Below are 288,358 nucleotides of genomic sequence, written 5' to 3'. Positions count from 1 at the left end.
CATCTACTCCTCTTTCATCAAACTTAGGAGTTAAATGGGAAAAATTGGATACCTTAGTCTTGGGTCTGAACCAGGGTTGCATTCAATGGGCACAATGGGATCCTCCCTTCTCACCTTGAGCTAATTTAATTTAAGCTCACTTGCCTTTCCCCTTCCATGGAACTCTCTCTCCTCCTTCCATTCCTGCCTCTCTCTCTCTTTGTTCCCTTTCCTCAAATCCCAGTTCCAATTTCCGCTGCTCCAATCTTACTTTCCTTGCTGCTAATTTATCTGTTTCAATGTCCTCAATTTCCATGTCTAGATGCTTTAAGATTTCCATTTTTCTGGCTTTCGGGCAGAACTCCACTTCGAAGTGCCGAGCTACACCTTTTAATTTTTCCAAGGACAGTGCCCTTAACTTCTCACCAGTGACCTTGTCCTGTTCTATGAAAGCATTGATGTTGAATGTGGACATTTTAGCACTTTAGTGTTACAGACCCAAGAAAACCTTTTGCAGTTTTTAAAATGTTTTTGAAGGAACAATTCACTTTCCCCCACAATTCTTTCGTCAGTCTGTGGGAAGAATTCCATACAGGAATTTTGTTATGATCAGCTGTGAAGGGTTGAACTAGTTCCCCTCTATTCAACCTCCTCGATTAGTCACATCAAAGATTTAAGTTTCTTTTGTACGAGGATATGCCTTTTCCAAATCAGAATGTATTTAACTATTTAGGTTGTGAGCAATATGGAGCCAATCAAATAAGGTTTCCTTGAGTCAAAGAAAGAGCAAATTTATTAACCACTAAACCTAAGGGAAAAAAATAATTGAAACGTGACATCACACATGCAGGCATCAGAAATAAGGGAAGCCAGGGTCCAATTAAAAAAAAGTGAAAAGAATATATGGTTGTGTCCTTTGATTGTCCTGGAGGCATACATTGTTAAACATTGTGGCCGATTTGGATTAGCTGGTTTTGTGGATGTGGTCAGATTTAGAAGATGTTGCAGTTATTACAAGATCTGGGTTCTCTGGTAGATTTCTAGTAACGTTGGTTTCCAAACGAGAGAGAGGATGAGGCTCCCTTTCATCCTGTCTCTTCTGCTGAAAACTTTTCTGCAGATGCTGCAGCCTGGCCAGTTATACTTCACCCATTGTGTATTCCCAAGGGGCTTTGGGTGGGTCTGCCTGTGGCAGCCATTGTTTCAATATCCAGCTCTTTGCATTTTAATGCTTCTTGCTCAGACAGTGACATGCCTCTCTCTTCACACTCCCCCGAGGGCGGCTTGATTGTTTTTCACTTTCACCTTGAAAAGTGTCTTTGCATCTTTCAGTAAGTCTGTACTGTCTCATTTCAAATTGCAAACTTTCCAGTCAGTTGAAAGTTTAAAGATCATATTTTCAAAATTAAAGGAACAGAGCGTCGTGACAGGCACCCAACGGCTAGCTGACCTCAGGATGTATCTGCTTACAATAATTAGAAATCTTGGTTACAAAGCACCAAGCTGGGGTAAAACATGTTTTTGACTTTTACAGTCAAATTGAAAAGCTGTTTCTCACCTTAACAGTGCAATGTCTATGAGTGACTATTTAAAATATGTACAGGCTTTGAAAAAAATGCTTAAAAGCAGTAAGAAAAATGACTTCAAGATTCACAAACTGCAAACTTAGAATTATACTTCAACTTATTAAGTTCAATGAATAATTATATTCCAGAACAATGTCTTATGCGATTAAGCATTACCTTTTTTGCTGGTTTATTTATATAATTTGTTTATTTGAGGCAATGTGAGATCCTGTCTCAATTTTAATGAAACATCTGTGGTCTTAATTAGAATTTGTCCTTCCTACATGCAGAATATCAAATATTCCTTTCAATATTGCCAATCTTAATACAAATGTAATTAGTCAGCATTTCACCTGACCCTCCTTTCTCTTGGAGCTCTGATTATGTATTCAGACATCGCGTGTTCATACATATTTTCAAACACTTAGACCAGTAACAGTGATTGTAGTTGAACACTCTGTGGTAGTGGAAATGAGTAGCATGCAATTTAAGAAGGGTACCCTTTCACCTTCAAGATCTACATTCAAATCCAGTCTTGAAATTCAGAGCAAATGTCTTATCTGCAATGGCTGTTCAATGTACTAAATGATCTTGGGCAGTTACAATCCAGCTTCTAATGCAAATGAGTTCCACCGCAAAAAAGCTGCTCCAGATAAAGGATTGGTATGTTTTGGGCTGTCACTTTAGATATGTGGCAAGTAATCAAAAAGGCTAATGGAACGTTAGCTTTTACAAATAGAGGATTCGAACATAAAGGGGAGAAGATTTTGTGGCACCTATAGGAACCCCTGGTTGGACCTCATTTGGAAGACTGTGTACAGTTCCAGGCATCACATCTTAGAACAGATATATTGACCTTGAGAGGAGTGCGGTAAAGCTTCAGCAGAATGTAACCAGGGCTCCATGGGCCAGATTATCCAAAGAGATGACAAAAGTGAGGAATGCACCCAGGGTGTGTGTCACTTCTGGATTGAACATTGTCCGTTGTGGCTTTGGAGGTCAATTTGTGAGCGACAGTCCCTTCTGTATCTTGCCCAGATGAGTAGCGTTGGCCCGAGGTTGACTGATGTTTTTTTCCTTCCAGTGGGCTCTCTCTCCTGCCATCTGGTCATTTCTTTTGTCCTCTGCTTTCTCCACACCCTTCCTAACTGCTTGTCCCCAGGCACTCTGATCAGCAGCAAGGACCTTCCATTCATTGATTCCAATCCCAGTCAACCTGAAGCCTCATTTGCAGACATCCTTGTATCTGACACGTGGGTGACCTGTTGGTCATGTGCCAATATCATGTCCTTTGGGAGCTGGCCATCATCTATCTGGTTCATGTGACCCATCCATTGGAAAGGCAGCTGACTCAAAAGGGCAAACATGCTGGGGAATTCCTGCATGCTGGTGTACTTCCATATTCAGCACTTGCCAGGAGATGATTAATATTCATCAGATGAATCCAGGACATGGATACAAAAATCAAGGCTAATATTCCAGTGCAGTACTGATGGAGCACTGCACTGTTGTTGGAGGTGCTGTTTTTCAGATGAAATGTTGAGATGGGCATAAAAAGATCCCACTGCACTATATCAAAGGAGAACAAGGGAGTTCTCCCTGCGTCCTAGTCAATATTTATGCCCTTAATCCACATAGCAAAAACAGACCAGCTGGTCATTATTACATTGTGGCTTGTGGGAGCTTGTTGTGCTCAAATCGGAAGCTGCATTTCCAACATTACAACAGTGACTATACTGCAAGAGTACTCCACTGACTGTTATTGATTTGGAATACCCAGTGCTTGTGAAAGGCATTATCTAAAAATTATACAAATGTAAGACTTCCTTTCTTTAGAAATTTGGAAGGAATTGCTGGAACAGACATAGAGCGCATACAAACATACAAACAAGGAGCAGGCGTAGGCCATTCAGCCCCTCGAGCCTGCTCCACCATTTAATAAGATCATGGCTGATCTGATAGTAACCTCAAATCTGCATCCCGCCTACCCCCAATAACCTATCACCCTCTTGCTTACCAAGAATCTATCCACCTCTGCCTTAAAAATATTCAAAGACTCTGCTTCCACCACTTTTTCAGGAAGAGAGTTCCAAAGACTCACAAACCTCTGAGACAAAAATTTTCTCCACATCTCTGTTTTAAATGGGTGACCCCTTATTTTTAAACAGTGACCCCTAGTTCTAGATTCTCTCACAAGAGGAAACATCCACGTCCTCCCTGAAAAGTCCCCTCGGCATCTTATATGTTTCGATTAAGTCGCTTCTTACTCTTCTGAACTCCAGCAGATACAAGTCCAGCCTGTCCTACCTTTCCTCATAAGACAACCTTCCCATTCTCGGCATTAGTCTGGTAAACCTTCTCTGAACTGCTTCCAACGCATTTACATCCTTCCTTAAATAAGGTGGTGGGGGTGTTGGGGCGGGGGTGAAATCTAGAACAAGAGGGAATAATATTAAAATCAGAGCCAGGCCATTTAATTAGGAAATATTTCTTCATGCAGAGGATGGTAGAAATATGGCACGCTCTCTCATACAAAAATTATAGATGCGAGTTCAATTATTTTTATATCTGAGATTGGTAGATTTGTTTTTGCTAGCCAGGAGTATGAAGGGATATAAAGCCCAGGTGATTGGATGGGATTAATATAGAGATGAGCCACAACCTCAATGAATGGTGCTTCAGTCTCAGGGAGCTGAATGGCCTCCTCTTCCTGCTTTCCAAAGGTCACTTGTGCAAATGCAAGGACAGGAGTGGATTTCCCAATGCCAGGTATCTGGATAATGCAATACACAGCTCAAACAGAAGCCATTTTTACTGAAGTATCTTTTTCTTCTTTCACGGCATATCTGACATGTCACCTTTTAGTCTCTGGCAAGTGGTAAAATAAATATTCTAATAGGCCACAGCTCAGGCACACACCACTTTATTATCAATATATTGAGATAATCTTTGGCCAGTCCCTAGGACGTGGGGCAGATCCTGTTAAGATTAAAGTAGACAATGTTTGAGATTTAAGGCACCTGCTAAGAGAACAAAGACACAGGATTCCTCAGGTTTGAAACAAATGAAAATAAACTTTACTAAACAAGTTCAGAAAGATAAAAAATTTATAATATCTATCTTATGCTCTGTCTTCAGGGTAAGTATGAGGTACATGCGAATGAACAGACTGTGTTCAAACACACAACATTGCTAAATGGATCCTAGGGATTTATGAACAACCCACCCAGATGCTAGTGACACTGTAAGCCAACCAATCTTCCTGAAGCTTCATCTCTCTCACAAAGATTTCCAATCTTCACCTTGGAAGGTCCTGCCTTGGAATTCTCTCCAAAAGTCACTCCAACTCAGAGAGCTTCAATGATGGCCCACCTCTCAGGGTTTCAATCTCACTTTCCGAGATTGCATTCCCCTGGATTTCTGAGTACATTCAAGCATCTGTTTACAAGCACGATTTCAGATCTTCGGCTGTGCCAAGTAGAACACCACTGCTCCAAAGGGACACCTTCACCCCAACAGCTCTCTTTACTTAAAGCCTGCTCCCCGCAGCCCTTTCTCTAACTTGGAGCCTGCTTCTCTGCTCCTTTCTTTTATCTTAACTGGGACCTGTTACTGTCCCTTTGTTCTTCACCTGGGACACTTTCTGGCTGACAGACTCAAAGTGACTCTCCAAGAAGTACCGTTCATTGACTATTGAGCTGATCTGGTGACCTATCACAATACTCTAAGAGGGTCCCACTTTTGTTACTAAGCAGGAACAAATATAACAAGCAGCAGAACATCATGTACCTTAAATGTTACAATCTCCACAGACTACAAGCTTACACAGCACACAGAGACACAGAATGAATGGATTTCATAACAACATAGATAAGAGAGCAGTAATGTAAACAGACCATTTATTTATAGTGATGTACAGAACACAATTTCTTGCTCTGCAGAAGATTGAAAATAACAGCCAGCATCCTGTGCTTAAATTCATAGTAAAAATTGGATGTGAACATTGTAAATCAATATGACTTCATTTGAAGTTCACTGTTAATCATTCACACAGCCTCTAGTGTCTTCCTAAAAATGAGAAGAAAAATACATAGAAATTAGATAGAATTACATAGAATTTGCAGTACAGGCACAGACTAATGATGCCAACTGGTGAAATGAAATGGTGTGGATGAACTCTTTCATGTACTAAATATTTCTTGTAGCTTGCACATTCTTTAACTGTGAAAAATATTTCTTAACACATGAGCCTCCTCCCACTCTACTTCAGCTGAAACAATCGGCCTCTCCTTCAATTCTTGTCTCCATCATTTACTTACCTAGCTTCTGTTGTGAGATCCCAACTCTGAGGCTAGATTATAGGTTGGTTGTGATTGGATAAGGAATAATTGCAGAGACATGGGGTGGAATTTTATGACCCTGTTGCAGAGAGGTGAGTGGGGGAGGGGGTGGGGTGAGGGGGGAGTAAAATGTGACGAGCCTTTCAAAAGCCCATTGGCTTCAGCAGGACATTAAAATCCCACCAGTGTAAATTTCCACCCATAGTTATGTCTGAACAATGACTGGTTTATTGGAAGAACTTAAGTATATACAAATAAAGAAGACTTGATGTTACTCTGTCTAAGCCATGAGCTTTCTCCTTTCCAACTCTTAGTCATGCGTCTCTCTCTTACATCAACATGTGAGCAGTACTGTTTCTCCAGTCCCATATGTTAACTCTTTCAACCCTGAATGCCCTAATGCTGCACCTCCCCACAAGTTTTTGTCTACATATATTTTACATTTATATTTACATGCTACCACACTTCCCCAAAGTCTCTGAATTCACAGGTTTAATCAGCCTGGAGATTTCACAACTCTCCCTGATCAGGTCCTTGTCAGACTTGGAAAATCAGTAGTATCCATTTGACTTGGTTGGTCTTCAGTAAGAGTTCCCAGTAACTGGTCCAATGTCATTTTGATTCTCAACATCTGGTTCTCCCAAATATATAATGGAAAGTACTCTTTGAGGAATGAGGGTAAGATTTCTCCTGTTATTTCTTATTGTGCCTTCTGGGGCATGTATCAAGTAAGATCATTGTTGGTCATCATCCCTTTTATAATGACACCTGCTCTGCCCTGGTGTCTGATCCAAACCTTTCTCCTTTGTTCAACCTGGGCAGGTTCCTGGTATGGTATCTCCTATTGTAATTGGAAGCTTGTTGTTTTCTACAGGACCGCTCTCACTCCTGAACTATCTAATAAGCCCAAGGTTCTAACCTTAGGATTAATTTTTTGGGTAGGATGGGAAGCTGTGGTTGAGGTTTTCTGCCATCAGTAGTACAGACGGTGCCAATTCACATTGCAGTGGAGCAGACCTGAATGTTAAAAGTGCCACTGGAATATCCACATTCTTCTTCAAAAGAGTTTTAATAGTGCAGATGCCCCCTTTCTACCTCACTGTTGGATTGGGGATACCTCAGGGAATTGATATGGTGTCGGAATCCGTAGTTTCTAGTGAAAGGGGTGAAGCAGTCATTGGTGAATTGTGGGCTATTGTCGGACTCCACCTGGTCCAGAATGACAGTGTTGCACAGACTACTCTCAATGGCCTAATGACTGACTCAGCGGCTGGTTGCAGTAGGTCAGATAGGGTGTCATCGGTAACACTGAATACGATCATGTAAAAGATCAGTTATGAGATCACCATATTCGTAACCTTTAGCCAGTCGATACAGGTCATCTACCTTTTCTTCTGGTTCCTGGACCTTCTCATTAAGCTTGGCTCTTTCTAATATCTTGTTTCTCCATAAATTAAAATAATTATCAAAGGCTTTTAAGATTTTTTCAAATTTGTTTGAAGACAATGATGTTTTGTTAATGCCTTGTCTTATTATAACATCATCAGCAATTGCTCCAATAGACTACAATAATGCATTGACTTGTTCAGGCTCTGATTTATTAGTTAATCCAGATGCAATTCTGAATTGTAAAGATCTCTTCCTCCATAGTGCCCAAATCTGTGCCTAATCTGGCCCTTCCATATGCCCAAATCATTTCGGCAAGGTAAATTTGGAACTTACAGCTATTTTAAGCTTTAAGAAGGTTTGCCTTGATTTTTTTTTAACTTCTATTGCAGTAATGGAGTTTTCCCATGTTGATCATCCTTTTACTGCTAACCTTTGTGGTCGCTGATCCTTTTTGGTAAACATTGCTAAACTTGGCCGAATTTTGAAACTTATCACAGGAAGTTACTATGAAGCTCTGTTCACTGCTTTGCTCTCATTGGGGAATTATGTTTGAGCACCAGAATTTTTTTTCAATTGCTGCCTCAAGGTTGCCTTGTGCAATGGCGCTACCCTTGGACCCAGACTGCAGGGTGTATTGAAACCTCGCGCTCGCTAAAGTGGAACTTCCCCAGTGCTGCCTGCTTCCTGCACCATTAACTTGAAGATTTTGAGCCTTTTTCAAGGTTTTCTTATCCTATCTCAATTGTTACTAGGTTCTTTGACTCTGATGCCACTTGTCCCCCTTTGCAAAGCAAGCCCTAGCCCTGCAACTGTATGGCTGATCTGGTAGGTAGAGACCTATCCATAAGCCGCCCTCTGAAAGCGATATGGTACTGCCTGCGAAACCTGGTGCTAATGACTGTGAATACTGCAGGCAGGTAGGCAAACAAACCTCAAAGTCTGGAGTGAAGTGCAGCCCGCCAGGTGCACGTTGCTTATGTGCTGTTGTGAAACATGTTGGTGTGTGTTCCCACCAACGTGAGTGGATGACCTATCGGTGGGGGGGAGGGGGGGGGGTGGCGGTACAATTCCGGCGGCTAGGCCTAATAATGATGTGCTGATGTATTACAATGAGGTTCCGATGTCCGATGGTGGAGATCACAGCGCACCATTGGCAGCCGGAGTGGACGATCGTGAACTGGTTTCACGATGTTGTGAAACCGATGGTGCCTTATTGTCTCCTCATGCCACCGATCACACCCGACACTGGTGGGTATGGAAAATCCTGGCCCAGGTTATACGTTGGTTGTGACTGAAGAACGAACGATTGCAGAGACATAGACGTGTCTTAACCACAACTGGTTTATTGGATGGACATAACTGTATACAGATATACAGGACCAGAACTTTCTCCTTTTTGGCTCTTAGTCATGTGCCTTTCTCTTAAGTCATCATGTGGGTGCTACTGTTTCTCCAGCCCCACATGTTAACCCTTTCAACCCTCAATACCCTAATACTACAGCTTCCCCTAATGCAATGGTGAAATGCAAAAAAAATAAATCTGAAATAAGAAACAGAAAATACTGGGAGGCACCCTGCAGCTCTGGCTGCAATCTGTGGAGAGAGGAAAAGTGTTAACGTTTCACATGAACTGGAAAGAGTAAGAGATATCAGTTTGTACGTGAATGCAGAGCCAGGAAGGTGGGGGCAGGGGTGGGTGGGGGTGGGAGGGAAAGAACGGAATGAGAAGGTTTGTAATAAGGTGAAAGGCAGGTGTGATTAAATTGCAAGATGGTGAAAGGCAAAAGGTGGATATTAATAAACAAGAGCAGTGAACAAAAGATGCATCGAGAAGCAGTTTAAATGGTTACAGCAGAAAAACGGTGGGAGAGGGAAGCAGATAAAATGTGGCAAAGAGGAGGCCAGTCTCATGTATCTTTCTTTCTCTCTGATAGCTTTAGAAGACATGGAAAACTTGGACAAGTTAGTCAAAGATGCATTTTACAGAATCCTTGAAATTCCGCTCAAGAACAAAGGGAATTATGAACAATGCTGGATAGGAAGAGAGTCCATCCAGTCTATCTCCCACAAGTTCAACACCTTCTTACTATATAGTCACTGTACCAACACCACCTCCCCCCACCACCTGCAGCCCCTTCCCCCACCACCCTCACACCCCACACCCATATGTTCTCCTGGGAGAGTTGCGGAACCAGTCAAAAAGCATCTGGGGAACTCCCCACGGAGCCACCCACTTACTCTACTCCACAACCACACGGCAATGGAATTTAATCTAGGAGATCAAATTAGCCCGATAATACTCAGCAGTATCCACTGCCTGTGAGAGGTGATCAGCGCCCCAGCCAGAAACAGCTCCAGCTCCAGCTCCTGCTTTAAGGAGTTAAGCAAATCGACGTTCACTGCAGGAACTGTTGTCCTGTTCCAGAGCCTCGTATTCTCAGGGAGAAGAGCCACATCCTGACATCTAACCTACTTCTGGCCTTGTACAGCCTAAAACTGTGACACCTTCCCCCCCACCTCCCACTCGCTGACTCATTTCACTGGAACAAACTGTTCACTCAAAACACAATAGGGTCCCTTCTTAAATTTAAAATGTATTTCCCAAGATGACCTTAGTCAGCCAGACATCCACCGCATCTCATGATTTGCAAGTAATTGGCTGCACTCTTTGATGCACTTTATGATACTGGGCACTGACACCTCTTCAGATAGGCATCAAGAATAATACTGGGTGGGATGCCAGGGCTACGATGGGCTGAATAATCACCTTCTGTGCTGCATCATTCAACATTTAACAGGCACAGGCACAGTAAAGACATTTTGATGGAGAAATTTGTCTTCCTTCGGCCCATTTTGGGAGTATAGGACATGACGAGGAAGCATACACATTAATGCTTCTATCTACCACATTCCAAGCCCCCCGAAAATATCCGACACCGCAGCCCTGGCAACCCCCTAAACTAGCCGTTAGGTCTCTTGCTTATGCAAGCGAGCGGACTAAAGCCTGTTTTAGGACCTTTGTATTGGAATACATAGAATATAAGACAGTGAAATAGGTAATTCGGATCAACAGGTCTGTTTTGATGTTTCTGCTCCACAAGCCTCTTCACATTCCATCTATCCCAATGGATCCTTTTATCATATCCTTCTATTCCTTTTTCTCTCATTCATTCATGGGATGAGGGCATCGTTGGCTAGGTCAGCATTTGTTGTCCATCGCTAATTACCCTTGAGAAGGTGGTGGTGAGCTGCCTTCTTGAACCGCTGCAGTCCATGTGGTGTAGGTACACCCACAGTGCTGTTGGGGAGGGAGTTCCAGGATTTTGACCCAACGACAGTGAAGGTTTGGTGATATATTACCAAGTCAGAATGATGAGTGGCTTGGAGGGGAACTCGCAGGTGGAGGTGTTTCCACACATCTTCTGCCCTTGTCCTTCTAGATGGTAGAGGTCGTGGGTTTGGAAGGCGCTGTCTAAGGGGACTTGGTGAATTCCTGCAGTGCATCTTGTAGATGGTACACACTGCTGCTACTGTGCATCGGTGGTGGAGGGAGTGAATGTTTGTGGATGGGGTGCCAATCAAGTGGGGCTGCTTTGTCCTGGATGGTGTCAAGCTTCTTGAGCTGCACTCATTCCATGTAAGTAAAGAGTATTCCATCACACTCATGACTTGTGCCTTGTAGATGGTGGACAGGCTTTGGGGAGTCAGGAGGTGAGTTACTCGTCACATGATTCCTAGCCTCTGACTGCTCTTGTAGCCACAGTATTTATATGGCTAGTCCAGTTCAGTTTCTGGTCAATGGTAACCCTAGGATGTTGATAGTGGGGGACTCAGCAATGGTAATGCCATTGAACATCAAGGAGCAATGGTTGGATTCCCACTTGTTAGAGATGGTCATTGCCTGGCACTTGTGTGGCGCGAATGTTACTTGCCACTTGTCTGCCCAAACCTGGATATTGTCCAGGTCTTGCTGCATTTGGACATGGACTGCTTCAGTATCTGAGGAGTCACAAATGGTGCTGAACATTGTGCAATCATCAGCGACATCCCCACTTCTGACCTTATGGTGGAAGGAAGGTCATTGATGAAGCTGAAGATGGTTAGGCCTAGGACACTACCCTCAGGAACTCCTGCAGTGATGTCCTGGGACTGAGGTGACTGACCTCCAACAACCACAACCATCTTCCTTTGTGCTAGGTATGACTCCAACCTGTGGGAGAGTTTTCCCCTGATTCGCATTGACTCCAGTTTTGTTAGGGCTGCTCTATGCCACACTTGGTCAAATGCAGCCTTGATGTCAAGGGCAGTCACTCTCATCTCACATCTGGAGTTCAGCTCTTTAGTCCATGTTTGAACGAAGGCTGTAATGAAGCTCAGCGGGAGGTTTATTGCTCCCGGAGACTTCTGTCTGACTTCAGTGAGCTCAGTGGAAGCGCTCACCAACATTCGCAATGATGTTGGCACCTGCCCCCAACAGTAGTGCTGAGCTTTTCTCCAGGCATGTTTCAGAGTGCCACTCTGAACAAAAACAAAAATTGCTGGAAAAACTCAGCAGGTCTGACAGCATCTGTGGAGAGAAAGACAGGGTTAATGTATCAAGTCCGTATGTGTTTTTTAAAAACAGGACCTACAAACAAAGGCTGGCTCAGACTACATGGTAACCACTTGCTGGAAAATTCCACTGTGGATTACTTGACCAATTAGTTCAGACAGAATGGAATGTCGCACCTAAAAGGCTTAACTTCAGACACAGAGGCACTTCAAAGGAGAATATACAATGTAAACTGATCTGTAATCTCCTGTGGTTGTGGAGAAAATGGAAAATGATTATCATCACAGCATAAACCATCTCTTGTGAGTTTTTTCCCAGACTGTGAACATGAACTGAGCTGAAAAGAGAACAGATCTGGATGAAAGACATTTTTGTTTTTTACCCTTCCAGGAATAGACATGAAAATGGGTTAAAAAGCCAACTGCAACCTAATTCTGCTTGCAAGTCTGGTGTTCTGTTCTGTTCTGGTGTGTGTGTGTGTGTGTGTGTGTGTGTGTGTGTGCTGTGAAGGTCACAGTTGAAGAACATCAACTGGGCATCCCTGCACTTGCAGGTAAAAAAAAAATCTCTCTGATTGCTGGAAGCAAGTCACAAGTCAGCAAAGCCATAGTCGAAAAGGAGACAGAATTAATCATTTCGGCTAATCTGCAGAACCAAGAATTTCCAAACCAATTGCTCCATTGCCAAAGTCAGCACTGCTGGAATCTCCCCAACTTAATGACCACAGTGTTTCACTGTCTACTCCCCATGGACAGGCCAATGGATTGATTCATATAATCTTTTAAACTTTTACTTTTGGACTCAACCTCTCATTTCTAATCTATGTGTATGTGTGTTGTGTTTTTACTTTTTTTTCCTCACATTTAGTAACTAATAAACTCACTCTTTCTTTGACTCAAGGCAGCCTGGTTAAATTGGCCCTTTTTAAAACATCAGTAGATCTGGATTGGGAAAAAGGTATCCATGAGGGAAGGGATCTTTTTTTAAATTAACCTTGTTGCAAACAACTGAGGGGGTTGAATAAAGAAAAGGAGTCAGTTCAACCTCACCCTAGAGCATAAGAATTTGGGGTACCTTGTCCAGGATCATAACAAATTGAGGGAACCTCACCTGGGAATGGTCATTGCAGGATATAGCAAGTCTAACAAGAGAGAGCATGTTTCTGGACTCACTTTTGGGAAATGTAGCTTGGGATGTGGAAGGAGTGGCAGTGGGAGAGCATTTTGGTGATAGTGATCATAATTCAGCTAGTTTTAACATAATTATGGAAAAGGACAAAGATAGAACAAGAGTTAAAGTTCTAAATTGGGCTAAGGCCAATTACACTAAACTGAGGGGCAATTTAGCAAAAGTGGACTGGAAATAGTTACTTGAAGGTAAATCAGTGCAGAACAGTGGGAGGCATTCAAAGGGGAAGATTCAAGGTGTTCAGAGTAAACATGTCCCCCCCCCACAAAGGAAAAGGGTGGACAGCTAAATCTAGAGCCCGCTGGATGTCAAGGAGCAGACAGAGCAGGATAAGGCAGAAAAGGAAAGTTAGGCCAGACACCGAGAACTCAGTACTCCAGGAAGCCAAGAGGAGGATAAAAAGTGGAGGGGTGAAATCAAACAGGAAATTAAGAAAGCAAAGAGAGGGCATGAAAGAATACTGGGGAGTAAAATTAAGGAGAACCCAAAGATATTTTATAAATACTTTAAGTGTGAGGAAATAACTAATGAAAGATTCGCACCCATAAAAGACCAAAAAAGTAACCAATGTGTGGCAGTGGAGGGTGTGGGAATGGTTCTTAATGAATACTTTGTGTCTGTCTTCAGCGAAGAGGCAGACATTATAGTTATGGAGGAGGAGTGTGAAATATTGGATGTGATAAACATAGGAGAGAGAGGAAGTATTGAGTATTAAGAATTTGGCTGAGTAGGAAAGCATTGGAGAAATTTTGATACCACAGTGTAAATGGGACCATTAGATTCTTGGCTTCTGCAACGCATCAGTGACCACTCCTCAAAGATACTTGATTGGTTGTAAAGCACTTTGGGAGGCCCTGAGATTGTGAAAGTTGCATATAAATGTAAGGCCAGAATCCCCTGTTTGGTGTGTGGGGGCAGCACATAAAATGATGCGCGGTGATGTCAGGTGTGTGTCCCGATGTCACCGCGTGTCATTCTGATCTTCAGTTCAGTGGGCGCGCAGCCAACTCCGAACTGTCAAAAGCCTGTTAAGGCCAAAATTAACAAATTAAACTGATTCTCAGGACTGCCCGTCCAACCTTAAGGTTGGCCAGGGGTAGGTGAAGAGCCCAGCACGAGAGGGCTCAGACCCCAACTCTCCCTCCTCCACCCCAACCCCCCCACCCCCAGCCCGCCCACACAGGTAGCGCTAAGCATTTCCGGGTGCACGTCACGCTGGGTGTGCCTTAGTTGGGCAGCCCACGCAAAATGGCAGCATGCAGCCAATGGCAGGCGGTGATCGTCTCTGTGTCCATCTGCACCCACTCCCGAACTGCCCGCCTGATGGGGAGAAAATTCTCCCCCAAGTCTTTTTTCTTCTGGGTGTTCTCCCCATGGATTTAAACAATTCCATTTCTATTCAGTTGCATTTCTGACACTGGTCTTTGAAGTTTGGGATTCCATCCCACAATGGTCAATAGCAGATATGGGTAATTCATGAGCCTCCCCAAGCGTTTAGTATAGGAACATAGTCCATTCAACCCCTTGAGACCATGGTTGTTCTGTACCCCAGCCTCACCTTTCTTCTGTATTCCTTACCTGATTTATTCCAGCCAGCTTGTGGAGATTAACCTTGATAAACCCTTCAAGTGGCCACCCGGCATTTACAGGCAGGTAGTCATTAGCCCAACCCCTCCAGATCCTGCCTGAATGAAAATGGACGGGAGCCAGGACCATGGTGGGAGACCAGCACTCCGGCTGGTAGTGGGAAATTGCAGGTTCCTCTGTCTGCAGCCCGGCTTCCTCAGGCGAGCAAAGGTTCTGCCCGTTACCTCTGTTTCTCTCCCTGGAGATGCTGCCTGACATGCTGAGTATTCCCAGCATACTCTGTTTATATTTCAGAGTTCCAGAATCGGCAGTATTTTGCCTCCTGCAGTAATAATATTGCTCTGTATCTGAGTAGCGATTTTGTCCATCAATAAAACAATGCTAAAAGTATATGTTTACTTGGCCTGTAGGATACAGAACTTCCTTCCTGGACCATACTTCTCCTGCTGTCTTAAGATTTCTATTTTGTGTGTCAGCTAATTTTCTCCTTTTTGTTTATAGTTGTGGAGAATTTGACTGCTAATAAAATACCAGCCAAAAAACTTCACCTATTCCCTCTTTGTAAGAACAATGTAGTTCTGGAAAGCCTTTGGTATCTGTCTTTGAATGAGGAATAAGCCCTCAGTACATCTTTGCTCAGTGGGAGATTGTTTTGTACCCGTTATAAGCCTGATATGGATTTTTATTTTTGGTGCTGTTAAATCCAGATGAAAGCCCATGGTTCAAAATTCCAAGGCATGACCCAAGCCTGGGGAAGAGAAGACAGCTTGTGAGTTATCATTTTCAGAGCTGAATAAAATTAATGACTCCAGCGATCTGCATACTCACAACTCTACAAAGAGAAGCCATGTTGGAAAATGGGGATGAGGGAGAGTTCATTTTAAAGAAAGCAACTTCTGATTGGTTTGTCAGACAGCGAATCAGGAGACTCCAGTTAAAGAGGCAGTTGCTGGTCCTCTAAAAGAGCAGGGAAAAGGGTCCTGACATAACATTGCTCGGAGGCAAACCTTTAAAAGGAAAATATTGTTTTATTAAAGGGACATCACTGTGGATGTGAGAGTTTCCCTTGTTAATTAACAGCAGTATATTATCACACATTCTCTTCTACTTTAAACAAATGCAGAAAAAATATATACCTTACAGTGCCTTTGAATTAATACATAGGAAGAAAGAAAGAGCTTGCATTTATGTATCACCTTCCACAGTCTCAGGTCATCACAAAGCACTTTCCACCCAATGAAGTGTAGTCACACTGTAATGTAAGAAATGCAGCATGCAAATTTATACACAGAAAGATCCCACAAACAGCCATGAGATAATGACCAGCTAACCTGTTTTTTTTCCTGATGTTTACGGAGGGATGATTATTGCGCAAATCACTGAGGAATAGCTTTCCTGCTTTTCTTTGAACAATGCTGCAAGATCTTTTATGTGCACCTAGGACAGCAGTTGGAGCCTCAATTTAACTTTATATCAGAAAATCAGCTCCACACTAGGGTAGCTGCCTAGATTTTGTGCTCATGTCTTTGATTTGAATGTGCAGGGCAGGGTATTTTGGATAGCAGGGTTTTCCATCCTGTCACTCAGAGTTGGCGGGAACGGCATCCCAACAACCACTTAACCCTCTGAGGTGTGTTAACTGGCCGGAGACGAGAGCTTTGTAGTCCCAGCAGTGTCAGTGGCAGCAGTGACTAGGACAGGGACTACACGCGGGTCCCAGAGTCTAAGTCCTAGGGCGGAATTTTAAGCCGATGGGATTCTGTGGTCCCGCCGCAGTCAACGGAGTTTAGAGTGGTTTGCCGAATTTTATGGCCTTGATCCCGCCGTGATGGGCCCTGGAGTTCAGAATCATGTAAGCGCAGGGTGTTTCATAACTGGGAGGGGAGGCAAGGCCTGGGCATGTGGGGTCTTAATGGAGGGGCCTGGGGGTGAGGTTTGGGGTAGTGGGGGGAGGAGAAATCATGGGGGAACTGTAAAATTCTGCCCACAATCTTCAGACTCAGAGGTGAAAGTGCTCTCAACTGAACCATGACCAACGTAGCCATAGCCTAACAAACAATGAAATCATACTGGGTGGATTCAGAATGCTGCAAAAGTTGTGGAATGATCATAACCATGTGATCACAAGGAATAGGAGCAGGAGTAGGCCTTTCAGCCCCTTGAGTCTGCTCTGCCATTCAATAAGGTCATAACTGAATTGATTGCAGCCTTAATGTCACTTTCCTGCCTGTCCCTAAAAACCCTTGACTCCCTTGTTGATCAAAAATCTGTCTAGCTCAGCCTTCAATGACCCTGCCTCCACTGCTCTCTGTGGAAGAGAACTTCAAACACTAACTGTTGTATGATGTTATATGTGCTTGCATGCCATTGTAATGTAAAGGTGCTTGGCAGAGGAAGGGTTAACATGGGACTGGAGAATAGCACTGCCCACGGTATGATGTATCGAGTCACATGGTAATAGACTGAGAGAACATTCCAGAGGGAACACACTGGAAGCAGCCTGCATGGAGGGAATAGCACCATGCATGACAATATCTGGGATCTGTAAATAGTTAAAGATTAACAATAAAGTTTAAATGTGCGAGTCCCAAGATCCACAGCAGCTGATCACCATATTACAACATTAACTACTCTCTAAGAGACACAATTCCTCCTCCTCTCTATCTTATATCTTACCTTTGTCTTTAAATTGTACCCCTTAGTTCCAGATGATAACACTTAAGGTTTATGAAACAATGCACTCCACTTTCCAATTTGCCACTCCTCCTGACAGGGCTAGTTTTCCACAGTCTAGAATACACCTGTGATGGCAACTTTAAACTTAATGTTTGCTTGTGGCAGCGGTGACTACTGTGAATACCAGCATTGAGATATATCTGGATGTCAGTAGCATAGACCGAGTGTAAGCTCCACATTGGTATTGAAGGTGTCAACACCATAGCCTCAGAATTGTCAAAGGGAGGCACAATTCTTTCTCTTGTTATTTATAACAAGAGGATCGCTAGTACTTAGTGACATAGGTCAAAAAAAAACACCATCCAGGTTTTGCTGATTAACATTCAATTCAGAGGATCATTCTGTCTGATTTTTGATGCATCATTGTTCATCCTGCACAATTCCTGTCATGAGAATTGATAAGCTATGTTCATGGAAGCAGCAATGGGAGTTATGCTTTATTACATCTTTAGTGTTGAATTTATTATCAAAATTTTAATCCAACTGTGTTTCGTAATCATTCATTTCCTCTTCAGCAACAATCAGAGGATTATAACTTAGAACACAGAAACAGGACACCCAGCCCAATTGGCCGATGCCAGTGTTTATGCTCGACATGAACCTCCTCTGACTCTATTTCATGCAACCCTACCATAATATCTTTCAAAGTATCTTTACACTTGCTAGAAGCTACATATATTCATGGGCAGCGACCTGCCTTTTGCAGGCAAAAGGAATGTGTCCAGGCACTGCTCCTTTTTGGGTTTAAACAAAAGCATGGGGGATAATAGTTCCCTGGTGCATTCTCCATGGCAACACCTCAATCAATCAGAGTCAACTTGCCAACCAATCAGTACCCTTTTCTCATGCAATATAAATTGTTGTTCCCTTTGAAATTTGGCATTCTTGTGTCTGTCCTGATGAGTGCAAGACTAAAAGCTTTGACAATACATTTCTCTTTTTAGCACTGCTGAATATCTTTCTATTCCTTTTTCTTCTTCACTTATTGACTTTCAACTGGTCATCTAGAATTCCATTGGTGGGCTGAGGGGGTCGGTGGGGGGATGGGGCAGGGAGACACAGTTGGAGATCGGGGGCAGAGTGGAGGAAATAGCTCATTAGATTTTGCCTATCTTGGGACAGACTTGCCTTTCTCTGCAAACATAGCGTATTGAGAATTTAATAAAAACCTTACCACCATAAAACGCTTCATTTTCTGTAAGAGATTTTTCTTTGTATAACTGACATTGTCTTTGTCAACTTATGATAGTGGCAATTCCCAGGAGTGAGTGAACACTGGCAGACACTCGATTCTACACAAGAAAAGTTTGAAAACCCACTTTTCCAAAAAAGGGACTCTCCCAACCTGTTGTGATGTTTTAAAGTTGTTAACTTTCCATTACCAGTGAAATGTTTGTGCTGGCGATCAAAATTACTGGCAGACCCAAGGAATTTGTTCAGATGTTCATCTTCAGACAAGACATTGTGATAGAGGTTGCATTGGTATTCAATGGCATAGATCAAAGATGCCAAAGTTGAAGGGCTGAAACAGATGGGAAAAGCCACAGATATGTCAATAGGTGGAAAGATTTGGGGTCAGAAACTCAACTCAGGTTCAAACAGATCACTGGGGTTGTGAACAGTCTGGTTCTACCTGAGACAGTGGCTGTGGAGGGCATTACATTGGTGTCCTGGGCATGTAGTTTGTGAATGGGGGAAATGAAGATGGCATTGGTCTTCCCGATTTTCAGCTGGAGGAACTTGCATCTTTGCTCAGAATTGGAGGTCTATAAGTGAGAGAGAGAGTTACTCCTGCGCCTTTGGCTTCCAAGTTTATGAATGGGAAGCGTGATGATCCCATTGTAGGAAATCCCAACCAGGAGAAGACTAATTTTCATATTTGGTATGAGTTTCTGATTTGAGTAATGTTGCCCATTGTGAGCTTGTTAATGGTGGTGGAGGGGGTGGTGGGGGGGTATAAAATCAGGATTTAAAATCATGCAGCTGTGAAATGAACAAATGAGCTGCCCAACCATTCCCATTCATGCAAGAATGCATCTATGGGAGGAATCTCTTGGCAAAATCTGAATGAACTAAGCTGAGGGTGGTAGACATTATTCACCCAAACAGAACCTAAACAATTACAGGACTTAACAGTACTGAAAGAATAATAGGCTTTGAAATTTCAGGGGTCTAGCATAACGTTACGTGTTAATATGTAAAACTAAACACCGGCTGTTATTATCTGGTGACATTAAAGAAATTGTTTATAATCTGGAGGGGGAAGTGCCAGTTTGATGGGGATGTGTCAAGGATTATGTAGTAATGATCAAGTTGATGCAATAATGAAAGTTTTATTCTTTTTCCCTGAGCTATTGCCTTGTGTGTCCTCTTTGAAGTAACTTATGTTATTATTACAGAGACATTTAAGCAACTTCATTGACTGTAAAATGCTTTGGGGTGTCCTGGGACCATCAGATGCGCTTCAGAAAAGCAAGTGTTCATTTTCCAATTGCACCATTCAGAGTTTAGAGAAGCCAGACAGGAGGATTCAGACCAGCAAGTTATTAGATTCCTGCTTGTCCGATGGGATAGCAGGGATGGTTACCTAATTGTCACACTCCCTGTTTGCACGTTGGCCTTGATTCAGTGACTGAGAGAAGATGATGCTGAGCGGTTGCTCGCTTATGGCAATGCAGTTATGATATTGGACTAAGAATTCAGAGAAACTGAGTCCAAGTCCCACCATAGGGGGTTGATTTTACCCTTCTCAGGGGCAAGTTGGCTGCGGTCATAAAAATTGCACAATATGGAATGGATGCTTTTCCCGGTGCATTTACCCCCAACCTGCCAATTTTACATTGCGCAGGGGAAGCCTCGGGCAGCTTGGCTACCCATGGGCCAATTGAGGCCCTTATGTGGCCAAATAGTGGCCTCTTAAAGGCTTCATCTCACTACTGCTGCAATTTTTCCCTTGCCAAGTGTGAAGTCTGGCAGCTTTCACTGTGCAGGAAGGCGGGAGTACCATCTTTACAGGCCTCCGTGTCCATTGGAAGCCCACTCCCCCAAGGTCTAGCTCCCAACCATTTCCCCTCCTCATCTGGCCTGGCTTCCCACTCCCCTCGTCCCCTCTCATTGGGTCTGCCAGCCTGGCCCTGGGGATAACCTCAACACCCCACCTCTGCCTACCTCTGGCAATGATCTCCAATGGGGACTGGATTCAGTCCCAGCAGTGGCCACCACTCCTGATGGCGCTGTTGGGACCAGGTTGATTGATTGGCTGGCAGCTCTCGGAGGCAGGAATTCCTCCCCGGATTTGTGTAGAGGACCCCGGTTTGAACCGATTAATTGGTCCACCGATTATTAAAATTTCTACCGGGCAAGCCACTGGAGGGGAGGTGGTTTCATCGCCAAAATTTGTGCTGGGAGTTTGTGGACAGGGATCCTGACCAAGCATAAAATATAGCCCTGGGAGTTTGAGAATTTTAATTCAGTGATGGTACTGCATCAGAGCAGGATGTGACTTCATTTGCACAGAAATATGGTTCACTGTCAACGACTCTCTGAAGCAGTCTTGCATGCCAGTCAGATTAAGGATGAAAAATAAATGCTGGCATTGTGAGTGACAGCCTCATCATGAGTGCAATGATAGACTAATGCTGCAACCTTTGATCTTTTTGCTGGGATGGTTAGCTCAGTTGGCTAGACAACAGGTGTGTAAATCAGGTTAACGTCAATAGTTTGGGTTCCAATCCCTTCTTTGGCCGAGGGAGACTCAGGGCCAGTCTCTTCACCCTACCAGTCATCAAAAAATAATTATTGCATTTTGCTGTGGTTCAACAAGTAATCGCCAAGGACCTGCCTTCGGACAGGGAACTGAAGAAGGTTGTCTATTTACCAGAAATGAGTGTTCTGGATGCAGAGCCAAAGACTTAACAAAAGTTTCTTAAAGGTTACAAGAACAAACAGATGATACATGCCGGTGAGTTGCTGTGGCAAATTGCATTATAATAATTCAGTTCCATTTTCTAGATCTCTTCCTTCTAAACTTACATTACAATTTTGCCAATTTTATATTTTTCTAACTACATTGTTACACTTGATCCTGATGTCAGCCTCTTCCTTTTCAATTCATTGCAGGCCCTCTAGACATCTAAGCATCTCCCGAGGTTTGAGGCCATTTCGTTAACACCCATTGTCTGGAGGGCTGGGAGGGAACTCTCAGGCATGATCTGGAACACCAGCAGGAACTGCTGGCGTCCAGGGTTAGTAAATTTGGGCTGGAAGATTGAAAATCTATAGAAGGCGCTATCATGCCGACACTATGGATAAATTAATCTCCAAGAACATGGATACAGTGATAAAGCCCAGGTTGTAATATGTAATAGGTGAACCTCGGGATTAGAAAGCTTGTGACCACTGTGATCATTGCAGGCTTTTACTCGAGGCTTTAGCATAATATTGACACTTTGCTTCCAAAATGGATTCCTTCGCTAACTTTCATTCCCTGAGCAATGAGAATGAATTTCAAAGAGAAACGCAAACAATGAATAATTGCCCAGTGTGCTTTGAAGGATTTGTAGGCTCTGCAATTATTTTTGACTGCCATTTAGAGTTCCTTTGTATGTTTTGCTTCAGTCCAGCAATTCTGACACGGTAGGAATTAGAAGGGCATTCAAATCATTTTTAAAATTTTGGTTTCTTTGGGGTGGAGGCTGAGTTAACAATGAAGATTGCATTGCTTTGTTCTGAAAGGGGAACATCTCACTAATGGGATCATCCAAGTTGAAAAGAGGTCAATAATACTAAAACGGAAATTGTAAGTTGATCCATTCATAGCAAAATGCAGAGTAATGAGATGGCCAACCCTCAGTGCGATAAGAAAGGGAGGGGTGGGGGGAATCAGCGATGACCTTTCCAATAAGATCTGGAAACCATCCAAGTGTTACATGGAGGCTACAACTATATTTGCATTGGATTTTAAGTTCATCTCATTTGCTGATGAGCTGGCATTGAGTGACATAAAATATGTTGCCCACCTAATGCTATTAAACACTGCCAAAGGGCAGGAGGCCACGTTATGGTGCTAACAATAACGGAATGTTTGAAAGGAGAACTGTAGCTTGACTGTGATATGGCTTTTAACTGCTCTTTATTGTTCCTTGGTGCATGTTGCGTTCAAGCACTTGCAATAGGGATTGGAAGAACATTTCAATTATATTATAAATTTGTTTTTCTCTATGTCCTGCCTGGGGTGGTTGGAGGTGGTAGGGATATGTGGTGTGCATTTTAGCGATGAAAACAACATATGAAATATAAATAGAGAGGGGGGAAAAAAGGCCAACAAAGCCCATTTTGAAAGAGGGCCTGACCCATACATTTCAATAAAAAAAGCTTTTGGTTAGAGATGGGAGATATTTGAAGTCTACTGCAGTACATGGTTATGAAATCTGACGATAATGTAACCATGCAAACAACTTTTAATCCACATCCTTGATACATAATAATAACAAAAACCATTTCTGAAAAGTCTTTATTGCCTCATGGTGAAGTACAGTAATTCAAAATGGAATGTAAGTTATAGCTGGGAGCAATATTTTACAGTGGCTCTGCCAAGTTGTACTACAGCTTAAATAATTTATTTCTTTACATATATAAAGAGGGGATTTTCAATTCTCTTACTAAAATGCTAGTTCATAAATACTTTATCAGTATTTACATATTTATGAAACTAAAAAATTGATATTGTGTTGTGTTATATTCTTTTACTGCTTTGCCTAAAGGGGCAACTGAAATTTATAACAATTGACAAGTAACCCGAGATGATCACTGATTGAGACCGAGTCAATTCTGCCCTCTTGCGCATCCCCAAATGCTTTTGCCCCACTGGTGGAGGCCGGGCCTTCAGCTACCTGGGTCCTAAACTCTGGAATTCCCTCCCTAAACCTCTCTACCTCTCGCTTCTCCTTTAAGACACTCCATAAACCTACCCCCTTCACCCAGCTTTTAGTCACCTGTGTTAATTTCTCCTTCTGTGACTTGGTATCAATTTTTATCACAATGCACTATGAAGTGCATTGGGACATGTTGCTATGATATAGGCGCTATGTTAATGGAAGTTGTTTTTATTATTGTTGGTCATGATGACATTATAAGGCCGGACTGGACCTTGTCCTTTCACATTCTGGCCAGCATTTTAGCCTGGAGGCTAGTTCTGTGCAGGACGACTGCTGTGAGGTCAGAAAACTTGGAAGAACAGGTTCTTCCCCCTGCTACTACTAGCCCATGAGCAGCGCTGCAAAAACACTTACCTTGTCCCCTTTTAAGCTGCCGAGTTTCCCAAGGCCTGGGAAGCCTAGTTGCTTGTTATTTAAAATAGAATGACTGCTAAAATTAAATCTCACAGCCTCATTTAATTATTTAAATGATCAGCCCATTTCCTGTAAGTGGGTTGATTGACCACAACCTCAAGCTGCCTCCACTGGAAGTGGAAATGGGCAGGCTTGAGGGGGTTTCTGTTCTTTCTCAATGACTGACGTCAGGCTAACTGGCCTACAGTCCCTCGTTTTCTCTCTTCCTCATTTCTTAAATAGTCCTGTTACATTTACTAACTCTCAGTCTGCTGGGACCATTCTAGAACATAGGAAATTTTGGAAAACCGTAGCCAGAGTATCCGGTGTCTCTGCAGCTCCCTCTTTTAAAACCCTAGGATGTGGGCTGTCAGGTCCTGGGTATTTGTCAGATTTTATTCCCTACAGTTTCTCCAATACTTTTTCTCTGCTGATGTTAATTTCCTTAATTTTCTAACACTTTTTAGCCCCCGGGTTAACCTGTAAATGCTAGCCACAAAATATTTGTTCAATGGATCTGCCATTGTACCATTTCCTTATTTCCTCATTGTCCCATAATAATTTCTCCGGTCTCTACTTCCAAGGGACAAACGTTTACCCTGGCTACTCTCTTCTTCTTTATACTGTTGTGAAAGCTCTTACAATTCCTGTCCAGTTTACTCTCATATTCTGCATTTTGCCTTTGAATCAAACATTTAATGGCCCTTTGCTGGTGTGTAAGACACTCCCAATCGTCAGACTTACTACTATTGTTCGCAACATTTTAAGCGTCTCCTTTTAATCAAGTGTAGGCCGGGTCCGGCCCTGTTGTGGGTGGGGCCCATCCTGGGCGATGGGAGGCCCCAGCCGGAAGTCCATGGACTAGTGGCGGGACTGGGAGATCGCGGTGATGGGAGGTTGTGGAAAATCCTGCCGTTAATCATTAACTTCCTGGGTTGAGTTTTGCCGTCGGTGAGCAGGGGGCGGGGTGGGCCCCGCTCACCAATGTGTAAAATGACGCGTGGTGATGTCGGGCGGAACCCCCGGCGTCATTCCGCCCCATTTAAATTTTCAGGAAGGCGGGGGCGCAGCCAAATCTGCTGCGGGCCCGCTGACCTGTCACTGACCAATTGAGGCCATTGACAGGATCATTGAAACAATTAAAGGACCTGCCTGTCCCACCTTAATGTTGGTGGGTCGGCCAAGAGCTCTGGCGGCAAATAGAGAAAACATCAAACCTCATCCAGCAACGGGATGAGGTTTCATGCAGGGTTTTAAAAATTGTAATAAAGCTTTTCTGTAAATTATGAACATGTCCCATCTCATGTGACATTGTCACATGAGGGAGGCATGTTAGGGAATTTGTTTTTTTCTATTTTTAATATTTTTCAAAGTGGAAGCGATCTCCCTGAGGCTGCACTTAGCCTCAGGGATCTGTGCGCTCTTTCATGCTCATGGGCAAAAGAGCACACTCTCGCTTTTGGGGAATCCCCCTCGCCCGGACAGGGGGCGCATAGCGCTTCCCGCCGGATGTCACACTGGGTGGGCCTTAATTGACCCGCCCAAGTAAAATGGCGGTGGGGCCCGCTTCTCTGGTGGAGATCGGCTCCCCACCCACCCGACAGGCAGAAAATTCTACCCCCTGAGTCAGCCACAGATGGATCTATCTTGTTGAATTTTGTTTTCAATGAAATGTATTTTTGTTGAACATTTTGAATTGTTCCTTTAAGTGTTTCCCACTGTTTAGTTATGGCCATGCCTTTTAGTCTATTTACCAAATTAACCTTAGTCAGCCCTCCCCTCATACCTATGCACTTGGCTTTGTTTAATTTTAAGATCCTTGTTTGTGATCCAAGCATGTCACTTTCAACTCAATATAGAATTCAAATGTATAATGATCACTATTTCCCAGTGGATCTTTTACTATGAGATTTACCAATTAACCCTGCTTCATTACACAATACTAGATCTGAAATAGCTCTATCCCTAATCAATTCCATAATGTATTGCTCCAGGAATCTGTACAAAAACCTGTAAACTCAACTTCTAGACCTCCCTTACCAAATTGATTGGACCTGTATATATGAGGTCCCTCACAATTATTACAGGCACCAATACTTTTTTGTTTAACAGTATAACTACTGTTAGGGGCCCTATAAACTACTCCCACCAGCATTTACTGTGCTATTCTCTACCCATACTGATTCTACTTCATGACTGCCTGAGCCAAGGTCCTTCATCACTGATGTCCTTATGTCATCTTTTACTAGAACCTCAGCATTGAACTAAAAGATTAGCCTAGATTGTGTGCTTATCTCCTAAACTCATGTTTGAGCCCACATATTCCTGAGGTAGAGAGTGATGAAATGATCAAATGAGTATGGATGATGCCTTACGAGGGAATATTGAACAAGGGCTAACAAGGCAACAGTTCAGTAACAAAAATGAGGTGGGATAATGCTGGCAAATTAGCGAGGAGAGACATGCCAATCAAAAGGTTATCCTTTCTATGCAACAGTACCTGACAGTTTACTGGGAAGGGACAATGTGGGCTCTAAATTGAGCTGTGCTCCTTCTGTTTTGTGGCATTAACTAGCCTAATAAAATTCCAACATGGTGCACCTCCATTTATGGCCATAAGTGCACTACCAGCCATATTGCAAAAGGACAGAAACTATTGTTATGCAGTGCCCCTGCCTGGAACAAGTGTTCATCCTTTTGCATGAGGTTTTGCAGGTGGAGGCTTCGTGAGTATTGAAATGTTGAGGAAGTAACGCTAAATAATTCTTTCAACTTTTTTATAGGTTCAGTGACAAAATGACCAATTATAGGCCTGGGTTCAGCTGTGTCTCAATGCCTAGCTCTCTTGCCTATGAGTTCGAAGGTTGTGGCTTCAAGCCCCATTCCAGAGACATGAGTACAGAAACCTGGGCTGTTGGTCCAGTGTGATGCTAAAAGAGTGCTGCCCTGTCAGAGGTGCTGTTTTTTGAATCAAACTTTAAACTATCTCTTTCTCAAAGAAGAGCAGGAGAGTTCCCCTCAATACTTGACCAATATTTAGACGTCAGCCAGTATCACTAAAATAGATTCTCTCTTCATGATTAGATTCCTGTTTGTGGGAACTTGCTGTGATGAGTTTCCTACATTACAACAGTGATGTGCACGGTGTGTGCATGTGTGTTTGTGCACTCACCCTGGCCCTGCAGTAATCCCTATTGCCTTCTACCAACAACAACTTGCATTTATATAGGGCCTTTAACGTGGTAAAATGTCTCAACTGCTTCACAGAATCATTATCAATCAAAGTTTGCCTGTTGAAAACACTCCCCACAACATTGCTGCCTCAGAATTATACCCTAATACCCAGATTTACAGATTAAAACTAGGCTCCTGCCTGAAAGAGGAGGTGATCTGGGGCAGCCCCTTGTTGAAGGCCCCAAACCGAAATTGTGGAGGGCAGTTCGAGGAAGCAGAAACATGGCCGCAGAGTTTCGCCCGTGATTTCAGAGCCCTAACACGATGGGCAGAATCATCCGTGCCTGCTGGTGTCGGGCGTGTTTGGTGGCGTGAGTGGACAAGATGGCGAGAAGGCCAAAAATGGGTTCCAGCACGTTGTGAAATCAGTTTGCGATTGTCCGCTCAGCCCGCCGATGGTGGGCCTCGTTTCCTGCCAATGGTCGTGGGGAATCTCTGCATATCATTATAAGTCTAGTGCACCGGATGCATCCACCCCCCCACCACCCCCCACTGCTGGATTGTCTGCCCACGTCGACGTGATTCAACGTGATTGTGCACTGGCATGGTTCACAACTGCACATAAGGTGACGTGCACCTGATGAGCTGCACTTCACTCGGGACTTCGAGGTTTGTTCGCCTATCTTGCTCCGGGCAGCACTCGCAGTCATCAGCGCCAGGCTTCACAGACGGCACCACATCACTTTTAGGGGGGGTCTCAGGGGCAGGTCACCACCTACCAGACCAGCCATTAGGTGGGGGTAGCTTTTTAATGGCTGCAGGGCTAGGGCTAGTGCTAGGAAGGGGGGAGAAATGGCCTCAGGCAAGGGAAGAGGTTGCAGGGCGAGGGCTGTAGTGGGGAAGGGAGGTATCCTAGGGCGTGTGTGGGGGCACAGGTTGACCTGTGCAAGTGGCCTCAAGATGGTGAGGGCTGAGGAGGCAGTCTGTAGAGGAGATGAGGCCAGATGGAGATAAGAGGGTGTGTGTGAGAGAGTGAGTGGTGATGTCCCTTGAGCTGACAGTGAGTGAGGTGCCAGTGAATGTGTGATGGGCTTGTGGGTGTGTGAGTTTAGAGTGATGAGATGCTTGTCTTACCCTGGTGGTATGGGTGAGATCCTCTATCTGCACTGGATGGCCAACCTCTTCTGTGCAGCATTGGCACTGACCACCACTGCCATCGCCTACCAAGCCGGAGTGGCAATGTTGCTGCCTCTCCTGCGGCCAGAGCGGGGGTAGAGGGCATCAAGGCGGGCCTCCACAGCATCCAAAAGGCGTTACTAAACCTGAGGGCTGCAGTCATCTTGCCTTTTGGGGCCATGTCTTATTTGCAGCAGCCCTGGGCTGGAAGCACTGGGAGGTGTGCGAGCGGCTGTACTTTAAACATGGTGCCTGGCGCGATGAAGTGACAAAGTGAAGGGTGAGTCAGATCCCGCCTGCCATGGGGGAAACGGCGTGTTTCCTGGGAACGCATAATTGATGCAGCGGATTTGGGAAGATACGGCGTGAAAACCTGCCATTGCGGTCAGCGGGGGGGGGGGTGGGGGGGTGGGTGGGATAAAACGCCGTTTTACTTGGCTGCTACTGCAATTAGTGCAAATCTGGGACGATTCCGCCCCATGTTCTCGCTTGGCGGAAGCTGTGACAATCGATTCTCCCGTCATTTCAAGCAAGTTTCATAGATTGTTGAAATGACAGAAGCAGTAATTTAATTGGAATGTGCTGAACATTTGGACATGAATAATTCAGTCTCATTGATAGGCTTTTAGCATCAGTAATCCCAGACTGTTTTACTCGCTGTAACAAAAGCATCGGCTGACCTTGCATCAGGCTGACTTTTCTCAGGTTATGGGTGGAATTTTATGGCCCTGACGTGGCGAAGGTTCGGGGAGGGGGTTGGGTGTGGGGCGGGGCCAGAAAATGCGGCGAGCCGTTCAAAATTCCGTTGACTTCGGTGGGACTGGAAAATCCCATCGGCGGGAGGGGCTGTAAAAGTCCGCCCTACATTTTTATTTTTTACTGGAGGGGCAGGAAAACAAGGAATAGGGTTGAACCTCTCAATTTGGTCCACATTCCACAGGCTGACTGAACACTGAAAGGGAGCTGTGATGACTGCCACTTTAAGATCGTGTGATGACTGTCTCTTTAAGGCCAGCTCAACTGGGTAGAGGGGGGTCACGTGATTTGTTCAACCAATGTGTGGCTAGCACGGGGAAATAAATTCTATGGAGGGGCTTCCTAGAATAAAGCAGCTGTGTGAGGGGTTGGATGGATATAAGCAGCCACGGAGGCTCTCGTTTAAATAAAGTTTGTTTTGTTTGACGACGAAGCCTCCCAGGAGCCTGAAAAGCATATGAGATCCGGGTGCAAATCTTGGGTGACAACGCAATAGCCGGCAATAGAAAATTGCCAGCCTGATGTGCACTCAAGTCTGTTTGATTTTTCTTTTTCGTTGAGGTTTGTGGAACAAATAAACTGGGTGAGATGTGCAGCAGGCTCCTGATTTGTCATTGCCTGTCCTGTGTTGCCACCCAAGCTGCATTTCACCTCTGTCCAGCTAGGGTTGAAGGACGGGGATGGGCTCCTAAGCTGTATTCTCACCAGATAAACAAAGCAAAGATTGAGTACCAATACTGGCATTGAGCCATTGCAACAGCCACTTGCATTTATACTGCACCTTTAACATAGTAAAACATTCCAAAAGTGCTGCAAAGGAGTGTTATCAGGCAAGATTTATCACCAAGATGCACGAGGAGAGACTGGAAAGATGAAAAACTTGAAAAAGAGGAAGGTTTTTAAGGACTAACTTCAAAAGAGAGAGTTTGGTAGAGGGGCAGAGAGATTTATGGAGGGGATTCCGGAGCTTAGGGCCTGAGCAGCTGAAGGCACAGTTGCCAAAAGTGGAGTGATTAAAATCAGGGATACGCAAGAGACCAGAACAAGAACATAAAAAATTGGAGCTGGAGTAGACCCTTTGGCTCCACCATTCAATCGGCTCATGGCTGATCTTGCACCTCAACTCCATTTCCTCGCACTATACCCCTGCCCCAGAATTCACCTGGTATCCGAAATCTTCCGATTTCTGTCTTCAACGTTCTCAATGACTGAGCATCTGCAGCTCTCTGGGGTAGAGAATTTCAAAGCTTCACAACCCTTTGAATTGTTGTGGAGTGTTTAAAGACATACAAGTCAGCTGTCAGACGGACGAGGCAAGTTTATTGATTGATGTGTATGTGTACACAGGAGATCAAGGCATCTCAATGATACAAAGTTTTCCCTGTACATTTATAGTATTCTCTTAAGCATTGCAGCATTAATCATGATTACATAATACTTAGTTTATACTTTTGATCCTATACTTTCATGTCCTGCGTCTGCCCTAGTTCCTCTATTATTCTGCCCCCCCCCCACCCCCCCCCCGTTAAACCAGAAGTACCCTTTTCCCTACTTACTCTGACCTCCTCAACTTTCTAGGTCCCTCTTATTGGCTCTCCTTCCAGCAACGTGTCACTCCACTATTTAAGAAGAGGCGAGAGAAAACAGGGAACCAAAGACCTGTTAGCCTTACAACAGTAATAGGGAAAATGCTAGGATCTGTTAGAAAGGATGTGGTAAATGAACACTTGGATAATAATGATCTGATTCGACATGGTTTACATGGATTTATGAATAGGAAATTGTGTTTGACAAACCTGTGGAGTTTTTTGAGGATGTTACTATCAAAATTGAGAAAGGAGAGTCGATGGATGTAGTATACTTGGATTTTCAGAAGGCTTTTGATAAAGTTCCCCACAGGAGGTTGATTAGCAAAATAAAAGCACATGGGATGGGGGCAATATACTGGTATGGTTTAAGGATTGGTTAACAGGCAGAAAACAGAAAATAGGAATAAATGGGTCATTCTCGCATTGGCAGGTTGTGACTAGTGGGGTACCACAAGGATCAATACTTGGGCCCCAGCTGTTCACAATATTTCTCAATGATTTGGTTGTGGGGACCAAATGTAATATTTCCAAGTTTGCGGATGATACAAAACTAGGTAAGAATGTGTGTTGTGAGGAAGATGTATAGCGGCTACAGGAGGATTTGGACAGACTTAGTGAGGGGGCAAGAACATGGAGTATAATGTGGAAAAATGTGAGATTTTCCACTTTGGTAGAAGGAACAGGTATGCAGAGTATTTCCTAAATGGCAAGGGATTAGAAAGGGTAGATATACAAAGGGACCTGGATGTCCTTGTCCATAAGGCACTGAAAGCTAACATGCAGGTGCAGCAAGCCATTAGAAAGGCTAATGGAAAGTTAGCCTCTATCCCAAAAGGGTTTGAGTACAGGAGTAGTGAACTCTTACTTCAATTGTATAGCACCTTGGTTAGACCACACCTAGAGTACTGTGTGCCGTTTTAGTCCCCTTACCTTAGGAAGGATATTATTGTAACGAAGGTTCACCAGACTTGTTCCTGGGATGGCAGGGCTGTCCTATGAAGTGAGACTGGGCAAACTGGGCCTGTATTCTCTAGAGTTTTGGAGAATGAGAGGTGATCTCATTGTAACCTACAAAATACTTAAAGGGATAGACAGAATAGATGCAGGTAAGATGTTTCCCCTGGTTGAGGAGTTCAATTTCAACATAAGGAGAAAGCCGCTTAGAACTGAGATGAGGAGAAATGTTTTTACTCAGAAGGTTGCGAATCTTTGGAATTGTCTACCCCAGAGGGCTGTGGAAGCTCAGTTCTAGAGTATGTTTAAAGCAGAGATTGACAGATTTCCATATGCCAATTACATAAAGCGATATGGGGACAGTGTGGGGGAAAAAGGCATTGAAGTAGATGGTCCGGCATGATCGCATTCATTGGCAGAGCAGGCTCGATGGGCTGAATGGCCTCCTCCTGCTCTTGTGTTCCTCTGTTCCAAAGCTCAGCAACTTATTAAAAATAATAATGTCTTATTCCAGCCGACCTTGTAATCTCAGACACTGGCAAAAAAATCCCCTTATGTCACTATTTGACATCTGTCCATTTAGATCATACCCTAATCATTCTGTCACTCCTAAGTTAGTTATGTCTCCAAATTCAGTAAGGATAAGCAAAATTTGTAACATTGTACACATACTTAACATGTGCATTTACCCCTTCAGTGTGAAGGAATTTCTGCTCATCTCAGTACTAAATGGCCGACCCCTTGTTCTGAAACTGTGACTCTGTGTCAAGGTTTCTCAGCCGGGGGAAAGATTTTCTCATCATCTACCCTGTCAAGTACCTTACGAATTGTGTACGTTTCAATGAGGTCACCTCTCATTCTTCCAAACTCCAGGGAACCTCGGCCTAGTCTACTCAACCTCTTCTCATAGGATAATTCCCTCATCTCTGGAAGGTCTAGTGAAAATTCATTGTGCTCCTTCTGGGGGAGTCATGTCCTTCCTGAGGTACAGAGACCAAAACTGCACACAGTATTCCAGGTGTGGCCTCACCAATGCCTTGTATAATTGCAGTCAGACTTCTTTACTCTTATACTCCAAAGCCTTTGTAATAAAAGCTAACATACCATTTGCCTTCCTAATCGCTGCATGTTAACTTTGTGTGTACAAGGACACCCAGATTCCTCTGAATGCAAACATTTCCCAATCAAAAAATATTCTTATTTTTTACTTTTCCTACTGAAGTAGATAACTTCATACTTTGCTATATTCTATCCCATTTGCTATGTTGTTGCCCATTCACCCACCTGTCTATTGCTTTGCAACCTCTTTGCAACTCCTCACCGCTTACTTTCCCACCTAATGTTGTATCATTATAGATTACACTGATCTAAGTCATTAATATAGATTATGAATAGCTGAGGCCCAAATACTAATCCATGCAGCACTCTGTCAGTTACAGCCTGCCAACCAGAAAGTGTCCTGCTTATTCTGACTCTGTCTTCTGTCCATTAACCAACCCTCAATCCATGCTAATGTATTATCCTCAATCCCATGAGTACAAATTTTGAATAATAACCTTTTGTGTAGAACCTTATTGAGAGCTTTCTGAAAATCCGAATACATTACATCCACTGGTTGCCCCTTATCCATCTGACAAATCACATCCTCAATAAACTCTAATGTAACCTCCTTTTCGTTATTCTGAACTGGAGGAGTGCAGAGATCTCGGAGGGTTGTTGAGCTGGGGCTGAGCATGTTGTTGGGGATGAGTGTGGCCTCAGAAAAACTAGATAAAACAAGGGTGCGAATTTCAAAATTGGGGCGTTGCTAGACTAGAAGCCAAGGTAGGTTAGGCTGGTGAGTTACATTACTTATGTGTCAAGCTCTGATGAGCAACGTCTCAAGGCTGCATTAAAAATAGCTCTTTTTTCAAAAAGAAAAGAAAACCCACTTGTGTAAAACAGCAACACAGAGGCACCGAGCTCTTTCACATTTGTAGCAGAGCATTTAATTTGTATGTTTGATTAAAGAATGTGTCGATAAGAGTTTCCCCCTTGGGGCTAAGCTTGTTATGTTGCTTCCAGTAAATTAGTGCAGATTTCATTACATTCAAAGTGCAAAATTATCATCATGAATATAATGAACGATGAGAGTGGAAAGGCTACAGCAAACATTTGATAGCAGCAATTCCACTGCAATTTCATTCAAAGTTGTTCATGTGCAGGAACATATCTACATTAAAAACAGATTTAAAACTAAAATTATTCCACGGCATTCAGAATTTACGAAAATTTGAAGCAATCATTTTCACCCTTGTATTTATATTTATATTAACAGCAATAAAGGTTTATATTACTGGTCAGCTAACCCAGAGTTCATGTGCTTCACACTCAATATGGCAACCCATGCAATGGAAGTCCCTCAGGAGAGCTGCAATTTGTTATAAAAGTTCTACTGTGTTCCAACAATGGCAGCTGTGGCTCATTTGGTAGCACTTTTGCCTCTTAGGTCACGAGCTCTTGGGTTCAAGTCACTCCATTGCAGTAATGAAGGAGTGTGCACTGTCCGAGTTGCCATCTTTCAGATGAGATGTTAAATTGAGGCCTCATCTGCTTGCTTGGGTGGTACAAAAGATCCCATGGCACAATCTTTGAAGAAGAGAAAAGGGGATTATCCCTGGTGTCCTGGTTAAAATGTATCCCTCAGTTAACAATACAGATATGAATTATCCAGTCATTATTACATTTCTGTTTGGGGGAGCTTGCTGTGCGCATATTGGCTACCACGTTTCCCCCATTACAACAGTGTCTACAACTTAGTAGTGCTTCATTGGCTATAAAATGCTTTTAGACTGGACTAGTGGTCATGAAAAGCTTTATATAAATGCAAGCCTTTCATTTCTGTTCTAACCAGCTTTGCATTGTGCAGTGTGCAGGTCCAGTTTTGATACTTCTATTGAGTAACCTCTGGCTGGTCTCCTACATTCTGCCACCCGTAAACCTGGGGTCATTCAAACTCTCTTGCCGTCACCAAGTCACATACAGCCATCAAACTCTGTTCTTGCTGACCTACATTGGCTACCAGTCAAGCAATGCATCAGTTTAACATGCATAGAATCAGCATGGTTACAATGAGGCCCTTTGGCCCATTGTGTCTATACAGGCTCCCTGCAAAAGAAATTCACCCAGTATCACTCCCCTGTCTCCTCCCTAGCCTAATCAGTGTCTTTGGCTTCTCGATCCCTCTGCCAATGGGAATACTTTCTCCCTATTTATTCTGACTAGACCCTTTATGATTTTGAATACCTCCATCAATCCTCCTTTCAACCTTCTCTTCTCCAAGTAGAATAGCCCAGACTTCTGTAATTTATGTACATAACTGAAGTTCCTCATCCCGGAACCATTCTTGTGAATCTTTTCTGCACCCTCTCTAATGCCTTAAACCCTTCCTAAAGTGTGGTACCCAGAACCGGACACAGTACTCCAGGTTGAACTAATGTTTTTGTTTATTCATTCACAGGATGTGGGTTTCACTGGCTGGACCAGCATTTATTGTCTACCCCTAGTTGCCCTTGAGAAGGTGGTTGTGAACTGCATTCTTGAACCGCTGCAGTCCATGTGGTGTAGGCATGCCCATGGTACACCCAGGGAGGTACAGGATTTTGACCCAGCGACAGTGAAGGAACGGCAATATATTTCCAAGTCAGGATACTGAGTGACTTGGAGGGGAACTCTCAAGTGGTGGTGTTCTCATGTATCTGCTGCCCTTGTCCTTCTAGATGGTAGTGGTTGTGGGTTTGGAAGGTGCTGTCAAATGAGCCTTGCTGAATTCCTGCAGTGCGTCTTGTGAATGGTACACACTGGTGGTGGAGGGAGTGAATGTTTGTGGATGGGATGCCAATCAAATGGGCTGCTTTGTCCTGGATGGTATCAAGCTTCTTGAGTGTTGTGGGAGCTGCACTCATCCAGGCAAGTGGAGAATATTCTTTCACATTCCTGACTTGTGCCTTGTAAATGGTGGACAGGCTTTGAGAAACCAGGGGGTGAGTTACTCGTATCAGTATTCCTAGCCTCTCACCTGCTCTTGTAGTCACAGTGTTTATATGGCTAATCCAGTGCAGTTTCTGGTCAATGGTAACACCCAGGGTGTTGTTAATGGGGGATTCAATGATGGTAATGCCATTGAACGTCAAGGGGCAATGGTTAGATTCTCTCTTGTTGGAGATGGTCATTGCCTGGCACTTGTGTGGCATGAATGTTATTTGCCACTTGCCAGCCCAAGCCTGGATATTGTCCAGGTCTTGCTGCATTTGGACATGGGCAGCTTCTGTATCTGAGGAGTCACGAATGGTGCTGAACATTGTGCAATCATCAGTGAACATCCCCACTTCTGACCTTATGATGGAAGGAAAGTTATTGATGAAGCAGCTGAAGATGGTTGGGCCTAGGCCACTACCTTGAGGAACTCCTGCAGTGATGTCCTGGAGATGAGAAGACTGACTTCCAACAACCACAACCATCTTCCTTTGTTTTCCCCCTGACTCCCATTGACTCCAGTTTTGCTAGGGCTCCTTGATGCCACACTCGGTCAAATGCTGCCTTGATATCAAGGGCAGTCACTCTCACTTACCTTGTGAGTTCAGCTCTTTTGTTCATGTCTGAACCAGGTCAGGAGCTGAGTGACCCTGGCGGAACCCAAACTGGGCATCAGTGAGCAGGTTATTGTAGGTTATTGCTAAGCAAGTGCTGCTTGATAGCTGTTAATGACCACCCCCCCCCCCGCCACTTCCATTACTTTACTGATAATTGAGAGTTGACTAATGGGGTGGTAATTGACTGCGTTGGATTTGTCCTGCTTTATGTGTACATTGCTGAGTAGATGCCAGTGTTGTGGAGTAAAGCCACATTGCCTTCTTCATATGACATGGAATGAATCAAATTGGCTGAAGACCAACATCTGTGATGCTGGGGAACCTCCAGAGGAAGCCGAGATGGCTCATAATAATTGTCCTTGAACTGGGCATTTAAGAGTCAACCACATTGCTGTGGGTGTGCAGTCACATGTTGGCCAGTCCAGGTAAGGGCATTAGTGAACCAGTTTTAATGTCAATCAACAGTGTTTTTAATTCCAGACTGAATCTGCTGTGGTGGGATTTGAACCCAGGTCACTAGAGCATTACTCAGGGGCTTTTGATTACTGGTCCAGCAACAATGCCACTTTGCCACTGCCTTCCCCTGCATTTATACAGGTTTAACATAACATCCTTGCTTTTATGCTCAATGCCCCTATTTGTAAAGCCCAAGATCCCGCATGCTTTATTAACTGTTTCTCAACCTGTCCTGTCACCTTCAATGACTTGTGCACATGTGCTGCCATTTTCTTCTGCTCTTTCAACCCCTCTAGAATTGTAGCGTTTATTTTATATTACCTTTCCACTTTGCAGAACACCTTTGGTCTGTCTGCAAGCATGGACCTCCCTGTCGCTTGCCATTTCAACACCGCACCCTGCTCTCATGCCCACATGTCCGTCCTTGGCCTGCTGCATTGTTCCAGTGAAGCCCAACGCAAACTGGAGGAACAGCACCTCATCTTCCGACTACGCACTTTACAGTCTTCTGGACTGAATACTGAGTTCAACAACTTCAGGCCATGATCTCTCTCCTCCATCTTCACCTCCAATTTTATCCTTTTTTTCAAAATTCACTTTCTTTTAATCCGCTTATTTTAATTTTTATTTATTCATTTATTCATTGTTTTATCAACCTTTCTACCTTTTTATCCCATTTTCTATCCTTTTTGCCGTACCACCACCCCCCTCCCCCCTCCCCATCCCCACTCGGATCATCTGTTACTTGTTCATGTTGTTCTTTTCAGAGTGCTTCCCCCTGTTCTGCTATTATCACATTTTGCTTTCTTATCTTTGCACCACTATCGGCACCTTTTTTAGCCCTTACCACCACCATTAACACTCCCTTTGTCCTTTTGTTCATGACATCATTGTCAACCTCTCCTTTACCCCCACCCATCGCTGGCCTTCTATCCAACTTCACCTGCTCCACCCATCTTAAGCAATATGAATTTCATCACATTTCTACTCCTCTGTAGCTCTGAAGAAGGGCTGGACAGACTCCAAACGGGTCAACTCTGTTTTTCTCCAAGCAGAATCTGTCAGTCCTGCTGGGTTTTTCCAGCACTTTCCTGTTTTCCTTTCAGGTTTCCAGCATCCACAGTATTTTGCTTCTATCCTAGAGTATATTCAAGGCTGAGTTAAACAGATTTTTGATCTACAAGGTTATGGGGCGTGGGCAGGAAAGCAGAGCTAAGGCTATGATCAGATCGGCCATGATCTTACTGAATGATGGAGCAGGCTCAAGGGGCTGAATGGCCTACTTCTGCTCTTAGTTCTTACAATTAGAAACTTCTCATTGCCCGTTAACACTGGAGCAAACCTTGAATCTATGACTTTTTGATACAACAGTCGAGCTTTTCACCATCTGAACCAAACTGAAGGATTCTTCACTGTTAGTGTGTCTCTCTGCTTAATGTGATTATTACTTTGTCACATTCCAAAATGAAACAAGGACTGTTTTGTTTCTGTCATATTTGTTGTGATAATTGCAATTTAATATCAGTCACCCAGTCACTTAGGCATATCGTAAAATCAGAAAAAGGCAAAATGATTGAAAGAATTTTCGAGGGTACTCAGATTACTGAACATCAAACCCTTCCCCTTGCTGATCCATTCAGTGGTGTGTCAGTTGATAATTGCCCCCAGCCGATGATGCATTGTTGTAACTTAACAAGTCTTGTTTGAATGTTACATAATATATCTTCACCAACCAATCAAATAATGAGTGTCTAGCTAAGTCTCAATTTGCGTCATCAATTATTAAGTGTGTATATTGCTTCTTGATAGAATCTTGTCAACACAATTGTGCTTAAATGACAACATAAACTTGCATTTAGGAAATAACTGTAGTAGAGAAACCTATGTCTCAAGATGCTTCAGAGTATTAACCAGCCAAAATGGATGGAGACACAAAACGAGATATTAGCCAACTTAAAGTCCTGCCCAACGAGATGAGATTTAATAAGGTCTGGAAGGAGAGAGAGGTGCAGAGTTGGAAAGGCTAAGGGATAAAGTGCATGTGTGTAGCTGGATTCGGAGTTAAACAGTGAATTTATTCTGCGAAGTCCAACCTGCACTTATCTCATATGTAAATCTGGTTATGTTCCTACAGAGGCCACAGGGTAAGGATCGGAATTTTGAACCCATGTTCAGTTTATCTCTCTTCTAACCAAGGGGCAATCAGGTCAGTTCAGTTGTAGCACCGGTTACAAAACTGCTTCAGTTAAGGGTAGATCACCCATGATTTAGTTATCTGGCAGAACACTGTGGATTACCTGTTTGTATGTTCCTGGATGACTGAGCACAGAGTGGAGTTCAAACCTAGAAGCTCCCGTGTGGTTCTATATCACACTGGCTGCTACCAGATAGTCAAGGGTACGAACAGACATGGAACCAAGGTTGATATACAGATCAGTCATTATCTAATGGCTCCAGTTGCTGACTGCCCTCTTCATGTTCCTACATTCCAATTTACCATGGGAGTTTGGAAAATAATGGCACTTTCTTTTTATCAACAACTGAAACCTGCATTGTATAGCACCTTTAACACAGTAAAATGTCACAAGGCACTTCACTTTAATCAAGCAAAATTTGGCACCGCACCGCAAAGGCGGATATTAGGACAGATGACCAAGTCTGGTTAAAGGAGTAGGTTTCAAGAAGCGTCTTAAAGGAGAGCTAGAAAGAGGTAGAGAGATGGAGAGGTTTAGGGTGGGAATTCCAGAGTTTAGAGCCTAGGCACCTGAAGTTGTAGACACCAGAAGTTGTAGACACCAATAGTGGAGCGATTAAAATTGGGGACGTGCAAGAGGACGCAAGAGAATAGGTGGATCGTAGAGCTTGGGAAAGGCGGTAGGATTGGGAGAGATTACAGGGATAGGGAGGGGTGATGTCATGGAGGGTTTTGAAAATAAGTGTGCAAATTTTGAAGTTGAGAGCTAACAGACTAGGGGGAGGGTGAATGTAGAACAGTGAACCGAAAACACGTCGGATGAGCAGGACTTGGTGTGAGATAAGATGCAGCCAGCAGAACCTTGTATGTGCTCAAGTTCAACGTGGGGTGGAAGATGGGAGTCCGGCCCACAGCTGGTTGGAAAGGTCAAGTCTAGAGGTAGAATCAAGATACTAAATAGCTAAGGGAAAATATTGTGCGTTAAATTAAATTGTGGACTCCATCGTATCTGACAAATCAACAAAATAAAGTAAAAGGTAGAATTTTTCTGAACAAGGCAAAAGCATTTTTCATCAAATTAATATTCTTAAACCACTTTTGGTGGAAAAATTCTACCTTTTACTTTATTTTGTTGATTTGTCAGATACGATGGAGTCCACAATTTAATTTAACGCACAATATTTTCCGACGTGTTTTCTGTTCACTGTTCTACATTCACCCTCCCCCTAGTCTGTTAGCCCTCAACTTCAAAATTTTCACACTTATTTTCAAAACCCTCCATGACATCACCCCTCCCTATCCCTGTAATCTCTCCCAATCCTATAACCTCAGTGAATGTCTCATGGCTCAGCTTTAACAGGCCATTTCTTTTCGGAGGGCAGCTAAATTTCTACAATTCAGACACAGCGATGCATCTTAGAATCCCAGAATAGTACTCGGACATTGCTCTGCAGCCTCATCATCCAGAGGCAGTGCGACCTCTGTGCTACGTGCTTGCCCTACACTATCCGTTCTTGTTTGCCCCTTGGCCCGGAGCTCTTCGGCCCCGTTGTGGGCGGGACCCCCCCATGGGAGATTTGGCGACCCAGCCAAAAAAGGTCCATTGACGATCCTGGCGGCAGGTGGGGCTGGAAGATCCTGCAAATGCCTGTGAAGTAGTTTGGTTAGTTAGTTCTGGTGGGAACTTTATCCCAGTCTCTTCTGGCTTTTGGCATGAAGCTGTTGCAATGAGCTTGTGTACGACATTAGCGAGGTTCAAATCGGTTGGTGTCTCGCCTCCAGTGGTGGACTACTTGTTTCACATACGCTGGAATATCAGTAGCAACTTTATGTGGAACTGCTTTGTAGAACAGAGTAAGCCTACTTCAGTCTCTTCATTGTTGGTGGATAGACCATTCCAGATGTTCAGCATAGATGTAACGTGGTCATTGAAGACAAAAAGTGCTGCATGTTTCTGAACCATTTCCAATTTGTTTAAAACATGGGCTTGGCACTGTTACTGCAGTACTGTAGTTTAGCACCTACCAAAATGTATGCAGCAATCTTGCCAGTTTTGTTGCATTTGGTTAGATTTCTAATTTTTAACATGTTTAAAATAGTTTGTTCACCCACACCCTTTAAAGGAGCCATCACTGTGACTGCCGCTGATGTCACTGCATCCACCCGCTATGCCCGCTGGGAGTTGTAGATCCATCCTTCCTCTTCTGGGGCACTGCAATGGGGCCATCAATGTAAGATAAATAATAGTCACATCATTCTCCTTACAAACCCTAGGATTTTTTTTGCATCATTTATAGCATGATTTAAGAGGTACACCCATGTCATATCAATATTCATTTGATAGTACAGAACTTGAGTATTGCTGAAAAAAGAGACATGTTGAAACTTTTCGTCTTGCACTCATCAGGCTACTCCTTGTGAAGAGTCCTGATAAGTGCGAGATGAAAAACTTTGACATGTCTCTTTTTTTCAGCAATGTCATATCACTTGATGGAAAGTACAGGCTATGGTTGAGTCTGATCCTGCTGTATGTGAAGATCCTCGGCTGTCTGTATCTTGTTGCATGCATGGTGTGGCATTTTGATGGGCTGATAGTCATTTGTTATCAATGGGACCATTCTTTCAGTGCAGCCAAGTCCTTTTGTAACTGTACTTTGGCCTTTCTGCCCATGAATGGATCGGTACATGAGGAAGTCATCTGCAAAGAGGTTGATTTTGATACCAGGGTGATTCTATTTTCTCTGTCATTTATGTGCCGCAGGGACCGAGAACAACTGACTTCTCTTGGTTAGCCAAGTTTCAATCCAATGGAGGGTTTCACCAGTTATCAAGTAATGGTTGATTTTATGCAGGAAATTTTGATGAGCCACAAAATTGAATGCTTTACAAAAGTCTAGCATCTACATATCGATTTGTGCTCCATGTTCTTGGTCAAGGTAATGCATGATCTCTTCCACAGTGTTCACAAGTTGCCTCTTACTAGAGTGAGCTTTCAAATGCTGATACATTTTCAGGATGGTAAGTTCTCTTACATGGACCAAGACCTGGTGGGAAATCATCTGCTGCAATATTTTACACAAATCTGAAGTGAGTGAGATCAGACAATGGCTCATTAGGGGCGATGGGTTGCCTTTTTAAAAAATGGGACAAACAGTTAAGCAATCTGCTGGTACCCTGTCCTTGTTGTGGTAGCTTTGACAAATGGACCACAGGAGGCTCAGGCACAGGTTTTGATTGTTTATTCGAGCAATTGCAACGAGAGATCCACCTCAAGCAGCTTGAGGTAGCGCTCCACTAAATTACAAGTATTCAGCATATTTATACATTACTGGTCATGCACAAGAACATTGTTCAGATTCCAATCTTGTCAACATTTAGATACACACATCCCCCTACACCCAGGCAGAGCTTTCTCCCCCAATCTATGCTAGAACCATCCGGCCTTTCCTTATCTGTTGAAAACAGGCTCAATCTTAGTTGTCTTCCAACCTAAGTCTCCAGTCTGACTCCTAGGACACCTAATCTATCTTATTTGCATTCTTCTATGTCCAGCCTGGCTTCCAGGACCTTACTGATGATCACAGGCCTCGGGTGTGTACAAGGATCATATAGTAGTTTTTAACTGTTTATGTACTTGCTGGCACTGGCTGTTTGGAGATTCAAGCAATTTCATTCCCTGACAATAGATTCTCGTTGTATTCCTATATTTCCCCACCCCTTCCTTTTTTGACAACTTGTATATTTTAGTGAATGCTGGTGCTAGAGCCTTTCATTATATACGTTGTTATTTGGTCAGGCCCATATGCTTTGCGTTGATACAACCCCTTTAGGACTTTTAAAACTCCAGCAATATCTGTGTCAAAGTATGGCATTGCTTTGATGGGTTTTGAGGGGGGGTTGGGGGTGGGGAGGGCAGGAGGGAGCCGGGGAGGGGTGGTGGTGGTGTATCCATTGGTGGAATGATGGTTGGGTCGTTCTGGATGATCCATGTACTTATTCAAGACGTTTGCTTCCCTGAAACCATCACCAAAGAGTTGTCTGTGCTTTTTGCAGCAGAGGGACACTGAACAGTCTCTCGATCTCTCCCTTTGCGCACAACAAAGGACTTGAATCCTCTGGCTGAGCGAAAAGTTTCGGTATTTACTATGTCTTGGGAATTTACCATATTCATTTTGAGCTTTGTCCAGATCCTGCCTGATATTATTTTGAAGATTGCAGAAAGCTTTGCAGTCTGGAGCTTTTCCTGTTTCCTTTTTTTTTTAGCTCTGTTAAAGAGATGTCTGCATTTCCTAATATTTCTCTTTATCTTTCTGCTCGTCCAAGGAATGTCTTTCCAACCCTTAACCTTTTTTACTGGGGACTTGGGATTTGACAGCATTACTGATGGCATTTTGTAGCATGATCAGCCATTCCTTATTGTGATTTGCTGTAAAGGTAGGTTAATAGTGGGGATTGGATTAGTTTTTCTGTGTGAGGTTGTGTGTGTGTGTGTGTGTGTGTGTGTGTGTGTGTGTGTGTGTGTGTGTGTGTGTGTGTGTGTGTGTGTGTGTGTGTAGGGGTTTTAACTGAATTGTAGACAGCTTGTCTGGAACTTTTGAGTTATCAAAACGGAAGCTAGGTTTGAAACGCTAAATAAGTAAACATGGCTGAAGTTATAGAAAGTGAGGTATAAAGAATACTTGCATTTTTAGATAAACCAGAGTTGTGAATTTCAAAGAGATGATAAAGTGTTACACTGAACCAACAGAGGCTAAGCCAAACAGTGTGTTTATTTTTCCAAAAGTTATTGATAATATGAGTGCGATGAAAGATTTATATTATGGATAAAGTAAAGTTGCAACGATATGTTGGAACAATGGGATTTACATTAAAAGGGGCAAAACATGTATAACGGAGATGAGGTTATGTGTAAGGGGCAGGCATTTTAACACAAGTGTCAAAAGCCTCCAGCCTAAAGATATCAAGTTGCTGTCTACAGGAGCCAAAGCTAAGAAAACTCCCTGTGAATATCACTGTCCAGGGTTTTTTGTTGCTTTGCCTGGGTCTGTTGAAACCTATCTTGTTTTACTGTTGCCTTAGTGGAGGTGTAACTGGGAGTCAGATTAATTAGGGGAGCTAGGAGTTATCATGGTAGTAATTTGTAGACCTATGTATGTGCTTAAAATCATTTATTTTATTAATAAAGGTTTAATTTAGGTTTGAGAAAAAAACCTCTAATTCTCGGTGGACTCATTGCTACTGAATCCAAGGCACACATCTTCAAATAAAAATACAAATTGCAAAAGTTGTAGCAGCTGTTTCATGTTTCCCTCTGGGAATTGAGCAGATCAGCATTTACCATCTGCTGTTCCATAACAGAGGAACTGTCTTCAAATCCATTGAAGAGATGTTCACAGGAGTCTCTCAGACTGACAAATCGCCAATGATCTCCCTTGAACCCTCCCCAAAAATCTCCCTCTTCCCCCCCCCACCCCCCAGAAATTCCTTTCCCTCCATCCCCAATGATCTCTATCACTCTCTGCTTCCCCAGTTATTTCTCTCTTCTTCCCTCTCCAGCAATTTCTCTCTATCCTTCCCTCCGCAGTGATGCCCCATCCCCCACTATAATTTCCCTTCTCCTCTGCTTTCCTCCTCTACTAAACTTGGACCCAAAATGCTGATCTTCTCAATTGGTGGAGACCACCCACAACTTATCTCCTGTTGTTGTCTGGAGCTCAGCTGAGATGGTGGGTGCAGCATGTGGCAATCAACAGGAAGTTTCCTTGCTCATGTTTGACCCCATGCAATGAGACTTCATGGGGTCTGGAGTCAATGTAGAGGTCTCCCAGGTCAACTCCCTCCCACCATGCCCCAAAATCTGGTGGGTCTGTGTTGTCGGTGGAACAGGACATACCCAGGGATGGCGATGGTGGTATCTGGGACATTGTCTGTGAAGTGTGATTGGGTGAGTATGATGATGTCAGGCTGTTGCTTGACTAGCCTGTGGGCCAGCTTTCCCAATTTTGGCACCCTCCCCCCCCAACCCCCCCACACCCCTCCCAGTTGTTAGTAACGAGGACTTTGCAGGGTTGACCATTTTTATTTCTGGTGCTTAGGTTTCTGCAGGCTAGCCCACCTGGTTTCATTCCTTGTTAAACTTTCTGCAGTAGTTTGATACAACTTAATGGCTTGCTAAATGTCAAGAAGATATAACAATGTTATTGGAATTTATTGCAAAGTAGTGGTATCTGTATCTGTGTGTGTGTCCGTGAAAATTAATTTGGATCAACGGCAGCTGGTCTGAAGGCTTTAATGTAATGAAGATGAGCTAGGTTTGCTGTAAACATGATAAACATGGGGGAAGTTTAGAATGTAAGGTGTGAAAGGACATTTGCATCTTTAAATAAACCAGCCTAGATTGTTTTCAAAGTTGGGGGGGTGGGGGGGGGGTGAAATGTGTCACCTCGCCAGGTGAAGTTTAGGAACAATGGGCAGGTTTTTCTGGTTGGCGAGCAGGGGCAGGGCCTGCTCACTGATGTGTAAAATGAGGCGGCGATACATCGCGCACGTTTCCCGATGTCACCCCGCGTCATTTAGATTTTCAGTATGGCGGGCACACAGCCGAATTGGCTGCCTGCACGCTGAATTGTCAAAGGCCTATTAAGGCCATCAAAAAACGAATTAACCTGATTGATGGACCTGCTCGTCCAAGCTTAAGGTCGGCGGGCAGGCTGGGAGCCCAGCTGGGTCTCGGAAAAAGCGTGAAACCTCATCCACTGGCGGGATGAGGTTTCATGAGGATATTTAATTTTTTTTTTTTAAATGTTTAAATAAAAGTTATGGACATATCTCAACTCATGTGACAGAGTCACATGAGGGAAAATGGCAGGGAAATTTCTTAATCACCTTTATTGAAAATTTTAAATTGGAGCCGATCTCCCTGAGGCAGCACTTTACCTCAGGGAGATCTGTGCACTCTTTCCGCCGGCTGAGGGAATGCCCCCTGCGCACACAGGGAGCGCAAGCTTCCTGGTGGACGTCACGCTGGGCGGGCCTTAAAATGGCAGTGTGCCCCCAGCTGGGGGTGCCAATCGGAAGCCTGCCTGCCCGTGCCCGCTCCTGCACTCCCCCCACCCCCCACCCCCCCACCACCAATGAGGTGATAATGTTGTCCAGTGTGTTTATTTTTCCCAAAGATCCCTGGTAAAACTTAGTGCTATGAGAGGTTTTTAATTATCAGAAAGATAATGTCCAAAGACATAGTGAAACGATGGGAATTTGCATTCAAAAGGGAAATTATGTATAAAGGAGTGAAGGCTGGATGTAAGGGTAGGCATTTTTAAGACCTAACAAGTGTGAAAACCCTTCAGCATCTATGCCTCAAGCTACTGTCTTCACAAGAGCTGAAGTTAAGAAAACTGACTTTGAATTTGACTGGTTCAGGGTATTGTGTGTCACCTTACCTGAGAGTTTTAAAATCTATGTGTCTTAACGTTGCCTTAATGAATGTATAACTGGGAGTCAGATTAAGTAGGGGATTTAGAAGTTATTATAGTATTAGTTTGTAGATATAGGTATGTGCTTAAAATCATTTTTCTTATTAATAAATGTATAATCTAGTTTTGTAAAAACTTATAAGACTTGGTGGCCTTATTACTACTGAATTCAAGATACGCACCTTGAAATTTATGCAAATTGCAAAACAAATTGTTTCAAGTTTCCCTTTGGGATTTGAAAAACTTAGCATTTACCATTGTCTGTGCCATAACATCAAGCCATTTAAGAGTCAATCATATTGCTGTGGGTCTGGAGTCATATGTAGGCCAGACTGGTTAAGATTTCCTTCTCTCAAGGTCATTGGTGAATCAGATGGGTTTTCACAACAATCAACAATGGCTTCATGGTCAGCATTTCACAATTACCAAGACTAACTTTCAATTCCAGATTTATTAATTGAATTTGAATTCCACCAGCTGCCTTGATGGGATTTGAGCTCATGTCCCCAGAGCATTAGCCTAGGTTTCTGGATTACTAGTTCAGTGACATTACCACTAAGCTGCCACCTTCTCATTGTCATCTCTTCTTGCCTTGCACCATCATCCCTTTAGCCATTTAATTTCTCTTCTCTTCAACCCTGCACAGACCACCCCCTTCCCTGCCTCTGGACTGGCTTCAAATCTGTTACAGTTCAAACTTTATCCAGGTCTGATGAAAAGTCATTAATCTGAAATGTTAACCCTGTTTCTCTCTCCACAGATGCTGCTGGACCTGTTGAGGTGTGGTGGTGGATGGGGTGTGGGAGTGAGGATAAAGCAAAGAAAAATCAGCTGGGAAGCTGCTCCTATTGCAGCCTAGTGACCCTTGATCATAACTTATGCCCAATACCACTATGCTCACTCATCTACATTGGCTTCTGGTGTGGCAACATCTCGATTTTAACACTTTCAGCCTTGCTCCATCTCTCTTTCCTTCTTTAAGAAACCATCTACAACCAACTCTTTGACCAAGCTTTTGGTCATCTGCCTTAATAATGCCTTGTGTGGCTTGATAATGCTTTAGAATGCTCCTGTGAAGTGCCTTAGAATTTTTTATTGCACGGAAGGCACTATATAAATACAAGTTGTTGTTGTTGCTTTTAAATCCCTCCATGGCCTTGCTGCTTCATCTCTGTAATCTCCTCCAACCCTACAATCCTCCGAGATTATTGCACTCCTCCAATTCTGGCCTCGTAAACATTCTCCATTTTAGTTTCTCCACCATTGGTGGCCATACCTTCAGCTGTCTGGGCTCCAGTCTCTGGAATTCCCTTCCTAAACCCCTCGGCCTCAATTTTAGCCCCTTTAAGATCCTTGATAAAATCCATCTCCTCTGTTAAAATGTCGGTCACGTGTCCGAACATCTCCTTTGCGTCTCGTTGTCAAGTTTTATTTGGTAATGTTTCTGTGAAGTGTCCTGGGATACTTTACTTATTTATAAGGTGCTATAATGTTATTTTTGTTGCCGCGGCTGTCAGCCCATGTCGGTATCGTGAGTGGCTGTGGAAAGCTCCCATGGTAAAATGGCTCGGCAGCAGTCAACAATTTAGCACTTGGATAAAGTGGAAGAGAACTGGCAACATTCATGGACCCTGTACCCTGCATGAGTCAACAGCTTAGGGAGAAAAAGTACTCAGGATGGAAAATATTTTTCTTTGGAATAGAACATGGCAGAGGTAATTGTCAACTTTTTTTCTCTTGTTTGTGAGCTAATGGATCTTATGCATTGGCCAGGCAATGTCCAAGCCCCTACCATCTTCAGCTTCTTCATCAATGACCTCCCTTCCATCATAAGGTCAGAAGTGGGGATGTTCGTTGGTGATTGCACAATGTTCAGCACCATTTGTGACTCCTCAGATACTGAAGCAGTCCATGTCCAAATGCAGCAAGACCTGGATAATATCCAGGCTTGGGCTGACAAGTGATAAGTAACATTCATGCCACACAAGGGCCAGACAATGACCATCTCCAACAAGAGAGAAACCAACCATTGCCTCTTGATCATCGCTGAATCCCCCACTATCAAAATCCTGGGGGTTACCATTGAGCAGAAACTGAACTGGACTAGCCATATAAATACTGTGGCTACAAGAGCAGGTGAGAGGCTAGGAATCCTGTGGCGAGTAACTCATCTCCTGACTCCCCAAAGCCTGTCCACCATGTACAAGGCACAAGTCAGGAGTGTGACGGAATTCTCTCCAATTGCCTGGATGAGTGCAGCTCCCAAACACTCAAGAAGCTTGATTCCATCCAAGGCAAAACCACCAACTTGATTGGCACCCCTTCCAGAAACATTCACTCCCTCCACTACCGACAAACAATGGCAACAGTGTGTACCACCTGCTGGATGCACTACAGGAATTCACCAAGGCTCCTTAGGCAGCACGTTCTAAACACACAACCTCTACCGTCTAGAAGGACAAGGGCAGCAGACACATGGCAACACCACCACCTGGAAGCTCCTCTCCAAGCCATTCACCAAACCGACTTGGAAATATATCGTCATTCTTTCACGGTCACTGGGTCAAAATCCTGGAACTCCCTCCCTAACAGCACTGTGGGTGCGCCTACACCACATGGGCTGCAGCGGTGCAGCTCACCACCACCTTCTCCAGGGCAACTAGGAATGAACAATAAATGCTGGCCTAGCTAATGAAGCCCACATCCTGTGAATGATTTTTTTAAAAAAATAGAAAACAGTGGTGAAATGAGAAGTGGGACTTAATAGGGTCCAAAAAGTGGGATTTACACATGAGACTGGGACATGGCCGAGGTATTAAATGAATACTTTTTATTCGTCTTTACCAAGGGAGGTCATGATGAAAGAGGAGGTAATTCAGACAAGTGAAGGTTTAAACTTGATAAGGAGGAGATATTGGATAGGTCACCTTGACGTAAAGTGGATAAGGCACCAGAGCTGGATGAGCTGCATCTAAGGATACTGAGGGAAGTGAGTGCGGAAATTGTGGAGGCACTGGCCATAATTTTCCCATCTTCCTTTGACTCAGGGATGGTATCAGAGGGCTGGAGAATTGCAAATCTTATACCCTTGTTCAATAAAGGGTATAAAGATAAATCCAGCAATGACGGCTTGGTCAGTTTAACTTCGGTGGTGGGGAAACCTCTGGAAACCATAATTCAAGACAAAATTAAGAGTGACTTGGGCAAATGTGGGTTAACTAATTTTTAAAAATTCTTTTGACAGGTGATCTTCACTAGCAAGGCCAGCATTTGTTCCCCACCCCTAATTGCTTTGAACTGAATAGCTTGCTAAGCCATTTCAGAGAGTAGTTAACAGTCAACCAAATTATATAGGATGCATAATAAGTCCATGGAGTAAAAGAGCAAGGAAGTTATGTTAAACCTGTATAAAACACTGGTTCATCTTCAACTGGAGTATTGTGTCCATTTCTGGGCACCACACTTTAGGGAGGATGTGAATTAGAGGGGATGCAGAAAAGATTCACGAGAATGGTTTCAGGGATGAGGAACTCCAGTTGTGTGGAGAAATTGGAGAAATTGGGAAGGTTGAGAGCAGATTTGATAGAGGTATTCAAAATCATGACGGGTCTGGAGAGAGTAGATAGGGAGAAACTATTCCCATTGTTGGAAGCGTCAAGAACCATAGGAGACAGTTTTAAGATAATTGGCAAAAGAAGCAATGGTGACATGAGGGAAAACTTACTTACCCAGCCAGTTGTTGGAATCTGAAATGTACTGAAGTGTGGTGGAGGCAGCATCAGTTGAGATTTTCAAAATGGAATTGGATCATTATCTGAAAAGGAGGAATGTGAAGGACTATGGGAAAAAGGTAGGGGAATGGCACTAGGTGAATTGCTCCTGCAGAAGGTCAACATAGACACAACAGGCTGAATAACCACCCTTTGTTCCGTAACCATTCTGTGATTCTATGTTCTTTTTTATACATTCACGGGATGTGGGCCAGCATTTATTGCCCATCCCTAGTTGCCCTTGAGAAGGTGGTGGTGGTGAGCAGCCCTCTTGAACCGCTGCAGTCCATGTCATGCTGGTACACCCACAGTGCTGTTAGGAAGGGAGTTCTAGAATTTTGACCCAGCGACAGTGAAGGAACGGCGATATATTTCCAAGTCAGGATGGTGAGTGACTTCGGAGGGGAACTTACAGATGGTGGTGTTCCCATGTATCTGCTGCCCTTGTCCTTCTAGATGGTAGTGGTCATGGGTTTGGAAGGTGCTGTCTAAGGAGCCTTGGTGAATTCCTGTGATGTGACCTGTAGATGGTACACAGTGCTGTGTTAGGCCTTATCTCCTGTGCAGTAAACCCTCATTTTTCAAGCCTCTTTTCATCAGTGCATCCTTTCATCTCTGATATCCTCGCAGTAAATCTGCACTGTAGTAATACTCTGTTGTCATTTATTGAATTCCCGCCCCAACTTATAACTGGGTGGGATCTCACAGGCAGGCAATCTGCCTAGCTACCACCAAACTGACTATGTTTAGAAGGGTTAAAAGGCTACACAGTGTGTTCAAAGCTGCTTAAACGTTCCCCAAATGCTCAAGGCACATCATCACTCTGTGTGCTAATTGCTTGATAATGTTCATGTTGCACATGTTTTCAATGAGCTGAGATAATGGATGCTTGTGCACGTTTCCCTCATTCAGATCCCAGGGCAATTGGATTTTAAACAGATTACACATATTTCTATTTTGTTCACTTTCTTGTCTCAGGTCTTATTTGATAGGGATTATCATTGAATTAATCTTTGGCACAAATGTACATTACAACCTTTATTAGTTTACGCCTTACCCCACACTTGAACAAAGATAAATTAAGCTCTTGCCTGAATACAACAACAAATCAAATGGAAAATATTACAGTTAATTCTGTTTATGCTGTATACTTCAAGCCAAACAAATGAATCCTTTCATGAGGTCACAGGAGGAGTGCTCAGTTCAACATACCAATCAGGTAAAACAATTAGATCTAAAATTCAATAATATATAGGACAGCAAACAAAGTTGTTAAAGGGAAATATAGTCAAACATAGATTATTGTGAGGTAATAGATTTTCAGAAACAAAGCAGAATTTAAATCTACATGTAGAACTTCTGAATCCTCGTTTGAAAATCTATGCTGCACCCTGAGCTCAATGGGGTGCTAGATCCAAGAGTGTGCAATCATTGAAAGCAAGGATTGCATGGAATGGCAATTGGTGTTTTAATGTTCCCAACCCATCATGCATATTCAACAGCACAACTAATTGGAACATTGATAGGGAAAGGGGAGAGAATGTTGTCATTTATTGTAAGTATAAAAGTAGGGAAGTCTTGCTAGGGATGTACAATGGCCTTCGTGAGACTGAATCTGGAGTACTGTGTGCAGTTTTAGTCTCCTTACTTAAGAAAGGATAAAATTGTGTTGGAGGCAATTCACAGTAGGTTAACTCACCTGATTCCTGGGTGGAAGGGCTTGTCTTATGAGGAAAGGATGAGCAGGTTGGGTTGATACCCATTGGAGTTTAGAAGAAAGAGAGATGATCTTATTGAAAGATATAAAATCCTGAAGGGATTTGAGAGGGTGGATGCTGTGAGAATGTTTCCCCTTGTGGGGAAGTCTAGAATGAGGGGACATAGTTTAAAAATTAGGAGCTTCCCATTTAAGAATGAGTTAAGGAGAATTTATTTTGTTAATGGTTTTATTATATTAACCTCCCCCACCCCTGGCAAGGTAAACCTGTTCCCTAGAACTTATCACTAGCTTAGGATCTCAGCTGAAAGAAAATTCTAAGTATGAAAGGAACATAGTCTTAGACTGGGTCCTCAAATAAAAAGTTCTCTCACCCAGGAGCCCCTACTTTAACAAAGTTATCTTAGGACAAAACATGCCTTAGCAGGTCAAACTTCTTGAATGTTTCCCAATACCAGCCCTTAGGAGCCGGGAGTAGTGTGATGATATGTGCGGGTCCTCGAGGTAATATGGATTTGAGACTACAACCCATTGTAGTCTTCATTAATACATGTTTTTTTTTATTAAAACCAATTCCAGATTGCAGCTTATACAGAAGGATTATGGAATAGCGTCGATGGTAAATAAAGTTAATCATAACATACCAATAATGTTTTCAAGTACATGCAATTTTTGAATCCGTCTTGTAAACAATTCTTGGATTATCAAACAAATATTGATTAACAAAGATAATACTCACAATCCAATGTGATTGAATTAGATTTTGAAGTGTCTCTGTCTCAGTTCTAGGGAATCAGGCAGTAAGTCTGACTCAACCTAAAGTTGTAAGGATGGCTGCCTGCTGACTAAATGTGACCTCAGCCATGTGTCTTTTGAATAGAAATTTTAACAGTGGCCAAAATGACTTCTATTGTTTATTGTCTATTTCTGAAAAACATATTTCTGATCAGAGAGAAACCTTGGACCATTTTAAAAGTCTGGAAAAGCAGATAGTTAATTTGGCTGCTTCCCAACCTACAAAATTTGAAGGACACCTTGTTTACACTAAACAAATTGACAACAATTCAGTTCAACAGCCATATTTCTAACCATCTTTACGTCAAAGTGCCATTAATGCTAATTTGCAATTAACACTTTAACATTTTAAATTCCCCAACAAATGTGAGTTTTGTAACATCCTCTCTCAGGGGGGCTGTTGGTCTATGTAATTGTCTCCCCCCAGAGAGCAGAAGAGGCTAGGTCATTGAAGATATTTAAGGCTGAGTTAGATGGATTTTTGATCAACAAGTGAGTCAAAGGTTGTAGAGGGGAAGAAAGGAAAATCAAGTTAAGACCACAATCAGATCAGCCATGATCTTATTGAATGGAGGAGCAGGCTCAAAGGGCTGAGTGACCTACTCCTTCTAACTCTTGTGCTCTTGTGGTATAGTTCTAAGTTCGTAGATGCTAAATATAAAAACAAAGAGGTGATTGGATATTTGTACCAGATATTTGGCTGGGTTTTCTGATGAAAGCTCACAGACCTGAAATGTTAACTCTGTTTCTACCTCCATAGATGCCGCCTGACCTGCTGAGTATTTCCGGCAATTTCTGTTTTTATATTGGGTAAACCATAATTGGGATATTCCAGGTAGTTTTGGGCACTATTACAGAATGTATTGTGGAGCCATCTAAATGGGGCAGTGAAAATTTACAGGGATGACTGAAAAGGCAGAGTTCTATCAACTGAACTGAATTGTGGTCCTCGAAGCCTTCCCTTGCATGTATAATGTAGTCCCTATCTTTTTTGTTCATTCATGGGATGTGGGCATCGCTGGCAAGGCCAACATTTATTGCCCATCTCTAATTGCCCTTGAGAAGGTGGTGGTGAGCTGCCTTCTTGAACCACTGCAGTCCATGTGATGTAGGTACACCCACAGTGCTGTTAGGGAGGGGGTTCCAGGACTTTGATCTAGTGACAGTGAAGGAATGATGATATATTTCCAAGTCAGAATGGTGAGTGATTTGGAGGGGAACATCCAGGGGGTGGTGTTCCCATGTACTTGCTGCCCTTGTCCTTCCAGATGGTAGTGGTCATGGGTGTGGAAGGTGCTGTCTAAGGAGCCTTAGTGTGTTTCTGCAGTGCATCTTTAGATGGTACATACTGCTACGACTGTGTGTCAGTGGTGGAGGGAGTGAATATTTGTGGAGGGGTGCCAGTCAAGCATTTTGGCCTAGGACACTACCCTAAGGAGCTGAGATGACTGACCTCCAACAACCATAACAATCTTCCTTTGTGCTAAGTATGACTCCAACCAGCGGAGAGTTTTCCTTTTGATTCCCATTGGCTTCAGTTTTGTTAGGGCTCCTTGATGCCACACTCGGTCATATGCTGCCTTGATGTCAAGAGCAGTCACTTTCACTTCACCTCTGGAGTTCAGCTCTTTTGTCAATGTTTGAACCAAGGCTGTAATGAGGCCATGAGCTGAGTAGCCGTGGTGGATCTAAACTGAGCGTCAGTGAGTGGTTTATTGCTAAGATCCTGAGGGGTCTTGACAGGGTGGATGTGGAGAGAATGTTTCCTCTTGTGGGAGAATCTAGAACGAGGGGTCACTGTTTAAAAATAAGGGGTCGCTCATTTAAAACAGAGATGAGGTGAAATTTTTTCTCAGGTGGTTGTGAGTCTTTGGAACTCTTCCTGAAAAGCTGGTGGAAATAGAGTCTTTGAATATTTTTAAGACAGTGATGGATAGATTCTTGGTAAGCAAGGTGGGCGATAGGTTATCGGAGGTTGGCGTGATGCAGAATTGAGGTTATTATCAGATCATCCATGATCTTATTAAATGGTGGATGTTATAGATTTGATTTTCCAGACAACTTTTCTTGGTGGAAACATTGAACTTTATTTACAAGACAGCAGCAGCAGTAGCTACATGTGTGCATCAAACTCCATAACTAAAGAAGAACTTCCTCCCCAATAGGTTCCCTGCGCCATGGTTTACATAGGTCATGTGATCTTACAACACAGGATTATTCTTAAAGCCACAGTCCTATGTTCATCAGTCAATAATTGCTACATTCCTTCCCCTATAACTTTTCTCTACATTTTGTATAAACAAGGATACTTATCTCATGACATTACAATATTTACACAGGTCTTGAAATTACAAGTTCAGTCTATCAGGTGATTTCCTGATCCGTGTGGAATGGAATGTTGTAGCTCCACGTCTTCCAATTCTTTTGCAAGAACCACAATCTCTGGAACCGCATTAACATCAGGCACCTCATTAGGCACAGGCAGTTCAGGGTCTTCCACTCTGACAGAAACATCGGGCATGTCTATCCTTGGCTGAGCAACTTCAACAGGAAACACAGGTTCAGCAATGGAACATCATTTTGTTGGGGTATCTCTCTTCTTAAATGATCCACATGCTTATGGGTGATCTGGCCCTCCGCTTCCATGTGGTACAACAATGCTACAGTCACAGAGCTTATTTTACCAGGTAGCCACTTTGGTCCTCCACAAAAATTCCTTACATAAACTGCTCCTCCAACAGTGAATTGTTGCTCACGACTATGCAAATCATGAGTCGCTTTTTGGTTCCCTTGACTTTTCTCCGCCTTCCCTCCAAATTGGGAAGCCTCAGGCTTAGTCTTGTTTGAAGATGGTGCCTCACTAGTAATTCTGCAGGTGTTGTAGTGGGGCAGGGGTGAGGGAGTTGTTCTGTAGTGAAATAGGAAAGAAGCAAGTTTAGTTCCCAATGGTTCACTTGTTAACTTTTTCATCCCCACCTTTTATTGTCTTTTTGGAACCTTCTTCCTTTTTGTCTTCTTTCTACCATAGAGTTTAGTCTTGGTCTTCTTTTTGACTTCATTGGCAACCAGATTTCTCAGGTGAAATCTCATTTTGTCTTAGTTGGGTTACCCATGACCTCATTATCTACTCATGTCTCAGAAAGTTCTATGACTTTTGCTTTCAAAGCCTCTTTAGCTTCATTCAGCTGATTCTTCAGCTCTTCTGTCTCCTTCTTGTATCTGTTGGCTTCTGCCTGAAACCTTGAACGTTGATGCTTCTTCTCTGCCAACTGGTTCTTCAGTTTGTTCAGAGGGGTGTTAAATTATTCCTGTTTCTCTTCGTAATTTTCCAGAGGCACAAACTTTGACCTGAGGGATCCTTGTATTGTGTGAAGTTCTTTCAACAGGTTTACCTTTTCTTTACAAAGCTCACTCTTTGATTGTTGCTCACGACTATGCAAATCATGAGTCGCTTTTTGGTTCCCTTGACTTTTCTCCGCCTTCCCTCCAAACTGGGAAGCCTCAGGCTTAGTCTTGTTTGAAGATGGTGCCTCACCAGTAATTCTGCAGGTGTTGTAGTGGGGCAGGGGTGAGGGAGTTGTTCTGTAGTGAAATAGGAAAGAAGCAAGTTTAGAATTTCTTGAATTCTGTCGTTCAGCAGAGTCTCCTTGAATTTCTTCTGCTATTCTTCCATGTCTTTGTTTAGGACAGTCTTCATTTCTTCAGGTTGCTGAATGGCTGCACACTCCTTTTTCATCCTGTTGTCCTTGGACTCTCCAGGCTCTTTCTGAAGTACCTTGCCTTGTCCCTTTTCCAACTCAGGAACTCTTCCTGCTTCCTTTTGAGATCCCACTGGCCAATCAAGGTTAATTTCCCTCAACCAATTTGGATCTCAAAGGCTTGGTCCTCTGGTAGTTGTGCTGTTTGGTGTCTGCAATAAACAGATACTATGTTGATGCCTTTTATCAAGATTTCTTCACCTGTGTACATTTTTAACTTGGCAGAAGTTTGTTCCAAATATAATTGTTGAGCACCTTCAATTAAATATCTGAAAGTGCGTTCTCCCATTACAGTGGTAGAAGCATCAGTGTCTACTTCCATTTTTAAGGGTTTACCATTCACTTGCAATGTGACAGTAATTGGCTCTGTCTGCCAAAATTTCAAATTGAATAATGAATAAATGTCAGAATTGGTTGTTTCTGGCTCTTCCACCCTAGATACTTCATTGGGCTTCATTTGTTGCCTGGGAGCCTGTTTTAATCTCACTTTGCAATGTTTCAGTATGTGCTCTCTTTTGTGACAAGAATAACACTCTACCTTTTTAAATTGCTAATCGTTAGGAGCATGACTGTTTTCGTCGATAAAAATTAGTTTTCAAATTTGTTGCTAAGCTGTTTCCTCTAAATTTTCAGATAGCGCTTTGCAGCCGAGTCCCGGCTTTTTGCGCGCTTTTGTGCACCTCGAATCGCTTGTGCATCCCTTACAGCACTTGCCATTACAAACGTTATTTCTAATGCTTTCTTAAAATCAAGATCCATTTCAGCCTCTTGCACACCACGGATCAAACGATCCCTGAGCATATCATCCAGGATTTCACCGAACTTGCAATATTCTGTTAGTTGTTTTAATTTTGCCAAGTAAATAGCAATGGTCTCCCCTGGGGCTCTACCCCATGAATTGAACCTGAACTTCTGCATTGTGACTGAGGGCTTGGGTTGAAAATGCCACTTAACGTGTTCTACTCTTTCACTGAAGGTCTACGAATCAGGGGCACTGGGGGCCGTCAGTCTCCGAATTAAACTGTAGGTCTTGCTCCTACAAATGCTCAGGAGAATCTCTCTCCTCTTTTCCTCCCTCATGATTTTGTTGGCTTGAAAGTAGAATGCAACATGTTCCATATTTTGAGACCAGTCATCTGTGGCTGGCTCAATGGGTTTGATTCTGCCAAATTGTGGCATCTCAGATGAAAATAACTTCTTTTCTTTTTAATTATCCTGGATACCCACAATTGCTGGGTGAGGGACAGTACCAGAGCTGATCCCATCTCATCGCCAGTTGTTATAAAGTTGATTTTCCAATCAACCTTGCTTGGTGGAAACATTGAACTTTATTTACAAGACAGCAGCAGCAGTTACATGTGTGCATCAAACTCCATAACTAAAGAAGAACTCTCCCTTAGGGGTTCCCTGCATTACTAACTCATTGATTTACACAGATCATGCGATCTTACGACATATGATTATTCTAAAAGCTACAGCCCTACGTTTATCAGAATTATAATTACTACAGCGGAGCAGGCTCAAGGGGCTGAATGGCCTATTCCTGCTCCTTGTTCATATGCTTGTATGTTCATAAGCAAGTGTCGCTTGATAGCACTGTTGATGACCCCTTCCATCACTTTACTGATGATCGAGAGTGTGCTCACCAGATTGCTTTCCTGCGGCTACTCTAAAGCTAGGTCCAACCGAGGTGTGTCTCTCTGCACTGGTGGAGGGTGTGGTTGAGCACTGTGACGGGTGTTCAATGAGGGTGCCTTCAGATTCCTCTTCAATGGTTTCTTCAGGGCTTGATTGGAGGCCCTGGGTTGTGGACTCTGCCAGCTGTTTCCCAGATGTGCCTGCGGAAGCAAGGAGAGATAATTAGTGTATGGCAGTGGCCTGTGGAACAGGACACATCACTCACAGCATGGTTGTCTGATGGCTGTCGCACTACTGGGTCCTCACTTGGTAGAGCACCGCTGAACTCACCGTCAGCGCAGCTGAATGGTTCTATTTTCAAACTCTTTGAGGACCTTGATTTCAGGCTTACCTCCACCAGTCTGCAACCTCTCCCCCTTGTTGTGTGCCAGCTTGTCCTGCATGAATAGAGATGGAGAGAGTGTAAGCAGGATGCCTGCCAGGCCAGATGATAAGTATGCCTGGTGTGTGTGGGTGGTGAGTGGTCCCATGGACGGGATAAGGACATTGAAGATAAGTGTGAGAGACTAAATGGTGATGTCCCTTGAGCTGTCAGTGAGTGAGGGCTGTGTGGATGTGTGGTGGGATTGCGAGTGTGTGAGTTGAGAGTGATGAGAAGAGTGACTTACCCTGGCGGGATGGAGGAGATCATTCAACTGCTTGCGGCACTGGGTAGCTGTCGTCTTTTGCAGAACGTTGGCTCTGACGATGGCCTCCCATGCTGGATGGGTGATGCCGCTGCCCCTCCTGCGGCCAGAGCCGGGGTAGAGGACATCATAGTGGGGCCTCTCTGGCATCAAAAGTGGCTCGAGGGATGTGTCATTAAACCTGGAGGGCTGCCTTTCGGGACCATCCTGTCTCCTGGGCTGGGAGCTCTGGGAGGTGTGCGCGTGGCTACTTTAAAATATGGTGCCCGGCGTGATGAAGGAGCGAGGTGATGGCATGGCGGGTGAATAAGAGCCAACCTGCCATCAAACCTGCATGTTTCCCAGGAAGGCATAATTAACACGACGGTTTGTGGGATGATACGGTGTGAGAAGGCATCATTGCGGCCAATGTGTAAAACATTGTTTTTCTCCACCAGCTACCGCACTAAGTGCAAATCTGGGACAATTCCGCTCTTACTTTCACTTTAAAAGTTGCCTGTATTTTAATGAAGATTTTATAACTCTTGAAGTGGAGTTAAGACAAGGTAGGAAAAAAAACTGCACTGTTGCCTAGCAACAGAGGGCCCCACAGACAGAGAAGGGTAGTTTCAGTTCAGTTGAAGCCAGGACTCCAGAGTGGCTGGACAGCAGAAGGGTAGATACAAGTCCCAAACTAAAGTTGAAGCCAGCTGCCAGGAGATGCTGCACAGGAGAGGAAACTGCAGGAGCAGGTTCCAGAAACTAAAGAAGAGAGTCCCAAAATCCAGGGGAGTAGAACAGGAAAGCTCCCAAGAGGACAGTCTAGTCAAAGGAAGAACAGGAATCTGGAAAAGGTCCTGCTCTGTTCAAATGAAAGTAAGGAGCAGTGAGGCAGGCTTCAACTTCAAACCTAGAGAAAAGAAAGCTGCAGGATGCAGATTTAAAGCAATATAAGTGTGTGAAAAGCTAATAGATCCAAGGGGATGGCTGAAGGTCTGCATCTTTATGATGGGCATGTGGAGCAATGGTGTTCTGTTGGCATGGCTGAGTCAGTGAGAGAGAGAGGGTGGAAGAAAGCTTGAATGCATGTGGTGATCCAGGGGAGAGGAAAAGCGGGAGGAGAGTTTGAAACCCTGGAGGTGACCCTTGCAAAAGGCAACTGACAGAATGTGTTGTTTGGGAGAAGTTTCTGGAGTGAGGTCTTCAAGAATGGAGATTGGAATCCCTCATGTAAAAAAACAGTGTTCAGTGAGACCGGTTGGCTCACGGTGTGACAAGCATCTGAGGGGAGTTGAGGAGAGATCCATAGCATCTGTTTGGGATGGCATTTGTCAATTGGTTTCAGAGTGTGGTGTGTCTGAGGTGTGTGCCTATTGGTTTACATGGACTGCGTACTTACTGTGAACATTAGAGTATAAGATAGCTTTTGTAACTTGTGTCATCCTTACAAATCTGTATATATCTCCGAAGATATAGTTGTGGTTGAAGGGGTATTGTAATATAGTTCATCTTTTGGTTACTTAATAAATGTTTTATTCTTTTGTTAAAAGCTCATCAGCTGACTCCTGTGACCCTGTTCAGTAGCTGTTCTCCATGTACCGAAACAAAAAATAGATCTATCAAGCCGGGTTCCACCCTGAGATCTGACTTGCCCAGTAGTAGCATAGCTGGGACATGCACTTTTTCTATTTTGGTCGGTCACAAGCCAGGGCCTCCTGTGAGTCAGCGGGTGTATTTGACTTCTTCAGGGACACTCTGTGGGCATCCCTAAAGCATTTCCTATGTCTTCTTGGAGTCTCCTGCTGTGAACCAGTTCCATTGAGGGCACCACCTCCCTCCTTCCACTTCCCACCTGAGGTCAAATATGTTCAATTTCGGGTGTGCCCCCCCCCCCGATCTACCATCCACCCGCTAGACAAATAAATTGAGGCTGGGTGGGAAAAGGCCCTTAAGTGGCTCAGTTGCTTCAGGAGCCTGGTGTCAGACATACAAATGATATTTCCTGCCCAGCTTTGAGTGGTTAGCGCCTCAATGCTGGGCAAGTTGTCCAGGGAGAGGACGCTGCTGTTGAACCGACTTTCTTGCCACTGGATTTGGAGGATCTTTGAAGGCTCCTTTAGTGATACGTCTCCAGTGCTTTGAGGTGTCCGCTGTAGGTTGTCCAAGCGTCTGAAGCATACAGGGGTCCGGGGGTCACTGCCACACGGTAAACCGTGACCTCAGTCTCGGGTTTGAGATCCTGGTCGTCAAATATTCTTGTCCTATGTTTAACTCTATGACCAAGACCTTACACTCCCACCGCCACACCCCCTCCCTTCCCCTGACCCCAGCAGTTCCGAGGCGGGGAGGGAATGGGATGCTGCCTACACTGACCTGGCCACGTGTATGCTGGGCTCTGGACAGGAAGCCAGCCCTTGACCAATTGAGGCCCTAGATGGCCACTTAAAGGCTTTTTCCCGCCCAGCCTCAGTTTTTTGTCTGGCGGGCAGAAGGTAGATGAGGTGGGGGGGGGGGGGCATACCTGAAGTTGAATAAAGCTCAGTCTCAGATAGGAAGTGGAGGAGGGCAGGTGGTGCCCCCAATGGAAGCCTCCTTTATGAATGGGGGTGCCCTCCCATTAGGCCTCCAGACCGCCATGGCACACGACCTGACCCATAAGACCTCGATCGCCAACCCCTCCTCGCGGCCCCCGTAGGCCTTCCCTCACCTTCCCACCTCCCCACCCCCCACCCTGCGCCCCCCTCCCCCCCCCCACCCCCACCGCCACCACCCCCAACCCCTGCCACTTACGTCTCCTCCGCTTCCCGGCACTTAGTTGCAGTCAGTTAGCTGCAGTGCCCCTCCAGGCCACTGCGGTGCTCTTCCTGGAAAAGTTGGCTATTGGCCGACAGCTCTCCAAAGCAGGACCACATCCAGGTGATGGGTAAAAGTCCCGCCTCCTGCCACTCAACACTCGAGAGAGAGCGCAAAATGGCACAGGGGCTGCTGGAGTCGGCGGGGGTGGGAGGGCGTGTGTTCCCCACTGACTCTTCCGATAGCTTGTGGCTGAGTCCCGTCATCCTGAACGTCCTGGCCTGTGCCAAACTTTAATTCGACAGCGCAAACAAATGAAGGAAACATCGGAAAGGGAAACAGGAAACTGGAATTGGAGTCACTGCTGGAGAGATGGTTAAGGACAAAATTCTAATAGAAATCTTCACGTTTTTGAACGTCTTTGAAAGGATGAATCGTGACAGATTAGTTTCACTTGGTTTGTTAAAGCGTCAATATAGGATGCGTGTTCAAGTTGTAAAGGGAGAATGGGCTGAATTCTATGGCCGCAGATGGAGAGGCGCCCAACCCGATCGTGCGTAAGATCGCGTGAGAAGACGTTGGGTGAGAGTCCCAATGTCACAGCGCACTCGAGCGATATTTCGCTTGGCGGGCACGGGCAAAATTTCAGAAGCGTGCCCGCCGACAATTCAGAGGGAAATTAAGCCCAACAACGGCGCAATTGTCTCCAAATTTTTGTGGCCCCTTCCAACCTCACGGCTGGTGGACGGGCTTTACATTTTTCATCCAAACCTCATCCAGGGGCGGCTTTATGAAATGAAGTGAAAATAAGTATCTGTGGGACAGCATTTCTATCAGCTATACTTTCAGGTGCTTGATTGTGATGCGTGGGCATTTTCTTGTGCAGCTTTTTAAACCTTTATTCAATGACTTTCAGGTCTGCAGCTCTCTGGAGCAGCTCTCTGTCTGCCTTTGGGGAGCTTTCTCATATTGCTCCCCTGTGCCTGTGGATGCACCATTGCCTGTCTTCACCCTGGCCGTTAAATGGCCAGCCAGCGTGAAATCACGGTCGGTGGCCGATTGCGGCTGAGGACCCGTTTCCTGTCCACTCCTGGGCCTGCCAATCGTGCATGGCTACCAAAGGTAAAATTCAGGCCAATGTTTCTCAGGCAAAGGTTTATTAGAATAAGGAGTACATTACTACAGGGGCTGTGAAAGCTGAGCCAGTCACTGTAGTTAAGAGGGAATTAAACTGAGGAGAAAAATAAAAGCTAAGAGGAAAAGAGTGTTAGGGTTGGTTTGAAAGGGGATTTTAATCTACATATAGCCTAGAAAAATTGAATCGGCAAAGATAACCTGGATGAAGAATTCGTGGAATGTTCTGGCGCCAACCAGAGAGCAAGCTACAATATATCTGGTATTGTGCAGCAAAATAGGATTAATTAATGATCTCATAGTGAAGGTGCCCCTAAGTAGCAGTGATCATAATATGCTTGAATGTTACTTTCAGTTTAAGGGAGAGAAGAGTGGGTCTAAAACTTTAAACTTAAATAAGGACAATTAATGAAAGCAAAACTAGCTAGAGTGAACTGGCAAATTATGTTAAGGGATAGGCCAATAGAGATGCAGTGGCAGACATTAAAGGGGATATTTCAGAATACACAGAATAGATACAGTCTAATGAGAAAGAAAAAAAATTCAAGCAGAGGACCCACCATTCATGGTTAACAGATACATGAAAATAGTGCCAAACTTAAAGGAAAGCATATAATTGAACAAAGATGAACGGCAGATCTGAAGATTAAGCAGAATATAAAAACCAGCAAAGAGTGACTAAAAGATTAATAAGGAGAGAGAAATTAGAGTATAACAATAAGCTAGCTAGAAATATGAAGACAGATATTAAGAGTTTCTATAGATATTTTAAAATAAATAACAAAATGAGTGTCGGTCCTATAGAAGGTGAGTCCGGGGAATTAATAAATAGAAAATAAGGAGATGACATATGAATTAAACAGGTACTTTGCATTGGCCTTCACAATAGAGGATACAAGTAACATCCCAGAAATATCTGTAAATCAGGAAATGGAAGGGGGGGGGGGAACTCAAGAAAATTAAAATCACCAGTAAAGTGGTATCGAGCAAGTTATTGCAGCTGCCACCTGGAAAGTCCCTGGCAAGAATCTGATTGGCTTTATCCTAGAGTCAAGTTGCTAGTGAGATAATTGATACATTGGTTTTAATTTTAGATTCGAGTTAGGTTGGTTCCATTCAACTGGAAAAAAGATAATATAACTTGTTTATTCAAAAAGGGAGGGAGACAGAAGGGAGTAAACTACAGACCAGCTAGCTTATCATCTGTCATAAGGAATGTGTTCAGAGCTATTATTAGAGATATTAAAATATTTATTAACAAAATAAAATATTTCAAGCGCACACATAAGATTACAATTACTTAATACTTTAACAAACCTTAAAATTTCCTAAATAACCTGACTCCCAGTTACACACCCCATTTAAGGCAAGAGTCCAAAAATAGATTTTAGTTTAAAAGAAAACCAGCAAGTTAGCCCAGTACACACTTGACAGTGGAATCCAAATTGTTTTCTCCAACTTTAGTTACTGGACATAACAGATCAATGGCTGGAGTCTTCTTTAAGGCTGTTTCATATACTCCTGTCAGAGCTTACAATGGACCCCAACATTCCTTTATATTTTTTTCTCTCTCTTTAATATGTAAGTTCAATTGTTCCAAATGTCTTTGGAACTGTACTTTTCCCATAATATAAAAAAACTTTCATGTTGCCAATATTGTCAGTAACCTTTGGAAAAAATAAGCACAGTCCTTAACGTTGCTCATTTAGCTAGTTGTAAACAGACTAACATCCCTTTGAAATCCAAACAATCACTTCACTTTTCAAAAAATGCAAATTTCCTTCACACCTCACATGATAAGACAGCATCCATGTTTACTTATTAACATTTTAAGTACATTTCTACACCTAGCTTCTTTTGATAATTTCAAGCTTGCAGTCTACCTGACTCCAAATGTAATTAAATCACACAGACCGAACCATCTACACTCACACCCATAAATCTACTTTACAACAAACCAGAAAAATATTCTGAAAATTATTATACTTTTGTAACAAGCGGAATTTTTCTCTCTCAGAAGGTTATGAGTCTTGGGAACTCTCTTCCTCAAAAGGTGGGGGAAGTAGAATTTTAGAATATTTTGAAGGCAGAGGTAAATAGATCCTTGATTAACAAGGGGGTGAAAGGTTATAGGGGATGGGCAGGAATGTGAGGTTAAGGTTACAATCAGATCAGCCATGATCTTATTGAATGGCGGAGCAGGCTCAAAAGATCGAGAGGCCTACTCCTGCTCCTAATTCATATGTTCCTATGAGTGCAGCTGAATAAGATCAGCACAAGCAAAGCACACTGAGTACTAAGTGGTTTGCTCATCCATTTGACAGTCAACCACATTGCTATGGGGTCTAACATGTAGGCCAGACCAGGTAGGGATGGTAGATTTGCTTCACTAAAGGGCATTAGTGAAGCAGATGGGATTTTGCAACAATGGTTTCATGGTCACCATTAGACTTTTGATTCCAGATTTTTTTTTATTGAATTCAAATTTCACCATATGCAAGGTGGAATTCAAACTTGGGCACCCCAGTTTGGTTACCCTTGGTTTCTGGATTACTAGTCCAGTGACAATAGCACTATGCCACCACCTCCCCAGTTGTCGTGATCTGGAATGCACTGCCTGCAAGTGTGGTGGAAGCAGATCACTTGTAACTTTCAAAAGGAGAATTGGGTGTATACTTTCAAAGGAAAGCATTTCAGGGCTGTGTGGGAAGACAAGGGAAATGGGACTAATTGGATAGCTCTTTCAATGAGCTGGCACAGACACAGTGGGGCACATGGCCTCCTTCTGTGCTGTAAGATTCTGTAATTCTGAAAGTGAGGAATAAGAGTAGATTTAATTGAGGCGTTTAAGATGATTGAAGGAGTTCATTGAGTAGATAGGGAGAAACTGAATTTCCTGGTTGGGGGAAGTCCAGAACATTGGGGGGATAATCCTAAAATTAGAGCTAGGATGTCAGTAAGTGATGTCAGGAAGCACTCCTTCACACAAAGGGTAGCAGAAATCTGGAATTCTTTCCCCCAAAAGGTTGTTGAGGTTGGGTGTCCACTGAACATGTCTAAACTGAGATTGATGGATTTTGGTGAGGCAAGTATATTAAAGGACACCAAGCTAAGGTGAGTAAATGGAGTTAAGATGTTGATCAGCCATGATCCAATTGAACGAGGGAACTTGTTTGAGGGATAGAATGGCCTCATGCTGTTCCTGTGTTCCTTGTGAACAAAAGAGGGACAAAAGGATAACGGAAGGGAATAAAGTGCAAGGTTCTGACTCAGAGGCAATGGTGTTACCATTGGCTGGACAGATGGGGCCGTAACTTCCTTGGAGCGGCAACCAGTGCCGCTCTGTGCCCAAATGCTCACGTTAGATTTCTCCCATGCCTGTCTGCCCCGACCATCCAACTCAGGCCAGGTGAGATCGAAGCAGCGCAGCTCATCCTGAGGCAGAAATTTTTCACTCGGTGGGCGGGCGTGTGTCTGACCCGCTCGAGGGTGAAAACGATGCATATTGACATTGGCCGAGTGCGTCGAGGTTAACGCGCAGTCATGCAATAGTTCGGTCGGTGGGCGTGCGCTAGATCCAGCAGCATACCCGCCGACAATTAAAAGGCCTGTTAAGGCAATTAAATATGCAATTAACTTAAATATTTTGCTGCCCCTCCAACCTAACGGTTGGTGGGCAGGCGAAAAGGCCAAGCGGCCTTTGCATTTTTTTGGAAACTTCATCCCCGGGCAGGATGAGGTTTCCAAAAGCAAATAAAAATAAAATAAAATAACTTTAATTTTTCATTGATAACAAGTCCCTGTTTCGTTACATTTTCATTTTTAAATATTTTTTTCATATCTCTTCATCTCCCTCAGGCAGCTCCGACACGGAGGGAGATTGTGCAACGCTCACTTGTGTGAAGTTCACTCTCGGCTCGCTCTCCGTCCTCCCCAGCGCTGAGCGTTGCCGCTTGTGTTTCATGCTGGGCAGGCCTTGGTTGACCCACCAGCATGAAATCGTGGTCTGGTCCTGACCACCCCCGCCAAGCCTACCCGCTACTTGCAAAATTCTGCCCCTAGTGTCGAAGTGAAGGAGGATGTGTGCCCTTATTTGCAGCACTTTCGCATTTTCATATGGTGTCCAGCCCAGTGGAAGTTTGCACTTTTGGACAATTCTGTGTAGACCCTCATCTATAAAGTTCTGAGAGGGGTTCCCCAGCACTTCTTTGAGGTACCCCATCCTCAATCCAATGCTGGGGAGCTCAGAAGGCATCACCTACTGTAATTCAAAGTACCCACTGTAGACAGGGTATTGCTCCATTTGTGCTTAAACATATTAAAAATTATTACCAAAATATCACTCTGAATTAAGTTGAAAACTGTGAAATGTTATTATTGCCACATATTAATTTAACAAGTTTATCAAAAGAATGCATTCATTAACAAGACATTTATTAACGAATAATTAACATCAGCATCATCTTCAACAACCTGAGAGTTACTATTGACCAGAAACTGAACTCGAGCACCCATATAAATACTGTGGCTACAAGATCAGGTCAGAAGCTGGAAAATCTGTGACGAGCAACTCACCTCCTGACTCCCCAAAGCTTGTCCACCATCTACAAGGCACAAGTCAGGAGTGTGATGGGATATTCTCCACTTGGCTGGATGAATGCAGCTCCAACAACTCTCAAGAAGCTCAACACCAACCAGGACATAGCAGCCCCGCTTGATCGACACCTTAAACATCAAATTAAATATCCACCTTCTCCAGCAATGACAGACAGTGGCAGCAGTGTGTACCATCTGTGAGGTGCACTGTAGCAACTCATCAAGCCTGCTTTGATGCCACCTTCCAAAACCAAGATTTCTAATACACAGAATGACTAAGTCAAAAGGCACATGGAAACACCACTGTTTGTGGTTTGGCCTGGTAGCCTAACCTATAGTGGGAACATTCTCCTATTATGATGAGTAACTCTAGTCTGATTTAGGTAGGTTACTTTAGTAAGACTATATACAAGATAGGTCACAAGGTAGGTACATCAGTCTTGAGTACAGACTGTTCCATCTGCTCTGGTGTCTCTAGTACATGACTGCTGTTGTCACTGTTACATCATGATACACATCGCTAACTCGTTACCATAACTATTAACCCATTATGCTACACCTCCCACCAAATGTAATGTCAACTTCTTTAATAACAATACTAAACTATTTCTCAGACTATTTACATCACTTTCTGAAACTTCTGTATCCTGTAACTGCTACAGATCATATCCAATTCCACCCCACTCCCCTGACAAATTATTGATATGAGGGTTTCGATCCCCCACAGTGTTCTCAATGGGAAGACGTTGTGGATTCCTGCAATCACATTTGAATTCCCAGCCATAGGGCTGGTTTTTAGGTGAAACTGTTGGAGAAACAAACTCCAGCAGAATAACCTGGCATTCCGTTTTTCGAACTTTTCCACAACGGCTACGTTCATTTACAAGTTAGCTCGGTATCGAGATTTTGAAATTGCTGTGTTCCTAGTGGTAGTCTTTGCAGTCAGTAATCCTGGCCGGAAGATCCCAGTGGTGGGCAGGTGCAGGAAAACCCCTCCCTCTGTGTCAGTCCTTTGCTGTAACACTGGATTGAGTGTCATCAATGGGGTTTGGGTGCTTTACCTGAGTGCTGGCTCCCAAACTGCTAACCATTGCCAAGCTGCCCTAGGAGCTTTTTAAGCCTCCTTGGGCCACCCCAAAGGCTCTCAAATGCATCCCCCTCCTGGAACACTGTTAAACAGTCTAACATGGAGACCTCCCCTTCTGTTCTAAAATCCTCTCCTTGATTAGTTTCAGTGGACCTTGCACTTGGTGCCCGTAGACTATTTCGAAGGGGGTAAAACTGGTGGACTCATTGGGTGAGTCTCTGCTACGAACCTCATGCTGGCTTTCGCAAAGGCTGTTACCATGCAAATTTATTTGGCCGTTGGGCTGAGCTGTTCTTGTCGAGTTTAACTCTTTGCCTACCTCAGTAACCTATGAATTCACTGGCCCAAACCCAAGCGCTTTCACAGGTCTAATTATCAGGAGGTTAGTGGGTCGGGCTGTAACGTCCACACCCCGTAAGGATTCTGGTTCATGGAATTCCCTGCTATTCTCCCTGTGACCTCCACAGTTCTGCCTACTTTAGGGGAGACTCCCCTCTCTTCCTCTTTTGTTTTAGAAGGGGGTGCCTTCCCCAAATCTGTCCCATGCGCTCGTGGACACTACTGCCCTCAGGCGGAGATTTGGCTCCTGCTGTCCCTCCCCTGTTGCTCTTCAGCTAAGTGGGGCATCACCCTCACTCTTCCCTGGCCTATATGGGAATTTTGCTGTTCTCTATTTAAATTTTTCATGGAACTATCACTCAAACAGAACATTGATTCACTAGCACCCTCTGTTTTCTGGGGAACTTGCCTTCCCCTAACGTGTTCTGCATTTCCTGGAACATTACATCCTCCAAGTGGACGTTTAGGTCCTGCATACTCCCTTGTGGCTTTTCAGCCAGGTGAGGCATCTCCCTCCTTACCTGCTTTTCTCCTTGGGAACTCCCCTCTTCCCTGTTATATCTGCCATGAAGCTTTTTGCCAAACAGGTCATTGGCCTATTCCTCTTCTCCTTTTTAACCTTTACGGGTCCCTCATGCACCTCTTTTATGCCTGCTAGTCTAGCTTTGATCCTTTTAAATTGCTCAGATTCCACCTTGCTTCTTTGTACTTCTGTAGACCTGTCCTTGGCCAGTTTAACTTCCAGTAGCTCCCTCACTGTCTCCTTACTTGTCTTGGTGAACTTCCCTGCTCCCTGTTTAATTCTGCAAAAGCTGTTCCTGCTAACTCGATTTGCATGTCTCTGCCTGTATTAAATTCCACCAGTCTTTTCTGGACCCATATTAACTCTACAGATGTAACCGTGGCCTTTTTAAATTCAAAAAGCTGATTCTTAATGAGGCCAACTCTCACTGGTTCTATCGCCTCCTATTGGGCCCCTGAATACTCTCCAAGTCTCTGCCTGGCTGCAGACTTTGGCTGCATGTTCCCTGCCTCTTTGATTGTAAGTAGCCCTTGCCTGGCTACACCAATCAATCCTTTCAGGCTCGATTGTCCCCTTTAAGGCCTTAAACCATTCTGGGCTCCGTGAATTCCTACAGATCCCAGCTGGTTTTCTCGAGCCCCTTCAGCTTCTTTTGATTTGAGTGACTTTTATTCACTTTTCAGGAGTGCGGTCCTTTTGCCTGCCTCAGTTGCCTTTATCTTCCTTTCCAGTTCACACAGTCTTCTTTGGAAAGCTTCCTCTCTTTCCTTTGCTTTTTTCTGCCTTTCTTTCCCTTCTCTTCTGAAAGCTTCCTCTTCTTCCTCTTCTCTCTCTTTCTCCTTCCTTTTCTCTCTTCTAAAATTCTCTCCCTCTTCCCTCCATTCCCTTTCCTCTCTCTCTCTCTCGTCCTCTTCTCTCATTTTCTAATTCTTCTCGTTCCTGTTCTACCTGCATTCTCAGCAGTTCTACTAGTTTTCATAGTCTTGTCTTACATTCGTGACGTAATGTTATGGCTGCGCACTGTAATGTTATACATCTCATCTCATTTGAGGGAATCTCTACCCCTAGGTGCCTAGCCAGCTCTTTTAACACTTTGGTCAGCAATGGCCATTATCGCAGGCGGGAGGGATGAGAAAATTTGGAGAGCTGTTAAAAGCCAACGGCTCTCCAAATTTTCCCATCCCACCCACGGCTGCTGGGGCCAGAAAATCCTGTCCTACATTTGATGAGTTAATGCTTACAGTGGAGAGAATCTCTTAAGAGGAGAGCGAGTCAGACAATTTGATCTGGAGGGCAGCTGGACTCCTTTCCCTTCAGTGCTGTGGGAGTGCTGCACAGCCGGAGGTGCTGTCTTTTAGATGTGACATTAAACCACCTATGCTCTCAGACCTAAGGCACTATTCAAAGAAAAGCAGTGGAGTTCTCCCCTGTTGTCTCATCAAAGTATATCCTTCAATCAACATCACAAAATTGGATGATCTGATTGTTATCATATTGTTGTCTGTCAGGAGCTTACTGTGCACAAATTGGTTGCCATGCTTCCTTGATTATAGCAGTCGAAACACTTCCAAAACTACATCAGTGGCTGTAAAATTCTTTGGGACACCCTGAGATCATTAAGGGCACTTTTATAAATGTAGGTTTCTCTTTTCTTTCCATTGTTTTTGTAAGTTAAACTAATAAATGAATATCCCCAACGCCAACATTGCCAAAACTGTTCAGGGGCAATCAGAAGAAGCTGATAAGTGAATCTTCTGTATAAATAATAAGTAAAGAACTGTACATTACCAGAATCAGCCTGTCCTGAGCTCGAACTATCCACTGCTGCTAGACGCTTGCGATAGAAGCACAGGTAGGGGAAAGTTAGAAACCTATTTACTTCCTAATTATTAATAACCGGCAGGTCGTTGCTGTGTTTTGATATAATATTTGCTTGCGGATTGGCATCAAGTGAACAGGCTGTTTTGAAATTTTATTTTCACTTCAACGTTTATTTGAGGTGATAAAATATTGACTGTGTTTTGACAAGTAAACAGTTGATAACTAAATATTTAATTCTGCAGAAGCCCTGGGGACAACTTGGATGGTTTCAAGTGCAGAGACTTAACGGGAGAATGTTTTCTGTTAAGCCTTGTGCAGATCAGAATGATATTTGCGCTGAATTTATTTCTGAACAATTAATGCGTCTTCAGAAAATATTGCGAGAAGTGATGTTTGTTCCGGATGAAAAGCTCACATCAGGTATGAGCAGTCATCGCAGTTTGAGAAAAGAAAGCCCTGGCCTGAATTTTTCCCTTGTCAGGCCCTCGCGGTCAGCGGGTCTGGAAGCGGACGTGAAATGCGCTTCCATCTGTGCTCGGACGCCGACCGGGATTTTACGCTGCTCTCCAATTGACGGCCGGCCGGCGTGAAACGTGCCCAGAGAAAGGCTCGGCACTGCCGGTGGGGTGGGGGGGGGCGGGGGTGGGGCAGGAAGAGGGCGGGCACCGGCGTCACCACGGGCGCTGGTGAGTGCTTCCACTGTGCTCCTTCAAGGAAGGCGGCTGCCTCTGGGAGCTGCAGCCCTTCAAATAATGTAGGAAAGCACAAAGAAAAAAAATGTCCATGCAGCACCATCAAGCACCTGAAAGCAGACCTCATTAAAAAAAACACAATCCCCAGATATATCTTTCCATTTTAAATCCTGACGGAGATTTCATCCTGCCCTTGGGTGAGTTTTCATCGAAACTGTAAAGCCTGCCTGGTCGATTGGCCCATCCGCCAACCTTAAGGTTGGACAGGCAATGAAAAATTGCTGACAATTGGGCCATTAAAGGGCTTTATTCCCCAATTGTCCCCGGGCGCTCTCCTGACTGTTGCGTGCGTGAAATATCGCGCTTATTCGCGATGATGTCAGGACGCTTGCCCAACATCGTCTCGCACAATTTCACGCCCATTCGGGTCAGGTGCGCGCCCCTAACAACATGTCATGTGTTTTCTCACCTGCCCATCTCTCGGTTGGGTTCTGTGTTGGGGTGCGGTCCATCACCCCTTCTGCTAGCAGCCCCGGTGGCCTCTGATGGTGAGAGTCCTGAACAGTGGGGGTGATATATCAGCCTAGCTACTTGGAAAGTGAATTTTTGTATTGCTGAGGAAAAGAGACATGCTGTCAAAGCTTTCTGTCTTGCACTCATCAGGACAGATTCGCAAGAAAACCAAATCTCAAAGGGAACATCAACTGATACTGCATGAGAAGATGGTGCTGATTAATTGGCAAGTGGACTCTGATTGGTGGATGCGTTGCCATGGAATGCAAATTTTATTCCCCCCCCCATCAGGTGGAACTCGACTGAAGTTTTTAAAAATTCTTTTACAGGATGTGGGCATCACTGGCTAACTCAACATTTATTATCCATCCCTCATTGCCCTTGAGAAGGTGGTGGTGAGCTCAGGCTGGATAAGGGTTTTGGATAAAGAGACGGAGCTGAGGTGGGTAAATAGAATTGTGATGCCTGATTGCACTGCATATTGGAGCTGCCCCTAGGGCCTGAATGGCCTATTCCTGTGTTCCCATGTTCCTGACATGATGCAAATCCATCTTAAATTCCGGGATGCGGTTACTTCCATTGACTGTAACTTCCTCTGATGCCGCCACATTGTAAATACAGTTTTAGCTGACTTGGAATATTAGAACCCAAAATTCTCATCAGGCCTTAGGCTGGGTGTGAAATGGGTCACCAAGTGACCAATTTGGAAAAAATGAGACAAAAACTGACTCAGTAAATATCCCGCCCACCTTTTTAAGAGCTGAGCCACTGTCAGCGCGAGGCTGGGAGAGGTGCATATCTTGGGGAGGTCGCAAATTACCCAGGAGGTTTGACTTTGACGGAAATCTCACCAGCCAAGAGCTTCTGCTGAAGCACTTATGAAGATCCCAACTTTTATCCAGGGGAAGGGAATTGTTGAGTTGGAGTTGAAGGTGGCATGGCGTGTCTCTGATTCTACTGTGAGTAGACTGGCACAGGTGCTTCTGTCTGGACTGCCCTTCCTGATGCATCCTGCCCTGTAGCTGGGGGTTAGGCATTGTATCTGACCCCATGACTGAATTTGGAGGTTCAGTCCATTAGAGCACCAATGAGTGAAACAAATTTATCTATCCGATACTACTGGCACCTGGCTCAGGTCATCAGAGATATTAACATTAGGAATAAGAGGCCACAGAGCCCCTCAAGGTTGCTCCACCATTTAATTAAGCTATGCCTGATCTGCATCTCCACTCCATTTTCCCCTCCTTGGCCCATATCCTGTTAAACCTTTACCCAACAAACACCAACCGATCTCAGTCTTGAAAGCACCAATTTTCATGGCCTTTAGGGGGGGTCAGAATCCCAGAATTTTACAATATTTTGTAAAATGTGCTTTCATTCCTCAATGACCTGCTTCTAATATTGGGAGTTGTAGTGTTTGATTGTTCCATGTTTGATTATGTGAGTCTTTTTATTATTGATGCTCACTGTGGTTGATTGGTTAAACCTGAGTGTGGACTCAGAGAAAAGTAACCAAGCTGTAGAAAGAGCTGGCAGCCAGAACTGAAGCATGGAGCAGACATTTTATGGTGAGAGGCTATGTAAATTGGGTCCATATTTCCTGGAATTTAGAAGAATGAGAGGTGATCTCAATGAAACATCTGAGATTCTGAAGGGGATTGACACCGAGAGGTTGTTATCCCCTGGCTGGGGAGTTTGGAACATGGGGGCATGGTGTCAGGAGAAGGAAACAATTAGGACTGAAATGAGGAGAATTTACTTCAATCAAAATGTTGTGATTCTTTGGAATTCTCTGCCATACAGAGTTGTGGATGCTCCATCATGGAATATATTTAAGGCTGAGATAGACAGACTTTTGGTCTCTCAGGGAATTAATTGATATGGGGAGTGGGTGAAAAGATGGAGTTGAAGCTGAAGATCAGCCATGATCGTGTTGAATGGCAGAGTAAGCTTGATGGGCCGACTAGTCTACACCCTGCTCCTATTTCTTACATTCACAGTAAATAAAGCCTGTTACACACTTAGAAGCTTGTGTGATCTCATCTGAGAGAAATTAAATATACAACAGGAGTTTTCTAATTGTGACATTTTATTATAATTATGAGATTGAGAGAAACAGGGAGATTAAAGGAAAGCAAGCTGGAGAGAATCGTCTGCAAGAGCAATCAGCTCCGGTTCTTTTGTTCTTGCCAGCATTATGATTATAATAAATGTACAGTTTATTGTAGTTGTTTGTTCAGGGGTTTTTGCTGCAGCTTATTAGCATTTCTCATTAGAGTGCAATGTTACCCAAGGGATAATCATACCACACTCACAGCTTGAAATCCAGGGACAGCAGTTTCTTACAATGGAGAAATGTGCTCTTTAGAAGAAATAAATGTTCTTCAGCTGACTACCATGTTAATAATTTATAACAAATAATGTTTTTTTAACCAGTTTTCTTCTTCCTATTTTGAAGTTGTTGATTCTTTGCGATTTCCTTTGGCCCATCATGTGCCTTGAACTCTGGAATTCTCTCACCAAACCTCTGCACGTGTCTCTGTTCCTTTAAGGTGCTGCTTAAAACCTATTTCATTGACCAAGCTTATGGTCAGCTGTCTCCATTATTTTCTTATGTGGTTTGTTGCCAATTGTTTTTTGTTTTGATAGCTCTCCTGTGAAGCACCTTCTGATGTTATACTATGTTAAAGGCCCTACGGAAATGCAGGTGGCTGTTGTGGCTGGTACAATGGTTCTAAAGTGCTCAAGGTTTAATATGCCCCCGGCCTGTGATGACCTTATTAGTGTCGGAGCGAGAATCCCCTTTTCCCCATTGGATATCAGAATTCCAAACTTATTGCAGCACCCAGCTCTGAGTTGTTGTGATCTGGAAGGCACTACCTGAAAGAGTGGAGGAAGCAGATTCAATAGGAACTTTCAAAAGAGAATTGGATAAATATTGAAGGGTAAATCTTACGGAGCTATGTGGAAAGAGACAGTGGGATTGATTGGGTAGCTCTACTAAAGAGCTAGCACAAGCAAGGTGGGATGAATGGTTTCCTCCGGTGCTGTCTCATTCAATGATCCAATGCTTTAAATTCAGATTGGAATTGGAAATACACCAAAATAAGTACATTAGTTGTGCTAATACCAGAGATGAGAAACAAAAGGCCCATAACTTCTGATCTCCAGGGCGCCAAACTAGGGTCTTACCCCAAAGATGCGCTGGGGAACCTGCCCCTGGAAGTCTCCACGTAAGAATTGCACAGCAGTTGCCTGGGTAGGTCAAACCTCCAAAGGGTAATTGTCCTGCACTAGAAACCATCTGATACTCCAACTTAAATGACAGTCTTTGGATAGTTCCGACTGTCTTACAGGAATAGTTACCCAGGAGAAGTTAGAAGAATTAAAGCCACTTCTAGCTCTTGGGTAACTATAGTATTTCATTCATTCATTCATGAGATGTGGGCTTCGCTGGCTAAACCAGCATTTATTGCCCATCAACAGTTAACCTTGAGAAGGTGGTGGTGAACTGTTCTCTTGAACTGCTGCAGTCCATGTGGTGTAGGTACATCCACAGTGCTGTTAGGAAGGGAGTTCCAGGATTTTGACCCAGCGACAGTGAAGGACCGGCGATATATTCCCAAGTCAGGATGGTGAGTAACTTGGAGAGGAACTTCCAGGTGGTGGTGTCCCCATCTATCTGCTGCACATGTCCTTCTAGATGCCAGTGGTCATGGGTTTGGAAGGTGCTATTGAAGGAACCTTAGAGAATTTTGGCAGTGTATCTTGTAGATGGTACACACTGCTGCTACTGTGTGTCGGTGGTGGAGGGAGTGAATGCTTGTGGATGTGGTGCCAATCAAGCGGGCTGCTTTGCCCTGGATGGTGTCAAGTCTCTTGAATGTTGTGGGTGCTGCACTCATCCAGGTGAGCAGAGAGTACTCCATCACACTCCTGACTTGTGCCTTGTAGATGATGGACATGCTTTGGGGAGTCAGGAGGTGAGTTTCCTGTTGCAGGATTCCCATCCTCTGACCTGCTCGTGGAGCCACAGTATTTATAGGGCTAGTCCAGTTCAGTTTCTGGCCAATGGTCACCCCCAGAAGGATTCAGTGAAGGTAATACCATTGGACATCAAGGTGTGATGGTTGGATTCTCTCTGGTTGGAGATGATCATTATCTGACACTTGTGTGGCACAAATGTTACTTGCCACTTGTCAGCCCAAGCCTGGATATTGTCCAGGTCTTGCTGCATTTGGACATGGACTGCTTCAGTATCTGAGGAGTCGCGAATGATGCTGAACATTGTGCAATCATCAGCGAACATCCCCACTTCTGACCTTATGATGGAGGGAAGGTCATTGATGAAGCAGCTGAAGATGTTTGGGCCGAGGACACTAACCTGAGGAACTCCTGCAGTGATGTCCTGGAGCTGAGATGACTGACCTCCAACAACCACAGCCATCTTCTTTTGTGCTGGGTATGACTCCGACCAGTGGAGAGTTTTCCCCCTGATTCCCATTGACTCCAGTTTTGCTCGGGCTCCTTGATGCCACACTCTATCAATGCAGCCTTGATGTCAAGGGCAGTCACTCTCACCTCACCTCAGGAGTTCAGCTCTTTGTCCATGTTTGAACCAAGGCTGTAATGAGGTCAGGAGCTGAGTGGCCCTGGTGGAACCCAAACTGGGCATCAGTGAGCAGGTTATTGCTAAGCAAGTGCTTCTTGATAGCACTGTTGATGACCCCTTCCATTACTTTACTGATGATGGAGAGTAGACTGATGGGCAGTAATTGGCTGGGTTGGATTTTCCAGCTTTTTGTGTGCAGGACATACCTGTGCAATTTCCCACATTGCCAGGTAGATGCCGTTGTTGTAGCTGTGTGGAACAATTTGGCTAGGGGTGTGGCAATTCTTCAGTATTATTGCTAGAATATTGTCAGGGCCCATAGCCTTTGCAGTATCCAGTGCCTTCAGCTACTGCTTGATATCACTTGGAGTGAATCGAATTGGCTGAAGATTGGCATCTGTGATGCTGGGGACCTCCCACACGACACTTCTTGAACCCTCCACAACCCACCATGGGACACCCCACCCGACTACCCCCCCAACCCCACGTCCCCCCAACACCGGCTACCACCCCACATTCCAAACTACCCTCCTGACCCCCGTGGGACACCCCGTCTGACCATCACCCCCTCCAGCCCCCTGACTACCCTCCCGCCCATCCAACTACCACCACCCCCCTCGACTGTCTTCCTGATCTCCCAACCATCCCCCACACCCCGACTACCCTGCCATCTCCCACAGCTACCCCCTCACATCCTGACTGCCTTCCTGACCTCCCGAGTACCTTGCACCCACCCTGACGACTCCCCACACCGATGACTACCCTCATCACCCAACCACCTGCTGACCGCCAGAACCCCCACCATGACCACTTGACACTCCCATGACCACGCTAGCTCCCAGGCCATTCTGCCCCCTTGATCCTGCTCCCCACTACCCCCTCCCCTCGTTTCCCCCCACCACCCTCTCAACCGACCCACCGCCCCCTCCCCCCAATCCTGCACCGGCCTCGTTATTTTATGCACTTACCTTCTCCCTGGCCTCTCAAAGAGGCTATGACCTTTAAACTTGCCTGCTTTATGGCAGCTAGTGCAATAAAAAAGGGGGCGTGTCTTCCTTTTCTCTGACTCTCCTGCACCAAGAGGGTTCCTGGAGAGAAGCAATGCAACTTTCTCACCCGCACCTAGTCGGAAGGTCAGGCAAGAAGGGTGTGGCTGCCTCTTAGTGTGAGTAAATAGGAGCCGAGTGGCAATCTGACTGTGATTGCTACCCCACGGAAGTTATGGCCTAGTAAATATAGGGAGTGACTCGAGATATTGGATGTATATCCACTAGAGCAGCAAAGTTAAAATTTCAGGTTATAAATGTTTCTCAGATTGTAACAGGGTTCAATAGAACAAACTGAGAAAGACTCGTTCTTTTAGGTGGGGAGTCAGAAAAAGGCAGTTCAACAACTTAAATTTGCCTCAAAGGATGAGGAAGGAGGATCAGGAGAAATGTCTCAATGCATAGGGTTGATGGAGCATGGAATGTTTTCCAACAGGAATGGCTGACTCAAAGAATTCTGGATCTGCTGAGGTAAAAGTGGGAGGTGAAGCTGGGAAGATACCAGCAGAAACCAAGGCGTTGATGGGATGTTCCAGGAATGGCTCCAGGGATGAGACACTTCAGTTATGAAGAAAGATTGGAGAAGTTGGGACTGTTTTCCTGGGAGAGGAGAAGGCTGAGAGGAGACTTGATAGAAGTTTTCAAAATCATGAGGGGCCTGGGCAGAGTAGATGGGGAGAAACTGTTCCTGCTCATAAACGGATGGAGAACCAGAGGGCACAGTTTTAAAGTGTTTTCCAAAAGAAGCAAATGCGAAGTGAGAAAAAACTTTTTCCCACAGCGAGTAGTTAGGGTCTGGAATGCGCTGCCTGGAAGTGTGGTACAGGCAGGTTCAACTGAGGCATTCAAGAGGGCATTGGATGTTTATTTAAATAGAAACAATGTGCAGGGTTCCAGGGAAAAGACAGGAGATTGGCACTGAGTTAAAATGCACAGAGGGAGTTGGTACAGACACAATGGGCTGAATGGCCTCCCTCTCCACCTCTACAGTAACAATTCTGCGATATTAATTTTGGATTGGTCTAGCACAAAGCTAGCACACATACAATGGGCTGAATGGCATCTTCCTGTGCTTGAGAAATCTATGATGAGCAATTTCCATAGCCCCGTAATTCTTCTGAATCTTGACAGGCTCCTGACAGACACACCACAATAAACCTGTGCTGCACAGGAACATGTCCATCATGGTGTTTCTTCAGGAGCTGAGGATATGGGCCACATCAGATACATTGACTGGCTGAAGTCAACCAGGATCTGAGCGACTGCAGCGAGAAAATACAGAACAACGGACGAGTCATTGGAGCACCAGATTGGGGAGTTCAACGGGCAAAAGGCATTCACTTATACAGCACCTTTGATGATCCTGGAATGTCCTAAAATCACTCAAAGTCAAGTTTTGAATTGTAGTCATTGTTGTGGTGTAGGGAACTGTGATGATCAATTTACACAAACTAAGCTCCCACAATGAAATAAATGACCATATAATCTGTTCGAGTGATGTTGCTTAATGTATAAACATTGGCCAGGACATGAGGGAGAACTCTTCTCACTTCTTCAAAATTGCCATGGGATCTTTTACATGCACCCAGGAGGGCAAACAGCCCCTTGGTTTAATGTCCCATCCGAAAACAGGTAGGAAGTTGAGTTTATATGAGCTGTTTGGGGCTGGGCCACTAAAGGGAGGGAATGGGTGCTGGATATGTCAAGAGAGGAAAGAATTTACAGCTCACATTTCAGTCTGAGACTGGGGAATGATTGCCATAATATCAGACAGAACTTTATTTAAATAATGCAATGTTATTGGTGAATGATAAAGTTCAAAGGTAAACAATTTCTAATGAGAAAAGCACAGAGAACACAGGAGAGTGCGAGAGGTAATCCCTGGGACAGGCAGTCAGCAGCACCTCGAGGAGAGTGTGAAAGGAGAACCTTGGGGCAGGAAATCCATAGCACCTAGAGGAGAGTGCGAAAGGAGGACTCTGGGGCAGGCAATCGGCAGCACCTAGAGGAGGGTGTGAGAGGAGGGCCCTGGGACAGGCAGTCAGCAGCACCTAGAGGAGAGTGTGAGAGGAGGACCCTGGGACAGTCAGCAGCACCTAGAGGAGAGAGTGAGAGGAGGACCCTGGGACAGTCAGCAGCACCGAGAGGAGAGAGTGTGAGAGGAGGACCCTGGGACAGACAGTCAGCAGCACCTAGAGGAGAGTGTGAGAGGAGGACCCTGGGACAGACAGTCAGCAGCTAGAGGAGAGTGTGAGAGGAGGACCCTGGGACAGGCAGTCAGCAGCACCGAGAGGAGAGTGTGAGAGGAGGACCCTGGGACAGACAGTCAGCAGCACCTAGAGGAGAGTGTGAGAGGAGGGCCCTGGGACAGGCAGTCAGCAGCATCTAGAGGAGAGTGTGAGAGGAGGGCCCTGGGACAGGCAGTCAGCAGCACCTAGAAGAGAGTGTGAGAGGAGGACCCTGGGACAGACAGTCAGCAGCACCTAGAGGAGAGTGTGAGAGGGGGGCCCTGGGACAGTCAGCAGCACCTAGAGGAGAGTGTGAGAGGAGGATCCTGGGACAGTCAGCAGCACCTAGAGGAGAGTGTGAGAGGAGGACCCTGGGACAGTCAGCAGCACCTAGAGGAGAGTGTGAGAGGAGGACCCTGGGACAGTCAGCAGCACCTAGAGGAGAGTGTGAGAGGAGGATCCTGGGACAGTCAGTCAGCAGCACCTAGAGGAGGGTGTGAGAGGAGGACCCTGGGACAGTCAGCAGCACCTAGAGGAGAGTGTGAGAGGAGGACCCTGGGACAGTCAGTCAGCAGCATCTAGTGGAGAGTGTGAGAGGAGGACCCTGGGACAGGCAGTCAGCAGCACCTAGAGGAGAGTGTGAGAGGAGGGCCCTGGGACAGGCAGTCAGCAGCACCTAGAGGAGAGTGTGAGAGGAGGACCCTGGGACAGTCAGCAGCACCTAGAGGAGAGTGTGAGAGGAGGACCCTGGGACAGTCAGCAGCACCGAGAGGAGAGAGTGTGAGAGGAGGACCCTGGGACAGTCAGCAGCACCTAGAGGAGAGTGTGAGAGGAGGACCCTGGGACAGACAGCACCTAGAGGAGAGTGTGAGAGGAGGATCCTGGGACAGGCAGTCAGCAGCACCGAGAGGAGAGTGTGAGAGGAGGACCCTGGGACAGGCAGTCAGCAGCACCTAGAGGAGAGTGTGAGAGGAGGACCCTGGGACAGTCAGCAGCACCTAGAGGAGAGAGTGAGAGGAGGACCCTGGGACAGGCAGTCAGCAGCACCTAGAGGAGAGTGTGAGAGGAGGACCCTGGGACAGTCAGTCAGCAGCACCTAGAGGAGAGAGCGAGAGGAGGACCCTGGGACAGTCAGCAGCACCTAGAGGAGAGAGTGAGAGGAGGACCCTGGGACAGACAGTCAGCAGCACCTAGAGGAGAGTGTGAGAGGAGGACCCTGGGACAGTCAGCAGCACCTAGAGGAGAGTGTGAGAGGAGGATCCTGGGACAGTCAGCGGCACCTAGAGGAGAGTGTGAGAGGAGGACCCTGGGACAGTCAGCAGCACCTAGAGGAGAGTGTGAGAGGAGGACCCTGGGACAGTCAGTCAGCAGCACCTAGAGGAGAGTGTGAGAGGAGGACCCTGGGACAGTCAGCAGCACCTTGAGGAGAGTGTGAGAGGAGGACCCTGGGACCGTCAGCAGCACCTAGAGGAGAGTGTGAGAGGAGGACCCTGGGACAGTCAGTCAGCAGCACCTAGAGGAGAGTGTGAGAGGAGGACCCTGGGACAGGCAGTCAGCACCTAGAGGAGAGTGTGAGAGGAGGACCCTGGGACAGTCAGCAGCACCTAGAGGAGAGTGTGAGAGGAGGACCCTGGGACAGGCAGTCAGCAGCACCTAGAGGAGAGTGTGAGAGGAGGACCCTGGGACAGGTAGTCAGCAGCATCTAGAGGAGAGTGTGAGAGGAGGACCCAGGGACAGTCAGCAGCACCTAGAGGAGAGTGTGAGAGGAGGACCCTGGGACAGTCAGCAGCACCTAGAGGAGAGTGTGAGAGGAGGACCCTGGGACAGGCAGTCAGCAGCAACTAGAGGAGAGAGTGAGAGGAGGGCCCTGGGACAGACAGTCAGCACCTAGAGGAGAGTGTGAGAGGAGGACCCTGGGACAGGCAGTCAGCAGCACCTAGAGGAGAGTGTGAGAGGAGGACCCGGGGACAGTCAGCAGCACCTAGAGGAGAGTGTGAGAGGAGGACCCTGGGACAGTCAGCAGCACCTAGAGGAGAGTGTGAGAGGAGGACCCTGGGACAGGCAGTCAGCAGCAACTAGAGGAGAGAGTGAGAGGAGGGCCCTGGGACAGACAGTCAGCACCTAGAGGAGAGTGTGAGAGGAGGACCCTGGGACAGGCAGTCAGCAGCACCTAGAGGAGAGTGTGAGAGGAGGACCCGGGGACAGTCAGCAGCACCTAGAGGAGAGTGTGAGAGGAGGACCCTGGGACAGACAGTCAGCAGCAACTAGAGGAGAGTGTGAGAGGAGGACCCTGGGACAGTCAGCAGCACCTAGAGGAGAGTGTGAGAGGAGGACCCTGGGACAGTCAGCAGCACCTAGAGGAGAGTGTGAGAGGAGGGCCCTGGGACAGTCAGCAGCACCTAGAGGAGAGTGAGAGAGGAGGACCCTGGGACAGTCAGCAGCACCTAGAGGAGAGTGTGAGAGGAGGACCCTGGGAAAGGCAATCAGCAGCACGTAGAGGAGAGAGTGAGAGGAGGATCCTGGGACAGTCAGCAACACCTAGAGGAGAGTGAGAGAGGAGGACCCTGGGACAGTCAGCAGCACCTAGAGGAGAGTGAGAGAGGAGGACCCTGGGACAGACAGTCAGCAGCACCTAGAGGAGAGTGTGAGAGGGGGGCCCTGGGACAGTCAGCAGCACCTAGAGGGGAGTGAGAGAGGAGGACCCTGGGACAGACAGTCAGCAGCACCTAGAGGAGAGTGTGAGAGGAGGACCCTGGGACAGTCAGCAGCATCTAGAGGAGAGTGAGAGAGGAGGACACTGGGACAGGCAGTCAGCAGCACCTAGAGTAGAGTGTGAGAGGAGGACCCTGGGACAGTCAGCAGCACCTAGAGGAGAGTGTGAGAGGAGGACCCTGGGACAGTCAGCAGCACCTAGAGGAGAGTGTGAGAGGAGGACCCTGGGACAGACAGCAGCACCTAGAGGAGAGTGTGAGAGGAGGACCCTGGGACAGACAGTCAGCACCTAGAGGAGAGTGTGAGAGGAGGATCCTGGGACAGGCAGTCAGCAGCACCGAGAGGAGAGTGTGAGAGGAGGACCCTGGGACAGGCAGTCAGCAGCACCTAGAGGAGAGTGTGAGAGGAGGACCCTGGGACAGTCAGTCAGCAGCACCTAGAGGAGAGTGTGAGAGGAGGACCCTGGGGCAGGCAGTCAGCACCTAGAGGAGAGTGTGAGAGGAGGACCCTGGGACAGTCAGCAGCACCTAGAGGAGAGTGTGAGAGGAGGACCCTGGGACAGGCAGTCAGCAGCACCTAGAGGAGAGTGTGAGAGGAGGACCCTGGGACAGGTAGTCAGCAGCACCTAGAGGAGAGTGTGAGAGGAGGACCCAGGGACAGTCAGCAGCACCTAGAGGAGAGTGTGAGAGGAGGACCCTGGGACAGTCAGCAGCACCTAGAGGAGAGTGTGAGAGGAGGACCCTGGGACAGGCAGTCAGCAGCAACTAGAGGAGAGAGTGAGAGGAGGACCCTGGGACAGTCAGCAGCACCTAGAGGAGAGTGTGAGAGGAGGACCCTGGGACAGACAGTCAGCAGCAACTAGAGGAGAGTGTGAGAGGAGGATCCTGGGACAGTCAGCAGCACCTAGAGGAGGGTGTGAGAGGAGGACCCTGGGACAGTCAGTCAGCAGCACCTAGAGGAGAGTGTGAGAGGAGGACCCTGGGACAGTCAGCAGCACCTAGAGGAGAGTGTGAGAGGAGGACCCTGGGACAGTCAGCAGCACCTAGAGGAGAGTGTGAGAGGAGGACCCTGGGACAGTCAGCAGCACCTAGAGGAGAGTGAGAGAGGAGGACCCTGGGACAGTCAGCAGCACCTAGAGGAGAGTGTGAGAGGAGGACCCTGGGACAGGCAATCAGCAGCACGTAGAGGAGAGAGTGAGAGGAGGATCCTGGGACAGTCAGCAACACCTAGAGGAGAGTGAGAGAGGAGGACCCTGGGACAGTCAGCAGCACCTAGAGGAGAGTGAGAGAGGAGGACCCTGGGACAGACAGTCAGCAGCACCTAGAGGAGAGTGTGAGAGGGGGGCACTGGGACAGTCAGCAGCACCTAGAGGAGAGTGAGAGAGGAGGACCCTGGGACAGACAGTCAGCAGCACCTAGAGGAGAGTGTGAGAGGGGTGCCCTGGGACAGTCAGCAGCAGCTAGAGGAGAGTGAGAGAGGAGGACCCTGGGACAGTCAGCAGCATCTAGAGGAGAGTGAGAGAGGAGGACCCTGGGACAGGCAGTCAGCAGCACCTAGAGGAGAGTGTGAGAGGAGGACCCTGGGACAGTCAGCAGCACCTAGAGGAGAGTGTGAGAGGAGGACCCTGGGACAGTCAGCAGCACCTAGAGGAGAGTGTGAGAGGAGGACCCTGGGACAGACAGTCAGCAGAACCTAGAGGAGAGTGTGAGAGGAGGACCCTGGGACAGACAGTCAGCAGCACCTAGAGGAGAGTGTGAGAGGAGGACCCTGGTACAGGCAGTCAGCAGCACCTAGAGGAGAGTGTGAGAGGAGGACCCTGGGACAGTCAGCAGCACCTAGAGGAGAGTGTGAGAGGAGGACCCTGGGACAGGCAGTCAGCACGTAGAGGAGAGTGTGAGAGGAGGACCCTGGGACAGTCAACAGCACCTAGAGGAGAGAGTGAGAGGAGGACCCTGGGACAGTCAGCAGCACCTAGAGGAGAGTGTGAGAGGAGGACCCTGGGACAGTCAGTCAGCAGCACCTAGAGGAGAGTGTGAGAGGAGGACCCTGGGACAGACAGTCAGCAGCACCTAGAGGAGAGAGTGAGAGGAGGACCCTGGGACAGACAGTCAGCAGCACCTAGAGGAGAGTGTGAGAGGAGGACTCTGGGACAGTCAGCAGCACCTAGAGGAGAGAGTGAGAGGAGGACCCTGGGACAGTCAGCAGCACCTAGAGGAGAGTGTGAGAGGAGGACCCTGGGACAGTCAGTCAGCAGCACCTAGAGGAGAGTGTGAGAGGAGGATCCTGGGACAGTCAGTCAGCAGCACTTAGAAGAGAGAGTGAGAGGCGGACCCTGGGACAGACAGCAGCACCTAGAGGAGAGTGTGAGAGGAGGACCCTGGGACAGTCAGCAGCACCGCGAGGGCAGTGTGAGAGGAGGACCCTGGGACAGACAGTCAGCAGCACCTAGAGGAGAGTGTGAGAGGAGGACCCTGGGACAGGCAGCAGCACCGAGAGGAGAGTGTGAGTGGAGGACTCTGGGACAGTCAGCAGCACCTAGAGGAGAGTGTGAGAGGAGGACCCTGGGACAGTCAGTCAGCAGCACCTAGAGGAGAGCGTGAGAGGAGGACCCTGGGACAGACAGTCAGCAGCACCTAGAGGAGACTTTGAGAGGAGGACCCTGGGACAGTCAGCAGCACCTAGAGGAGAGTGTGAGAGGAGGACCCTGGGACAGTCAGCAGCACCTAGAGGAGAGTGTGAGAGGAGGACCCTGGGACAGTCAGCAGCACCTAGAGGAGAGTGTGAGAGGAGGACCCTGGTTTAGGCAGTCAGCAGCACCTAGAGGAGAGTGTGAGAGTAGGACCCTGGGACAGTCAGCAGCACCTAGAGGAGAGTGTGAGAGGAGGACCCTGGGACAGGCAGTCAGCACGTAGAGGAGAGTGTGAGAGGAGGACCCTGGGACAGTCAGCAGCACCTAGAGGAGAGAGTGAGAGTAGGACCCTGGGAAAGTCAGCAGCACCTAGAGGAGAGAGTGAGAGGAGGACCCTGGGACAGTCAGCAGCACCTAGAGGAGAGTGTGAGAGGAGGACCCTGGGACAGTCAGTCAGCAGCACCTAGAGGAGAGTGTGAGAGGAGGACCCTGGGACAGACAGTCAGCAGCACCTAGAGGAGAGAGTGAGAGGAGGACCCTGGGACAGACAGTCAGCAGCACCTAGAGGAGAGTGTGAGAGGAGGACCCTGGGACAGTCAGCAGCACCTAGAGGAGAGAGTGAGAGGACGACCCTGGGACAGTCAGCAGCACCTAGAGGAGAGAGTGAGAGGACGACCCTGGGACAGTCAGCAGCACCTAGAGGAGAGTGTGAGAGGAGGACCCTGGGACAGTCAGTCAGCAGTACCTAGAGGAGAGTGTGAGAGGAGGACCCTGGGACAGACAGTCAGCAGCACCTAGAGGAGAGAGTGAGAGGAGGACCCTGGGACAGACAGTCAGCAGCACCTAGAGGAGAGTGTGAGAGGAGGACCCTGGGACAGTCAGCAGCACCTAGAGGAGAGAGTGAGAGGAGGACCCTGGGACAGTCAGCAGCACCTAGAAGAGAGTGTGAGAGGAGGACCCTGGGACAGTCAGTCAGCGGCACCTAGAGGAGAGTGTGAGAGGAGGATCCTCGGACAGACAGTCAGCAGCACCTAGAGGAGAGTGTGAGAGGAGGACCCTGGGACAGGCAGCAGCACCGAGAGGAGAGTGTGAGAGGAGGACTCTGGGACAGTCAGCAGCACCTAGAGGAGAGTGTGAGAGGAGGACCCTGGGACAGTCAGTCAGCAGCACCTACAGGAGAGTGTGAGAGGAGGACCCTGGGACAGACTGTCAGCAGCACCTAGAGGAGAGTGTGAGAGGAGAACCCTGGGACAGGCAGCAGCACCTAGAGGAGAGTGTGAGAGGAGAACCCTGGGACAGGCAGCAGCACCTAGAGGAGAGTGTGTGAGGAGGACCCTGGGACAGTCAGCAGCACCTAGAGGAGAGTGTGAGAGGAGGACCCTGGGACAGTCAGCAGCACCTAGAGGAGAGTGTGAGAGGAGGACCCTGGGACAGTCAGTGAGCAGCACCTACAGGAGAGTGTGAGAGGAGGACCCTGGGACAGACTGTCAGCAGCACCTAGAGGAGAGTGTGAGAGGAGAAGCCTGGGACAGGCAGCAGCACCTAGAGGAGAGAGTGAGAGGAGGACCCTGGGACAGACAGTCAGCAGCACCTAGAGGAGAGTGTGAGAGGAGGACCCTGGGACAGTCAGCAGCACCTAGAGGAGAGTGTGAGAGGAGGACCCTGGGACAGTCAGCAGCACCTAGAGGAGAGTGTGAGAGGAGGACCCTGGGATAGGCAGTCAGCAGCACCTAGAGGAGAGTGTGAGAGGAGGACCCTGGGACAGTCAGCAGCACCTAGAGGAGAGTGTGAGAGGAGGACCCTGGGACAGTCAGTCAGCCGCACCTAGAGGAGAGTGTGAGAGGAGGACCCTGGGACAGTCAGCAGCACCTAGAGGAGAGTGTGAGAGGAGGACCCTGGGACAGTCAGTCAGCAGCACCTAGAGGAGAGTGTGAGAGGAGGACCCTGGGACAGACAGTCAGCAGCACCTAGAGGAGAGAGTGAGAGGAGGACCCTGGGACAGACAGTCAGCAGCACCTAGAGGAGAGTGTGAGAGGAGGACTCTGGGACAGTCAGCAGCACCTAGAGGAGAGAGTGAGAGGAGGACCCTGAGACAGTCAGCAGCACCTAGAGGAGAGTGTGAGAGGAGGACCCTGGGACAGTCAGTCAGCAGCACCTAGAGGAGAGTGTGAGAGGAGGATCCTGGGACAGTCAGTCAGCAGCACTTAGAAGAGAGAGTGAGAGGCGGACCCTGGGACAGACAGCAGCACCTAGAGGAGAGTGTGAGAGGAGGACCCTGGGACAGTCAGCAGCACCGCGAGGGCAGTGTGAGAGGAGGACCCTGGGACAGACAGTCAGCAGCACCTAGAGGAGAGTGTGAGAGGAGGACCCTGGGACAGGCAGCAGCACCGAGAGGAGAGTGTGAGTGGAGGACTCTGGGACAGTCAGCAGCACCTAGAGGAGAGTGTGAGAGGAGGACCCTGGGACAGTCAGTCAGCAGCACCTAGAGGAGAGTGTGAGAGGAGGACCCTGGGACAGACAGTCAGCAGCACCTAGAGGAGACTTTGAGAGGAGGACCCTGGGACAGTCAGCAGCACCTAGAGGAGAGTGTGAGAGGAGGACCCTGGGACAGTCAGCAGCACCTAGAGGAGAGTGTGAGAGGAGGACCCTGGGACAGTCAGCAGCACCTAGAGGAGAGTGTGAGAGGAGGACCCTGGGATAGGCAGTCAGCAGCACCTAGAGGAGAGTGTGAGAGGAGGACCCTGGGACAGTCAGCAGCACCTAGAGGAGAGTGTGAGAGGAGGACCCTGGGACAGGCAGTCAGCACGTAGAGGAGAGTGTGAGAGGAGGACCCTGGGACAGTCAGCAGCACCTAGAGGAGAGAGTGAGAGTAGGACCCTGGGAAAGTCAGCAGCACCTAGAGGAGAGAGTGAGAGGAGGACCCTGGGACAGTCAGCAGCACCTAGAGGAGAGTGTGAGAGGAGGACCCTGGGACAGTCAGTCAGCAGCACCTAGAGGAGAGTGTGAGAGGAGGACCCTGGGACAGACAGTCAGCAGCACCTAGAGGAGAGTGTGAGAGGAGGACCCTGGGACAGACAGTCAGCAGCACCTAGAGGAGAGTGTGAGAGGAGGACCCTGGGAGAGTCAGCAGCACCTAGAGGAGAGAGTGAGAGGAGGACCCTGGGACAGTCAGCAGCACCTAGAGGAGAGAGTGAGAGGAGGACCCTGGGACAGTCAGCAGCACCTAGAGGAGAGTGTGAGAGGAGGACCCTGGGACAGTCAGTCAGCAGTACCTAGAGGAGAGTGTGAGAGGAGGACCCTGGGACAGACAGTCAGCAGCACCTAGAGGAGAGAGTGAGAGGAGGACCCTGGGACAGACAGTCAGCAGCACCTAGAGGAGAGTGTGAGAGGAGGACCCTGGGACAGTCAGCAGCACCTAGAGGAGAGAGTGAGAGGAGGACCCTGGGACAGTCAGCAGCACCTAGAGGAGAGTGTGAGAGGAGGACCCTGGGACAGTCAGTCAGCGGCACCTAGAGGAGAGTGTGAGAGGAGGATCCTCGGACAGACAGTCAGCAGCACCTAGAGGAGAGTGTGAGAGGAGGACCCTGGGACAGGCAGCAGCACCGAGAGGAGAGTGTGAGAGGAGGACTCTGGGACAGTCAGCAGCACCTAGAGGAGAGTGTGAGAGGAGGACCCTGGGACAGTCAGTCAGCAGCACCTACAGGAGAGTGTGAGAGGAGGACCCTGGGACAGACTGTCAGCAGCACCTAGAGGAGAGTGTGAGAGGAGAACCCTGGGACAGGCAGCAGCACCTAGAGGAGAGTGTGAGAGGAGAACCCTGGGACAGGCAGCAGCACCTAGAGGAGAGTGTGTGAGGAGGACCCTGGGACAGTCAGCAGCACCTAGAGGAGAGTGTGAGAGGAGGACCCTGGGACAGTCAGCAGCACCTAGAGGAGAGTGTGAGAGGAGGACCCTGGGACAGTCAGTGAGCAGCACCTACAGGAGAGTGTGAGAGGAGGACCCTGGGACAGACTGTCAGCAGCACCTAGAGGAGAGTGTGAGAGGAGAAGCCTGGGACAGGCAGCAGCACCTAGAGGAGAGAGTGAGAGGAGGACCCTGGGACAGACAGTCAGCAGCACCTAGAGGAGAGTGTGAGAGGAGGACCCTGGGACAGTCAGCAGCACCTAGAGGAGAGTGTGAGAGGAGGACCCTGGGACAGTCAGCAGCACCTAGAGGAGAGTGTGAGAGGAGGACCCTGGGATAGGCAGTCAGCAGCACCTAGAGGAGAGTGTGAGAGGAGGACCCTGGGACAGGCAGCAGCACCTAGAGGAGAGTGTGAGAGGAGGACCCTGGGACAGTCAGTCAGCCGCACCTAGAGGAGAGTGTGAGAGGAGGACCCTGGGACAGTCAGCAGCACCTAGAGGAGAGAGTGAGAGGAGGACCCTGGGACAGTCAGCAGCACCTAGAGGAGAGTGTGAGAGGAGGACCCTGGGACAGGCACTCAGCACCTAGAGGAGGGTGTGAGAGGAGGGCCCTGGGGCAGTCAGTCAGCAGCACCTTGAGGAGAGTGTGAGAGGAGGACCCTGGGACCGTCAGCAGCACCTAGAGGAGAGTGTGAGAGGAGGACTCTGGGACAGGCAGTCAGCAGCACCTAGAGGAGAGTGTGAGAGGAGGGCCCTGGGGCAGTCAGTCAGCAGCACCTTGAGGAGAGTGTGAGAGGAGGACCCTGGGACCGTCAGCAGCACCTAGAGGAGAGTGTGAGAGGAGGACCCTGGGACAGGCAGTCAGCAGCACCTAGAGGAGAGTGTGAGAGGAGGACCCTGGGACAGACAGCAGCACCTAGAGGAGAGTGTGAGAGGAGGACCCTGGGACAGACAGTCAGCAGCACCTAGAGGAGAGTGTGAGAGGAGGACCCTGGGACAGACAGCAGCACCTAGAGGAGAGTGTGAGAGGAGGACCCTGGGACAGGCAGCAGCACCTAGAGGAGAGTGAGAGAGGAGGATCCTCGGACAGTCAGCAGCACCTAGAGGAGACAGTGAGAGGAGTACCCTGGGACAGGCAGTCAGCAGCACCTAGAGGAGAGTGTGAGAGGAGGACTCTGGGACAGACAGCGGCACCTAGAGGAGAGAGTGAGAGGAGGATCCTGGGACAGTCAGCAGCACCTAGAGGAGAGAGTGAGAGGAGGACCCTGGGACAGTCAGCAGCACCTAGAGGAGAGTGTGAGAGGAGGACCCTGGGACAGTCAGTCAGCAGCACCTAGAGGAGAGTGTGAGAGGAGGATCCTCGGACAGACAGTCAGCAGCACCTAGAGGAGAGTGTGAGAGGAGGACCCTGGGACAGGCAGCAGCACCGAGAGGAGAGTGTGAGAGGAGGACTCTGGGACAGTCAGCAGCACCTAGAGGAGAGTGTGAGAGGAGGACCCTGGGACAGTCAGTCAGCAGCACCTACAGGAGAGTGTGAGAGGAGGACCCTGGGACAGACTGTCAGCAGCACCTAGAGGAGAGTGTGAGAGGAGAACCCTGGGACAGGCAGCAGCACCTAGAGGAGAGTGTGAGAGGAGGACCCTGGGACAGTCAGCAGCACCTAGAGGAGAGTGTGAGAGGAGGACCCTGGGACAGTCAGCAGCACCTAGAGGAGAGTGTGAGAGGAGGACCCTGGGACAGTCAGTCAGCAGCACCTACAGGAGAGTGTGAGAGGAGGACCCTGGGACAGACTGTCAGCAGCACCTAGAGGAGAGTGTGAGAGGAGAACCCTGGGACAGGCAGCAGCACCTAGAGGAGAGAGTGAGAGGAGGACCCTGGGACAGACAGTCAGCAGCACCTAGAGGAGAGTGTGAGAGGAGGACCCTGGGACTGTCAGCAGCACCTAGAGGAGAGTGTGAGAGGAGGACCCTGGGACAGTCAGCAGCACCTAGAGGAGAGTGTGAGAGGAGGACCCTGGGATAGGCAGTCAGCAGCACCTAGAGGAGAGTGTGAGAGGAGGACCCTGGGACAGTCAGCAGCACCTAGAGGAGAGTGTGAGAGGAGGACCCTGGGACAGTCAGTCAGCCGCACCTAGAGGAGAGTGTGAGAGGAGGACCCTGGGACAGTCAGCAGCACCTAGAGGAGAGAGTGAGAGGAGGACCCTGGGACAGTCAGCAGCACCTAGAGGAGAGTGTGAGAGGAGGACCCTGGGACAGGCACTCAGCACCTAGAGGAGGGTGTGAGAGGAGGGCCCTGGGGCAGTCAGTCAGCAGCACCTTGAGGAGAGTGTGAGAGGAGGACCCTGGGACAGACAGTCAGCAGCACCTAGAGGAGAGTGTGAGAGGAGGACCCTGGTACAGGCAGTCAGCAGCACCTAGAGGAGAGTGTGAGAGGAGGACCCTGGGACAGTCAGCAGCACCTAGAGGAGAGTGTGAGAGGAGGACCCTGGGACAGGCAGTCAGCACGTAGAGGAGAGTGTGAGAGGAGGACCCTGGGACAGTCAGCAGCACCTAGAGGAGAGAGTGAGAGGAGGACCCTGGGACAGTCAGCAGCACCTAGAGGAGAGTGTGAGAGGAGGACCCTGGGACAGTCAGTCAGCAGCACCTAGAGGAGAGTGTGAGAGGAGGACCCTGGGACAGACAGTCAGCAGCACCTAGAGGAGAGAGTGAGAGGAGGACGCTGGGGCAGACAGTCAGCAGCACCTAGAGGAGAGTGTGAGAGGAGGACTCTGGGACAGTCAGCAGCACCTAGAGGAGAGAGTGAGAGGAGGACCCTGGGACAGTCAGCAGCACCTAGAGGAGAGTGTGAGAGGAGGACCCTGGGACAGTCAGTCAGCAGCACCTAGAGGAGAGTGTGAGAGGAGGATCCTGGGACAGTCAGTCAGCAGCACTTAGAAGAGAGAGTGAGAGGAGGACCCTGGGACAGACAGCAGCACCTAGAGGAGAGTGTGAGAGGAGGACCCTGGGACAGTCAGCAGCACCGCGAGGAGAGTGTGAGAGGAGGACCCTGGGACAGTCAGTCAGCAGCACCTAGAGGAGAGTGTGAGAGGAGGATCCTGGGACAGACAGCAGCACCGAGAGGAGAGTGTGAGAGGAGGAGTCTGGGACAGTCAGCAGCACCTAGAGGAGAGTGTGAGAGGAGGACCCTGGGACAGTCAGTCAGCAGCACCTAGAGGAGAGTGTGAGAGGAGGACCCTGGGACAGACAGTCAGCAGCACCTAGAGGAGAGTGTGAGAGGAGGACCCTGGGACAGTCAGCAGCACCTAGAGGAGAGTGTGAGAGGAGGACCCTGGGACAGTCAGCAGCACCTAGAGGAGAGTGTGAGAGGAGGACCCTGGGACAGTCAGCAGCACCTAGAGGAGAGTGTGAGAGGAGGACCCTGGGATAGGCAGTCAGCAGCACCTAGAGGAGAGTGTGAGAGGAGGACCCTGGGACAGTCAGCAGCACCTAGAGGAGAGTGTGAGAGGAGGACCCTGGGACAGGCAGTCAGCACGTAGAGGAGAGTGTGAGAGGAGGACCCTGGGACAGTCAGCAGCACCTAGAGGAGAGAGTGAGAGTAGGACCCTGGGAAAGTCAGCAGCACCTAGAGGAGAGAGTGAGAGGAGGACCCTGGGACAGTCAGCAGCACCTAGAGGAGAGTGTGAGAGGAGGACCCTGGGACAGTCAGTCAGCAGCACCTAGAGGAGAGTGTGAGAGGAGGACCCTGGGACAGACAGTCAGCAGCACCTAGAGGAGAGAGTGAGAGGAGGACCCTGGGACAGACAGTCAGCAGCACCTAGAGGAGAGTGTGAGAGGAGGACCCTGGGACAGTCAGCAGCACCTAGAGGAGAGAGTGAGAGGAGGACCCTGGGACAGTCAGCAGCACCTAGAGGAGAGAGTGAGAGGAGGACCCTGGGACAGTCAGCAGCACCTAGAGGAGAGTGTGAGAGGAGGACCCTGGGACAGTCAGTCAGCAGTACCTAGAGGAGAGTGTGAGAGGAGGACCCTGGGACAGACAGTCAGCAGCACCTAGAGGAGAGAGGGAGAGGAGGACCCTGGGACAGACAGTCAGCAGCACCTAGAGGAGAGTGTGAGAGGAGGACCCTGGGACAGTCAGCAGCACCTAGAGGAGAGAGTGAGAGGAGGACCCTGGGACAGTCAGCAGCACCTAGAAGAGAGTGTGAGAGGAGGACCCTGGGACAGTCAGTCAGCGGCACCTAGAGGAGAGTGTGAGAGGAGGATCCTCGGACAGACAGTCAGCAGCACCTAGAGGAGAGTGTGAGAGGAGGACCCTGGGACAGGCAGCAGCACCGAGAGGAGAGTGTGAGAGGAGGACTCTGGGACAGTCAGCAGCACCTAGAGGAGAGTGTGAGAGGAGGACACTGGGACAGTCAGTCAGCAGCACCTACAGGAGAGTGTGAGAGGAGGACCCTGGGACAGACTGTCAGCAGCACCTAGAGGAGAGTGTGAGAGGAGAACCCTGGGACAGGCAGCAGCACCTAGAGGAGAGTGTGAGAGGAGAACCCTGGGACAGGCAGCAGCACCTAGAGGAGAGTGTGTGAGGAGGACCCTGGGACAGTCAGCAGCACCTAGAGGAGAGTGTGAGAGGAGGACCCTGGGACAGTCAGCAGCACCTAGAGGAGAGTGTGAGAGGAGGACCCTGGGACAGTCAGTGAGCAGCACCTACAGGAGAGTGTGAGAGGAGGACCCTGGGACAGACTGTCAGCAGCACCTAGAGGAGAGTGTGAGAGGAGAAGCCAAGGACAGGCAGCAGCACCTAGAGGAGAGAGTGAGAGGAGGACCCTGGGACAGACAGTCAGCAGCACCTAGAGGAGAGTGTGAGAGGAGGACCCTGGGACAGTCAGCAGCACCTAGAGGAGAGTGTGAGAGGAGGACCCTGGGACAGTCAGCAGCACCTAGAGGAGAGTGTGAGAGGAGGACCCTGGGATAGGCAGTCAGCAGCACCTAGAGGAGAGTGTGAGAGGAGGACCCTGGGACAGTCAGCAGCACCTAGAGGAGAGTGTGAGAGGAGGACCCTGGGACAGTCAGTCAGCCGCACCTAGAGGAGAGTGTGAGAGGAGGACCCTGGGACAGTCAGCAGCACCTAGAGGAGAGAGTGAGAGGAGGACCCTGGGACAGTCAGCAGCACCTAGAGGAGAGTGTGAGAGGAGGACCCTGGGACAGGCACTCAGCACCTAGAGGAGAGTGTGAGAGGAGGGACCCTGGGCAGTCAGTCAGCAGCACCTAGAGGAGAGTGTGAGAGGAGGACCCTGGGACAGTCAGCAGCACCTAGAGGAGAGTGTGAGAGGAGGACCCTGGGACAGGCAGTCAGCAGCACCTAGAGGAGAGTGTGAGAGGAGGACCCTGGGGCAGTCAGTCAGCAGCACCTAGAGGAGAGTGTGAGAGGAGGACCCTGGGACAGTCAGCAGCACCTAGAGGAGAGTGTGAGAGGAGGACCCTGGGACAGGCAGTCAGCAGCACCTAGAGGAGAGTGTGAGAGGAGGACCCTGGGACAGACAGCAGCACCTAGAGGAGAGTGTGAGAGGAGGACCCTGGGACAGTCAGCAGCACCTAGAGGAGAGTGTGAGAGGAGGACCCTGGGACAGTCAGCAGCACCTAGAGGAGAGTGTGAGAGGAGGACCCTGGGACAGGCAGCAGCACCTAGAGGAGAGTGTGAGAGGAGGACCTGGGACAGTCAGCAGCAACTAGAGGAGAGTGTGAGAGGAGGACCCTGGGACAGTCAGCAGCACCTAGAGGAGAGTGTGAGAGGAGGACCCTGGGACAGTCAGCAGCACCTAGAGGAGAGTGTGAGAGGAGGACCCTGGGACAGTCAGCAGCACCTAGAGGAGAGTGTGAGAGGAGGACCCTGGGACAGTCAGCAGCACCTAGAGGAGAGTGTGAGAGGACGACCCTGGGACAGACAGTCAGCAGCACCTAGAGGAGAGTGTGAGAGGAGGACCCTGGACAGACAGTCAGCAGCACCTAGAGGAGAGTGTGAGAGGAGGACCCTGGGACAGGCAGCAGCACCTAGAGGAGAGTGTGAGAGGAGGACTCTGGGACAGTCAGCAGCACCTAGAGGAGAGTGTGAGAGGAGGACCCTGGGACAGTCAGTCAGCAGCACCTAGAGGAGAGTGTGAGAGGAGGACCCTGGGACAGTCAGCAGCACCTAGAGGAGAGTGTGAGAGGAGGAACCCTGGGACAGGCAGCAGCACCTAGAGGAGAGTGTGAGAGGAGGACCCTGGGACAGTCAGCAGCACCTAGAGGAGAGTGTGAGAGGAGGACCCTGGGACAGTCAGCAGCACCTAGAGGAGAGTGTGAGAGGAGGACCCTGGGACAGTCAGCAGCACCTAGAGGAGAGTGTGAGAGGAGGACCCTGGGACAGACTGTCAGCAGCACCTAGAGGAGAGTGTGAGAGGAGGACCCTGGGACAGTCAGCAGCACCTAGAGGAGAGAGTGAGAGGAGGACCCTGGGACAGTCAGCAGCACCTAGAGGAGAGTGTGAGAGGAGGACCCTGGGACAGTCAGCAGCACCTAGAGGAGAGTGTGAGAGGAGGACCCTGGGACAGTCAGCAGCACCTAGAGGAGAGTGTGAGAGGAGGACCCTGGGATAGGCAGTCAGCAGCACCTAGAGGAGAGTGTGAGAGGAGGACCCTGGGACAGTCAGCAGCACCTAGAGGAGAGTGTGAGAGGAGGACCCTGGGACAGTCAGTCAGCCGCACCTAGAGGAGAGTGTGAGAGGAGGACCCTGGGACAGTCAGCAGCACCTAGAGGAGAGAGTGAGAGGAGGACCCTGGGACAGTCAGCAGCACCTAGAGGAGAGTGTGAGAGGAGGACCCTGGGACAGGCACTCAGCACCTAGAGGAGGGTGTGAGAGGAGGGCCCTGGGGCAGTCAGTCAGCAGCACCTTGAGGAGAGTGTGAGAGGAGGACCCTGGGACCGTCAGCAGCACCTAGAGGAGAGTGTGAGAGGAGGACCCTGGGACAGGCAGTCAGCAGCACCTAGAGGAGAGTGTGAGAGGAGGGCCCTGGGGCAGTCAGTCAGCAGCACCTTGAGGAGAGTGTGAGAGGAGGACCCTGGGACCGTTAGCAGCACCTAGAGGAGAGTGTGAGAGGAGGACCCTGGGACAGGCAGTCAGCAGCACCTAGAGGAGAGTGTGAGAGGAGGACCCTGGGACAGACAGCAGCACCTAGAGGAGAGTGTGAGAGGAGGACCCTGGGACAGACAGTCAGCAGCACCTAGAGGAGAGTGTGAGAGGGGGGCCCTGGGACCGTCAGCAGCACCTAGAGGAGAGTGAGAGAGGAGGACCCTGGGACAGACAGTCAGCAGCACCTAGAGGAGAGTGTGAGAGGGGTGCCCTGGGACAGTCAGCAGCACCTAGAGGAGAGTGAGAGAGGAGGACCCTGGGGACAGTCAGCAGCATCTAGAGGAGAGTGAGAGAGGAGGACCCTGGGACAGGCAGTCAGCAGCACCTAGAGGAGAGTGTGAGAGGAGGACCCTGGGACAGTCAGCAGCACCTAGAGGAGAGTGTGAGAGGAGGACCCTGGGACAGTCAGCAGCACCTAGAGGAGAGTGTGAGAGGAGGACCCTGGGACAGACAGTCAGCAGAACCTTGAGGAGAGTGTGAGAGGAGGACCCTGGGACAGACAGTCAGCAGCACCTAGAGGAGAGTGTGAGAGGAGGACCCTGGGACAGACAGTCAGCAGCACCTAGAGGAGAGAGTCAGAGGAGGACTCTGTGGCAGGCAATCAGCAGAACCTAGAGGAGAGAGTGAGAGGAGGACCATGGGACAGACTCAGCAGCACCTAGGGGAGAGTGTAAGAGGAGGACCCTGGGACAGGCAATCAGCAGCACCTAGAGGAGAGTGTGAGAGGAGGATCCTGGGACAGGCAATCAGCAGCACCTAGAGGAGAGAGTGAGAGGAGGACCCTGGTACAGGCAGTCAGCAGCACCTAGAGGAGAGTGTGAGAGGAGGACCCTGGGACAGTCAGCAGCACCTAGAGGAGAGTGTGAGAGGAGGACCCTGGGACAGGCAGTCAGCACGTAGAGGAGAGTGTGAGAGGAGGACCCTGGGACAGTCAGCAGCACCTAGAGGAGAGAGTGAGAGGAGGACCCTGGGACAGTCAGCAGCACCTAGAGGAGAGTGTGAGAGGAGGACCCTGGGACAGTCAGCAGCACCTAGAGGAGAGAGTGAGAGGAGGACCCTGGGACAGTCAGCAGCACCTAGAGGAGAGAGTGAGAGGAGGACCCTGGGACAGTCAGCAGCACCTAGAGGAGAGTGTGAGAGGAGGACCCTGGGACAGTCAGTCAGCAGCACCTAGAGGAGAGTGTGAGAGGAGGACCCTGGGACAGACTGTCAGCAGCAACTAGAGGAGAGAGTGAGAGGAGGACCCTGGGACAGACAGTCAGCAGCACCTAGAGGAGAGTGTGAGAGGAGGACCCTGGGACAGTCAGCAGCACCTAGAGGAGAGAGTGAGAGGAGGACCCTGGGACAGTCAGCAGCACCTAGAGGAGAGAGTGAGAGGAGGACCCTGGGACAGTCAGCAGCACCTAGAGGAGAGTGTGAGAGGAGGACCCTGGGACAGTCAGTCAGCAGTACCTAGAGGAGAGTGTGAGAGGAGGACCCTGGGACAGACAGTCAGCAGCACCTAGAGGAGAGAGTGAGAGGAGGACCCTGGGACAGACAGTCAGCAGCACCTAGAGGAGAGTGTGAGAGGAGGACCCTGGGACAGTCAGCAGCACCTAGAGGAGAGAGTGAGAGGAGGACCCTGGGACAGTCAGCAGCACCTAGAAGAGAGTGTGAGAGGAGGATCCTCGGACAGACAGTCAGCAGCACCTAGAGGAGAGTGTGAGAGGAGGACCCTGGGACAGGCAGCAGCACCGAGAGGAGAGTGTGAGAGGAGGACTCTGGGACAGTCAGCAGCACCTAGAGGAGAGTGTGAGAGGAGGACCCTGGGACAGTCAGTCAGCAGCACCTACAGGAGAGTGTGAGAGGAGGACCCTGGGACAGACTGTCAGCAGCACCTAGAGGAGAGTGTGAGAGGAGAACCCTGGGACAGGCAGCAGCACCTAGAGGAGAGTGTGAGAGGAGGACCCTGGGACAGTCAGCAGCACCTAGAGGAGAGTGTGAGAGGAGGACCCTGGGACAGTCAGCAGCCCCTAGAGGAGAGTGTGAGAGGAGGACCCTGGGACAGTCAGTCAGCAGCACCTACAGGAGAGTGTGAGAGGAGGACCCTGGGACAGACTGTCAGCAGCACCTAGAGGAGAGTGTGAGAGGAGAACCCTGGGACAGGCAGCAGCACCTAGAGGAGAGAGTGAGAGGAGGACCCTGGGACAGACAGTCAGCAGCACCTAGAGGAGAGTCTGAGAGGAGGACCCTGGGACAGTCAGCAGCACCTAGAGGAGAGTGTGAGAGGAGGACCCTGGGACAGTCAGCAGCACCTAGAGGAGAGTGTGAGAGGAGGACCCTGGGACAGTCAGTCAGCAGCACCTAGAGGAGAGTGTGAGAGGAGGACCCTGGGACAGTCAGCAGCACCTAGAGGAGAGTGTGAGAGGAGGACCCTGGGACAGTCAGTCAGAAGCACCTAGAGGAGAGTGTGAGAGGAGGACCCTGGGACAGTCAGCAGCACCTAGAGGAGAGTGTGAGAGGAGGACCCTGGGACAGACAGTCAGCAGCACCTAGAGGAGAGTGTGAGAGGAGGACCCTGGGACAGGCAGTCAGCAGCACCTAGAGGAGAGTGTGAGAGGAGGACCCTGGGACAGTCAGTCAGCAGCACCTAGAGGAGAGTGTGAGAGGAGGACCCTGGGACAGTCAGCAGCACCTAGAGGAGAGTGTGAGAGGAGGACCCTGGGACAGGCAGTCAGCAGCACCTAGAGGAGAGTGTGAGAGGAGGACCCTGGGACAGTCAGCAGCACCTAGAGGAGAGTGTGAGAGGAGGACCCTGGGACAGTCAGCAGCACCTAGAGGAGAGTGTGAGAGGAGGACCCTGGGACAGTCAGCAGCACCTAGAGGAGAGTGTGAGAGGAGGACCCTGGGACAGTCAGCAGCACCTAGAGGAGAGTGTGAGAGGAGGACCCTGGGACAGTCAGTCAGCAGCACCTAGAGGAGAGTGTGAGAGGAGGACCCTGGGACAGTCAGCAGCACCTAGAGGAGAGTGTGAGAGGAGGACCCTGGGACAGTCAGTCAGCAGCACCTAGAGGAGAGTGTGAGAGGAGGACCCTGGGACAGTCAGCAGCACCTAGAGGAGAGTGTGAGAGGAGGACCCTGGGACAGGCAGTCAGCAGCACCTAGAGGAGAGTGTGAGAGGAGGACCCTGGGACAGTCAGCAGCACCTAGAGGAGAGTGTGAGAGGAGGACCCTGGGACAGTCAGCAGCACCTAGAGGAGAGTGTGAGAGGAGGACCCTGGGACAGTCAGCAGCACCTAGAGGAGAGTGTGAGAGGAGGACCCTGGGACAGTCAGCAGCACCTAGAGGAGAGTGTGAGAGGAGGACCCTGGGACAGTCAGTCAGCAGCACCTAGAGGAGAGTGTGAGAGGAGGACCCTGGGACAGTCAGTCAGCAGCACCTAGAGGAGAGTGTGAGAGGAGGACCCTGGGACAGTCAGCAGCACCTAGAGGAGAGTGTGAGAGGAGGACCCTGGGACAGTCAGCAGCACCTAGAGGAGAGTGTGAGAGGAGGACCCTGGGACAGTCAGCAGCACCTAGAGGAGAGTGTGAGAGGAGGACCCTGGGACAGTCAGCAGCACCTAGAGGAGAGTGTGAGAGGAGGACCCTGGGACAGACAGTCAGCAGCACCTAGAGGAGAGTGTGAGAGGAGGACCCTGGGACAGTCAGCAGCACCTAGAGGAGAGTGTGAGAGGAGGACCCTGGGACAGTCAGCAGCACCTAGAGGAGAGTGTGAGAGGAGGACCCTGGGACAGTCAGCAGCACCTAGAGGAGAGTGTGAGAGGAGGACCCTGGGACAGTCAGCAGCACCTAGAGGAGAGTGTGAGAGGAGGACCCTGGGACAGTCAGTCAGCAGCACCTAGAGGAGAGTGTGAGAGGAGGACCCTGGGACAGTCAGCAGCACCTAGAGGAGAGTGTGAGAGGAGGACCCTGGGACAGTCAGTCAGCAGCACCTAGAGGAGAGTGTGAGAGGAGGACCCTGGGACAGTCAGCAGCACCTAGAGGAGAGTGTGAGAGGAGGACCCTGGGACAGTCAGCAGCACCTAGAGGAGAGTGTGAGAGGAGGACCCTGGGACAGACAGTCAGCAGCACCTAGAGGAGAGTGTGAGAGGAGGACCCTGGGACAGGCAGTCAGCAGCACCTAGAGGAGAGTGTGAGAGGAGGACCCTGGGACAGTCAGCAGCACCTAGAGGAGAGTGTGAGAGGAGGACCCTGGGACACAGTCAGCAGCACCTAGAGGAGAGTGTGAGAGGAGGACCCTGGGACAGACAGTCAGCAGCACCTAGAGGAGAGTGTGAGAGGAGGACCCTGGGACAGTCAGCAGCACCTAGAGGAGAGTGTGAGAGGAGGACCCTGGGACAGTCAGCAGCACCTAGAGGAGAGTGTGAGAGGAGGACCCTGGGACAGTCAGCAGCACCTAGAGGAGAGTGTGAGAGGAGGACCCTGGGACAGTCAGCAGCACCTAGAGGAGAGTGTGAGAGGAGGACCCTGGGACAGTCAGCAGCACCTAGAGGAGAGTGTGAGAGGAGGACCCTGGGACAGTCAGCAGCACCTAGAGGAGAGTGTGAGAGGAGGACCCTGGGACAGTCAGCAGCACCTAGAGGAGAGTGTGAGAGGAGGACCCTGGGACAGTCAGTCAGCAGCACCTAGAGGAGAGTGTGAGAGGAGGACCCTGGGACAGTCAGCAGCACCTAGAGGAGAGTGTGAGAGGAGGAACCTGGGACAGGCAGTCAGCAGCACCTAGAGGAGAGTGTGAGAGGAGGACCCTGGGACAGTCAGCAGCACCTAGAGGAGAGTGTGAGAGGAGGACCCTGGGACAGTCAGCAGCACCTAGAGGAGAGTGTGAGAGGAGGACCCTGGGACAGTCAGCAGCACCTAGAGGAGAGTGTGAGAGGAGGACCCTGGGACAGTCAGCAGCACCTAGAGGAGAGTGTGAGAGGAGGACCCTGGGACAGTCAGCAGCACCTAGAGGAGAGTGTGAGAGGAGGACCCTGGGACAGGCAGTCAGCAGCACCTAGAGGAGAGTGTGAGAGGAGGACCCTGGGACAGTCAGCAGCACCTAGAGGAGAGTGTGAGAGGAGGACCCTGGGACAGGCAGTCAGCAGCACCTAGAGGAGAGTGTGAGAGGAGGACCCTGGGACAGTCAGTCAGCAGCACCTAGAGGAGAGTGTGAGAGGAGGACCCTGGGACAGTCAGCAGCACCTAGAGGAGAGTGTGAGAGGAGGACCCTGGGACAGACAGTCAGCAGCACCTAGAGGAGAGTGTGAGAGGAGGACCCTGGGACAGTCAGCAGCAGCACTAGAGGAGAGTGTGAGAGGAGGACCCTGGGACAGTCAGCAGCACCTAGAGGAGAGTGTGAGAGGAGGACCCTGGGACAGTCAGCAGCACCTAGAGGAGAGTGTGAGAGGAGGACCCTGGGACAGTCAGCAGCACCTAGAGGAGAGTGTGAGAGGAGGACCCTGGGACAGTCAGCAGCACCTAGAGGAGAGTGTGAGAGGAGGACCCTGGGACACAGTCAGCAGCACCTAGAGGAGAGTGTGAGAGGAGGACCCTGGGACAGTCAGCAGCACCTAGAGGAGAGTGTGAGAGGAGGACCCTGGGACAGTCAGCAGCACCTAGAGGAGAGTGTGAGAGGAGGACCCTGGGACAGTCAGCAGCACCTAGAGGAGAGTGTGAGAGGAGGACCCTGGGACAGGCAGTCAGCAGCACCTAGAGGAGAGTGTGAGAGGAGGACCCTGGGACAGTCAGCAGCACCTAGAGGAGAGTGTGAGAGGAGGACCCTGGGACAGACAGTCAGCAGCACCTAGAGGAGAGTGTGAGAGGAGGACCCTGGGACAGTCAGCAGCACCTAGAGGAGAGTGTGAGAGGAGGACCCTGGGACAGACAGTCAGCAGCACCTAGAGGAGAGTGTGAGAGGAGGACCCTGGGACAGTCAGCAGCACCTAGAGGAGAGTGTGAGAGGAGGACCCTGGGACAGTCAGTCAGCAGCACCTAGAGGAGAGTGTGAGAGGAGGACCCTGGGACAGTCAGCAGCACCTAGAGGAGAGTGTGAGAGGAGGACCCTGGGACAGTCAGCAGCACCTAGAGGAGAGTGTGAGAGGAGGACCCTGGGACAGTCAGCAGCACCTAGAGGAGAGTGTGAGAGGAGGACCCTGGGACAGTCAGCAGCACCTAGAGGAGAGTGTGAGAGGAGGACCCTGGGACAGACAGTCAGCAGCACCTAGAGGAGAGTGTGAGAGGAGGACCCTGGGACAGTCAGCAGCACCTAGAGGAGAGTGTGAGAGGAGGACCCTGGGACAGTCAGCAGCACCTAGAGGAGAGTGTGAGAGGAGGACCCTGGGACAGTCAGCAGCACACTAGAGGAGAGTGTGAGAGGAGGACCCTGGGACAGTCAGCAGCACCTAGAGGAGAGTGTGAGAGGAGGACCCTGGGACAGACAGTCAGCAGCACCTAGAGGAGAGTGTGAGAGGAGGACCCTGGGACAGTCAGCAGCACCTAGAGGAGAGTGTGAGAGGAGGACCCTGGGACAGTCAGCAGCACCTAGAGGAGAGTGTGAGAGGAGGACCCTGGGACAGTCAGCAGCACCTAGAGGAGAGTGTGAGAGGAGGACCCTGGGACAGTCAGCAGCACCTAGAGGAGAGTGTGAGAGGAGGACCCTGGGACAGTCAGCAGCACCTAGAGGAGAGTGTGAGAGGAGGACCCTGGGACAGTCAGCAGCACCTAGAGGAGAGTGTGAGAGGAGGACCCTGGGACAGTCAGTCAGCAGCACCGAGAGGAGAGTGTGAGAGGAGGACCCTGGGACAGTCAGTCAGCAGCACCTAGAGGAGAGTGTGAGAGGAGGACCCTGGGACAGTCAGCAGCACCTAGAGGAGAGTGTGAGAGGAGGACCCTGGGACAGTCAGCAGCACCTAGAGGAGAGTGTGAGAGGAGGACCCTGGGACAGTCAGCAGCACCTAGAGGAGAGTGTGAGAGGAGGACCCTGGGACAGTCAGCAGCACCTAGAGGAGAGTGTGAGAGGAGGACCCTGGGACAGTCAGCAGCACCTAGAGGAGAGTGTGAGAGGAGGACCCTGGGACAGTCAGCAGCACCTAGAGGAGAGTGTGAGAGGAGGACCCTGGGACAGTCAGTCAGCAGCACCTAGAGGAGAGTGTGAGAGGAGGACCCTGGGACAGTCAGCAGCACCTAGAGGAGAGTGTGAGAGGAGGACCCTGGGACAGTCAGCAGCACCTAGAGGAGAGTGTGAGAGGAGGACCCTGGGACAGTCAGTCAGCAGCACCTAGAGGAGAGTGTGAGAGGAGGACCCTGGGACAGTCAGCAGCACCTAGAGGAGAGTGTGAGAGGAGGACCCTGGGACAGTCAGCAGCACCTAGAGGAGAGTGTGAGAGGAGGACCCTGGGACAGCAGTCAGCAGCACCTAGAGGAGAGTGTGAGAGGAGGACCCTGGGACAGGCAGTCAGCAGCACCTAGAGGAGAGTGTGAGAGGAGGACCCTGGGACAGTCAGCAGCACCTAGAGGAGAGTGTGAGAGGAGGACCCTGGGACAGGCAGTCAGCAGCACCTAGAGGAGAGTGTGAGAGGAGGACCCTGGGACAGACAGTCAGCAGCACCTAGAGGAGAGTGTGAGAGGAGGACCCTGGGACAGTCAGCAGCACCTAGAGGAGAGTGTGAGAGGAGGACCCTGGGACAGACAGTCAGCAGCACCTAGAGGAGAGTGTGAGAGGAGGACCCTGGGACAGTCAGCAGCACCTAGAGGAGAGTGTGAGAGGAGGACCCTGGGACAGTCAGCAGCACCTAGAGGAGAGTGTGAGAGGAGGACCCTGGGACAGTCAGCAGCACCTAGAGGAGAGTGTGAGAGGAGGACCCTGGGACAGGCAGTCAGCAGCACCTAGAGGAGAGTGTGAGAGGAGGACCCTGGGACAGTCAGCAGCACCTAGAGGAGAGTGTGAGAGGAGGACCCTGGGACAGTCAGCAGCACCTAGAGGAGAGTGTGAGAGGAGGACCCTGGGACAGACAGTCAGCAGCACCTAGAGGAGAGTGTGAGAGGAGGACCCTGGGACAGTCAGCAGCACCTAGAGGAGAGTGTGAGAGGAGGACCCTGGGACAGACAGTCAGCAGCACTAGAGGAGAGTGTGAGAGGAGGACCCTGGGACAGTCAGCAGCACCTAGAGGAGAGTGTGAGAGGAGGACCCTGGGACAGGCAGTCAGCAGCACCTAGAGGAGAGTGTGAGAGGAGGACCCTGGGACAGTCAGCAGCACCTAGAGGAGAGTGTGAGAGGAGGACCCTGGGACAGTCAGCAGCACCTAGAGGAGAGTGTGAGAGGAGGACCCTGGGACAGTCAGCAGCACCTAGAGGAGAGTGTGAGAGGAGGACCCTGGGACAGTCAGCAGCACCTAGAGGAGAGTGTGAGAGGAGGACCCTGGGACAGGCAGTCAGCAGCACCTAGAGGAGAGTGTGAGAGGAGGACCCTGGGACAGTCAGCAGCACCTAGAGGAGAGTGTGAGAGGAGGACCCTGGGACAGTCAGCAGCACCTAGAGGAGAGTGTGAGAGGAGGACCCTGGGACAGGCAGTCAGCAGCACCTAGAGGAGAGTGTGAGAGGAGGACCCTGGGACAGTCAGTCAGCAGCACCTAGAGGAGAGTGTGAGAGGAGGACCCTGGGACAGTCAGCAGCACCTAGAGGAGAGTGTGAGAGGAGGACCCTGGGACAGACAGTCAGCAGCACCTAGAGGAGAGTGTGAGAGGAGGACCCTGGGACAGTCAGCAGCACCTAGAGGAGAGTGTGAGAGGAGGACCCTGGGACAGTCAGCAGCACCTAGAGGAGAGTGTGAGAGGAGGACCCTGGGACAGTCAGCAGCACCTAGAGGAGAGTGTGAGAGGAGGACCCTGGGACAGTCAGTCAGCAGCACCTAGAGGAGAGTGTGAGAGGAGGACCCTGGGACAGTCAGCAGCACCTAGAGGAGAGTGTGAGAGGAGGACCCTGGGACAGTCAGCAGCACCTAGAGGAGAGTGTGAGAGGAGGACCCTGGGACAGTCAGTCAGCAGCACCTAGAGGAGAGTGTGAGAGGAGGACCCTGGGACAGTCAGCAGCACCTAGAGGAGAGTGTGAGAGGAGGACCCTGGGACAGTCAGCAGCACCTAGAGGAGAGTGTGAGAGGAGGACCCTGGGACAGTCAGCAGCACCTAGAGGAGAGTGTGAGAGGAGGACCCTGGGACAGGCAGTCAGCAGCACCTAGAGGAGAGTGTGAGAGGAGGACCCTGGGACAGTCAGCAGCACCTAGAGGAGAGTGTGAGAGGAGGACCCTGGGACAGTCAGCAGCACCTAGAGGAGAGTGTGAGAGGAGGACCCTGGGACAGTCAGCAGCACCTAGAGGAGAGTGTGAGAGGAGGACCCTGGGACAGTCAGCAGCACCTAGAGGAGAGTGTGAGAGGAGGACCCTGGGACAGCAGTCAGCAGCACCTAGAGGAGAGTGTGAGAGGAGGACCCTGGGACAGTCAGCAGCACCTAGAGGAGAGTGTGAGAGGAGGACCCTGGGACAGACAGTCAGCAGCACCTAGAGGAGAGTGTGAGAGGAGGACCCTGGGACAGTCAGCAGCACCTAGAGGAGAGTGTGAGAGGAGGACCCTGGGACAGTCAGTCAGCAGCACCTAGAGGAGAGTGTGAGAGGGGGGCCCTGGGACAGTCAGCAGCACCTAGAGGAGAGTGTGAGAGGAGGACCCTGGGACAGTCAGCAGCACCTAGAGGAGAGTGTGAGAGGAGGACCCTGGGACAGTCAGCAGCACCTAGAGGAGAGTGTGAGAGGAGGACCCTGGGACAGTCAGCAGCACCTAGAGGAGAGTGTGAGAGGAGGACCCTGGGACAGCAGTCAGCAGCACCTAGAGGAGAGTGTGAGAGGAGGACCCTGGGACAGTCAGTCAGCAGCACCTAGAGGAGAGTGTGAGAGGAGGACCCTGGGACAGTCAGCAGCACCTAGAGGAGAGTGTGAGAGGAGGACCCTGGGACAGTCAGTTAGCAGCTCCCAGAGGAGAGTGTGAGAGGAGGACCCTGGGACAGTCAGCAGCACCTAGAGGAGAGTGTGAGAGGAGGACCCTGGGACAGTCAGCAGCACCTAGAGGAGAGTGTGAGAGGAGGACCCTGGGACAGTCAGCAGCACCTAGAGGAGAGTGTGAGAGGAGGGCCCTGGGACAGGCAGTCAGCAGCACCTAGAGGAGAGTGTGAGAGGAGGACCCTGGGACAGTCAGCAGCACCTAGAGGAGAGTGTGAGAGGAGGACCCTGGGACAGTCAGCAGCACCTAGAGGAGAGTGTGAGAGGAGGACCCTGGGACAGTCAGCAGCACCTAGAGGAGAGTGTGAGAGGAGGACCCTGGGACAGTCAGCAGCACCTAGAGGAGAGTGTGAGAGGAGGACCCTGGGACAGGCAGTCAGCAGCACCTAGAGGAGAGTGTGAGAGGAGGACCCTGGGACAGTCAGTCAGCAGCACCTAGAGGAGAGTGTGAGAGGAGGACCCTGGGACAGTCAGCAGCACCTAGAGGAGAGTGTGAGAGGAGGACCCTGGGACAGTCAGTCAGCAGCACCTAGAGGAGAGTGTGAGAGGAGGACCCTGGGACAGACAGTCAGCAGCACCTAGAGGAGAGTGTGAGAGGAGGACCCTGGGACAGTCAGCAGCACCTAGAGGAGAGTGTGAGAGGAGGACCCTGGGACAGACAGTCAGCAGCACCTAGAGGAGAGTGTGAGAGGAGGACCCTGGGACAGTCAGCAGCACCTAGAGGAGAGTGTGAGAGGAGGACCCTGGGACAGTCAGCAGCACCTAGAGGAGAGTGTGAGAGGAGGACCCTGGGACAGTCAGCAGCACCTAGAGGAGAGTGTGAGAGGAGGACCCTGGGACAGTCAGCAGCACCTAGAGGAGAGTGTGAGAGGAGGACCCTGGGACAGTCAGCAGCACCTAGAGGAGAGTGTGAGAGGAGGACCCTGGGACAGTCAGCAGCACCTAGAGGAGAGTGTGAGAGGAGGACCCTGGGACAGTCAGTCAGCAGCACCTAGAGGAGAGTGAGAGAGGAGGACCCTGGGACAGTCAGCAGCACCTAGAGGAGAGTGTGAGAGGAGGACCCTGGGACAGTCAGCAGCACCTAGAGGAGAGTGTGAGAGGAGGACCCTGGGACAGGCAGTCAGCAGCACCTAGAGGAGAGTGTGAGAGGAGGACCCTGGGACAGGCAGTCAGCAGCATCTAGAGGAGAGTGTGAGAGGAGGACCCTGGGACAGTCAGCAGCACCTAGAGGAGAGTGTGAGAGGAGGACCCTGGGACAGGCAGTCAGCAGCACCTAGAGGAGAGTGTGAGAGGAGGACCCTGGGACAGTCAGCAGCACCTAGAGGAGAGTGTGAGAGGAGGACCCTGGGACAGTCAGCAGCACCTAGAGGAGAGTGTGAGAGGAGGACCCTGGGACAGCAGTCAGCAGCACCTAGAGGAGAGTGTGAGAGGAGGACCCTGGGACAGTCAGCAGCACCTAGAGGAGAGTGTGAGAGGAGGACCCTGGGACAGTCAGCAGCACCTAGAGGAGAGTGTGAGAGGAGGACCCTGGGACAGTCAGCAGCACCTAGAGGAGAGTGTGAGAGGAGGACCCTGGGACAGTCAGCAGCACCTAGAGGAGAGTGTGAGAGGAGGACCCTGGGACAGTCAGCAGCACCTAGAGGAGAGTGTGAGAGGAGGACCCTGGGACAGTCAGCAGCACCTAGAGGAGAGTGTGAGAGGAGGACCCTGGGACAGTCAGCAGCACCTAGAGGAGAGTGTGAGAGGAGGACCCTGGGACAGTCAGCAGCACGTAGAGGAGAGTGTGAGAGGAGGACCCTGGGACAGGCAGTCAGCAGCACCTAGAGGAGAGTGTGAGAGGAGGACCCTGGGACAGTCAGCAGCACCTAGAGGAGAGTGTGAGAGGAGGACCCTGGGACAGTCAGTCAGCAGCACCTAGAGGAGAGTGTGAGAGGAGGACCCTGGGACAGTCAGCAGCACCTAGAGGAGAGTGTGAGAGGAGGACCCTGGGACAGTCAGCAGCACCTAGAGGAGAGTGTGAGAGGAGGACCCTGGGACAGTCAGCAGCACCTAGAGGAGAGTGTGAGAGGAGGACCCTGGGACAGTCAGCAGCACCTAGAGGAGAGTGTGAGAGGAGGACCCTGGGACAGGCAGTCAGCAGCACTAGAGGAGAGTGTGAGAGGAGGACCCTGGGACAGTCAGCAGCACCTAGAGGAGAGTGTGAGAGGAGGACCCTGGGACAGTCAGCAGCACCTAGAGGAGAGTGTGAGAGGAGGACCCTGGGACAGTCAGTCAGCAGCACCTAGAGGAGAGTGTGAGAGGAGGACCCTGGGACAGTCAGTCAGAAGCACCTAGAGGAGAGTGTGAGAGGAGGACCCTGGGACAGTCAGCAGCACCTAGAGGAGAGTGTGAGAGGAGGCCCCTGGGACAGACAGTCAGCAGCACCTAGAGGAGAGTGTGAGAGGAGGACCCTGGGACAGTCAGCAGCACCTAGAGGAGAGTGTGAGAGGAGGACCCTGGGACAGTCAGCAGCACCTAGAGGAGAGTGTGAGAGGAGGACCCTGGGACAGTCAGCAGCACCTAGAGGAGAGTGTGAGAGGAGGACCCTGGGACAGTCAGCAGCAGCACCTAGAGGAGAGTGTGAGAGGAGGACCCTGGGACAGTCAGCAGCACCTAGAGGAGAGTGTGAGAGGAGGACCCTGGGACAGTCAGCAGCACCTAGAGGAGAGTGTGAGAGGAGGACCCTGGGACAGTCAGCAGCACCTAGAGGAGAGTGTGAGAGGAGGACCCTGGGACAGTCAGCAGCACCTAGAGGAGAGTGTGAGAGGAGGACCCTGGGACAGTCAGCAGCACCTAGAGGAGAGTGTGAGAGGAGGACCCTGGGACAGTCAGCAGCACCTAGAGGAGAGTGTGAGAGGAGGACCCTGGGACAGTCAGTCAGCAGCACCTAGAGGAGAGTGTGAGAGGAGGACCCTGGGACAGTCAGCAGCACCTAGAGGAGAGTGTGAGAGGAGGACCCTGGGACAGTCAGCAGCACCTAGAGGAGAGTGTGAGAGGAGGACCCTGGGACAGTCAGTCAGCAGCACCTAGAGGAGAGTGTGAGAGGAGGACCCTGGGACAGTCAGCAGCACCTAGAGGAGAGTGTGAGAGGAGGACCCTGGGACAGTCAGCAGCACCTAGAGGAGAGTGTGAGAGGAGGACCCTGGGACAGGCAGTCAGCAGCACCTAGAGGAGAGTGTGAGAGGAGGACCCTGGGACAGGTAGTCAGCAGCACCTAGAGGAGAGTGTGAGAGGAGGACCCAGGGACAGTCAGCAGCACCTAGAGGAGAGTGTGAGAGGAGGACCCTGGGACAGTCAGCAGCACCTAGAGGAGAGTGTGAGAGGAGGACCCTGGGACAGGCAGTCAGCAGCAACTAGAGGAGAGAGTGAGAGGAGGGCCCTGGGACAGACAGTCAGCACCTAGAGGAGAGTGTGAGAGGAGGACCCTGGGACAGGCAGTCAGCAGCACCTAGAGGAGAGTGTGAGAGGAGGACCCGGGGACAGTCAGCAGCACCTAGAGGAGAGTGTGAGAGGAGGACCCTGGGACAGACAGTTAGCAGCAACTAGAGGAGAGTGTGAGAGGAGGATCCTGGGACAGTCAGCAGCACCTAGAGGAGGGTGTGAGACGAGGACCCTGGGTCAGTCAGTCAGCAGCACCTAGAGGAGAGTGTGAGAGGAGGACCCTGGGACAGTCAGCAGCACCTAGAGGAGAGTGTGAGAGGAGGATCCTGGGACAGTCAGCAGCACCTAGAGGAGAGTGTGAGAGGAGGACCCTGGGACAGTCAGCAGCACCTAGAGGAGAGTGTGAGAGGAGGATCCTGGGACAGTCAGCAGCACCTAGAGGAGAGTGTGAGAGGAGGACCCTGGGACAGTCAGCAGCACCTAGAGGAGAGTGTGAGAGGAGGACCCTGGGACAGTCAGTCAGCAGCACCTAGAGGAGAGTGTGAGAGGAGGACCCTGGGACAGTCAGCAGCAGCTTGAGAAGAGTGTGAGAGGAGGACCCTGGGACAGTCAGCAGCACCTAGAGGAGAGTGTGAGAGGAGGACCCTGGGACAGTCAGTCAGCAGCACCTAGAGGAGAGTGTGAGAGGAGGACCCTGGGACAGGCAGTCAGCACCTAGAGGAGATTGTGAGAGGAGGACCCTGGGACAGTCAGCAGCACCTAGAGGAGAGTGTGAGAGGAGGACCCTGGGACAGGCAGTCAGCAGCACCTAGAGGAGAGTGTGAGAGGAGGACCCTGGGACAGGTAGTCAGCAGCACCTAGAGGAGAGTGTGAGAGGAGGACCCAGGGACAGTCAGCAGCACCTAGAGGAGAGTGTGAGAGGAGGACCCTGGGACAGTCAGCAGCACCTAGAGGAGAGTGTGAGAGGAGGACCCTGGGACAGGCAGTCAGCAGCAACTAGAGGAGAGAGTGAGAGGAGGGCCCTGGGACAGACAGTCAGCACCTAGAGGAGAGTGTGAGAGGAGGACCCTGGGACAGGCAGTCAGCAGCACCTAGAGGAGAGTGTGAGAGGAGGACCCTGGGACAGTCAGCAGCACCTAGAGGAGAGTGTGAGAGGAGGACCCTGGGACAGACAGTCAGCAGCAACTAGAGGAGAGTGTGAGAGGAGGATCCTGGGACAGTCAGCAGCACCTAGAGGAGGGTGTGAGACGAGGACCCTGGGACAGTCAGTCAGCAGCACCTAGAGGAGAGTGTGAGAGGAGGACCCTGGGACAGTCAGCAGCACCTAGAGGAGAGTGTGAGAGGAGGACCCTGGGACAGTCAGCAGCACCTAGAGGAGAGTGTGAGAGGAGGACCCTGGGACAGTCAGCAGCACCTAGAGGAGAGTGAGAGAGGAGGACCCTGGGACAGTCAGCAGCACCTAGAGGAGAGTGTGAGAGGAGGACCCTGGGACAGGCAATCAGCAGCACGTAGAGGAGAGAGTGAGAGGAGGATCCTGGGACAGTCAGCAACACCTAGAGGAGAGTGAGAGAGGAGGACCCTGGGACAGTCAGCAGCACCTAGAGGAGAGTGAGAGAGGAGGACCCTGGGACAGACAGTCAGCAGCACCTAGAGGAGAGTGTGAGAGGGGGGCCCTGGGACAGTCAGCAGCACCTAGAGGAGAGTGAGAGAGGAGGACCCTGTGACAGACAGTCAGCAGCACCTAGAGGAGAGTGTGAGAGGGGGGCCCTGGGACAGTCAGCAGCACCTAGAGGAGAGTGAGAGAGGAGGACCCTGGGACAGACAGTCAGCAGCACCTAGAGGAGAGTGTGAGAGGAGGACCCTGGGACAGACAGTCAGCAGCACCTAGAGGAGAGTGTGAGAGGAGGACCCTGGGACAGTCAGCAGCATCTAGAGGAGAGTGAGAGAGGAGGACCCTGGGACAGGCAGTCAGCAGCACCTAGAGGAGAGTGTGAGAGGAGGACCCTGGGACAGTCAGCAGCACCTAGAGGAGAGTGTGAGAGGAGGACCCTGGGACAGTCAGCAGCACCTAGAGGAGAGTGTGAGAGGAGGACCCTGGGACAGACAGTCAGCAGAACCTAGAGGAGAGTGTGAGAGGAGGACCCTGGGATAGACAGTCAGCAGCACCTAGAGGAGAGTGTGAGAGGAGGACCCTGGGACAGACAGTCAGCAGCACCTAGAGGAGAGAGTGAGAGGAGGACTCTGTGGCAGGCAATCAGCAGCACCTAGAGGAGAGAGTGAGAGGAGGACCATGGGACAGACTCAGCAGCACCTAGGGGAGAGTGTGAGAGGAGGACCCTGGGACAGTCAGCAGCACCTAGAGGAGAGAGCGAGAGGAGGACCCTGGGACAGGCAATCAGCAGCACCTAGAGGAGAGTGTGAGAGGAGGATCCTGGGACAGGCAATCAGCAGCACCTAGAGGAGAGAGTGAGAGGAGGACCCTGGTACAGGCAGTCAGCAGCACCTAGAGGAGAGTGTGAGAGGAGGACCCTGGGACAGTCAGCAGCACCTAGAGGAGAGTGTGAGAGGAGGACCCTGGGACAGGCAGTCAGCACGTAGAGGAGAGTGTGAGAGGAGGACCCTGGGACAGTCAGCATCACCGAGAGGAGAGAGTGAGAGGAGGACCCTGGGACAGTCAGCAGCACCTAGAGGAGAGAGTGAGAGGAGGACCCTGGGACAGTCAGTCAGCAGCACCTAGAGGAGAGTGTGAGAGGAGGACCCTGGGACAGACAGTCAGCAGCACCTAGAGGAGAGAGTGAGCGGAGGACCCTGGGACAGACAGTCCGCAGCACCTAGAGGAGAGTGTGAGAGGAGGACCCTGGGACTGTCAGCAGCACCTAGAGGAGAGAGTGAGAGGAGGACCCTGGGACAGTCAGCAGCACCTAGAGGAGAGTGTGAGAGGAGGACCCTGGGACAGTCAGTCAGCAGCACCTAGAGGAGAGTGTGAGAGGAGGATCCTGGGACAGTCAGTCAGCAGCACCTAGAAGAGAGAGTGAGAGGAGGACCCTGGGACAGACAGCAGCACCTAGAGGAGAGTGTGAGAGGAGGACCCTGGGACAGTCAGCAGCACCGAGAGGAGAGTGTGAGAGGAGGACCCTGGGACAGACAGTCAGCAGCACCTAGAGGAGAGTGTGAGAGGAGGACCCTGGGACAGGCAGCAGCACCGAGAGGAGAGTGTGAGAGGAGGACTCTGGGACAGTCAGCAGCACCTAGAGGAGAGTGTGAGAGGAGGACCCTGGGACAGTCAGTCAGCAGCACCTAGAGGAGAGTGTGAGAGGAGGACCCTGGGACAGACAGTCAGCAGCACCTAGAGGAGAGTGTGAGAGGAGGACCCTGGGACAGTCAGCAGCACCTAGAGGAGAGTGTGAGAGGAGGACCCTGGGACAGGCAGTCAGCACGTAGAGGAGAGTGTGAGAGGAGGACCCTGGGACAGTCAGCAGCACCTAGAGGAGAGAGTGAGAGGAGGACCCTGGGACAGTCAGCAGCACCTAGAGGAGAGAGTGAGAGGAGGACCCTGGGACAGTCAGCAGCACCTAGAGGAGAGTGTGAGAGGAGGACCCTGGGACAGTCAGTCAGCAGCACCTAGAGGAGAGTGTGAGAGGAGGACCCTGGGACAGACAGTCAGCAGCACCTAGAGGAGAGAGTGAGAGGAGGACCCTGGGACAGACTGTCAGCAGCACCTAGAGGAGAGTGTGAGAGGAGGACCCTGGGACAGTCAGCAGCACCTAGAGGAGAGATTGAGAGGAGGACCCTGGGACAGTCAGCAGCACCTAGAGGAGAGAGTGAGAGGAGGAGCCTGGGACAGTCAGCAGCACCTAGAGGAGAGTGTGAGAGGAGGACCCTGGGACAGTCAGTCAGCAGTACCTAGAGGAGAGTGTGAGAGGAGGACCCTGGGACAGACAGTCAGCAGCACCTAGAGGAGAGAGTGAGAGGAGGACCCTGGGACAGACAGTCAGCAGCACCTAGAGGAGAGTGTGAGAGGAGGACCCTGGGACAGTCAGCAGCACCTAGAGGAGAGAGTGAGAGGAGGACCCTGGGGCAGTCAGCAGCACCTAGAGGAGAGTGTGAGAGGAGGACCCTGGGACAGTCAGTCAGCAGCACCTAGAGGAGAGTGTGAGAGGAGGATCCTCGGACAGATAGTCAGCAGCACCTAGAGGAGAGTGTGAGAGGAGGACCATGGGACAGGCAGCAGCACCGAGAGGAGAGTGTGAGAGGAGGACTCTGGGACAGTCAGCAGCACCTAGAGGAGAGTGTGAGAGGAGGACCCTGGGACAGTCAGTCAGCAGCACCTACAGGAGAGTGTGAGAGGAGGACCCTGGGACAGACTGTCAGCAGCACCTAGAGGAGAGTGTGAGAGGAGAACCCTGGGACAGGCAGCAGCACCTAGAGGAGAGTGTGAGAGGAGGACCCTGGGACAGTCAGCAGCACCTAGAGGAGAGTGTGAGAGGAGGACCCTGGGACAGTCAGCAGCACCTAGAGGAGAGTGTGAGAGGAGGACCCTGGGATAGGCAGTCAGCAGCACCTAGAGGAGAGTGTGAGAGGAGGACCCTGGGACAGTCAGCAGCACCTAGAGGAGAGTGTGAGAGGAGGACCCTGGGACAGTCAGTCAGCAGCACCTAGAGGAGAGTGTGAGAGGAGGACCCTGGGACAGTCAGCAGCACCTAGAGGAGAGAGTGAGAGGAGGACCCTGGGACAGTCAGCAGCACCTAGAGGAGAGTGTGAGAGGAGGACCCTGGGACAGGCACTCAGCACCTAGAGGAGGGTGTGAGAGGAGGGCTCTGGGGCAGTCAGTCAGCAGCACCTTGAGGAGAGTGTGAGAGGAGGACCCTGGGACCGTCAGCAGCACCTAGAGGAGAGTGTGAGAGGAGGACCCTGGGACAGGCAGTCAGCAGCACCTAGAGGAGAGTGTGAGAGGAGGGCCCTGGGGCAGTCAGTCAGCAGCACCTTGAGGAGATTGTGAGAGGAGGACCCTGGGACCGTCAGCAGCACCTAGAGGAGAGTGTGAGAGGAGGACCCTGGGACAGGCAGTCAGCAGCACCTAGAGGAGAGTGTGAGAGGACGACCCTGGGACAGACAGCAGCACCTAGAGGAGAGTGTGAGAGGAGGACCCTGGGACAGACAGTCAGCAGCACCTAGAGGAGAGTGTGAGAGGAGGACCCTGGGACAGACAGCAGCACCTAGAGGAGAGTGTGAGAGGAGGACCCTGGGACAGGCAGCAGCACCTAGAGGAGAGTGAGAGAGGAGGACCCTGGGACAGTCAGCAGCACCTAGAGGAGACAGTGAGAGGAGGACCCTGGGACAGGCAGTCAGCAGCACCTAGAGGAGAGTGTGAGAGGAGGACTCTGGGACAGACAGCAGCACCTAGAGGAGAGAGTGAGAGGAGGATCCTGGGACAGTCAGTCAGCAGCACCTAGAGGAAAGTGTGAGAGGAGGATCCTGGGACAGTCAGCAGCACCTAGAGGAGAGTGTGAGAGGAGGACCCTGGGACAGTCAGCAGCACCTAGAGGAGAGTGTGAGAGGAGGACCCTGGGACAGTCAGCAGCACCTAGAGGAGAGTGAGAGAGGAGGACCCTGGGACAGGCAGTCAGCAGCATCTAGAGGAGAGTGTGAGAGGAGGACCCTGGGACAGGCAGTCAGCAGCATCTAGAGGAGAGTGAGAGAGGAGGACCCTGGGACAGGCAGTCAGCAGCATCTAGAGGAGAGTGTGAGAGGAGGACCCTGGGACAGGCAGTCAGCAGCACCTAGAGGAGAGTGAGAGAGGAGGACCCTGGGACAGACAGTCAGCAGCACCTAGAGGAGAGAGTGAGAGGAGGACCCTGGGACAGACAGCAGCACCTAGAGGAGAGAGTGAGAGGAGGACCCTGGGACAGACAGCAGCATCTACAGGAGAGTGTGAGAGGAGGACCCTGGGACTGTCAGCTGCACCTAGGGGAGAGTGTGAGAGGAGGGCCCTGGGACAGACAGTCAGCAGCACCTAGAGGAGAGAGTGAGAGGAGGAGCCTGGGACAGTCAGCAGCACCTAGAGGAGAGTGTGAGAGGAGGACCCTGGGACAGTCAGTCAGCAGTACCTAGAGGAGAGTGTGAGAGGAGGACCCTGGGACAGACAGTCAGCAGCACCTAGAGGAGAGAGTGAGAGGAGGACCCTGGGACAGACAGTCAGCAGCACCTAGAGGAGAGTGTGAGAGGAGGACCCTGGGACAGTCAGCAGCACCTAGAGGAGAGAGTGAGAGGAGGACCCTGGGTCAGTCAGCAGCACCTAGAGGAGAGTGTGAGAGGAGGACCCTGGGACAGTCAGTCAGCAGCACCTAGAGGAGAGTGTGAGAGGAGGATCCTCGGACAGATAGTCAGCAGCACCTAGAGGAGAGTGTGAGAGGAGGACCATGGGACAGGCAGCAGCACCGAGAGGAGAGTGTGAGAGGAGGACTCTGGGACAGTCAGCAGCACCTAGAGGAGAGTGTGAGAGGAGGACCCTGGGACAGTCAGTCAGCAGCACCTACAGGAGAGTGTGAGAGGAGGACCCTGGGACAGACTGTCAGCAGCACCTAGAGGAGAGTGTGAGAGGAGAACCCTGGGACAGGCAGCAGCACCTAGAGGAGAGTGTGAGAGGAGGACCCTGGGACAGTCAGCAGCACCTAGAGGAGAGTGTGAGAGGAGGACCCTGGGACAGTCAGCAGCACCTAGAGGAGAGTGTGAGAGGAGGACCCTGGGATAGGCAGTCAGCAGCACCTAGAGGAGAGTGAGAGAGGAGGACCCTGGGACAGTCAGCAGCACCTAGAGGAGAGTGTGAGAGGAGGACCCTGGGACAGTCAGTCAGCAGCACCTAGAGGAGAGTGTGAGAGGAGGACCCTGGGACAGTCAGCAGCACCTAGAGGAGAGAGTGAGAGGAGGACCCTGGGACAGTCAGCAGCACCTAGAGGAGAGTGTGAGAGGAGGACCCTGGGACAGGCACTCAGCACCTAGAGGAGGGTGTGAGAGGAGGGCTCTGGGGCAGTCAGTCAGCAGCACCTTGAGGAGAGTGTGAGAGGAGGACCCTGGGACCGTCAGCAGCACCTAGAGGAGAGTGTGAGAGGAGGACCCTGGGACAGGCAGTCAGCAGCACCTAGAGGAGAGTGTGAGAGGAGGGCCCTGGGGCAGTCAGTCAGCAGCACCTTGAGGAGATTGTGAGAGGAGGACCCTGGGACCGTCAGCAGCACCTAGAGGAGAGTGTGAGAGGAGGACCCTGGGACAGGCAGTCAGCAGCACCTAGAGGAGAGTGTGAGAGGAGGACCCTGGGACAGACAGCAGCACCTAGAGGAGAGTGTGAGAGGAGGACCCTGGGACAGACAGTCAGCAGCACCTAGAGGAGAGTGTGAGAGGAGGACCCTGGGACAGACAGCAGCACCTAGAGGAGAGTGTGAGAGGAGGACCCTGGGACAGGCAGCAGCACCTAGAGGAGAGTGAGAGAGGAGGACCCTGGGACAGTCAGCAGCACCTAGAGGAGACAGTGAGAGGAGGACCCTGGGACAGGCAGTCAGCAGCACCTAGAGGAGAGTGTGAGAGGAGGACTCTGGGACAGACAGCAGCACCTAGAGGAGAGAGTGAGAGGAGGATCCTGGGACAGTCAGTCAGCAGCACCTAGAGGAAAGTGTGAGAGGAGGATCCTGGGACAGTCAGCAGCACCTAGAGGAGAGTGTGAGAGGAGGACCCTGGGACAGTCAGCAGCACCTAGAGGAGAGTGTGAGAGGAGGACCCTGGGACAGTCAGCAGCACCTAGAGGAGAGTGAGAGAGGAGGACCCTGGGACAGGCAGTCAGCAGCATCTAGAGGAGAGTGTGAGAGGAGGACCCTGGGACAGGCAGTCAGCAGCATCTAGAGGAGAGTGAGAGAGGAGGACCCTGGGACAGGCAGTCAGCAGCATCTAGAGGAGAGTGTGAGAGGAGGACCCTGGGACAGGCAGTCAGCAGCACCTAGAGGAGAGTGAGAGAGGAGGACCCTGGGACAGACAGTCAGCAGCACCTAGAGGAGAGAGTGAGAGGAGGACCCTGGGACAGACAGCAGCACCTAGAGGAGAGAGTGAGAGGAGGACCCTGGGACAGACAGCAGCATCTACAGGAGAGTGTGAGAGGAGGACCCTGGGACTGTCAGCTGCACCTAGGGGAGAGTGTGAGAGGAGGGCCCTGGGACAGACAGTCAGCAGCACCTAGAGGAGAGAGTGAGAGGAGGACCCTGGGACAGTCAGCAGCACCTAGAGGAGAGAGTGAGAGGAGGTCCCTGGGACAGACAGTCAGCAGCACCTAGAGGAGAGTGTGAGAGGAGGATCCTGGGACAGACAGTCAGCAGCACCTAGAGGAGAGTGTGAGAGGAGGACCCTGGGACAGTCAGCATCACCTAGAGGAGAGTGTGAGAGGAGGGCCCTTGGACAGTCAGCAGCACCTAGAGGAGAGTGTGAGAGGAGGACCCTGGGACAGACAGTCAGCAGCACCTAGAGGAGAGTGTGAGAGGAGGACCCTGGGACAGGCAGCAGCACCTAGAGGAGAGTGTGAGAGGAGGACCCTGGGACAGGCAGTCAGCACCTAGAGGAGAGTGTGAGAGGAGGACCCTGGGACAGGCAGTTAGCAGCACCTAGAGGAGAGTGTGAGAGGAGGACCCTGGGACAGACAGTCAGCAGCACCTAGAGGAGAGTGCGAGAGGAGGACCCTGGGACAGACAGTCAGCAGCACCTAGAGGAGAGTGTGAGAGGAGGACCCTGGGACAGTCAGCAGCACCTAGAGGAGAGTGTGAGAGGAGGACCCTGGGACAGTCAGCAGCACCTAGAGGAGAGTGTGAGAGGAGGACCCTGGGACAGGCAGTCAGCAGCACCTAGAGGAGAGTGTGAGAGGAGGACCCTGGGACAGTCAGCAGCACCTAGAGGAGAGTGTGAGAGGAGGACCCTGGGACAGTCAGCAGCACCTAGAGGAGAGTGTGAGAGGAGGACACTGGGACAGTCAGCAGCACCTAGAGGAGAGTGTGAGAGGAGGTCCCTGGGACAGACAGCAGCACCTAGAGGAGAGAGTGAGAGGAGGACCCTGGGACAGTCAGCAGCACCTAGAGGAGAGTGTGAGAGGAGGACCCTGGGATAGACAGTCAGCAGCACCTAGAGGAGAGTGTGAGAGGAGGACCCTGGGACAGACAGTCAGCAGCACCTAGAGGAGAGTGTGAGAGGAGGATCCTGGGACAGACAGTCAGCAGCACCTAGAGGAGAGTGTGAGAGGAGGACCCTGGGACAGTCAGCAGCACCGAGAGGAGAGTGTGAGAGGAGGACCCTGGGACAGTCAGCAGCACCTAGAGGAGAGTGTGAGAGGAGGACCCTGGGACAGGCAGTCAGCAGCACCTAGAGGAGAGAGTGAGAGGAGGGCCCTGGGACAGACAGTCAGCACCTAGAGGAGAGTGTGAGAGGAGGACCCTGGGACAGGCAGTCAGCAGCACCTAGAGGAGAGTGTGAGAGGAGGACCCTGGGACAGACAGCAGCACCTAGAGGAGAGTGTGAGAGGAGGACCCTGGGACAGTCAGCAGCACCTAGAGGAGAGTGAGAGAGGAGGATCCTGGGACAGTCAGCAGCACCTAGAGGAGAGTGAGAGAGGAGGATCCTGGGACAGTCAGCAGCACCTAGAGGAGAGTGAGAGAGGAGGATCCTGGGACAGTCAGCAGCACCTAGAGGATGGTGTGAGAGGAGGACCCTGGGACAGTCAGTCAGCAGCACCTAGAGGAGAGTGTGAGAGGAGGACCCTGGGACAGTCAGCAGCACCTAGAGGAGAGTGTGAGAGGAGGACCCTGGGACAGTCAGCAGCACCTAGAGGAGAGTGTGAGAGGAGGACCCTGGGACAGTCAGCAGCACCTAGAGGAGAGTGAGAGAGGAGGACCCTGGGACAGTCAGCCGCACCTAGAGGAGAGTGAGAGAGGAGGACCCTGGGACATGCAGTCAGCAGCACCTAGAGGATGGTGTGAGAGGAGGACCCTGGGACAGGTAGTCAGCAGCACCTAGAGGAGAGTGAGAGAGGAGGACCCTGGGACAGGCAGTCAGCAGCACCTAGAGGAGAGTGAGAGAGGAGGACCCTGGGACAGGTAGTCAGCAGCATCTAGAGGAGAGTGTGAGAGGAGGACCCTGGGACAGTCAGACAGCAGCACCTAGAGGAGAGTGTGAGAGGAGGACCCTGGGACAGTCAGCAGTATCTAGAGGAGAGTGAAAGAGGAGGACCCTGGGACAGGCAGTCAGCACCTAGAGGAGAGTGTGAGAGGAGGACCCTGGGACAGTCAGCAGCACCTAGAGGAGAGAGCGAGAGGAGGACCCTGGGACAGACAGTCAGCAGCACCTAGAGGAGAGTGTGAGAGGAGGACCCTGGGACAGTCAGTCAGCAGCACCTAGAGGAGAGTGTGAGAGGAGGACCCTGGGACAGTCAGCAGCACCTAGAGGAGAGTGTGAGAGGTGGACCCTGGGACAGGCAGTCAGCAGCACCTAGAGGAGAGTGTGAGAGGAGGACCCTGCGACAGTCAGCAGCACCTAGAGGAGAGTGTGAGAGGAGGACTTTGGGACAGGCAGTCAGCACCTAGAGGAGAGTGTGAGAGGAGGACCCTGGGACAGTCAGCAGCACCTAGAGGAGAGAGTGAGAGGAGGACCCTGGGACAGTCAGCAGCACCTAGAGGAGAGTGTGAGAGGAGGACCCTGGGACAGTCAGCAGCACCTCGAGGAGACTGTGAGAGGAGGACCGTGGGACAGTCAGTCAGCAGCACCTAGAGGAGAGTGTGAGAGGAGGACCCTGGGACAGACAGTCAGCAGCACCTAGAGGAGAGAGTGAGAGGAGGACCCTGGGACAGACAGTCAGCAGCACCTAGAGGAGAGTGTGAGAGGAGGACCCTGGGACAGTCAGCAGCACCTAGAGGAGAGTGTGAGAGGAGGGCGCTGGGACAGTCAGCAGCACCTAGAGGAGAGTGCGAGAGGAGGACCCTGGGACAGACAGCAGCACCTAGAGGAGATAGTGAGAGGTGGACCCTGGGACAGTCAGTCAGCAGCACCTAGAGGAGAGTGTGAGAGGAGGACCCTGGGACAGTCAGCAGCACCTAGAGGAGAGAGTGAGAGGAGGACCCTGGGACAGACAGTCAGCAGCACCTAGAGGAGAGTGTGAGAGGAGGACCCTGGGACAGTCAGCAGCACCTAGAGGAGAGTGTGAGAGGAGGACCCTGGGACAGGCAGTCAGCAGCACCTAGAGGAGAGTGAGAGAGCAGGACCCTGGGACAGACAGTCAGCACCTAGAGGAGAGAGTGAGAGGAGGACCCTGGGACAGACAGCAGCACCTAGAGGAGAGAGTGAGAGGAGGACCCTGGGACAGACAGCAGCATCTAGAGGAGAGTGTGAGAGGAGGACCCTGGGACAGTCAGCTGCACCTAGGGGAGAGTGTGAGAGGAGGGCCCTGGGACAGACAGTCAGCAGCACCTAGATGAGAGATTGAGAGGAGGACCCTGGGACAGACAGCAGCCCCTAGAGGAGAGAGTGAGAGGAGGACCCTGGGACAGACAGTCAGCAGCACCTAGAGGAGAGTGTGAGAGGAGGACCCTGGGACAGACAGTCAGCAGCACCTAGAGGAGAGTGTGAGAGGAGGACCCTGGGACAGTCAGCAGCACCTAGAGGAGAGTGTGAGAGGAGGGCCCTGGGACAGTCAGCAGCACCTAGAGGAGAGTGTGGGAGGAGGACCCTGGGACAGACAGTCAGCAGCACCTAGAGGAGAGTGTGAGAGGAGGACCCTGGGACAGGCAGCAGCACCTAGTGGAGAGTGTGAGAGGAGGACCCTGGGACAGACAGTCAGCAGCACCTAGAGGAGAGAGCGAGAGGAGGACCCTGGGACAGATAGTCAGCAGCACCTAAAGGAGAGTGTGAGAGGAGGACCCTGGGACAGACAGTCAGCAGCACCTAGAGGAGAGTTTGAGAGGAGGACCCTGGGACAGACAGTCAGCAGCACCTAGAGGAGAGTGTGAGAGGAGGACCCTGGGACATTCAGCAGCACCTAGAGGAGAGTGGTAGAGGAGGACCCTGGGACAGACAGTCAGCAGCACCTAGAGGAGAGTGTGAGAGGAGGACCCTGGGACAGTCAGCAGCACCTAGAGGAGAGTGTGAGAGGAGGACCCTGGGACAGACAGTCAGCAGCACCTAGGGGAGAGTGTGAGAGGAGGACCCTGGGACAGTCAGCAGCACCTAGAGGAGAGTGTGAGAGGAGGACCCTGGGACAGTCAGCTGCACCTAGAGGAGAGTGTGACACAGAAGAAGGTGACGAGGCAGGTAATGAGGGAAAAACAAAAAACTGCGGATGTTGGAAACCCAAAACAAAAACAAAAATACCTGGAAAAACTCAGCAGGTCTGGCAGCATCTGCGGAGAGGAACACAGTTAATGTTTCGAGTCCGAATGACCCTTCAACATAATCCCCCAAGTGCCTCTTGCTCGCAAACCGTTTTTTGGCCTTGGAAAACTGTAAGGGTGACAGTTTCTCTGTGGGGGCCAACTGGAGCCAAGGCCATGGCACTGTGGGTGGTCCAGCTGCTCAGGGATAGAGGAAGAGGTGTGGTAGGGTAGTAAATAGGAGGATGCCATAAACTGCAGGAGGGTATCAATGGTCTGGTCAGGTGGGGAGAGCAGTGGCAAATGGAATTCAACCTGGAAAAGTGTGAGGTAATGCCCTTGGAGAGGGCTAACAAGGGAAAGAATTGCATTATGAATGCTAGGACCCTGGAAAGTGCTGAAGGTCAGAGGGACCTTGGTGTGCATATCCACAGATCCCTGAAAGTAGCAGGGCAGGTAGATAAGGTGGTTAAGAAGGCATATGGGATACTTGCCTTTATTAGCCAAGGCATAAAATACATGAGCAGGGAAGTTATGCTGGAACTGCTGGTTAGGCCACAGCTGGAGTACTGTGTGCAGTTCTGATCACCACATTATAGGAAGGATGTGATCGCACTGGAGAGGGTGCAGAAGAGATTTACCAGGGTGCTGCCTGGGCTGGAGGGTCTAGCAATAAGAACAAAGAAAGAACAAAGAAAAGGACAACACAGGAACCGGCTCTTCGGCCCTCCAAGCCTGCGCCGATCATATTGCCTGTCAAACTAAAACAGTTTGAAGAAAGATTGGATAGGCTGGGGTTGTTTTCCTTGGAGCAACGAAGGTTGAGAGGTGACCTGATAAAGGTGTATAAGATTATGAGCGGCATAGACAGGGTGACTAGGAAGGCACTTTTTCCATTATTAGTGGGGTCAATAACCAGGGGGCATAGATTTAAGGTAAGCGGTAGAAGGCTAAAAGGGGAGTTCAGGGGAAATTTTTTCACCCAGATGGTGGTGGGAGTCTGGAACTCACTGCCTGAAAGAGTCAGAAAATCTCTTAACATATAAAAAGTATTTAGATATTCACTTGTGTTGTCCTAGCCTCCAGGGCTATGGGCCAAGCACTGGAAAATGGGATTAGTGTAGTCAGATCTTTGTTGAATGGCACAGACATGATGGGCTGAATGGCCTCTTTCTGGGTTATCAACATCTATGAGTCTACCATATCATTGACAAAGACAACTACCAAATGAGGAATAAAATTGTTGGACATTTACAATGTTCTCTATAGACAGAAACTGTTTCCTTGTGGATGAATGAGTTTTGAGGGTTACTATTGGGAAATGGTCGCTTATGGCTATGTTACTGAACTAGCAGTGAGCAGAGGTTGGTTAATGGTGCTGACAATACGGGTTCAAATCACACCAAAGCGGTTTGAAAACTTGAATTCCATTAAATACAAAAACCTGGTATCAGTAAAAGTGAACATTGATCGGTCAGGCCTGTCTCAAAAACCCAACTGTTTCACTCATACCCTGTAGGAAAGGATACCTGGCGTTCTGGCCTGCACGTGACTTGGGTCTCTCATTTTCATTGACTCTTAATTATTCTCTGAAGGGGCCTAGCAGTCACTTGGTGGTGGTAACTAAGGATGGGCAATAAATGCCAGCCTTGCCTGCATCCTCGGGTTGAGTTACAAACTAAATAAGGGAGGTTTAGCCTTTCAGTGAACCTTCTATTTCTATATAGTCTTGGTTTTCTGCAGCTACTGTAACACAAATGATTCTGCATGCCAAACATTTCATAACAGTTAAAAATGTAGTTAGCATTGACATTTACATTTATTTATAGTATTTTGTTGCAGTTCCCGCTTTCCCGAAGTGAACTGTATTCTGCTGCAGTCCTGATAGGTTGTGATCAATGCACTAATTTGAAAATATAGCAAGCTGATTCGGCAGTGAGAAAATATGATTGGCTGTAATATCAAGTGTGGTGTTCAAAAGGGTTGTTTCTTGGCAACACAGCTTGTGGAGTGCTGCCAAATTAGGTTTCTATGCCAACCAAGCACCAGGGTTTTTTAAGCCTGGCTTGTATAAGAAGTTTGGCTCAAAGGTATTTATTTTTTTGGTGGGGGGTGGACCATCTCTGTGATGGTGTGGGCAAAACAAGCAGGACATGTACAAGGGCCAGGAGCAATCAACCCGTAGGAGAAAATGAATGATTGAAAGAGACAGAAAGATTAAAAGCTAAGATTTACAGTAAGCAGCATAGCTATCACACTCTATTCATTCCCCCTGACAAGTTCAAATGTGCATCCTATACAAAAAATGCTTTTATTTTGATTTTCTTTGCGCTCTCGCTCGCTCTCTGTCTCATGGTGACTGCACCACAAATGAATCTATTTATTTGTTCTGTCGAATTGTGTTTTTACAGTGTGAAACTGCCAACAAAGATACCTCACCTCTCTCTCCATTAAATTCTAATAGCCTTGACGCTTTTAGTATTGGTGCAGCAGATAAAATCATTATCGTTATATTCTTCCTCATCACTGCCTATGCCCTGCTGAATCCAGTTATTTATGAAGGGTTCTTAAGTTGTCATTGCAAAGAATGATTGCTGCTTTGTTTTCAGTACCTGAAGTATTCCTTCCGCTAATAACTGCATATGAACCACTACCATCCCCAGTTTATCTTTGTGGAGGAACAGCCATGTGAGAGCTGATTGATTTAAAACAGTGACTGGCAATTTTTCAAGTTCCTTTTATTTGGACAACATGGCTTTTGAGTTTAATAATACAAAATGATTCTCAATGGTGTATATGTACAATATATATATAATATTCTTTGCATGTTGTCCATTTTTACTGTGCTCTCTCATCATTTGAAATGGTCGGTGGTCTAAGACAATGCTTCAATAGTAAATGGCAGTAAATCAATAAAATTCTGATTCAGATGGCTATCTGTGAATTGCACAATTTACTTTTGCTGACAGACTATTGAGTTTTACAAGAGTCCTCGACTCACTTCGTTCCAGCAGCTCAGAGACTGGATTAGCTGAATTATTTCTGGACAAACGGATTTCTTTATGCTTTACTCATCTGGCTGCAAACCATTCATTTTACCTTCGAAAATGCACACCTTCCCTTCACTCTTTATTCCAAGAGTTCGCGCCACAGTGCGGTTATCAATGTGTTTGAATGTGTGGCCAAAGCAAAAAGCAAAACCAGGAAACAGTGGTGAATTTGGTCTTTTGGCATCTGTGCTGTTAAATTAAACTTTGGGTATTTAAGAGCGAAATCAGGAATCACTTCTCCCACATGAGTATTGAGTATAGGAGTTGGGATGTCATGGTGAGGTTGTATAAGACATTGGTGAGGCCAATTTTGGAGTATTGTGTGCAGTTCTGGTCACCTAACTACAGGAAGGCTATCAGTAAGATTGAGAGAGTGCAGAGAAGATTTACTAGGATGTTGCCGGGTCTTAAGGAGTTGAGTTACAGGGAAAGATTAAACAGGTTAGGACTTTATTCCTTGGAGCGTAGAAGAATGAGGGGAGATTTGATAGAAGTTTACAAAATTATGAGGGGTATAGACAGAGTAAATGCAAGTAGGCTTTTTCCACTTAGATTAGGGGAGATAAACATGAGAGGACATGGTTTTAGGGTGAAAGGGGAAAGGTTTAGGGGGAACTTCTTCACTCAGAGATTGGTGAGACCGTGGAACGAGCTTCCATCTGATGTGGTAAATGCAGGCTCACTCTTAAGTTTTAAGAATAAATTGGAAAGATAAATGGACGGGAGAGATCTGGAGGGTTATGGACTGGGTGCAGGTCAATGGGATTAGCGGAATAATATTTCGGCACAGACTAGAAGGGCTGTAGTGTTCTATGGTTCTATGGTTCTATGAAGGCTTGTAGAGATCTGAAACTCGCTCAACAAAAGACTGTGGATATCCAGGGGTCAATGGCAGCCTATAAGAGTGGGATGGCTACATTTTTTGTTAGGTAAGGGTCTGGAGGGATTTGGAGATAAGGCGAGTAAGTGGATTTGAGGTGCAGATCAGCCATGATCTAACTGAATGGTGGAATATGCCAGTGGAGCTGAATTGCTTCCTCCTGTTCCTCTGAACATATGTTTGTAGTACTGAGCATGTTAACCAGGAAGCTCCCAGGTTTCAACAACACCAACAAGAACTTGCCTTTAAACACCTCAAGGCACTTCACAGGAGCATTATCAAAAACATTGGGCTTTGAGTCATCGAGATAGAGGGGTAGATGACCAAAAGCTTGGCCTAAGAGGTCATTTTAAGAGTATCTTAAAGGAAGCAACAGACCCAGAGTGGCTTAGGGATGGAATTCCAAAGCGAGGGGCTTTAGCCAACTGAAGGCATGGCCGCCAATCCTGGAATAATTAAAATCGAGTATACTCAGGATTGGAGGATGTCAGAGATTCATCCCTAGTAGATACTGAGAGGCTGTTTCCCCTATCTGGGGAACCTAGATACGTTTTGACCTCTCAGGGAATCGAAGGACATGGGGAACTGGCAGGAAAGCCAAGTTGAGGTAGGACATCGGCCATGATCATAATGAGGGAGCAAGCTTGAGGGGTTGTGTGTTCTAGTCCTGATCCTATTTTTAATTTCTTATGTTCCAGCTAGCATGTCTAGTCTGGTAGGGGTTTCATTTCTGCATTTACCATCAGCCTCAGAGCCTTGAGTGCAGAAGCAGCTGCTGGACGACAATACAGGGCACGATTTTCCCCATGGTCTTCAGGATTCCACTGCTAGGGTCAAATGTGGATCTGAAATTTTCATCGTATGGGGAACAGTTTCCTCATAGAATCACAGAATTGTAATGGGCCAGAAGGGGACTATTTGTGTCTGCACCAGCTCTCAAATGAACAATTCACAGCGTCATTCTCCCACCTTCTTCCTGTAACCCTGCACATTCTTCGTTTTCAGATAACGGTCTGAGTCCCTTCTGAATGCCTTGATTGAGCCTGCCTCCACCACACTCTCAGGCTTCAACCACTTGCTGCGCGAAATAATTTCTCCTCATATCACATATGCTTCATTTGTCAATTTATCTAAACCTGTGCCCTTTCGCTCCCCACCTCTCAGCCTTCTCTTCTCCAAGGAAAACAGTCCCAACTTCTCCAATCTATCTTCAGAACTGAAGCTCCTCATCCCTGGAACCTTTACCTGGCTGCAATTTTCCCTGAATTGATTAATTAACAACCGGAGGGTGGGCCCACCATCCGATTAAGGAGGCTGGTGGGGCTCTCAAAGCTGGAGGGCTGATGAGGAGGTTATCTAGCGCTGGAGGAGCAGCAGGTGAGTGAGGAGGGTGGGGATTGGTGTTCCCCAAGATGGAGGCACCCTCTCTCCAACGTTTTAAAAGTTTTAAATTTGAAAAGGACAACTTGAGCGGCCACGCTATCAATGTGGAAGGGAAATTCCCTCCACAGCAGGGGTGGGAGGGGGTCTGTGGTTGCAGCTGCAGCTACCAAGGTGGGGACAGCTTGTGAACCTTGCTGCAGCACCACTGACAGTACACCTCTGTAGGTGCTTAGAAGCTTCAACTGGCCCCATTGCCTCCCACCCCCCAACCACCCCCACCCATCCTCCTTTGGAAAAAATAATGTTGCGGGGGTGGGTTGCAGCTGGCACCAGGCCCACTGCCCAGCGTGACAAATTTATCTACCTGCCAGCCTCTGCGCCTGTCTCCATTGGCTACGGAGAAAAAACTCGGCCCAGAATCTTCCGCTTCGCCGGATGCGGATTGGAAAATGCTCAGCAGGTCAGTCAGCTTCTGAAAGAGAAGGCCAAGTTCATAGCTCGACGTGAAACATTCATCCCATCTTTTCTCTTCATGGCTTTCCCTCTGTCCTCTCTCTCTCTCTCTCTATTTCGGATTTCCCGCGCTCATGGTTTTTCCCCATCTTTCTTCGCTGTAACACGGAGTGAAGACAGTTCTTTAATCGGGCTGCTGATCCTCAGTTAGACAGTGCCTCACTTCTCCGAGTTAATTATTGTTTAAGCCACAAAAAACCACCCCCCCCCTCCCCCCACCCCCACAAAGGCTCTGTGCTGACCGCAACAACTTCATACATCACTTTGTAAGAAGGTACAAAGCTTCGAGGCAGCTGCGATTGCACAGTTAATGGTGGTAATGGAGTACTGCGGTAAACTTACAGAATACAGGCATAATGCAGAGAGCTGGAGTGAGGAGCATTTCCATTAATCATTGCAGAGGCACCATCCTTACTAATTACAATACACACTTCTGCTGGATTTGCTTATGTGTGCACTTCTGTTAATGATATAAATGTGCTCATCAACACCACTAGATACTGTTAATAGGAATAAACACTGAACAAGCGAATTAGGAGCAGGAGTAGGCCATTCGGTCCCTTTGATAAGATCAGGGCTAATCTGATTGTCACCTTGGCTCCACTTTCCCACCTACCCCCAATAACCGTCTGACTCCCTTGTTAGTCATGAATCTACCTACCCCTCTCTTAAAAAATATTCATTGATTCAGCTTCCACCAATCTCTGGGGACCAGAGTTCCACAGGCTCACGGCCCTCTGAGAGAAAATAAATTCTCCTCATCTGCGTTTTAAATGGGAGACCCCTTATTTTTAAACTGTACCCCCTACTTCCAGTCTCTCCCACAAAGGGAAACCTCCATCCAGCATCCACCCTGTCAAGTCGCCTCAGGACCTTACAAGTTTCAGTAAGATCACCTTTTATTTTTCTAAGCTCCAGTGGATACAGGCCCAACCTGTCCGACCTTTCCTGATAAGAATCCAAGGAATCAGTCGAATCTGAACTGCTTCTAATGCAATTATATTCTTTCTTAAATAAGGAGACCAAAACTGTAGACAGTACTCGAGCTGTATTCTTACCGATACCCTATACAACTGTAGCAAAAGATCTCTACTTATATATTCCATTCCCCTTTCAATAAGTGACAATATTCCATTTGTCTCCCTATCACTTGCTGTACCTGCATGTGACACTTTTGTGCTTCATGTACCAGGACACCTAAGTCCTCCTGTACCGCAGAGTTCCGCAATCTCTCCCAATTTAAATGATATGCTGCTCTTCTGTTCTTCCCGCCAAGGTGGGCAAATTCACATCTTCCTACATTATACTCCATGTGCCAAATTTTTGCCCAATTACATAACCTATCTCTATTCCTCTGCATACTCTTTGTGTCCTCTTCACAGCTTACTTTCCTACCTATCTGTAAGGCATCAGAAAATTTAGCAGCCATACATTCGGCCCCTTCATCCAAGTCATTGATATAAATTGTAAATAGCTGAGGCCTCCAACACTGATCCCTGTGGCGCTCCACTCATTTACATTCCTCCAACCTGAAAATGACCCATTTATGCCTACTCTCTGTTTCCTGTTAACCAGTTAATCCTCTATTCGTGCTAATGTATTAACCCCTATTAACCATGAGCTCTTATGGTGTGTAGTAAGTAGCCTTTGATGTGGCACCTTATCAAATGCGTTCCGGAAATCTGAGGGCAGGGTTTTCGGGTCGCCAATGGGCGGGACTGGGATTGGCTGGGAAACGACCCGCGATCAGCCCCTGACCGCGATATCACATTGGCTGGGAATTAGCGGCCAGCCAGCGTGGGGGAGGGCGCGCTGAAAACTCCCTGAAGGCAGGGAGCTGCCGAATTTTAAAATCAAAATTAAAGATTTTTTAAGGTCTGTAAAAAAATAGTCCCCATCTAGGGCTCACACATCAACAGAAGCGTAGGGGAGAATTTTTAGCTCGCCGGGTGGGTGGGTGCGCGCCTGACCAGCCGAGCGTAAAGTGACGTGCGATGATGTCGGGCAAGCGTCTCGATATCATGGCGCACTCGCACGATACTTCGGTCGGTGGGAGCGTGCCGGAGTCAGCAATGCGCCCGCCGACAATTGAAAGGCCTACTAAGGCCATTCACGAGGTCATTGAAACATTGCCTGTCTGACCTTATGGGCTGGCGGGCAAGCGAAAGGGTCAAGAGGGCTTTGGGCCTTTTTTTTTAGGAAACCTTGTGCACAGGCGGGGGTGAGGCTTCCAACAACAAATAAAAATAAAATAAAGCTTTTTAAACTTCATTGAGAACATGTCCCTACTCGTGTGACAGAGCGTCATGAGGGGAACGAGGATTTGTATTCAAGACCGAGATGGATAGGTTCTTGATTGGTAAGGGGATCAAAGGTTACGGGGAGAAGGCGGGGAGAATGTGGTTGAGAAACTTATCAGCCATGATTGAATGGCGGAGCAGACTTGATGGGCCGAATGGCCTAATTTCTGCCCCTATGTCTTACGGTCTTATGGACATACTTTCTAACATTTTAGATGTTTCTAATTTTAAAAACTCTTCATCTCCCTGAGGCAGATCTCAGGGAGATTTTCAAGCGCGCACTCGCAAGCATGCACGAGCTTGCGCTCTCGCCCTCCTTCCCCCCCCCCTCCCCCCTTACACAAGCAGCGCTGGGCTTAATTGGCCAACGTGAAATCGCGGTCTGGCCCCGATCGCGGGCGGTGGGTGGGTCAGCTTCCTGCCAATCGCAAAATTCTGCCCATAATAAAAATGATGTCAAAACATTTTTATTTAAAAAAAAAAAATTGATGTCAGGAGCCTCATCCCCCGCCCATGGATGAGGTTTCCTCAAAAATGCAAAGGTTGCCCGGCCTATTCGCCCGCCCGTCATCCGTAAGGGCAACGTAAAATCGCTGTGAATTAATACCTTAATGGCCTTAATAGGCCTCTTAATTGTCAGTGGTACGCGCTGTCCACTCTCGGCCGAAATATCGCGCGAGTGTGCGATGTTGTCAGGATGCCCGCCCTGCGCAGTCGTGTGCTTTTGTACGCTCGATCAGGTCGGGCACACGCCTGCCTGAGGGACGTAAAATTCTGCCCTAAGTCCAGCACATCTGCAGGTTCCACTTTATCCACGTTGCTTGTTACTTCCTCAAAGAACTCTAATAAATGAGTCCAACATGATTTACCTTTCGCAAAACCATGTTGGCTCTGCCTGATTGCATTGTGCCTTGCTAAATGCCCGTTATTTCCCTTCTGATGGATGTTAAGCTAACTGGCCTGTAAGTTTCCTGCTTTCTGTCTCTCTGCTTTCTTGAGTGGAGGAGTTACATGCGCTATTTTCCGACTGATGGGACCTTTCCAGAATCTAGGAAATTTTGGAAAATTAAAACCAATGCATCTACTATCTCAGCAACCACTTCCTTTAAGATGCTAGAATGAAATCCATCAGGACTAATAATTTTCTCAGTACTCTTTCTCTGAGTGTAATTGTTTCAAATTCTTCCCCCCCTTTCACCTCTTGATTCACAATTATTTCTGGGATGTTATGTGCATCCTCTACAGTGAAGACAGATGCAAAATATCTGTTCAATTCATCCGCCATTTCCTTATCTTCCATTATTAATTTCCCTGACTCACCCTCTGGAGGGCCAAACGCTCCCCTTAGTTATTCTTTTCCTTTTTAAATACCTGGAGAAACTCTGGGCTTAAAGTCAAACTGGTCGGTGTAGGAAAGGCTTGGGGCAGGCGGAATGGAATTGAATCCAGCTTGAGGGAGTTCAGATTTGGCACATTGCGTCGTTGGTATCTCTATTTTGTGGGTTTCTGTGTTGCTTTCTAATGATGAGTGAAAGCCTCAGAAATTAGAGCGGAGGTGCTTTTCTTACGTTACTTGTAATAACTTCACTTCATAATAACTGAAAGCTTATTCAATCTGCATTTCACGTGGAATTGCCTATCCTAGTGGCATAGTGGTACTGTCACTGGACTAGCAATCCTACTAACGCTTTGGGGACCTGGGCTTAAATCCCACCATCACCATTGATGAAATTTGAATTCAATCAAAAACCTGGAATTAAAAGCCTACTGGTGAGTATAAAACCACTGTCATTAAAAACCCAAAACAGAAACAGAAAATGCTGCTAAACCCAGCAGGACTAGATGCATCTGTGGAACAGAGTCAATGCCTCAGGTCCGAGGAAGGATTGTACAGACTCAAGGTGTTGGCTCTGTTTCTCTCTCCACAGATGCTGCTGGGCCTGCATTTTCTGTTTTTGTTTTGGATTTCCAGCATTCGCAGTATTTTGCTTTTGTCATAAAAACCCATCTGGTTCACTAACGTCCTTTAGGGAAGGAAATCTGCTGTCCTTACCTGGTCTGGCCCACATGTGACTCCCTGACTACAGCAGTGTGGTTGACTTTTAAATGGCCTAGCAAGCCACTCAGATCTAAGGGCAGTTAGGGATGGGCAATAAATGCTGGCCTAGCCAACGATGCCCGCATCCCATGAACAAGTAAAAACACTCCCTGAGAATGTAGCAAACTCTTGCAGTCCTTGTGCCACTCGTACTCCCACCCTGATGTTACAATTTCCAATCTCACTTGAACGTAAGAGTAGGCCATTCAGCTCCTCCAGCCGAAAACAATCAAGGAACAGCGATATATTTCTAAGTCAGAACGTTCAGTGGCTTATAGCTGTTGAAGTTCCGATGATCTTGCTGTGGGTGGTAACATTCCCATGATTTTTCTGTCAGTGACGGTGTTCCCAGGCTCTTCGAAATAGGGGTGACACGTTCTGCAGTGTATCCTGTCGCTAGCTACAGCTTGTTTGCTGGAGCTCGGGAGTCGCATGTAGGCCAGGGATTTCAGTTTGAACGCCACAGTGTTATGATCAGAGTTGATGTTAATTGCTGCGCAAACCAAATGCCAGAGGGAAACTTGGCTTATTAACCTTTTTATGTATTCTGAATATGAGGAGAAGGCATACTGTACTCAGCAGCAAGAAGTCCACTAACACTTTTAGCATTTTTAAAAATTAAAGGTAGAAGTTTTATTAACAAGAAAAAAAGAAACCTTAAGCACCCTAGATTACAATTACAGTTAGACTTAGTCTTACAAAACATTCCCCCCAAAAGACTCTCTACTTGGTCAGACCCACAAGTAAAAAAATGTTCCACGCAACAATCCGTTATAGATGCCTAACTACAGAAATCCAGTAATATTACCCAAGGCAAACCACATGAGCTGTAATTCTCTTCCAATCTACTATGCATATCCAAATTTCAGGATAAAACCGCTTTTTGCAGCTCAAGACTTTTCTGGCTTGACTGAATGACTGATTTAAACTGCATCCTCTCCCAGCCCAGATCTCCAGCTACTACATCTCACAGCAACAGCTCAATAGCTTCCAGCTTAAGAACAGCTACCCTAAACTCTCCACAGTAACTCTAAAATACCTTTTCCCCCTTTCATCTCAGGTTCAATTGTTCTCACACATCTTTGAAACCCAAATCCTTCCAAATATAAGATCTTGCACATCCGTATTCTGGTCAAAAAATATAATATCCCCACTTCTATTTACCCCTGGAACTCTTGCAACCTGCAAACATGTTTCTTGTTACCTTTGACTTTCCATTGATATTCAAAGAAACTCTCAACTTATCTAAAAATGCAAATGTTAGATCTAATCCATTACTTGCACCTCAAACCTAACACCTATCCTTTTCATGTTTTAAACCCCCAGACAACCTGTCTCATATTAACCTCTGCCCAGCTTAACTAAATCACACAGACACAAACACACATAGCCTCCTTCACAGAATAACACGATGTTCCCGAAAAATATAAAAAAAAAATCTCCATTTCTTACAACAGATTTATAAAATATTGATCAAAAATGTCTCCCTCCATTGTGCTTGCAAAGGTATAGGCTTAAATTTTTGAGTCCTGTCCATTGCAGGAATCATAGCGGACAGGAGGGAAAATTTGATGGACCAGCAAAAGGTCTGTTGACTTTGGGCGAGGATGTGCCATCCTGCAGCAGGTGGGACTTGAAGATCCCACCCATGGTCTTAGACTCCTCGTTGTTCGAGTACATCCAAGCTGTACTTCTATGGATCCTCCCACGATTGGAGTGTCCCATGAGCGATCGGCATGGCTGTCCACAGAACTGGCAGTTCATGCTGATGCTGTTGGTGCACCTCTGGTCTTCCCTTGGGCAAGTCCGATATGAGTTTAGCACAGATGGTCCTTGAAGCATGCTGGACCAAATTTTAGTTGTCATCTCCACATAGGCCATAGGCTGCAGTGTTTTCCCAGAAGAAGTGGTTTGCAGTGCAGAAGCTTTTAAGGTTCTTAGAATGTCTTTCTAATGTACTGAGCACTTTGATATCCTTTATATTGAGACAATCCCCCATAAGAAGATCTGCTTGGAGATTCTGCAATTATCCATGCAGGAGAGATGTCCTGTCCATCAAAGTTGAACTCTCTGGAGGGTCAGCCCAGCACGATGTAGGACCTTGTTTTTTTCTGACGTTCATTATGACATGTCAGATGATGTGGCAGAAAGTTCAAACCCAGGAGAGAAACTTGATCGTGTGGTCACAACTGTTTTGTGATTTGTACTTTATTTCGAGATGACTGCCTTGAATTCAGAAGTAATCAGGGGTTTTCAGAAAACTAAATTAAACATTTATTAACAAAAAAAAAAGATTTCAAGCACATACATAGGTCTACAGATTACTACCATAATAACTCCTAAAGCCCCTCATTAATCTGCCTCCCAGTTACACCCTTATTAAGACAACAGTAAAAACAAATAGATTTAAACAGACCCAGGCAAAGCCACAAATACCCTGAATAGTCGAATTCAAAGTGAGTTTTCTCCACTTTGGTTTCTGTAGACAGTAACTTGATGCACAGAGGCTGGAGGCTTTTCACACTTGTATTAGATCTTAGAATTCCTTCTCCTCTAACACACAGCCTCATCTTCTTTATACATATTTCTCCCTTTTAATGCAAGTTCCATTGATCCCATATGTTATTGCAGCTTTACTTTTCTCATAATATAAATCTTTCAAAGTGCTAATTGTTTGGCTTAGCTTCCTCTGGCTAGATGTAACATCTTACCATCTCTTTGAAATTCAAACTACCCTGGCTTATCTAAAAATGCAAACTTTCCTTACATCCCACATCCTAAAACTTTAGCTATGTTTACATATTTAGCATTTCAAACCTAGCTTCTATTCTGCTGACTCAAAGCCTCCAGACCTGCTGTCTCCCAATTCAATTAAAACCCACTATGAACCCACTTTTCAAAAAAATCACAGTAATATTATGAGAATTATTATAATTTCATGACGCTCCTGTCCTTACTGGAAAATGAATCATCATAATTTTAAAAAGACGGCTTCATTTTCTTAACTCATCTTACATTACCATCTATGCTTATCTATATACTCACTCTATTACATTACCAGATGCATGCATTAACAGAACAATACATATACAAATCCTTGGTGTCAACAGAAATCATCCAGTCCAACGTCCAGTTTTTTATATGTCCAATTTTCCCTTTTGAGTTTCAAACTCTTGGCAATGCATCTGCAATTAGATTTTCTCATCCAGCCACACTTATAATCCACAGATTAAAATGTTGCAATAAAAAACTCCACCTGAATAGCCTTGCACTCCTGTCTCGAAATTTCCCCAGAAACGTTAAAAGGATTGTGGTCTGTAAAAACAATTGTTTCTGATGAATTATTTGCAACGTAAATCTCAAAATGCTGCAGTGCTAACACCAGACCCAGAGTCTCCTTTGCGATCGTTGAGTGTCTTCTCTGATGTACATTCAGCTTCCGTGAAAAATACCCGATCAGTTTCCTCGTTTCCAGTTTCATCCTCTTGTAACAGTACGGCTCCAAAGTCTATATCGATTCTGACAATGACCAACTTAAATTGCCTGGCGTAAGTGGGTACTGCCAAATCTGGTGTCATAGTCAGGACAGTTTTCAAACTGCCAAAAATGCCTCTTGAAACTCCTGTGTCCATTGAAACTTCCTGTTTTGATAGCTCAGTCAATGGAGGTGATAGTGTAGTGTTATTGCTGCTAGACTAGTAATCCCGAGATCCAGGGCAATGCTCTGGGGACCCTGGTTCGAATCCTGCCACGACAGATGGAGGAATTTGAATTCAATAAAAACCTGAAATTAAAAGCCCAATAATGACCATGAAACCATTGTCAACTGTTGTAAAAACCCACCCTGTTCACTAATGTCGTTCAGGGAAGGAAACCTGTCACCCTCGCCTGGTCTGGCTGACTCTTACATGCCCCCTGAAATGGCTGGGCAAGCCACTCAGCTGTATAAAACTGCTAAAGTCACAAAAAAGGAACGAAACCGGACGGAACACCTGGCATCAACCTAGGCACCGGAAACGACAACAGCAATCTGAGCCCTGTCGGACCTGCAAAGTCCTCCTCACTAACATCTGGGGGCTAGTGCCAAAACTGGGAGAGCTGTCTCACAGACTAGTCAAGCAACAGGCTGACATAATCATCTTCATGGAATTATACCTTACAGATAATGTCCCAGACACCACCATCGCCATCCCTGGGTATGTCCTGTCCCACCAGCAGGACAGACCCAGCAGAGGTGGCGACACAGTGGTATACAGTTGGGAGGGAGTTGCCTTGAGAGTCCTCAACATTGACTTCGGACCCCATGAAGTCCATTGGCATCATGTCAAACATGGGTAAGGAAACCTCCTGCTGATTATTACTTACCACCATCCCTCAGCTGATGAATCAGTGCTCCTCCTTGAGCACCACTTGGAGGAAGCACTGAGGGTGGAAAAAGCTCAGAATGTACTCTGGGTGGGGGACTTCAATGTCCATCACCAAAAGTGGCACAGTAGCTCCACTACTGACTGGGCTGGCCGAAACTTAAATGACATAGCTGCTAGACTGGGTCTGCGGCAGGTAGTGAGGGAACTGACAAGAGGGAAAAACATACTTGACCTCATCCTCACCAACCTGCCTGCCACATGCATCTGTCCAAGACAGTATGATTAGGAGTGATAACCACATACTCGTTGTGGAGACAAAGCCTTGCCTACACATTGAGGATACCCTCCATCGTGTTGTGTGGCACCGCCCCTGTGCTAAATGGGATACATTTCAAACAGATCCAGCGACTCAAGACTGGGAATCCATGAGACATTGTAGGCAGTCAGCAGCAGCAGCAGCAGAATTGTACTCAAAAACAATCTGTAACCTCATGAATTGACATATCCCCCACTCTACCATTACCATCAAGCCAGGGGATCAATGAAGAGTGCAGGAGAGCATGCCAGGAGCAGCACCAGGCATACCTAAAAATGAAGTGTCAACCTAGTGAAGACACAACACAGGACTATCTGCATACCAAACAGCACAATCAGTAAGTGATAGACAGAGCTAAGCGATCCCACAACCAACAGATCAAATTTGAGGTCTGTAGTCCTGCCACATCCAGTTGTGAATGGTGGTGGACAACTAAACAACTCACAAATATCCCCACTCTCAGTGATGGAGGTGTCCAGCACATCAGTGCAAAAGATAAGGCTGAAGCATTTACAACAATATTCAGCCAGAAGTACCAAGTGGATGATCAATCTCGTCCTCCTCAGGAGGTCCCCAGCATCATAGATGCCAGTCTTCAGCCAATTCGATTCACTCCATGTGATATCAAGAAAGGGCTGAAGGTACTGGATACTGCAAAGGCTATGGGCCCTGACAACATTCTGGCAATAGTATTTAAGACTTGTGCTCCAGAGATTTGCTGCATCCCTAGCCAAGCTGTTCCAGTACAGCTACAACACTGGCATTTAACCGGCTATGCGAAAATTGCCCAGCTATGTCCTGTACACAAAGAGCAGGACAGATCCAACCCGGCCAATTCACCGCCCATCAGTCTACTATCCATCATCAGTAAAATCATGGAAGAGGTCATCAACAGTGCTATCAAGCAGCACTTGCTTTGCAATAACCTGCTAATTGATGCCCAGTTTGGGTTCTGCCAGGGCCACTCAGCTCCTGACCTCATTACAGCTTTGGTTCAAACATGGACAAAAGAGTTGAACTCCCGAGGTGAGGTAAGAGTGACTACCCTTGACATCAAGGCAGCATTTGAGCAAGTGTGGCATCAAGGAGCACTAGCAAAACCGGAGTCAATGGGAGTCAGGGGGAAAACTCTCCACTGGTTGGAGTCATACCTAGCACAAAGGACGTTGGTTATAGTTGTTGGAGGTCAGTCATCTCAGCTCCAGGACATCACTGCAGGAGTTCCTCAGGGTAGTGTCCTTGGTGCAAGGATCTTCAGTTACTTCATAAATAACCTTCCATCCATCCTAAGATCAGAAGTGGGAATGATCGCTGATGATTGCACAATGTTCAGCACCATTCGTGACTCCTCAGATACTGAAGCAGTCCATGTCCAAATGCAGCAAGACCTGGGCAATATCCAGGCTTGGGCTGGCAAGTGGAAAATAACATTCATGCCACACAAGTGCCAGGCAATGACCATCTCCAACAAGAGAGAATCTAACCATTGCCCCTTGATGTTCAATGGCATTAACATCACTAAATCTCCCACTATCAATATCCTGGGGGTTACCATTGACCAGAAATTGAACTAGATGAGCAATTTAAATACTGTGGCTACAAGAGCAAGTCAGAGGCTAGGAATCCTGTGACGAGTAACTCACTTCCTAACTCCCCAAAGCCTGTCCACCATCTACAAGGCACAAGTCAGGAGTGTGATGGAATACTCTCCACTTGCCTGGATGAGCGCAGCTTCCACAGCACTCAAGAAGCTTGACAACATCCAGGACAAAGCAACCCGCTTGATTGGCACCATATCCACAAACCTTCACTCCCTCCACCACCGATGCACGGTAGCAGCAGTGTGTACCATCTACAAGATGCACTGCAGGGGTTCAGCAAGGTTCCTTTGACAGCATCTTTCAAACCCATGACCACTACCATCGAGGAGGCCCAGGGCAGCAGATAGATGGGAACACCACCACCAGGAAGTCCCCCTCAAGTCACTCACCATCCTCCTGGAAATGTATCACCATTCCTTTCTTGTTGCTGGGTCAAAATCCTGGATCTTCCTTCCTAACAGCACTGTGGATGTACCTACACCACATGGACTGGCGTGGTCCAAGAAGGCAGCTCACCACCACCTTTTCAAGGGCAATTAGGGATGGGCAATAAATGCCCAGCCAGTGAAGCCCACATCCCGTGAGTGAATAGTAAAAATAACACCTACAATGCTAAAATTTGGTACAAATTTCTGGTAAAACTCACTCATTCCCAGAAATCGCAAAACCTCTCATTTTGTTGTAGGCATGGGGAAATCCACGAAACCCTTCACTTTCACATCTTTCAGAGCCTCATTACCATGTCCAATGGTATGGCCTACATATGTAACTTGCTCTTTTCGAATTCACTGTTAGCCAAGTTCATCACCAAATTAGATTCTGGTAGCTGACAAAATAATTCTTCCTGATGCTATAAATGCTCCTCCCATGTTAGACTGAAAACTATCAAGTTGTCAATATAAACAGCACAATTTCTCAGTCCTACAATTACCTTGTCTGTCTGACTTTGAAATGTCGCAGGTTCAATTTTCATCCCAAATGGCATGACTCCAAAGTGATGTAGTCGATCTGCCATCACAAAAGCTGATATATCCTTTGGTCTCTCCAATAACGGTAATTGCCAATGTCCTCTCAGCAAGTCAATCTTTGTGATAATTTTTGATTGCCCCACGTTCTAAATGCAATCCTCCAACTATGGTTTAGGATATGAATCCACTTTTGTCTCTGCGTTCACCTTATGGTAGTTCACACACAGTCTTTGTTTTCCATTTGGTTTCGGTACCAACTCCAGTTACTGCAACTCGACTGAATGATTTCGAAGCATGAGTTCAATTCTTTTCTGTACTTGTGATAACTTTGAAGGATTTAATCTATAAGGATGTTGCTTTTCCAAGATGAAACTTCTACACAAATATCATGCATAGCTAAATTTGTCCTCCTTGGCTTATCCCCAGAAATAGCTTTGTGTGACTGCAATAGCTTCTCCAAATCACTTTGACACTGTCTGGACAGTAATTTGATATTAAATTTAAATTTTCAAGTACCTCCCCTCGCTATTCAATTTGGTTAGAGGAAATCAATTCCAGAATCCTTCATTTCCTCCTCTTTCTCCTTATCTACCACCACCAATATCTCCTTTTGCTCCTCTTCCTCATCAAAGTACTTTTTAAGCATATTTACATGACACACCCTCTGTTTCTTTCTTCTATCTGGAGTATTTATTAAATAACTTACTTTACTCAGTTTCTTTTCAATCATGTGAGGCCCACTAAATATTGCCTTTAATGAGTCATCCAATACTGGTAACAGAACTAGCACATTTTCCCCCAGAAACAAAACTATGAACTGTAGCTTTCCTGTCTACCTTAACTTTCATCACTTGCTGTGATATCTTTAAATGTTCCCTAGTTAACACACATCCTCTGTCTAATCTTTCTCTGAAGTTTGATATATAATCCAAGAAAGTAGTTTCCAAATTTTGACCCACTTATTTCTCATGAATCAATTTCAGTGGTCCTCTTACCTCATGACCATGGACTAGTTTGAAAGGACTAAATCCAGTCGATGCCTTAATTGGCCCACCCACATAAAATGGTGGCGCATAGCCGATCACAGGTGGCGATCGGCTCCGCAACCACTCCTGATCGGCCCGCCCAACTGGCAGAAAATTCTGCCCCAAATATATCTCTAAAGAGCCCCCAATTTGTTATGACAGGGCAGATGATGTGTGCCAGGTGGATCAAATCCACAAGGGAAACTTGATCATGCACCACGACTGTTTTGCAATTTGTATTTTATTTTGAGATGTGTGCCTTGAATTCAGAAGTAATAAGACTACCACGACTTCAGAGGTTTTTTTAGAGAACTAAATTAAACATTTATCAACAGGAGAAAAGATTTAAAGCACATACACAGATCTACAAATTATCACTATAATAACTCTTAAAACCCCTAATTAATCTGGCTCCCAGTTACACTCTCGTTAAGGCAACCGTAAAAATAAATAGATTTAAAAACACCTAGGCAAAGCCACAAAAACTCTGAATAGTCGAATTGAAAGTGAGTTTTCTCAACTTTGGTTTCTGTAGATAGTAACTTGATGCACAGAGACTGGAGGCTTTTCACACTTGTGTTGGATCTTAGAATTCCTTCTCCTCTTACACATAGCTTACTTTATACATGTTTCTCCCTTTTAATGCAAATTCCATTGATCCCACCTGTGTTTGCCACTTTCCTTTTCTCATAATATAAATCTTTCATAGCATTAATTTTATCAATAACCTTTGGGAAAAATTAACCCACTGTTTGGCTCAGCTCCTTCTGGCTAGGTGTAACATCTTACCATCTCTTTGAATGTCAAACTATTCAGGTTTATCTAAAAATGCAAATTTTCCTCACACCTCACATTCTAAAACTTCAACCATGTTTATGTATTTAGCATTTCAAACCTAGCTTCTGTTTTGATCAGTAAAAGCTGTCTCCAAATTAATTAACACCCACTATTAGCCCACTTTTCAAAAAAAAAAAATCACAATAATATTATAAGAATTATGATATTTTCATGACAACTTCAGCCTGTTATTGAATTCTGATGATGAACCTCAGGTGTCTTTGGAGGGAAGCGTCCCAGAGCTTTGATCTGGCACCAATAGTGGGCCCAGGATTTTGCACCATATAGCAGGGTGATAGACACTATTTGTCCTGGTGGAGTTTGATTTTAGTCTTCAGTTTAATGCCATGCTGCTTCTAGATGCAGTCATGGAGTCGGCTGTAGACAGATCTTGCTTTCTTGATGTGTGCACAGATGCCTTCATCAATAGTGACATCTCCAGGGCGCACATGACTAGAATGAGAAATGTTCCACCGCCTTAAGCCTGTGGCAGTCGATGGTTATATCTGACGCTTCATATTGTCTGCCTGGGCTGACTGAAACATAACCTGAGCCTCGGAGACATTGATCTGGAGACTAAACATTTCTGGCAGTACTCGAGAATTTGTTTTCCATAGTCTGGATATCTGTGTTGTTGTGGGGAACTGGGGCACAGTCATTTGTAAACAGAATCACTCTGATTACTGCCTCGGTGACTTCGGTGGGGGGGAACCCAGTCTGGAGAGATGGATGAGCTTATCTGAATGGAATGTAGGGCAGAATCTTCGGGGGCGGTGGGCCTGACATGCCCACCCATTAAACGACACGCGATTACGTCGGGCTTGTGCCCCAGTATCATCGCGCCCCATCGCGATATTTCATTCGGTGGGCACACGCCGGCTGTGTTCCACAGGTGGGATGAAGTTTCCTGAAGCTCTTATAAAACGAATAAATGAATTTTCCCACCTTCACAAACATGTCCCAACACATGTGACATGTTTAAATAAACGTTCACATCATTTATTAAAAAGTTTCATTCTCTATTCAATCTCCCCTGAGGCAGCTCTGTGCCGCATTCATTATGGGAAAGGTCGCAGGCCCCGATTCTCCCTCCTCCCCCACCCCCCCCGACCTTGCCCGCACGGGTATGCTGAGCACTGCCGGCCGCGTGTTAGGCTGGGCGTGCCTGAATTGACCCTCCCGCGTAAAATGGCGGTGCGCAGCCGACCGCTGGGCGGTGATGGGCTCCACGCCCACCCCCACTCGCTCCCGCCCAGCCTGCCCGCCATAGGAAAAATCCAGGCCCTAATGTTGACGCCTGCAGGCATGCTTCAGGTGGCTCCCTTAAGCATTGCAGCGAAGAAGAGATTGAAGAGTTGGGGAGCCACTGCTAACTGGCTGATCACTACAAAGGCCCCAGACATCTCTCCACAGGCAATGTCACTTCCAACCATACCATCGTGCAGTGGGTGCAGGATTTTGACAAACCTGATTGGACATCCTGGCTTGGAGCTCAGGTAAACTCCCACCATTAAAAGCTTTAGTTAGGCCGATGAACAGCATTTATAGATCCTGATGATAATCTTTATTTCGCACCTTTAGCATTATAAACCATGCCAATGCGCTGCACAGTAATGTTATATAGCCGACTAGTCTAACCTTTTCACGCGAGGGGCTATGCTTCCATATTTATCCTCACTCAGTGGGCTGATGGGGAAATTTCTGGAAGATAAGATAATAAAAAAAATGAATTTAAAACACATAAAGCTGCGGTATGACAGAAAGAAACAACTTGCTGAGCAAAAATAAAGCATGTCAAAGTAAAACCCTGATTTAAAGAAAAAAAGGATTAATAAATAAAGATGACAGAGTGTGAGAGGGTGAGGGTGTGTGTGTCCAGCTCACTCCCAGCCTCAGGGTGTTCGCTCACTCACCCTTACTCACTGTGTGAGGGTGTGTTGGTGTGTGGTGGTGCGGGTGAGTGAGAACCCTGAGACTGTGAGTGAGCCACACACACACACACACACACACACACACACACACACTTTTACTGTCTCTTGCATACTCTCTCTTTCACATTCTCTCTCTCTCTCACGCAGTCTCACACACACACACAAACACTCTCTCGCACACAGAGTCTCTCTCACACCCACTCTATCTCTTTCACATTCTGTCACTCTCACACACACACACACACACACACACGCACTCTCTCTCTCTTTCAAACCCACCAGCAGTGTATTATCCTCCCACCGGGTCCCGCAACCAGTCTCTCTCCTGACTCTGGGCTCCGCAGCCAGTCTCTCACCCCACCAGGCCCAGCAGCCAGTCTCTCTCTCTCTCTCTCTCTCTCTGTGTCCCTCCCTCACCCCCTGAAATCCACTGTTTCCCCTGAACACACTCACTGCCACTGGTCATTGGATGCTCCTCCAATCACAGACTGCTTTTCTCCCACATTTGCTGCTGATAGGCTCAATGGTGGAAGAGGAATGGCCTGTGATTGGAGTAACAGAACCTTCCACTCCAACCACCCAACTTACCGGTATTTTGAACAATGGCTCCCAATGGGCCACGATAGAGGGGCATCGCCAACCACATCTGGCCTGAGACCGGGGAGTTGGACAAGCCTGTTATAAAGCAAAACTTGACACTGAACGTTTTTAAGGAACTATTAGGGTTGATGGTCAAAAGTGTGGCCAAAGACATAGACTTTCTGGCCCCACCCGCCACTGGTATCATCCGATCCCACTGAAAGTCAATGGACGTTTGGCTGTCTCTCTGCATCATCCCCAGTGAATCTGACCACGGGGTAGCAGGAAAATCTTGGCCATGGATTTTAAGCAGTGTCACAAGGCAGCAAAGCGAAGCAGGGAAGGGAGGTAGAGATTCGAGTGGCTAATGTCGTGGAGAGAGGGATTTCGGCTGAAGTGCATTATCCAAAAATGTGCAGCTACCATGTAGCATAAAAGAGGGGTGGACAGGGGCACATGCTGAGGTGTGAGCTGCACATGAGGGGAGCCCCAGTCTTAATGGCCCAGCTTCATCTCCGTAAACGTTGCCAGGATCCAGTTCAAACAGGGCTACCCATCCAATACTTGGCCTGTGAACGGGAGCAGGAACTTGGAGACAGAAGCCACTGCCATGGAACCCTCAAACAATTCCGAGCAGCCTGTAGATTCCGGAGGCATATCAGGAGGGGGGGGGGGGGAAGGTGAACAGAGGCTGAGAGAGGCCCAAGGCCTCCTTGTGAGGCCTGGTGGAGCACTTAAACTTGAGGCTTAAGGGAAAACGTAACTATTGGGCCTCTTAATCTGACCCAAGATCCCTTTGCAGACTAGGATTTGCTGACAGGGAAGCCAGCTCCCCTGGCTTAGGCCTGTGAAGCAACAAGACACTTTTCATGATGTTAAAGGCGCAATATAAATGCAGATTGTTGGGGCCTCCTGCATAACATCAGGACATTGACGTCACCAACTCTGTTTCAAAGGCTGGGCACAGGTATCATTCCACTAAAATAGGCAGACAGAATGGCCCTGTGGCTTATGAATGGGGTGGAGCTACCCTCATGGTCTCCAAATTCCTGGCTTGTGCTCCAGGGATACAGAAGCGTTGCAGTTATCCCGACGTTTTGTGAAAAATAAAGACAACAATGCATTTGAGAGGATCAAAAGTAATGTACGCGGATGCTGGGAATCTGAAATAGAGAGAAAAACACTGGAATTGCTTAGCAGGTCAGGCAGCATCTGGGGAGAGGGAAAGTTTCAGGTTTTGTTTCATTCATTCATGGGATGTGGGCGTCGCTGACTAGGCCAGCATGATTAATGAACTTTGGACAGAACAGAAGAAAGTTCGAGATGTAACAGGATAAAATAGCACGAGGAGAGCGGCGGAGACACAGGATAAAAGAGTGCGAGAAAAGCAGGGACACAGGATAAAAGAGCGCAAGGAGAGCGGAGACAGAGGATAAAAGAGCGCAAGGAGAGCGGCGGAGACACAGGATAAAAGAGCATGAGGAGAGCGGAGACAGAGGATAAAAGAGCGCGAGGAGAGCAGAGACACAGGATAAAAGAGCGCGAGGAGAGCGGAGAGACAAGATAAAAGAGCGAGAGGAGAGCGGAGATACAGGATAAAAGAGTGAGAGGAGAGTGGAGACACAGGATAAGAGAGGATGAGGAGAGCGGAGACGCAGGATAAAAGAGCGCAAGGAGAGTGGAGACACAGGATAAAAGAGCGTGAGGAGAGCGGAGACACAGGATAAAAGAGCGAGAGGAGAGTGGAGACACAAGATAAAAGAGCAAGAGAAGAGCGGTGGAGACACAGGAAAAGAGAGCTCGAGAAGAACGGAGACACAGGATAAAAGAGCGCGAGGAGAGCAGCGACACAGGATAAAAGAGCATGATGAGAGCGGAGACACAGGAGAAAAGAGCACGAGGAGAGTGGAGACACAGGACAAAAGAGCGAGAAGAGAGCGGAGACAAAGGATAAAAGAGCGAGAGGAGAGCGGTGGAGATGCAGGATAAAAGAGCACGAAGAGAGCAGCTGAGACACAGGATAAGAGAGCTCGAGGAGAGTGGAGACACAGGATAAAAGAGTGTGAGGAGAGCAGAGACACAGGATAAAAGAGTGCGAGGAGAGTGGAGACACAGGATAAAAGAGCGTGAGGAGAGCAGAGAAACAGGAGAAAAGAGTGAGAGGAGGGCGGAGACACAGGATAAGAGAGTGAGAGGAGGGCGGAGACACAGGATAAAAGAGTGTGAGGAGAGCGGAGACACAGGATAAAAGAGGGAGAGAAGAGCGGAGACACAGGTTAAAAGAGCGCGAGGAGAGCAGCGGAGACAAAGGATAAGAGAGCTCGAGGAGAGCGGAGACAAAGGATAAAAGAGCATGAGGAGAGCAGTGGAGACAAAGGATAAAAGAGCACGAGGAGAATGGAGACACAGGATAAAAGAGCACGAGGAGAGCAGAGACAAAGGATAAAAGAGCGAGAGCAGAGCAGTGGAGACACAGGATAAAAGAGCGCGAGGAGAGTGGAGACAAAGGATAAAAGAGTGCGAGGAGAGCGGAGACACAGGATAAAAGAGCGCGAGGAGAGCGGAGACACAGGATAAAAGAGCGTGAGGAGAGCAGTGGAGAAACAAGATAAAAGAGCGCGAGGAGAGTGGAGACACAGGATAAAAGAGCGTGAGAAGAGTGGAGACACAGGATAAAAGAGCACGAGGAGAGCGGAGACACAGGATAAAAGAGCGCGAGGAGAGCGGAGACACAAGATAAAAGAGCGAGAGGAGAGCGGTGGAGACATAGGATAAAAGAGCGCGAGGAGAGCGGAGACACAGGATAAGAGAGCATGAGGAGAGCGGAGACGCAGGATAAAAGAGCGCAAGGAGAGTGGAGACAGAGGATAAAAGAGTGTGAGGAGAGTGGAGACACAGGATAAAAGAGCGAGAGGAGAGCGGAGACATAAGAAAAAAGAGCGAGAGGAGAGCAGTGGAGACAGAAGATAAAAGAGCACGAGGAGAGCAGCAGAGAAACAGGAAAAGAGAGCTTGAGGAGAGCGGAGAAACAGGATAAAAGAGCGCGAAGAGAGCGGAGACACAGGATAAAAGAGCATGAGGAGAGCGGAGACACAGGATAAAAGAGTGCGAGGAGAGCAGTGGAGACACAAGATAAAAGAGCGCGAGGAGAGTGGAGACACAGGATAAAAGAGCGTGAGGAGAGCGGAGACACAGAATAAAAGAGCACGAGGAGAGCGGAGACACAGGATAAAAGAGCGCGAGGAGAGCGGAGATACAAGATAAAAGAGCGAGAGGAAAGCGGTGGAGACACAGGATAAAAGAGCACAAGGAAAGCAGAGACACAGGATAAAAGAGCATGAGGAGAGCGGAGACACAGGAGAAAAGAGCACGAGGAGTGCAGAGAAAAAGGATAAAAGTGTGTGACTAGAGCGGAGACACAGGACAAAAGAACGAGAGGAGAGTGGAGACACAGGATAAAAGAGTGTGAGGAGAGCGGAGACACAGGATAAAAGAGCGAGAGGAGAGTGGAGACAAAGGATAAAAGAATGAGAGGAGAGCGGTGGAGACACAGGATAAAAGTGCATGTGGAGAGCGGAGACACAGGATAAAAGAGTGAGTGGAGAGCAGAGACACAGGATAAAAGAGTGAGAGGAGAGCGGAGACACAGGATAAAAGAGTGTGTGGAGAGCGGTGAAACAGGATAAAAGAGTGCGAGGAGAGCGGAGACACAGGATAAAAGAGCACGAGGAGAGCGGAGACACAAGATAAAAGAGCGTGAGGAGAGTGGAGACACAGGATAAAAGAGCGTGAGGAGAGCAGAGACACAGGATAAAAGAGCACGAGGAGAGCGGAGACACAGGATAAAAGAGCGCGAGGAGAGTGGAGACAAAAGATAAAAGAGTGTGTGGAGAGCGGAGACACAGGATAAAAGAGTGCGAGGAGAGCGGAGACACAGGATAAAAGAGCATGAGGAGAGCGGAGACACAAGATAAAAGAGCGTGAGGAGAGTGGAGACACAGGATAAAAGAGCGTGAGGAGAGCGGAGACAAAGGATAAAAGAGCACGAGGAGAGCGGAGACACAGGATAAAAGAGCGCGAGGAGTGCAGAGACACAGGATAAAAGAGTGTGAGGAGAGCAGAGACACAGGACAAAAGAACGAGAAGAGAGCGGAGACACAGGATAAAAGAGTGTGAGGAGAGTGGAGACACAGGATAAAAGAGCGAGAGGAGAGCGGAGACATAGGATAAAAGAGTGAGAGGAGCGCGATGGAGACACAGGATAAAAGAGCATGAGGAGAGCAGAGACACCGGATAAAAGAGTGTGAGGAGAGCGGAGACACAGGATAAAAGAGCGCGAGGAGCGCAAGACACAGGATAAAAGAGCGCGAGGAGAGCAGCGGAGACACAGGATAAGAGCGCTTGAGGAGACCGGAGACACAGGATAAAAAAACGCGAGGAGAGTGGAGACACAGGATAAAAGAGCGAGAGGAGAGCAGAGACACAGGATAAAAGAGCGAGAGGAGAGCAGTGGAGACACAGGTTAAAAGAACGTGAGGAGAGCGGAAACACAGGATAAAAGAGCGCGAGGAGAGCGAAGACACAAAATAAAAGTGCGTGGTGAGCGGAGACACAGGATAAAAGAGTGTGTGGAGAGCGGACAACAGGATAAAAGAGCGAGAGGAGAGCGGAGACACAGGATAAAAGAGCGAGAGGTGAGTGGAAACAAAGGATGAAAGAGCGTGAGGAGAGTGGAGACACAGGATAAAAGAGTGTGTGGAGAGCGGAGACACAGAATAAAAGAGTGTGTGGAGAGCGGAGACACAGGATAAAAGAATGCGAGGAGAGCGGAGACACAGGATAAAAGAGCACGAGGAGAGTAGAGACACAGGATAAAAGAGTGTGAGGAGAGCGGAGACACAGGACAAAAGAACAAGAGGAGAGCGGAGACACAGGATAAAAGTGTGAGAGGAGAGCGGTGGAGACACAGGATAAAATAGCGTGAAGAGAGCAGCTGAGACACAGGATAAGAGAGCTCGAGGAGAGCGGAGACACAGGATAAAAGAGCGAGAGGAGAGCGGAGACAAAGGATAAAAGAGCATGAGGAGAGCGGAGACACAGGATAAAAGAGTGTGAGGAGAGCGGAGACACAGGATAAAAGAGTGTGTGGAGAGCGGAGACACAGGATAAAAGAGTGTGAGGAGAGCGGAGACACAGGATAAGAGAGCATGAGGAGAGCAGAGACGCAGGATGAAAGAGCGCAAGGAGAGTGGAGACACAGGATAAAAGAGTGTCAGGAGAGTGGAGACACAGGATAAAAGAGCGAGAGGAGAGTGGAGACACAAGATAAAAGAGTGCGAGGAGAGTGGAGACACAGGATAAAAGAGCGTGAGGAGAGCGGAGACACAGGATAAAAGAGCATGAGGAGAGCAGTGGAGACACAGGATAAAAGAGCACGAGGAGTGCGGAGACACAGGATAAAAGAGTGTGAGGAGAGCGGAGACACAGGACAAAAGAACAAGAGGAGAGCGGAGACGGAGGATAAAAGTGTGAGAGGAGAGCGGTGGAGACACAGATAAAAGAGCGCGAGCAGAGCAGCTGAGACACAGGATAAGAGAGCTCGAGGAGAGCGGAGACACAGGATAAAAGAGCATGAGGAGAGCAGAGACACAGGATAAAAGAGTGTGAGGAGAGCGGAGACACAGGATAAAAGAGCGAGAGGAGACTGGAGACACAGGATAAAAGAGCGAGGGGAGAGTGGAGACAAAGGATGAAAGAGCGTGTGGAGAGTGGAGACACAGGATAAAAGAGTGTGTGGAGAGCGGAGACACAGGATAAAAGAGTTTGTGGAGAGCGGAGACACAGGATAAAAGAACGCGAGGAGAGTGGAGACACAGGATAAAAGAGCGAGAGGAGAGCAGAGACACAGGATAAAAAAGCGAGAGGAGAGCAGTGGAGACACAGGTTAAAAGAACGTGAGGAGAGCGGAAACACAGGATAAAAGAGCGCGAGGAGAGCGAAGACACAAAATAAAAGTGCGTGGTGAGCGGAGACACAGGATAAAAGAGTGTGTGGAGAGCGGACAACAGGATAAAAGAGCGAGAGGAGAGCGGAGACACAGGATAAAAGAGCGAGAGGAGAGCGGAGACAAAGGATGAAAGAGCGTGAGGAGAGTGGAGACACAGGATAAAAGAGTGTCAGGAGAGTGGAGACACAAGATAAAAGAGCGCGAGGAGTGCAGCGGATACACAGGATAAGAGAGCTCGAGGAGAGCGTAGACACAGGATAAAAGAGCAAGAGGAGAGCAGTGGAGACACAGGATAAAAGAGCACGAGGAGAGTGGAGACACAGGATAAAAAAGTGTGAGGAGAGCGGAGACACAGGATAAAAGTGCATGTGGAGAGCGGAGACACAGGATAAAAGAGCGTGTGGAGAGCAGAGACACAGGATAAAAGAGTGAGAGGAGAGCGGAGACACAGGATAAAAGAGTGTGTGGAGAGCGGAGAAACAGAATAAAAGAGTGCGAGGAGAGCGGAGACACAGGATAAAAGAGCACGAGGAGAGCGGAGACACAAGATAAAAGAGCGTGAGGAGAGTGGAGACACAGGATAAAAGAACGAGAGGAGAGCGGAGACACAGGATAAAAGAGTGTGAGGAGAGTGGAGACACAGAATAAAAGAGCGAGAGGAGAGCAGACACATAGGATAAAAGAGTGAGAGGAGTGCGGTGGAGACACAGGATAAAAGAGCGTGAGGATAGCGGAGACACAGGATAAAAGAGTGTGAGGAGAGCGGAGACACAGCATAAAAGAGTGAGAGGAGAGCGGAGACACAGGATAAAAGAGTGTGAGGAGAGCGGAGACACAGCATAAAAGAGCGAGAGGAGTGCGGAGACACAGGATAAAAGAGCGCGAGGAGCGCAAGACACTGGATAAAAGAGCGCGAGGAGAGCAGCGGAGACACAGGATAAGAGTGCTTGAGGAGAGCGGAGACACAGGATAAAAGAACGCGAGGAGAGTGGAGACACAGGATAAAAGAGCGAGAGGAGAGCAGAGACACAGGATAAAAGAGCGAGAGGAGAGCAGTGGAGACACAGCTTAAAAGAGCGCGAGGAGAGCGGAAACATAGGATAAAAGAGCGCGAGGAAAGCGAAGACACAAAATAAAAGTGCGTGCTGAGCAGAGACATAGGATAAAAGAGTGTGTGGAGAGCGGACAACAGGATAAAAGAGCGAGAGGAGAGCGGAGACACAGGATAAAAGAGCGAGAGGACAGCGGAGACAAAGGATGAAAGAGCGTGAGGAGAGTGGAGACAAAGAATAAATGAGTGTGTGGAGAGCGGAGACACAGGATAAAAGAGTGAGAGGGGAGCGGTGGAGACACAGATAAAAGAGCGCGAGAAGAGCAGCTGAGACACAGGATAAGAGAGCTCGAGGAGAGCGGAGACACAGGATAAAAGAGCATGAGGAGAGCGGAGACAAAGGATAAAAGAGCATGAGGAGAGTGGAGACACAGGATAAAAGAGTGTGAGGAGAGCGGAGATACAGGATAAAAGAGTGTGTGGAAAGCGGAGACACAGGATAAAAGATTGTGAGGAGAGCGGAGACACAGGATAAGAGAGCATGAGGAGAGCAGAGACGCAGGATAAAAGAGCGCAAGGAGAGTGGAGACACAGGATAAAAGAGTGTCAGGAGAGTGGAGACACAGGTTAAAAGAGCGAGAGGAGAGTGGAGACACAAGATAAAATAGCGCGAGGAGAGTGGAGACACAGGATAAAAGAGCGTGAGGAGAGCGGAGACATAGGATATAAGAGAACGAGGAGAGTGGAGACACAGGAGAAAAGAGCACGAGGAGTGCGGAGACACAGGATAAAAGAGTGAGAGGAGAGCGGTGGAGACACAGATAAAAGAGCGCGAGGAGAGCAGCTGAGACGCAGGATAAAAGAGCGCAAGGAGAGTGGAGACACAGGATAAAAGAGTGTCAGGAGAGTGGAGACACAGGATAAAAGGGCGAGAGGAGAGTGGAGACACAAGATAAAATAGCGTGAGGAGAGTGGAGACACAGGATAAAAGAGCGAGAGGAGAGTGGAGACACAAGATAAAAGAGCGAGCGGAGAGCGGTGGAGACACAAGATAAAAGAGCATGAGGAGAGCAGAGGCACAGGATAAAAGAGCATGAGGAGAGCGGAGACACAGGAGAAAAGAGCACGAGGAGTGCAGAGAAAAAGGATAAAAGTGTGTGACTAGAGCGGAGACACAGGACAAAAGAACGAGAGGAGAGCGGAGACACAGGATAAAAGAGTGTGAGGAGAGCGGAGACACAGGATAAAAGTGCATGTGGAGAGCGGAGACACAGGATAAAAGAGTGAGTGGAGAGCAGAGACACAGGATAAAAGAGTGAGAGGAGAGCGGAGACACAGGATAAAAGAGTGTGTGGAGAGCGGAGAAACAGGATAAAAGAGTGCGTGGAGAGCGGAGACACAGGATAAAAGAGCACGAGAAGAGCGGAGACACAAGATAAAAGAGCGTGAGGAGAGCAGAGACACAGGATAAAAGAGCGTGAGGAGAGCAGAGACACAGGATAAAAGAGCGTGAGGAGAGCGGAGACACAGGATAAAAGAGCGCGAGGAGAGTGGAGTCAAAAGATAAAAGAGTGTGTGGAGAGCGGAGACACAGGATAAAAGAGTGCGAGGAGAGCGGAGACACAGGATAAAAGAGCATGAGGAGAGCGGAGACACAAGATAAAAGAGCGTGAGGAGAGTGGAGACACAGGATAAAAGAGCGTGAGGAGAGCGGAGACAAAGGATAAAAGAGCACGAGGAGAGCGGAGACACAGGATAAAAGAGCGCGAGGAGTGCAGAGACACAGGATAAAAGAGTGTGAGGAGAGCAGAGACACAGGACAAAAGAACGAGAAGAGAGCGGAGACACAGGATAAAAGAGTGTGAGGAGAGTGGAGACACAGGATAAAAGAGCGAGAGGAGAGCGGAGACATAGGATAAAAGAGTGAGAGGAGCGCGATGGAGACACAGGATAAAAGAGCGTGAAGAGAGCGGAGACACCGGATAAAAGAGTGTGAGGAGAGCGGAGACACAGGATAAAAGAGCGCGAGGAGCGCAAGACACAGGATAAAAGAGCGCGAGGAGAGCAGCGGAGACACAGGATAAGAGCGCTTGAGGAGAGCGGAGACACAGGATAAAAGAACGCGAGGAGAGTGGAGACACAGGATAAAAGAGCGAGAGGAGAGCAGAGACACAGGATAAAAGAGCGAGAGGAGAGCAGTGGAGACACAGGTTAAAAGAACGTGAGGAGAGCGGAAACACAGGATAAAAGAGCGCGAGGAGAGCGAAGACACAAAATAAAAGTGCGTGGTGAGCGGAGACACAGGATAAAAGAGTGTGTGGAGAGCGGACAACAGGATAAAAGAGCGAGAGGAGAGCAGAGACACAGGATAAAAGAGCGAGAGGTGAGTGGAAACAAAGGATGAAAGAGCGTGAGGAGAGTGGAGACACAGGATAAAAGAGTGTGTGGAGAGCGGAGACACAGAATAAAAGAGTGTGTGGAGAGCGGAGACACAGGATAAAAGAATGCGAGGAGAGCGGAGACACAGGATAAAAGAGCACGAGGAGAGTAGAGACACAGGATAAAAGAGTGTGAGGAGAGCGGAGACACAGGACAAAAGAACAAGAGGAGTGCGGAGACACAGGATAAAAGAGTGAGAGGAGAGCGGTGTAGACACAGATAAAAGAGCGTGAGGAGAGCAGCTGAGACACAGGATAAGAGAGCTCGAGGAGAGCGGAGACACAGGATAAAAGAGCGAGAGGAGAGCGGAGACAAAGGATAAAAGAGCATGAGGAGAGCGGAGACACAGGATAAAAGAGTGTGAGGAGAGCGGAGACACAGGATAAAAGAGTGTGTGGAGAGCGGAGACACAGGATAAAAGAGAGTGAGGAGAGCGGAGACACAGGATAAGAGAGCATGAGGAGAGCAGAGACGCAGGATGAAAGAGCGCAAGGAGAGTGGAGACACAGGATAAAAGAGTGTCAGGAGAGTGGAGACACAGGATAAAAGAGCGTGAGGAGAGCGGAGACACAGGATAAAAGAGCATGAGGAGAGCAGTGGAGACACAGGATAAAAGAGCACGAGGAGTGCGGAGACACAGGATAAAAGAGTGTGAGGAGAGCGGAGACACAGGACAAAAGAACAAGAGGAGAGCGGAGACGGAGGATAAAAGTGTGAGAGGAGAGCGGTGGAGACACAGATAAAAGAGCGCGAGCAGAGCAGCTGAGACTCAGGATAAGAGAGCTCGAGTAGAGTGGAGACACAGGATAAAAGAGCATGAGGAGAGCGGAGACACAGGATAAAAGAGCATGAGGAGAGCAGAGACACAGGATAAAAGAGTGTGAGGAGAGCGGAGACACAGGATAAAAGAGCGAGAGGAGACTGGAGACACAGGATAAAAGAGCGAGGGGAGAGTGGAGACAAAGGATGAAAGAGCGTGTGGAGAGTGGAGACACAGGATAAAAGAGTGTGTGGAGAGCGGAGACACAGGATAAAAGAGTTTGTGGAGAGCGGAGACACAGGATAAAAGAACGCGAGGAGAGTGGAGACACAGGATAAAAGAGCGAGAGGAGAGCAGAGACACAGGATAAAAAAGTGAGAGGAGAGCAGTGGAGACACAGGTTAAAAGAACATGAGGAGAGCGGAAACACAGGATAAAAGAGCGCGAGGAGAGCGAAGACACAAAATAAAAGTGCGTGGTGAGCGGAGACACAGGATAAAAGAGTGTGTGGAGAGCGGACAACAGGATAAAAGAGCGAGAGGAGAGCGGAGACACAGGATAAAAGAGCGAGAGGAGAGCGGAGACAAAGGATGAAAGAGCGTGAGGAGAGTGGAGACACAGGATAAAAGAGTGTCAGGAGAGTGGAGACACAAGATAAAAGAGCGCGAGGAGTGCAGCGGATACACAGGATAAGAGAGCTCGAGGAGAGCGTAGACACAGGATAAAAGAGCAAGAGGAGAGCAGTGGAGACACAGGATAAAAGAGCACGAGGAGAGTGGAGACACAGGATAAAAAAGTGTGAGGAGAGCGGAGACACAGGATAAAAGTGCATGTGGAGAGCGGAGACACAGGATAAAAGAGCGTGTGGAGAGCAGAGACACAGGATAAAAGAGTGAGAGGAGAGTGGAGACACAGGATAAAAGAGTGTGTGGAGAGCGGAGAAACAGAATAAAAGAGTGCGAGGAGAGCGGAGACACAGGATAAAAGAGCACGAGGAGAGCGGAGACACAAGATAAAAGAGCGTGAGGAGAGTGGAGACACAGGATAAAAGAGCGTGAGGAGAGCAGAGACACAGGATAAAAGAGCACGAGGAGAGCGGAGACACAGGATAAAAGAGCGCGAGGAGAGCGGAGACACAGGATAAAAGAGCACGAGGAGAGCAGAGACACAAGATAAAAGAGCGTGAGGAGAGTGGAGACACAGGATAAAAGAGTCTGAGGAGAGCGGAGACACAGGATAAAAGAGCACGAGGAGAGCGGAGACACAGGATAAAAGAGCGCGAGGAGAGTGGAGACACAGGAGAAAAGAACACGAGGAGTGCAGAGACACAGGATAAAAGAGTGTGAGGAGAGCAGAGACACAGGACAAAAGAACGAGAGAAGAGCGGAGACACAGGATAAAAGAGTGTGAGGAGAGTGGAGACACAGAATAAAAGAGCGAGAGGAGAGCAGAGACATAGGATAAAAGAGTGAGAGGAGTGCGGTGGAGCCACAGGATAAAAGAGCGTGAGGATAGCGGAGACACAGGATAAAAGAGTGTGAGGAGAGCGGAGACACAGCATAAAAGAGTGAGAGGAGAGCGGAGACACAGGATAAAAGAGTGTGAGGAGAGCGGAGACACAGCATAAAAGAGCGAGAGGAGTGCGGAGACACAGGATAAATGAGCGCGAGGAGCGCAAGACACTGGATAAAAGAGCACGAGGAGAGCAGCGGAGACACAGGATAAGAGCGCTTGAGGAGAGCAGAGACACAGGATAAAAGAACGCGAGGAGAGTGGAGACACAGGATAAAAGAGCGAGAGGAGAGCAGAGACACAGGATAAAAGAGCGAGAGGAGAGCAGTGGAGACACAGCTTAAAAGAGCGCGAGGAGAGCGGAAACATAGGATAAAAGAGCGCGAGGAAAGCGAAGACACAAAATAAAAGTGCGTGCTGAGCAGAGACATAGGATAAAAGAGTGTGTGGAGAGCGGACAACAGGATAAAAGAGCGAGAGGAGAGCGGAGACACAGGATAAAAGAGCGAGAGGACAGCGGAGACAAAGGATGAAAGAGCGTGAGGAGAGTGGAGACAAAGAATAAATGAGTGTGTGGAGAGCGGAGACACAGGATAAAAGAGTGAGAGGGGAGCGGTGGAGACACAGATAAAAGAGCGCGAGAAGAGCAGCTGAGACACAGGATAAGAGAGCTCGAGGAGAGCGGAGACACAGGATAAAAGAGCATGAGGAGAGCGGAGACAAAGGATAAAAGAGCATGAGGAGAGTGGAGACACAGGATAAAAGAGTGTGAGGAGAGCGGAGATACAGGATAAAAGAGTGTGTGGAAAGCGGAGACACAGGATAAAAGATTGTGAGGAGAGCGGAGACACAGGATAAGAGAGCATGAGGAGAGCAAAGACGCAGGATAAAAGAGCGCAAGGAGAGTGGAGACACAGGATAAAAGAGTGTCAGGAGAGTGGAGACACAGGTTAAAAGAGCGAGAGGAGAGTGGAGACACAAGATAAAATAGCGCGAGGAGAGTGGAGACACAGGATAAAAGAGCGTGAGGAGAGCGGAGACACAGGATAAAAGAGCACGAGGAGAGTGGAGACACAGGAGAAAAGAGCACGAGGAGTGCGGAGACACAGGATAAAAGAGTGTGAGGAGAGCGGAGACACAGGACAAAAGAACAAGAGGAGAGCGGAGACAGAGGATAAAAGAGTGAGAGGAGAGCGGTGGAGACACAGATAAAAGAGCGCGAGGAGAGCAGCTGAGACGCAGGATAAAAGAGCGCAAGGAGAGTGGAGACACAGGATAAAAGAGTGTCAGGAGAGTGGAGACACAGGATAAAAGGGCGAGAGGAGAGTGGAGACACAAGATAAAATAGCGCGAGGAGAGTGGAGACACAGGATAAAAGAGCGAGAGGAGAGTGGAGACACAAGATAAAAGAGCGAGCGGAGAGCGGTGGAGACACAAGATAAAAGAGCATGAGGAGAGCAGAGGCACAGGATAAAAGAGCATGAGGAGAGCGGAGACACAGGAGAAAAGAGCACGAGGAGTGCAGAGATAAAGGATAAAAGTGTGTGACTAGAGCGGAGACACAGGACAAAAGAACGAGAGGAGAGCGGAGACACAGGATAAAAGAGCGTGAGGAGAGCGGAGACACAGGATAAAAGAGCGAGAGGAGAGTGGAGACAAAGGATAAAAGAATGAGAGGAGAGCGGTGGAGACACAGGATAAAAGTGCATGTGGAGAGCGGAGACACAGGATAAAAGAGTGAGTGGAGAGCAGAGACACAGGATAAAAGAGTGAGAGGAGAGCGGAGACACAGGATAAAAGAGTGTGTGGAGAGCGGAGAAACAGGATAAAAGAGTGCGAGGAGAGCGGAGACACAGGATAAAAGAGCGTGAGGAGAGTGGAAACACAGGATAAAAGAGCGTGAGGAGAGCAGAGACACAGGATAAAAGAGCACGAGGAGAGCGGAGACACAGGATAAAAGAGCGCGAGGAGAGTGGAGACACAAGATAAAAGAGTGCGTGGAGAGCGGAGACACAGGATAAAAGAGTGCGAGGAGAGCGGAGACACAGGATAAAAGAGCATGAGGAGAGCGGAGACACAAGCTAAAAGAGTGTGAGGAGAGCAGAGACACAGGATAAAAGAGCGTGAGGAGAGCGGAGACAAAGGATAAAAGAGCACGAGGAGAGCGGAGACACAGGATAAAAGAGCGCGAGGAGTGCAGAGACACAGGATAAAAGAGTGTGAGGAGAGCAGAGACACAGGACAAAAGAACGAGAAGAGAGCGGAGACACAGGATAAAAGAGTGTGAGGAGATTGGAGGCTCAGGATAAAAGAGCGAGAGGAGAGTGGAGACATAGGATAAAAGAGTGAGAGGAGCGCAATGGAGACACAGGATAAAAGAGCATGAGGAGAGCGGAGACACCGGATAAAAGAGTGTGAGGAGAGCGGAGACACAGGATAAAAGAGCGCGAGGAGCGCAAGACACAGGATAAAAGATCGCGAGGAGAGCAGCGGAGACACAGGATAAGAGCGCTTGAGGAGAGCGGAGACACAGGATAAAAGAACGCGAGGAGAGTGGAGACACAGGATAAAAGAGCGAGAGGAGAGCAGAGACACAGGATAAAAGAGCGAGAGGAGAGCAGTGGAGACACAGGTTAAAAGAACGTGAGGAGAGCGGAAACACAGGATAAAAGAGCGCGAGGAGAGCGAAGACACAAAATAAAAGTGCGTGGTGAGCGGAGACACAGGATAAAAGAGTGTGTGGAGAGCGGACAACAGGATAAAAGAGCGAGAGGAGAGCGGAGACACAGGATAAAAGAGCGAGAGGTGAGCGGAAACAAAGGATGAAAGAGCATGAGGAGAGTGGAGACACAGGATAAAAGAGTGTGCGGAGAGCGGAGACACAGAATAAAAGGGTGTGTGGAGAGCGGAGACACAGGATAAAAGAATGCGAGGAGAGCGGAGACACAGGATAAAAGAGCACGAGGAGAGTAGAGACCCAGGATAAAAGAGTGTGAGTAGAGCGGAGACACAGGACAAAAGAACAAGAGGAGAGCGGAGACACAGGATAAAAGAGTGAGAGGAGAGCGGTGGAGACACAGATAAAAGAGCGTGAGGAGAGCAGCTGAGACACAGGATAAGAGAGCTCGAGGAGAGCGGAGACACAGGATAAAAGAGTGTGAGGAGAGCGGAGACACAGGATAAAAGAGTGTGAGGAGAGCGGAGACACAGGATAAAAGAGTGTGTGGAGAGCGGAGACACAGGATAAAAGAGTGTGAGGAGAGCGGAGACACAGGATAAGAGAGCATGAGGAGAGCAGAGACGCAGGATGAAAGAGCGCAAGGAGAGTGGAGACACAGGATAAAAGAGTGTCAGGAGAGTGGAGACACAGGATAAAAGAGCGAGAGGAGAGTGGAGACACAAGATAAAAGAGTGCGAGGAGAGTGGAGACACAGGATAAAAGAGCGAGAGGAGAGCGGAGACACAGGATAAAAGAGCATGAGGAGAGCAGTGGAGACACAGGATAAAAGAGCACGAGGAGTGCGGAGACACAGGATAAAAGAGTGTGAGGAGAGCGAAGACACAGGACAAAAGAACAAGAGGAGAGCGGAGACGGAGGATAAAAGTGTGAGAGGAGAGCGGTGGAGACACAGATAAAAGAGCGCGAGCAGAGCAGCTGAGACACAGGATAAGAGAGCTCGAGGAGAGTGGAGACACAGGATAAAAGAGCATGAGGAGAGCGGAGACACAGGATAAAAGAGCATGAGGAGAGCAGAGACACAGGATAAAAGAGTGTGAGGAGAGCGGAGACACAGGATAAAAGAGCGAGAGGAGACTGGAGACACAGGATAAAAGAGCGAGGGGAGAGTGGAGACAAAGGATGAAAGAGCGTGTGGAGAGTGGAGACACAGGATAAAAGAGTGTGTGGAGAGCGGAGACACAGGATAAAAGAGTTTGTGGAGAGCGGAGACACAGGATAAAAGAACGCGAGGAGAGTGGAGACACAGGATAAAAGAGCGAGAGGAGAGCAGAGACACAGGATAAAAAAGCGAGAGGAGAGCAGTGGAGACACAGGTTAAAAGAACGTGAGGAGAGCGGAAACACAGGATAAAAGAGCGCGAGGAGAGCGAAGACACAAAATAAAAGTGCGTGGTGAGCGGGACACAGGATAAAAGAGTGTGTGGAGAGCGGACAACAGGATAAAAGAGCGAGAGGAGAGCGGAGACACAGGATAAAAGAGCGAGAGAAGAGCGGAGACAAAGGATGAAAGAGCGTGAGGAGAGTGGAGACACAGGATAAAAGAGTGTCAGGAGAGTGGAGACACAAGATAAAAGAGCGCGAGGAGTGCAGCGGATACACAGGATAAGAGAGCTCGAGGAGAGCGTAGACACAGGATAAAAGAGCAAGAGGAGAGCAGTGGAGACACAGGATAAAAGAGCACGAGGAGAGTGGAGACACAGGATAAAAAAGTGTGAGGAGAGCGGAGACACAGGATAAAAGTGCATGTGGAGAGCGGAGACACAGGATAAAAGAGCGTGTGGAGAGCAGAGACACAGGATAAAAGAGTGAGAGGAGAGCGGAGACACAGGATAAAAGAGTGTGTGGAGAGCGGAGAAACAGAATAAAAGAGTGCGAGGAGAGCGGAGACACAGGATAAAAGAGCACGAGGAGAGCGGAGACACAAGATAAAAGAGCGTGAGGAGAGTGGAGACACAGGATAAAAGAGCGTGAGGAGAGCGGAGACACAGGATAAAAGAGCACGAGGAGAGCGGAGACACAGGATAAAAGAGCACGAGGAGAGCAGAGACACAAGATAAAAGAGCGTGAGGAGAGTGGAGACACAGGATAAAAGAGTCGGAGGAGAGCGGAGACACAGGATAAAAGAGCACGAGGAGAGCGGAGACACAGGATAAAAGAGCGCGAGGAGAGTGGAGACACAGGAGAAAAGAGCACGAGGAGTGCAGAGACACAGGATAAAAGAGTGTGAGGAGAGCAGAGACACAGGACAAAAGAACGAGAGGAGAGCGGAGACACAGAATAAAAGAGTGTGAGGAGAGTGGAGACACAGAATAAAAGAGCGAGAGGAGAGCAGAGACATAGGATAAAAGAGTGAGAGGAGTGCGGTGGAGACACAGGATAAAAGAGCGTGAGGATAGCGGAGACACAGGATAAAAGAGTGTGAGGAGAGCGGAGACACAGCATAAAAGAGCGAGAGGAGAGCGGAGACACAGGATAAAAGAGTGTGAGGAGAGCGGAGACACAGCATAAAAGAGCGAGAGGAGTGCGGAGACACAGGATAAAAGAGCGCGAGGAGCGCAAGACACTGGATAAAAGAGCGCGAGGAGAGCAGCGGAGACACAGGATAAGAGCGCTTGAGGAGAGCGGAGACACAGGATAAAAGAACGCGAGGAGAGTGGAGACACAGGATAAAAGAGCGAGAGGAGAGCAGAGACACAAGATAAAAGAGCGAGAGGAGAGCAGTGGAGACACAGCTTAAAAGAGCGCGAGGAGAGCGGAAACATAGGATAAAAGAGCGCGAGGAAAGCGAAGACACAAAATAAAAGTGCGTGCTGAGCAGAGACATAGGATAAAAGAGTGTGTGGAGAGCGGACAACAGGATAAAAGAGCGAGAGGAGAGCGGAGACACAGGATAAAAGAGCGAGAGGACAGCGGAGACAAAGGATGAAAGAGCGTGAGGAGAGTGGAGACAAAGAATAAATGAGTGTGTGGAGAGCGGAGACACAGGATAAAAGAGTGAGAGGGGAGCGGTGGAGACACAGATAAAAGAGCGCGAGAAGAGCAGCTGAGACACAGGATAAGAGAGCTCGAGGAGAGCGGAGACACAGGATAAAAGAGCATGAGGAGAGCGGAGACAAAGGATAAAAGAGCATGAGGAGAGTGGAGACACAGGATAAAAGAGTGTGAGGAGAGCGGAGATACAGGATAAAAGAGTGTGTGGAAAGCGGAGACACAGGATAAAAGATTGTGAGGAGAGCGGAGACACAGGATAAGAGAGCATGAGGAGAGCAGAGACGCAGGATAAAAGAGCGCAAGGAGAGTGGAGACACAGGATAAAAGAGTGTCAGGAGAGTGGAGACACAGGTTAAAAGAGCGAGAGGAGAGTGGAGACACAAGATAAAATAGCGCGAGGAGAGTGGAGACACAGGATAAAAGAGCGTGAGGAGAGCGGAGACACAGGATAAAAGAGCACGAGGAGAGTGGAGACACAGGAGAAAAGAGCACGAGGAGTGCGGAGACACAGGATAAAAGAGTGTGAGGAGAGCGGAGACACAGGACAAAAGAACAAGAGGAGAGCGGAGACAGAGGATAAAAGAGTGAGAGGAGAGCGGTGGAGACACAGATAAAAGAGCGCGAGGAGAGCAGCTGAGACGCAGGATAAAAGAGCGCAAGGAGAGTGGAGACACAGGATAAAAGAGTGTCAGGAGAGTGGAGACACAGGATAAAAGAGCGAGAGGAGAGTGGAGACACAAGATAAAATAGCGCGAGGAGAGTGGAGACACAGGATAAAAGAGCGAGAGGAGAGTGGAGACACAAGATAAAAGAGCGAGCGGAGAGCGGTGGAGACACAAGATAAAAGAGCATGAGGAGAGCAGAGGCACAGGATAAAAGAGCATGAGGAGAGCGGAGACACAGGAGAAAAGAGCACGAGGAGTGCAGAGATAAAGGATAAAAGTGTGTGACTAGAGCGGAGACACAGGACAAAAGAACGAGAGGAGAGCGGAGACACAGGATAAAAGAGTGTGAGGAGAGCGGAGACACAGGATAAAAGAGCGAGAGGAGAGTGGAGACAAAGGATAAAAGAATGAGAGGAGAGCGGTGGAGACACAGGATAAAAGTGCATGTGGAGAGCGGAGACACAGGATAAAAGAGTGTGTGGAGAGCAGAGACACAGGATAAAAGAGTGAGAGGAGAGCGGAGACACAGGATAAAAGAGTGTGTGGAGAGCGGAGAAACAGGATAAAAGAGTGCGAGGAGAGCGGAGACACAGGATAAAAGAGCACGAGGAGAGTGGAGACACAAGATAAAAGAGCGTGAGGAGAGTGGAGACACAGGATAAAAGAGCGTGAGGAGAGCAGAGACACAGGATAAAAGAGCACGAGGAGAGCGGAGACACAGGATAAAAGAGCGCGAGGAGAGTGGAGACACAGGATAAAAGAGCATGAGGAGAGCGGAGACACAAGATAAAAGAGCGTGAGGAGAGTGGAGACACAGGATAAAAGAGCGTGAGGAGAGCGGAGACAAAGGATAAAAGAGCACGAGGAGAGCGGAGACACAGGATAAAAGAGCGCGAGGAGAGCGGAGACACAGGAGAAAAGAGCACGAGGAGTGCAGAGACACAGGATAAAAGAGTGTGAGGAGAGCAGAGACACAGGACAAAAGAACGAGAAGAGAGCGGAGACACAGGATAAAAGAGTGTGAGGAGAGTGGAGACACAGGATAAAAGAGCGAGAGGAGAGCGGAGACATAGGATAAAAGAGTGAGAGGAGCGCGGTGGAGACACAGGATAAAAGAGCGTGAGGAGAGCGGAGACACCGGATAAAAGAGTGTGAGGAGTTCGGAGACACAGGATAAAAGAGCGCGAGGAGCGCAAGACACAGGATAAAAGAGCGCGAGGAAAGCAGCGGAGACACAGGATAAGAGCGCTTGAGGAGAGCGGAGACACAGGATAAAAGAGCGAGAGGAGAGCAGAGACACAGGATAAAAGAGCGAGAGGAGAGCAGTGGAGACACAGGTTAAAAGAACATGAGGAGAGCGGAAACACAGGATAAAAGAGTGCGAGGAGAGCGAAGACACAAAATAAAAGTGCGTGGTGAGCGGAGACACAGGATAAAAGAGTGTGTGGAGAGCGGACAACAGGATAAAAGAGCGAGAGGAGAGCGGAGACACAGGATAAAAGAGCGAGAGGTGAGCGGAGACAAAGGATGAAAGAGCGTGAGGAGAGTGGAGACACAGGATAAAAGAGTGTGTGGAGAGCGGAGAAACAGAATAAAAGAGTGTGTGGAGAGCGGAGAAACAGGATAAAAGAATGCGAGGAGAGCGGAGACACAGGATAAAAGAGCACGAGGAGAGTAGAGACACAGGATAAAAGAGTGTGAGGAGAGCGGAGACACAGGACAAAAGAACAAGAGGAGAGCGGAGACACAGGATAAAAGAGTGAGAGGAGAGCGGTGGAGACACAGATAAAAGAGCGCGAGGAGAGCAGCTGAGACACAGGATAAGAGAGCTCGAGGAGAGCGCAGACACAGGATAAAAGAGCGAGAGGAGAGCGGAGACAAAGGATAAAAGAGCATGAGGAGAGTGGAGACACAGGATAAAAGAGTGTGAGGAGAGCGGAGACACAGGATAAAAGAGTGTGTGGAGAGCGGAGACACAGGATAAAAGAGTGTGAGGAGAGCGGAGACACAGGATAAGAGAGCATGAGGAGAGCAGAGACGCAGGATGAAAGAGCGCAAGGAGAGTGGAGACACAGGACAAAAGAGTGTCAGGAGAGTGGAGACACACGATAAAAGAGCGAGAGGAGAGTGGAGACACAAGATAAAAGTGTGCGAGGAGAGTGGAGACACAAGATAAAATAGCGCGAGGTGAGTGGAGACACAGGATAAAAGAGCGAGAGGAGAGTGGAGACACAAGATAAAAGAGCGAGCGGAGAGCGGTGGAGACACAAGATAAAAGAGCATGAGGAGAGCAGAGGCACAGGATAAAAGAGCATGAGGAGAGCGGAGACACAGGAGAAAAGAGCACGAGGAGTGCAGAGATAAAGGATAAAAGTGTGTGACTAGAGCGGAGACACAGGACAAAAGAACGAGAGGAGAGCGGAGACACAGGATAAAAGAGTGTGAGGAGAGCGGAGACACAGGATAAAAGAGCGAGAGGAGAGTGGAGACAAAGGATAAAAGAATGAGAGGAGAGCGGTGGAGACACAGGATAAAAGTGCATGTGGAGAGCGGAGACACAGGATAAAAGAGTGTGTGGAGAGCGGAGAAACAGGATAAAAGAGTGCGAGGAGAGCGGAGACACAGGATAAAAGAGCACGAGGAGAGTGGAGACACAGGATAAAAGAGCGTGAGGAGAGCAGAGACACAGGATAAAAGAGCACGAGGAGAGCGGAGACACAGGATAAAAGAGTGCGAGGAGAGTGGAGACACAAGATAAAAGAGTGTGTGGAGAGCGGAGACACAGGATAAAAGAGTGCGAGGAGAGCGGAGACACAGGATAAAAGAGCATGAGGAGAGCGGAGACACAAGATAAAAGAGCGTGAGGAGAGTGGAGACACAGGATAAAAGAGCGTGAGGAGAGCGGAGACAAAGGATAAAAGAGCACGAGGAGAGCGGAGACACAGGATAAAAGAGCGCGAGGAGAGCGGAGACACAGGAGAAAAGAGCACGAGGAGTGCAGAGACACAGGATAAAAGAGTGTGAGGAGAGCAGAGACACAGGACAAAAGAACGAGAAGAGAGCGGAGACACAGGATAAAAGAGTGTGAGGAGAGTGGAGACACAGGATAAAAGAGCGAGAGGAGAGCGGAGACATAGGATAAAAGAGTGAGAGGAGCGCGGTGGAGACACAGGATAAAAGAGCGTGAGGAGAGCGGAGACACCGGATAAAAGAGTGTGAGGAGAGCGGAGACACAGGATAAAAGAGCGCGAGGAGCGCAAGACACAGGATAAAAGAGCGTGAGGAGAGCAGCGGAGACACAGGATAAGAGCGCTTGAGGAGAGCGGAGACACAGGATAAAAGAACGCGAGGAGAGTGGAGACACAGGATAAAAGAGCGAGAGGAGAGCAGAGACACAGGATAAAAGAGCGAGAGGAGAGCAGTGGAGACACAGGTTAAAAGAACGTGAGGAGAGCGGAAACACAGGATAAAAGAGCGCGAGGAGAGCGAAGACACAAAATAAAAGTGCGTGGTGAGCGGAGACACAGGATAAAAGAGTGTGTGGAGAGCGGACAACAGGATAAAAGAGCGAGAGGAGAGCGGAGACACAGGATAAAAGAGCGAGAGGTGAGCGGAGACACAGGATAAAAGAGTGTGTGGAGAGCGGAGACACAGAATAAAAGAGTGTGTGGAGAGCGGAGACACAGGATAAAAGAATGCGAGGAGAGCGGAGACACAGGATAAAAGAGCACGAGGAGAGTAGAGACACAGGATAAAAGAGTGTGAGGAGAGCGGAGACACAGGACAAAAGAACAAGAGGAGAGCGGAGACACAGGATAAAAGAGTGAGAGGAGAGCGGTGGAGACACAGATAAAAGAGCGCGAGGAGAGCAGCTGAGACAAAGGATAAGAGAGCTCGAGGAGAGCGGAGACACAGGATAAAAGAGCGAGAGGAGAGCGGAGACAAAGGATAAAAGAGCATGAGGAGAGCGGAGACACAGGATAAAAGAGCATGAGGAGAGCGGAGACACAGGAGAAAAGAGCACGAGGAGTGCAGAGATAAAGGATAAAAGTGTGTGACTAGAGCGGAGACACAGGACAAAAGAACGAGAGGAGAGCGGAGACACAGGATAAAAGAGTGTGAGGAGAGCGGAGACACAGGATAAAAGAGCGAGAGGAGAGTGGAGACAAAGGATAAAAGAATGAGAGGAGAGCGGTGGAGACACAGGATAAAAGTGCATGTGGAGAGCGGAGACACAGGATAAAAGAGTGTGTGGAGAGCAGAGACACAGGATAAAAGAGTGAGAGGAGAGCGGAGACACAGGATAAAAGAGTGTGTGGAGAGCGGAGAAACAGGATAAAAGAGTGCGAGGAGAGCGGAGACACAGGATAAAAGAGCACGAGGAGAGTGGAGACACAGGATAAAAGAGCGTGAGGAGAGTGGAGACACAGGATAAAAGAGCGTGAGGAGAGCAGAGACACAGGATAAAAGAGCACGAGGAGAGCGGAGACACAGGATAAAAGAGCGCGAGGAGAGTGGAGACACAGGATAAAAGAGCATGAGGAGAGCGGAGACACAGGATAAAAGAGCGTGAGGAGAGTGGAGACACAGGATAAAAGAGCGTGAGGAGAGCGGAGACAAAGGATAAAAGAGCACGAGGAGAGCGGAGACACAGGATAAAAGAGCGCGAGGAGAGCGGAGACACAGGAGAAAAGAGCACGAGGAGTGCAGAGACACAGGATAAAAGAGTGTGAGGAGAGCAGAGACACAGGACAAAAGAACGAGAAGAGAGCGGAGACACAGGATAAAAGAGTGTGAGGAGAGTGGAGACACAGGATAAAAGAGCGAGAGGAGAGCGGAGACATAGGATAAAAGAGTGAGAGGAGCGCGGTGGAGACACAGGATAAAAGAGCGTGAGGAGAGCGGAGACACCGGATAAAAGAGTGTGAGGAGTTCGGAGACACAGGATAAAAGAGCGCGAGGAGCGCAAGACACAGGATAAAAGAGCGCGAGGAAAGCAGCGGAGACACAGGATAGAGCGCTTGAGGAGAGCGGAGACACAGGATAAAAGAGCGAGAGGAGAGCAGAGACACAGGATAAAAGAGCGAGAGGAGAGCAGTGGAGACACAGGTTAAAAGAACATGAGGAGAGCGGAAACACAGGATAAAAGAGCGCGAGGAGAGCGAAGACACAAAATAAAAGTGCGTGGTGAGCGGAGACACAGGATAAAAGAGTGTGTGGAGAGCGGACAACAGGATAAAAGAGCGAGAGGAGAGCGGAGACACAGGATAAAAGAGCGAGAGGTGAGCGGAGACAAAGGATGAAAGAGCGTGAGGAGAGTGGAGACACAGGATAAAAGAGTGTGTGGAGAGCGGAGAAACAGAATAAAAGAGTGTGTGGAGAGCGGAGAAACAGGATAAAAGAATGCGAGGAGAGCTGAGACACAGGATAAGAGAGCTCGAGGAGAGTGGAGACACAGGATAAAAGAGCATGAGGAGAGCGGAGACACAGGATAAAAGAGCATGAGGAGAGCAGAGACACAGGATAAAAGAGTGTGAGGAGAGCGGAGACACAGGATAAAAGAGCGAGAGGAGACTGGAGACACAGGATAAAAGAGCGAGGGGAGAGTGGAGACAAAGGATGAAAGAGCGTGTGGAGAGTGGAGACACAGGATAAAAGAGTGTGTGGAGAGCGGAGACACAGGATAAAAGAGTTTGTGGAGAGCGGAGACACAGGATAAAAGAACGCGAGGAGAGTGGAGACACAGGATAAAAGAGCGAGAGGAGAGCAGAGACACAGGATAAAAAAGCGAGAGGAGAGCAGTGGAGACACAGGTTAAAAGAACGTGAGGAGAGCGGAAACACAGGATAAAAGAGCGCGAGGAGAGCGAAGACACAAAATAAAAGTGCGTGGTGAGCGGAGACACAGGATAAAAGAGTGTGTGGAGAGCGGACAACAGGATAAAAGAGCGAGAGGAGAGCGGAGACACAGGATAAAAGAGCGAGAGAAGAGCGGAGACAAAGGATGAAAGAGCGTGAGGAGAGTGGAGACACAGGATAAAAGAGTGTCAGGAGAGTGGAGACACAAGATAAAAGAGCGCGAGGAGTGCAGCGGATACACAGGATAAGAGAGCTCGAGGAGAGCGTAGACACAGGATAAAAGAGCAAGAGGAGAGCAGTGGAGACACAGGATAAAAGAGCACGAGGAGAGTGGAGACACAGGATAAAAAAGTGTGAGGAGAGCGGAGACACAGGATAAAAGTGCATGTGGAGAGCGGAGACACAGGATAAAAGAGCGTGTGGAGAGCAGAGACACAGGATAAAAGAGTGAGAGGAGAGCGGAGACACAGGATAAAAGAGTGTGTGGAGAGCGGAGAAACAGAATAAAAGAGTGCGAGGAGAGCGGAGACACAGGATAAAAGAGCACGAGGAGAGCGGAGACACAAGATAAAAGAGCGTGAGGAGAGTGGAGACACAGGATAAAAGAGCGTGAGGAGAGCAGAGACACAGGATAAAAGAGCACGAGGAGAGCGGAGACACAGGATAAAAGAGCACGAGGAGAGCAGAGACACAAGATAAAAGAGCGTGAGGAGAGTGGAGACACAGGATAAAAGAGTCGGAGGAGAGCGGAGACACAGGATAAAAGAGCACGAGGAGAGCGGAGACACAGGATAAAAGAGCGCGAGGAGAGTGGAGACACAGGAGAAAAGAGCACGAGGAGTGCAGAGACACAGGATAAAAGAGTGTGAGGAGAGCAGAGACACAGGACAAAAGAACGAGAGGAGAGCGGAGACACAGGATAAAAGAGTGTGAGGAGAGTGGAGACACAGAATAAAAGAGCGAGAGGAGAGCAGAGACATAGGATAAAAGAGTGAGAGGAGTGCGGTGGAGACACAGGATAAAAGAGCGTGAGGATAGCGGAGACACAGGATAAAAGAGTGTGAGGAGAGCGGAGACACAGCATAAAAGAGCGAGAGGAGAGCGGAGACACAGGATAAAAGAGTGTGAGGAGAGCGGAGACACAGCATAAAAGAGCGAGAGGAGTGCGGAGACACAGGATAAAAGAGCGCGAGGAGCGCAAGACACTGGATAAAAGAGCGCGAGGAGAGCAGCGGAGACACAGGATAAGAGCGCTTGAGGAGAGCGGAGACACAGGATAAAAGAACGCGAGGAGAGTGGAGACACAGGATAAAAGAGCGAGAGGAGAGCAGAGACACAGGATAAAAGAGCGAGAGGAGAGCAGTGGAGACACAGCTTAAAAGAGCGCGAGGAGAGCGGAAACATAGGATAAAAGAGCGCGAGGAAAGCGAAGACACAAAATAAAAGTGCGTGCTGAGCAGAGACATAGGATAAAAGAGTGTGTGGAGAGCGGACAACAGGATAAAAGAGCGAGAGGAGAGCGGAGACACAGGATAAAAGAGCGAGAGGACAGCGGAGACAAAGGATGAAAGAGCGTGAGGAGAGTGGAGACAAAGAATAAATGAGTGTGTGGAGAGCGGAGACACAGGATAAAAGAGTGAGAGGGGAGCGGTGGAGACACAGATAAAAGAGCGCGAGAAGAGCAGCTGAGACACAGGATAAGAGAGCTCGAGGAGAGCGGAGACACAGGATAAAAGAGCATGAGGAGAGCGGAGACAAAGGATAAAAGAGCATGAGGAGAGTGGAGACACAGGATAAAAGAGTGTGAGGAGAGCGGAGATACAGGATAAAAGAGTGTGTGGAAAGCGGAGACACAGGATAAAAGATTGTGAGGAGAGCGGAGACACAGGATAAGAGAGCATGAGGAGAGCAGAGACGCAGGATAAAAGAGCGCAAGGAGAGTGGAGACACAGGATAAAAGAGTGTCAGGAGAGTGGAGACACAGGTTAAAAGAGCGAGAGGAGAGTGGAGACACAAGATAAAATAGCGCGAGGAGAGTGGAGACACAGGATAAAAGAGCGTGAGGAGAGCGGAGACACAGGATAAAAGAGCACGAGGAGAGTGGAGACACAGGAGAAAAGAGCACGAGGAGTGCGGAGACACAGGATAAAAGAGTGTGAGGAGAGCGGAGACACAGGACAAAAGAACAAGAGGAGAGCGGAGACAGAGGATAAAAGAGTGAGAGGAGAGCGGTGGAGACACAGATAAAAGAGCGTGAGGAGAGCAGCTGAGACGCAGGATAAAAGAGCGCAAGGAGAGTGGAGACACAGGATAAAAGAGTGTCAGGAGAGTGGAGACACAGGATAAAAGAGCGAGAGGAGAGTGGAGACACAAGATAAAATAGCGCGAGGAGAGTGGAGACACAGGATAAAAGAGCGAGAGGAGAGTGGAGACACAAGATAAAAGAGCGAGCGGAGAGCGGTGGAGACACAAGATAAAAGAGCATGAGGAGAGCAGAGGCACAGGATAAAAGAGCATGAGGAGAGCGGAGACACAGGAGAAAAGAGCACGAGGAGTGCAGAGATAAAGGATAAAAGTGTGTGACTAGAGCGGAGACACAGGACAAAAGAACGAGAGGAGAGCGGAGACACAGGATAAAAGAGTGTGAGGAGAGCGGAGACACAGGATAAAAGAGCGAGAGGAGAGTGGAGACAAAGGATAAAAGAATGAGAGGAGAGCGGTGGAGACACAGGATAAAAGTGCATGTGGAGAGCGGAGACACAGGATAAAAGAGTGTGTGGAGAGCAGAGACACAGGATAAAAGAGTGAGAGGAGAGCGGAGACACAGGATAAAAGAGTGTGTGGAGAGCGGAGAAACAGGATAAAAGAGTGCGAGGAGAGCGGAGACACAGGATAAAAGAGCACGAGGAGAGTGGAGACACAAGATAAAAGAGCGTGAGGAGAGTGGAGACACAGGATAAAAGAGCGTGAGGAGAGCAGAGACACAGGATAAAAGAGCACGAGGAGAGCGGAGACACAGGATAAAAGAGCGCGAGGAGAGTGGAGACACAGGATAAAAGAGCATGAGGAGAGCGGAGACACAAGATAAAAGAGCGTGAGGAGAGTGGAGACACAGGATAAAAGAGCGTGAGGAGAGCGGAGACAAAGGATAAAAGAGCACGAGGAGAGCGGAGACACAGGATAAAAGAGCGCGAGGAGAGCGGAGACACAGGAGAAAAGAGCACGAGGAGTGCAGAGACACAGGATAAAAGAGTGTGAGGAGAGCAGAGACACAGGACAAAAGAACGAGAAGAGAGCGGAGACACAGGATAAAAGAGTGTGAGGAGAGTGGAGACACAGGATAAAAGAGCGAGAGGAGAGCGGAGACATAGGATAAAAGAGTGAGAGGAGCGCGGTGGAGACACAGGATAAAAGAGCGTGAGGAGAGCGGAGACACCGGATAAAAGAGTGTGAGGAGTTCGGAGACACAGGATAAAAGAGCGCGAGGAGCGCAAGACACAGGATAAAAGAGCGCGAGGAAAGCAGCGGAGACACAGGATAAGAGCGCTTGAGGAGAGCGGAGACACAGGATAAAAGAGCGAGAGGAGAGCAGAGACACAGGATAAAAGAGCGAGAGGAGAGCAGTGGAGACACAGGTTAAAAGAACATGAGGAGAGCGGAAACACAGGATAAAAGAGCGCGAGGAGAGCGAAGACACAAAATAAAAGTGCGTGGTGAGCGGAGACACAGGATAAAAGAGTGTGTGGAGAGCGGACAACAGGATAAAAGAGCGAGAGGAGAGCGGAGACACAGGATAAAAGAGCGAGAGGTGAGCGGAGACAAAGGATGAAAGAGCGTGAGGAGAGTGGAGACACAGGATAAAAGAGTGTGTGGAGAGCGGAGAAACAGAATAAAAGAGTGTGTGGAGAGCGGAGAAACAGGATAAAAGAATGCGAGGAGAGCGGAGACACAGGATAAAAGAGCACGAGGAGAGTAGAGACACAGGATAAAAGAGTGTGAGGAGAGCGGAGACACAGGACAAAAGAACAAGAGGAGAGCGGAGACACAGGATAAAAGAGTGAGAGGAGAGCGGTGGAGACACAGATAAAAGAGCGCGAGGAGAGCAGCTGAGACACAGGATAAGAGAGCTTGAGGAGAGCGCAGACACAGGATAAAAGAGCGAGAGGAGAGCGGAGACAAAGGATAAAAGAGCATGAGGAGAGTGGAGACACAGGATAAAAGAGTGTGAGGAGAGCGGAGACACAGGATAAAAGAGTGTGTGGAGAGCGGAGACACAGGATAAAAGAGTGTGAGGAGAGCGGAGACACAGGATAAGAGAGCATGAGGAGAGCAGAGACGCAGGATGAAAGAGCGCAAGGAGAGTGGAGACACAGGACAAAAGAGTGTCAGGAGAGTGGAGACACACGATAAAAGAGCGAGAGGAGAGTGGAGACACAAGATAAAAGTGTGCGAGGAGAGTGGAGACACAGGATAAAAGAGCGTGAGGAGAGCGGAGACACAGGATAAAAGAGCATGAGGAGAGCGGAGACACAGGAGAAAAGAGCACGAGGAGAGTGGAGACACAGGATAAAAGAGCATGAGGAGAGTGGAGACACAGGAGAAAAGAGCACGAGGAGTGCGGAGACACAGGATAAAAGAGTGTGAGGAGAGCGGAGACACAGGACAAAAGAACAAGAGGAGAGCGGAGACAGAGGATAAAAGAGTGAGAGGAGAGCGGTGGAGACACAGATAAAAGATCGCGAGGAGAGCAGCTGAGACGCAGGGTAAAAGAGCGCAAGGAGAGTGGAGACACAGGATAAAAGAGTGTCAGGAGAGTGGAGACACAGGATAAAAGAGCGAGAGGAGAGTGGAGACACAAGATAAAATAGCGCGAGGTGAGTGGAGACACAGGATAAAAGAGCGAGAGGAGAGTGGAGACACAAGATAAAAGAGCGAGCGGAGAGCGGTGGAGACACAAGATAAAAGAGCATGAGGAGAGCAGAGGCACAGGATAAAAGAGCATGAGGAGAGCGGAGACACAGGAGAAAAGAGCACGAGGAGTGCAGAGATAAAGGATAAAAGTGTGTGACTAGAGCGGAGACACAGGACAAAAGAACGAGAGGAGAGCGGAGACACAGGATAAAAGAGTGTGAGGAGAGCGGAGACACAGGATAAAAGAGCGAGAGGAGAGTGGAGACAAAGGATAAAAGAATGAGAGGAGAGCGGTGGAGACACAGGATAAAAGTGCATGTGGAGAGCGGAGACACAGGATAAAAGAGTGTGTGGAGAGCGGAGAAACAGGATAAAAGAGTGCGAGGAGAGCGGAGACACAGGATAAAAGAGCACGAGGAGAGTGGAGACACAGGATAAAAGAGCGTGAGGAGAGCAGAGACACAGGATAAAAGAGCACGAGGAGAGCGGAGACACAGGATAAAAGAGTGCGAGGAGAGTGGAGACAGAAGATAAAAGAGTGTGTGGAGAGCGGAGACACAGGATAAAAGAGTGCGAGGAGAGCGGAGACACAGGATAAAAGAGCATGAGGAGAGCGGAGACACAAGATAAAAGAGCGTGAGGAGAGTGGAGACACAGGATAAAAGAGCGTGAGGAGAGCGGAGACAAAGGATAAAAGAGCACGAGGAGAGCGGAGACACAGGATAAAAGAGCGCGAGGAGAGCGGAGACACAGGAGAAAAGAGCACGAGGAGTGCAGAGACACAGGATAAAAGAGTGTGAGGAGAGCAGAGACACAGGACAAAAGAACGAGAAGAGAGCGGAGACACAGGATAAAAGAGTGTGAGGAGAGTGGAGACACAGGATAAAAGAGCGAGAGGAGAGCGGAGACATAGGATAAAAGAGTGAGAGGAGCGCGGTGGAGACACAGGATAAAAGAGCGTGAGGAGAGCGGAGACACCGGATAAAAGAGTGTGAGGAGAGCGGAGACACAGGATAAAAGAGCGCGAGGAGCGCAAGACACAGGATAAAAGAGCGTGAGGAGAGCAGCGGAGACACAGGATAAGAGCGCTTGAGGAGAGCGGAGACACAGGATAAAAGAACGAGAGGAGAGTGGAGACACAGGATAAAAGAGCGAGAGGAGAGCAGAGACACAGGATAAAAGAGCGAGAGGAGAGCAGTGGAGACACAGGTTAAAAGAACGTGAGGAGAGCGGAAACACAGGATAAAAGAGCGCGAGGAGAGCGAAGACACAAAATAAAAGTGCGTGGTGAGCGGAGACACAGGATAAAAGAGTGTGTGGAGAGCGGACAACAGGATAAAAGAGCGAGAGGAGAGCGGAGACACAGGATAAAAGAGCGAGAGGTGAGCGGAGACACAGGATAAAAGAGTGTGAGGAGAGCGGAGACACAGGACAAAAGAACAAGAGGAGAGCGGAGACACAGGATAAAAGAGTGAGAGGAGAGCGGTGGAGACACAGATAAAAGAGCGCGAGGAGAGCAGCTGAGACACAGGATAAGAGAGCTCGAGGAGAGCGGAGACACAGGATAAAAGAGCGAGAGGAGAGCGGAGACAAAGGATAAAAGAGCATGAGGAGAGCGGAGACACAGGATAAAAGAGCATGAGGAGAGCGGAGACACAGGAGAAAAGAGCACGAGGAGTGCAGAGATAAAGGATAAAAGTGTGTGACTAGAGCGGAGACACAGGACAAAAGAACGAGAGGAGAGCGGAGACACAGGATAAAAGAGTGTGAGGAGAGCGGAGACACAGGATAAAAGAGCGAGAGGAGAGTGGAGACAAAGGATAAAAGAATGAGAGGAGAGCGGTGGAGACACAGGATAAAAGTGCATGTGGAGAGCGGAGACACAGGATAAAAGAGTGTGTGGAGAGCAGAGACACAGGATAAAAGAGTGAGAGGAGAGCGGAGACACAGGATAAAAGAGTGTGTGGAGAGCGGAGAAACAGGATAAAAGAGTGCGAGGAGAGCGGAGACACAGGATAAAAGAGCACGAGGAGAGTGGAGACACAAGATAAAAGAGCGTGAGGAGAGTGGAGACACAGGATAAAAGAGCGTGAGGAGAGCAGAGACACAGGATAAAAGAGCACGAGGAGAGCGGAGACACAGGATAAAAGAGCGCGAGGAGAGTGGAGACACAGGATAAAAGAGCATGAGGAGAGCGGAGACACAAGATAAAAGAGCGTGAGGAGAGTGGAGACACAGGATAAAAGAGCGTGAGGAGAGCGGAGACAAAGGATAAAAGAGCACGAGGAGAGCGGAGACACAGGATAAAAGAGCGCGAGGAGAGCGGAGACACAGGAGAAAAGATCACGAGGAGTGCAGAGACACAGGATAAAAGAGTGTGAGGAGAGCAGAGACACAGGACAAAAGAACGAGAAGAGAGCGGAGACACAGGATAAAAGAGTGTGAGGAGAGTGGAGACACAGGATAAAAGAGCGAGAGGAGAGCGGAGACATAGGATAAAAGAGTGAGAGGAGCGCGGTGGAGACACAGGATAAAAGAGCGTGAGGAGAGCGGAGACACCGGATAAAAGAGTGTGAGGAGTTCGGAGACACAGGATAAAAGAGCGCGAGGAGCGCAAGACACAGGATAAAAGAGCGCGAGGAAAGCAGCGGAGACACAGGATAAGAGCGCTTGAGGAGAGCGGAGACACAGGATAAAAGAGCGAGAGGAGAGCAGAGACACAGGATAAAAGAGCGAGAGGAGAGCAGTGGAGACACAGGTTAAAAGAACATGAGGAGAGCGGAAACACAGGATAAAAGAGCGCGAGGAGAGCGAAGACACAAAATAAAAGTGCGTGGTGAGCGGAGACACAGGATAAAAGAGTGTGTGGAGAGCGGACAACAGGATAAAAGAGCGAGAGGAGAGCGGAGACACAGGATAAAAGAGCGAGAGGTGAGCGGAGACAAAGGATGAAAGAGCGTGAGGAGAGTGGAGACACAGGATAAAAGAGTGTGTGGAGAGCGGAGAAACAGAATAAAAGAGTGTGTGGAGAGCGGAGAAACAGGATAAAAGAATGCGAGGAGAGCGGAGACACAGGATAAAAGAGCACGAGGAGAGTAGAGACACAGGATAAAAGAGTGTGAGGAGAGCGGAGACACAGGACAAAAGAACAAGAGGAGAGCGGAGACACAGGATAAAAGAGTGAGAGGAGAGCGGTGGAGACACAGATAAAAGAGCGCGAGGAGAGCAGCTGAGACACAGGATAAGAGAGCTCGAGGAGAGCGCAGACACAGGATAAAAGAGCGAGAGGAGAGCGGAGACAAAGGATAAAAGAGCATGAGGAGAGTGGAGACACAGGATAAAAGAGTGTGAGGAGAGCGGAGACACAGGATAAAAGAGTGTGTGGAGAGCGGAGACACAGGATAAAAGAGTGTGAGGAGAGCGGAGACACAGGATAAGAGAGCATGAGGAGAGCAGAGACGCAGGATGAAAGAGCGCAAGGAGAGTGGAGACACAGGACAAAAGAGTGTCAGGAGAGTGGAGACACACGATAAAAGAGCGAGAGGAGAGTGGAGACACAAGATAAAAGTGTGCGAGGAGAGTGGAGACACAGGATAAAAGAGCGTGAGGAGAGCGGAGACACAGGATAAAAGAGCATGAGGAGAGCGGAGACACAGGAGAAAAGAGCACGAGGAGAGTGGAGACACAGGATAAAAGAGCATGAGGAGAGTGGAGACACAGGAGAAAAGAGCACGAGGAGTGCGGAGACACAGGATAAAAGAGTGTGAGGAGAGCGGAGACACAGGACAAAAGAACAAGAGGAGAGCGGAGACAGAGGATAAAAGAGTGAGAGGAGAGCGGTGGAGACACAGATAAAAGAGCGCGAGGAGAGCAGCTGAGACGCAGGGTAAAAGAGCGCAAGGAGAGTGGAGACACAGGATAAAAGAGTGTCAGGAGAGTGGAGACACAGGATAAAAGAGCGAGAGGAGAGTGGAGACACAAGATAAAATAGCGCGAGGTGAGTGGAGACACAGGATAAAAGAGCGAGAGGAGAGTGGAGACACAAGATAAAAGAGCGAGCGGAGAGCGGTGGAGACACAAGATAAAAGAGCATGAGGAGAGCAGAGGCACAGGATAAAAGAGCATGAGGAGAGCGGAGACACAGGAGAAAAGAGCACGAGGAGTGCAGAGATAAAGGATAAAAGTGTGTGACTAGAGCAGAGACACAGGACAAAAGAACGAGAGGAGAGCGGAGACACAGGATAAAAGAGTGTGAGGAGAGCGGAGACACAGGATAAAAGAGCGAGAGGAGAGTGGAGACAAAGGATAAAAGAATGAGAGGAGAGCGGTGGAGACACAGGATAAAAGTGCATGTGGAGAGCGGAGACACAGGATAAAAGAGTGTGTGGAGAGCGGAGAAACAGGATAAAAGAGTGCGAGGAGAGCGGAGACACAGGATAAAAGAGCACGAGGAGAGTGGAGACACAGGATAAAAGAGCGTGAGGAGAGCAGAGACACAGGATAAAAGAGCACGAGGAGAGCGGAGACACAGGATAAAAGAGTGCGAGGAGAGTGGAGACACAAGATAAAAGTGTGTGTGGAGAGCGGAGACACAGGATAAAAGAGTGCGAGGAGAGCGGAGACACAGGATAAAAGAGCATGAGGAGAGCGGAGACACAAGATAAAAGAGCGTGAGGAGAGTGGAGACACAGGATAAAAGAGCGTGAGGAGAGCGGAGACAAAGGATAAAAGAGCACGAGGAGAGCGGAGACACAGGATAAAAGAGCGCGAGGAGAGCGGAGACACAGGAGAAAAGAGCACGAGGAGTGCAGAGACACAGGATAAAAGAGTGTGAGGAGAGCAGAGACACAGGACAAAAGAACGAGAAGAGAGCGGAGACACAGGATAAAAGAGTGTGAGGAGAGTGGAGACACAGGATAAAAGAGCGAGAGGAGAGCGGAGACATAGGATAAAAGAGTGAGAGGAGCGCGGTGGAGACACAGGATAAAAGAGCGTGAGGAGAGCGGAGACACCGGATAAAAGAGTGTGAGGAGAGCGGAGACACAGGATAAAAGAGCGCGAGGAGCGCAAGACACAGGATAAAAGAGCGCGAGGAGAGCAGCGGAGACACAGGATAAGAGCGCTTGAGGAGAGCGGAGACACAGGATAAAAGAACGCGAGGAGAGTGGAGACACAGGATAAAAGAGCGAGAGGAGAGCAGAGACACAGGATAAAAGAGCGAGAGGAGAGCAGTGGAGACACAGGTTAAAAGAACGTGAGGAGAGCGGAAACACAGGATAAAAGAGCGCGAGGAGAGCGAAGACACAAAATAAAAGTGCGTGGTGAGCGGAGACACAGGATAAAAGAGTGTGTGGAGAGCGGACAACAGGATAAAAGAGCGAGAGGAGAGCGGAGACACAGGATAAAAGAGCGAGAGGTGAGCGGAGACAAAGGATGAAAGAGCGTGAGGAGAGTGGAGACACAGGATAAAAGAGTGTGTGGAGAGCGGAGACACAGAATAAAAGAGTGTGTGGAGAGCGGAGACACAGGATAAAAGAATGCGAGGAGAGCGGAGACACAGGATAAAAGAGCACGAGGAGAGTAGAGACACAGGATAAAAGAGTGTGAGGAGAGCGGAGACACAGGACAAAAGAACAAGAGGAGAGCGGAGACACAGGATAAAAGAGTGAGAGGAGAGCGGTGGAGACACAGATAAAAGAGCGCGAGGAGAGCAGCTGAGACACAGGATAAGAGAGCTCGAGGAGAGCGGAGACACAGGATAAAAGTTCGAGAGGAGAGCGGAGACAAAGGATAAAAGAGCATGAGGAGAGCGGAGACACAGGATAAAAGAGTGTGAGGAGAGCGGAGACACAGGATAAAAGAGTGTGTGGAGAGCGGAGACACAGGATAAAAGAGTGTGAGGAGAGCGGAGACACAGGATAAGAGAGCATGAGGAGAGCAGAGACGCAGGATGAAAGAGCGCAAGGAGAGTGGAGACACAGGATAAAAGAGTGTCAGGAGAGTGGAGACACAGGATAAAAGAGCGAGAGGAGAGTGGAGACACAAGATAAAAGTGTGCGAGGAGAGTGGAGACATAGGATAAAAGAGCGTGAGGAGAGCGGAGACACAGGATAAAAGAGAATGAGGAGAGCGGAGACACAGGAGAAAAGAGCACGAGGAGTGCGGAGACACAGGATAAAAGAGTGTGAGGAGAGCGGAGACACAGGACAAAAGAACAAGAGGAGAGCGGAGACGGAGGATAAAAGTGTGAGAGGAGAGCGGTGGAGACACAGATAAAAGAGCGCGAGCAGAGCAGCTGAGACACAGGATAAGAGAGCTCGAGGAAAGTGGAGACACAGGATAAAAGAGCATGAGGAGAGCGGAGACACAGGATAAAAGAGCATGAGGAGAGCAGAGACACAGGATAAAAGAGTGTGAGGAGAGCGGAGACACAGGATAAAAGAGCGAGAAGAGACTGGAGACACAGGATAAAAGAGCGAGGGGAGAGTGGAGACAAAGGATGAAAGAGCGTGTGGAGAGTGGAGACACAGGATAAAAGAGTGTGTGGAGAGTGGAGACACAGGATAAAAGAGTTTGTGGAGAGCGGAGACACAGGATAAAAGAACGCGAGGAGAGTGGAGACACAGGATAAAAGAACGAGAGGAGAGCAGAGACACAGGATAAAAGAGCGAGAGGAGAGCAGTGGAGACACAGGTTAAAAGAACGTGAGGAGAGCGGAAACACAGGATAAAAGAGCGCGAGGAGAGCGAAGACACAAAATAAAAGTGCGTGGTGAGCGGAGACACAGGATAAAAGAGTGTGTGGAGAGCGGACAACAGGATAAAAGAGCGAGAGGAGAGCGGAGACACAGGATAAAAGAGCGAGAGGAGAGCGGAGACAAAGGATGAAAGAGCGTGAGGAGAGTGGAGACACAGGATAAAAGAGTGTCAGGAGAGTGGAGACACAAGATAAAAGAGCGCGAGGAGTGCAGCAGATACACAGGATAAGAGAGCTCGAGGAGAGCGTAGACACAGGATAAAAGAGCAAGAGGAGAGCAGTGGAGACACAGGATAAAAGAGCACGAGGAGAGTGGAGACACAGGATAAAAAAGTGTGAGGAGAGCGGAGACACAGGATAAAAGTGCATGTGGAGAGCGGAGACACAGGATAAAAGAGCGTGTGGAGAGCAGAGACACAGGATAAAAGAGTGAGAGGAGAGCGGAGACACAGGATAAAAGAGTGTGTGGAGAGCGGATACACAGGATAAAAGAGCGTGAAGAGAGTGGAGACACAGGATAAAAGAGCGTGAGGAGAGCAGAGACACAGGATAAAAGAGCACGAGGAGAGCGGAGACACAGGATAAAAGAGCGCGAGGAGAGCGGAGACACAGGATAAAAGAGCACGAGGAGAGCAGAGACACAAGATAAAAGAGCGTGAGGAGAGTGGAGACACAGGATAAAAGAGCATGAGGAGAGCGGAGACACAGGATAAAAGAGTGTGTGGAGAGCGGAGACACAGGATAAAAGAGCGCGAGGAGAGCGGAGACACAGGAGAAAAGAGCACGAGGAGTGCAGAGACACAGGATAAAAGAGTGTGAGGAGAGCAGAGACACAGGACAAAAGAACGAGAGGAGAGCGGAGACACAGGATAAAAGAGTGTGAGGAGAGTGGAGACACAGAATAAAAGAGCGAGAGGAGAGCAGAGACATAGGATAAAAGAGTGAGAGGAGTGCGGTGGAGACACAGGATAAAAGAGCGTGAGGATAGCGGAGACACAGGATAAAAGAGTGTGAGGAGAGCGGAGACACAGCATAAAAGAGTGAGAGGAGAGCGGAGACACAGGATAAAAGAGTGTGAGGAGAGCGGAGACACAGCATAAAAGAGCGAGAGGAGAGCGGAGACACAGGATAAAAGAGCGCGAGGAGCGCAAGACACTGGATAAAAGAGCACGAGGAGAGCAGCGGAGACACAGGATAAGAGCGCTTGAGGAGAGCAGAGACACAGGATAAAAGAACGCGAGGAGAGTGGAGACACAGGATAAAAGAGCGAGAGGAGAGCAGAGACACAGGATAAAAGAGCGAGAGGAGAGCAGTGGAGACACAGCTTAAAAGAGCGCGAGGAGAGCGGAAACATAGGATAAAAGAGTGCGAGGAAAGCGAAGACACAAAATAAAAGTGCGTGCTGAGCAGAGACATAGGATAAAAGAGTGTGTGGAGAGCGGACAACAGGATAAAAGAGCGAGAGGAGAGCGGAGACACAGGATAAAAGAGCGAGAGGACAGCGGAGACAAAGGATGAAAGAGCGTGAGGAGAGTGGAGACAAAGAATAAATGAGTGTGTGGAGAGCGGAGACACAGGATAAAAGAGTGAGAGGGGAGCGGTGGAGACACAGATAAAAGAGCGCGAGAAGAGCAGCTGAGACACAGGATAAGAGAGCTCGAGGAGAGCAGAGACACAGGATAAAAGAGCATGAGGAGAGCGGAGACAAAGGATAAAAGAGCATGAGGAGAGTGGAGACACAGGATAAAAGAGTGTGAGGAGAGCGGAGATACAGGATAAAAGAGTGTGTGGAAAGCGGAGACACAGGATAAAAGATTGTGAGGAGAGCGGAGACACAGGATAAGAGAGCATGAGGAGAGCAGAGACACAGGATAAAAGAGCGCAAGGAGAGTGGAGACACAGGATAAAAGAGTGTCAGGAGAGTGGAGACACAGGTTAAAAGAGCGAGAGGAGAGTGGAGACACAAGATAAAATAGCGCGAGGAGAGTGGAGACACAGGATAAAAGAGCGTGAGGAGAGCGGAGACACAGGATAAAAGAGCACGAGGAGAGTGGAGACACAGGAGAAAAGAGCACGAGGAGTGCGGAGACACAGGATAAAAGAGTGTGAGGAGAGCGGAGACACAGGACAAAAGAACAAGAGGAGAGCGGAGACAGAGGATAAAAGAGTGAGAGGAGAGCGGTGGAGACACAGATAAAAGAGCGCGAGGAGAGCAGCTGAGACGCAGGATAAAAGAGCGCAAAGAGAGTGGAGACACAGGATAAAAGAGTGTCAGGAGAGTGGAGACACAGGATAAAAGAGCGAGAGGAGAGTGGAGACACAAGATAAAATAGCGCGAGGAGAGTGGAGACACAGGATAAAAGAGCGAGAGGAGAGTGGAGACACAAGATAAAAGAGCGAGCGGAGAGCGGTGGAGACACAAGATAAAAGAGCATGAGGAGAGCAGAGGCACAGGATAAAAGAGCATGAGGAGAGCGGAGACACAGGAGAAAAGAGCACGAGGAGAGTAGAGACACAGGATAAAAGAGTGTGAGGAGAGCGGAGACACAGGACAAAAGAACAAGAGGAGAGCGGAGACACAGGATAAAAGAGTGAGAGGAGAGCGGTGGAGACACAGATAAAAGAGCGCGAGGAGAGCAGCTGAGACACAGGATAAGAGAGCTCGAGGAGAGCGGAGACACAGGATAAAAGAGCGAGAGGAGAGCGGAGACAAAGGATAAAAGAGCATGAGGAGAGCGGAGACACAGGATAAAAGAGTGTGAGGAGAGCGGAGACACAGGATAAAAGAGTGTGTGGAGAGCGGAGACACAGGATAAAAGAGTGTGAGGAGAGCGGAGACACAGGATAAGAGAGCATGAGGAGAGCAGAGACGCAGGATGAAAGAGCGCAAGGAGAGTGGAGACACAGGATAAAAGAGTGTCAGGAGAGTGGAGACACAGGATAAAAGAGCGAGAGGAGAGTGGAGACACAAGATAAAAGTGTGCGAGGAGAGTGGAGGCATAGGATAAAAGAGCGTGAGGAGAGCGGAGACACAGGATAAAAGAGAATGAGGAGAGCGGAGACACAGGAGAAAAGAGCACGAGGAGTGCGGAGACACAGGATAAAAGAGTGTGAGGAGAGCGGAGACACAGGACAAAAGAACAAGAGGAGAGCGGAGACGGAGGATAAAAGTGTGAGAGGAGAGCGGTGGAGACACAGATAAAAGAGCGCGAGCAGAGCAGCTGAGACACAGGATAAGAGAGCTCGAGGAAAGTGGAGACACAGGATAAAAGAGCATGAGGAGAGCGGAGACACAGGATAAAAGAGCATGAGGAGAGCAGAGACACAGGATAAAAGAGTGTGAGGAGAGCGGAGACACAGGATAAAAGAGCGAGAAGAGACTGGAGACACAGGATAAAAGAGCGAGGGGAGAGTGGAGACAAAGGATGAAAGAGCGTGTGGAGAGTGGAGACACAGGATTAAAGAGTGTGTGGAGAGTGGAGACACAGGATAAAAGAGTTTGTGGAGAGCGGAGACACAGGATAAAAGAACGCGAGGAGAGTGGAGACACAGGATAAAAGAACGAGAGGAGAGCAGAGACACAGGATAAAAGAGCGAGAGGAGAGCAGTGGAGACACAGGTTAAAAGAACGTGAGGAGAGCGGAAACACAGGATAAAAGAGCGCGAGGAGAGCGAAGACACAAAATAAAAGTGCGTGGTGAGCGGAGACACAGGATAAAAGAGTGTGTGGAGAGCGGACAACAGGATAAAAGAGCGAGAGGAGAGCGGAGACACAGGATAAAAGAGCGAGAGGAGAGCGGAGACAAAGGATGAAAGAGCGTGAGGAGAGTGGAGACACAGGATAAAAGAGTGTCAGGAGAGTGGAGACACAAGATAAAAGAGCGCGAGGAGTGCAGCAGATACACAGGATAAGAGAGCTCGAGGAGAGCGTAGACACAGGATAAAAGAGCAAGAGGAGAGCAGTGGAGACACAGGATAAAAGAGCACGAGGAGAGTGGAGACACAGGATAAAAAAGTGTGAGGAGAGCGGAGACACAGGATAAAAGTGCATGTGGAGAGCGGAGACACAGGATAAAAGAGCGTGTGGAGAGCAGAGACACAGGATAAAAGAGTGAGAGGAGAGCGGAGACACAGGATAAAAGAGTGTGTGGAGAGCGGATACACAGGATAAAAGAGCGTGAAGAGAGTGGAGACACAGGATAAAAGAGCGTGAGGAGAGCAGAGACACAGGATAAAAGAGCACGAGGAGAGCGGAGACACAGGATAAAAGAGCGCGAGGAGAGCGGAGACACAGGATAAAAGAGCACGAGGAGAGCAGAGACACAAGATAAAAGAGCGTGAGGAGAGTGGAGACACAGGATAAAAGAGCATGAGGAGAGCGGAGACACAGGATAAAAGAGTGTGTGGAGAGCGGAGACACAGGATAAAAGAGCGCGAGGAGAGCGGAGACACAGGAGAAAAGAGCACGAGGAGTGCAGAGACACAGGATAAAAGAGTGTGAGGAGAGCAGAGACACAGGACAAAAGAACGAGAGGAGAGCGGAGACACAGGATAAAAGAGTGTGAGGAGAGTGGAGACACAGAATAAAAGAGCGAGAGGAGAGCAGAGACATAGGATAAAAGAGTGAGAGGAGTGCGGTGGAGACACAGGATAAAAGAGCGTGAGGATAGCGGAGACACAGGATAAAAGAGTGTGAGGAGAGCGGAGACACAGCATAAAAGAGTGAGAGGAGAGCGGAGACACAGGATAAAAGAGTGTGAGGAGAGCGGAGACACAGCATAAAAGAGCGAGAGGAGAGCGGAGACACAGGATAAAAGAGCGCGAGGAGCGCAAGACACTGGATAAAAGAGCACGAGGAGAGCAGCGGAGACACAGGATAAGAGCGCTTGAGGAGAGCAGAGACACAGGATAAAAGAACGCGAGGAGAGTGGAGACACAGGATAAAAGAGCGAGAGGAGAGCAGAGACACAGGATAAAAGAGCGAGAGGAGAGCAGTGGAGACACAGCTTAAAAGAGCGCGAGGAGAGCGGAAACATAGGATAAAAGAGTGCGAGGAAAGCGAAGACACAAAATAAAAGTGCGTGCTGAGCAGAGACATAGGATAAAAGAGTGTGTGGAGAGCGGACAACAGGATAAAAGAGCGAGAGGAGAGCGGAGACACAGGATAAAAGAGCGAGAGGACAGCGGAGACAAAGGATGAAAGAGCGTGAGGAGAGTGGAGACAAAGAATAAATGAGTGTGTGGAGAGCGGAGACACAGGATAAAAGAGTGAGAGGGGAGCGGTGGAGACACAGATAAAAGAGCGCGAGAAGAGCAGCTGAGACACAGGATAAGAGAGCTCGAGGAGAGCGGAGACACAGGATAAAAGAGCATGAGGAGAGCGGAGACAAAGGATAAAAGAGCATGAGGAGAGTGGAGACACAGGATAAAAGAGTGTGAGGAGAGCGGAGATACAGGATAAAAGAGTGTGTGGAAAGCGGAGACACAGGATAAAAGATTGTGAGGAGAGCGGAGACACAGGATAAGAGAGCATGAGGAGAGCAGAGACACAGGATAAAAGAGCGCAAGGAGAGTGGAGACACAGGATAAAAGAGTGTCAGGAGAGTGGAGACACAGGTTAAAAGAGCGAGAGGAGAGTGGAGACACAAGATAAAATAGCGCGAGGAGAGTGGAGACACAGGATAAAAGAGCGTGAGGAGAGCGGAGACACAGGATAAAAGAGCACGAGGAGAGTGGAGACACAGGAGAAAAGAGCACGAGGAGTGCGGAGACACAGGATAAAAGAGTGTGAGGAGAGCGGAGACACAGGACAAAAGAACAAGAGGAGAGCGGAGACAGAGGATAAAAGAGTGAGAGGAGAGCGGTGGAGACACAGATAAAAGAGCGCGAGGAGAGCAGCTGAGACGCAGGATAAAAGAGCGCAAGGAGAGTGGAGACACAGGATAAAAGAGTGTCAGGAGAGTGGAGACACAGGATAAAAGAGCGAGAGGAGAGTGGAGACACAAGATCAAATAGCGCGAGGAGAGTGGAGACACAGGATAAAAGAGCGAGAGGAGAGTGGAGACACAAGATAAAAGAGCGAGCGGAGAGCGGTGGAGACACAAGATAAAAGAGCATGAGGAGAGCAGAGGCACAGGATAAAAGAGCGTGAGGAGAGCAGTGGAGACACAAGATAAAAGAGCACAAGGAGAGTGGAGACACAGGATAAAAGAGTTTCAGGAGAGTGGAGACACAGGATAAAAGAGCGTGAGGACAGCGGAGACACAGGAGAAAAGAGCATGAGGAGTGCGGAGACACAGGATAAAAGAGTGTGAGGAGAGCGGAGATACCGGATAAAAGAGCACGAGGAGTGAGGAGACACAAGATAAAAGAGCGTGAGGAGAGCAGAGACACAGGATAAAAGAGCATGAGGATAGCGGAGACACAGGAGAAAAGAGCACGAGGAGAGCGGAGACAAAGGACAAAAGAGCGAGAGGAGAGCGGAGACACAGGATAAAAGAGCGAGAGGAGAGCGGTGGAGATGCAGGATAAAAGAGCACGAGGAGAGCAGCTGAGAAACAGGATAAGAGAGCTCGAGGAGAGCAGAGACACAGGATAAAAGATTGTGAGGAGTGCGGAGACACAGCATAAAAGAGCGAGAGGAGATCGGTGGAGACACAGGATAAAAGAGTGCGAGGAGAGCGGAGACACAGGATAAAAGAGCGTGCGGAGAGTGGAGATACAGGATTAAAGAGCGCGAGGAGAGCGGAGACACAGGATAAAAGAGCGCGAGGAGAGCAGTGGAGACACAAGATAAAAGAACGCGAGGAGAGTGGAGACACAGGATTAAAGAGTGTGAGGAGAGCGGATACGCAGGATAAGAGAGCTCGAGGAGAGCGTCGACACAGGATAAAAGAGCAAGAGGAGAGCAGTGGAGACACAGGATAAAAGAGCACGAGGAGAGTGGAGACACTGGATTCAAGAGCGCGAGGAGAGCAGAGACAAAGGATAAAAGAGCGAGAGGAGAGCAGTGGAGACACAGGATAAAAGAACGTGGGGAGAGCGGAGATCCAGGATAAATGAGCACGAGGAGATCCCAGACACAGATAAAAGAGCGCAAGGAGAGCAGTGGAGACACAAGATAAAAGAGCGCGAGGAGAGCGGAGACACAGGATAAAAGAGCGAGAGGAGAGCAGAGACACAGGATAAAAGTGCACGAGGAGCGCAAGACACAGGATAAAAGAGTGCGAGGAGGGCAGCGGAGACACAGGATAAGAGAGCTCGAGGAGAGCGGAGACACAGGATAAAAGAGCGCGAGGAGAGCAGTGGAGACACAGGATAAAAGAGCGCGAGGAGAGTGGAGACACAGGATAAAAAAGCACGAGGAGAGCAGAGACACAGGATGAAAGAGCGAGAGGAGAGCAGAGATACAGGATAAAAGAGACCGAGGAGAGCAGTGGAGACAAAGGATAAAAGAGCATTAGGAGAGCGGAGACACAGGATAAGAGAGCGTGAGGAGAGTGCAGACACAGGATAAAAGAGCATGAGGAGAGTGGAGACCCAGGATAAAAGAGCATGTGGAGAGCGGAGACACAGGATAAAAGAGCGCGAGGAGAACGGAGACACAGGAGAAAAGAGCACGAGGAGTGCGGAGACACAGGATAAAAGAGTGTGAGGAGAGCGGAGACAAGGACAAAAGAACAAGAGGAGAGCGGAGACGGAGGATAATAGTGTGAGAGGAGAGCGGTGGAGACACAGATAAAAGAGCGCGAGCAGAGCAGCTGAGACACAGGATAAGAGAGCTCGAGGAGAGCGGAGACACAGGATAAGAGAGCTCGAGGAGAGCGGAGACACAGGATAAAAGAGCATGAGGAGAGCAGAGACACAGGATAAAAGAGTGTGAGGAGAGCGGAGACACAGGATAAAAGAGCGAGAGGAGACTGGAGACACAGGATAAAAGAGCGAGGGGAGAGTGGAGACAAAGGATGAAAGAGCGTGTGGAGAGTGGAGACACAGGATAAAAGAGTGTGTGGAGAGCGGAGACACAGGATAAAAGAGTTTGTGGAGAGCGGAGACACAGGATAAAAGAACGCGAGGAGAGTGGAGACACAGGATAAAAGAGCGAGAGGAGAGCAGAGACACAGGATAAAAAAGCGAGAGGAGAGCAGTGGAGACACAGGTTAAAAGAACGTGAGGAGAGCGGAAACACAGGATAAAAGAGCGCGAGGAGAGCGAAGACACAAAATAAAAGTGCGTGGTGAGCGGAGACACAGGATAAAAGAGTGTGTGGAGAGCGGACAACAGGATAAAAGAGCGAGAGGAGAGCGGAGACACAGGATAAAAGAGCGAGAGGAGAGCGGAGACAAAGGATGAAAGAGCGTGAGGAGAGTGGAGACACAGGATAAAAGAGTGTCAGGAGAGTGGAGACACAAGATAAAAGAGCGCGAGGAGTGCAGCGGATACACAAGATAAGAGAGCTCGAGGAGAGCGTAGACACAGGATAAAAGAGCAAGAGGAGAGCAGTGGAGACACAGGATAAAAGAGCACGAGGAGAGTGGAGACACAGGATAAAAAAGTGTGAGGAGAGCGGAGACACAGGATAAAAGTGCATGTGGAGAGCGGAGACACAGGATAAAAGAGCGTGTGGAGAGCAGAGACACAGGATAAAAGAGTGAGAGGAGAGCGGAGACACAGGATAAAAGAGTGTGTGGAGAGCTGAGAAACAGGATAAAAGAGTGCGAGGAGAGCGGAGACACAGGATAAAAGAGCACGAGGAGAGCGGAGACACAAGATAAAAGAGCGTGAGGAGAGTGGAGACACAGGATAAAAGAGCGTGAGGAGAGCAGAGACACAGGATAAAAGAGCACGAGGAGAGCGGAAACACAGGATAAAAGAGCGCGAGGAGAGCGGAGACACAGGATAAAAGAGCACGAGGAGAGCAGAGACACAAGATAAAAGAGCGTGAGTAGAGTGGAGACACAGGATAAAAGAGTCTGAGGAGAGCGGAGACACAGGATAAAAGAGCACGAGGAGAGCGGAGACACAGGATAAAAGAGCGCGAGGAGACCGGAGACACAGGAGAAAAGAGCACGAGGAGTGCAGAGACACAGGATAAAAGTGTGTGAGGAGAGCAGAGACACAGGACAAAAGAACAAGAGGAGAGCGGAGACACAGGATAAAAGAGTGTGAGGAGAGTGGAGACACAGAATAAAAGAGCGAGAGGAGAGCAGAGACATAGGATAAAAGAGTGATAGGAGTGCGGTGGAGACACAGGATAAAAGAGCGTGAGGATAGCGGAGACACAGGATAAAAGAGTGTGAGGAGAGCGGAGACACAGCATAAAAGAGTGAGAGGAGAGCGGAGACACAGGATAAAAGAGTGTGAGGAGAGCGGAGACACAGCATAAAAGAGCGAGAGGAGTGCAGAGACACAGGATAAAAGAGCGCGAGGAGCGCAAGACACTGGATAAAAGAGCGCGAGGAGAGCAGCGGAGACACAGGATAAGAGTGCTTGAGGAGAGCGGAGACACAGGATAAAAGAACGCGAGGAGAGTGGAGACACAGGATAAAAGAGCGAGAGGAGAGCAGAGACACAGGATAAAAGAGCGAGAGGAGAGCAGTGGAGACACAGCTTAAAAGAGCGCGAGGAGAGCGGAAACATAGGATAAAAGAGCGCGAGGAAAGCGAAGACACAAAATAAAAGTGTGTGCTGAGCAGAGACATAGGATAAAAGAGTGTGTGGAGAGCGGACAACAGGATAAAAGAGCGAGAGGAGAGCGGAGACACAGGATAAAAGAGCGAGAGGACAGCGCAGACAAAGGATGAAAGAGCGTGAGGAGAGTGGAGACAAAGAATAAATGAGTGTGTGGAGAGCGGAGACACAGGATAAAAGAGTGAGAGGGGAGCGGTGGAGACACAGATAAAAGAGCGCGAGAAGAGCAGCTGAGACACAGGATAAGAGAGCTCGAGGAGAGCGGAGACACAGGATAAAAGAGCATGAGGAGAGCGGAGACAAAGGATAAAAGAGCATGAGGAGAGTGGAGACACAGGATAAAAGAGTGTGAGGAGAGCGGAGATACAGGATAAAAGAGTGTGTGGAAAGCGGAGACACAGGATAAAAGATTGTGAGGAGAGCGGAGACACAGGATAAGAGAGCATGAGGAAAGCAGAGACGCAGGATAAAAGAGCGCAAGGAGAGTGGAGACACAGGATAAAAGAGTGTCAGGAGAGTGGAGACACAGGTTAAAAGAGCGAGAGGAGAGTGGAGACACAAGATAAAATAGCGCGAGGAGAGTGGAGACACAGGATAAAAGAGCGTGAGGAGAGCGGAGACACAGGATAAAAGAGCACGAGGAGAGTGGAGACACAGGAGAAAAGAGCACGAGGAGTGCGGAGACACAGGATAAAAGAGTGTGAGGAGAGCGGAGACACAGGACAAAAGAACAAGAGGAGAGCGGAGACAGAGGATAAAAGAGTGAGAGGAGAGCGGTGGAGACACAGATAAAAGAGCGCGAGGAGAGCAGCTGAGACGCAGGATAAAAGAGCGCAAGGAGAGTGGAGACACAGGATAAAAGAGTGTCAGGAGAGTGGAGACACAGGATAAAAGAGCGAGAGGAGAGTGGAGACACAAGATAAAATAGCGCGAGGAGAGTGGAGACACAGGATAAAAGAGCGAGAGGAGAGTGGAGACACAAGATAAAAGAGCGAGCGGAGAGCGGTGGAGACACAAGATAAAAGAGCATGAGGAGAGCAGAGGCACAGGAGAAAAGAGCATGAGGAGAGCGGAGACACAGGAGAAAAGAGCACGAGGAGTGCAGAGATAAAGGATAAAAGTGTGTGACTAGAGCGGAGACACAGGACAAAAGAACGAGAGGAGAGCGGAGACACAGGATAAAAGAGTGTGAGGAGAGCGGAGACACAGGATAAAAGAGCGAGAGGAGAGTGGAGACAAAGGATAAAAGAATGAGAGGAGAGCGGTGGAGACACAGGATAAAAGTGCATGTGGAGAGCGGAGACACAGGATAAAAGAGTGTGTGGAGAGCGGAGAAACAGGATAAAAGAGTGCGAGGAGAGCGGAGACACAGGATAAAAGAGCACGAGGAGAGTGGAGACACAAGATAAAAGAGCGTGAGGAGAGTGGAGACACAGGATAAAAGAGCGTGAGGAGAGCAGAGACACAGGATAAAAGAGCACGAGGAGAGCGGAGACACAGGATAAAAGAGCGCGAGGAGAGTGGAGACACAAGATAAAAGAGTGTGTGGAGAGCGGAGACACAGGATAAAAGAGTGCGAGGAGAGCGGAGACACAGGATAAAAGAGCATGAGGAGAGCGGAGACACAAGATAAAAGAGCGTGAGGAGAGTGGAGACACAGGATAAAAGAGCGTGAGGAGAGCGGAGACAAAGGATAAAAGAGCACGAGGAGAGCGGAGACACAGGATAAAAGAGCGCGAGGAGAGCGGAGACACAGGAGAAAAGAGCACGAGGAGTGCAGAGACACAGGATAAAAGAGTGTGAGGAGAGCAGAGACACAGGACAAAAGAACGAGAAGAGAGCGGAGACACAGGATAAAAGAGTGTGAGGAGAGTGGAGACACTGGATAAAAGAGCGAGAGGAGAGCGGAGACATAGGATAAAAGAGTGAGAGGAGCGCGGTGGAGACACAGGATAAAAGAGCGTGAGGAGAGCGGAGACACCGGATAAAAGAGTGTGAGGAGAGCGGAGACACAGGATAAAAGTGCGCGAGGAGCGCAAGACACAGGATAAAAGAGCGCGAGGAGAGCAGCGGAGACACAGGATAAGAGCGCTTGAGGAGAGCGGAGACACAGGATAAAAGAACGCGAGGAGAGTGGAGACACAGGATAAAAGAGCGAGAGGAGAGCAGAGACACAGGATAAAAGAGCGAGAGGAGAGCAGTGGAGACGCAGGTTAAAAGAACGTGAGGAGAGCGGAAACACAGGATAAAAGAGCGCGAGGAGAGCGAAGACACAAAATAAAAGTGCGTGGTGAGCGGAGACACAGGATAAAAGAGTGTGTGGAGAGCGGACAACAGGATAAAAGAGCGAGAGGAGAGCGGAGACACAGGATAAAAGAGCGAGAGGTGAGCGGAGACAAAGGATGAAAGAGCGTGAGGAGAGTGGAGACACAGGATAAAAGAGTGTGTGGAGAGCGGAGACACAGAATAAAAGAGTGTGTGGAGAGCGGAGACACAGGATAAAAGAATGCGAGGAGAGCGGAGACACAGGATAAAAGAGCACGAGGAGAGTAGAGACACTGGATAAAAGAGTGTGAGGAGAGCGGAGACACAGGACAAAAGAACAAGAGGAGAGCGGAGACACAGGATAAAAGAGTGAGAGGAGAGCGGTGGAGACACAGATAAAAGAGCGCGAGGAGAGCAGCTGAGACACAGGATAAAAGAGCGAGAGGAGAGCGGAGACAAAGGATAAAAGAGCATGAGGAGAGCGGAGACACAGGATAAAAGAGTGTGAGGAGAGCGGAGACACAGGATAAAAGAGTGTGTGGAGAGCGGAGACACAGGATAAAAGAGTGTGAGGAGAGCGGAGACACAGGATAAGAGAGCATGAGGAGAGCAGAGACGCAGGATGAAAGAGCGCAAGGAGAGTGGAGACACAGGATAAAAGAGTGTCAGGAGAGTGGAGACACAGGATAAAAGAGCGAGAGGAGAGTGGAGACACAAGATAAAAGAGTGCGAGGAGAGTGGAGACACAGGATAAAAGTGCGAGAGGAGACTGGAGACACAGGATAAAAGAGCGAGGGGAGAGTGGAGACAAAGGATGAAAGAGCGTGTGGCGAGTGGAGACACAGGATAAAAGAGTGTGTGGAGAGCGGAGACACAGGATAAAAGAGTTTGTGGAGAGCGGAGACACAGGATAAAAGAACGCGAGGAGAGTGGAGACACAGGATAAAAGAGCGAGAGGAGAGCAGAGACACAGGATAAAAGAGCGAGAGGAGAGCAGTGGAAACACAGGTTAAAAGAACGTGAGGAGAGCGGAAACACAGGATAAAAGAGCGCGAGGAGAGCGAAGACACAAAATAAAAGTGCGTGGTGAGCGGAGACACAGGATAAAAGAGTGTGTGGAGAGCGGACAACAGGATAAAAGAGCGAGAGGAGAGCGGAGACACAGGATAAAAGAGCGAGAGGAGAGCGGAGACAAAGGATGAAAGAGCGTGAGGAGAGTGGAGACACAGGATAAAAGAGTGTCAGGAGAGTGGAGACACAAGATAAAAGAGCGCGAGGAGTGCAGCAGATACACAGGATTAGAGAGCTCGAGGAGAGCGTAGACAAAGGATAAAAGAGCAAGAGGAGAGCAGTGGAGACACAGGATAAAAGAGCACGAGGAGAGTGGAGACACAGGATAAAAAAGTGTGAGGAGAGTGGAGACACAGGATAAAAGTGCATGTGGAGAGTGGAGACACAGGATAAAAGAGCGTGTGGAGAGCAGAGACACAGGATAAAAGAGTGAGAGGAGAGCGGAGACACAGGATAAAAGAATGTGTGGAGAGCGGAGAAACAGGATAAAAGAGTGCGAGGAGATTGGAGACACAGGATAAAAGAGCGTGAGGAGAGTGGAGACACAGGATAAAAGAGCGCGAGGAGAGCGGAGACACAGGAGAAAAGAGCATGAGGAGTGCAGAGACACAGGATAAAAGAGTGAGAGGAGTGCGGTGGAGACACAGGATAAAAGAGCGTGAGGATAGCGGAGACACAGGATAAAAGAGTGTGAGGAGAGCGGAGACACAGCATAAAAGAGTGAGAGGAGAGCGGAGACACAGGATAAAAGAGTGTGAGGAGAGCGGAGACACAGCATAAAAGAGCGAGAGGAGAGCGGAGACACAGGATAAAAGAGCGCGAGGAGCGCAAGACACTGGATAAAAGAGCGCGAGGAGAGCAGCGGAGACACAGGATAAGAGCGCTTGAGGAGAGCGGAGACACAGGATAAAAGAACGCGAGGAGAGTGGAGACACAGGATAAAAGAGCGAGAGGAGAGCAGAGACACAGGATAAAAGAGCGAGAGGAGAGCAGTGGAGACACAGCTTAAAAGAGCGCGAGGAGAGCGGAAACATAGGATAAAAGAGCGCGAGGAAAGCGAAGACACAAAATAAAAGTGCGTGGTGAGCAGAGACATAGGAAAAAAGAGTGTGTGGAGAGCAGACAACAGGATAAAAGAGCGAGAGGAGAGCGGAGACACAGGATAAAAGAGCGAGAGGACAGCGGAGATGCAGGATAAAAGAGCGCGAGGAGAGTGGAGACAAAGAATAAATGAGTGTGTGGAGAGCGGAGACACAGGATAAAAGAGTGAGAGGGGAGCGGTGGAGACACAGATAAAAGAGCACGAGAAGAGCAGCTGAGACACAGGATAAGAGAGCTCGAGGAGAGCGGAGACACAGGATAAAAGAGCGAGAGGAGAGCGGAGACAAAGGATAAAAGAGCATGAGGAGAGTGGAGACACAGGATAAAAGAGTGTGAGGAGAGCGGAGATACAGGATAAAAGAGTGTGTGGAAAGCGGAGACACAGGATAAAAGATTGTGAGGAGAGCGGAGACACAGGATAAGAGAGCATGAGGAGAGCAGAGACGCAGGATAAAAGAGCGCAAGGAGAGTGGAGACACAGGATAAAAGAGTGTCAGGAGAGTGGAGACACAGGTTAAAAGAGCGAGAGGAGAGTGGAGACACAAGATAAAATAGCGCGAGGAGAGTGGAGACACAGGATAAAAGAGCGTGAGGAGAGCGGAGACACAGGATAAAAGAGCACGAGGAGAGTGGAGACACAGGAGAAAAGAGCACGAGGAGTGCGGAGACACAGGATAAAAGAGTGTGAGGAGAGCGGAGACACAGGACAAAAGAACAAGAGGAGAGCGGAGACAGAGCATAAAAGAGTGAGAGGAGAGCGGAGACACAGGATAAAAGTGCGCGAGGAGCGCAAGACACAGGATAAAAGAGCGCGAGGAGAGCAGCGGAGACACAGGATAAGAGCGCTTGAGGAGAGCGGAGACACAGGATAAAAGAACGCGAGGAGAGTGGAGACACAGGATAAAAGAGCGAGAGGAGAGCAGAGACACAGGATAAAAGAGCGAGAGGAGAGCAGTGGAGACGCAGGTTAAAAGAACGTGAGGAGAGCGGAAACACAGGATAAAAGAGCGCGAGGAGAGCGAAGACACAAAATAAATGTGCGTGGTGAGCGGAGACACAGGATAAAAGAGTGTGTGGAGAGCGGACAACAGGATAAAAGAGCGAGAGGAGAGCGGAGACACAGGATAAAAGAGCGAGAGGTGAGCGGAGACAAAGGATGAAAGAGCGTGAGGAGAGTGGAGACACAGAATAAAAGAGTGTGTGGAGAGCGGAGACACAGGATAAAAGAATGCGAGGAGAGCGGAGACACAGGATAAAAGAGCACGAGGAGAGTAGAGACACTGGATAAAAGAGTGTGAGGAGAGCGGAGACACAGGACAAAAGAACAAGAGGAGAGCGGAGACACAGGATAAAAGAGTGAGAGGAGAGCGGTGGAGACACAGATAAAAGAGCGCGAGGAGAGCAGCTGAGACACAGGATAAAAGAGCGAGAGGAGAGCGGAGACAAAGGATAAAAGAGCATGAGGAGAGCGGAGACACAGGATAAAAGAGTGTGAGGAGAGCGGAGACACAGGACAAAAGAGTGTGTGGAGAGCGGAGACACAGGATAAAAGAGTGTGAGGAGAGCGGAGACACAGGATAAGAGAGCATGAGGAGAGCAGAGACGCAGGATGAAAGAGCGCAAGGAGAGTGGAGACACAGGATAAAAGAGTGTCAGGAGAGTGGAGACACAGGATAAAAGAGCGAGAGGAGAGTGGAGACACAAGATAAAAGAGTGCGAGGAGAGTGGAGACACAGGATAAAAGTGCGAGAGGAGACTGGAGACACAGGATAAAAGAGCGAGGGGAGAGTGGAGACAAAGGATGAAAGAGCGTGTGGCGAGTGGAGACACAGGATAAAAGATTGTGTGGAGAGCGGAGACACAGGATAAAAGAGTTTGTGGAGAGCGGAGACACAGGATAAAAGAACGCGAGGAGAGTGGAGACACAGGATAAAAGAGCGAGAGGAGAGCAGAGACACAGGATAAAAGAGCGAGAGGAGAGCAGTGGAGACACAGGTTAAAAGAACGTGAGGAGAGCGGAAACACAGGATAAAAGAGCGCGAGGAGAGCGAAGACACAAAATAAAAGTGCGTGGTGAGCGGAGACACAGGATAAAAGAGTGTGTGGAGAGCGGAGACAAAGGATGAAAGAGCGTGAGGAGAGTGGAGACACAGGATAAAAGAGCGAGAGGAGAGCGGAGACAAAGGATGAAAGAGCGTGAGGAGAGTGGAGACACAGGATAAAAGAGTGTCAGGAGAGTGGAGACACAAGATAAAAGAGCGCGAGGAGTGCAGCAGATACACAGGATTAGAGAGCTCGAGGAGAGCGTAGACAAAGGATAAAAGAGCAAGAGGAGAGCAGTGGAGACACAGGATAAAAGAGCACGAGGAGAGTGGAGACACAGGATAAAAAAGTGTGAGGAGAGTGGAGACACAGGATAAAAGTGCATGTGGAGAGTGGAGACACAGGATAAAAGAGCGTGTGGAGAGCAGAGACACAGGATAAAAGAGTGAGAGGAGAGCGGAGACACAGGATAAAAGAATGTGTGGAGAGCGGAGAAACAGGATAAAAGAGTGCGAGGAGAGCGGAGACACAGGATAAAAGAGCGTGAGGAGAGTGGAGACACAGGATAAAAGAGCGCGAGGAGAGCGGAGACACAGGAGAAAAGAGCACGAGGAGTGCAGAGACACAGGATAAAAGAGTGAGAGGAGTGCGGTGGAGACACAGGATAAAAGAGCGTGAGGATAGCGGAGACACAGGATAAAAGAGTGTGAGGAGAGCGGAGACACAGCATAAAAGAGTGAGAGGAGAGCGGAGACACAGGATAAAAGAGTGTGAGGAGAGCGGAGACACAGCATAAAAGAGCGAGAGGAGAGCGGAGACACAGGATAAAAGAGCGCGAGGAGCGCAAGACACTGGATAAAAGAGCGCGAGGAGAGCAGCGGAGACACAGGATAAGAGCGCTTGAGGAGAGCGGAGACACAGGATAAAAGAACGCGAGGAGAGTGGAGACACAGGATAAAAGAGCGAGAGGAGAGCAGAGACACAGGATAAAAGAGCGAGAGGAGAGCAGTGGAGACACAGCTTAAAAGAGCGCGAGGAGAGCGGAAACATAGGATAAAAGAGCGCGAGGAAAGCGAAGACACAAAATAAAAGTGCGTGGTGAGCAGAGACATAGGAAAAAAGAGTGTGTGGAGAGCGGACAACAGGATAAAAGAGCGAGAGGAGAGCGGAGACACAGGATAAAAGAGCGAGAGGACAGCGGAGATGCAGGATAAAAGAGCGTGAGGAGAGTGGAGACAAAGAATAAATGAGTGTGTGGAGAGCGGAGACACAGGATAAAAGAGTGAGAGGGGAGCGGTGGAGACACAGATAAAAGAGCACGAGAAGAGCAGCTGAGACACAGGATAAGAGAGCTCGAGGAGAGCGGAGACACAGGATAAAAGAGCGAGAGGAGAGCGGAGACAAAGGATAAAAGAGCATGAGGAGAGTGGAGACACAGGATAAAAGAGTGTGAGGAGAGCGGAGATACAGGATAAAAGAGTGTGTGGAAAGCGGAGACACAGGATAAAAGATTGTGAGGAGAGCGGAGACACAGGATAAGAGAGCATGAGGAGAGCAGAGACGCAGGATAAAAGAGCGCAAGGAGAGTGGAGACACAGGATAAAAGAGTGTCAGGAGAGTGGAGACACAGGTTAAAAGAGCGAGAGGAGAGTGGAGACACAAGATAAAATAGCGCGAGGAGAGTGGAGACACAGGATAAAAGAGCACGAGGAGAGTGGAGACACAGGAGAAAAGAGCACGAGGAGTGCGGAGACACAGGATAAAAGAGTGTGAGGAGAGCGGAGACACAGGACAAAAGAACAAGAGGAGAGCGGAGACAGAGGATAAAAGAGTGAGAGGAGAGCGGTGGAGACACAGATAAAAGAGCGCGAGGAGAGCAGCTGAGACGCAGGATAAAAGAGCGCAAGGAGAGTGGAGACACAGGATAAAAGAGTGTCAGGAGAGTGGAGACACAGGATAAAAGAGCGAGAGGAGAGTGGAGACACAAGATAAAATAGCGCGAGGAGAGTGGAGACACAGGATAAAAGAGCGAGAGGAGAGTGGAGACACAAGATAAAAGAGCGAGCGGAGAGCGGTGGAGACACAAGATAAAAGAGCATGAGGAGAGCAGAGGCACAGGATAAAAGAGCGTGAGGAGAGCAGTGGAGACACAAGATAAAAGAGCACTAGGAGAGTGGAGACACAGGATAAAAGAGTTTCAGGAGAGTGGAGACACAGGATAAAAGAGCATGAGGAGAGCGGAGACAAAGGATAAAAGAGCATGAGGAGAGTGGAGACACAGGATAAAAGAGTGTGAGGAGAGCGGAGATACAGGATAAAAGAGTGTGTGGAAAGCGGAGACACAGGATAAAAGATTGTGAGGAGAGCGGAGACACAGGATAAGAGAGCATGAGGAGAGCAGAGACGCAGGATAAAAGAGCGCAAGGAGAGTGGAGACACAGGATAAAAGAGTGTCAGGAGAGTGGAGACACAGGTTAAAAGAGCGAGAGGAGAGTGGAGACACAAGATAAAATAGCGCGAGGAGAGTGGAGACACAGGATAAAAGAGCGTGAGGAGAGCGGAGACACAGGATAAAAGAGCACGAGGAGAGTGGAGACACAGGAGAAAAGAGCACGAGGAGTGCGGAGACACAGGATAAAAGAGTGTGAGGAGAGCGGAGACACAGGACAAAAGAACAAGAGGAGAGCGGAGACAGAGGATAAAAGAGTGAGAGGAGAGCGGTGGAGACACAGATAAAAGAGCGCGAGGAGAGCAGCTGAGACGCAGGATAAAAGAGCGCAAGGAGAGTGGAGACACAGGATAAAAGAGTGTCAGGAGAGTGGAGACACAGGATAAAAGAGCGAGAGGAGAGTGGAGACACAAGATCAAATAGCGCGAGGAGAGTGGAGACACAGGATAAATGAGCGAGAGGAGAGTGGAGACACAAGATAAAAGAGCGAGCGGAGAGCGGTGGAGACACAAGATAAAAGAGCATGAGGAGAGCAGAGGCACAGGATAAAAGAGCGTGAGGAGAGCAGTGGAGACACAAGATAAAAGAGCACAAGGAGAGTGGAGACACAGGATAAAAGAGTTTCAGGAGAGTGGAGACACAGGATAAAAGAGCGTGAGGACAGCGGAGACACAGGAGAAAAGAGCATGAGGAGTGCGGAGACACAGGATAAAAGAGTGTGAGGAGAGCGGAGATACCGGATAAAAGAGCACGAGGAGTGAGGAGACACAAGATAAAAGAGCGTGAGGAGAGCAGAGACACAGGATAAAAGAGCATGAGGATAGCGGAGACACAGGAGAAAAGAGCACGAGGAAAGCGGAGACAAAGGACAAAAGAGCGAGAGGAGAGCGGAGACACAGGATAAAAGAGCGAGAGGAGAGCGGTGGAGATGCAGGATAAAAGAGCACGAGGAGAGCAGCTGAGAAACAGGATAAGAGAGTTCGAAGAGAGCAGAGACACAGGATAAAAGATTGTGAGGAGTGCGGAGACACAGCATAAAAGAGCGAGAGGAGATCGGTGGAGACACAGGATAAAAGAGTGCGAGGAGAGCGGAGACACAGGATAAAAGAGCGTGCGGACAGTGGAGATACAGGATTAAAGAGCGCGAGGAGAGCGGAGACACAGGATAAAAGAGCGAGAGGACAGCGGAGATGCAGGATAAAAGAGCGTGAGGAGAGTGGAGACAAAGAATAAATGAGTGTGTGGAGAGCGGAGACACAGGATAAAAGAGTGAGAGGGGAGCGGTGGAGACACAGATAAAAGAGCACGAGAAGAGCAGCTGAGACACAGGATAAGAGAGCTCGAGGAGAGCGGAGACACAGGATAAAAGAGCGAGAGGAGAGCGGAGACAAAGGATAAAAGAGCATGAGGAGAGTGGAGACACAGGATAAAAGAGTGTGAGGAGAGCGGAGATACAGGATAAAAGAGTGTGTGGAAAGCGGAGACACAGGATAAAAGATTGTGAGGAGAGCGGAGACACAGGATAAGAGAGCATGAGGAGAGCAGAGACGCAGGATAAAAGAGCGCAAGGAGAGTGGAGACACAGGATAAAAGAGTGTCAGGAGAGTGGAGACACAGGTTAAAAGAGCGAGAGGAGAGTGGAGACACAAGATAAAATAGCGCGAGGAGAGTGGAGACACAGGATAAAAGAGCGTGAGGAGAGCGGAGACACAGGATAAAAGAGCACGAGGAGAGTGGAGACACAGGAGAAAAGAGCACGAGGAGTGCGGAGACACAGGATAAAAGAGTGTGAGGAGAGCGGAGACACAGGACAAAAGAACAAGAGGAGAGCGGAGACAGAGGATAAAAGAGTGAGAGGAGAGCGGTGGAGACACAGATAAAAGAGCGCGAGGAGAGCAGCTGAGACGCAGGATAAAAGAGCGCAAGGAGAGTGGAGACACAGGATAAAAGAGTGTCAGGAGAGTGGAGACACAGGATAAAAGAGCGAGAGGAGAGTGGAGACACAAGATAAAATAGCGCGAGGAGAGTGGAGACACAGGATAAAAGAGCGAGAGGAGAGTGGAGACACAAGATAAAAGAGCGAGCGGAGAGCGGTGGAGACACAAGATAAAAGAGCATGAGGAGAGCAGAGGCACAGGATAAAAGAGCGTGAGGAGAGCAGTGGAGACACAAGATAAAAGAGCACAAGGAGAGTGGAGACACAGGATAAAAGAGTTTCAGGAGAGTGGAGACACAGGATAAAAGAGCATGAGGAGAGCGGAGACAAAGGATAAAAGAGCATGAGGAGAGTGGAGACACAGGATAAAAGAGTGTGAGGAGAGCGGAGATACAGGATAAAAGAGTGTGTGGAAAGCGGAGACACAGGATAAAAGATTGTGAGGAGAGCGGAGACACAGGATAAGAGAGCATGAGGAGAGCAGAGACGCAGGATAAAAGAGCGCAAGGAGAGTGGAGACACAGGATAAAAGAGTGTCAGGAGAGTGGAGACACAGGTTAAAAGAGCGAGAGGAGAGTGGAGACACAAGATAAAATAGCGCGAGGAGAGTGGAGACACAGGATAAAAGAGCGTGAGGAGAGCGGAGACACAGGATAAAAGAGCACGAGGAGAGTGGAGACACAGGAGAAAAGAGCACGAGGAGTGCGGAGACACAGGATAAAAGAGTGTGAGGAGAGCGGAGACACAGGACAAAAGAACAAGAGGAGAGCGGAGACAGAGGATAAAAGAGTGAGAGGAGAGCGGTGGAGACACAGATAAAAGAGCGCGAGGAGAGCAGCTGAGACGCAGGATAAAAGAGCGCAAGGAGAGTGGAGACACAGGATAAAAGAGTGTCAGGAGAGTGGAGACACAGGATAAAAGAGCGAGAGGAGAGTGGAGACACAAGATCAAATAGCGCGAGGAGAGTGGAGACACAGGATAAAGGAGCGAGAGGAGAGTGGAGACACAAGATAAAAGAGCGAGCGGAGAGCGGTGGAGACACAAGATAAAAGAGCATGAGGAGAGCAGAGGCACAGGATAAAAGAGCGTGAGGAGAGCAGTGGAGACACAAGATAAAAGAGCACAAGGAGAGTGGAGACACAGGATAAAAGAGTTTCAGGAGAGTGGAGACACAGGATAAAAGAGCGTGAGGACAGCGGAGACACAGGAGAAAAGAGCATGAGGAGTGCGGAGACACAGGATAAAAGAGTGTGAGGAGAGCGGAGATACCGGATAAAAGAGCACGAGGAGTGAGGAGACACAAGATAAAAGAGCGTGAGGAGAGCAGAGACACAGGATAAAAGAGCATGAGGATAGCGGAGACACAGGAGAAAAGAGCACGAGGAAAGCGGAGACAAAGGACAAAAGAGCGAGAGGAGAGCGGAGACACAGGATAAAAGAGCGAGAGGAGAGCGGTGGAGATGCAGGATAAAAGAGCACGAGGAGAGCAGCTGAGAAACAGGATAAGAGAGTTCGAAGAGAGCAGAGACACAGGATAAAAGATTGTGAGGAGTGCGGAGACACAGCATAAAAGAGCGAGAGGAGATCGGTGGAGACACAGGATAAAAGAGTGCGAGGAGAGCGGAGACACAGGATAAAAGAGCGTGCGGACAGTGGAGATACAGGATTAAAGAGCGCGAGGAGAGCGGAGACACAGGATAAAAGAGCGCGAGGAGAGCAGTGGAGACACAAGATAAAAGCGCGAGGAGAGTGGAGACACAGGATTAAAGAGTGTGAGGAGAGTGGATACACAGGATAAGAGAGCTCGAGGAGAGCGTCGACACAGGATAAAAGAGCAAGAGGAGAGCAGTGGAGACACAGGATAAAAGAGCACAAGGAGAGTGGAGACACTGGATTCAAGAGCGCGAGGAGAGCAGAGACAAAGGATAAAAGAGCGAGAGGAGAGCAGTGGAGACACAGGATAAAAGAGCGTGGGGAGAGCGGAGATCCAGGATAAATGAGCACGAGGAGATCCCAGACACAGACAAAAGAGCGCAAGGAGAGCAGTGGAGACACAAGATAAAAGAGCGCGAGGAGAGTGGAGACACAGGATAAAAGAGTGAGAGGAGAGCGGAGACACAGGATAAAAGAGCGCGAGGAGAGCGGAGACACAGGAGAAAAGAGTGTGAGGAGAGCGGAGACACAGCATAAAAGAGCGAGAGGAGAGCGGAGACACAGGATAAAAGAGCGCGAGGAGCGCAAGACACTGGATAAAAGAGCGCGAGGAGAGCAGCGGAGACACAGGATAAGAGCGCTTGAGGAGAGCGGAGACACAGGATAAAAGAACGCGAGGAGAGTGGAGACACAGGATAAAAGAGCAAGAGGAGAGCAGAGACACAGGATAAAAGAGCGAGAGGAGAGCAGTGGAGACACAGCTTAAAAGAGCGCGAGGAGAGCGGAAACATAGGATAAAAGAGCGCGAGGAAAGCGAAGACACAAAATAAAAGTGCGTGGTGAGCAGAGACATAGGAAAAAAGAGTGTGTGGAGAGCGGACAACAGGATAAAAGAGCGAGAGGAGAGCGGAGACACAGGATAAAAGAGCGAGAGGACAGCGGAGATGCAGGATAAAAGAGCGTGAGGAGAGTGGAGACAAAGAATAAATGAGTGTGTGGAGAGCGGAGACACAGGATAAAAGAGTGAGAGGGGAGCGGTGGAGACACAGGATAAAAGAGCGCGAGAAGAGCAGCTGAGACACAGGATAAGAGAGCTCGAGGAGAGCGGAGACACAGGATAAAAGAGCATGAGGAGAGCAGAGACAAAGGATAAAAGAGCATGAGGAGAGTGGAGACACAGGATAAAAGAGTGTGAGGAGAGCGGAGATACAGGATAAAAGAGTGTGTGGAAAGCGGAGACACAGGATAAAAGATTGTGAGGAGAGCGGAGACACAGGATAAGAGAGCATGAGGAGAGCAGAGACGCAGGATAAAAGAGCGCAAGGAGAGTGGAGACACAGGATAAAAGAGTGTCAGGAGAGTGGAGACACAGGTTAAAAGAGCGAGAGGAGAGTGGAGACACAAGATAAAATAGCGCGAGGAGAGTGGAGACACAGGATAAAAGAGCGTGAGGAGAGCGGAGACACAGGATAAAAGAGCACGAGGAGAGTGGAGACACAGGAGAAAAGAGCACGAGGAGTGCGGAGACACAGGATAAAAGAGTGTGAGGAGAGCGGAGACACAGGACAAAAGAACAAGAGGAGAGCGGAGACAGAGGATAAAAGAGTGAGAGGAGAGCGGTGGAGACACAGATAAAAGAGCGCGAGGAGAGCAGCTGAGACGCAGGATAAAAGAGCGCAAGGAGAGTGGAGACACAGGATAAAAGAGTGTCAGGAGAGTGGAGACACAGGATAAAAGAGCGAGAGGAGAGTGGAGACACAAGATCAAATAGCGCGAGGAGAGTGGAGACACAGGATAAAAGAGCGAGAGGAGAGTGGAGACACAAGATAAAAGAGCGAGCGGAGAGCGGTGGAGACACAAGATAAAAGAGCATGAGGAGAGCAGAGGCACAGGATAAAAGAGCGTGAGGAGAGCAGTGGAGACACAAGATAAAAGAGCACAAGGAGAGTGGAGACACAGGATAAAAGAGTTTCAGGAGAGTGGAGACACAGGATAAAAGAGCGTGAGGACAGCGGAGACACAGGAGAAAAGAGCATGAGGAGTGCGGAGACACAGGATAAAAGAGTGTGAGGAGAGCGGAGATACCGGATAAAAGAGCACGAGGAGTGAGGAGACACAAGATAAAAGAGCGTGAGGAGAGCAGAGACACAGGATAAAAGAGCATGAGGATAGCGGAGACACAGGAGAAAAGAGCACGAGGAGAGCGGAGACAAAGGACAAAAGAGCGAGAGGAGAGCGGAGACACAGGATAAAAGAGCGAGAGGAGAGCAGTGGAGACACAAGATAAAAGAGCGCGAGGAGAGTGGAGACACAGGATTAAAGAGTGTGAGGAGAGCGGATACACAGGATAAGAGAGCTCGAGGAGAGCGTCGACACAGGATAAAAGAGCAAGAGGAGAGCAGTGGAGACACAGGATAAAAGAGCACAAGGAGAGTGGAGACACTGGATTCAAGAGCGCGAGGAGAGCAGAGACAAAGGATAAAAGAGCGAGAGGAGAGCAGTGGAGACACAGGATAAAAGAGCGTGGGGAGAGCGGAGATCCAGGATAAATGAGCACGAGGAGATCCCAGACACAGACAAAAGAGCGCAAGGAGAGCAGTGGAGACACAAGATAAAAGAGCGCGAGGAGAGTGGAGACACAGGATAAAAGAGTGAGAGGAGAGCGGAGACACAGGATAAAAGAGTGTGAGGAGAGCGGAGACACAGGATAAAAGAGCGAAAGGAGAGCGGAGACACAGGATAAAAGTGCACGAGGAGCGCACGACACAGGATAAAAGAGTGCGAGGAGGGCAGCGGAGACACAGGATAAGAGAGCTCGAGGAGAGCGGAGACACAGGATAAAAGAGCGCGAGGAGAGCAGTGGAGACACAGGATAAAAGAGCGCGAGGAGAGTGGAGACACAGGATAAAAAAGCACGAGGAGAGCAGAGACACAGGATGAAAGAGCGAGAGGAGAGCAGAGATACAGGATAAAAGACACCGAGGAGAGCAGTGGAGACAAAGGATAAAAGAGCATTAGGAGAGCGGAGACACAGGATAAGAGAGCGTGAGGAGAGTGCAGACACAGGATAAAAGAGCATGAGGAGAGTGGAGACCCAGGATAAAAGAGCATGTGGAGAGCGGAGACACAGGATAAAAGAGCGCGAGGAGAACGGAGACACGGGATAAAAGAGCAGGAGGAGAGCGGTGGAGACACAGGATGAATGAGCGCAAGGAGTGCGGAGACACAGGATAAAAGAGTGTGAGGAGAGCGGAGGCGCAGGACAAAAGAACGAGAGGAGAGCGGAGACACAGGATAAAAGAGCGAGAGGAGAGCGGTGGAGAGACAGATAAAAGAGTGCGAGGAGAGCAGCTGAGACACAGGATAAGAGAGCTGGAGGAGAGCGGATACACAGGATAAAAGAGCATGAGGAGAGTGGAGACACAGGATAAATGAGTGTGAGGAGAGCGGAGACGCAGGATAAAAGAGCGAGAGGAGACCGGAGACACAGGATAAAAGAGCGAGAGGAGCGTGGAGACAAAGGATGAAAGAGCGTGTGGAGAGCGGAGACACAGGATAAAAGAGTGTTTGGAGAGCGGAGACACAGGATAAAAGAGTGTGTGGAGAGTGGAGACACAGGATAAAAGAGTGTGAGGAGAGCGGAGACACAGGATAAGAGAGAATGAGTAGAGCAGAGACGAAGGATAAAAGAGCGCAAGGAGAGTGGCGACACAGGATAAAAGAGTGTCAGGAGAGTGGAGACACAGGATAAAAGAGTGAGAGGAGAGTGGAGACATAAGATAAAAGAGCGAGTGGAGAGCGGTGGAGACACAAGATAAAAGAGCATGAGGAGAGCAGAGGCACAGGATAAAAGAGCGTGAGGAGAGCAGTGGAGACACAAGATAAAAGAGCGCAAGGAGAGTGGAGACAAAGGATAAAAGAGTGACAGGAGAGTGGAGACACAGGATAAAAGAGTGAGAGGAGAGTGGAGACACAAGATAAAAGAGCGAGCGGAGAGCGGTGGAGACACAAGATAAAAGAGCATGAGGAGAGCAGTGGCACAGGATAAAAGAGCACGAGGAGAGCAGTGGAGACACAAGATAAAAGAGTGCGAGGAGAGTGGAGACACAGGATAAAAGAGCGTGAGGAGAGCGGAGACACAGGATAAAAGAGCACGAGGAGAGCAGTGGAGACACAAGATAAAAGAGCGCGAGGAGAGTGGAGACACAGGATAAAAGAGCGTGAGGAGAGCGGAGACACAGGATAAAAGAGCACGAGGAGAGCGGAGACACAGGAGAAAAGAGCACGAGGAGTGCAGAGACACAGGATAAAAGAGTGTGAGGAGAGTGGAGACACAGGATAAAAGAGCGAGAGTAGAGCGGAGACATAGGATAAAAGAGGAAGAGGAGAGCGGTGGACACACAGGAAAAAAGAGCATGAGGAGAGCAGAGAATCAAGATAAAAGAGTGTGAGGAGAGCAGAGACACAGGATAAAAGAGTGTGAGGAGAGCGGAGACACAGGATAAGAGAGAATGAGTAGAGCAGAGACGAAGGATAAAAGAGCGCAAGGAGAGTGGCGACACAGGATAAAAGAGTGTCAGGAGAGTGGAGACACAGGATAAAAGAGTGAGAGGAGAGTGGAGACATAAGATAAAAGAGCGAGTGGAGAGCGGTGGAGACACAAGATAAAAGAGCATGAGGAGAGCAGAGGCACAGGATAAAAGAGCGTGAGGAGAGCAGTGGAGACACAAGATAAAAGAGCGCAAGGAGAGTGGAGACAAAGGATAAAAGAGTGACAGGAGAGTGGAGACACAGGATAAAAGAGTGAGAGGAGAGTGGAGACACAAGATAAAAGAGCGAGCGGAGAGCGGTGGAGACACAAGATAAAAGAGCATGAGGAGAGCGCTGGCACAGGATAAAAGAGCACGAGGAGAGCAGTGGAGACACAAGATAAAAGAGTGCGAGGAGAGTGGAGACACAGGATAAAAGAGCGTGAGGAGAGCGGAGACACAGGATAAAAGAGCACGAGGAGAGCAGTGGAGACACAAGATAAAAGAGCGCGAGGAGAGTGGAGACACAGGATAAAAGAGCGTGAGGAGAGCGGAGACACAGGATAAAAGAGCACGAGGAGAGCGGAGACACAGGAGAAAAGAGCACGAGGAGTGCAGAGACACAGGATAAAAGAGTGTGAGGAGAGTGGAGACACAGGATAAAAGAGCGAGAGTAGAGCGGAGACATAGGATAAAAGAGGAAGAGGAGAGCGGTGGACACACAGGAAAAAAGAGCGTGAGGAGAGCAGAGAATCAAGATAAAAGAGTGTGAGGAGAGCAGAGACACAGGATAAAAGAGTGAAAAGAGAGCGGAGACACAGGATAAAAGAGCACGAGGAGCGCAAGACACAGGATAAATGAGCGCGAGGAGAGCAGCGGAGACACAGGATAAGAGCGCTTGAGGAGAGCGGAGACACAGGATAAAAGAACGCGAGGAGAGTGGAGACACAGGATAAAAGAGTGTGAGGAGAGCGGAGATACAGGATAAAAGAGTGTGTGGAAAGCGGGGACACAGGATAAAAGATTGTGAGGAGAGCGGAGACACAGGATAAGAGAGCATGAGGAGAGCAGAGACGCAGGATAAATGAGCACAAGGAGAGTGGAGACACAGGATAAAAGAGTGTCAGGAGAGTGGAGACACAGGTTAAAAGAGCGAGAGGAGAGTGGAGACACAAGATAAAATTGCGCGAGGAGAGTGGAGACACAGGATAAAAGAGCGTGAGGAGAGCGGAGACACAGGATAAAAGAGCACGAGGAGAGTGGAGACACAGGAGAAAAGAGCACGAGGAGTGCGGAGACACAGGATAAAAGAGTGTGAGGAGAGCGGAGACACAGGACAAAAGAACAAGAGGAGAGCGGAGACAGAGGATAAAAGAGTGAGAGGAGAGCGGTGGAGACACAGATAAAAGAGCGCGAGGAGAGCAGCTGAGACGCAGGATAAAAGAGCGCAAGGAGAGTGGAGACACAGGATAAAAGAGTGTCAGGAGAGTGGAGACACAGGATAAAAGAGCGAGAGGAGAGTGGAGACACAAGATAAAATAGCGCGAGGAGAGTGGAGACACAGGATAAAAGAGCGAGAGGAGAGTGGAGACACAAGATAAAAGAGCGAGCGGAGAGCGGTGGAGACACAAGATAAAAGAGCATGAGGAGAGCAGAGGCACAGGATAAAAGAGCGTGAGGAGAGCAGTGGAGACACAAGATAAAAGAGCACAAGGAGAGTGGAGACACAGGATAAAAGAGTTTCAGGAGAGTGGAGACACAGGATAAAAGAGCGTGAGGACAGCGGAGACACAGGAGAAAAGAGCATGAGGAGTGCGGAGACACAGGATAAAAGAGTGTGAGGAGAGCGGAGATACCGGATAAAAGAGCACGAGGAGTGAGGAGACACAAGATAAAAGAGCGTGAGGAGAGCAGAGACACAGGATAAAAGAGCATGAGGATAGCGGAGACACAGGAGAAAAGAGCACGAGGAGAGCGGAGACAAAGGACAAAAGAGCGAGAGGAGAGCGGAGACACAGGATAAAAGAGCGAGAGGAGAGCGGTGGAGATGCAGGATAAAAGAGCACGAGGAGAGCAGCTGAGAAACAGGATAAGAGAGCTCGAGGAGAGCAGAGACACAGGATAAAAGATTGTGAGGAGTGCGGAGACACAGCATAAAAGAGCGAGAGGAGATCGGTGGAGACACAGGATAAAAGAGTGCGAGGAGAGCGGAGACACAGGATAAAAGAGCGTGCGGACAGTGGAGATACAGGATTAAAGAGCGCGAGGAGAGCGGAGACACAGGATAAAAGAGTGCGAGGAGAGCAGTGGAGACACAAGATAAAAGAGCGCGAGGAGAGTGGAGACACAGGATTAAAGAGTGTGAGGAGAGCGGATACACAGGATAAGAGAGCTCGAGGAGAGCGTCGACACAGGATAAAAGAGCAAGAGGAGAGCAGTGGAGACACAGGATAAAAGAGCACAAGGAGAGTGGAGACACTGGATTCAAGAGCGCGAGGAGAGCAGAGACAAAGGATAAAAGAGCGAGAGGAGAGCAGTGGAGACACAGGATAAAAGAGCGTGGGGAGAGCGGAGATCCAGGATAAATGAGCACGAGGAGATACCAGACACAGACAAAAGAGCGCAAGGAGAGCAGTGGAGACACAAGATAAAAGAGCGCGAGGAGAGTGGAGACACAGGATAAAAGAGTGAGAGGAGAGCGGAGACACAGGATAAAAGAGCGCGAGGAGAGCGGAGACACAGGAGAAAAGAGCACGAGGAGTGCAGAGACACAGGATAAAAGAGTGTGAGGAGAGCAGAGACACAGGACAAAAGAACGAGAGGAGAGAGGAGACACAGGATAAAAGAGTGTGAGGAGAGTGGAGACACAGAATAAAAGAGCGAGAGGAGAGCAGACACATAGGATAAAAGAGTGAGAGGAGTGCGGTGGAGACACAGGATAAAAGAGCGTGAGGATAGCGGAGACACAGGATAAAAGAGTGTGAGGAGAGCGGAGACACAGCATAAAAGAGTGAGAGGAGAGCGGAGACACAGGATAAAAGAGTGTGAGGAGAGCAGAGACACAGCATAAAAGAGCGAGAGGAGAGCGGAGACACAGGATAAAAGAGCGCGAGGAGCGCAAGACACTGGATAAAAGAGCGCGAGGAGAGCAGCGGAGACACAGGATAAGAGCGCTTGAGGAGAGCGGAGACACAGGATAAAAGAACGCGAGGAGAGTGGAGACACAGGATAAAAGAGCGAGAGGAGAGCAGAGACACAGGATAAAAGAGCGAGAGGAGAGCAGTGGAGACACAGCTTAAAAGAGCGCGAGGAGAGCGGAAACATAGGATAAAAGAGCGCGAGGAAAGCGAAGACACAAAATAAAAGTGCGTGGTGAGCAGAGACATAGGAAAAAAGAATGTGTGGAGAGCGGACAACAGGATAAAAGAGCGAGAGGAGAGCGGAGACACAGGATAAAAGAGCGAGAGGACAGCGGAGACAAAGGATGAAAGAGCGTGAGGAGAGTGGAGACAAAGAATAAATGAGTGTGTGGAGAGCGGAGACACAGGATAAAAGAGTGAGAGGGGAGCGGTGGAGACACAGATAAAAGAGCGCGAGAAGAGCAGCTGAGACACAGGATAAGAGAGCTCGAGGAGAGCGGAGACACAGGATAAAAGAGCATGAGGAGAGCGGAGACAAAGGATAAAAGAGCATGAGGAGAGTGGAGACACAGGATAAAAGAGTGTGAGGAGAGCGGAGATACAGGATAAAAGAGTGTGTGGAAAGCGGAGACACAGGATAAAAGATTGTGAGGAGAGCGGAGACACAGGATAAGAGAGCATGAGGAGAGCAGAGACGCAGGATAAAAGAGCGCAAGGAGAGTGGAGACACAGGATAAAAGAGTGTCAGGAGAGTGGAGACACAGGTTAAAAGAGCGAGAGGAGAGCGGAGACACAAGATAAAATAGCGCGAGGAGAGTGGAGACACAGGATAAAAGAGCGTGAGGAGAGCGGAGACACAGGATAAAAGAGCACGAGGAGAGTGGAGACACAGGAGAAAAGAGCACGAGGAGTGCGGAGACACAGGATAAAAGAGTGTGAGGAGAGCGGAGACACAGGACAAAAGAACAAGAGGAGAGCGGAGACAGAGGATAAAAGAGTGAGAGGAGAGCGGTGGAGACACAGATAAAAGAGCGCGAGGAGAGCAGCTGAGACGCAGGATAAAAGAGTGCAAGGAGAGTGCAGACACAGGATAAAAGAGTGTCAGGTGAGTGGAGACACAGGATAAAAGAGCGAGAGGAGAGTGGAGACACAAGATAAAATAGCGCGAGGAGAGTGGAGACACAGGATAAAAGAGCGAGAGGAGAGTGGAGACACAAGATAAAAGAGCGAGCGGAGAGCGGTGGAGACACAAGATAAAAGAGCATGAGGAGAGCAGAGGCACAGGATAAAAGAGCGTGAGGAGAGCAGTGGAGACACAAGATAAAAGAGCACAAGGAGAGTGGAGACACAGGATAAAAGAGTTTCAGGAGAGTGGAGACACAGGATAAAAGAGCGTGAGGACAGCGGAGACACAGGAGAAAAGAGCATGAGGAGTGCGGAGACACAGGATAAAAGAGTGTGAGGAGAGCGGAGATACCGGATAAAAGAGCACGAGGAGTGAGGAGACACAAGATAAAAGAGCGTGAGGAGAGCAGAGACACAGGATAAAAGAGCATGAGGATAGCGGAGACACAGGAGAAAAGAGCACGAGGAGAGCGGAGACAAAGGACAAAAGAGTGAGAGGAGAGCGGAGACACAGGATAAAAGAGCGAGAGGAGAGCGGTGGAGATGCAGGATAAAAGAGCACGAGGAGAGCAGCTGAGAAACAGGATAAGAGAGCTCGAGGAGTGCAGAGACACAGGATAAAAGATTGTGAGGAGTGCGGAGACACAGCATAAAAGAGCGAGAGGAGATCGGTGGAGACACAGGATAAAAGAGTGCGAGGAGAGCGGAGACACAGGATAAAAGAGCGTGCGGAGAGTGGAGATACAGGATTAAAGAGCGCGAGGAGAGCGGAGACACAGGATAAAAGAGCGCGAGGAGAGCAGTGGAGACACAAGATAAAAGAGCGCGAGGAGAGTGGAGACACAGGATTAAAGAGTGTGAGGAGAGCGGATACACAGGATAAGAGAGCTCGAGGAGAGCGTCGACACAGGATAAAAGAGCAAGAGGAGAGCAGTGGAGACACAGGATAAAAGAGCACAAGGAGAGTGGAGACACTGGATTCAAGAGCGCGAGGAGAGCAGAGACAAAGGATAAAAGAGCGAGAGGAGAGCAGTGGAGACACAGGATAAAAGAGCGTGGGGAGAGCGGAGATCCAGGATAAATGAGCATGAGGAGATCCCAGACACAGAAAAAAGAGCGCAAGGAGAGCAGTGGAGACACAAGATAAAAGAGCGCGAGGAGAGTGGAGACACAGGATAAAAGAGTGAGAGGAGAGCGGAGACACAGGATAAAAGAGTGTGAGGAGAGCGGAGGCACAGGATAAAAGAGCGAAAAGAGAGCGGAGACACAGGATAAAAGTGCACGAGGAGCGCAAGACACAGGATAAAAGAGTGCGAGGAGGGCAGCGGAGACACAGGATAAGAGAGCTCGAGGAGAGCGGAGACACAGGATAAAAGAGCGCGAGGAGAGCAGTGGAGACACAGGATAAAAGAGTGCGAGGAGAGTGGAGACACAGGATAAAAAAGCACGAGGAGAGCAGAGACACAGGATGAAAGAGCGAGAGGAGAGCAGAGATACAGGATAAAAGAGACCGAGGAGAGCAGTGGAGACAAAGGATAAAAGAGCATTAGGAGAGCGGAGACACAGGATAAGAGAGCGTGAGGAGAGTGCAGACACAGGATAAAAGAGCATGAGGAGAGTGGAGACCCAGGATAAAAGAGCATGTGGAGAGCGGAGACACAGGATAAAAGAGCGCGAGGAGAACGGAGACACGGGATAAAAGAGCAGGAGGAGAGCGGTGGAGACACAGGATGAATGAGCGCAAGGAGTGCGGAGACACAGGATAAAAGAGTGTGAGGAGAGCGGAGGCGCAGGACAAAAGAACGAGAGGAGAGCGGAGACACAGGATAAAAGAGCGAGAGGAGAGCGGTGGAGAGACAGATAAAAGAGTGCGAGGAGAGCAGCTGAGACACAGGATAAGAGAGCTGGAGGAGAGCGGATACACAGGATAAAAGAGCATGAGGAGAGTGGAGACACAGGATAAATGAGTGTGAGGAGAGCGGAGACGCAGGATAAAAGAGCGAGAGGAGACCGGAGACACAGGATAAAAGAGCGAGAGGAGCGTGGGGACAAAGGATGAAAGAGCGTGTGGAGAGCGGAGACACAGGATAAAAGAGTGTTTGGAGAGCGGAGACACAGGATAAAAGAGTGTGTGGAGAGTGGAGACACAGGATAAAAGAGTGTGAGGAGAGCGGAGACACAGGATAAGAGAGAATGAGTAGAGCAGAGACGAAGGATAAAAGAGCGCAAGGAGAGTGGCGACACAGGATAAAAGAGTGTCAGGAGAGTGGAGACACAGGATAAAAGAGTGAGAGGAGAGTGGAGACATAAGATAAAAGAGCGAGTGGAGAGCGGTGGAGACACAAGATAAAAGAGCATGAGGAGAGCAGAGGCACAGGATAAAAGAGCGTGAGGAGAGCAGTGGAGACACAAGATAAAAGAGCGCAAGGAGAGTGGAGACAAAGGATAAAAGAGTGACAGGAGAGTGGAGACACAGGATAAAAGAGTGAGATGAGAGTGGAGACACAAGATAAAAGAGCGAGCGGAGAGCGGTGGAGACACAAGATAAAAGAGCATGAGGAGAGCAGTGGCACAGGATAAAAGAGCACGAGGAGAGCAGTGGAGACACAAGATAAAAGAGTGCGAGGAGAGTGGAGACACAGGATAAAAGATCGTGAGGAGAGCAGAGACACAGGATAAAAGAGCACGAGGAGAGCGGAGACACAGGAGAAAAGAGCACGAGGAGTGCAGAGACACAGGATAAAAGAGTGTGAGGAGAGTGGAGACACAGGATAAAAGAGCGAGAGTAGAGCGGAGACATAGGATAAAAGAGGAAGAGGAGAGCGGTGGACACACAGGAAAAAAGAGCGTGAGGAGAGCAGAGAATCAAGATAAAAGAGTGTGAGGAGAGCAGAGACACAGGATAAAAGAGTGAAAAGAGAGCGGAGACACAGGATAAAAGAGCACGAGGAGCGCAAGACACAGGATAAATGAGCGCGAGGAGAGCAGCGGAGACACAGGATAAGAGAGCTCGAGGAGAGCGGAGACACAGGATAAAAGAGCGCGAGCAGAGCAGTGGAGACACAGGATAAAAGAGCGCGAGGAGAGTGGAGACACAGGATAAAAGAGCGAGAGAAGAACGGAGATACAGGATAAAAGAGCCCGAGGACAGCAGTGGAGACACAGGATAAAAGAGAATTAGGAGAGCGGAGACACAGGATAAGAGAGTGCGAGGAGATTGCAGACACAGGATAAAAGAGCATGAGGAGAGCGGAGACACAGGATAAAAGAGCATGTGGAGAGTGGAGACACAGGATAAAAGAGCACGAGGAGAACAGAGACACAGGATAAAAGAGCATGAGGATAGCGGAGACAGAGGAGAATATAGCAAGAGGAGTGCGGAGACACAGGATAAAAGAGTGTGAGGAGAGTGGAGACAAAGGACAAAAGAACGAGAGCAGAGCGGAGACACAGGATAAAAGAGCGAGAGGAGAGCGGTGGAGAGACAGATAAAAGAGCGCGAAGAGAGAAGTGGAGACACAGGTTAAAAGAGCGCGAGGAGAGCGGAATCACAGGATAAAAGAGCACGAGGAGAGCGGAGACACAGGATAAAAGTGTGTGTGGAGAGCAGAGACACAGGATAAAACAGTGTGTGTAGTGCGGAAACACAGGATAAAAGAGCGAGAGGAGAGCAGAGACACAGGAGGAAAGAGCGTGAGGAGAGCGGAGACACAGGATAGAAGAGTGTGTGGAGAGCAGAGACACAGGATAAAAGAGTGTGAGGAGAGTGGAGACAAAGGACAAAAGAACGAGAGCAGAGCGGAGACACAGGATAAAAGAGCGAGAGGAGAGCGGTGGAGAGACAGATAAAAGAGCGCGAAGAGAGAAGTGGAGACACAGGTTAAAAGAGCGCGAGGAGAGCGGAATCACAGGATAAAAGAGCGCGAGGAGAGCGGAGACACAGGATAAAAGTGTGTGTGGAGAGCAGAGACACAGGATAAAACAGTGTGTGTAGTGCGGAAACACAGGATAAAAGAGCGAGAGGAGAGCAGAGACACAGGAGGAAAGAGCGTGAGGAGAGCGGAGACACAGGATAGAAGAGTGTGTGGAGAGCAGAGACACAGGATAAAAGAGTGTGTGGAGAAAGGAGACACAGGATAAAAGAATGCGAGGAGAGCGGAGACACAGGGTAAAAGAGCACGAGGAGAGCGGAGACACAAGATAAAAGAGCACGAGGAGAGCGGAGACGCAGGATAAAAGAGCGTGAGGAGAGCGGAGACACAGGATAAAAGAGCATGAGGAGAGCGGAGACACAGGATAAAAGAGCGAGAGGAGAGCGGAGACATTGGATAAAAGAGCGAGAGGAGAGCGGAGACACAGGATGAAAGAGCGTGAGGAGAGCGGAGACAAAGAATAAATGAGTGTGTGGAGAGCGGAGACACAGGATAAAAGAGTGTGTGGAGAGCGGAGACACAGGATAAAAGAGTGCGAGGAGAGCGGAGACACAGGATAAAAGAGCACGAGGAGAGCAGAGACACAAGGTAAATGAGCGCGAGGAGAGTGGAGACACAGGATAAAAGCGCGTGAGAAGAGCAGAGACAAAGGATAAAAGAGCATGAGGAGAGCGGAGACACAGGATAAAAGAGCGCGAGGAGAGCGGAGACACAAGATAAAAGAGCGAGAGGAAAGCGGTGGAGACACAGGATAAAAGAACGCGAGGAGAGCGGTGGAGACACAAGATAAAAGAGCATGAGGAGAGCGGAGACACAGGATAAAAGAGCGCGAGGAGAGAAGTGGAGACACAAGATAAAAGAGCACGAGGAGAGTGGAGACACAGGATAAGAGAACTCGAGGAGAGCAGAGACACAGAATAAAAGAGCGCGAGGAGAGCAGTGGAGACACAGGATAAAAGAGCGCGAGGAGAGTGGAGACACAGGATAAAAGAGCATGAGGAGAGCGGAGTCACAGGATAAAAGAGTGTGAGGAGAGCGGAGACACAGGATAAAAGAGCGAGAGGAGAGCGGAGACATAGGATAAAAGAGCGAGAGGAGAGCGGAGACACAGGATCAAAGAGCGTGAGGAGAGCGGAGACAAAGAATAAATGAGTGTGTGGAGAGTGGAGACAGAGGATAAAAGAGTGTGTGGAGTGCGGAGAAACAGGATAAAAGAGTGCGAGGAGAGCGGAGACACATGATAAAAGAGCACGAGGAGAGCAGAGACACAAGGTAAATGAGCGCGAGGAGAGTGGAAACACAGGATGAAAGCGCGTGAGAAGAGCGGAGAAACAGGATAAAAGAGCATGAGGAGAGCGGAGACACAGGATAAAAGAGCGCGAGGAGAGCGGAGACAAAAGATAAAAGAGCGAGAGGAAAGCGGTGGAGACACAGGATAAAAGAACGCGAGGAGAGCGGAGACACAGGATAAGAGAGCATGAGGAGAGCGGAGACGCAGGATAAAAGAGCGCAAGGAGTGTGGAGACAAACGATAAAAGAGTGTGAGGAGAGTGGAGACACAGGATAAAAGAGCGAGACGAGAGCGCAGACACAAGATAAAAGAGCGAGAGGAGAGCGGTGGAGACACAAGATAAAAGAGCATGAGGAGAGCGGAGACACAGGATTAAAGAGCGCGAGGAGAGTGGATACACAAGATAAAAGAGCACGAGGAGAGCGGAGACACAGGAGAAAAGGGCACGAGGAGTGCGGAGACACAGGATAAAAGAGTGTGAGGAGAGCAGAGACACAGGATAAAAGAGCGCGAGGAGAGCGGAGACACAGGACAAAAGAACAAGAGGAGAGTGGAGACACAGGATAAAAGAGCATGAGGAGAGCCTAGACACAGGATAAAAAAGCGAGAGGAGAGCGGAGACACAGGATAAAAGAGCGAGAGGAGAGCGGTGGAGATGCAGGATAAAAGAGCACGAGGAGAGCAGCTGAGAAACTGGATAAGAGAGCTCGAGGAGAGCAGAGACACAGGATAAAAGAGTGAGAGGAGAGCGGTGGTGACACAGGATAAAAGAGCACGAGGAGAGCGGAGACACAGGATAAAAGAGTGTGAGGAGAGCGGAGACACAGGATAAAAGAGTGAGAGGAGAGCAGAGACACTGGATAAAAGAGCGCGAGGAGCGCAAGACATAGGATAAAAGAGCGCGAGGGGAGCAGCGGAGACACAGGATAAGAGAGATCGAGGAGAGCGGAGACACAGGATAAAAGAGCGCGAGGAGAGCGGTGGAGACACAAGATAAAAGAGCATGAGGAGAGCGGAGACACAGGATTAAAGAGCGCGAGGAGAGTGGATACACAAGATAAAAGAGCACGAGGAGAGCGGAGACACAGGAGAAAAGGGCACGAGGAGTGCGGAGACACAGGATAAAAGAGTGTGAGGAGAGCGGAGACACAGGATAAAAGAGCGCGAGGAGAGCGGAGACACAGGACAAAAGAACAAGAGGAGAGTGGAGACACAGGATAAAAGAGCATGAGGAGAGCCTAGACACAGGATAAAAAAGCGAGAGGAGAGCGGAGACACAGGATAAAAGAGCGAGAGGAGAGCGGTGGAGATGCAGGATAAAAGAGCACGAGGAGAGCAGCTGAGAAACTGGATAAGAGAGCTCGAGGAGAGCAGAGACACAGGATAAAAGAGTGAGAGGAGAGCGGTGGTGACACAGGATAAAAGAGCACGAGGAGAGCGGAGACACAGGATAAAAGAGTGTGAGGAGAGCGGAGACACAGGATAAAAGAGTGAGAGGAGAGCAGAGACACTGGATAAAAGAGCGCGAGGAGCGCAAGTCATAGGATAAAAGAGCGCGAGGGGAGCCGCGGAGACACAGGATAAGAGAGATCGAGGAGAGCGGAGACACAGGATAAAAGAGCGCGAGGAGAGCAGTGGAGACACAGGATAAAAGAGCGCGAGGAGAGTGGAGACACAGGATGAAAGAGCGTGAGGAGAGCGGAGACAAAGAATAAATGAGTGTGTGGAGAGTGGAGACACAGGATAAAAGAGTGTGTGGAGAGCGGAGACAGAGGATAAAAGAGTGCGAGGAGAGCGGAGACACAGGATAAAAAAGCATGAGGAGAGCGGAGACACAAGGTAAATGAGCGTGAGGAGAGTGGAGACACAGCATAAAAGAGCATGAGGAGAGCGGAGACACAGGATAAAAGAGCGCGAGGAGAGCGGAGACACAAGATAAAAGAGCGAGAGGAAAGCGGTGGAGACACAGGATAAATGAACGCGAGGAGATCGGAGACACAGGATAAGAGAGCATGAGGAGAGCGGAGACGCAGGATAAAAGAGCGCAAGGAGAGTGGAGACAAAGGATAAAAGAGTGTGAGGAGAGTGGAGACTCAGGATAAAAGAGCGAGACGAGAGCGCAGACACAAGATAAAAGAGCGAGAGGAGAGCGGTGGAGACACAAGATAAAAGAGCATGAGGAGAGCAGAGGCACAGGATAAAAGAGCGCGAGGAGAGCAGTGGAGACTCAAGATAAAAGAGCGCGAGGAGAGTGGAGACACAGGATAAAAGAGCATGAGGAGAGCGGAGACGCAGGATAAAAGAGCGCAAGTAGAGTGGAGACAAAGGATAAAAGAGTGTGAGGAGAGTGGAGACACAGGATAAAAGAGCGAGACGAGAGCGCAGACACAAGATAAAAGAGCGAGAGGATAGCAGAGGCACAGGATAAAAGAGCGCGAGGAGAGCAGTGGAGACACAAGATAAAAGAGCGCGAGGAGAGTGGAGACACAGGATAAAAGAGCATGAGGAGAGCGGAGACACAGGATAAAAGAGCATGAGGAGAGCGGAGACACAGGAGAAAAGAGCACGAGGAGTGCGGAGACACAGGATAAAAGAGTGTGAGGAGAGTGGAGACACAGGATAAAAGAGCGAGAGTAGAGCGGAGACATAGGATAAAAGAGGAAGAGGAGAGCGGTGGAGACACAGGAAAAAAGAGCGCAAGGAGAGCGGAGAATCAAGATAAAAGAGTGTGAGGAGAGTGGAGACACAGGATAAAAGAGTGAGAGGAGAGTGGAGACACAGGATAAAAGAGCGCGAGGAGCGCAAGACACAGGATAAAAGAGCGCGAGGAGAGCAGCGGAGACACAGGATAAGAGAGCTCGAGCAGAGCGGAGACACAGGATAAAAGAGCGCGAGGAGAGCAATGGAGACACAGGATAAGAGAGCGCGAGGAGATTGCAGACACAGGATAAAAGAGTATGAGGAGAGTGGAGACGCAGGATAAAAGAGCATGTGGAGAGTGGAGACACAGGATAAAAGAGCACGAGGAGAAAATAGCATGAGGACTGTGGAGACACAGGATAAAATAGTGTGAGGAGAGTGGAGACAAAGGACAAAAGAATGAGAGCAGAGTGGAGACACAGGATAAAAGAGCGAGAGGAGAGCGGTGGAGAGACAGATAAAAGAGCGCGAAGAGAGAAGTGGAGACACAGGTTAAAAGAGCGCGAGGAGAGCGGAGACACAGGATAAAAGTGCGTGTGGAGAGCAGAGACACAGGATAAAAGAGTGTGTGGAGTGCGGAGACACAGGATAAAAGTGCGAGAGGAGAGCGGAGACACAGGAGGAAAGAGCGTGAGGAGAGCGGAGACACAGGATAGAAGAGTGTGTGGAGAGCAGAGACACAGGATAAAAGAGTGTGTGGAGAGCGGAGACACAGGATAAAAGAATGCGAGGAGAGCGGAGACACAGGGTAAAAGAGCACGAGGAGAGCGGAGACACAAGATAAAAGAGCACGAGGAAAGCGGAGACGCAGGATAAAAGAGCGTGAGGAGAGCGGAGACACAGGATAAAAGAGCATGAGGAGAGCGGAGACACAGGATAAAAGAGTGTGAGGAGAGCGGAGACACAGGATAAAAGAGCGAGAGGAGAGCGGAGACACAGGATGAAAGAGCGTGAGGAGAGCGGAGACAAAGAATAAATGAGTGTGTGGAGAGCGGAGACACAGGATAAAAGAGTGTGTGGAGAGCGGAGACACAGGGTAAAAGAGTGCGAGGAGATCAGAGACACAGGATAAAAGAGCACGAGGAGAGCAGAGACACAAGGTAAATGAGCACGAGGAGAGTGGAGACACAGGATTAAAGCGCGTGAGAAGAGCGGAGACACAGGATAAAAGGGCATGAGGAGAGCAGAGACAAAGGATAAAAGAGCGCGAGGAGAGCGGAGACACAAGATAATAGAGCGAGAGGAAAGCTTTGGAGACACAGGATAAAAGAACGCGAGGAGAGCGGAGACAGGATAAGAGAGCATGAGGAGAGCGGAGACGCAGGATAAAAGAGTGCAAGGAGAGTGGAGACAAAGGATAAAAGAGTGTGAGGATAGTGGAGACACAGGATAAAAGAGCGAGACGAGAGCGCAGACACAAGATAAAAGAGCGAGAGGAGAGCGGTGGAGACACAAGATATAAGAGCATGAGGAGTGCGGAGACACAGGATAAAAGAGCGCGAGGAGAGAAGTGGAGACACAAGATAAAAGAGCGCGAGGAGAGTGGAGACACAGGATAAAAGAGCGTGAGGAGAGCGGAGACACAGGATAAAAGAGCGCGAGGAGAGCGGAGACACAAGATAAAAGAGCGAGAGGAGAGCGGTGGAGACACAGGATAAAAGAACGCGAGGAGAGCGGAGACACAGGATAAGAGAGCATGAGGAGTGCGGAGACGCAGGATAAAAGAGCGCAAGGAGAGTGGAGACACAGGATAAAAGAGCGTGAGGAGAGCGGAGACACAGGATAAAAGAGCACGAGGAGAGTGGAGAGACAGGAGAAAAGGGCACGAGGAGTGCGGAGACACAGGATAAAAGAGTGTGAGGAGAGCGGTGGTGACACAGGATAAAAGAGCACGAGGAGAGCGGAGACACAGGATAAAAGAGTGTGAGGAGAGCGAAGACACAGGATAAAAGAGCGAGAGGAGAGCGGAGACACAGGATGAAAGAGCGTGAGGAGAGCGGACACAAAGAATAAATGAGTGTGTGGAGAGCGGAGACACAGGATAAATGAGTGTGTGGAGAGCGGAGACACAGGATAAAAGAGCACGAGGAGAGCAGAGACACAAGGTAAATGAGCGCGAGGAGAGTGGAGACACAGGATTAAAGCGCGTGAGAAGAGCGGAGACACAGGATAAAAGAGCATGAGGAGAGCGGAGACAAAGGATAAAAGAGCGCGAGGAGAGTGGAGACACAAGATAAAAGAGCGAGAGGAAAGCTTTGAAGACACAGGATAAAAGAACGCGAGGAGAGCGGAGACAGGATAAGAGAGCATGAGGAGAGCGGAGACGCAGGATAAAAGAGTGCAAGGAGAGTGGAGACAAAGGATAAACGAGTGTGAGGAGAGTGGAGACACAGGATAAAAGAGCGAGACGAGAGCGCAGACACAAGATAAAAGAGCGAGAGGAGAGCGGTGGAGACACAAGATAAAAGAGAATGAGGAGAGCGGAGACACAGGATAAAAGAGCGCGAGGAGAGAATTGGAGACACAAGATAAAAGAGCGCGAGGAGAGTGGAGACACAGGATAAAAGAGCGTGAGGAGAGCGGAGACACAGGATAAAAGAGCGAGAGGATAGCGGTGGAGACACAGGATAAAAGAACGTGAGGAGAGCGGAGACACAGGATAAAAGAGCGCAAGGAGAGTGGAGACAAAGGATAAAAGAGTGTGAGGAGAGTGGAGACACAGGATAAAAGAGCGAGACGAGAGCGCAGACACAAGATAAAAGAGCGAGAGGAGAGCGGTTGAGACACAAGATAAAAGAGCATGAGGAGAGCGGAGACACAGGATAAAAGAGCGCGAGGAGAGAATTGGAGACACAAGATAAAAGAGCGCGAGGAGAGTGGAGACACAGGATAAAAGAGCGTGAGGAGAGCGGAGACACAGGATAAAAGAGCGCGAGGAGCGCGGAGACACAAGATAAAAGAGTGAGAGGAGAGCGGTGGAGACACAGGATAAAAGAACGCGAGGAGAGCGGAGACACAAGATAAAAGAGCGAGAGGAAAGCGGTGGAGACACAGGATAAAAGAACGCGAGGAGAGCGGAGACAGGATAAGAGAGCATGAGGAGAGCGGAGACACAGGATAAAAGAGCGCAAGGAGAGTGGAGACAAAGGATAAACGAGTGTGAGGAGAGTGGAGACACAGGATAAAAGAGCGAGACGAGAGCGCAGACACAAGATAAAAGAGCGAGAGGAGAGCGGTGGAGACACAAGATAAAAGAGAATGAGGAGAGTGGAGACACAGGATAAAAGAGCGCGAGGAGAGAAGTGGAGACACAAGATGAAAGAGCGCGAGGAGAGTGGAGACACAGGATAAAAGAGCGTGAGGAGAGCGGAGACACAGGATAAAAGAGCGAGAGGATAGCGGTGGAGACACAGGATAAAAGAACGCGAGGAGAGCGGAGACACAGGATAAGAGAGCATGAGGAGAGCGGAGACGCAGGATAAAAGAGCGCAAGGAGAGTGGAGACAAAGGATAAAAGAGTGTGAGGAGAGTGGAGACACAGGATAAAAGAGCGAGACGAGAGCGCAGACACAAGATAAAAGAGCGAGAGGAGAGCGATGGAGACACAAGATAAAAGAGCATGAGGAGAGCGGAGACACAGGATAAAAGAGCGCGAGGAGAGAATTGGAGACACAAGATAAAAGAGCGCGAGGAGAGTGGAGACACAGGATAAAAGAGCGTGAGGAGAGCGGAGACACAGGATAAAAGAGCGCGAGGAGCGCGGAGACACAAGATAAAAGAGTGAGAGGAGAGCGGTGGAGACACAGGATAAAAGAACGCGAGGAGAGCGGAGACACAGGATAAGAGAGCATGAGGAGAGCGGAGACGCAGGATAAAAGAGCGCAAGGAGAGTGGAGACACAGGATAAAAGAGCGTGAGGAGAGCGGAGACACAGGATAAAAGAGCACGAGGAGAGTGGAGAGACAGGAGAAAAGGGCACGAGGAATGCGGAGACACAGGATAAAAGAGTGTGAGGAGAGCGGTGGTGACACAGGATAAAAGAGCACGAGGAGAGCGGAGACACAGGATAAAAGAGTGTGAGGAGAGCAGAAACACTGGATAAAAGTGTGCGAGGAGCGCAAGACACAGGATAAAAGAGCGCGAGGAGACCAGCGGAGACACAGGATAAGAGAGATCGAGGAGAGCGGAGACAAAGGTTAAAAGAGCACGAGGAGAGCAGTGGAGACACAGGATAAAAGAGAATGAGGAGAGTGGAGACACAGGATAAAAGAGCGCGAGGAGAGAAGTGGAGACACAAGATGAAAGAGCGCGAGGAGAGTGGAGACACAGGATAAAAGAGCGTGAGGAGAGCGGAGACACAGGATAAAAGAGCGAGAGGATAGCGGTGGAGACACAGGATAAAAGAACGCGAGGAGAGCGGAGACACAGGATAAGAGAGCATGAGGAGAGCGGAGACGCAGGATAAAAGAGCGCAAGGAGAGTGGAGACAAAGGATAAAAGAGTGTGAGGAGAGTGGAGACACAGGATAAAAGAGCGAGACGAGAGCGCAGACACAAGATAAAAGAGCGAGAGGAGAGCGATGGAGACACAAGATAAAAGAGCATGAGGAGAGCGGAGACACAGGATAAAAGAGCGCGAGGAGAGAATTGGAGACACAAGATAAAAGAGCGCGAGGAGAGTGGAGACACAGGATAAAAGAGCGTGAGGAGAGCGGAGACACAGGATAAAAGAGCGCGAGGAGCGCGGAGACACAAGATAAAAGAGTGAGAGGAGAGCGGTGGAGACACAGGATAAAAGAACGCGAGGAGAGCGGAGACACAGGATAAGAGAGCATGAGGAGAGCGGAGACGCAGGATAAAAGAGCGCAAGGAGAGTGGAGACACAGGATAAAAGAGCGTGAGGAGAGCGGAGACACAGGATAAAAGAGCACGAGGAGAGTGGAGAGACAGGAGAAAAGGGCACGAGGAATGCGGAGACACAGGATAAAAGAGTGTGAGGAGAGCGGTGGTGACACAGGATAAAAGAGCACGAGGAGAGCGGAGACACAGGATAAGAGAGTGTGAGGAGAGCAGAAACACTGGATAAAAGAGCGCGAGGAGCGCAAGACACAGGATAAAAGAGCGCGAGGAGACCAGCGGAGACACAGGATAAGAGAGATCGAGGAGAGCGGAGACAAAGGTTAAAAGAGCGCGAGGAGAGCAGTGGAGACACAGGATAAAAGAGCGCGAGGAGAGAAGTGGAGACACAAGATAAAAGAGCACGAGGAGAGTGGAGACACAGGATAAGAGAACTCGAGGAGAGCAGAGACACAGAATAAAAGAGCGCGAGGAGAGCAGTGGAGACACAGGATAAAAGAGCGCGAGGAGAGTGGAGACACAGGATAAAAGAGCATGAGGAGAGCGGAGTCACAGGATAAAAGAGTGTGAGGAGAGCGGAGACACAGGATAAAAGAGCGAGAGGAGAGCGGAGACATAGGATAAAAGAGCGAGAGGAGAGCGGAGACACAGGATCAAAGAGCGTGAGGAGAGCGGAGACAAAGAATAAATGAGTGTGTGGAGAGTGGAGACAGAGGATAAAAGAGTGTGTGGAGTGCGGAGAAACAGGATAAAAGAGTGCGAGGAGAGCGGAGACACATGATAAAAGAGCACGAGGAGAGCAGAGACACAAGGTAAATGAGCGCGAGGAGAGTGGAAACACAGGATGAAAGCGCGTGAGAAGAGCGGAGAAACAGGATAAAAGAGCATGAGGAGAGCGGAGACACAGGATAAAAGAGCGCGAGGAGAGCGGAGACAAAAGATAAAAGAGCGAGAGGAAAGCGGTGGAGACACAGGATAAAAGAACGCGAGGAGAGCGGAGACACAGGATAAGAGAGCATGAGGAGAGCGGAGACGCAGGATAAAAGAGCGCAAGGAGTGTGGAGACAAACGATAAAAGAGTGTGAGGAGAGTGGAGACACAGGATAAAAGAGCGAGACGAGAGCGCAGACACAAGATAAAAGAGCGAGAGGAGAGCGGTGGAGACACAAGATAAAAGAGCATGAGGAGAGCGGAGACACAGGATTAAAGAGCGCGAGGAGAGTGGATACACAAGATAAAAGAGCACGAGGAGAGCGGAGACACAGGAGAAAAGGGCACGAGGAGTGCGGAGACACAGGATAAAAGAGTGTGAGGAGAGCAGAGACACAGGATAAAAGAGCGCGAGGAGAGCGGAGACACAGGACAAAAGAACAAGAGGAGAGTGGAGACACAGGATAAAAGAGCATGAGGAGAGCCTAGACACAGGATAAAAAAGCGAGAGGAGAGCGGAGACACAGGATAAAAGAGCGAGAGGAGAGCGGTGGAGATGCAGGATAAAAGAGCACGAGGAGAGCAGCTGAGAAACTGGATAAGAGAGCTCGAGGAGAGCAGAGACACAGGATAAAAGAGTGAGAGGAGAGCGGTGGTGACACAGGATAAAAGAGCACGAGGAGAGCGGAGACACAGGATAAAAGAGTGTGAGGAGAGCGGAGACACAGGATAAAAGAGTGAGAGGAGAGCAGAGACACTGGATAAAAGAGCGCGAGGAGCGCAAGACATAGGATAAAAGAGCGCGAGGGGAGCAGCGGAGACACAGGATAAGAGAGATCGAGGAGAGCGGAGACACAGGATAAAAGAGCGCGAGGAGAGCGGTGGAGACACAAGATAAAAGAGCATGAGGAGAGCGGAGACACAGGATTAAAGAGCGCGAGGAGAGTGGATACACAAGATAAAAGAGCACGAGGAGAGCGGAGACACAGGAGAAAAGGGCACGAGGAGTGCGGAGACACAGGATAAAAGAGTGTGAGGAGAGCGGAGACACAGGATAAAAGAGCGCGAGGAGAGCGGAGACACAGGACAAAAGAACAAGAGGAGAGTGGAGACACAGGATAAAAGAGCATGAGGAGAGCCTAGACACAGGATAAAAAAGCGAGAGGAGAGCGGAGACACAGGATAAAAGAGCGAGAGGAGAGCGGTGGAGATGCAGGATAAAAGAGCACGAGGAGAGCAGCTGAGAAACTGGATAAGAGAGCTCGAGGAGAGCAGAGACACAGGATAAAAGAGTGAGAGGAGAGCGGTGGTGACACAGGATAAAAGAGCACGAGGAGAGCGGAGACACAGGATAAAAGAGTGTGAGGAGAGCGGAGACACAGGATAAAAGAGTGAGAGGAGAGCAGAGACACTGGATAAAAGAGCGCGAGGAGCGCAAGTCATAGGATAAAAGAGCGCGAGGGGAGCCGCGGAGACACAGGATAAGAGAGATCGAGGAGAGCGGAGACACAGGATAAAAGAGCGCGAGGAGAGCAGTGGAGACACAGGATAAAAGAGCGCGAGGAGAGTGGAGACACAGGATGAAAGAGCGTGAGGAGAGCGGAGACAAAGAATAAATGAGTGTGTGGAGAGTGGAGACACAGGATAAAAGAGTGTGTGGAGAGCGGAGACAGAGGATAAAAGAGTGCGAGGAGAGCGGAGACACAGGATAAAAAAGCATGAGGAGAGCGGAGACACAAGGTAAATGAGCGTGAGGAGAGTGGAGACACAGCATAAAAGAGCATGAGGAGAGCGGAGACACAGGATAAAAGAGCGCGAGGAGAGCGGAGACACAAGATAAAAGAGCGAGAGGAAAGCGGTGGAGACACAGGATAAATGAACGCGAGGAGATCGGAGACACAGGATAAGAGAGCATGAGGAGAGCGGAGACGCAGGATAAAAGAGCGCAAGGAGAGTGGAGACAAAGGATAAAAGAGTGTGAGGAGAGTGGAGACTCAGGATAAAAGAGCGAGACGAGAGCGCAGACACAAGATAAAAGAGCGAGAGGAGAGCGGTGGAGACACAAGATAAAAGAGCATGAGGAGAGCAGAGGCACAGGATAAAAGAGCGCGAGGAGAGCAGTGGAGACTCAAGATAAAAGAGCGCGAGGAGAGTGGAGACACAGGATAAAAGAGCATGAGGAGAGCGGAGACGCAGGATAAAAGAGCGCAAGTAGAGTGGAGACAAAGGATAAAAGAGTGTGAGGAGAGTGGAGACACAGGATAAAAGAGCGAGACGAGAGCGCAGACACAAGATAAAAGAGCGAGAGGATAGCAGAGGCACAGGATAAAAGAGCGCGAGGAGAGCAGTGGAGACACAAGATAAAAGAGCGCGAGGAGAGTGGAGACACAGGATAAAAGAGCATGAGGAGAGCGGAGACACAGGATAAAAGAGCATGAGGAGAGCGGAGACACAGGAGAAAAGAGCACGAGGAGTGCGGAGACACAGGATAAAAGAGTGTGAGGAGAGTGGAGACACAGGATAAAAGAGCGAGAGTAGAGCGGAGACATAGGATAAAAGAGGAAGAGGAGAGCGGTGGAGACACAGGAAAAAAGAGCGCAAGGAGAGCGGAGAATCAAGATAAAAGAGTGTGAGGAGAGTGGAGACACAGGATAAAAGAGTGAGAGGAGAGTGGAGACACAGGATAAAAGAGCGCGAGGAGCGCAAGACACAGGATAAAAGAGCGCGAGGAGAGCAGCGGAGACACAGGATAAGAGAGCTCGAGCAGAGCGGAGACACAGGATAAAAGAGCGCGAGGAGAGCAATGGAGACACAGGATAAGAGAGCGCGAGGAGATTGCAGACACAGGATAAAAGAGTATGAGGAGAGTGGAGACGCAGGATAAAAGAGCATGTGGAGAGTGGAGACACAGGATAAAAGAGCACGAGGAGAAAATAGCATGAGGACTGTGGAGACACAGGATAAAATAGTGTGAGGAGAGTGGAGACAAAGGACAAAAGAATGAGAGCAGAGTGGAGACACAGGATAAAAGAGCGAGAGGAGAGCGGTGGAGAGACAGATAAAAGAGCGCGAAGAGAGAAGTGGAGACACAGGTTAAAAGAGCGCGAGGAGAGCGGAGACACAGGATAAAAGTGCGTGTGGAGAGCAGAGACACAGGATAAAAGAGTGTGTGGAGTGCGGAGACACAGGATAAAAGTGCGAGAGGAGAGCGGAGACACAGGAGGAAAGAGCGTGAGGAGAGCGGAGACACAGGATAGAAGAGTGTGTGGAGAGCAGAGACACAGGATAAAAGAGTGTGTGGAGAGCGGAGACACAGGATAAAAGAATGCGAGGAGAGCGGAGACACAGGGTAAAAGAGCACGAGGAGAGCGGAGACACAAGATAAAAGAGCACGAGGAAAGCGGAGACGCAGGATAAAAGAGCGTGAGGAGAGCGGAGACACAGGATAAAAGAGCATGAGGAGAGCGGAGACACAGGATAAAAGAGTGTGAGGAGAGCGGAGACACAGGATAAAAGAGCGAGAGGAGAGCGGAGACACAGGATGAAAGAGCGTGAGGAGAGCGGAGACAAAGAATAAATGAGTGTGTGGAGAGCGGAGACACAGGATAAAAGAGTGTGTGGAGAGCGGAGACACAGGGTAAAAGAGTGCGAGGAGATCAGAGACACAGGATAAAAGAGCACGAGGAGAGCAGATACACAAGGTAAATGAGCACGAGGAGAGTGGAGACACAGGATTAAAGCGCGTGAGAAGAGCGGAGACACAGGATAAAAGGGCATGAGGAGAGCAGAGACAAAGGATAAAAGAGCGCGAGGAGAGCGGAGACACAAGATAATAGAGCGAGAGGAAAGCTTTGGAGACACAGGATAAAAGAACGCGAGGAGAGCGGAGACAGGATAAGAGAGCATGAGGAGAGCGGAGACGCAGGATAAAAGAGTGCAAGGAGAGTGGAGACAAAGGATAAAAGAGTGTGAGGATAGTGGAGACACAGGATAAAAGAGCGAGACGAGAGCGCAGACACAAGATAAAAGAGCGAGAGGAGAGCGGTGGAGACACAAGATATAAGAGCATGAGGAGTGCGGAGACACAGGATAAAAGAGCGCGAGGAGAGAAGTGGAGACACAAGATAAAAGAGCGCGAGGAGAGTGGAGACACAGGATATAAGAGCGTGAGGAGAGCGGAGACACAGGATAAAAGAGCGCGAGGAGAGCGGAGACACAAGATAAAAGAGCGAGAGGAGAGCGGTGGAGACACAGGATAAAAGAACGCGAGGAGAGCGGAGACACAGGATAAGAGAGCATGAGGAGTGCGGAGACGCAGGATAAAAGAGCGCAAGGAGAGTGGAGACACAGGATAAAAGAGCGTGAGGAGAGCGGAGACACAGGATAAAAGAGCACGAGGAGAGTGGAGAGACAGGAGAAAAGGGCACGAGGAGTGCGGAGACACAGGATAAAAGAGTGTGAGGAGAGCGGTGGTGACACAGGATAAAAGAGCACGAGGAGAGCGGAGACACAGGATAAAAGAGTGTGAGGAGAGCGAAGACACAGGATAAAAGAGCGAGAGGAGAGCGGAGACACAGGATGAAAGAGCGTGAGGAGAGCGGACACAAAGAATAAATGAGTGTGTGGAGAGCGGAGACACAGGATAAATGAGTGTGTGGAGAGCGGAGACACAGGATAAAAGAGCACGAGGAGAGCAGAGACACAAGGTAAATGAGCGCGAGGAGAGTGGAGACACAGGATTAAAGCGCGTGAGAAGAGCGGAGACACAGGATAAAAGAGCATGAGGAGAGCGGAGACAAAGGATAAAAGAGCGCGAGGAGAGTGGAGACACAAGATAAAAGAGCGAGAGGAAAGCTTTGGAGACACAGGATAAAAGAACGCGAGGAGAGCGGAGACAGGATAAGAGAGCATGAGGAGAGCGGAGACGCAGGATAAAAGAGTGCAAGGAGAGTGGAGACAAAGGATAAACGAGTGTGAGGAGAGTGGAGACACAGGATAAAAGAGCGAGACGAGAGCGCAGACACAAGATAAAAGAGCGAGAGGAGAGCGGTGGAGACACAAGATAAAAGAGAATGAGGAGAGCGGAGACACAGGATAAAAGAGCGCGAGGAGAGAATTGGAGACACAAGATAAAAGAGCGCGAGGAGAGTGGAGACACAGGATAAAAGAGCGTGAGGAGAGCGGAGACACAGGATAAAAGAGCGAGAGGATAGCGGTGGAGACACAGGATAAAAGAACGCGAGGAGAGCGGAGACACAGGATAAAAGAGCGCAAGGAGAGTGGAGACAAAGGATAAAAGAGTGTGAGGAGAGTGGAGACACAGGATAAAAGAGCGAGACGAGAGCGCAGACACAAGATAAAAGAGCGAGAGGAGAGCGGTTGAGACACAAGATAAAAGAGCATGAGGAGAGCGGAGACACAGGATAAAAGAGCGCGAGGAGAGAATTGGAGACACAAGATAAAAGAGCGCGAGGAGAGTGGAGACACAGGATAAAAGAGCGTGAGGAGAGCGGAGACACAGGATAAAAGAGCGCGAGGAGCGCGGAGACACAAGATAAAAGAGTGAGAGGAGAGCGGTGGAGACACAGGATAAAAGAACGCGAGGAGAGCGGAGACACAAGATAAAAGAGCGAGAGGAAAGCGGTGGAGACACAGGATAAAAGAACGCGAGGAGAGCGGAGACAGGATAAGAGAGCATGAGGAGAGCGGAGACACAGGATAAAAGAGCGCAAGGAGAGTGGAGACAAAGGATAAACGAGTGTGAGGAGAGTGGAGACACAGGATAAAAGAGCGAGACGAGAGCGCAGACACAAGATAAAAGAGCGAGAGGAGAGCGGTGGAGACACAAGATAAAAGAGAATGAGGAGAGTGGAGACACAGGATAAAAGAGCGCGAGGAGAGAAGTGGAGACACAAGATGAAAGAGCGCGAGGAGAGTGGAGACACAGGATAAAAGAGCGTGAGGAGAGCGGAGACACAGGATAAAAGAGCGAGAGGATAGCGGTGGAGACACAGGATAAAAGAACGCGAGGAGAGCGGAGACACAGGATAAGAGAGCATGAGGAGAGCGGAGACGCAGGATAAAAGAGCGCAAGGAGAGTGGAGACAAAGGATAAAAGAGTGTGAGGAGAGTGGAGACACAGGATAAAAGAGCGAGACGAGAGCGCAGACACAAGATAAAAGAGCGAGAGGAGAGCGATGGAGACACAAGATAAAAGAGCATGAGGAGAGCGGAGACACAGGATAAAAGAGCGCGAGGAGAGAATTGGAGACACAAGATAAAAGAGCGCGAGGAGAGTGGAGACACAGGATAAAAGAGCGTGAGGAGAGCGGAGACACAGGATAAAAGAGCGCGAGGAGCGCGGAGACACAAGATAAAAGAGTGAGAGGAGAGCGGTGGAGACACAGGATAAAAGAACGCGAGGAGAGCGGAGACACAGGATAAGAGAGCATGAGGAGAGCGGAGACGCAGGATAAAAGAGCGCAAGGAGAGTGGAGACACAGGATAAAAGAGCGTGAGGAGAGCGGAGACACAGGATAAAAGAGCACGAGGAGAGTGGAGAGACAGGAGAAAAGGGCACGAGGAATGCGGAGACACAGGATAAAAGAGTGTGAGGAGAGCGGTGGTGACACAGGATAAAAGAGCACGAGGAGAGCGGAGACACAGGATAAAAGAGTGTGAGGAGAGCAGAAACACTGGATAAAAGAGCGCGAGGAGCGCAAGACACAGGATAAAAGAGCGCGAGGAGACCAGCGGAGACACAGGATAAGAGAGATCGAGGAGAGCGGAGACAAAGGTTAAAAGAGCGCGAGGAGAGCAGTGGAGACACAGGATAAAAGAGCGCGAGGAGAGTGGAGACACAGGATGAAAGAGCGTGAGGAGAGCGGAGACAAAGAATAAATGAGTGTGTGGAGAGTGGAGACACAGGATAAAAGAGTGTGCGGAGAGCGGACACAGAGGATAAAAGAGTGCGAGGTGAGCGGAGACAAAGGATAAAAAAGCAAGAGGAGAGCGGAGACACAAGGTAAATGAGCGCGAGGAGAGTGGAGACAGAGGATAAAAGAGCATGAGGAGAGTGGAGACACAGGATAAAAGAGCGCGAGGAGAGCGGAGACACAAGATAAAAGAGCGAGAGGAAAGCGGTGGAGACACAGGATAAAAGAGTGTGAGGAGAGCGGAGACACAGGATAAAAGAGCGAGAGGAGAGCGGAGACACAGGATGAAAGAGCGTGAGGAGAGCGGAGACAAAGAATAAATGAGTGTGTGGAGAGTGGAGACACAGGATAAAAGAGTGTGTGGAGAGCGGAGACACAGGATAAAAGAGTGCGAGGAGAGCAGAGACATAGGATAAAAGAGCACGAGGAGAGCAGAGACACAAGGTAAATGAGCGCGAGGAGAGTGGAGACACAGGATTAAAGCGCGTGAGAAGAGCGGAGACACAGGATAAAAGAGCATGAGGAGAGTGGAGACAAAGGATAAAAGAGCGTGAGGAGAGCGGAGACACAGGATAAAAGAGTGCGAGGAGAGCGGAGACACAAGATAAAAGAGCGAGAGGAGAGCGGTGGAGACACAGGATAAAAGAACGCGTGGAGAGCGGAGACACAGGATAAGAGAGCATGAGGAGTGCGGAGACGCAGGATAAAAGAGCGCAAGGAGAGTGGAGACACAGGATAAAAGAGCACGAGGAGAGTGGAGAGACAGGAGAAAAGGGCACGAGGAGTGCGGAGACACAGGATAAAAGAGTGTGAGGAGAGCGGTGGTGACACAGGATAAAAGAGCACGAGGAGAGCGGAGACACAGGATAAAAGAGTGTGAGGAGAGCGGAGACACAGTATAAAAGAGCGAGAGGAGAGCGGAGACACAGGATGAAAGAGCGTGAGGAGAGCGGAGACAAAGAATAAATGAGTGTGTGGAGAGCGGAGACACAGGATAAAAGAGTGTGTGGAGAGCGGAGACACAGGATAAAAGAATGCGAGGAGAGCAGAGACATAGGATAAAAGAGCACGAGGAGAGCAGAGACACAAGGTAAATGAGCGCGAGGAGAGTGGAGACACAGGATTAAAGCGCGTGAGAAGAGCGGAGACACAGGATAAAAGAGCATGAGGAGAGTGGAGACAAAGGATAAAAGAGCGCGAGGAGAGTGGAGACACAAGATAAAAGAGCGAGAGGAAAGCGGTGGAGACACAGGATAAAAGAACGCGAGGAGAGCGGAGACAGGATAAGAGAGCATGAGGAGAGCGGAGACACAGGAAAAAAGAGCGCGAGGAGAGAAGTGGAGACACAAGATAAAAGAGCGCGAGGAGAGTGGAGACACAGGATAAAAGAGCGTGAGGAGAGCAGAGACACAGGATAAAAGAGCGAGAGGATAGCGGTGGAGACACAGGATAAAAGAACGCGAGGAGAGCGGAGACACAGGATAAGAGAGCATGAGGAGAGCGGAGACGCAGGATAAAAGAGCGCAAGGAGAGTGGAGACAAAGGTTAAAAGAGTGTGAGGAGAGTGGAGACACAGGATAAAAGAGCGAGACGAGAGCGCAGACACAAGATAAAAGAGCGAGAGGAGAGCGGTGGAGACACAAGATAAAAGAGCATGAGGAGAGCGGAGACACAGGATAAAAGAGCGCGAGGAGAGAATTGGAGACACAAGATAAAAGAGCGCGAGGAGAGTGGAGACACAGGATAAAAGAGCGTGAGGAGAGTGGAGACAAAGGATAAAAGAGTGTGAGGAGAGTGGAGACACAGGATAAAAGAGCGAGATGAGAGCGCAGACACAAGATAAAAGAGCAAGAGGAGAGCGGTGGAGACACAAGATAAAAGAGCATGAGGAGAGCAGAGGCACAGGATAAAAGAGCGCGAGGAGAGCAGTGGAGACACAAGATAAAAGAGCGCGAGGAGAGTGGAGACACAGGATAAAAGAGCATGAGGAGAGCGGAGACACAGGATAAAAGAGCATGAGGAGAGCGGAGACACAGGAGAAAAGAGCACGAGGAGTGCGGAGACACAGGATAAAAGAGTGTGAGGAGAGTGGAGACACAGGATAAAAGAGCGAGAGTAGAGCGGAGACATAGGATAAAAGAGGAAGAGGAGAGCGGTGGAGACACAGGAAAAAAGAGCGCGAGGAGAGCGGAGAATCAAGATAAAAGAGTGTGAGGAGAGTGGAGACACAGGATAAAAGAGTGAGAGGAGAGTGGAGACACAGGATAAAAGAGCGCGAGGAGAGCAGCGGAGACACAGGATAAGAGAGCTCGAGGAGAGCGGAGACACAGGATAAAAGAGCGCGAGGAGAGCAGCGGAGACACAGGATAAGAGAGCGCGAGGAGATTGCAGACACAGGATAAAAGAGTATGAGGAGAGTGGAGACGCAGGATAAAAGAGCATGTGGAGAGTGGAGACACAGGATAAAAGAGCACGAGGAGAAAATAGCATGAGGACTGTGGAGACACAGGATAAAATAGTGTGAGGAGAGTGGAGACAAAGGACAAAAGAATGAGAGCAGAGCGGAGACACAGGATAAAAGAGCGAGAGGAGAGCAGTGGAGAGACAGATAAAAGAGCGCGAAGAGAGAAGTGGAGACACAGGTTAAAAGAGCGCGAGGAGAGCGGAGACACAGGATAAAAGTGCGTGTGGAGAGCAGAGACACAGGATAAAAGAGTGTGTGGAGTGCGGAGACACAGGATAAAAGTGCGAGAGGAGAGTGGAGACACAGGAGGAAAGAGCGTGAGGAGAGCGGAGACACAGGATAGAAGAGTGTGTGGAGAGCAGAGACACAGGATAAAAGAGTGTGTGGAGAGCGGAGACACAGGATAAAAGAATGCGAGGAGAGCGGAGACACAGGGTAAAAGAGCACGAGGAGAGTGGAGACACAAGATAAAAGAGCACGAGGAGAGCGGAGACGCAGGATAAAAGAGCGTGAGGAGAGCGGAGACACAGGATAAAAGAGCATGAGGAGAGCGGAGACACAGGATAAAAGAGTGTGAGGAGAGCGGAGACACTGGATAAAAGAGCGAGAGGAGAGCGGAGACACAGGATGAAAGAGCGTGAGGAGAGCGGAGACAAAGAATAAATGAGTGTGTGGAGAGCGGAGACACAGGATAAAAGAGTGTGAGGAGAGCGGAGACACAGGATAAAAGAGCGAGAGGAGAGCGGAGACACAGGATGAAAGAGCGTGAGGAGAGCGGAGACAAAGAATAAATGAGTGTGTGGAGAGCGGAGACACAGGATAAAAGAGTGTGTGGAGAGCGGAGACACAGGGTAAAAGAGTGCGAGGAGATCAGAGACACAGGATAAAAGAGCACGAGGAGAGCAGAGACACAAGGTAAATGAGCACGAGGAGAGTGGAGACACAGGATTAAAGCGCGTGAGAAGAGCGGAGACACAGGGTAAAAGGGCATGAGGAGAGCAGAGACAACGGATAAAAGAGCGCGAGGAGAGCGGAGACACAAGATAATAGAGTGAGAGGAAAGCTTTGGAGACACAGGATAAAAGAACGCGAGGAGAGCGGAGACAGGATAAGAGAGCATGAGGAGAGCGGAGACGCAGGATAAAAGAGTGCAAGGAGAGTGGAGACAAAGGATAAAAGAGCGCGAGGAGAGCGGAGACACAAGATAAAAGAGCGAGAGGAGAGCGGTGGAGACACAGGATAAAAGAACGCGAGGAGAGCGGAGACACAGGATAAGAGAGCATGAGGAGTGCGGAGACGCAGGATAAAAGAGCGCAAGGAGAGTGGAGACACAGGATAAAAGAGCGTGAGGAGAGCGGAGACACAGGATAAAAGAGCACGAGGAGAGTGGAGAGACAGGAGAAAAGGGCACGAGGAGTGCGGAGACACAGGATAAAAGAGTGTGAGGAGAGCGGTGGTGACACAGGATAAAAGAGCACGAGGAGAGCGGAGACACAGGATAAAAGAGTGTGAGGAGAGCGAAGACACAGGATAAAAGAGCGAGAGGAGAGCGGAGACACAGGATGAAAGAGCGTGAGGAGAGCGGACACAAAGAATAAATGAGTGTGTGGAGAGCGGAGACACAGGATAAATGAGTGTGTGGAGAGCGGAGACACAGGATAAAAGAGCACGAGGAGAGCAGAGACACAAGGTAAATGAGCGCGAGGAGAGTGGAGACACAGGATTAAAGCGCGTGAGAAGAGCGGAGACACAGGATAAAAGAGCATGAGGAGAGCGGAGACAAAGGATAAAAGAGCGCGAGGAGAGTGGAGACACAAGATAAAAGAGCGAGAGGAAAGCTTTGGAGACACAGGATAAAAGAACGCGAGGAGAGCGGAGACAGGATAAGAGAGCATGAGGAGAGCGGAGACGCAGGATAAAAGAGTGCAAGGAGAGTGGAGACAAAGGATAAACGAGTGTGAGGAGAGTGGAGACACAGGATAAAAGAGCGAGACGAGAGCGCAGACACAAGATAAAAGAGCGAGAGGAGAGCGGTGGAGACACAAGATAAAAGAGAATGAGGAGAGCGGAGACACAGGATAAAAGAGCGCGAGGAGAGAATTGGAGACACAAGATAAAAGAGCGCGAGGAGAGTGGAGACACAGGATAAAAGAGCGTGAGGAGAGCGGAGACACAGGATAAAAGAGCGAGAGGATAGCGGTGGAGACACAGGATAAAAGAACGCGAGGAGAGCGGAGACACAGGATAAAAGAGCGCAAGGAGAGTGGAGACAAAGGATAAAAGAGTGTGAGGAGAGTGGAGACACAGGATAAAAGAGCGAGACGAGAGCGCAGACACAAGATAAAAGAGCGAGAGGAGAGCGGTTGAGACACAAGATAAAAGAGCATGAGGAGAGCGGAGACACAGGATAAAAGAGCGCGAGGAGAGAATTGGAGACACAAGATAAAAGAGCGCGAGGAGAGTGGAGACACAGGATAAAAGAGCGTGAGGAGAGCGGAGACACAGGATAAAAGAGCGCGAGGAGCGCGGAGACACAAGATAAAAGAGTGAGAGGAGAGCGGTGGAGACACAGGATAAAAGAACGCGAGGAGAGCGGAGACACAAGATAAAAGAGCGAGAGGAAAGCGGTGGAGACACAGGATAAAAGAACGCGAGGAGAGCGGAGACAGGATAAGAGAGCATGAGGAGAGCGGAGACACAGGATAAAAGAGCGCAAGGAGAGTGGAGACAAAGGATAAACGAGTGTGAGGAGAGTGGAGACACAGGATAAAAGAGCGAGACGAGAGCGCAGACACAAGATAAAAGAGCGAGAGGAGAGCGGTGGAGACACAAGATAAAAGAGAATGAGGAGAGTGGAGACACAGGATAAAAGAGCGCGAGGAGAGAAGTGGAGACACAAGATGAAAGAGCGCGAGGAGAGTGGAGACACAGGATAAAAGAGCGTGAGGAGAGCGGAGACACAGGATAAAAGAGCGAGAGGATAGCGGTGGAGACACAGGATAAAAGAACGCGAGGAGAGCGGAGACACAGGATAAGAGAGCATGAGGAGAGCGGAGACGCAGGATAAAAGAGCGCAAGGAGAGTGGAGACAAAGGATAAAAGAGTGTGAGGAGAGTGGAGACACAGGATAAAAGAGCGAGACGAGAGCGCAGACACAAGATAAAAGAGCGAGAGGAGAGCGATGGAGACACAAGATAAAAGAGCATGAGGAGAGCGGAGACACAGGATAAAAGAGCGCGAGGAGAGAATTGGAGACACAAGATAAAAGAGCGCGAGGAGAGTGGAGACACAGGATAAAAGAGCGTGAGGAGAGCGGAGACACAGGATAAAAGAGCGCGAGGAGCGCGGAGACACAAGATAAAAGAGTGAGAGGAGAGCGGTGGAGACACAGGATAAAAGAACGCGAGGAGAGCGGAGACACAGGATAAGAGAGCATGAGGAGAGCGGAGACGCAGGATAAAAGAGCGCAAGGAGAGTGGAGACACAGGATAAAAGAGCGTGAGGAGAGCGGAGACACAGGATAAAAGAGCACGAGGAGAGTGGAGAGACAGGAGAAAAGGGCACGAGGAATGCGGAGACACAGGATAAAAGAGTGTGAGGAGAGCGGTGGTGACACAGGATAAAAGAGCACGAGGAGAGCGGAGACACAGGATAAAAGAGTGTGAGGAGAGCAGAAACACTGGATAAAAGTGTGCGAGGAGCGCAAGACACAGGATAAAAGAGCGCGAGGAGACCAGCGGAGACACAGGATAAGAGAGATCGAGGAGAGCGGAGACAAAGGTTAAAAGAGCACGAGGAGAGCAGTGGAGACACAGGATAAAAGAGCGCGAGGAGAGTGGAGACACAGGATGAAAGAGCGTGAGGAGAGCGGAGACAAAGAATAAATGAGTGTGTGGAGAGTGGAGACACAGGATAAAAGAGTGTGCGGAGAGCGGACACAGAGGATAAAAGAGTGCGAGGTGAGCGGAGACAAAGGATAAAAAAGCAAGAGGAGAGCGGAGACACAAGGTAAATGAGCGCGAGGAGAGTGGAGACAGAGGATAAAAGAGCATGAGGAGAGTGGAGACACAGGATAAAAGAGCGCGAGGAGAGCGGAGACACACGATAAAAGAGCGAGAGGAAAGCGGTGGAGACACAGGATAAAAGAGTGTGAGGAGAGCGGAGACACAGGATAAAAGAGCGAGAGGAGAGCGGAGACACAGGATGAAAGAGCGTGAGGAGAGCGGAGACAAAGAATAAATGAGTGTGTGGAGAGTGGAGACACAGGATAAAAGAGTGTGTGGAGAGCGGAGACACAGGATAAAAGAGTGCGAGGAGAGCAGAGACATAGGATAAAAGAGCACGAGGAGAGCAGAGACACAAGGTAAATGAGCGCGAGGAGAGTGGAGACACAGGATTAAAGCGCGTGAGAAGAGCGGAGACACAGGATAAAAGAGCATGAGGAGAGCGGAGACAAAGGATAAAAGAGCGTGAGGAGAGCGGAGACACAGGATAAAAGAGTGCGAGGAGAGCGGAGACACAAGATAAAAGAGCGAGAGGAGAGCGGTGGAGACACAGGATAAAAGAACGCGTGGAGAGCGGAGACACAGGATAAGAGAGCATGAGGAGTGCGGAGACGCAGGATAAAAGAGCGCAAGGAGAGTGGAGACACAGGATAAAAGAGCGTGAGGAGAGCGGAGACACAGGATAAAAGAGCACGAGGAGAGTGGAGAGACAGGAGAAAAGGGCACGAGGAGTGCGGAGACACAGGATAAAAGAGTGTGAGGAGAGCGGTGGTGACACAGGATAAAAGAGCACGAGGAGAGCGGAGACACAGGATAAAAGAGTGTGAGGAGAGCAGAGACACAGTATAAAAGAGCGAGAGGAGAGCGGAGACACAGGATGAAAGAGCGTGAGGAGAGCGGAGACAAAGAATAAATGAGTGTGTGGAGAGCGGAGACACAGGATAAAAGAGTGTGTGGAGAGCGGAGACACAGGATAAAAGAATGCGAGGAGAGCAGAGACATAGGATAAAAGAGCACGAGGAGAGCAGAGACACAAGGTAAATGAGCGCGAGGAGAGTGCAGACACAGGATTAAAGCGCGTGAGAAGAGCGGAGACACAGGATAAAAGAGCATGAGGAGAGCGGAGACAAAGGATAAAAGAGCGCGAGGAGAGTGGAGACACAAGATAAAAGAGCGAGAGGAAAGCGGTGGAGACACAGGATAAAAGAACGCGAGGAGAGCGGAGACAGGATAAGAGAGCATGAGGAGAGCGGAGACACAGGATAAAAGAGCGTGAGGAGAGAAGTGGAGACACAAGATAAAAGAGCGCGAGGAGAGTGGAGACACAGGATAAAAGAGCGTGAGGAGAGCAGAGACACAGGATAAAAGAGCGAGAGGATAGCGGTGGAGACACAGGATAAAAGAACGCGAGGAGAGCGGAGACACAGGATAAGAGAGCATGAGGAGAGCGGAGACGCAGGATAAAAGAGCGCAAGGAGAGTGGAGACAAAGGTTAAAAGAGTGTGAGGAGAGTGGAGACACAGGATAAAAGAGCGAGACGAGAGCGCAGACACAAGATAAAAGAGCGAGAGGAGAGCGGTGGAGACACAAGATAAAAGAGCATGAGGAGAGCGGAGACACAGGATAAAAGAGCGCGAGGAGAGAATTGGAGACACAAGATAAAAGAGCGCGAGGAGAGTGGAGACACAGGATAAAAGAGCGTGAGGAGAGTGGAGACAAAGGTTAAAAGAGTGTGAGGAGAGTGGAGACACAGGATAAAAGAGCGAGATGAGAGCGCAGACACAAGATACAAGAGCAAGAGGAGAGCGGTGGAGACACAAGATAAAAGAGCATGAGGAGAGCAGAGGCACAGGATAAAAGAGCGCGAGGAGAGCAGTGGAGACTCAAGATAAAAGAGCGCGAGGAGAGTGGAGACACAGGATAAAAGAGCATGAGGAGAGGGGAGACGCAGGATAAAAGAGCGCAAGTAGAGTTGAGACAAAGGATAAAAGAGTGTGAGGAGAGTGGAGACACAGGATAAAAGAGCGAGACGAGAGCGCAGACACAAGATAAAAGAGCGAGAGGTGAGCGGTGGAGACACAAGATAAAAGAGCATGAGGAGAGCAGAGGCACAGGATAAAAGAGCGCGAGGAGAGCAGTGGAGACACAAGATAAAAGAGCGCGAGGAGAGTGGAGACACAGGATAAAAGAGCATGAGGAGAGCGGAGACACAGGATAAAAGAGCATGAGGAGAGCGGAGACACAGGAGAAAAGAGCACGAGGAGTGCGGAGACACAGGATAAAAGAGTGTGAGGAGAGTGGAGACACAGGATAAAAGAGCGAGAGTAGAGCGGAGACATAGGATAAAAGAGGAAGAGGAGAGCGGTGGAGACACAGGAAAAAAGAGCGCGAGGAGAACGGAGAATCAAGATAAAAGAGTGTGAGGAGAGTGGAGACACAGGATAAAAGAGTGAGAGGAGAGTGGAGACACAGGATAAAAGAGCGCGAGGAGAGCAGCGGAGACACAGGATAAGAGAGCTCGAGGAGAGCGGAGACACAGGATAAAAGAGCGCGAGGAGAGCAGCGGAGACACAGGATAAGAGAGCGCGAGGAGATTGCAGACACAGGATAAAAGAGTATGAGGAGAGTGGAGACGCAGGATAAAAGAGCATGTGGAGAGTGGAGACACAGGATAAAAGAGCACGAGGAGAAAATAGCATGAGGACTGTGGAGACACAGGATAAAATAGTGTGAGGAGAGTGGAGACAAAGGACAAAAGAATGAGAGCAGAGCGGAGACACAGGATAAAAGAGCGAGAGGAGAGCGGTGGAGAGACAGATAAAAGAGCGCGAAGAGAGAAGTGGAGACACAGGTTAAAAGAGCGCGAGGAGAGCGGAGACACAGGATAAAAGTGCGTGTGGAGAGCAGAGACACAGGATAAAAGAGTGTGTGGAGTGCGGAGACACAGGATAAAAGTGCGAGAGGAGAGTGGAGACACAGGAGGAAAGAGCGTGAGGAGAGCGGAGACACAGGATAGAAGAGTGTGTGGAGAGCAGAGACACAGGATAAAAGAGTGTGTGGAGAGCGGAGACACAGGATAAAAGAATGCGAGGAGAGCGGAGACACAGGGTAAAAGAGCACGAGGAGAGCGGAGACACAAGATAAAAGAGCACGAGGAGAGCGGAGACGCAGGATAAAAGAGCGTGAGGAGAGCGGAGACACAGGATAAAAGAGCATGAGGAGAGCGGAGACACAGGATAAAAGAGTGTGAGGAGAGCGGAGACACAGGATAAAAGAGCGAGAGGAGAGCGGAGACACAGGATGAAAGAGCGTGAGGAGAGCGGAGACAAAGAATAAATGAGTGTGTGGAGAGCGGAGACACAGGATAAAAGAGTGTGTGGAGAGCGGAGACACAGGGTAAAAGAGTGTGAGGAGATCAGAGACACAGGATAAAAGAGCACGAGGAGAGCAGAGACACAAGGTAAATGAGCACGAGGAGAGTGGAGACACAGGATTAAAGCGCGTGAGAAGAGCGGAGACACAGGGTAAAAGGGCATGAGGAGAGCAGAGACAACGGATAAAAGAGCGCGAGGAGAGCGGAGACACAAGATAATAGAGCGAGAGGAAAGCTTTGGAGACACAGGATAAAAGAACGCGAGGAGAGCGGAGACAGGATAAGAGAGCATGAGGAGAGCGGAGACGCAGGATAAAAGAGTGCAAGGAGAGTGGAGACAAAGGATAAAAGAGCGCGAGGAGAGCGGAGACACAAGATAAAAGAGCGAGAGGAGAGCGGTGGAGACACAGGATAAAAGAACGCGAGGAGAGCGGAGACACAGGATAAGAGAGCATGAGGAGTGCGGAGACGCAGGATAAAAGAGCGCAAGGAGAGTGGAGACACAGGATAAAAGAGCGTGAGGAGAGCGGAGACACAGGATAAAAGAGCACGAGGAGAGTGGAGAGACAGGAGAAAAGGGCACGAGGAGTGCGGAGACACAGGATAAAAGAGTGTGAGGAGAGCGGTGGTGACACAGGATAAAAGAGCACGAGGAGAGCGGAGACACAGGATAAAAGAGTGTGAGGAGAGCGAAGACACAGGATAAAAGAGCGAGAGGAGAGCGGAGACACAGGATGAAAGAGCGTGAGGAGAGCGGACACAAAGAATAAATGAGTGTGTGGAGAGCGGAGACACAGGATAAATGAGTGTGTGGAGAGCGGAGACACAGGATAAAAGAGCACGAGGAGAGCAGAGACACAAGGTAAATGAGCGCGAGGAGAGTGGAGACACAGGATTAAAGCGCGTGAGAAGAGCGGAGACACAGGATAAAAGAGCATGAGGAGAGCGGAGACAAAGGATAAAAGAGCGCGAGGAGAGTGGAGACACAAGATAAAAGAGCGAGAGGAAAGCTTTGGAGACACAGGATAAAAGAACGCGAGGAGAGCGGAGACAGGATAAGAGAGCATGAGGAGAGCGGAGACGCAGGATAAAAGAGTGCAAGGAGAGTGGAGACAAAGGATAAACGAGTGTGAGGAGAGTGGAGACACAGGATAAAAGAGCGAGACGAGAGCGCAGACACAAGATAAAAGAGCGAGAGGAGAGCGGTGGAGACACAAGATAAAAGAGAATGAGGAGAGCGGAGACACAGGATAAAAGAGCGCGAGGAGAGAATTGGAGACACAAGATAAAAGAGCGCGAGGAGAGTGGAGACACAGGATAAAAGAGCGTGAGGAGAGCGGAGACACAGGATAAAAGAGCGAGAGGATAGCGGTGGAGACACAGGATAAAAGAACGCGAGGAGAGCGGAGACACAGGATAAAAGAGCGCAAGGAGAGTGGAGACAAAGGATAAAAGAGTGTGAGGAGAGTGGAGACACAGGATAAAAGAGCGAGACGAGAGCGCAGACACAAGATAAAAGAGCGAGAGGAGAGCGGTTGAGACACAAGATAAAAGAGCATGAGGAGAGCGGAGACACAGGATAAAAGAGCGCGAGGAGAGAATTGGAGACACAAGATAAAAGAGCGCGAGGAGAGTGGAGACACAGGATAAAAGAGCGTGAGGAGAGCGGAGACACAGGATAAAAGAGCGCGAGGAGCGCGGAGACACAAGATAAAAGAGTGAGAGGAGAGCGGTGGAGACACAGGATAAAAGAACGCGAGGAGAGCGGAGACACAAGATAAAAGAGCGAGAGGAAAGCGGTGGAGACACAGGATAAAAGAACGCGAGGAGAGCGGAGACAGGATAAGAGAGCATGAGGAGAGCGGAGACGCAGGATAAAAGAGCGCAAGGAGAGTGGAGACAAAGGATAAACGAGTGTGAGGAGAGTGGAGACACAGGATAAAAGAGCGAGACGAGAGCGCAGACACAAGATAAAAGAGCGAGAGGAGAGCGGTGGAGACACAAGATAAAAGAGAATGAGGAGAGTGGAGACACAGGATAAAAGAGCGCGAGGAGAGAAGTGGAGACACAAGATGAAAGAGCGCGAGGAGAGTGGAGACACAGGATAAAAGAGCGTGAGGAGAGCGGAGACACAGGATAAAAGAGCGAGAGGATAGCGGTGGAGACACAGGATAAAAGAACGCGAGGAGAGCGGAGAGACAGGATAAGAGAGCATGAGGAGAGCGGAGACGCAGGATAAAAGAGCGCAAGGAGAGTGGAGACAAAGGATAAAAGAGTGTGAGGAGAGTGGAGACACAGGATAAAAGAGCGAGACGAGAGCGCAGACACAAGATAAAAGAGCGAGAGGAGAGCGATGGAGACACAAGATAAAAGAGCATGAGGAGAGCGGAGACACAGGATAAAAGAGCGCGAGGAGAGAATTGGAGACACAAGATAAAAGAGCGCGAGGAGAGTGGAGACACAGGATAAAAGAGCGTGAGGAGAGCGGAGACACAGGATAAAAGAGCGCGAGGAGCGCGGAGACACAAGATAAAAGAGTGAGAGGAGAGCGGTGGAGACACAGGATAAAAGAACGCGAGGAGAGCGGAGACACAGGATAAGAGAGCATGAGGAGAGCGGAGACGCAGGATAAAAGAGCGCAAGGAGAGTGGAGACACAGGATAAAAGAGCGTGAGGAGAGCGGAGACACAGGATAAAAGAGCACGAGGAGAGTGGAGAGACAGGAGAAAAGGGCACGAGGAATGCGGAGACACAGGATAAAAGAGTGTGAGGAGAGCGGTGGTGACACAGGATAAAAGAGCACGAGGAGAGCGGAGACACAGGATAAAAGAGTGTGAGGAGAGCAGAAACACTGGATAAAAGAGCGCGAGGAGCGCAAGACACAGGATAAAAGAGCGCGAGGAGACCAGCGGAGACACAGGATAAGAGAGATCGAGGAGAGCGGAGACAAAGGTTAAAAGAGCGCGAGGAGAGCAGTGGAGACACAGGATAAAAGAGCGCGAGGAGAGTGGAGACACAGGATGAAAGAGCGTGAGGAGAGCGGAGACAAAGAATAAATGAGTGTGTGGAGAGTGGAGACACAGGATAAAAGAGTGTGCGGAGAGCGGACACAGAGGATAAAAGAGTGCGAGGTGAGCGGAGACAAAGGATAAAAAAGCAAGAGGAGAGCGGAGACACAAGGTAAATGAGCGCGAGGAGAGTGGAGACAGAGGATAAAAGAGCATGAGGAGAGTGGAGACACAGGATAAAAGAGCGCGAGGAGAGCGGAGACACAAGATAAAAGAGCGAGAGGAAAGCGGTGGAGACACAGGATAAAAGAGTGTGAGGAGAGCGGAGACACAGGATAAAAGAGCGAGAGGAGAGCGGAGACACAGGATGAAAGAGCGTGAGGAGAGCGGAGACAAAGAATAAATGAGTGTGTGGAGAGTGGAGACACAGGATAAAAGAGTGTGTGGAGAGCAGAGACATAGGATAAAAGAGCACGAGGAGAGCAGAGACACAAGGTAAATGAGCGCGAGGAGAGTGGAGACACAGGATTAAAGCGCGTGAGAAGAGCGGAGACACAGGATAAAAGAGCATGAGGAGAGCGGAGACAAAGGATAAAAGAGCGTGAGGAGAGCGGAGACACAGGATAAAAGAGTGCGAGGAGAGCGGAGACACAAGATAAAAGAGCGAGAGGAGAGCGGTGGAGACACAGGATAAAAGAACGCGTGGAGAGCGGAGACACAGGATAAGAGAGCATGAGGAGTGCGGAGACGCAGGATAAAAGAGCGCAAGGAGAGTGGAGACACAGGATAAAAGAGCGTGAGGAGAGCGGAGACACAGGATAAAAGAGCACGAGGAGAGTGGAGAGACAGGAGAAAAGGGCACGAGGAGTGCGGAGACACAGGATAAAAGAGTGTGAGGAGAGCGGTGGTGACACAGGATAAAAGAGCACGAGGAGAGCGGAGACACAGGATAAAAGAGTGTGAGGAGAGCGGAGACACAGTATAAAAGAGCGAGAGGAGAGCGGAGACACAGGATGAAAGAGCGTGAGGAGAGCGGAGACAAAGAATAAATGAGTGTGTGGAGAGCGGAGACACAGGATAAAAGAGTGTGTGGAGAGCGGAGACACAGGATAAAAGAATGCGAGGAGAGCAGAGACATAGGATAAAAGAGCACGAGGAGAGCAGAGACACAAGGTAAATGAGCGCGAGGAGAGTGGAGACACAGGATTAAAGCGCGTGAGAAGAGCGGAGACACAGGATAAAAGAGCATGAGGAGAGCGGAGACAAAGGATAAAAGAGCGCGAGGAGAGTGGAGACACAAGATAAAAGAGCGAGAGGAAAGCGGTGGAGACACAGGATAAAAGAACGCGAGGAGAGCGGAGACAGGATAAGAGAGCATGAGGAGAGCGGAGACACAGGATAAAAGAGCGCGAGGAGAGAAGTGGAGACACAAGATAAAAGAGCGCGAGGAGAGTGGAGACACAGGATAAAAGAGCGTGAGGAGAGCAGAGACACAGGATAAAAGAGCGAGAGGATAGCGGTGGAGACACAGGATAAAAGAACGCGAGGAGAGCGGAGACACAGGATAAGAGAGCATGAGGAGAGCGGAGACGCAGGATAAAAGAGCGCAAGGAGAGTGGAGACAAAGGTTAAAAGAGTGTGAGGAGAGTGGAGACACAGGATAAAAGAGCGAGACGAGAGCGCAGACACAAGATAAAAGAGCGAGAGGAGAGCGGTGGAGACACAAGATAAAAGAGCATGAGGAGAGCGGAGACACAGGATAAAAGAGCGCGAGGAGAGAATTGGAGACACAAGATAAAAGAGCGCGAGGAGAGTGGAGACACAGGATAAAAGAGCGTGAGGAGAGTGGAGACAAAGGATAAAAGAGTGTGAGGAGAGTGGAGACACAGGATAAAAGAGCGAGATGAGAGCGCAGACACAAGATAAAAGAGCAAGAGGAGAGCGGTGGAGACACAAGATAAAAGAGCATGAGGAGAGCAGAGGCACAGGATAAAAGAGCGCGAGGAGAGCAGTGGAGACTCAAGATAAAAGAGCGCGAGGAGAGTGGAGACACAGGATAAAAGAGCATGAGGAGAGCGGAGACGCAGGATAAAAGAGCGCAAGTAGAGTGGAGACAAAGGATAAAAGAGTGTGAGGAGAGTGGAGACACAGGATAAAAGAGCGAGACGAGAGCGCAGACACAAGATAAAAGAGCGAGAGGTGAGCGGTGGAGACACAAGATAAAAGAGCATGAGGAGAGCAGAGGCACAGGATAAAAGAGCGCGAGGAGAGCAGTGGAGACACAAGATAAAAGAGCGCGAGGAGAATGGAGACACAGGATAAAAGAGCATGAGGAGAGCGGAGACACAGGATAAAAGAGCATGAGGAGAGCGGAGACACAGGAGAAAAGAGCACGAGGAGTGCGGAGACACAGGATAAAAGAGTGTGAGGAGAGTGGAGACACAGGATAAAAGAGCGAGAGTAGAGCGGAGACATAGGATAAAAGAGGAAGAGGAGAGCGGTGGAGACACAGGAAAAAAGAGCGCGAGGAGAGCGGAGAATCAAGATAAAAGAGTGTGAGGAGAGTGGAGACACAGGATAAAAGAGTGAGAGGAGAGTGGAGACACAGGATAAAAGAGCGCGAGGAGAGCAGCGGAGACACAGGATAAGAGAGCTCGAGGAGAGCGGAGACACAGGATAAAAGAGCGCGAGGAGAGCAGCGGAGACACAGGATAAGAGAGCGTGAGGAGATTGCAGACACAGGATAAAAGAGTATGAGGAGAGTGGAGACGCAGGATAAAAGAGCATGTGGAGAGTGGAGACACAGGATAAAAGAGCACGAGGAGAAAATAGCATGAGGACTGTGGAGACACAGGATAAAATAGTGTGAGGAGAGTGGAGACAAAGGACAAAAGAATGAGAGCAGAGCGGAGACACAGGATAAAAGAGCGAGAGGAGAGCGGTGGAGAGACAGATAAAAGAGCGCGAAGAGAGAAGTGGAGACACAGGTTAAAAGAGCGCGAGGAGAGCGGAGACACAGGATAAAAGTGCGTGTGGAGAGCAGAGACACAGGATAAAAGAGTGTGTGGAGTGCGGAGACACAGGATAAAAGAGCGCGAGGAGAGAAGTGGAGACACAAGATAAAAGAGCGCGAGGAGAGTGGAGACACAGGATAAAAGAGCGTGAGGAGAGCGGAGACACAGGATAAAAGAGCGAGAGGAAAGCGGTGGAGACACAGGATAAAAGAACGCGAGGAGAGCGGAGAGACAGGATAAGAGAGCATGAGGAGAGCGGAGACGCAGGATAAAAGAGCGCAAGGAGAGTGGAGACAAAGGATAAAAGAGTGTGAGGAGAGTGGAGACACAGGATAAAATAGCGAGACGAGAGCGCAGACACAAGATAAAAGAGCGAGAGGAGAGCGGTGGAGACACAAGATAAAAGAGCATGAGGAGAGCGGAGACACAGGATAAAAGAGCGCGAGGAGAGAATTGGAGAACAAGATAAAAGAGCGCGAGGAGAGTGGAGACACAGGATAAAAGAGCGTGAGGAGAGCGGAGACACAGGATAAAAGAGCGCGAGGAGAGCGGAGACACAAGATAAAAGAGCGAGAGGAGAGCGGTGGAGACACAGGATAAAAGAACGCGAGGAGAGCGGAGACACAGGATAAGAGAGCATGAGGAGTGCGGAGACGCAGGATAAAAGAGCGCAAGGAGAGTGGAGACACAGGATAATAGAGCGTGAGGAGAGCGGAGACACAGGATAAAAGAGCACGAGGAGAGTGGAGAGACAGGAGAAAAGGGCACGAGGAGTGCGGAGACACAGGATAAAAGAGTGTGAGGAGAGCGGTGGTGACACAGGATAAAAGAGCACGAGGCGAGCGGAGACACAGGATAAAAGAGTGTGAGGAGAGCGGAGACACAGGATAAAAGAGCGAGAGGAGAGCGGAGACACAGGATGAAAGAGCGTGAGGAGAGCAGAGACAAAGAATAAATGAGTGTGTGGAGAGCGGAGACACAGGATAAAAGAGTGTGTGGAGAGCGGAGACACAGGATAAAAGAGTGCGAGGAGAGCAGAGACACAGGATAAAAGAGCACGAGGAGAGCAGAGACACAAGGTAAATGAGCGCGAGGAGAGTGGAGACACAGGATTAAAGCGCGTGAGAAGAGCGGAGACACAGGATAAAAGAGCATGAGGAGAGTGGAGAGACAAGATAAAAGAGCGAGAGGAGAGCGGTGGAGACACAGGATAAAAGAACGCGAGGAGAGTGGAGAGACAGGAGAAAAGGGCACGAGGAGTGCGGAGACACAGGATAAAAGAGCATGAGGAGAGCGGAGACACAGGATAAAAGAGCACGAGGAGAGTGGAGAGACAGGAGAAAAGGGCACGAGGAGTGCGGAGACACAGGATAAAAGAGTGTGAGGAGAGCGGTGGTGACACAGGATAAAAGAGCACGAGGAGAGCGGAGACACAGGATAAAAGAGTGTGAGGAGAGCGGAGACACAGGATAAAAGAGTGAGAGGAGAGCAGAAACACTGGATAAAAGAGAGCGAGGAGCGCAAGACACAGGATAAAAGAGCGCGAGGAGAGCAGCGGAGACACAGGATAAGAGAGATCGAGGAGAGCGGAGACACAGGTTAAAAGAGCGCGAGGAGAGCAGTGGAGACACAGGATAAAAGAGCGCGAGGAGAGTGGAGACACAGGATGAAAGAGCGTGAGGAGAGCGGAGACAAAGAATAAATGAGTGTGTGGAGAGTGGAGACACAGGATAAAAGAGTGTGTGGAGAGCGGAGACAGAGGATAAAAGAGTGCGAGGAGAGCGGAGACAAAGGATAAAAAAGCAAGAGGAGAGCGGAGACACAAGGTAAATGAGCGCGAGGAGAGTGGCGACAGAGGATAAAAGAGCATGAGGAGAGCGGAGACACTGGATAAACGAGCGCGAGGAGAGCGGAGACACAAGATAAAAGAGCGAGAGGAAAGCGGTGTAGACACAGGATAAAAGAACGCGAGGAGAGCGGAGACACAGGATAAGAGAGCATGAGGAGAGCGGAGACACAGGATAAAAGAGCACAAGGAGAGTGGAGACAAAGGATAAAAGAGTGTGAGGAGAGTGGAGACACAGGATAAAAGAGCGAGACGAGAGCGCAGACACAAGATAAAAGAGCGAGAGGAGAGCGTTGGAGACACAAGATAAAAGAGCATGAGGAGAGCAGAGGCACAGGATAAAAGAGCGCGAGGAGAGCAGTGGAGACACAAGATAAAAGAGTGCGAGGAGAGTGGAGACACAGGATAATAGAGCGTGAGGAGAGCGGAGACACAGGATAAAAGAGCATGAGGAGAGCGGAGACACAGGAGAAAAGAGCACGAGGAGTGCGGAGACACAGGATAAAAGAGTGTGAGGAGAGTGGAGACACAGGATAAAAGAGCGAGAGTAGAGCGGAGACATGGGATAAGAGAGGAAGAGGAGAGCAGTGGAGACACAGGAAAAAAGAGCGCGAGGAGAGCGGAGAATTAAGATAAAAGAGTGTGAGGAGAGTGGAGACACAGGATAAAAGAGTGAGAGGAGAGCGGAGACACAGGATAAAAGAGTGAGAGGAGAGTGGAGACACAGGATAAAAGAGCGCGAGGAGCGCAAGACACAGGATAAAAGAGCGCGAGGAGAGCAGCGGAGACACAGGATAAGAGAGCTTGAGGAGAGCGGAGACACAGGATAAAAGAGCGCGAGGAGAGCAGTGGAGACACAGGATAAAAGAGCGCGAGGAGAGTGGAGACACAGGATAAAAGAGCACGAGGAGAGCAGAGACACAGGATGAAAGAGCGAGAGAAGAACGGAGATACAGGATAAAAGAGCCCGAGGACAGCAGTGGAGACACAGGATAAAAGAGCATTAGGAGAGCGGAGACACAGGATAAGAGAGCGCGAGGAGATTGCAGACACAGGATAAAAGAGCATGAGGAGAGTGGAGACACAGGATAAAAGAGCATGTGGAGAGTGGAGACACAGGATAAAAGAGCGCGAGGAGAACGGAGACACAGGATAAAAGAGCACGAGGATAGCGGAGACAGACGATAAAAGAGTGTGAGGAGAGTGGAGACAAAGGACAAAAGAACGAGAGCAGAGCGGAGACACAGGATAAAAGAGCGAGAGGAGAGCGGTGGAGAGACAGATAAAAGAGCGCGAAGAGAGAAGTGGAGACACAGTTTAAAAGAGCGCGAGGAGAGCGGAATCACAGGATAAAAGAGCGCGAGGAGAGCGGAGACACAGGATAAAAGTGCGTGTGGAGAGCAGAGACAGAGGATAAAAGAGTGTGTGGAGTGCGGAGAGACAGGATAAAAGAGCGAGAGGAGAGCGGAGACACAGGAGGAAAGAGCGTGAGGAGTGCGGAGACACAGGATAGAAGAGTGTGTGGAGAGCAGAGACACAGGATAAAAGAGTGTGTGGAGAGCGGAGACAAAGGATAAAAGAATGCGAGGAGAGCGGAGACACAGGGTAAAAGAGCACGAGGAGAGCGGAGACACAAGATAAAAGAGCACGAGGAGAGCGGAGACGCAGGATAAAAGAGCGTGAGGAGAGCGGAGACACAGGATAAAAGAGCATGAGGAGAGTGGAGACACAGGATAAAAGAGTGTGAGGAGAGCGGAGACACAGGATAAAAGAGCGAGAGGAGAGCAGAGACACAGGATGAAAGAGCGTGAGGAGAGCGGAGACAAAGAATAAATGAGTGTGTGGAGAGCGGAGACACAGGATAAAAGAGTGTTTGGAGAGCGGAGACACAAGATAAAAGAGTGCGAGGAGAGCTGAGACACAGGATAAAAGAGCACGAGGAGAGCAGAGACACAAGGTAAATGAGGGCGAGGAGAGTGGAGACACAGGATAAAAGAGCATGAGGAGAGCGGAGACACAGGATAAAAGAGCGCGAGGAGAGCGGAGACACAAGATAAAAGAGCGAGAGGAAAGCGGTGGAGACACAGGATAAAAGAACGCGAGGAGAGCGGAGACACATGATAAGAGAGCAAGAGGAGAGCGGAGACGCAGGATAAAAGAGCACAAGGAGAGTGGAGACAAAGGATAAAAGAGTGTGAGGAGAGTGGAGACACAGGATAAAAGAGCGATACGAGAGCGCAGACACAAGATAAAAGAGCGAGAGGAGAGCAGTGGAGACACAAGATAAAAGAGCATGAGGAGAGCAGAGGCACAGGATAAAAGAGCGCGAGGAGAGCAGTGGAGACACAAGATAAAAGAGAGCGAGGAGAGTGCGGAGACACAGGATAAAAGAGCATGAGGAGAGCAGAGACACAGGATAAAAGAGCATGAGGAGAGCGGAAACACAGGAGAAAAGAGCACGAGGAGTGCGGAGACACAGGATAAAAGAGTGTGAGGAGAGTGGAGACACAGGATAAAAGAGCGAGAGTAGAGCGGAGACATAGGATAAAAGAGGAAGAGGAGAGCGGTGGAGACACAGGAAAAAAGAGCGCTTGGAGAGCGGAGAATCAAGATAAAAGAGTGTGAGGAGAGCGGAGACACAGGATAAAAGAGTGAGAGGAGAGCGGAGACACAGGATAAAAGAGCGCGAGGAGCGCAAGACACAGGATAAAAGAGCGCGAGGAGAGCAGCGGAGACACAGGATAAGAGAGCTCGAGGAGAGCGGAGACACAGGATAAAAGAGCGCGAGGAGAGCAGTGGAGAGACAGGATAAAAGAGCACGAGGAGAGCAGAGACACAGGATGAAAGAGCGAGAGAAGAACGGAGATAAGGGATAAAAGAGCCCGAGGACAGCAGTGGAGACACAGGATAAAAGAGCATTAGGAGAGCGGAGACACAGGATAAGAGAGCGCGAGGAGATTGCAGACACAGGATAAAAGTGCATGAGGAGAGTGGAGACACAGGATAAATGAGCATGTGGAGAGTGGAGACACAGGATAAAAGAGCACGAGGAGAATGGAGACACAGGATAAAAGAGCACGAGGATAGCGGAGACAGAGGAGAAAATAGCACGAGGAGTGCGGAGACACAGGATAAAAGAGTGTGAGGAGAGCAGAGACACAGGATAAACAGTGAGTGGAGAGCGGAGACAAAGGATAAAAGAATGCGAGGAGAGCGGAGACACAGGGTAAAAGAATGCGAGGAGAGCGGAGACACAGGGTAAAAGAGCACGAGGAGAGCGGAGAAACAAGATAAAAGAGCATGAGGAGAGCGGAGACGCAGGATAAAAGAGCGTGAGGAGAGCGGAGACACAGGATAAAAGAGCGAGAGGAGAGCAGAGACACAGGATGAAAGAGCGTGAGGAGAGCGGAGACAAAGAATAAATGAGTGTGTGGAGAGCGGAGACACAGGATAAAAGAGTGTTTGGAGAGCGGAGACACAAGATAAAAGAGTGCGAGGAGAGCTGAGACACAGGATAAAAGAGCACGAGGAGAGCAGAGACACAAGGTAAATGAGCGCGAGGAGAGTGGAGACACAGGATAAAAGAGCATGAGGAGAGCGGAGACACAGGATAAAAGAGCGCGAGGAGAGCGGAGACACAAGATAAAAGAGCGAGAGGAAAGCGGTGGAGACACAGGATAAAAGAACGCGAGGAGAGCGGAGACACATGATAAGAGAGCATGAGGAGAGCGGAGACGCAGGATAAAAGAGCACAAGGAGAGTGGAGACAAAGGATAAAAGAGTGTGAGGAGAGTGGAGACACAGGATAAAAGAGCGATACGAGAGCGCAGACACAAGATAAAAGAGCGAGAGGAGAGCAGTGGAGACACAAGATAAAAGAGCATGAGGAGAGCAGAGGCACAGGATAAAAGAGCGCGAGGAGAGCAGTGGAGACACAAGATAAAAGAGAGCGAGGAGAGTGCGGAGACACAGGATAAAAGAGCATGAGGAGAGCAGAGACACAGGATAAAAGAGCATGAGGAGAGCGGAAACACAGGAGAAAAGAGCACGAGGAGTGCGGAGACACAGGATAAAAGAGTGTGAGGAGAGCGGAGACACAGGATAAAAGAGCGAGAGTAGAGCGGAGACATAGGATAAAAGAGGAAGAGGAGAGCGGTGGAGACACAGGAAAAAAGAGCGCTTGGAGAGCGGAGAATCAAGATAAAAGAGTGTGAGGAGAGCGGAGACACAGGATAAAAGAGTGAGAGGAGAGCGGAGACACAGGATAAAAGAGCGCGAGGAGCGCAAGACACAGGATGAAAGAGCGCGAGGAGAGCAGCGGAGACACAGGATAAGAGAGCTCGAGGAGAGCGGAGACACAGGATAAAAGAGCGCGAGGAGAGCAGTGGAGAGACAGGATAAAAGAGCACGAGGAGAGCAGAGGCACAGGATGAAAGAGCGAGAGAAGAACGGAGACACAGGATAAAAGAGCGCGAGGAGAGCGGAGACACAAGATAAAAGAGTGAGAGTAAAGCGGTGGAGACACAGGATAAAAGAACGCGAGGAGAGCGGAGACACATGATAAGAGAGCATGAGGAGAGCAGAGACGCAGGATAAAAGAGCACAAGGAGAGTGGATACAAAGGATAAAAGAGTGTGAGGAGAGTGGAGACACAGGATAAAAGAGCGAGACGAGAGCGCAGACACAAGATAAAAGAGCGAGAGGAGAGCAGTGGAGACACAAGATAAAAGAGCATGAGGAGAGCAGAGGCACAGGATAAAAGTGCGCGAGGAGAGCAGTGGAGACACAAGATAAAAGAGAGCGAGGAGAGTGGAGACACAGGATAAAAGAGCATGAGGAGAGCGGAGACACAGGATAAAAGAGCATGAGGAGAGCGGAAACACAGGAGAAAAGAGCACGAGGAGTGCGGAGACACAGGATAAAAGAGTGTGAGGAGAGTGGAACACAGGATAAAAGAGCGAGAGTAGAGCGGAGACATAGGATAAAAGAGGAAGAGGAGAGCGGTGGAGACACAGGAAAAAAGAGCGCTTGGAGAGCGGAGAATCAAGATAAAAGAGCGCGAGGAGAATGGAGACACAGGATAAAAGAGCACGAGGATAGCGGAGACAGAGGAGAAAATAGCACGAGGAGTGCGGAGACACAGGATAAAAGAGTGTGAAGAGAGTGGAGACAAAGGACAAAAGAACGAGAGCAGAGCGGAGACACAGGATAAAAGAGCGCGAGGAGCGCAAGACACAGGATAAAAGAGCGCGAGGAGAGCAGCGGAGACACAGGATAAGAGAGCTCGAGGAGAGCGGAGACACAGGATAAAAGCACGAGGAGAGCAGTGGAGAGACAGGATAAAAGAGCACGAGGAGAGCAGAGACACAGGATGAAAGAGCGAGAGAAGAACGGAGATAAGGGATAAAAGAGCCCGAGGACAGCAGTGGAGACACAGGATAAAAGAGCATAAGGAGAGCGGAGACACAGGATAAGAGAGCGCGAGGAGATTGCAGACACAGGATAAAAGAGCATGAGGAGAGTGGAGACACAGGATAAAAGAGCATGTGGAGAGTGGAGACACAGGATAAAAGAGTGCGAGGAGAATGGAGACACAGGATAAAAGAGCACGAGGATAGCGGAGACAGAGGAGAAAATAGCACGAGGAGTGCGCAGACACAGGATAAAAGAGTGTGAGGAGAGTGGAGACAAAGGACAAAAGAACGAGAGCAGAGCGGAGACACAGGATAAAAGAGCGAGAGGAGAGAGGTGGAGAGACAGATAAAAGAGCGCGAAGAGAGAAGTGGAGACACAGGTTAAAAGAGCGCGAGGAGAGCGGAATCACAGGATAAAAGAGCGCGAGGAGAGCGGAGACACAGGATAAAAGTGTGTGTGGAGAGCAGAGACACAGGATAAAAGAGTCTGTGGAGAGCGGAGACACAGGATAAAAGAGCGAGATGAGAGCGGAGACACAGGAGGAAAGAGCGTGAGGAGAGCGGAGACACAGGATAGAAGAGTGTGTGGAGAGCAGAGACACAGGATAAAAGAGTGTGTGGAGAGCGGAGACACAGGATAAAAGAATGCGAGGAGAGCGGAGACACAGGGTAAAAGAGCACGAGGAGAGCGGAGACACAAGATAAAAGAGCACGAGGAGAGTGGAGACGCAGGATAAAAGAGCATGAGGAGAGCGGAGACACAGGATAAAAGAGCATGAGGAGAGCGGAGACACAGGATAAAAGAGTGTGAGGAGAGCGGAGACACAGGATAAAAGAGCGAGAGGAGAGCAGAGACACAGGATGAAAGAGCGTGAGGAGAGCGGAGACAAAGAATAAATGAATGTGTGGAGAGCAGAGACACAGGATAAAAGAGTGTGTGGAGAGCGGAGACACAAGATAAAAGAGCACGAGGTGAGCAGAGACACAAGGTAAATGAGCGCGAGGAGAGTGGAGACACAGGATAAAAGCGCGTGAGAAGAGCGGAGACACAGGATAAAAGAGCATGAGGAGAGCAGAGACACAGGATAAAAGAGCGCGAGGAGAGCGGAGACACAAGATAAAAGAGCGAGAGGAGAGCGGTGGAGACACAGGATAAAAGAACGCGAGAAGAGCGGAGACACAGGATAAGAGAGCATGAGGAGAGCGGAGACGCAGGATAAAAGAGCGCAAGGAGAGTGGAGACGCAGGATAAAAGATCGTGAGGAGAGCGGAGACACAGGATAAAAGAGCACGAGGAGAGCGGAGACACAGGAGAAAAGGGCACGAGGAGTGCGGAGACACAGGATAAAAGAGTGTGAGGAGAGTGGAGACACAGGATAAAAGAGCATGAGGAGAGCCGAGACACAGGATAAAAGAGCGAGAGGAGAGCGGAGACAAAGGATATAAGAGTGAGAGGAGAGCGGTGGTGACACAGGATAAAAGAGCACGAGGAGAGCGGAGACACAGGATAAATGAGTGTGAGGAGAGCGGAGACACAGGATAAAAGAGCGCGAGGAGAGCGGAGACACAGGACAAAAGAACAAGAGGAGAGTGAAGACACAGGATAAAAGAGCATGAGGAGAGCCGAGACACAGGATAAAAGAGTGAGAGGAGAGCGGAGACATAGGATAAAAGAGTGAGAGGAGAGCGGTGGTGACACAGGATAAAAGAGCACGAGGAGAGCGGAGACACAGGATAAAAGAGTGTGAGGAGAGCGGAGACACAGGATAAAAGAGTGAGAGGAGAGCAGAGACACTGGATAAAAGAGCGCGAGGAGCGCAAGACACAGGATAAAAGAGCGCGAGGAGAGCAGTGGAGACACAGGATAAAAGAGCGCGAGGAGAGTGGAGACACAGGATGAAAGAGCGTGAGGAGAGCGGAGACAAAGAATAAATGAGTGTGTGGAGAGTGGAGACACAGGATAAAAGAGTGTGTGGAGAGCGGAGACAGAGGATAAAAGAGTGCGAGGAGAGTGGAGACACAGTATAAAAAAGCACGAGGAGAGCGGAGACACAAGGTAAATGAGCGTGAGGAGAGTGGAGACACAGGATAAAAGAGCATGAGGAGAGTGGAGACACAAGATAAAAGAGCGAGAGGAAAGCGGTAGAGACACAGGATAAAAGAACGCGAGGAGAGTGGAGACACAGGATAAGAGAGCATGAGGAGAGCGGAGACGCAGGATAAAAGAGCGCAAGGAGAGTGGAGACAGAGGATAAAAGAGTGTGAGGAGAGTGGAGACACAGCATAAAAGAGCGAGACGAGAGCGCAGACACAAGATAAAAGAGCGAGAGGAGAGCGGTGGAGACACAAGATAAAAGAGCATGAGGAGAGCAGAGGCTCAGGATAAAAGAGCGCGAGGAGAGCAGTGGAGACACAAGATAAAAGAGCGCGAGGAGAGTGGAGACACAGGATAAAAGAGCACGAGGAAAGCGGAGACAGAGGAGAAAATAGCACGAGGAGTGCGGAGACACAGGATAAAAGAGTGTGAGGAGAGTGGAGACAAAGGACAAAAGAACGAGAGCAGAGCGGAGACACAGGATAAAAGAGCGAGAGGAGAGAGGTGGAGAGACAGATAAAAGAGCGCGAAGAGAGAAGTGGAGACACAGGTTAAAAGAGCACGAGGAGAGCGGAATCACAGGATAAAAGAGCGCGAGGAGAGCGGAGACACAGGATAAAAGTGCGTGTGGAGAGCAGAGACACAGGATAAAAGAGTGTGTGGAGTGCGGAGACACAGGATAAAAGAGCGAGATGAGAGCGGTGGAGACACAGGATAAAAGAACGCGAGAAGAGCGGAGACACAGGATAAGAGAGCATGAGGAGAGCGGAGACGCAGGATAAAAGAGCGCAAGGAGAGTGGAGACGCAGGATAAAAGATCGTGAGGAGAGCGGAGACACAGGATAAAAGAGCACGAGGAGAGCGGAGACACAGGAGAAAAGGGCACGAGGAGTGCGGAGACACAGGATAAAAGAGTGTGAGGAGAGTGGAGACACAGGATAAAAGAGCATGAGGAGAGCCGAGACACAGGATAAAAGAGCGAGAGGAGAGCGGAGACAAAGGATATAAGAGTGAGAGGAGAGCGGTGGTGACACAGGATAAAAGAGCACGAGGAGAGCGGAGACACAGGATAAATGAGTGTGAGGAGAGCGGAGACACAGGAGAAAAGGGGGCGAGGAGAGCGGAGACACAGGACAAAAGAACAAGAGGAGAGTGAAGACACAGGATAAAAGAGCATGAGGAGAGCCGAGACACAGGATAAAAGAGTGAGAGGAGAGCGGAGACATAGGATAAAAGAGTGAGAGGAGAGCGGTGGTGACACAGGATAAAAGAGCACGAGGAGAGCGGAGACACAGGATAAAAGAGTGTGAGGAGAGCGGAGACACAGGATAAAAGAGTGAGAGGAGAGCAGAGACACTGGATAAAAGAGCGCGAGGAGCGCAAGACACAGGATAAAAGAGCGCGAGGAGAGCAGTGGAGACACAGGATAAAAGAGCGCGAGGAGAGTGGAGACACAGGATGAAAGAGCGTGAGGAGAGTGGAGACACAGGATAAAAGAGCATGTGGAGAGTGGAGACACAGGATAAAAGAGTGCGAGGAGAATGGAGACACAGGATAAAAGAGCACGAGGATAGCGGAGACAGAGGAGAAAATAGCACGAGGAGTGCGCAGACACAGGATAAAAGAGTGTGAGGAGAGTGGAGACAAAGGACAAAAGAACGAGAGCAGAGCGGAGACACAGGATAAAAGAGCGAGAGGAGAGAGGTGGAGAGACAGATAAAAGAGCGCGAAGAGAGAAGTGGAGACACAGGTTAAAAGAGCGCGAGGAGAGCGGAATCACAGGATAAAAGAGCGCGAGGAGAGCGGAGACACAGGATAAAAGTGTGTGTGGAGAGCAGAGACACAGGATAAAAGAGCGAGATGAGAGCGGAGACACAGGAGGAAAGAGCGTGAGGAGAGCGGAGACACAGGATAGAAGAGTGTGTGGAGAGCGGAGACACAGGATAAAAGAATGCGAGGAGAGCGGAGACACAGGGTAAAAGAGCACGAGGAGAGCGGAGACACAAGATAAAAGAGCACAAGGAGAGTGGAGACGCAGGATAAAAGAGCATGAGGAGAGCGGAGACACAGGATAAAAGAGCATGAGGAGAGCGGAGACACAGGATAAAAGAGTGTGAGGAGAGCGGAGACACAGGATAAAAGAGCGAGAGGAGAGCAGAGACACAGGATGAAAGAGCGTGAGGAGAGCGGAGACAAAGAATAAATGAATGTGTGGAGAGCAGAGACACAGGATAAAAGAGTGTGTGGAGAGCGGAGACACAAGATAAAAGAGCACGAGGTGAGCAGAGACACAAGGTAAATGAGCGCGAGGAGAGTGGAGACACAGGATAAAAGCACGTGAGAAGAGCGGAGACACAGGATAAAAGAGTGAGAGGAGAGCAGAGACACTGGATAAAAGAGCGCGAGGAGAGTGGAGACGCAGGATAAAAGATCGTGAGGAGAGCGGAGACACAGGATAAAAGAGCACGAGGAGAGCGGAGACACAGGAGAAAAGGGCACGAGGAGTGCGGAGACACAGGATAAAAGAGTGTGAGGAGAGTGGAGACACAGGATAAAAGAGCATGAGGAGAGCCGAGACACAGGATAAAAGAGCGAGAGGAGAGCGGAGACAAAGGATATAAGAGTGAGAGGAGAGCGGTGGTGACACAGGATAAAAGAGCACGAGGAGAGCGGAGACACAGGATAAATGAGTGTGAGGAGAGCGGAGACACAGGATAAAAGAGCGCGAGGAGAGCGGAGACACAGGACAAAAGAACAAGAGGAGAGTGAAGACACAGGATAAAAGAGCATGAGGAGAGCCGAGACACAGGATAAAAGAGTGAGAGGAGAGCGGAGACATAGGATAAAAGAGTGAGAGGAGAGCGGTGGTGACACAGGATAAAAGAGCACGAGGAGAGCGGAGACACAGGATAAAAGAGTGTGAGGAGAGCGGAGACACAGGATAAAAGAGTGAGAGGAGAGCAGAGACACTGGATAAAAGAGCGCGAGGAGCGCAAGACACAGGATAAAAGAGCGCGAGGAGAGCAGTGGAGACACAGGATAAAAGAGCGCGAGGAGAGTGGAGACACAGGATGAAAGAGCGTGAGGAGAGCGGAGACAAAGAATAAATGAGTGTGTGGAGAGTGGAGACACAGGATAAAAGAGTGTGTGGAGAGCGGAGACAGAGGATAAAAGAGTGCGAGGAGAGTGGAGACACAGTATAAAAAAGCACGAGGAGAGCGGAGACACAAGGTAAATGAGCGTGAGGAGAGTGGAGACACAGGATAAAAGAGCATGAGGAGAGCAGAGACACAAGATAAAAGAGCGAGAGGAAAGCGGTAGAGACACAGGATAAAAGAACGCGAGGAGAGTGGAGACACAGGATAAGAGAGCATGAGGAGAGCGGAGACGCAGGATAAAAGAGCGCAAGGAGAGTGGAGACAAAGGATAAAAGAGTGTGAGGAGAGTGGAGACACAGCATAAAAGAGCGAGACGAGAGCGCAGACACAAGATAAAAGAGCGAGAGGAGAGCGGTGGAGACACAAGATAAAAGAGCATGAGGAGAGCAGAGGCTCAGGATAAAAGAGCGCGAGGAGAGCAGTGGAGACACAAGATAAAAGATCGCGAGGAGAGTGGAGACACAGGATAAAAGAGCACGAGGAAAGCGGAGACAGAGGAAAAAATAGCACGAGGAGTGCGGAGACACAGGATAAAAGAGTGTGAGGAGAGTGGAGACAAAGGACAAAAGAACGAGAGCAGAGCGGAGACACAGGATAAAAGAGCGAGAGGAGAGAGGTGGAGAGACAGATAAAAGAGCGCGAAGAGAGAAGTGGAGACACAGGTTAAAAGAGCGCGAGGAGAGCGGAATCACAGGATAAAAGAGCGCGAGGAGAGCGGAGACACAGGATAAAAGTGTGTGTGGAGAGCAGAGACACAGGATAAAAGAGTGTGTGGAGTGCGGAGACACAGGATAAAAGAGCGAGATGAGAGCGGAGACACAGGAGGAAAGAGCGTGAGGAGAGCGGAGACACAGGATAGAAGAGTGTGTGGAGAGCAGAGACACAGGATAAAAGAGTGTGTGGAGAGCGGAGACACAGGATAAAAGAATGCGAGGAGAGCGGAGACACAGGGTAAAAGAGCACGAGGAGAGCGGAGACACAAGATAAAAGAGCACGAGGAGAGTGGAGACGCAGGATAAAAGAGCATGAGGAGAGCGGAGACACAGGATAAAAGAGCTTGAGGAGAGCGGAGACACAGGATAAAAGAGTGTGAGGAGAGCGGAGACACAGGATAAAAGAGCGAGAGGAGAGCAGAGACACAGGATGAAAGAGCGTGAGGAGAGCGGAGACAAAGAATAAATGAATGTGTGGAGAGCAGAGACACAGGATAAAAGAGTGTGTGGAGAGCGGAGACACAAGATAAAAGAGCACGAGGTGAGCAGAGACACAAGGTAAATGAGCGCGAGGAGAGTGGAGACACAGGATAAAAGCGCGTGAGAAGAGCGGAGACACAGGATAAAAGAGCATGAGGAGAGCAGAGACACAGGATAAAAGAGCGCGAGGAGAGCGGAGACACAAGATAAAAGAGCGAGAGGAGAGCGGTGGAGACACAGGATAAAAGAACGCGAGAAGAGCGGAGACACAGGATAAGAGAGCATGAGGAGAGCGGAGACGCAGGATAAAAGAGCGCAAGGAGAGTGGAGACGCAGGATAAAAGATCGTGAGGAGAGCGGAGACACAGGATAAAAGAGCACGAGGAGAGCGGAGACACAGGAGAAAAGGGCACGAGGAGTGCGGAGACACAGGATAAAAGAGTGTGAGGAGAGTGGAGACACAGGATAAAAGAGCATGAGGAGAGCCGAGACACAGGATAAAAGAGCGAGAGGAGAGCGGAGACAAAGGATATAAGAGTGAGAGGAGAGCGGTGGTGACACAGGATAAAAGAGCACGAGGAGAGCGGAGACACAGGATAAATGAGTGTGAGGAGAGCGGAGACACAGGATAAAAGAGCGCGAGGAGAGCGGAGACACAGGACAAAAGAACAAGAGGAGAGTGAAGACACAGGATAAAAGAGCATGAGGAGAGCCGAGACACAGGATAAAAGAGTGAGAGGAGAGCGGAGACATAGGATAAAAGAGTGAGAGGAGAGCGGTGGTGACACAGAATAAAAGAGCACGAGGAGAGCGGAGACACAGGATAAAAGAGTGTGAGGAGAGCGGAGACACAGGATAAAAGAGTGAGAGGAGAGCAGAGACACTGGATAAAAGAGCGCGAGGAGCGCAAGACACAGGATAAAAGAGCGCGAGGAGAGCAGTGGAGACACAGGATAAAAGAGCGCGAGGAGAGTGGAGACACAGGATGAAAGAGCGTGAGGAGAGCGGAGACAAAGAATAAATGAGTGTGTGGAGAGTGGAGACACAGGATAAAAGAGTGTGTGGAGAGCGGAGACAGAGGATAAAAGAGTGCGAGGAGAGTGGAGACACAGTATAAAAAAGCACGAGGAGAGCGGAGACACAAGGTAAATGAGCGTGAGGAGAGTGGAGACACAGGATAAAAGAGCATGAGGAGAGCGGAGACACAAGATAAAAGAGCGAGAGGAAAGCGGTAGAGACACAGGATAAAAGAACGCGAGGAGAGTGGAGACACAGGATAAGAGAGCATGAGGAGAGCGGAGACGCAGGATAAAAGAGCGCAAGGAGAGTGGAGACAGAGGATAAAAGAGTGTGAGGAGAGTGGAGACACAGCATAAAAGAGCGAGACGAGAGCGCAGACACAAGATAAAAGAGCGAGAGGAGAGCAGTGGAGACACAAGATAAAAGAGCGCGAGGAGAGTGGAGACACAGGATAAAAGAGCACGAGGAAAGCGGAGACAGAGGAGAAAATAGCACGAGGAGTGCGGAGACACAGGATAAAAGAGTGTGAGGAGAGTGGAGACAAAGGACAAAAGAACGAGAGCAGAGCGGAGACACAGGATAAAAGAGCGAGAGGAGAGAGGTGGAGAGACAGATAAAAGAGCGCGAAGAGAGAAGTGGAGACACAGGTTAAAAGAGCACGAGGAGAGCGGAATCACAGGATAAAAGAGCGCGAGGAGAGCGGAGACACAGGATAAAAGTGCGTGTGGAGAGCAGAGACACAGGATAAAAGAGTGTGTGGAGTGCGGAGACACAGGATAAAAGAGCGAGATGAGAGCGGTGGAGACACAGGATAAAAGAACGCGAGAAGAGCGGAGACACAGGATAAGAGAGCATGAGGAGAGCGGAGACGCAGGATAAAAGAGCGCAAGGAGAGTGGAGACGCAGGATAAAAGATCGTGAGGAGAGCGGAGACACAGGATAAAAGAGCACGAGGAGAGCGGAGACACAGGAGAAAAGGGCACGAGGAGTGCGGAGACACAGGATAAAAGAGTGTGAGGAGAGTGGAGACACAGGATAAAAGAGCATGAGGAGAGCCGAGACACAGGATAAAAGAGCGAGAGGAGAGCGGAGACAAAGGATATAAGAGTGAGAGGAGAGCGGTGGTGACACAGGATAAAAGAGCACGAGGAGAGCGGAGACACAGGATAAATGAGTGTGAGGAGAGCGGAGACACAGGATAAAAGAGCGCGAGGAGAGCGGAGACACAGGACAAAAGAACAAGAGGAGAGTGAAGACACAGGATAAAAGAGCATGAGGAGAGCCGAGACACAGGATAAAAGAGTGAGAGGAGAGCGGAGACATAGGATAAAAGAGTGAGAGGAGAGTGGTGGTGACACAGGATAAAAGAGCACGAGGAGAGCGGAGACACAGGATAAAAGAGTGTGAGGAGAGCGGAGACACAGGATAAAAGAGTGAGAGGAGAGCAGAGACACTGGATAAAAGAGCGCGAGGAGCGCAAGACACAGGATAAAAGAGCGCGAGGAGAGCAGTGGAGACACAGGATAAAAGAGCGCGAGGAGAGTGGAGACACAGGATGAAAGAGCGTGAGGAGAGTGGAGACACAGGATAAAAGAGCATGTGGAGAGTGGAGACACAGGATAAAAGAGTGCGAGGAGAATGGAGACACAGGATAAAAGAGCACGAGGATAGCGGAGACAGAGGAGAAAATAGCACGAGGAGTGCGCAGACACAGGATAAAAGAGTGTGAGGAGAGTGGAGACAAAGGACAAAAGAACGAGAGCAGAGCGGAGACACAGGATAAAAGAGCGAGAGGAGAGAGGTGGAGAGACAGATAAAAGAGCGCGAAGAGAGAAGTGGAGACACAGGTTAAAAGAGCGCGAGGAGAGCGGAATCACAGGATAAAAGAGCGCGAGGAGAGCGGAGACACAGGATAAAAGTGTGTGTGGAGAGCAGAGACACAGGATAAAAGAGTGTGTGGAGTGCGGAGACACAGGATAAAAGAGCGAGATGAGAGCGGAGACACAGGAGGAAAGAGCGTGAGGAGAGCGGAGACACAGGATAGAAGAGTGTGTGGAGAGCAGAGACACAGGATAAAAGAGTGTGTGGAGAGCGGAGACACAGGATAAAAGAATGCGAGGAGAGCGGAGACACAGGGTAAAAGAGCACGAGGAGAGCGGAGACACAAGATAAAAGAGCACGAGGAGAGCGGAGACACAGGATAAAAGAGCATGAGGAGAGCGGAGACACAGGATAAAAGAGTGTGAGGGGAGCGGAGACACAGGATAAAAGAGCGAGACGAGAGCAGAGACACAGGATGAAAGAGCGTGAGGAGAGCGGAGACAAAGAATAAATGAATGTGTGGAGAGCAGAGACACAGGATAAAAGAGTGTGTGGAGAGCGGAGACACAAGATAAAAGAGCACGAGGTGAGCAGAGACACAAGGTAAATGAGCGCGAGGAGAGTGGAGACACAGGATAAAAGCGCGTGAGAAGAGCGGAGACACAGGATAAAAGAGCATGAGGAGAGCAGAGACACAGGATAAAAGAGCGCGAGGAGAGCGGAGACACAAGATAAAAGAGCGAGAGGAGAGCGGTGGAGACACAGGATAAAAGAACGCGAGAAGAGCGGAGACACAGGATAAGAGAGCATGAGGAGAGCGGAGACGCAGGATAAAAGAGCGCAAGGAGAGTGGAGACGCAGGATAAAAGATCGTGAGGAGAGCGGAGACACAGGATAAAAGAGCACGAGGAGAGCGGAGACACAGGAGAAAAGGGCACGAGGAGTGCGGAGACACAGGATAAAAGAGTGTGAGGAGAGTGGAGACACAGGATAAAAGAGCATGAGGAGAGCCGAGACACAGGATAAAAGAGCGAGAGGAGAGCGGAGACAGAGGAGAAAATAGCACGAGGAGTGCGAGACACAGGATAAAAGAGTGTGAGGAGAGTGGAGACAAAGGACAAAAGAACGAGAGCAGAGCGGAGACACAGGATAAAAGAGCGAGAGGAGAGAGGTGGAGAGACAGATAAAAGAGCGCGAAGAGAGAAGTGGAGACACAGGTTAAAAGAGCACGAGGAGAGCGGAATCACAGGATAAAAGAGCGCGAGGAGAGCGGAGACACAGGATAAAAGTGCGTGTGGAGAGCAGAGACACAGGATAAAAGCGTGTGTGGAGTGCGGAGACACAGGATAAAAGAGCGAGATGAGAGCGGTGGAGACACAGGATAAAAGAACGCGAGAAGAGCGGAGACACAGGATAAGAGAGCATGAGGAGAGCGGAGACGCAGGATAAAAGAGCGCAAGGAGAGTGGAGACGCAGGATAAAAGATCGTGAGGAGAGCGGAGACACAGGATAAAAGAGCACGAGGAGAGCGGAGACACAGGAGAAAAGGGCACGAGGAGTGCGGAGACACAGGATAAAAGAGTGTGAGGAGAGTGGAGACACAGGATAAAAGAGCATGAGGAGAGCCGAGACACAGGATAAAAGAGCGAGAGGAGAGCGGAGACAAAGGATATAAGAGTGAGAGGAGAGCGGTGGTGACACAGGATAAAAGAGCACGAGGAGAGCGGAGACACAGGATAAATGAGTGTGAGGAGAGCGGAGACACAGGATAAAAGAGCGCGAGGAGAGCGGAGACACAGGACAAAAGAACAAGAGGAGAGTGAAGACACAGGATAAAAGAGCATGAGGAGAGCCGAGACACAGGATAAAAGAGTGAGAGGAGAGCGGAGACATAGGATAAAAGAGTGAGAGGAGAGCGGTGGTGACACAGGATAAAAGAGCACGAGGAGAGCGCAGACACAGGATAAAAGAGTGTGAGGAGAGCGGAGACACAGGATAAAAGAGTGAGAGGAGAGCAGAGACACTGGATAAAAGAGCGCGAGGAGCGCAAGACACAGGATAAAAGAGCGCGAGGAGAGCAGTGGAGATACAGGATAAAAGAGCGCGAGGAGAGTGGAGACACAGGATGAAAGAGCGTGAGGAGAGCGGAGACAAAGAATAAATGAGTGTGTGGAGAGTGGAGACACAGGATAAAAGAGTGTGTGGAGAGCGGAGACAGAGGATAAAAGAGTGCGAGGAGAGTGGAGACACAGTATAAAAAAGCACGAGGAGAGCGGAGACACAAGGTAAATGAGTGTGAGGAGAGTGGAGACACAGGATAAAAGAGCATGAGGAGAGCGGAGACACAAGATAAAAGAGCGAGAGGAAAGCGGTAGAGACACAGGATAAAAGAACGCGAGGAGAGTGGAGACACAGGATAAGAGAGCATGAGGAGAGCGGAGACGCAGGATAAAAGAGCGCAAGGAGAGTGGAGACAGAGGATAAAAGAGTGTGAGGAGAGTGGAGACACAGCATAAAAGAGCGAGACGAGAGCGCAGACACAAGATAAAAGAGCGAGAGGAGAGCGGTGGAGACACAAGATAAAAGAGCATGAGGAGAGCAGAGGCTCAGGATAAAAGAGCGCGAGGAGAGCAGTGGAGACACAAGATAAAAGAGCGCGAGGAGAGTGGAGACACAGGATAAAAGAGCACGAGGAAAGCGGAGACAGAGGAAAAAATAGCACGAGGAGTGCGGAGACACAGGATAAAAGAGTGTGAGGAGAGTGGAGACAAAGGACAAAAGAACGAGAGCAGAGCGGAGACACAGGATAAAAGAGCGAGAGGAGAGAGGTGGAGAGACAGATAAAAGAGCGCGAAGAGAGAAGTGGAGACACAGGTTAAAAGAGCACGAGGAGAGCGGAATCACAGGATAAAAGAGCGCGAGGAGAGCGGAGACACAGGATAAAAGTGCGTGTGGAGAGCAGAGACACAGGATAAAAGAGTGTGTGGAGTGCGGAGACACAGGATAAAAGAGCGAGATGAGAGCGGAGACACAGGAGGAAAGAGCGTGAGGAGAGCGGAGACACAGGATAGAAGAGTGTGTGGAGAGCAGAGACACAGGATAAAAGAGTGTGTGGAGAGCGGAGACACAGGATAAAAGAATGCGAGGAGAGCGGAGACAAAGGGTAAAAGAGCACGAGGAGAGAAGAGACACAAGATAAAAGAGCACGAGGAGAGCGGAGACGCAGGATAAAAGAGCGTGAGGAGAGCGGAGACACAGGATAATAGAGCATGAGGAGAGCGGAGACACAGGATAAAAGAGTGTGAGGAGAGCGGAGACACAGGATAAAAGAGCGAGAGGAGAGCAGATACACAGGATGAAAGAGCGTGAGGAGAGCGGAGACAAAGAATAAATGAATATGTGGAGAGCGGAGACACAGGATAAAAGAGTGTGTGGAGAGTGGAGACACAAGATAAAAGAGCACGAGGTGAGCAGAGACACAAGGTAAATGAGCGCGAGGAGAGTGGAGACACAGGATAAAAGCGCGTGAGAAGAGCGGAGACACAGGATAAAAGAGCATGAGGAGAGCGGAGACACAGGATAAAAGAGCGTGAGGAGAGCGGAGACACAAGATAAAAGAGCGAGAGGAAAGCGGTGGAGACACAGGATAAAAGAACGCGAGGAGAGCGGAGACACAGGATAAGAGAGCATGAGGAGAGCGGAGACGCAGGATAAAAGAGCGCAAGGAGAGTGGAGACAAAGGATAAAAGAGTGTGAGGAGAGTGGAGACACAGGATAAAAGAGCGAGACGAGAGTGCAGACACAAGATAAAAGAGCTAGAGGAGAGCGGTGGAGACACAAGATAAAAGAGCCTGAGGAGAGCGGAGACACAGGATAAAAGAGCGCGAGGAGAGCAGTGGAGACACAAGATAAAAGAGCGCGAGGCGAGTGGAGACACAGGATAAAAGAGCGCGAGGAGAGCGGAGACACAGGATAAAAGAGCGCGAGGAGAGTGGAGACACAAGATAAAAGAGCGAGAGGAGAGCGGTGGAGACACAGGATAAAAGAACGCGAGAAGAGCGGAGACACAGGATAAGAGAGCATGAGGAGAGCGGAGACACAGGATAAAAGAGCGCAAGGAGAGTGGAGACACAGGATAAAAGAGCGTGAGGAGAGCGGAGACACAGGATAAAAGAGCACGAGGAGAGCGGAGACACAGGAGAAAAGGGCACGAGGAGTGCGGAGACACAGGATAAAAGAGTGTGAGGAGAGCGGAGACACAGGATAAAAGAACGCGAGGTGAATGGAGACACAGGACAAAAGAACAAGAGGAGAGTGGAGACACAGGATAAAAGAGCATGAGGAGAGCCGAGACACTGGATAAAAGAGCGAGAGGAGAGCGGAGACAAAGGATATAAGAGTGAGAGGAGAGCGGTGGTGACACAGGATAAAAGAGCACGAGGAGAGCGGAGACACAGGATAAATGAGTGTGAGGAGAGCGGAGACACAGGATAAAAGAGCGCGAGGAGAGCGGAGACACAGGACAAAAGAACAAGAGGAGAGTGAAGACACAGGATAAAAGAGCATGAGGAGAGCCGAGACACAGGATAAAAGAGCGAGAGGAGAGCGGAGACATAGGATAAAAGAGTGAGAGGAGAGCGGTGGTGACACAGGATAAAAGAGCACGAGGAGAGCGGAGACACAGGATAAAAGAGTGTGAGGAGAGTGGAGACACAGGATAAAAGAGTGAGAGGAGAGCAGAGACACTGGATAAAAGAGCGCGAGGAGCGCAAGACACAGGATAAAAGAGCGCGAGGAGAGCAGCGGAGACACAGGATAAGAGAGATCGAGGAGAGCGGAGACACAGGATAAAAGAGCGCGAGGAGAGCAGTGGAGACACAGGATAAAAGAGCGCGAGGAGAATGGAGACACAGGATGGAAGAGCGTAAGGAGAGCGGAGACAAAGAATAAATGAGTGTGTGGAGAGTGGAGACACAGGATAAAAGAGTGTGTGGAGAGCGGAGACAGAGGATAAAAGAGTGCGAGGAGAGTGGAGACACAGTATAAAAAAGCACAAGGAGAGCGGAGACACAAGGTAAATGAGCGTGAGGAGAGTGGAGACACAGGATAAAAGAGCATGAGGAGAGTGGAGACACAAGATAAAAGAGTGAGAGGAAAGCGGTGGAGACACAGGATAAAAGAACGCGAGGAGAGTGGAGACACAGGATAAGAGAGCATGAGGAGAGCGGAGACGCAGGATAAAAGAGCGCAAGGAGAGTGGAGACAGAGGATAAAAGAGTGTGAGGAGAGTGGAGACACAGCATAAAAGAGCGAGACGAGAGCGCAGACACAAGATAAAAGAGCGAGAGGAGAGCGGTGGAGACACAAGATAAAAGAGCATGAGGAGAGCAGAGGCTCAGGATAAAAGAGCGCGAGGAGAGCAGTGGAGACACAAGATAAAAGAGCGCGAGGAGAGTGGAGACACAGGATAAAAGAGCATGAGGAGAGCGGAGACACAGGAGAAAAGAGCACGAGGAGTGCGGAGACACAGGATAAAAGAGTGTGAGGAGAGTGGAGACACAGGATAAAAGAGCGAGAGTAGAGCGGAGACATAGGATAAAAGAGGAAGAGGAGAGCGGTGGAGACACAGGAAAAAAGAGCGCGAGGAGAGCGGAGAATCAAGATAAAAGAGTGTGAGGAGAGCGGAGACACAGGATAAAAGAGTGAGGAGAGCGGAGACACAGGATAAGAGAGCGCGAGGAGATTGCAGACACAGGATAAAAGAGCATGAGGAGAGTGGAGACACAGGATAAAAGAGCATGTGGAGAGTGGAGACACAGGATAAAAGAGCGCGAGGAGAACGAAGACACAGGATAAAAGAGCACGAGGATAGCGGAGACAGAGGAGAAAATAGCACGAGGAGTGCGGAGACACAGGATAAAAGAGTGTGAGGAGAGTGGAGACAAAGGACAAAAGAACGAGAGCAGAGCGGAGACACAGGATAAAAGAGCGAGAGGAGAGAGGTGGAGAGACAGATAAAAGAGCGCGAAGAGAGAAGTGGAGACACAGGTTAAAAGAGCGCGAGGAGAGTGGAATCACAGGATAAAAGAGCGCGAGGAGAGCGGAGACACAGGATAAAAGTGCGTGTGGAGAGCAGAGACACAGGATAAAAGAGTGTGTGGAGTGCGGAGACACAGGATAAAAGAGCGAGAGGAGAGCGGAGACACAGGAGGAAAGAGCGTGAGGAGAGCGGAGACACAGGATAGAAGAGTGTGTGGAGAGCAGAGACACAGGATAAAAGAGTGTGTGGAGAGCGGAGACACAGGATAAAAGAATGCGAGGAGAGCGGAGACACAGGGTAAAAGAGCACGAGGAGAGCGGAGACGCAGGATAAAAGAGCGTGAGGAGAGCGGAGACACAGGATAAAAGAGCATGAGGAGAGCGGAGACGCAGGATAAAAGAGCGTGAGGAGAGCGGAGACACAGGATAAAAGAGCATGAGGAGAGCGGAGACACAGGATAAAAGAGTGTGAGGAGAGCGGAGACACAGGATAAAAGAGCGAGAGGAGAGCAGAGACACAGGATGAAAGAGCGTGAGGAGAGCGGAGACAAAGAATAAATGAGTGTGTGGAGAGCGGAGACACAGGGTAAAAGAGTGTGTGGAGAGCGGAGACACAAGATAAAAGAGCACGAGGTGAGCAGAGACACAAGGTAAATGAGCGCGAGGAGAGTGGAGACACAGGATAAAAGTGCGTGAGAAGAGCGGAGACACAGGATAAAAGAGCATGAGGAGAGCGGAGACATAGGATAAAAGAGCGCGAGGAGAGCGGAGACAAAAGATAAAAGAGCGAGAGGAAAGCGGTGGAGACACAGGATAAAAGAACGCGAGGAGAGTGGAGACACAGGATAAGAGAGCATGAAAAGAGCGGAGACGCAGGATAAAAGAGCACAAGGAGAGTGGAGACAAAGGATAAAAGAGTGTGAGGAGAGTGGAGACACAGGATAAAAGAGCGCGAGGAGAGCAGTGGAGACACAAGATAAAAGAGCACGAGGAGAGTGGAGACACAGGATAAAAGAGCGTGAGGAGAGCGGTTACACAGGATAAAAGAGCGCGAGGAGAGCGGAGACACAAGATAAAAGAGTGAGAGGAGAGCGGTGGAGATACAGGATAAAAGAACGCGAGAAGAGAGGAGACACAGGATAAGAGAGCATGAGGAAAGCGGAGACGCAGGATAAAAGAGCGCAAGGAGAGTGGAGACACAGGATAAAAGAGCGTGAGGAGAGCGGAGACAGAGGATAAAAGAGCACGAGGAGAGCGGAGACACAGGAGAAAAGGGCACGAGGAGTGCGGAGACAAAGGATAAAAGAGTGTGAGGAGAGCGGAGACACAGGATAAAAGAACGCGAGGAGAATGGAGACACAGGACAAAAGAACAAGAGGAGAGTGGAGACACAGGATAAAAGAGCATGGGGAGAGCCGAGACACAGGATAAAAGAGCGAGAGGAGAGCAGAGACATAGGATAAAAGAGTGAGAGGAGAGCGGTGGTGACACAGGAATAAAGAGCACGAGGAGAGCGGAGACACAGGATAAAAGAGTGTGAGGAAAGCGGAGACACAGGATAAAAGAGTGAGAGGAGAGCAGAGACACTGGATAAAAGAGCGCGAGGAGCGCAAGACACAGGATAAAAGAGCGCGAGGAGAGCAGCGGAGACACAGGATAAGAGAGATCGAGGAGAGCGGAGACACAGGATAAAAGAGCGCGAGGAGCGCAAGACACAGGATAAAAGAGCGCGAGGAGAGCAGCGGAGACACAGGATAAGAGAGCTCGAGGAGAGCGGAGACACAGGATAAAAGAGCGCGAGGAGAGCAGTGGAGAGACAGGATAAAAGAGCACGAGGAGAGCAGAGACACAGGATGAAAGAGCGAGAGAAGAACGGAGACACAGGATAAAAGAGCATGAGGAGAGCGGAGACACAGGATAAAAGAGCGCGAGGAGAGCGGAGACACAAGATAAAAGAGTGAGAGTAAAGCGGTGGAGACACAGGATAAAAGAACGCGAGGAGAGCGGAGACACATGATAAGAGAGCATGAGGAGAGCAGAGACGCAGGATAAAAGAGCACAAGGAGAGTGGATACAAAGGATAAAAGAGTGTGAGGAGAGTGGAGACACAGGATAAAAGAGCGAGACGAGAGCGCAGACACAAGATAAAAGAGCGAGAGGAGAGCAGTGGAGACACAAGATAAAAGAGCATGAGGAGAGCAGAGGCACAGGATAAAAGTGCGCGAGTAGAGCAGTGGAGACACAAGATAAAAGAGAGCGAGGAGAGTGGAGACACAGGATAAAAGAGCATGAGGAGAGCGGAGACACAGGATAAAAGAGCATGAGGAGAGCGGAAACACAGGAGAAAAGAGCACGAGGAGTGCGGAGACACAGGATAAAAGAGTGTGAGGAGAGTGGAGACACAGGATAAAAGAGCGAGAGTAGAGCGGAGACATAGGATAAAAGAGGAAGAGGAGAGCGGTGGAGACACAGGAAAAAAGAGCGCTTGGAGAGCGGAGAATCAAGATAAAAGAGCGCGAGGAGAATGGAGACACAGGATAAAAGAGCACGAGGATAGCGGAGACAGAGGAGAAAATAGCACGAGGAGTGCGGAGACACAGGATAAAAGAGTGTGAAGAGAGTGGAGACAAAGGACAAAAGAACGAGAGCAGAGCGGAGACACAGGATAAAAGAGCGCGAGGAGCGCAAGACACAGGATAAAAGAGCGCGAGGAGAGCAGCGGAGACACAGGATAAGAGAGCTCGAGGAGAGCGGAGACACAGGATAAAAGCACGAGGAGAGCAGTGGAGAGACAGGATAAAAGAGCACGAGGAGAGCAGAGACACAGGATGAAAGAGCGAGAGAAGAACGGAGATAAGGGATAAAAGAGCCCGAGGACAGCAGTGGAGACACAGGATAAAAGAGCATAAGGAGAGCGGAGACACAGGATAAGAGAGCGCGAGGAGATTGCAGACACAGGATAAAAGAGCATGAGGAGAGTGGAGACACAGGATAAAAGAGTGCGAGGAGAATGGAGACACAGGATAAAAGAGCACGAGGATAGCGGAGACAGAGGAGAAAATAGCACGAGGAGTGCGCAGACACAGGATAAAAGAGTGTGAGGAGAGTGGAGACAAAGGACAAAAGAACGAGAGCAGAGCGGAGACACAGGATAAAAGAGCGAGAGGAGAGAGGTGGAGAGACAGATAAAAGAGCGCGAAGAGAGAAGTGGAGACACAGGTTAAAAGAGCGCGAGGAGAGCGGAATCACAGGATAAAAGAGCGCGAGGAGAGCGGAGACACAGGATAAAAGTGTGTGTGGAGAGCAGAGACACAGGATAAAAGAGTGTGTGGAGTGCGGAGACACAGGATAAAAGAGCGAGATGAGAGCGGAGACACAGGAGGAAAGAGCATGAGGAGAGCGGAGACACAGGATAGAAGAGTGTGTGGAGAGCAGAGACACAGGATAAAAGAGTGTGTGGAGAGCGGAGACACAGGATAAAAGAATGCGAGGAGAGCGGAGACACAGGGTAAAAGAGCACGAGGAGAGCGGAGACACAAGATAAAAGAGCACGAGGAGAGCGGAGACGCAGGATAAAAGAGCATGAGGAGAGCGGAGACACAGGATAAAAGAGCATGAGGAGAGCGGAGACACAGGATAAAAGAGTTTGAGGAGAGCGGAGACACAGGATAAAAGAGCGAGAGGAGAGCAGAGACACAGGATGAAAGAGCGTGAGGAGAGCGGAGACAAAGAATAAATGAATGTGTGGAGAGCAGAGACACAGGATAAAAGAGTGTGTGGAGAGTGGAGACACAAGATAAAAGAGCACGAGGTGAGCAGAGACACAAGGTAAATGAGCGCGAGGAGAGTGGAGACACAGGATAAAAGCGCGTGAGAAGAGCGGAGACACAGGATAAAAGAGCATGAGGAGAGCAGAGACACAGGATAAAAGAGCGCGAGGAGAGCGGAGACACAAGATAAAAGAGCGAGAGGAGAGCGGTGGAGACACAGGATAAAAGAACGCGAGAAGAGCGGAGACACAGGATAAGAGAGCATGAGGAGAGCGGAGACGCAGGATAAAAGAGCGCAAGGAGAGTGGAGACGCAGGATAAAAGATCGTGAGGAGAGCGGAGACACAGGATAAAAGAGCACGAGGAGAGCGGAGACACAGGAGAAAAGGGCACGAGGAGTGCGGAGACACAGGATAAAAGAGTGTGAGGAGAGTGGAGACACAGGATAAAAGAGCATGAGGAGAGCCGAGACACAGGATAAAAGAGCGAGAGGAGAGCGGAGACAAAGGATATAAGAGTGAGAGGAGAGCGGTGGTGACACAGGATAAAAGAGCACGAGGAGAGCGGAGACACAGGATAAATGAGTGTGAGGAGAGCGGAGACACAGGATAAAAGAGCGCGAGGAGAGCGGAGACACAGGACAAAAGAACAAGAGGAGAGTGAAGACACAGGATAAAAGAGCATGAGGAGAGCCGAGACACAGGATAAAAGAGTGAGAGGAGAGCGGAGACATAGGATAAAAGAGTGAGAGGAGAGCGGTGGTGACACAGGATAAAAGAGCACAAGGAGAGCGGAGACACAGGATAAAAGAGTGTGAGGAGAGCGGAGACACAGGATAAAAGAGTGAGAGGAGAGCAGAGACACTGGATAAAAGAGCGCGAGGAGCGCAAGACACAGGATAAAAGAGCGCGAGGAGAGCAGTGGAGACACAGGATAAAAGAGCGCGAGGAGAGTGGAGACACAGGATGAAAGAGCGTGAGGAGAGCGGAGACAAAGAATAAATGAGTGTGTGGAGAGTGGAGACACAGGATAAAAGAGTGTGTGGAGAGCGGAGACAGAGGATAAAAGAGTGCGAGGAGAGTGGAGACACAGTATAAAAAAGCACGAGGAGAGCGGAGACACAAGGTAAATGAGCGTGAGGAGAGTGGAGACACAGGATAAAAGAGCATGAGGAGAGCGGAGACACAAGATAAAAGAGCGAGAGGAAAGCGGTAGAGACACAGGATAAAAGAACGCGAGGAGAGTGGAGACACAGGATAAGAGAGCATGAGGAGAGCGGAGACGCAGGATAAAAGAGCGCAAGGAGAGTGGAGACAGAGGATAAAAGAGTGTGAGGAGAGTGGAGACACAGCATAAAAGAGCGAGACGAGAGCGCAGACACAAGATAAAAGAGCGAGAGGAGAGCGGTGGAGACACAAGATAAAAGAGCATGAGGAGAGCAGAGGCTCAGGATAAAAGAGCGCGAGGAGAGCAGTGGAGACACAAGATAAAAGAGCGCGAGGAGAGTGGAGACACAGGATAAAAGAGCACGAGGAAAGCGGAGACAGAGGAGAAAATAGCACGAGGAGTGCGGAGACACAGGATAAAAGAGTGTGAGGAGAGTGGAGACAAAGGACAAAAGAACGAGAGCAGAGCGGAGACACAGGATAAAAGAGCGAGAGGAGAGAGGTGGAGAGACAGATAAAAGAGCGCGAAGAGAGAAGTGGAGACACAGGTTAAAAGAGCACGAGGAGAGCGGAATCACAGGATAAAAGAGCGCGAGGAGAGCGGAGACACAGGATAAAAGTGCGTGTGGAGAGCAGAGACACAGGATAAAAGAGTGTGTGGAGTGCGGAGACACAGGATAAAAGAGCGAGATGAGAGCGGAGACACAGGAGGCAAGAGCGTGAGGAGAGCGGAGACACAGGATAGAAGAGTGTGTGGAGAGCAGAGACACAGGATAAAAGAGTGTGTGGAGAGCGGAGACACAGGATAAAAGAATGCAAGGAGAGCGGAGACAAAGGGTAAAAGAGCACGAGGAGAGAAGAGACACAAGATAAAAGAGCACGAGGAGAGCGGAGACGCAGGATAAAAGAGCGTGAGGAGAACGGAGACACAGGATAATAGAGCATGAGGAGAGCGGAGACACAGGATAAAAGAGTGTGAGGAGAGCGGAGACACAGGATAAAAGAGCGAGAGGAGAGCAGATACACAGGATGAAAGAGCGTGAGGAGAGCGGAGACAAAGAATAAATGAATATGTGGAGAGCGGAGACACAGGATAAAAGAGTGTGTGGAGAGCGGAGACACAAGATAAAAGAGCACGAGGTGAGCAGAGACACAAGGTAAATGAGCGCGAGGAGAGTGGAGACACAGGATAAAAGCGCGTGAGAAGAGCGGAGACACAGGATAAAAGAGCATGAGGAGAGCGGAGACACAGGATAAAAGAGCGTGAGGAGAGCGGAGACACAGGATAAGAGAGCATGAGGAGAGCGGAGACGCAGGATAAAAGAGCGCAAGGAGAGTGGAGACAAAGGATAAAAGAGTGTGAGGAGAGTGGAGACACAGGATAAAAGAGCGAGACGAGAGTGCAGACACAAGATAAAAGAGCTAGAGGAGAGCGGTGGAGACACAAGATAAAAGAGCCTGAGGAGAGCGGAGACACAGGATAAAAGAGCGCGAGGAGAGCAGTGGAGACACAAGATAAAAGAGCGCGAGGCGAGTGGAGACACAGGATAAAAGAGCGCGAGGAGAGCGGAGACACAGGATAAAAGAGCGCGAGGAGAGCGGAGACACAAGATAAAAGAGCGAGAGGAGAGCGGTGGAGACACAGGATAAAAGAACGCGAGAAGAGCGGAGACACAGGATAAGAGAGCATGAGGAGAGCGGAGACGCAGGATAAAAGAGCGCAAGGAGAGTGGAGACACAGGATAAAAGAGCGTGAGGAGAGCGGAGACACAGGATAAAAGAGCACGAGGAGAGCGGAGACACAGGAGAAAAGGGCACGAGGAGTGCGGAGACACAGGATAAAAGAGTGTGAGGAGAGCGGAGACACAGGATAAAAGAACGCGAGGTGAATGGAGACACAGGACAAAAGAACAAGAGGAGAGTGGAGACACAGGATAAAAGAGCATGAGGAGAGCCGAGACACTGGATAAAAGAGCGAGAGGAGAGCGGAGACAAAGGATATAAGAGTGAGAGGAGAGCGGTGGTGACACAGGATAAAAGAGCACGAGGAGAGCGGAGACACAGGATAAATGAGTGTGAGGAGAGTGGAGACACAGGATAAAAGAGCATGAGGAGAGCCGAGACACAGGATAAAAGAGCGAGAGGAGAGCGGAGACAAAGGATATAAGAGTGAGAGGAGAGCGGTGGTGACACAGGATAAAAGAGCACGAGGAGAGCGGAGGCACAGGATAAATGAGTGTGAGGAGAGCGGAGACACAGGATAAAAGAGCGCGAGGAGAGCGGAGACACAGGACAAAAGAACAAGAGGAGAGTGAAGACACAGGATAAAAGAGCATGAGGAGAGCCGAGACACAGGATAAAAGAGTGAGAGGAGAGCGGAGACATAGGATAAAAGAGTGAGAGGAGAGCGCATGGTGACACAGGATAAAAGAGAACAAGGAGAGCGGAGACACAGGATAAAAGAGTGTGAGGAGAGCGGAGACACAGGATAAAAGAGTGAGAGGAGAGCAGAGACACTGGATAAAAGAGCGCGAGGAGCGCAAGACACAGGATAAAAGAGCGCGAGGAGAGCAGTGGAGACACAGGATAAAAGAGCGCGAGGAGAGTGGAGACACAGGATGAAAGAGCGTGAGGAGAGCGGAGACAAAGAATAAATGAGTGTGTGGAGAGTGGAGACACAGGATAAAAGAGTGTGTGGAGAGCGGAGACAGAGGATAAAAGAGTGCGAGGAGAGTGGAGACACAGTATAAAAAAGCACGAGGAGAGCGGAGACACAAGGTAAATGAGCGTGAGGAGAGTGGAGACACAGGATAAAAGAGCATGAGGAGAGCGGAGACACAAGATAAAAGAGCGAGAGGAAAGCGGTAGAGACACAGGATAAAAGAACGCGAGGAGAGTGGAGACACAGGATAAGAGAGCATGAGGAGAGCGGAGACGCAGGATAAAAGAGCGCAAGGAGAGTGGAGACAGAGGATAAAAGAGTGTGAGGAGAGTGGAGACACAGCATAAAAGAGCGAGACGAGAGCGCAGACACAAGATAAAAGAGCGAGAGGAGAGCGGTGGAGACACAAGATAAAAGAGCATGAGGAGAGCAGAGGCTCAGGATAAAAGAGCGCGAGGAGAGCAGTGGAGACACAAGATAAAAGAGCGCGAGGAGAGTGGAGACACAGGATAAAAGAGCACGAGGAAAGCGGAGACAGAGGAGAAAATAGCACGAGGAGTGCGGAGACACAGGATAAAAGAGTGTGAGGAGAGTGGAGACAAAGGACAAAAGAACGAGAGCAGAGCGGAGACACAGGATAAAAGAGCGAGAGGAGAGAGGTGGAGAGACAGATAAAAGAGCGAGAAGAGAGAAGTGGAGACACAGGTTAAAAGAGCACGAGGAGAGCGGAATCACAGGATAAAAGAGCGCGAGGAGAGCGGAGACACAGGATAAAAGTGCGTGTGGAGAGCAGAGACACAGGATAAAAGAGTGTGTGGAGTGCGGAGACACAGGATAAAAGAGCGAGATGAGAGCGGAGACACAGGAGGAAAGAGCGTGAGGAGAGCGGAGACACAGGATAGAAGAGTGTGTGGAGAGCAGAGACACAGGATAAAAGAGTGTGTGGAGAGCGGAGACACAGGATAAAAGAATGCGAGGAGAGCGGAGACAAAGGTTAAAAGAGCACGAGGAGAGAAGAGACACAAGATAAAAGAGCACGAGGAGAGCGGAGACGCAGGATAAAAGAGCGTGAGGAGAGCGGAGACACAGGATAATAGAGCATGAGGAGAGCGGAGACACAGGATAAAAGAGTGTGAGGAGAGCGGAGACACAGGATAAAAGAGCGAGAGGAGAGCAGATACACAGGATGAAAGAGCGTGAGGAGAGCGGAGACAAAGAATAAATGAATATGTGGAGAGCGGAGACACAGGATAAAAGAGTGTGTGGAGAGCGGAGACACAAGATAAAAGAGCACGAGGTGAGCAGAGACACAAGGTAAATGAGCGCGAGGAGAGTGGAGACACAGGATAAAAGCGCGTGAGAAGAGCGGAGACACAGGATAAAAGAGCATGAGGAGAGCGGAGACACAGGATAAAAGAGCGTGAGGAGAGCGGAGACACAAGATAAAAGAGCGAGAGGAAAGCGGTGGAGACACAGGATAAAAGAACGCGAGGAGAGCGGAGACACAGGATAAGAGAGCATGAGGAGAGCGGAGACGCAGGATAAAAGAGCGCAAGGAGAGTGGAGACAAAGGATAAAAGAGTGTGAGGAGAGTGGAGACACAGGATAAAAGAGCGAGACGAGAGTGCAGACACAAGATAAAAGAGCTAGAGGAGAGCGGTGGAGACACAAGATAAAAGAGCCTGAGGAGAGCGGAGACACAGGATAAAAGAGCGCGAGGAGAGCAGTGGAGACACAAGATAAAAGAGCGCGAGGCGAGTGGAGACACAGGATAAAAGAGCGCGAGGAGAGCGGAGACACAGGATAAAAGAGCGCGAGGAGAGCGGAGACACAAGATAAAAGAGCGAGAGGAGAGCGGTGGAGACACAGGATAAAAGAACGCGAGAAGAGCGGAGACACAGGATAAGAGAGCATGAGGAGAGCGGAGACGCAGGATAAAAGAGCGCAAGGAGAGTGGAGACACAGGATAAAAGAGCGTGAGGAGAGCGGAGACACAGGATAAAAGAGCACGAGGAGAGCGGAGACACAGGAGAAAAGGGCACGAGGAGTGCGGAGACACAGGATAAAAGAGTGTGAGGAGAGCGGAGACACAGGATAAAAGAACGCGAGGTGAATGGAGACACAGGACAAAAGAACAAGAGGAGAGTGGAGACACAGGATAAAAGAGCATGAGGAGAGCTGAGACACTGGATAAAAGAGCGAGAGGAGAGCGGAGACAAAGGATATAAGAGTGAGAGGAGAGCGGTGGTGACACAGGATAAAAGAGCACGAGGAGAGCGGAGACACAGGATAAATGAGTGTGAGGAGAGCGGAGACACAGGATAAAAGAGCGCGAGGAGAGCGGAGACACAGGACAAAAGAACAAGAGGAGAGTGAAGACACAGGATAAAAGAGCATGACGAGAGCCGAGACACAGGATAAAAGAGCGAGAGGAGAGCAGAGACATAGGATAAAAGAGTGAGAGGAGAGCGGTGGTGACACAGGATAAAAGAGCACGAGGAGAGCGGAGACACAGGATAAAAGAGTGTGAGGAGAGTGGAGACACAGGATAAAAGAGTGAGAGGAGAGCAGAGACACTGGATAAAAGAGCGCGAGGAGCGCAAGACACAGGATAAAAGAGCGCGAGGAGAGCAGCGGAGACACAGGATAAGAGAGATCGAGGAGAGCGGAGACACAGGATAAAAGAGCGCGAGGAGAGCAGTGGAGACACAGGATAAAAGAGCGCGAGGAGAGTGGAGACACAGGATGGAAGAGCGTAAGGAGAGCGGAGACAAAGAATAAATGAGTGTGTGGAGAGTGGAGACACAGGATAAAAGAGTGTGTGGAGAGCGGAGACAGAGGATAAAAGAGTGCGAGGAGAGTGGAGACACAGTATAAAAAAGCACAAGGAGAGCGGAGACACAAGGTAAATGAGCGTGAGGAGAGTGGAGACACAGGATAAAAGAGCATGAGGAGAGCGGAGACACAAGATAAAAGAGTGAGAGGAAAGCGGTGGAGACACAGGATAAAAGAACGCGAGGAGAGTGGAGACACAGGATAAGAGAGCATGAGGAGAGCGGAGACGCAGGATAAAAGAGCGCAAGGAGAGTGGAGACAGAGGATAAAAGAGTGTGAGGAGAGTGGAGACACAGCATAAAAGAGCGAGACGAGAGCGCAGACACAAGATAAAAGAGCGCGAGGAGAGCAGTGGAGACACAAGATAAAAGAGCACGAGGAGAGTGGAGACACAGGATAAAAGAGCATGAGGAGAGCGGAGACACAGGAGAAAAGAGCACGAGGAGTGCGGAGACACAGGATAAAAGAGTGTGAGGAGAGTGGAGACACAGGATAAAAGAGCGAGAGTAGAGCGGAGACATAGGATAAAAGAGGAAGAGGAGAGCGGTGGAGACACAGGAAAAAAGAGCGCGAGGAGAGCGGAGAATCAAGATAAAAGAGTGTGAGGAGAGCGGAGACACAGGATAAAAGAGTGAGGAGAGCGGAGACACAGGATAAGAGAGCGCGAGGAGATTGCAGACACAGGATAAAAGAGCATGAGGAGAGTGGAGACACAGGATAAAAGAGCATGTGGAGAGTGGAGACACAGGATAAAAGAGCGCGAGGAGAATGAAGACACAGGATAAAAGAGCACGAGGATAGCGGAGACAGAGGAGAAAATAGCACGAGGAGTGCGGAGACACAGGATAAAAGAGTGTGAGGAGAGTGGAGACAAAGGACAAAAGAACGAGAGCAGAGCGGAGACACAGGATAAAAGAGCGAGAGGAGAGAGGTGGAGAGACAGATAAAAGAGCGCGAAGAGAGAAGTGGAGACACAGGTTAAAAGAGCGCGAGGAGAGCGGAATCACAGGATAAAAGAGCGCGAGGAGAGCGGAGACACAGGATAAAAGTGCGTGTGGAGAGCAGAGACACAGGAAAAAAGAGTGTGTGGAGTGCGGAGACACAGGATAAAAGAGCGAGAGGAGAGCGGAGACACAGGAGGAAAGAGCGTGAGGAGAGCGGAGACACAGGATAGAAGAGTGTGTGGAGAGCAGAGACACAGGATAAAAGAGTGTGTGGAGAGCGGAGACACAGGATAAAAGAATGCGAGGAGAGCGGAGACACAGGGTAAAAGAGCACGAGGAGAGCGGAGACGCAGGATAAAAGAGCGTGAGGAGAGCGGAGACACAGGATAAAAGAGCATGAGGAGAGCGGAGACGCAGGATAAAAGAGCGTGAGGAGAGCGGAGACACAGGATAAAAGAGCATGAGGAGAGCGGAGACACAGGATAAAAGAGTGTGAGGAGAGCGGAGACACAGGATAAAAGAGCGAGAGGAGAGCAGAGACACAGGATGAAAGAGCGTGAGGAGAGCGGAGACAAAGAATAAATGAGTGTGTGGAGAGCGGAGACACAGGATAAAAGAGTGTGTGGAGAGCGGAGACACAAGATAAAAGAGCACGAGGTGAGCAGAGACACAAGGTAAATGAGCGCGAGGAGAGTGGAGACACAGGATAAAAGAGCATGAGGAGAGCGGAGACATGGGATAAAAGAGCGCGAGGAGAGCGGAGACAAAAGATAAAAGAGCGAGAGGAAAGCGGTGGAGACACAGGATAAAAGAACGCGAGGAGAGTGGAGACACAGGATAAGAGAGCATGAAAACAGCGGAGACGCAGGATAAAAGAGCACAAGGAGAGTGGAGACAAAGGATAAAAGAGTGTGAGGAGAGTGGAGACACAGGATAAAAGAGCGCGAGGAGAGCAGTGGAGACACAAGATAAAAGAGCACGAGGAGAGTGGAGACACAGGATAAAAGAGCGTGAGGAGAGCGGTTACACAGGATAAAAGAGCGCGAGGAGAGCGGAGACACAAGATAAAAGAGTGAGAGGAGAGCGGTGGAGACACAGGATAAAAGAACGCGAGAAGAGAGGAGACACAGGATAAGAGAGCATGAGGAGAGCGGAGACGCAGGATAAAAGAGCACAAGGAGAGTGGAGACACAGGATAAAAGAGCGTGAGGAGAGCGGAGACAGAGGATAAAAGAGCACGAGGAGAGCGGAGACACAGGAGAAAAGGGCACGAGGAGTGCGGAGACAAAGGATAAAAGAGTGTGAGGAGAGCGGAGACACAGGATAAAAGAACGCGAGGAGAATGGAGACACAGGACAAAAGAACAAGAGGAGAGTGGAGACACAGGATAAAAGAGCATGGGGAGAGCCGAGACACAGGATAAAAGAGCGAGAGGAGAGCAGAGACATAGGATAAAAGAGTGAGAGGAGAGCGGTGGTGACACAGGAATAAAGAGCACGAGGAGAGCGGAGACACAGGATAAAAGAGTGTGAGGAAAGCGGAGACACAGGATAAAAGAGTGAGAGGAGAGCAGAGACACTGGATAAAAGAGCGCGAGGAGCGCAAGACACAGGATAAAAGAGCGCGAGGAGAGCAGCGGAGACACAGGATAAGAGAGATCGAGGAGAGCGGAGACACAGGATAAAAGAGCGCGAGGAGAGCAGTGGAGACACAGGATAAAAGAGTGCGAGGAGAGTGGAGACACAGGATGAAAGAGCGTGAGGAGAGCGGAGACAAAGAATAAATGAGTGTGTGGAGAGTGGAGACACAGGATAAAAAAGCACGAGGAGAGCGGAGACACAAGGTAAATGAGCGTGAGGAGAGCGGAGACACAGGATAAAAGAGCATGAGGAGAGCGGAGACACAAGATAAAAGAGCGAGAGGAAAGCAGTGGAGACGCAGGATAAAAGAACGCGAGGAGAGTGGAGACACAGGATAAGAGAGCATGAGGAGAGCGGAGACGCAGGATAAAAGAGCGCAAGGGGAGTGGAGACAGAGTATAAAAGAGTGTGAGGAGATTGGAGACACAGCATAAAAGAGCGAGACGAGAGCGCAGACACAAGATAAAAGAGTGAGAGGAGAGCGGTGGAGACACAAGATAAAAGAGCATGAGGAGAGCAGAGGCTCAGGATAAAAGAGCGCGAGGAGAGCAGTGGAGATACAAGATAAAAGAGCGCGAGGAGAGTGGAGACACAGGATAAAAGAGCATGAGGAGAGCGGAGACACAGGAGAAAAGAGCACGAGGAGTGCGGAGACACAGGATAAAAGAGTATGAGGAGAGTGGAGACACAGGATAAAAGAGCGAGAGTAGAGCGGAGACATAGGATAAAAGAGGAAGAGGAGAGCGGTGGAGACACAGAAAAAAAGAGCGCGAGGAGAGCGGAGAATCAAGAGTAAAGAGTGTGAGGAGAGCGGAGACACAGGATAAAAGAGTGAGGAGAGCGGAGACACAGGATAAAAGAGTGAGAGGAGAGTGGAGACACAGGATAAAAGAGCGCGAGGAGCGCAAGACACAGGATAAAAGAGCGCGAGGAGAGCAGCGGAGACACAGGATAAGAGAGCTCGAGGAGAGCGGAGACACAGGATAAAAGAGCGGGAGGAGAGCAGTGGAGACACAGGATAAAAGAGCGCGAGGAGAGTGGAGACACAGGATAAAAGAGCACGAGGAGAGCAGAGACACAGGATGAAAGAGCGAGAGAAGAACGGAGATACAGGATAAAAGAGCCCGAGGACAGCAGTGGAGACACAGGATAAAAGAGCATTAGGAGAGCGGAGACACAGGATAAGAGAGCGCGAGGACATTGCAGACACAGGATAAAAGAGCATGAGGAGAGTGGAGACACAGGATAAAAGAGCATGTGGAGAGTGGAGACACAGGATAAAAGAGCGCGAGGAGAATGGAGACACAGGATAAAAGAGCACGAGGATAGCAGAGACAGAGGAGAAAATAGCATGAGGAGTGCGGAGACACAGGATAAAAGAGTGTGAGGAGAGTGGAGACAAAGGACAAAAGAACGAGAGCAGAGCGGAGACACAGGATAAAAGAGCGAGAGGAGAGCGGTGGAGAGACAGATAAAAGAGCGTGAAGAGAGAAGTGGAGACACAGGTTAAAAGAGCGCGAGGAGAGCGGAATCACAGGATAAAAGAGCGCGAGGAGAGCGGAGACACAGGATAAAAGAGTGTGTGGAGTACGGAGACACAGGATAAAAGAATGCGAGGAGAGCGGAGACACAGGGTAAAAGAGCACGAGGAGAGCGGAGACACAAGATAAAAGAACACGAGGAGAGCGGAGACGCAGGATAAAAGAGCGTGAGGAGAGCGGAGACACAGGATAAAAGAGCATGAGGAGAGCGGAGACACAGGAAAGAAGAGGGTGAGGGGAGCGGAGACACAGGATAAAAGAGCGAGAGGAGAGCAGAGACACAGGATGAAAGAGCGTGAGGAGAGCGGTGACAAAGAATAAATGAGTGTGTGGAGAGCGGAGACACAGGATAAAAGAGTGTGTGGAGAGCGGAGACACAAGATAAAAGAGTGCGAGTAGAGCAGAGACACAGGATAAAAGAGCACGAGCAGAGCAGAGACACAAGGTAAATGAGCACGAGGAGAGTGGAGACAAAGGATAAAAGCGCGTGAGAAGAGCGGAGACACAGGATAAAAGAGCATGAGGAGAGCGGAGACACAGGATTAAAGAGCGCGAGGAGAGCGGAGACACAAGATAATAGAGCGAGAGGAAAGCGGTGGAGACACAGGATAATAGAATGCGAGGAGAGCGGAGACACAGGATAAGAGAGCATAAGGAGAGCGGAGACGCAGGATAAAAGAGCGCAAGGAGAGTGGAGACAAAGGAAAAAAGAGTGTGAGGAGAGTGGATATACAGGATAAAAGAGCGAGACGAGAGCGCAGACGCAAGATAAAAGAGCGAGAGGAGAGTGGTGGAGACACAAAATAAATGAGCATGAGGAGAGCGGAGACACAAGATAAAAGAGAGAGAGGAGAGCGGTGGAGACACAGGATAAAAGAGCACGAGGAGAGCGGAGACACAGGATAAGAGAGCATGAGGAGAGCGGAGACGCAGGATAAAAGAGCGCAAGGAGAGTGGAGACACAGGATAAAAGAGCGTGAGGAGAGCGGAGACACAGGATAAAAGAGCACGAGGAGAGCGGAGACACAGGTTAAAGGGCACGAGGAGTGCGGAGACACAGGATAAAAGAGTGTGAGGAGAGCGGAGACACAGGATAAAAGAACGCGAGGTGAATGGAGACACAGGACAAAAGAACAAGAGGAGAGTGGAGACACAGGATAAAAGAGCATGAGGAGAGCCGAGACACTGGATAAAAGAGCGAGAGGAGAGCGGAGACAAAGGATATAAGAGTGAGAGGAGAGCGGTGGTGACACAGGATAAAAGAGCACGAGGAGAGCGGAGACACAGGATAAATGAGTGTGAGGAGAGTGGAGACACAGGATAAAAGAGCATGAGGAGAGCCGAGACACAGGATAAAAGAGCGAGAGGAGAGCGGAGACAAAGGATATAAGAGTGAGAGGAGAGCGGTGGTGACACAGGATAAAAGAGCACGAGGAGAGCGGAGGCACAGGATAAATGAGTGTGAGGAGAGCGGAGACACAGGATAAAAGAGCGCGAGGAGAGCGGAGACACAGGACAAAAGAACAAGAGGAGAGTGAAGACACAGGATAAAAGAGCATGAGGAGAGCCGAGACACAGGATAAAAGAGTGAGAGGAGAGCGGAGACATAGGATAAAAGAGTGAGAGGAGAGCGCATGGTGACACAGGATAAAAGAGCACAAGGAGAGCGGAGACACAGGATAAAAGAGTGTGAGGAGAGCGGAGACACAGGATAAAAGAGTGAGAGGAGAGCAGAGACACTGGATAAAAGAGCGCGAGGAGCGCAAGACACAGGATAAAAGAGCGCAAGGAGAGCAGTGGAGACACAGGATAAAAGAGCGCGAGGAGAGTGGAGACACAGGATGAAAGAGCGTGAGGAGAGCGGAGACAAAGAATAAATGAGTGTGTGGAGAGTGGAGACACAGGATAAAAGAGTGTGTGGAGAGCGGAGACAGAGGATAAAAGAGTGCGAGGAGAGTGGAGACACAGTATAAAAAAGCACGAGGAGAGCGGAGACACAAGGTAAATGAGCGTGAGGAGAGTGGAGACACAGGATAAAAGAGCATGAGGAGAGCGGAGACACAAGATAAAAGTGCGAGAGGAAAGCGGTAGAGACACAGGATAAAAGAACGCGAGGAGAGTGGAGACACAGGATAAGAGAGCATGAGGAGAGCGGAGACGCAGGATAAAAGAGCGCAAGGAGAGTGGAGACAGAGGATAAAAGAGTGTGAGGAGAGTGGAGACACAGCATAAAAGAGCGAGACGAGAGCGCAGACACAAGATAAAAGAGCGAGAGGAGAGTGGTGGAGACACAAGATAAAAGAGCATGAGGAGAGCAGAGGCTCAGGATAAAAGAGCGCGAGGAGAGCAGTGGAGACACAAGATAAAAGAGCGCGAGGAGAGTGGAGACACAGGATAAAAGAGCACGAGGAAAGCGGAGACAGAGGAGAAAATAGCACGAGGAGTGCGGAGACACAGGATAAAAGAGTGTGAGGAGAGTGGAGACAAAGGACAAAAGAACGAGAGCAGAGCGGAGACACAGGATAAAAGAGCGAGAGGAGAGAGGTGGAGAGACAGATAAAAGAGCGCGAAGAGAGAAGTGGAGACACAGGTTAAAAGAGCACGAGGAGAGCGGAATCACAGGATAAAAGAGCGCGAGGAGAGCGGAGACACAGGATAAAAGTGCGTGTGGAGAGCAGAGACACAGGATAAAAGAGTGTGTGGAGTGCGGAGACACAGGATAAAAGAGCGAGATGAGAGCGGAGACACAGGAGGAAAGAGCGTGAGGAGAGCGGAGACACAGGATAGAAGAGTGTGTGGAGAGCAGAGACACAGGATAAAAGAGTGTGTGGAGAGCGGAGACACAGGATAAAAGAATGCGAGGAGAGCGGAGACAAAGGGTAAAAGAGCACGAGGAGAGAAGAGACACAAGATAAAAGAGCACGAGGAGAGCGGAGACGCAGGATAAAAGAGCGTGAGGAGAGCGGAGACACAGGATAATAGAGCATGAGGAGAGCGGAGACACAGGATAAAAGAGTGTGAGGAGAGCGGAGACACAGGATAAAAGAGCGAGAGGAGAGCAGATACACAGGATGAAAGAGCGTGAGGAGAGCGGAGACAAAGAATAAATGAATATGTGGAGAGCGGAGACACAGGATAAAAGAGTGTGTGGAGAGCGGAGACACAAGATAAAAGAGCACGAGGTGAGCAGAGACACAAGGTAAATGAGCGCGAGGAGAGTGGAGACACAGGATAAAAGCGCGTGAGAAGAGCGGAGACACAGGATAAAAGAGCATGAGGAGAGCGGAGACACAGGATAAAAGAGCGTGAGGAGAGCGGAGACACAAGATAAAAGAGCGAGAGGAAAGCGGTGGAGACACAGGATAAAAGAACGCGAGGAGAGCGGAGACACAGGATAAGAGAGCATGAGGAGAGCGGAGACGCAGGATAAAAGAGCGCAAGGAGAGTGGAGACAAAGGATAAAAGAGTGTGAGGAGAGTGGAGACACAGGATAAAAGAGCGAGACGAGAGTGCAGACACAAGATAAAAGAGCTAGAGGAGAGCGGTGGAGACACAAGATAAAAGAGCCTGAGGAGAGCGGAGACACAGGATAAAAGAGCGCGAGGAGAGCAGTGGAGACACAAGATAAAAGAGCGCGAGGCGAGTGGAGACACAGGATAAAAGAGCGCGAGGAGAGCGGAGACACAGGATAAAAGAGCGCGAGGAGAGCGGAGACACAAGATAAAAGAGCGAGAGGAGAGCGGTGGAGACACAGGATAAAAGAACGCGAGAAGAGCGGAGACACAGGATAAGAGAGCATGAGGAGAGCGGAGACGCAGGATAAAAGAGCGCAAGGAGAGTGGAGACACAGGATAAAAGAGCGTGAGGAGAGCGGAGACACAGGATAAAAGAGCACGAGGAGAGCGGAGACACAGGAGAAAAGGGCACGAGGAGTGCGGAGACACAGGATAAAAGAGTGTGAGGAGAGCGGAGACACAGGATAAAAGAACGCGAGGTGAATGGAGACACAGGACAAAAGAACAAGAGGAGAGTGGAGACACAGGATAAAAGAGCATGAGGAGAGCTGAGACACTGGATAAAAGAGCGAGAGGAGAGCGGAGACAAA

The sequence above is a fragment of the Carcharodon carcharias genome, chromosome 8, assembly GCF_017639515.1.
Source record: "Carcharodon carcharias isolate sCarCar2 chromosome 8, sCarCar2.pri, whole genome shotgun sequence".
Lineage (NCBI taxonomy): Eukaryota > Metazoa > Chordata > Chondrichthyes > Lamniformes > Lamnidae > Carcharodon > Carcharodon carcharias.
This window is presented reverse-complemented; position numbering follows the sequence as displayed.